Raw genomic sequence first — 248,231 nt, 5'->3', positions numbered from 1 at the left:
CCCCATCTTCCTGCATCAGGTGCAAATCCAGTATTTTGTCTGGGGTTATCACTAGCTGTAAGTAGCACCTTTTGCACCGTAACACTGGCACTGAGCCTTGTCTGTCAGAGGGGGGAAAAAGCCCTCTTTTTCTGGCTAGTAAATTGTCTGTCCAAAGTTGAAGAGCGTGGTGCAGCTGAAATGCTGACAAAAGCACTAAGTGCAGAGCTGCTAACACAAAGCTGTAGCAGCAATTTAGCTTGCTATTGCACAGTAAATAAGAGCTACCTGCTATTCTTTGATCAACCGTTTTTCTATTACGAACTGCATATGTTGACAAACTATGTCACCAAAAAGAACATCAAGTCTTTGATGAAATAAGAGGAAAGATGCACATGCTAGAAGTTTAAAAAAGCACTTAAATAGATGGCTGTAGGATTTTGCTCAAGTGGGGCCTTACTCAAGGTGCATGAGAAAGGGCTGGTTTGGAGATGGGGCAGTTTGGAGACAGCGTCCTGCTGCTGGCCAGGAGCAGCCTCAAAGTGCCCCCTGAGCCCCACAGAGGCTTTGAGAACTGTTTTAACCAGAAAACTGCAGCTATAGCCAGATGTGGGTGATTCTGCGCTGGGTTTGTGACAATAAGCTGGTGCCGTTTCTGCAAACAGGTAGAAATGGATGGTTTTTTTAGTGCAGAGACACCTTGACAAGAGAGCAGTACTGTGTTGTGGTAAGCGACTGGTTAGGGATAAGGTTTGGGTGAGAACTGGGTGAGATTTTAGTAATCAAATGCTAACAGTGGTGCTTGAAGTGTTCAGTGGAGCTTAGACGTGAATCTCGGTCAAATTCCAAGTTTCTGAACCATTGCCCAGAATGTTAGACAGAACTAAAACCAATAGGTTTCCATGTCTGCTGCTTGAAAAACGTGACAGCAGTGCCAAGTGAAATGAGATACCACAAACAAGGGTGCAGTGTACAGTTGGAAAGCGCAAATTTGGACCTGAATTTCCCTGGAGGCTTTTAGATCCAAACTCTTCGTCTGCTCCATTGCAGAGCTGTCCTCTGCATCCTTCCTGCTCTCAGTTCTTCCCAAGTGCAGGACGCAGTAAAGCTGGGACTTGTGCTGAGGTCATTTTCTAGTGCTGATGTAACTAAATATCTCTGTGGTCAAGATGTCTAAAAGCCGGTTCTTTCCTAACTACAGGCATGTGATTGAGATTGGCTTTTGTCAAGTACATGAGGTCTGAAACCGCACCATGCTGTGGTCCAGCTGGCTCCCGCACCCTGTGGCCGACTACAGGCGCTGCAGAAGACTTCTATTTTTCCCCAGAAAAGATCTTATTCTAATACTTGAGGGATTGGCTTAAATCTTGATCTTTGTCCAGGCTGTGGCTCTGAATATACTTATTCACATAGGACTCGCGTCTCTTGACTGTTGCTGATTTATGAGTATCCATGACCTCTTCTAGCAAATCTAACAGCACATTTTTATCAATTTTGAGTTTACCACTTCACCTTAATGAGCACTAATTGACCATCAATTAATCAATTTTACAGTTAAATTATAATTTATATAGTAATATACTCAAATTAATAAGAATTAAGCCCAGAGGAATGACATATATCTTTAACGTATCTTTCCAGTGGCTCCAGCACAAAATGCCTCTGAAAAAATGCAGCATAGATGTGATGACAGAACCAACGTTACTGCACACAGGATGGGTCTGTACTGCCCAAATGTCCCTTCTCCTGCGGTCATGAGCTGGGACAAACAGCGAGTGGAAAAGGGCAGAGTGTGTTCCAGGAGGGCTGAGGCCACAGTCAAATAAGAGGCTTGGAGTATGTGCCAGAGTGGATATTGCTGTGGTTCCAGGTAAACTATCAAGTGTAAAACATTAAAGGTGGGGAACCTGAGTGTCACTTGACTGGTGAGGCTGAGTCACTTATACAAATCCTACTAGGATGTCTTCAATATCCAAGTACCTTTTTCTCTTGCCTGTAAATAACTGAAAGACAGAAGACAAATCAGATAATTTTAAAATTTAACTAAATAAGTGGGACACTCAAAGTTTAATGCCCCACTTTGTAACATGTAAGAACATGCTCCCAACAACCCTGTGAGCCTCATTTACAAAGGCTATTGCTAGAGAAGGTAGCTTATTCAGATCCTAACGCATCAGAGACCAGAAATTTTCCTGGTCATGTATATGTGAATATATTACTAAAGATAATATAATTAAATTCATCATTTTTTCACTGGAGGCTGAATGTTGACAATTGTAACTTAGAGGTTTGCCTGGGTTTTAGGTGCACTATGGTCTATACTGTTTCCATTCTTTGAGGCACTTGATTTTTCACCAGTCTAAAGCAGCTCTGCCCAGTGCTCTGAGTTCTCAGTCCCTTCAACTGAACATTTCCCATGCAAATGGGACAAGGGCAGCTTCGGACTGACCTTGTCCAGTGCATTTTAACCACTGTATTGGAGAATATTCACTTCTCCAGCCCCACGGACTGGCACATGCAGAAGCTGGACAGTCGGACAGGCTCTGCAGTTAATGGGTAGAGACTTACCATTCATCTTAATCTCTCTCACACATATGGCTCAATAAATACATTTGATGGCAGCTTTGATAAAGCTGCTACAGCTCCAGACGGTTCATGAAATCGGTGTGCTCAGTCAATTTGTAACCTGCAGAAGCACCCAGTGAAAGGCGTAGATGCATTTGTTGAGAAAACAGCTGAATTGGAGAAATGAAACATCTCGCCGGGAATAAATATTGTTTGACAAGGTCGGGGGTAGCAAAATACTTTTCATGGTATTTTTCTGCCTGAGGCACCTCCCTTTTGCTGCCAACACAATATACAGGACAGATGATGGTAACAGCACTGAGATGGGATTATTGACAGTTTTCCCCACTTCTTTATTCCTTGCCTCTCATCACAGCCACCAGCACAGCGTGGGGAAAAAAAGCCCCACGCTACACAAAGTTCCTTTGCTGCCTTTTTGCTAAATTAACCTACACAGGGATGGTGGGTGCCCTGGGGGAGAAAAGGGATTAGCCCTTCAAAATCCTTTTGATCCTCAGAGATGTACAGGAGTCTTGAGACTCCTCCAGAGAAATTTTTCACTTGTGGTAAGTGGAGAAGGTGTCTGTGGGCTCCTTCCAAGGGTCTGGGAAGAGTAGCCAAGGAAAGCAAATCTCCTGCAGCCCCTCAGGGGAAATACTGGGGGTTCCCCAAGCTGGAGAGGCTGAAGACCAACCGCTCCTCCCAGGAGCAAAGGTGCAACCAGGTGGAGCTCTGCTGCTGTCTGAGTCTGCGTTTTCCTGCTTTGCTGGCTGCGGGTTGTGCCGCAGAGACTCGCCAGCTGCAGCTGCCCACAAAAACGGCCTCTTTCACCTCAGGAGAGGTTCATGCTTCCAGACAAGCTTTGCTGCACCACCTGTGCAGGGGCAGGTCTTTCTCCTCCCCTCTCCTTAAGGTTCATGCATTTATTTTGGCTACATCTGGATCTTGCGGGAGAGTCTCTGTGAGTCCAAGGAGTTGGAGGTCACAGCTATGCAGGATTTAAGCACCTTCTTGCTGGAGAAAGAGGGCTAAAGCTGGAACAGGTTTATTCTAAAGCCTTTTTGTACCGTTTGGGTGATGGGAAGAGGACTTGAAGTAGTCTGACTTTAAGAGAAAGCCAAGAGTGCTAAAATGGTCTGTGGGCTCTCCAAACTTGGCCTAATTTGAACATGAAAGTGAGCTCCAAAGTCCTGCTGCTTACTTTTGAAACTAGAACCTTCTCATTGGGGAAGCAGAGTTCAGCCAGTAACTGGCTTGAAGGCCTTAGATCCCCATCTCTGTAGAGAATAAATACTGCCTTCCCACCATATCAACATGCCCCAGTCTGCAGGGGAACACCAGTAGCTGTGGATGAAGGTCTGGGAGGTTTTTTTGCAGTTTCCTGTAGTTCTGTCAAGCCTTCATCTCCAAAACGCAAAAGCTTTTATAGCCTTTGTATTCTATTAGTGTAACACTGAATGCCCTCGTTCTTCAGGTATTTATAGCAACTTCTGCTGCTCCCATAATAACTCTTAGTGGCTCAGCACCTCGCAACACAATGTCTTGTTATCCCCATTTCACAGATGTGGAAATAGGGCACACAGAGACTGAGTGATTTCTGCAGGATTTTCTATAACTCAGTGCAATGCCTTGACTGTAACAGCACCTTCACCTAAGTGTGTAGCCCAGGTAGTGTATTGTGGACTTCTGCTATTCTCTTTAAGGTGATATATTATTAAGAGACATAAATATTGATTCAGTAACAGTGCCCTGATTTTCAGCAGTTCTGAGGATCCTCAGATGTTTCTGGACTCAATTCAGACACCCAGGTCCTCTGAAAATTAGGCTGTTTTTAGGTGCTTGTATGAAGTGGCAGAGCAGGGGATTAATAAGAGGTGGAGGGTTTGAATTAATAATGATAGTAATAATTAACTGCCACACCGAAGTGGCATAAAGCTGGACTGTTTGCCAGTAAAACTGTTTCTTGCCCCCTGGACTAGATGTGTGCCTGAATGCTACTGTGCTGTTGCTGGATATGAGGCTGATTCCAACCTGCCTTATGCAAAACCTGAGGCTCTGTGATGAAAATGGTCCCAGGCCCCACAGACCTCAGTAGTGTCATCAGAATCATTAAGTCTTGTTTTCAAATGCAAACCTTTTTATCCTGGCTTTCTGTTAGAGTGGTCTTGCTGACCTCCCCAGTAACACCAGTTCACATTTCAGGCCTTTGACTATGTGACAGGAGTGGGATATGTTATTTGCTGTAGGGGATGGACTATTTGGATGCTTGATCACCATGTTTTGCGAGGGAGTATGGTGGTGACACATTATGCTGTGATCTGTGGCTTAAGTTTTTTATTACAACGTTATTCCCTAATGATGGAACAGCTCTAGGATACATGGTGTATGCAAGCGCTAAAGTATGACAGTTAGCCAAAGGGCTGGTGTTGACATGGGAATCATTCCCTAAGCTGCCAAAGGTGATGGATATGCTGCTGCTGGAGGATGTTTTTATGTATCCAGAGATATTGCCCTTCTTCTTTCCCTTCTGCTCAACAGGGCATCACAAAATTTGGGCATTGCCAAAGCGCCTGCTTTTTTGTGTCATCAGGATCAACTTTATTTGGCTAATGGGAATGGTGCTGGGCTGAGCTAGACCAGTGATGTGTTTGGCCCTGGTCCTCATCCTCCACAACAAACATCCAGAGCTGATCCTTCAGCTTTGTTGAGAAGGAGAGCTTGCCTTGTCCTGAACCACACTGCACTTGAGATTGGGTTAGAAACTCCAGGAAAATTGCTTCTGCTGATAAAACAAAAGCAATGGCAATATGGAGATGACGTTTTGTAAGGTTTTCATTAATCTTGCTGTGGGAATGTCTATTACTTCCAGTCACAGTGTCTGGTACTGTTTGGTACTGAACAAATGTGTAACAAACTGTTTCTGCCCCAAAAGAGCTGGCAGTGCAAAGCTGTACCTGCTTAGGACACATTTGCTTCAGCACATGGACATCAAAGGTCTGCAGAGCATTCAGTGTGGTGTGTTAAACAGATGGAATCTTGGAAAATTGGTAGGTACGAACACAGGACGTTTTGAGAAGGATTATGTTTACAATAGCCCTTTATAGCCAGGGCCTTAATGCACTGCAGTTCATGATGGTAATTAGTTGGATTAAGTTGTACCAATATAAACAAAGTAATAATAAGGTGGTTACAGTAAATGGAATGAGCAGCACTCATCCTGTGCCAGCTGCAGAGGTACTGTCAGGAATTTTGGATGGGTTGCACAAAAACCTTGGATGTCCCTGGTCCTGGGGAGAGTGTCCACACATGCTGCTGCTTCACAGCCCCCTGTGGTCACCCAGCTTCTGGGGTGGCCTTGGCTGCTAAATGGAGCAGGAGGGGAGCAGGAGGAGCACTGCTGACGTCTTGGCAGGCAAATAGGTACCAAAGCCCCAAATGGGCGATTGCGAGCACTTTTAACATGTGAGAGACGAAGGGCTTGGAGGAAAAGGTGAAGCAGTAAGGCAAGAAGTAGAAAATAAGATCGGATTACAGCTTTGCTATGTTTTAATTGCATTGTTTAATTCTAGTTTCTAAAGCTCTAAAACTAGACATCAAATAGAGTGCTAAAATTATTCTAAACCAAGCTACAAGTCTCAACATCAGAATGCCTATTACACTTATCTGTGACCTTCTTAACATTCAAACCACCATATTATTATTATTTTACATCTCCAGATTATTATTAGGCTTCTGAACTCTGCTGCAGCTTGATTTATAGAAACTGCTTAGTCACTGGCAGCAGTGCTGTGCTGGGAGGGAGAGAGATGCTCGCTGGTGTTTCAGCAGAGGCTCCTGCCAAGAAGCAGCCACTGCCCTTGACAGATCATTGAAAGCTGGTGTGTGTGTTTCCCTCTCATATCCAACTTCTGGAACTGTTGCAAACCAGTGCAACCTCCTTCCCCATGAGGAGCTCGGTGTGAAAACATTCCAGGCTCAATTAATGCATCCCTTCCAATCGGTTGGGGCAGATTTATTGTGCTTTGCATGAAAAGTAATCTTCTGTTTTGCCGTATGCCCCAGATTTTGGGGAGATTGTGCTCATGTGAAGTTGGGATTCAGGCTTGAGAAGCAGCAGTTTGAAGGGGCAGAAGCAGTCAGCGATGTGGGAAGGAGCCACTGTGCCGCCAGGTTGGGATGGGAGCCAGGTGGGGACCTAGCATGGGTCAGGCACTGGAGCCCTCTCAAAGTTAAATACAGGGGGACATTAATAATCATGATGGGTTCTGTGACCCCACTCATAGGAGCGAATGCTCAGAGCAGAAGTTGCAGGGCAGGTCCTTACAAGAAGTGTGTTTTTGCCTGTGTTGTACATGCACCAGGGCATAGTAAATGCTAATAATTTACAACTGTCTGAACAAACGCATTACAAACCTGTTTCTTTTGGTTGTTTGCTGAGTAATAACTATGCTAAGCTCTTTTTAGAGCACATCCAAAATCACAAACCTCAGCCCTGTGCCATGTATGCCCTGAACGGGTAGGGAGTGATGCCTTAGCCATCATTTCTTCAAACAGCATCATTCCTAGTGCTGCTGCTGCAGGGCTGTGCTCCAGGCAGCCCTGTGTTACTGCATGATGGCAGAACAGAGCCCTTCAAAACCTACAACATTAAAAGCTTAAAAAAAAAAGTGCCACCAAAACAAGCCACCACCCCCCTGCCCCCCCCTCAAACCAGTATTGAACATTTATATCCAAATTTCTTTTGTGGGTAGGTTTAAGCATCAGCTAATAAGGTCTGCCTGTTTGCAACGTGCTGGTATCTTGGAGTTTTAAATGGGGTAGTTCAAAGAACACACGTTGTTTAAGTAGCTTAGTCTTTAATTTTATTCACACTGAAATAAGCCATCGTTGGGTATTTTTGAGGAGCTACCAGAAGAAAAACAATGGCTCTATTTGGCGGAGTCCAGTGGATGAGAAGTATCAAAGGTATAAAGTCCTAAACTGAAGAAAATAGTTAAAAATAATGGATTAGTTCTCTCCTGACTCAACGCCTTTCTTCTTTTTCTTACATGATTTTTTTGTTGTCTTTGTTCCTATAAGGTGTCATGGCGACTCAGTGTGAAAGGCCCATGATGATGTTTCGTTGCTCTGAATGCACCAGATAACCACTATTCATTCTCCAGCTTAACACGATTACAAATGTTTAGAATAGAGCCAGAAATGGGCTGGCATCGATAGAATAGGGTAAAATAAGAGATTGAAAGAGCATTAAAAAGCATTAAAATCATACACCCCAAACCCAATGTTTTATATATCTATTGGAAATCAGAAATGTCATGTGATGATCCAGTGATGTCCAGAGCTATTTTGTGGGATAGTTGGTGTCACAGCAGCGGCTTCTGCCCTTCTGTTCAAATAATTGCGCTTGCTGACAGATCCAATGCTTGAGTCAGTATTTTCAGGAACTTTGCAACTTGGTGGTGAAGGGTCTGGAGCACAAGTGTGATGGAGCGGCTGAGGGACCTGGGGGTTCAGCCTGGAGAACAGGAGCTGAGGGGAGACCTTCTGATCTCTGAACTGCCTGAAAGGAGCTTGGAGCCAGGGGGAATTGGGCTCTGCTCCCAAGGAACAAGCGTCAGGACGAGAGGAAACATCCTCAAGTTGCACTAGGGGAGGTTTAGATTGGATATTGGGAAATGTTTCCTCCTGGAAAGGGTTCTTGGGCATTAGAACAGGCTGCCCAGGGCAGTGGTGGAGTCACCGTCTCTGGAGGGGTTTAGAAGTCATGAAGTTCTCAAGGACATGGTTTAGCAGCAGACCAGGCAGTGTTGGGTTAATGGTTGGACTTGATGACCTTGAGGGTCTCTTCCAACCAAAATGATTCTATGATTCAACTTGGCCTCAGACCATATCTGAGACTTCTTGGTCTTTAAAATAGCAAAGCTCCATGTGGTCCTGTACGAGTGCAGAGCTGTGAGTGTGCTGCAGGAGCAGATCTGAGCAGGGATGAGGCTCTGGGGATGGGACCCACCACCTGGTTCAGCTTGGGCTTCGGTGTTAGAGCGGGTCAGAGGAGGGAGGTGCCACCTCCCTTAAAGAGACTGTGCCCAGTTCTGAGTTTGCCAGCTCCTTCAGATGACTGAGTGCTGCCCTACAGAGCAGAGAGCCTGTTCCCAGAGACATGACTGGGTGTCCTCTCTTAGCAGGGACACCTGAGGGCCATACTCTAAGCAGAGATATCAAGGCTTGGCCTAATAATAAACCTATTGACTTAAGGCATTTGCAGGCATAAATTCAATATATTTGCATTTTACTGAGCAGAGCATTGGCCAAGTCCCTTTTGCTAAAAGGATATCTCTTCTGAAGCAGCCAGAGTCCTACAGGCAGTAAACGAGAGAATGTATCAAAAAAAAAAAGTGCTGGCTTGACAGTATCACACAGTCCTGTCCCAGTCTGTACCCAGTTCTCAACTATTCTCTGCCTTCAGTCCAATAGTAAAGTGATATTTATTTACTTGGCTCTGCTGCGTTAATGAAAAAGCCACTTAACAAAACAAATAGAAGGAAGGACGTTTGCAACCAATTATGGTATTGCTGATCAGTCAAATTGCGCTGGAAATTACACGTTGAAGTTCAGCCCAGGCAGCTGATCTATTACTTGGTAGCTTGGCACCAGTGCAGACTATCAACTTAATAAATCAATGTAATTTCGGTCGCTATGCCAGAATATATACGTGTATTCGATATGACATCATTATTACATAATGATGGTTAAAACTAATTAGCCAAACACCATGCTCTCTTATCTACTGTGCCACCCCACTGGAGCCTGATGGTGCTCTGGAAGGCAGGATGGAATCTGGCTGGCTATTATTTAAGTATACCCCCGGGCATCATTTAAAATCATATTTTTAAAGACTCCTTTTTTTTGCAACCACAAGGGAAGTTAGCACTCCAGCATATAATTCAGGGTTGACCAAATTGCCAGCTATCTGCTTCTCGGAGAAGACTCGCTGTGCACCGGCTCCTGGCGAGGGCTGCAGAAAACGGGCGCTCGCTCTTCGGTGGCAGATGCACGTCTTGGCTGGTTCATACACAGCTTCCTCTTCTTAATTAGCTCTGACATTTTAGCTGTTGTAATATGGGTTTGGTTTAGACAAGAAGGCTGAAAGCACTGGGTTTTTTTTCTGAAAACAAAGTTTGCTTTAAGTAAAGGGAAATAGGGACACTTCTGTCTGAAAGCTTTGTACTGGACTGGAGCACAGAAATGTGGGAGCTTATGGAAGTGCTGGTGGTCACTTGCTCCTATATACAAAATGAGCAGTTTCAAAGCTCTGTGCTCTCTTATTTCACTCTTGTCCAATTAGTCTGATCTCTTTGCCCTCCCGTTCTGTGCCAGCGACAACTGCAGCTGACTGGTGGTTCCCAGCTCTGCCGTCCCTCTGCTCCAGGGAACAGGCAGTCGTGTGTGCATGTTTGTATTTTGGGACCATGTGCAGGGAATTGAGCCACGGTTCTGTGAAGTGCTTCGCAAAAGCAGGAAAAAAAAGGCGATCCCTGCCCTGAGGGTTCTGCAGGCACTAATAACCATGAGGATGAAGAATACAACTAAAAGTGTGTATACATATATATGTGTGTGTATATATATATGTATATATATATATATAAGACAAGGACCATTCTTTGGTAGGGTAATTTGTAATAATGCTCAGCTGAGAGCAGAGGCAGGGAGCAAGGAAAGGAAGAAAGAAAATCTTAGTTCCTCAGTTGCCCAGTCATAGCCAAGGCTACGTTTAGTAGGTTTTTTTGACAGAGGTGAGTTGTACAGATAGTTTTGAAGGAGGAGAAAGGAGTGGCTGTTGAGATTTTATCAGGAAGGTTTTCCCAGGCTCAGCAGCAAGCTGGGGAGAGCGTGAGTCTGCGCTTAGGGAAGACGCTGAAAGAGATTATAGAGTCTGGTGAAGCAAAGGTTCTGGGCTGGCTGTACGGCAGGGAGGTTATTGGTTCAGTGAGGTAAGAGGAGATGTGGAGAGGTAATAGGAATAAAGAAGAGAAGGCAAGAAGCTTGTAAATTATGTAAACAAAGGACCGGTATGATTGTGGAGTGAATTGATGTGTTCTTGAGGGCAGCTGCTGAAGCTGAATGTTACACTAACTGATGTAATGGCGGAGAGGCTTGGAGGACAATTTTTTTTTTTCAAGAAAAGGGTTTAGAGATGTTAAAAAGCAAAAGAACAAGCTTGAGACGTGATTCCAAAGAAATCCAGTTGGCATGTAGTGGGTGAGACTGGAAAAATGTGGTATCACCCAGGCAAGAGGGAGAACGGCAGCAAACCGCGCGCACCGGGCTGCGGGAGGGGGACAGCAGAGACCTGAGCTGCTCTGTAGAGCTGCCGCAGCCTTTGAGTTATCTGAATATTTTTCCAATCTACTCTCTGATTAACAGATCTTTACGTGTATGTCATTTGGGTAACTCACCCAGTGTCACACAGTGCAGGTGATTGCGGGTGGTACCTTGAGGATTCAGTCAGTCTTCATCTGACACCAGCCTCATGCAAACAAGGTTTCTCTTGCTATTTCCAGAAGTTAATAGCAGCAAAACACTCCAAGAAAATGTTGTCTTGTGGTGGTTTATCCGTTCTAACTCTGGCCATCACTCAAATAAAAGAAAGGCAGTGGTCTGTGGAAAAAATAAATAAATAAAAAAATAGATGCTTATATTTTTCCAAACCACCAGACCAGATTACCCATTCCTGAAAGAAGACGCAATCAAGTAACGTTTCCCTTAAAGTCAGAATGCAGAATAATGCCTAGATGAGCCTTTCAAAGAAGATACTTCTATATTTGTCTCATCAAATACAGAAGATAATCAGCTATTTCTTTCTCCTGCCCCAAATATTTACATGTGGAAATGTTAAGAAGTAGATTTATTTTCCTTGCTTTACTTGCTTGGTTGGAAACAAATTTCTTTATATGTTGTTTTTTTTGTTTGTTTTGTTCGTGTTGGAGTACAAAAACGGGATGGAGAACAGTTGGATATGGGTGGGGGATTTGTACCAGTTAGATTTGAAGAGCGTAATCTCCAGTATGGTATGATGGAAAGAAGGTGTGAAATCCTGGATCCAGAGACATTAGTAGCAATACTTCCTTTCGTTTTCTTTATTAGATATGAATAATAGAATAATTCATACTCTTTCAAGAGCAAACACTGATTTCTCCAAAATCACTTCTTTGTGATCTTTTTTCAAACTGTAAGCCATGTTACTCTATTTTAGTGCTCAAACACACCAGCGACAATTGCATTTATGTTTTGAGAAACCTTCATTGCAACTTTGGCTCTGACTTTACTTGGGTTCCCATGAGTTCCAAGGCAGCTGTGCAGCCAGGAGCTCCCAGGGCTCTGGGTATGTCTCTGTGTGCGCACATCGATGTGCTGTGACGGAGTCATTTCTGCTCAACAGATCAGTCACCATTGCCACCATCCCTGGAGGGGTTTAAAACATGTATAGGTGAGGTTCTTAGGGACATGGTTTAGTGCCAGAGTTAGGTTATGGTTGGACTCGATGATCTTTAAGGGTCTCTTCCAATCAAAATGATTCTATGGTGGCTGGAGGTGGAGTGATGATGATGAAGGTGAAGTGTTGCAGCCTCAGACTCTGGTACCCACCAGCTCCCGATGCTGTACCATGGCAAGTCAACCCTCAGATCTGCAGGATGACTATCTGCTGAGAAATACAGCCACCAACAAGCCCTGCCTGGTCTTTACTTCGCACTTGGAGATGACACATGTGGCTGGACATCTCCAGCAGCCCTCCATGCGGACTCCTCACCCTGCCACCCCAGCGATGATGGTGCATTTGCATAAGAGGCAACGAGGTGAGTAATACCTGCCGCTGCAGACATCAAATGCTGCAAGTATTTTGTGGTAAACCTGTTGCTGCTCAGGGCAGGGAGGATGCACTTTACCCTGAAGGATGAAAGCCTTTGTGGCAACGGCTGTGCTTTGAAAGCGACTGAGCCCAATCACCTGCACAAGCAACTGTTTTATTATCAGAATAACTGATCTCCTGAAACACTTAACACCACTACCTGCACCAAGTGGAGCCAGCGCACGCTGCAGCCTTTTGCTAGTGCTGCCGAGTATCTCAGCCTTGCTCCAGCAGCAATATATTACTGTTAATTACAATAAAATGGTGCATTTAAGGGATTCAGCTGTTTATGTTGCTTGTTCAAGTTGTCTCAGGGCAGTACACAATGCAAAAAACCACCAGGTATCTACGTGACCTGAAATGGCCGTATTTCCTAGTTCCGAAGCTACAGGTGTGCAGTGACGCAGACCTGTGGTTGTCATCACCGAACTGAGTCTAAGAAGAAACTAGATTTGCACCTTGCATATCTGTTTGTAGATAAGATCGCTGCTCCAGATACAGCTGATGGACAGACCATGAGCCTGGGTATTGGGTTATTGCTGACTTTGGCCTTGGCCACTTAAATCACTGGAGAAAAATTCCCTGTGCTTCTGTTTTCTTATGTGCAGATAAGGACACTGGTCCCGGGATTAAAAGTGTTATTAAGGAGCCACATTAAGATTATAATTATTATTTTATAGGCTGGACAGGGTGCAGAAGCTGGCAGCGCTGTTGCTGGGTTTCTTCAAGGAGTGTGTGCGTTTGCAAAAAGGAAGAAACAACCGTCTGGAAGGTTTTCTCATATATAGGCTGAGGAAACATTATCTGTGAAACAGCCAGCAGTTTTTATTTACTGTGAAAATTTGAATCTTGCTCTCAATTTCCTATCAAGATAAAATGCAGGCATTTGGTTAAAATGGTAACTTAATGCTCCAAAGGTTTAATTACCACCACTCTATAATCAGAATCAACACAGAGCACAGTTTGCAGCTCCTGACAAAGCAGTCAATGAAAAGCAGATATATTGCATGCAGTCTAGAGTTTGTCCTTCCCATAGCTGAACATGTAAATCTGCTACTGCTAATAGTTTTCGAACCTCAGGTTCTCCCCTAGGTATTATCAAACTACACATCTCCTTATTTACTACATTTTAACTCTGCGTATAATTTCTATATAGGTGTGTGTGGTACTCAATTAAGGGAGTTCACAGTGCTGGAAACTACATTTCCAATTTTTTCTGTATCAGCAGGATAGTACTGGTCTGAACTAGTCATAATAGGGGTGATTATTGAAACTTTGTAAGGGCCTGGGTTGATGAAAGTGTCAAGAAGGCAGATATGTTTTCTGGACCACGGCTGATGTGATCTCTGGCGTGGGTCTCTGCTCCATGGGATGAATGATTGATGCTCCTCTGTTGCAGTTTCTTCTTATTTCTTCTATTTTATTGTCCTGTTTCTGCAGGAGTTGCAGTAGCAACCATAGATGCTGCTCTCAAAAAAAACCCCCTTTGCTACAGTTTCAGTTCTCTCTAAGCAAGGGTTAATTTTTTTCATCATCACCAGCCCCCTGTAAAAAGCAGCACGTTTTGTATCCTGCCCCTTCTGACTTGTGGAAATAAGAGATACCTTATTAACAACCCTTCCCCAAACAAAGTGTTGGCCTGGTTAGTGCCCGCACTTTCCATCCAGCACTAGTATTTGTTTTTCCATGCTCATAATCTTATAAATTGAATCAAGTCTGATAGAAGTGGCTTCCTGAATATTGCGTAACAGATTGTCTGTCCGGATGGAAGACAAATAAACCTGACCTTGAACTTGGAAAGTTTCCTCCCAGCAGGTAGAAGCTTTACAAAGTGTGTGCTGAGCTGGGAAATGCCAGAGGGGGCTCTGGGTCTCCTTGCTGCCCTAGAACAGCAGTAAGGATACCCTGGCAGCCACCCTCTCCCCAAAAAAAGCTTTGGAAAATGCTTTGGATCCTCCTCTGGGGACCAGAGAATCCCCGGAAAGAGCTGCAGCAGGAAGACAGCAGCACGTTCTTGTTCCAAAAAGGAGACAGAGAAGAAATCCTGTCCATATCTGGCATAGTTTAGCCTCCAGGGATTAATTAAAGGCTTTTTCAGTTTTTCTTTTAAACCTCACAGTATCCATCTTCGCCTCACTGAATAGGGAAAAGGAAGAGGCATTTTCTCTCGTGAATCACCAGGCTGTTTCAATTTTCAGTTTTACAATAATATTTTTTCCTACGGGAATACCACAGGAAGGGCAAACTTTGGCTTCTCACTATTGCAGCATTACCTTATTAATAAGAGCTGGAAATCTGAGCAGAGGGTGAAATAAATATTCTCTAAACTTATCAGTCCACTTTGTCCTTGGTGCTTCTGTCCCCTCTTCCTGGCCCACAGGTGAGGCAGCTGAAGGTGTCAGCAGAGATCCAGCATGGGACAGGGCACTGGGAGCCGGTGTGTGGCGATGCTGCAGGAGCCGGGAGGTGTCCTCCACCCTCCGATGGGAAGGGAGCTCTGGGGCAGCAAAATCTATTTTTCCATGTCTCAGGCTTGTGGTGATGGATGCAATGGGGGGGAAGGTGAGGGAGCCACCTGGCTGTCATGGCTCCATGTGAGACATGTGGGGTCTTTCATGCAGCTTTCCAAGTGCCAGAAAAGCAAAGAACTTGGGAACCTCTGTTTTTTGGGCAGCATCCTGAAGACCACAGCTCCTGGCTCAGCCTGTTCTGTCCATGGGGTCCTGCAGACCCTCTGCTGTGCCCTGGCTCTAGCGTTTGTCTTCTGACCCCATTACCTATTCCAGTTTGGATTTCAGCTGCTTAGACTTGATTATTTTAAACCCCCTCTATCTGATTATCAGCAGCCCAGCCAGGCCAGATATGAAGCTTCCTGGGAGGTGGGGGGGAATCCCCGGTAGCACCACAGAAGGATAATTTGCTTCTCATTTACGCTCCTGACGGGGGCTGCTCAGCAGAGAGCGGGGGAAAGAGATACGGGGACAGTAGAAGCCTGGGGGACAGCAGCTCCCTGTGTGCTGCAGCCTTGCAAAGCTGAGGAACTTTGCTGCGTGATTGATGACCTTGCTGCTGTGGGCTGGCAGGTGCCCACCACCCCCAGGAGGTATCGGTGACGGGCACCACGGCACACGCCAACCCACGGTGGCACGGATGGATGCTTCTGGAAGCAGTGCGGTGACACGCAGGCATGGCAGGGTGCAGCAGCTCGGTCCTGAAGCGGGGCAGCCCTCCGCAGCCTTCCCAGAGCTGCCTTGCTCTTCTTTTCTCTCTTTTTTTATTTTTTATTGTTATCCTAAAGCTCTCCTCCTCCTCCTCCTCCCAGCAGGATGAAGAAGCCTCCAGCTGGCCTAGGAAGCTTATCAGCTCTGTCTGGCTGGGTGTTAACTGTTTATTTGCATAAGTACCTGTCCCCGTCATATGCTGCTTGCCTTTGTGACTCACTGTATCTGTTTATTTTTCCCTCCAGCAGCCAGGCTCCCTGAGCTATGCCAGGGCAGATGCCACCAGCCCCAGGCACCCTGTGATGCCCTGGCCAGGGTGCACAACCTCACACGTTCCTCCTGCCCTGCGGGACCAGCTTGGAAATTCAATGTGTAACTCCTGGGGTCCTGTTTTCTCCTGGTTGTCAAGATAAAATTAAATCCAACCCCCCCCACCACCCTTTGACAGCTTGGCAGCTATCCCTGTGTGCTGGCTGGGGACAGCAAGGTGTCCCCTGGGACCACAGTCCCAGCTCCTGTTGCAGGGACAGGGGATGCATCTGGGTCGATGGCTGCATGATGGTAATGCAGTTGCTCCTCCCTGCTGTTAGGTGGGCATAAGGTGAGATCCTGAAAGCCTTCTCTGAATTCAGATCTCAACTCCAAAGGCAGAGGCTGCCTAGTGTGCCAGACCAATTCTTCTAGGTTTGCTGTGCTAAAGCATCAGTCCAGCTCTGCTCCAAGTGTTGGTCATGACCATGGAGTCACCTCCTCAGGTGGGAGCTCAGCTGTCTTGTTTCTGCTCATTAGCTCTGAAAGGTTTTTCCATCCATAATAAGAAAGTAATTAATGTTAAACTTCTGCTGCCAGGTACAATTGATTTGAAGATTATAACTGCTATAAAGGGGATATGAGTTGCATATACAATGTGTTAAAGTCCTGGTGTGTAGGAATCATTGCATTGGTGGTTGTCTGTCATGTGTAGAACTCACCAGAAAATGCTTCTGATGGATGTAGGGCTGCTCAGCAGCCTGGCAGGACTAGTTAAGAGCAGCTTGTTTTCAGAGTGCAAAGGCAAATTCAAATAAATAGCTGGTACAACCTCTGTGGAGGGGCTGTAGTGCTATTCTAGGAGAGGATGGACTTGATGATTTAACAAGTCTCCACCCTTGAAATAAATATTGTGTGAAGTGTCTCAATAAATCCCATATTTATCTCTTTTCCTCAAAGGTATTAGCAGCTGATTGTCCTTCTGGCCACTCTTTAGGTCTCTCTGAGCCGTTGTCACCAGTTCCATGTCCCATGTCCCTCCCTCTCTGCTCATGGCATCCAGGATAAGTTTGCTGCTTGGGAGTATTGCTCAGGCAATAGTGTCCATGTCAGCCCCACTATGGTTAAAACCAACACCGTAAGCAAACCCTCATCATTTTATTTATGACTTTTGGATGAGATAATGGTTTTCCGCTTTGAAAAGAGTGCTCTCCACTCCAACATTTATTTTCTATAAATACCTTGGCATTTATATTGCAACAGGAGACTATTCAGTGACATTATCTGATAAATATCGTGTTATACAGCTGCAATTTACAATACATATATTTTTAACGGTGCTTCTAAGCTAAATTAAATGCTTCTAAAATATGGTACTTACGGAAAACAAATGTCTGTTCTAGCAATTTTGTTTTTCAGGGTACACTATTTTTTTAAAACCAGATACCATCTTTATCCTGTCAGGCAGTAAATTATGCACTTGCACTTTCATAAACTCTCCCCTTGGGAACTTAGTCAATGAAATGGAAATGTCTTTTTCACACCCTCCAACTCCACAGAAATACAGGGAAATGGCCAACTCGGTTATAAACTGAATGTCTAGAGGGAATCCATATAAAATGCGGATTAATGCAGTCTTGATGCATGTATTGTTTAGCATATGTACCATTTGTTCAAATGGCGCATTGAATTGTGACTTAGATCTTTAATGTGTGTGTGTGTGTGTGTGTGACTGTCCCCTCCTGTTTTTTTTTAATAGGAGAGTAGCTGTGTGTTCTGTGGTGGGATCTGCAGGTGGGAAGACACCTGCTGGCACCTGGCTCTTAACCTCTCTCCCAAGCCAGGGAGGCTGGAGGAGGAGGAAAGCTCTCCTGGCCTCCTCAGCGGGGTAAAACATGACTGCTTTTACACCTGGATGGATCCTTCCCTGTATTGCAGGGTGGGAATGGGCAGGACAAGAGCTTGTGATGGCATGGCATGTCCTGCCTTTGGGATGGCCCTTCATGGGGGAGAGAAGAGGTATTTAGGTGGTTGGACTAGATGATCCTTTTACATCCCTTCCATCTAAAATATGCTAAATCTTCTAAATCTGCTGTTTTTGTTGTCCATCACCCAGAACTACAGACTTTGCCCATAGCAGTCATGCTGGAACTTGAGCGGTCTGAGGAGATGTGTTATCCCGTCACCACATCGAACGTAGAAAGCTCAAAGGGCCAACAAAAAGGGAGCAAAGGAAGGAAAGTGGGGAAGGGCATTGCAGGTGAGTCTGCTGGGATACCCATGGGTCTGTCTAAACCATGAGGAGCTACAACAGGTCTTCTGTGGCAGGAGCAGCACTGAAGCTGTTCAATTAACTGCCAATGGTCCTTATTTCCCCAAATCTATCCTTGAGGGCCCCTTGAAAGCCTGGGTTCTTCTAGCCTTGGAGACCAGAGGAAATGTGTGCTGCAATAGATACGTTTTGCAACAGAAATGAACTTGTAGAAAACAAAGAAGCCAATAACAGGTTAAAATGGGATATTGAAATTTGTCATGGAAAATTCAGTGCACAAAACCCACAAAAACGTGAGCATCTTTGCACAAAACCACTTATGGATGCATTCTGCAAAGGTAATCCCTTCAGACAGAGAGAGGTTGCCATTTCTGTGAAAGATATTAAGGCAGCTGTTGCTAGAACATAGTGATTTTTTGAGCTATCCATCAAGGGATGGACATTTGTAATGCTATTTCTGTTTTTTTGTTGTTGTTTACAGTTTATTTTGATACCAAATTTCTAGCTACTGAATGTAATTGAGACTGCAAACAGCATCTCACTATCCACTGATCTGCCAAATCAGATTTTTTTTCTCCTGTAAGTGTAGTATTTTTCCTTAGCTTCAGAGAGAAAAAGAATTATGCAGAATGAATGCGAAAGAAAAGGGATTAGTTTATGTAATGACCATAGCTGCCATCTCTCCCTTGATCTTTCTGTAGTAGTTCATTCTCGACGATGGGAGTGATTATTATTGTAATTTAGAACAGAGCTTGTTCTTTTTTTCTTCTACCACATCTGCTTACTACTTTCCAAATGAACATGTAGCTCAACAAAAACAAAATATGCTGATCATAGCTGGGATATTGGATAACCCAGCCTGGGATATGGATGCAGGGAGATTTTAGTCATCTTTGTGTTACCCTCCAGGAATGGCTGTGGACTGCTCTGCTCCTTACAGAACTTAAAGTAGCCTCACTAGCTAACATTACTAAATAGCTTGTTTCTAAGGGTCTTCGAAATGACAGTGAATATTTATTATATTTGGGGTACACCTGTACTCCTTTGTGGATCGGTTCTATCTGTGTGTCTGGTGCTAATGTACTACAGTAACCAAATTTTATGCCAACAAAGCCACTGGGTTTTCCCCTTCTCCTCTCCTGTGAGCTCTGTCTGCACTGAGATTTTTCACTGGTCTCAGGTCCTGTTGAGAAGTTTTATTAAACCAAAGTGTTGAGAGATAAATTATTTTGTATGCTTCTTCTCTGGAAGGTGTTCTAACAGTTTTATTAAACCAAACAGTTTTGTAACTGTGGCTGTAAAGTGAACCCATTCACCCCTAAAAATCAAGATATTCACACCTAGTGACACCAGCACTGAGGCACGGGCAGCGGTAGCAGCTCCAGGGCACTTTGGGGTCTCATGTTTAGTGATGGGATTTAATTCTGCAGAACTCGCACAAAGCTCGCAGAGACTCCGTACTCCACTTAAAACCATCTGTTAATTCTACGTACATGCTCATCATCGAAAGGTTGCCTATATTTTTCTTTTAGGTATGCAAAAATTAGCACCAGTGAATGAAGATGAAAGGAAAATGTTTCTGGTTTCTTCCCTGGGGATTGTATTTCTTACTTGTTGCATAACAGCTTATTTTAGCATCAATCAGCTGAGCCTTTGTTGTGTAGACAATTCTGTCCTTTTAGAGGATTTGTGCAGTATTATTTCTTCCAAAATGCCTTTTTTTGGTTTTTATTATTAGATTTATGTTTTCTTTTAGCAAGTGCCAACTGACAACACCCTGTCAGAGCTCTTCTTAAGTGTTACATAAATGTCATACTATGTAAACTGAGTATCATATATATCATGCAGCTGACCTTTCTGTAGAACCATCCATCAGGTATTATCTCTGTGTATTTTATATGTATGTGTTACATATGTGCATTTGTATACAAGTTTAGTTTCGGAGTGCATATATGGTACCCAAAAATCTGTTAAGCGTGTGATTGCTACTGCCCAAGAAAGTAGTCAAAATGCAGAAATGTCCGAATTCTTGTTGTCAGTGCAACTTAATCTGCATCCTTTTGTTGAAGCAGAACAAGATTTTAATTGCATGTTCAGATCCTATTTTTCTTCTGCATCGCCGTGGCGTGCAGAGCATGAGATGGTGAGCAAGGGGCTCAGTGATGCTGGCTTGTTCCTATTGTTCCGCACATGATCCTAGGCCTTAGCTCAGCACATTATTCAGATGTCTGACCGCTTTTGGATTTCACAGCATCAGAAAATCCAGCTCCGGTGTTGCTCTGTGCAGTTTTCAAAGCAGAACAAGGTACTCATCTTCTAAATAGCAAAAATGCATGGACATTGCGTCTAGGGATGCTGTGGACCCGTTGCGTGTAACCCGTCGGCATTGAGGAGCTGACTTGTGTACAAGGATTTTGACATGCTGTGACCTCCTCTGGAAGCGTCCAGAAATCTTGGAGAAGTGGCCAGAAGTGTCGTCAGGCTGTAGTGTGGTGTACCAGACCAGAGCAGGGATGTTGGCGGGTTTCTCTGAAGACAGAATTATTAATTTCCTTATGGCTTTTTCCACGGTACTTTCCACTATGCTGCATCAGTGCTTCCGCACCTTCATTAATCCTCCCCAAACACCCATTATGAAGATGGGTCAGGGTGACACATGGATGGGTTAAGGTCAGTTTTGACTAATTCAGGGTACTCCACCTGAGAAGCCTAATGTCTGCTTTTTCAGAGCATTTAACATGATACAGCACTTCATACATGCAAGCGCAGCACCCGCTGCTTCCAGCTGTACGAAGATGGATGTCAGCAATTCAGGCTAAAGGTTTCAAGCTACACACTCGGAACGTGGGCAATACAACCGTCAGCATCCTAAAGTTTGGTTTAATTACTTTGTTAGCCTACAAAGCCTGTGGTGAGAGAAGGAGAGAATCCTCTTCTTTGGGAGAGTTTTATCCTGTTGTCACTGTCAGACTGTGCCTATGTCCTGCAGCCCTTGCATCACCCCCTGGGCAGTTTTTGGCTCTGTGGATAAAATGGGGACCTGGCCAAAATCTGTTTCCTTTTTGACTTACAGAGCAGGTCCATGGCATGCAGGTGTCATATGGAAAACAGATTGTGACAATGTCGTTAAGAACTGCATTAGAACATGCACGCACAAGAAAGTCTCCATAAATTGGTACAGAATGCCTCACTTTGGACAGTTCTGATGTTCTGACCAGGTAACACAGTGTTCTTCAAAATATCCCTTACTGCAGCTGATACACAGAGATGGGGTGGGATCTATAGATGAAGCCCGGGCACTGAAAGTCTCTGGAGCACGGGGGGCCAGTGCCCACCAAGGTACTGGGGACTGACACTGTGCTCATGTGTCTCACTGCTTTTGTACCACCAGAAAACGCCTTTTTTAACTGAGGGCTGGAGTTTGCTGTTCCCTGGGAGGGTGCCGAGAGAGAGCCCCAAGAGCAGCACCTTGAGAGATTTCAGCAGCCAGAACGAAGGATGTTTTTGCCATGTGTTGCAAGCTGCTCTTCTTCAAAGACTAATAACATAACAAATTTGGGTGGGTTTACCTAGAAGACCATAAAAGGCTGCCTCATACCAAATGTCAAGACCCTATTTCCAGAGTTACAATCCAAAAAACCACAGCAAACCCCAAAATGACACAAGCAACACTCCTCTGTTTTCATCCTTGGAAGAGTCAAAGGAAAAAAAGGAAAAACATCCACCATGGGCTGCCAAGGGTGAAAGTTGCAGCCTAACTCATTCAAGCTTCGCAAATCATAAGGACCTAGAACAGAGATGTACAGGAGGAGCATCTGGTTACTTCAGCTGTGGTGGTTCTAGCTGTGGTCTCAATGGGTTTTACCAACTGGCAATTCAGTTTCAGAGCTGACCAGCTTAACGAATTTAAGAGATGATAGAAGTTTGCGATTGAAAGACTGTCTTTAACCTGAATTTTAATCTGCAGCAATAGTTTGAAACAGTGAAAGGCAACTTCTGCAATTTGTTTTACTGTAGGGCCTTTGGGAGTTTGGAAAGATGTAGGTTGTATAGACTGCTCCATTCAATTATTATGATTTTAATTTAAGACACCGTTTCTATCATCTTGACAGCTGTGCTGTTTTTAATCCTGGGGAAACTCCTGACAATAGGGAGCCCTGAGCCACAGTGAACCCAAACCATCCATTTGGGGAGCACACGGCAGGGTCACCCCGGGAGGGGCAGGGGTGCGGGAGTCACTCCGCTCCCCTCCGCGGAAACTCTGCGAAGTTTGGGGGGGATGATCCCCCCGCCCCGCCCCGGCTGGGGCTTTGCTGCTGCAGCCGCATCTCCAGCCCTGTCGCTGCTCGCCCCTCCGCGGGCGCTCAGCACCTCCAGAGCGGCCGCCGAGCAGCGCGGAGGCACCGCGGCCCTTCCTGGCAATTCCCACGCCGCCGGCCCGCCCCGCGGCCGCGGAACTTTGCTACGCGGAAAAGCGGGGGGGTGGAAAGCGGTTCCACGCCGCAGCCCCCGCCCGCTCCGCGCTGGGCAAGAACCGTCTTTTTGACGCAGGAGAAATGGCAAATTTTAAGTACGTCATTAATATGGCGCCAAAAGGTTTTTTTTTTTTTTTAAGTATAAGCATATTTTTTTTAAGGTTGCAGCAGCGGCCCCGTGTACGCCTGTGCACAGCGCGGCGAGGGGGAGCGGGGGGGTGCCTCGGGGGGGTGGTTGGGGGGGGGGGAAGAGGAGGGAAAGAGTGTGAGCGTGTGCGGGGGGTGCGGGGCCGGCCGGACGCCTCCGGGGCGAGCGGGCTCCGGGCGTGCGGCTCTGGGGCTCCGGGCAGCGCCATGGGGCCCCGGCGGCCGGCGGGGGGGTGAGGAGCGGGGCGGGCGGCGGCGGCGGCACGGCCCGGGATGGGACCGGCGCTGGCCGCACCTGGCCCTGCCGCTGCGCCCGGGGAAGGAAGAAGGCGCAGGAGGAAAAGAAATTGAAGATTTGGGGCGGCCGAGAAGCAAGGGGGAAGAGGGGGGTGTGGAAGCGCCGCCACCATTATCCGTCCCCGCTCCGAAAGTCGCTTCCCCGCCTCCCTGCCGGAGCCCGAGCGGCGGCAGGGCGAGGAGAGCCTGAGGAAGTGCGGGGTAAAAAAAAGAAAGAGAAACAGGCGGGCAGGGCTCGCCCGGCCGCCGCGGAGCGGCCATCTCGGCTGGGAGCGGGGCCGCATCCATGGAGTTACCGGGCGGGCGCTCCTAAGGAGGGCCCGGGCGGCGCGGCCCCGGCAATGACACCGGATTGAGCCGGCGAGGGGGCTCTCCCGGCCGGGGACTGCGGGAGCATCCCCCGCCCCCCGCCCGCTCCCCGCCCGTAACCCGAGAGACAGCCTCAACTCTTGGAGGACACTCTCCTGGCAAAGGTAAAGGCTCGGCGGGGCTGGCGTCGGGAATGGGCTTATTTTGCAGCGGATGGTTATTTTGCAGCTCCCCCTGCTTTGCTTGTATTTATTTATTTTTTTATTATTTTTTCCCTCCTCCCCCCCCTCCCGGCTGCGAGGCGGGGGATGTGCAGCATTTCCAGGGGTGGATTGCGCATGTTGGTCACTCTTGTTTTAAAGTCTACGAGGGAGGCAGCGGGAATGTAAACAAGAACTTTTAAAGGGTCGATTCGCAGCTTCGCCTTTTTTTTTTTAATTTTCCAAATTAATGACTGCGGCAGAAGCTGCCCCGCGCCCTGCCCGCCTGGGGGAGGGGGCTCGCACCGCGGCTTCTCGGGCCGATGTGCTGCACCGGGGGCGGGGGGGGCTCCGCCGCCGGGCAGCTTTACCGCGGGACCGGGAAGCAGCGGGCCCGCGGGCGCGCACTCTGCGCGGGGATGGCGGTGCCCGGGGGCGTGGCGGCTGCCGGCTCCCGCCTGCCCTCCCTCCCGGCCGCAGCTCCTCGGGGCTTTCCCCGCCGTGGGTCCCCGGGCTGGTGATGCAGGGTGGGGAGGGCTCCATCGCCCGGGCCCGAAAACATCCCCCGTGGCCCTACCGGGTGTCCCGCGGGGCGACTTCCCCCCTTCCCCGGGCTCCCTCCGGTGCCCCGCGCCGCCCCCGCAGCCGCTCCAGCCCCTTCCCCACCTGCTGAGCGCGGCGACCGCTTCGCTTTTAGGATGCGGGGCTAGGAGCGCATTTACCTGCCGCCCTGACCCTCACATCCTCCCGCTCCGGCTGTTCGGCTTCTGGGGATGGAAGCAGCGACCTGGAAGTTGGGAAGCGCTGCAAAGATGGGGGAATGCTGAATTATCAAGCTTGGATGCAACTGGGCGGGGGGGGGAGTATATATATGTCTCCATACCTGTACATCCTGAGCGCTTTTTGAGTAGGAAGGGAAGGATGGCATTCACAGGGAAAATTCCCGGCTTCTCTCAGCACTCAGTGAAAATTGTTTACGTACGGGTTTGAGCCTAGACCCTCCTACTGCTGGGACATATCTGAGAAAGGGATTTGCTTGGGAAAAATCAAGGATCTCAGCCTTTATCCCAAGGGTGAGGAGCCAAGCTCTTAGGAATAGTGTTTGACCTTTAAGCATTTATTGGCTACTGAGGTTAAAATAAGCTTGAGATAGAAGTAAAAATAGCTCGCAGAAAGGTTAAATCAAAGGTTAAGTTTGTTTTTCCTGGGGAAATTGAGGCTTATGTCCAAAAATGAAGGCTTAGAGCAAAGGATGGGAGGGTACACATTAGGTCTGTAGGCAGGGAGATGCAATTCATTTAAAGTATTGGTGGCTGCTGATAGTGTTTGGCACCAAGTTCTGAAAGTTGGTGGATAGGTGGTCCTCAAAGTAAGGTAATTTAAAATAAGACCTGGTCTTTGCCTTTCTCTGGATGTTGGGTACAAAGTTTGGAGTGCCCGTAGCTCCTGTTGATTTTCCTCTGAGTTGTGGATGCTGAGAGACCTGCAGGATGGGGCAGTGCCTGTGTCCCTGCTCTATGTCCCTGCCCTTGCCCCTGTGTCCCTGCCTGCTCCCTTCTGCCCCAAGGCAGGGCTGGCTCCGAGCGCCTGCAGGAACCTTTCTGATTACCTGCGCTCTGCCTGGGCTTGCTGAAGAAAAAAAGGGATAATTAGAGGGTAACAAGTTAGAAGAGGCAAGCGAAGTTATAAATGTGAGTGCTAAAGAAAAAAAAATCCCCTTCTAAAATGTGGAAAAAGGCAAAGCACAGGAAGTAGAGGAGGGCTTGTTTTGTTTTAAATTTAAATGAGATTAAATATTGCCCCAGGGAGCCAAGACAGCATGCAGAGTTGATGTGGAGGAGAGGAGGGATGGCTCTGTCTTCACCTGGGCAGTTGAGATTTTGCTGAAGACCTTGGAGCTGACAGCAGCCTGCGGAGGGGCAGGCAAGCCCCAGCTGGCCGGGACAGGCTCCCGCCACGCAGAAAATGACTGTTCCTGGGTACCAGGACCGTGGCTTTCTGGATTTACATTTTGCAGGGTTACCACAGAGATTAAGAAAAGGTCAGTGCTGCTTCCTCTGAGACACAGGGGCTGCGCACCAAGATTTGCTGATGGTCTGTTGGCACAGCGCATCCTTGGGTCAAAAAGTTTGTTCTTCTGTTATTGTGAAATTTGGGTTGTGCCTGCATCGGGGGATGCTGCTGCTCTCTCAGAGCTTCCTATAGCAGCGTTTGGCTCCAAAATTGTTAATTGAAAAGGCAGTCCGGCGGGGACAACCCTTCTACGGTATCAAGGCTAGGACCTTCCAGCCCTCCGCCCTTATTATACTTTCGAACAACCTGCTGGTGTTCCTAGACAGAGCAGATAAATAGTTAAGGCAGGGGGGAAGCATCGAGAGCAGCCCCTCGACTCCACGTCCCCCAGCCGGGCATGGGCGCTGGGACTAGGGGTGTGTGGGACCGGGATTCAGTGGAGCGGGGTCCGTGGGATCGGGGCCCCGGGCTGGCCGGAGCAGCGCGGGTGCCGCTGGGGGCACCATTTTCTGTTTGTGTTCCTATTTCTGTGCTGGAAGAACAAACAGGGAAGTGGTTTTCTGCAGTCTCATTGCAGCTCACAAACAGAGCACAGAATTCCGCCGGTGTTGCTCAACTGTCACAGCGTCAGAGGTGACGGCGCAGGGGGACCGAGCACGGCGCATCCCTTAAAGTGCGGATGAGCGCTGGGAAGAGGTGATGACCAAATACTTTTTTTTTAATCCACAACTTCTGCAGGTTTCTGTGCCTGTTCCCTGTGTGCACAAGCACGTATGAATTTCTCCAGTTCGCTTGCTACAATCCAGAATGGTTCAGTCTTGCACACAGCCCCTGCACATGGTGCTGTGATACCACCAGGAGCTCCACATCCCACGTGGACCTGATGTTTGCAGGGAGCTGGGAAACGTCAGCGGATTCCCCAGAGCACAGGGATCCTGGAGGGGTTCACAGAGGGCGAGGAGTCCTTTGGAAGGAGTTGTTTGCTGGCTGGAAGGTTGCATCAGGCATTTTGGTTTCCTATGGATGGGAGTGAGGACAGGAGCTCAGGATCTGGGCACACACATTTGTGGGGGTGCTGAAGAGTGCTGCTGCCTTTGCTGCTCCCAGCTTACATGGGTTGGGCAAAATTGCATTTCCAAAAGCTCTTCTCCAGCCCTCCCCTGCTGCGAGGCAGGACCGGGCAGCCTGAAGCCATCATCTCAATTTTACCGCCAACCCTGTGGCTAATTTGCCCAAAGCCCTGGTGATTTACATTTGTTTAGGCTGATGGAGGGCCATCATCTTCCTTGCTTTAGCATTTATCTGCCTTTCTCAGCTTGAACAAAGGCAATGCTGAACATGTGTTAGTTTGCAAGCAATTCCGTTTTTGAGTTTCCAGGCATTAAGGCAGGACTATGTCTGTGGATTCGAGTTGCAGACACTTCAGGGGGATGTTCATTTGTTTATAAAAGAAACCCACATCTGTTTCTGTTTGAATTTTTAAAGCAAGCATACATAGAAAGCTTTCTCTTGGTTTCTGGCTCTGTAAAAGCTAGATTTTGGGCCAAGTTTGACCTAACAGTGACCTTTCCAAAGTATTACAAATTTTTTTGGTATTTGTTTATGACTTTAATAATGATGCCATGTGGGGAGTGGGTCAGTTAAAGGTGAAATTAGCTTCTAATGTAAACAAACGATTCATTTTGGAGCAGAGACCGTATTTTGTGGGACTTTAATTGCTTACCAGTACACCAACTGAATTGGTCCCAAGAGCTTGCTCCCTGCAAGGCTTGGCCCTGGGAGTGCAAGAGATGTGGGCGATGGGTCCCCTGCACTGGGTGCTGAAGGGGTGTCGGGAGGCAATAGCTTGCCCACTCACCATCAGACTTTATAACCCTGTGCTCCAGGTGGGGAAATGGCCCAATTACCCTTCTCCTACAGTAAATTCCTCTGTTAAGTACCATGCAGGTTTACTACTGTTTGCCTGCTCAAAAAGATGAGTCCCTTGGAAAACAGCATCTTCTAAGCACTGCCTGGAAGTTAACCCTTTTCTGCAAGGGGTTGATTGAATTCCGTGGGTTTTGCCCCAAATTGCACTCCCTTTAGGCCAGCAGTACCTCGTTGGCCATCGTGTGCCATCCTCCACCCAGGCGGTCACTGCCTTTCAGAGCTGCTGTGTTCAGAGGTGTCAGTGCTTTGCTCAACCCAGAATTTCATTCAGAGCAATTGAAATGCAATTTGTTTCAGAGGATGCTGTCTTGAATCCTGCCAAACAGTGGCAAAATGATTTACTGAAGTAGGGCCACTGTTTAGCTATAGTGTGAACCAGTTCTGTATGTGGATATAAATTCATACTGTTACATAGTGAGCACGTAAAAGTGTGTTGTGTAGGTAGGAGTAGGACAGGAGCAGGGTACAGGGACCAGGTTTGATTAAAGGGTTGATCAGTGGATCTTTTCACATTTAGCAGAACTAAAACTAGTCCCAGCATCCTGACACCTGTGCTGTGCATTAATCATAGACCTTTTTCCCTCCCTTGGAAGGAGAGTGATGTCAGTGACACTGTCTTGCTGTAAAGGCAAAGATGGGAAACACTGGAAATCTCCCGGGCTATGGGCAGCATTCCTTTGCTTCAGCTCAGGTGTTTCTTTTCCCCATTGAATTTGGCTTATTTAATCTCTCTGACTAGGCTCTCCAGAATCCATGAAAGCATAGCTTTGTGCTCCAAAGCCTATTTGCCACTTCAAACCAGTAGGAACCAGTTCAAAAGGTTCAGGTAGAATTTCCACTAAAAGTAAATAAATTGCAGTTAGAGTTGTCTTGGACGTCATATTCCCCAAGCAAATTTTAATGACTACTTGGAACAAAGCTGGTTTAATAACATCTGTTTCCCCTTGAATCACTGGGGGAAAGGGTTGATATTGCTGTATTCTTGAGGAACATTTTTAATCATGTTTTGACAGGGTGATGCCTTACCACAACACTGATAGTTAAAATGTTTATGATACTTTGTAGTATTATCCCTTATAATGGTGTGATAAAATAGAGAACATATCTTATAAAATACAGGAATTGCAAGGAGTTTATATACTTCTAAGGAACTTTTCCTATTGTTTTGGGGGAAATGGCATGGTGTAGTCTGTGCCCCTAGTACCTGCTGTGAGCACACCACACAAAACCACTAGTTTATTGTAATTCCTACTTAGTGTTTGTGGAAGCGGTGGTGTGTGTGCCATGTTAACAACCCTGGATTCTTACAAAATATCTCTGAAAGTACTAGGAAGCTTTCCATCCAGAGCTCCTAAAACCCTGCACTGGGGACTGACCACACAGGCAGGCTCCTCCCCTTTTTCCTCCCCTTTTTCCTCCCTCTTTTCCTCGTCCTGGTACAGGTACTTGACTTTCAGTTCAGAGTGCCTGGTTTGTGAGGGGCGAGTTGAGGAGAATGTGCTGATTTCAAGCAGTTCTGTGGCATGTCCAAACTCACAAAGCAAATCAGCAGCCAAGCTTGAAACTGGTCTCGTATCCTCCTAATCGATGCAGTGGTACCCGCTGCTGTGGTTTTGTCTCTGAGAGGATGGAGGAGTCACAGCAGCTGTGCAGAAGGCACTTGCTCAGCCCCTGGGAGCTGCAGTGCCAGTGAGGGGCTGTACGGCTGTGCCAGAGCGGGCAGAGCAGCTCTGGGTGATGGGAAGCGTGTCTTAAAGTCTTAAAAGAAGGAGAAACCACCTGAGTGGGAAGATGAGTCAGAGGGTAAAACCCCATCTCACTGTACACAAGGGTCCTCTTGAGCACCCCGATGCGTGGACTTCCCCTGCAGACATACTGAGAGTCCGCAGAGTTTCCGTTCTTCCATCTGTGCGCTTCTCAGATTTGCAGCCCAGATGGTTGGTCCTGGCTTTTGTCCCATCCAGCAGTTCCGTGGTCCGTGATGGGGCATCCCCTGCCATGGGGCATCCTCCGACAGAAGGACATTTGGTTGTGCATCCTGTGCAGGCAAATTGAGTGACCAGAGTGTGCTGACTGTACCTCCTAGAAGCTGGGAAGGCTGGTAGAGAAACACTGACACCCTTCAAGTTTTAAAAAAAGTGCTGTGAGGGTTGTTTTCTTCCTTTTTTCAAGCCCCTGTGTAGTTGCCTGTTGTGAGGGAGGTACTGGCTGGTGCTGGGACAACACAGTGTGCAGATATTCAGAGATAACAGTGATTTGGTGCTGAGATGAGTTTCCTGGGCATTAAGTCTAATGTTCAATTTCTTTTGTTACAGATGGAAGAAAAACGACGCAAGTACTCCATCAGCAGTGATAACTCAGACACCACTGACAGTAAGACCTTTAATTCAAGGCTTTGAACGAGATAACTAAGCTGTTCACCTCCAGCAGGGAAAACGCTTGAATAATTACTTTGGAAAGAGTGGAGGAAGCTGCATTTACTGGGAAGTCTCCTCACAATGAATTGTGCACTGGGCTGGGTTTGTCAGAAGTGCAGCAGCAAGCTGATATCAATTTAAATGCCTGGTTGTGGCTCCTCTTAACTGGTGAGAGCGTCTCCCTCGCCTTGTGTGAAGGGAGACCTGCTGATTGCAGATCTGCTAACGAAGCAAACACCCTTTGTAGACAAGTTGTTCTTTCTTGTGAGCTGCAGCCTGAGACCAGTTAACTCTTGACTGAGTTGTACTGGGGGAAAGGGAAGTTTTTGCCAGAGTCAGGGTAAAACCAGAGCTGCCTTGTTCCCTTCTTGCAAGCTGGAGAGCGGTGTGGGAAAGGGATAAGGCTCAAGCCAGCGAAGCTTGCAAGCCCACGCTTGCTTTTCAACGTCTGCCTCACTTCATAATTCAGGAAAGCGCAGAAGCATGTGCTCAACAATAAACATGTGCAAATGTGCTGAATTTTGGCTATAAATAGAGCGCTTTCCTCTCCCACTTATTCCTGGGTTTCACCCACTGCAGACATACCGCAGTGCCTTAGTGTTCGGTACCCTCCAGGCACTAGTCTAATCCCTCGTCTGGGATCTGGAGTTTCCTACTAGTTGCTCTTGATTTCTTACAAATGTCACAGTAATTTCATCTGGGCCGTGCTGGGAATTTGCTGTCCACGCTTTACAGGATCTGGCTGCTGGATACCCGAGAACGAAAGGGGCTTTGCTAAAGACACTAAATTTCTGGGCTTTTTCTTAACAGGATGATGGGGAGATTACAAGGGGTTATGGAAAGGCTGATCTTGCTGGGTTTGGCTGCTGTTCCCACAGCTTTAGCCAAAAAAATTGTCAGTGTGAGTGGAGTTTGCCCCACTACTGCCAAGGGGAACCTGCTTTTTGGCGGATGGAGGGGACCCCTGTCCTGCTGGAGCCCTGGAGGGGGGGTCTGGGCTGTGCCTGTGGAAAGTGTTTCAAGCTCTGTCAACACTGCTTGCTTCTTGTAAAGTAAAACATCTCTATCTCAGAAAGGGGTTTGTTTTGGAAGCCGTTCTCCAAACTTCCCGTCCCCTCTTGCCCAGAAGCTCAGAGGCTTTCCCAAGCCAAGCTGTGCTAGTGGCTGCTCTGCCTTTTGGGGTAAGGCATCTTTAATCATGGTGTTAAACACCGTGGCCTTATCTCTATTGGGCTTGGCTATTTATGCTGCAGGTGATACCTAAGCTGTTGACAAACGCTCTCCTGCAGGATAATTGTAAAATAAGCGATGACCTTTTTTTATGCCTGTGCCAGGGAAGGATGGTGGTGGCGTGTTATCTAAGTCTACAGAGTTGCAGCACCACGTTATATGTTGAGAAGAGGAGGCAAGGTGGAAATTAGTGGCTCAGTCTCTCAGTAGAAATGGTGGATCTGCTGCTGCAATGGTTTGAGCAGCTCAACGAGTAAAGCAACATTTCCTGGTGTCTACAGCACAGGGACTTCTACAGTGGGTTTTGCCTATGTGGTCCTGTTATGTACTGAAATAATAAAAAAGCGCATTTACCTGGAGTCTGTTTCGATGACACGGAGCCTGATGCTGCAGTCAGGAAAGCAGCTGTTCTTTGGGAACAGCTCATGCCATCAGGTGTGGTCTTCATTTTGTGAAGTACAAGAAAGTGGGTTTATCAAGTAAAGAGTGCAAAGTGAACTAATGCCTCTTCCACTGCAAGCAAAAAAAAGGCATGTGAGATGTATTTGGGATCATGAGGGACTCAACTGCCTGAGCTGGTGGAGGAGGGACATTTCCCACTGTGCTGGTACCGCACTGGGGACAACCCCAGTCTCTCAAGCAAACTCAGGCCCCAGCTCTGAACCCCTTCTGAAGTCCTTCATGTGTGGCTCCATCATGTTTGGCATTTGCTTATGTGCACAGTGTTATTTCCTCCTATTCAGCCATCCAAGGATAAAATCAGTGTTAAATAGGCTTATTTGTAGTTCATCTGTTGCAGCCCCACATTTTTATATAGTGGAATATGGGGGGATCCTGCTATGGAAAAGATCCAGCTGCCAGCATTATTGTAAAAGGATTTAAATAATTAGTTTATTATATATTATTATTAAATACATATAGGTTTCATGTCTTTTTAAGTGATAGTAACACCTGTGGGTTGGAAATACATATTAATAACATAATGGTCACAGCACATTTCAGGCTTCAACTGCGCTTGCCTTGTTCAGGTGGTAGCGGTGCTGGTGATCCTGCTGCAGACAGGATGGTGAGAGCCCATTCATAATGGTCCCAGAGTAAAGTGATCCCAAACCCCAAAGCAAATGCTCTCTTACTGCCAAGAAGTGTAAGGTGCAATCTCTCGGTGTGTTCTGCTTCATGGTTCTCACTTGATGCTGAACTGCACACAGGTGTGGGAGTTATTAGTCCTGACAGTGGCAGAGGAGTTATACCCAGTCTGGTCAGTATTTTTGACCATGGGGACTGAAGCCCTTAAGCAGTTTGGATACTTGTCTTTAAGCAGCCTTGTTAGAAAATTTTGATCTTATCTCCGTAATTCCTGATTCCAGGAATGGGCCTTGGCTCATTCCGTCCTAGAAGCTGTTCTTATTCATGACTTTGGGTTTCTCATTTCTGATGTCTGCATTTGAAAACAGTGTTCGTAAATTTCAGCGGCCTCTGTATCTATAGCAGCAGGAAAGTGACATTCACCTGTTTCATTGAGGTACCCTCGGATATGCACAAATATAAAGGTCTTGTCACCTCTTAACATTGACCCAAAGTGTTGGTTGAGGCTGTAGTAATGGCAGTGGGGCTGGTGACAAAGATATGGAAAAAGCTTTGTCTCTTTCCCAGGTAACCTGTCTCTGTTACCTCGTTGCAGGTCACACCACATCTGCCTCCAGATGCTCCAAAATTCCAAACACCAAATCCACCTGGTCGCGGCAGAAGGAGAAGAAGCCCTCTGAGGTATGTGGGCTTTTGCCAAAGGAGAGTTTTGCCCCGGGGCCGTGCCTGCCCAAGCACAGTGTCAGCCAGCATGCCCGTGAATGTGGGAGGTGGGTGCCAGGACAGGGCATCCTCTGAGCAGCTGGACCCCACAGTGCAGAAGAGCAGGAGGAGGTACCCAGCGGGCATCTGGAATGAAGGATGAGGAAGGGGGGTCCTTGTGCCCGCTCCATCCCTGTTGATGCAATTGGGAAGAGGTTGAGTTTGTTGGGAATGGGAGGTTGGACAGTATCGTGATGGCTACGTGCTAAGGTTCCCTGTTTGGGTGCCCACCTGGGTGCTCTTTCATTAATGCCACAGGTCGTAGCACTGATGGGTGCTCAGTGGTGTGGAGGCTCGTCCTAGTGAAGAAGTGGGAGGTGCAGAGAGCTGTGAAATGAAAGACAGTGCAGCTGGGTTGGAGATCATGTTGTGTCGGCTTCCTCCGGTCACAGGGCTCGAGGGCATTAAGCCAAGGCTATTGGTGTCTGACCTTGCCGCAGGGTTTTCCCTCGCCCTTGCTGGCCCGGGCAGTGCTGCCCACCCTGAGGACATCACCCAGGTCCCCTCTGTCAGCTCTGCAGTGTAGGGTCTGGGATGGGGTCAGGAGGAGCTGCATTCCCTGAGGACCGTGCCGTGATGATGCCGTGCCCTGTTTTCCCTTGCGTGCCTCGGATACATTTCCACTAGACATGGAAACTATACTCGGCATGAGCTGCTGTTGTAGCAACTGCCGTGTTTAGCCCTGGTCCTCTTCGTTTCAAGAGCAACCTGAGCAAAGCCAGAGGAACATCGTTCTCACATTCCCTTTCCTCTGGACCGGGGTCCGGAGTCAAACAGAGCTAAGTTTAGCAGCAGGTGAAGCTGGCCTGGCTAATGCTGGCTTCAGGCTGTAAATTCCTCCCCAAGCCCTCACGTTGCACCTCTCCGGAGGCCGTGGCCCAATAAGCACAAACCTCTCTAACGTTCCGTCCTGCCTTTGCATCAAGCTGAGTAGAGATTTTGAGGTTTTCGTGTGGTCGCTGCCTGAATTACAGCTGCACTTAGTTCTTATTGCTGTGACAGATTTACGTTGATATATCTAATGTGTTGTCAGTGGACAGAGATTTAGAAGGTCCGAGTTGCTTGTGTCTTGGTTAAAGAGCGGGGCTGAAAAGCTGTAATTACCAGCTGAGGTAATTGGAAACACTCCAGAGAGTGAAGAACCAGGGGTACAGATGTCACTGGCTGCTGACAAGGCTGTCAGAAAGTTGCACATTAGCACTGGTAATGTCATTTTTTGATTATAGATGTGTCTCTTGAAATGCGTGAGGGGCTATATTCTGTGACCCGAGTCCCCTGCTGAAAAGGTGAAGTATTTAGAGCATCTCCTCTTCCTGGGGCACTGTTACCTCCTGTCCCTGAATATCTGCCCATTGCTGTGCCTGTTGAGTCCATAAAGGCACCAGGTTAGCCGTGTAGGTGCTGTCAGGCGTCCAGTGGAGATGCCCAGCGTTAGACCTCGTTGCATGTCTGAGGATTTCATTTCACTCCTGTCACCAGCAGTGTCACACATACCACTCTGCTGCTACCCAGTAAAATCCTCCTCCAAAAGAGTCTGCACTGGGAGATCTCTTTCTGCATCACTGCTACAGACACTCTTTTGTCTTTAATATTAATTAGCTTTATCAGCCAGCTAGGAGTTTACCTGGCTGCTAATGTAAGTCGGAGCCAAGACTCCAAGTGAAAACGCTTCTGCACTTTGTGAAGGATGTGCAGACCCAGATGCAGGTTTTGCTGCTCTACAACAGCTGGAGTGAAAATTGGATGTTAGTCCATGGGATCTGGGAAGATGTCAGATGTAGGACTGCGGAGACCAGGTTCTTCCCTTCTGCTTCATGCTCTATTATGCCCAGAGGGTGGTTCTCAGTGCAGTGTAGCTCTGGAACAAATAAAGCAGAGTAAAAGCTTAATAACGCCTGGGTTAGCAACAGTTGGGACAGAAGGTGAACTCCAATGGCATAGCTGAACTGAAACTCCTGGGGAATTTGGGGAGGCAGTGTGTAATTACCGAAGTTGGAGTTCAGCCAGGATGCTCAAGCTGACAAACTGTCTTTTACAAAAGCGTGGTGGGAACCTGAGCAGATGGGACTGGTCCAGATCTCAGCTTTACTCCCCTGGCCCCATGGCAGCAGGGATCCGGGTCTGCTGGAGTCCAACTCCAGGTACAAACAGGGGTCAGGAGAGTGTGGACTGTCCCTTGGGTTGAACACAGGTCCAAGACCCATAGCAGTGCATGGTAATGGTTTGGAGCTCACTCTGGTGAGTACTAGTTTATGGATTTCCTCTGTGACAGCATCTTCCAAACTTTTCCATGAGTGACCCAACTTCCGCTCTTACTGGGAGCATGTGTGAATCCATCTGGGTCCATGTGTGGGATCCGCTGTTTGCCATCTGTGAAATGCTGCAGGGTTTGGGATGTCCTGGGGGATTTCTCACAGGAGCCCTGGAGGATTTCAGGCATGGACCAAGACGGACATTGTGTCCCGCGGGAGCAAGTGCTGAGGAGCGTGAAACATAAACCACTCCACTGTCAAACCCATTTCACGTGAAATGCCGAAATACCTTCCTCTTCGCAGTACCTTTCCATCTCATTGAGGATGGAAACCACGGGAGGGTGACATTGAGACTGTGATGGATGTATTATCAGGTTTTTAACCCACCCCCCCTGGGCCATCTGCCCCAGACATTTTGGGGCTGAAGAAGCCTTTTCAAACAGTAACTCTGCCTCCAGGTTTACACACTCCTGTAGCTTTGTCAAGAGCTGAGCTGCCATCCAGGTGCAGAGGGTCCTGGCACAGCCCGAGCAGTGGTGATGCTGGGGGAGCAGCGGGAGGTCTGTGTGCATGGGGAAGCACTGAGCTGTCCTGTTCCTCTCAAAGTCATGTCCACGTTTCTTACCCAGCTGCTGTCTGCATTCCCCCTGACAAGCCGAGCAGGAGATAAAAAAAAATCAAAAGCATTAGTGTTACATAGTTATTAGCCAGGTCAGGGGGTGATGTTTATTATGAAAGACTCTGTGAGAAGGGATTAACTCTACACATTAAAAACCACCCGATACAAGGCATCTGGAAAAACAAGCTTCTTAACTTGGAAAAGTACTGAGCTGTTTGTAAACATCCGTGAAGGGGGCCATTGCTAGGGAGGGTGATTATATTTATCTGTGCCTGTCACGGGGCTCTGCCTGGGCTCTTTCCTGATGTATCCCAGGCACCACAACTCCGTCCCAGCTGTCTCCCTTGCAGAGGTGACAGTTGTCCTCCCCTACCCTATGCCTGGGCAGCAGAGACCTGGGGGCGATGTCAGTGGTGGCATGGGCACAGCTCTCCTGCCCTTGCCCATAGGATGGACACGGGCAGCTGCCAACAGCTTCTTGTATCCACAGTGATAGCAGTCCCCCAATCTGGTCATTTTAATTAATCTTGTTAGAGCCCGTTTGTCACTGAACTTGGCCTCAAACAGAGCATAGTGGCCAGTACCCATCCCCAGAGCCCTGCAAGGAGATGCTGGTTGTGCTCCCTGCCCCTGGAGCTGGAGAGAGGGGTTTGCTTGCTTGGGTGCTCCCTGTACTGGATGCCGAATGTGCAGCGGGGAACAAGATGTGCCTGAAGTACAGATTTCTGCTTCTTTTCGTGGCACATTAACGCAGTCCTGCCCCCAGCTATAGGGCTGCTGGGGATGTGAGCGCAAGCCTCGCTGGTTAGACTGCAGTCATCAAGCCCTCTCTTCTGTTTCTGACAGGGAACAGTTGTCAGTGTCTAAGGAGAAAATACAAGAACAAGGCAAGTGTGTAATGATGCCAGTTCTATGCGCCAGCTCCCAGCCATCAGCAGCCTGGGGACTCCCTGAGTCACTGCCTTAGCCCGTGTGTTAGTCATGAGCTCCTGAACTATTTAGGATCCAAAGCACTACCTTGCAATGAGTTGCACTGCTAGAGTCTATTTTTTGGGGGAAAAAGAAAACCCCTGCTTTTTCAATCAAGCCACCTGCCTGACACCCCCCAGCCGTCCCCTTTCGAAGCTGAAGAGCCCTGCACAGTCTCGTCTCTGCTCATCTCCCGGACATCCTCACCGCCCTTCTCCCTTGGCCCGGACCTTGCGGAGATGAGGGGCCGCAGCTGCAGGAGGGCTCAAGATGAAGGGGAAACCACAAATTTATACAATTTACTTTATTTTCTGCTTGTCTTGTTTAGATGTTACTTCCGTGTTTTGAAAGATGACTTTGTTTCATTACAAGGATTTAACCCTTTTAGCAAACATCCTTGTTGCTTCTCTTCTAAAAAGTAATTCTTAGTGCATTGGATCTTGTCTTTTTTTCCCTGTGAGAGGTATATAATGGCTCAGTGCAATTTGAATGTAGTCCTTGGGCTCTCCATGCTTGAAGAAGGGCTTTTATGAGTATGGCCAAGCAAGACTGGACATGCTTTTTTTTACTGGGCTGGTTGAGGAGAAAAATCTGTCTCTGTTGAAAGGTTTGACTGCAGCAGCTTTGTCACTTTTCCCAAGCCAGCCTGGGGATAACAGATAATTGCCATTGTCTCCCAAATGCTGAGAAGGGCCAGACAAAAATGCTTCTTGTTCCTATTTTAAATTCCGTTGTTCATTGAATCTTTAACATTCAGCATTTTGAGAGGAAACAAGACTAGATGAAGAGATAGCCGGCTGGCTCCCAAATGAACACGAGAGTAAGTATTTTTTCCCCACAGGCAGATAATATCGCTACCGACAAGCACACACCAGGCATTGCCATGTTTCAGAGCCTCACTACCGGGTATTGCAGCTCGTCTCACTTTGCAAAGGGCTGGAAAAATGTGATATAATGGCAGGGAAATAGGGTTGGGGAGGCCAGAGGGCAGTGGGACTGGGCAGCCAAGGGCTGCACCCACAGAGGTGCCGACTCAAGCTGATATGAAGACAGTTTGTACAACCAAAAACTATTCCCAGGGCTCCCATTGTTTCCCATTGTTTTCTCTTTCTCTCAAAATCCTTGTGACTCATGAGCTAAAACAAACAATTTTATGCTTGAGAGAGTGAAGGGCTAATAGTGCTGGCTGGAAATGAGGAGGGAGCATCCCCCCAGTCCTGCTGTGGATGGAGGGAGGGGGCTATGGCTGGAGGGGGTTATGCGGGACACAATTGCTAGGACTGCAGCTGGGGGGAGAAAGAGAATGTTGAACCAAAACCTAAAGAAAAACTGTTATTTTGGTGTCAAGAAGCACTCCCATGTCCTCCGTGAAGTGACCTGCTGCTGCCTGTCCTTCAAAACGGTGCTCGGAGAGCTTGTCTGTGTGAGGTCCCGCATCGCAGCTGCGGATGCATGGGTGTCAGGGGAGGACTGCGGATTTGGTGGGTTATAGGAGGGAACAGATTCAAATCTGAGATTTCAGGTGCGGGCTGTGGCTGGTCCCACCTCTCCTGCCTGCCCTCTCCTTAGCAAGTATGTTACACTTCAGAGCATGCGCTTGGGTTGTGAACGATGGGCTTCATTTCTCTTATCGAACCAGTTGTTTGCATTGTGCAGTGCTTGGAAAGGTTTTGCTAAAAGTTTTAGGATATGAACTTGTATAAACAAAATCTGTAATCCATCCCAGTGTTGGGAGCAGGGATGGCCCGTGTCCCTCTGCCCCAAGAGCCAGGTCTGAAAGCCCCAAGGTCACCTGGGTGCAGATGCAGGGGAGAATGTGTAACACAGTTCCCGCTGGCACGGAGAACCTTGTGTGCAGGGGGCTGGTTGCATTTGGCTGAGCCGCCTGGTCCCTTCGGAGCTGGTTTTCACCTGGGTGGGTGTGCAGCAGGCGGCTGGAGCCAGCGCCCCGACCACGCACCTGTATTGGGGATGCCAAGGCTGTGCTGCCTCATCGGCCACAATCCGGATCCTGCCCAGCAGTCCCTGGGCTGACTGCAGTTTTAAAAACTAATTAAAACCAGCGCTAGACAAATTTCTTCTCGTTTTGATTTGAAGCCCAAAACAGATACCATTTTTTGGCTCTCACCCAGCAGCTGGTTTCATACAAGTGGAAAGTTGTTACCGTGGGATATGAATGTGGTGTTTTTGGGTTGGTATTTGGGGCTAAGGGGATAATTGGCAAGCACAGACCTACGGTGCAGCCACTTGAAAAGCTGAGTCCTTGGCAGAGCATGTAAAGTGGGAGTTGAATGGCAGTGAGATTGCTGGGCCACTTTATTAGAGGAGTTTGTGAGTGAGTCAAAGAACCTGGAAATCGATAAGAGGATTGCACAGAAAGGTGTTGGAGAGGCTTGGAGAGGGGCTGATTGGCCATGGAGGAGGTGGAGAGGAAGGAGGAATGCTGCCACAAAGCATCCTTTGCTAATGGTTCCTTACGGGTGCCTGTCACAGCAAGGCACAATGTGCCACAGCATCTCTTCCCATGGGGAGCTGTTTCTGTCTAAGGTTGCCTGAACGTTGGACAAATTGATGCTGGCCCATGCGAGAGCTCCTGGGGGTCCCCAGCAGCCATCTCAGGGTGCAGGTCTGGCGGGTGAAGCAGGAGATCCTCTGTGAGATGGGATGCCCCATGTACAAGGTGCTTGTTCTTCACAGGGGAGCTGACTCCCAGCCTGCCTTGTAGGTCCCTTCCATAACCCCAGGAGCATCCTTCCCATGCTGGAGTGGAGTGAAGCCTTAGGACGTGAAAATCAGAAGATGTGTTATGTTTTGTTTGTGGAATTTTTATTTTTTTTTTTTTTTAGAGAGTAAATCTATACAGCCTTTGCTTCACAACAGAAAATTACAGAAAAAAATATTGATGTATCATTGGGGAATGCAATGGCTTTGGTGTGCCTCCCTCCTGCAGCTCCTGGGGGAGCGCTGGGCACCTCCCTTCTCTTTGCCTTTTTCTCACCCTGCCCTGACATGAAACACTCTTTTCTTTGCTCACCCGTGTGGCTTCGGGATCAACGAGGACTGAGACACAGCTTTTGTCCTTGTGCCTTTCTTCTGCCTGAGGCTGCATGAGCACGTCGACACGGACTCCTGGTCCCTCTCTCTTGGAAATACAAAGGGAAAAATATCTCAGGATTTTGCAATTTTGTGTCCTCATTCCCCATCTTTCAAGCTGATGCTAGCAAAGGGTGAGGCTGTCCCCTGGGCATCGGTGCGATGCATCTCTGAGCATCGCTGAAACCTGCCCGAGGTTCCCGAGCAAGCAGAGGTAATAAAGTGAACGTCTTCGTTTGGTCTTCTCCATGGCCGGCAGATCGATAGGCAATAAGCTGGATCCGCTGCCGGGCTGGAAGGGAAGGATGGAGCTGGGCCAGGGCTGCAGGGGGAGCGGGGAGGGATGCAGCCTGGCCTGGGAGACAATTTGTCAGCTCCTGTGGCCCGGGAGAAACAGTAAACACTCCTATTGAGGGAAAATTGCTTGTTTTCTGGTACCCAGCTTCCTCTTCACCGCCAGGTCCTCGGTTCATCAGTGCCCAATTTATCCTTTATTTGGTTTTCATAAATAATTCAGAAGAGTTTGAGTAGAATAATTGAGTCTTTTCCCAACCCTAATCCCAGACAATTCAAAACAAAAAGACATTTAGATTACAATTTGAGCGTATTAGCTGTTGGGAGATATCCAGACAACTGATCTGCTTTCCTTTACAATTTCTGTGCCGTTCTGTCATTTCTAAAGTGTTCTGCTTTGATAGTTAATAATTTGAGCATTTCCAGTTCTTCATGAAAAGACAGAGGCATTGCTGTGATAAAGTGCGGGTGTGCATGCTGCCTTTGGATGGGCAAGCTTATCTGTTTTCCAAGAAGGACTAAATAAATGAAGTAGTGAGATTGCAAATCCAGCCTGCGATGTGCCTTATCATCTTCAGGGAAATAGATACGATCGTGCTTATTTGGCTTAAAATTAAAACTAAGCTTCTATGCCAATGTGAGCTGAAAAGCCAGAAGGGATGAATTTGGGGAAGACTTAATGCAGGAAAACACGAGCCTGGGATCCACACCACGCAGAGGGGAGAAATTATACTGAGGGCTGATCCCCTTGCTGCGTTTTCCAATGCAGAAGCTGCGAGGTACCTGTGGCAGTTTGCCGGAGGGTTTTCCATCTGCTGAGGATGTTGTGAACTGTTAGTGAGGCTGGTCCTGCTTGTTCAGAGCAGTGTTGAGCAGTGGGGGATGCACGGCCTGTGGGATGCTGGACTGCAGAAGTCACAACCACAGCAAACAGCAGAAAGCACTAAAGAAATTATCTGAGTAATAGCTATAAGCAAAGCAAAATGTCTTTAGCGTGTGACACGAGGATCAGATGGAACTGTGCTATTTCCTGCCCGTGGATCGCAGCTCTTGGGGGTACCAGGGCTCCCCAGCATCGCTGCTGGCTCCTCCCTGGGCTGGTTGCACAACCAGTGTGGGCTCCTCTGTCTCCCTCTTCATCAGTAGGAGGAAGGTGATGGGCCGGGCATTGACACAAATCTAGCCTGGCTGTCCTTGGGAGGCTACTGAGTTGGCAGAGAGGGAGGTAGAGAGCACTTAAATGTCAGCAGGGTCCATTTTGAGGAGCTTTGAAAACCTGTTGGGTGCCCGGCACCTTTAGAAGCCATTCCTATCTGGTTTTGCCCACAAATCCTGAGGGAAGGTGTCTCTAAAACGGTATTTTTTATAACAGTTTTGCAAATGGAGCGGTGTAGAAGTGCTGTGGTACTCCTGCCCCAGTGCTGGTGACCAAAGCAGGGAGGTGGCACCAGTCCCAGCTGCCGCCCATGACCACGTGTGGTCCAGGCACCAGGAGCATTGCGTCCAGCAAAGCAGAGCAGTCCGAGGTGGGGAGGCTTGCTCAGGTTTATGTTGTCCTCATGCACCGAAACTGGGTAATGGAGATGCCTTTTGCCCGTGTTGTGACCCTGGCGATGCAAGGGTGTCAAGAACAGGATGTATTTGTACACCGTATCTTAGAAAATGAGCTACAACGAGGTTATTTTTATACACAGACACGCGGTGCTAGAAGTACTATGACATCTCACATATCCCTTCTCATGTTTGACTATTATTTATCTTCTCTAAATTTCTCATACTGGCAACACAGTAGAAGGTTACTGTGGCATTCCTAACTGTGCATTTGTAGCGCACGGAGACTTAAAGGAACCTGATCTTTCTCAAGCTGAGCCTAATTCTGACTGTAATATGTAGGCTGTTAATTATGTTTATTGAAGAATGTGCTGAGGCTGTGTCTGGCCGACTCAGATCAAGTCTATATAGATGTAGTCAAAAACATCTCCAAGCAGATGCATTGAGAGGAAGGTACCAGCACAATTCAGAGAGGTCCCAACATGGAAAAGGTTGTTTATGTATTGTATTTAACTCTAATTGGGTTAGCAGCTGAGACTCTGAGGATTAAACAAACTGACCTAAATACTGGTCTCAGTGGTCTTAGTTAATGTCTAGTTTCCTGCTTCTCAGCCGATTTGGTTTCCCAAATACTCTCCAAAGCATGTTATCTTTGTATCAAAAGTCTAAAACCATATTGTATCATTTATTGTGGTTCTGACAAAGCAATACTCATTTGGAGAGTAAACTCTGCAAACAGATTAATCAGCATCTGAAGAGAACACCTGGTCCATCCCGGTAATGCAGAAGGTAATGCAGGAGCATCAGGGTTGGAGTGGATAGAGCGAGATGGTGTCCAGGCATGATTGCTGGCACCGTTGGTTATTATTTCATGTAATAGCAGATGGTAGAGAGGAGAAATCATCTATTTTAATTTACAATTTATTTTTATGCTGCAAGAGGCAGGACTGCTCGAGTCATTGCTGTCAGGCAATCCTCTGGAAGGAAAACCTTACCATGAGGGAATTTTTTTGGAATGAGTTTTTCATTGTAGTATATTGGAGGAAGACTCTGCGGGGACAGATGTGAGATGGAGAACAAGCCCGTCCAGTGTCCGTGGGGCTGGAGGATTTTTGTAGAGGAGAGGTCAAGTGTCCATCTCACAGGAGGTTTATTGGGTCAGTAAAAATCTCTGTTATTTGGCTGTGGATGTTTTTGCAGGCACCCCTAGATCACCTTTTAGTCAGATGTTTTCCAGCTCTGGCATAACCCAGCTTGGCTTTATTTTTCCTTTTGCTCCTTGGTGTGCAATCACTGCTGGGGGAATCGAGGGCCCAGGAAGTACCTTTAGCTTTTGGCTGTCGTGCTCAGGGCAGTGAGGTGACACAATGGGGACATGAAGGTGCTTGGTGCGATGAGGTGGCTCTGAGTTTCATTCATGGCAGGAATGTCATTTCCCCCAGAAAGACGGGACATGAAGAAGTGCAGTTGCTGCACATCCCTTGGTGTTTTGGGTTGACATTCATGTGGCTATGTTGAAAACACTGACCCCCTGAGAGAAAGCAGCCTGTTGTTTCTTTAGTTTAATACTAATTTTTGTTTTGGCCAAGCTTGCACCCCGCAGCTGGATTCCACATCTGCCTGGGCTGGGGGATCCAGGAGGGGGTGACAGCTGTGGGGCTTGGGCTCTTGGCACTGCCTGGCCTGCAGCACATTGTTCTCCCCAAATCCTGCCCAAACCTCACTCGGGAGGTGACATAAAGTGACACCTCAAAGCCACACCCATGGGGATGCAAGGACCCACCGCACTGTCCCTTGGGGACCGATTCCCCAGGGCACCCTCCCCATGCACGCAGCCTCTGCCAGACCCATTCACCCTGTTGCGTGTTTGTTTTTCCTGGTGCAGGTTTTCCGTACTGATCTGATAACAGCCATGAAGATCCCTGACTCCTTCCAGCTGAGTCCTGATGAATACTACGTCCTGGCTGATCCCTGGAGGCAGGAGTGGGAAAAGGGCGTCCAGGTGCCAGCAAGCGCTGAGGCCATCCCTGAGCCTGTGGTCAGGTGAGCGAGTGGGGTCCCCGCTGTGGGGTCCCCTCAGCCTCGGTGGGGTGCACAGCATCTCGGAGAGCACGTAAAAGGGATGCAGGGGATCCCGGGCTTGCATAGGGATGGATGGCCGGGGACCTCCTGCTGCACCCTGCCATGGGCAGCTGCTTTTTCAAAGGGCTTCTTGTACGTGCCCAGCTTTTCTCGAGGAGCAGCAAGGAGCCATGCCAGGCAGGCCAGGGAATTTTTAAAAGAACTGATAAAATCAAAGGGATGGTAAAAAAAAATACCAACAGGAACCCACCCAGAATGTCAGCCTCTGCCTGGCTGGTTGACGCATCTTCATCTAGAGAGATGTGGCTGTAGCGCTGGTATTTCACAGCAGGGGAGCGGGAATTGGTTCTTAAAAACTTCCTTCTTTACCATTTGAGCTATTTGTGCGTATTGGAAACGTGATGGGCATGCCGAGATTCAGGGCTTGGGAAAAGGAGCCCAACGAATAGACAGCCATCTCCTGAACCTTGTAGAGACGATGTCTGTCGGCCCAGATCGGTGTCTCATTAGCTATTTTAAAATAGGGAACTGAGTTTTAAAATAGACACTTAAACAGCTGCTCGGGCAGAAAAGAAATGTGGGGGAGCTGCTACGCATTCGTTGTGGGTGGGGAATTATCCCAGGGCGATAGAGGAAAGGCTGGTGCTGCCGGTGGGGAGAACCAGGTGGGATCAGGAAGGGATCCCAAAGCTTGCAGGGTTGGACCCCAAAACTCCTAGGGTGGGACCCTAAAACTCCTGGGGTGGGACCCTGAAACACACAGGGTTTGTAGGAATTTTGCAGCTCTCACACGGCTTGATCCGTGGTGTGCAGCCCTGGGTGTGCATCCCGCGCTCGAGAAAGCGTCGTGCTGGTGCGATGCTGGGTCTGCGCCTGGGAGCGGGGCGGCTGCAGGAGGGTGCCATGTGCTGGGGGATTTGGGCGATTTGGGCAGGGTGCGGGGGCCAGCGGAGGCTCCGCTCGTCCCACAGCAAGAGCAGCTGCTGCTGCAGCTGCCGACCCCGCTTCTGAAGTAAACTTTTGTGTACGCTCCCCTTCCTCCCCTGGGGAAAGCAGAGAAAGAAATGAAACTTTAATGAGTCTTAACATATCAAAAGGGAAGTTGTAAAGGGGGCTGTTGAGTTGATTTAATCCTTGGGAAAAAAAACAAAAAACAAACCCAAAACAAAAAAGAAGAGAGGGGAAATAAAAAACTGTGTGGAATATCTTTTTTTAGTTGTCTTTGATAGCTGACCGCAGTCTGGACTTGTGAGTGCTCTGCTCCCCAGCTGGGCGCTTGTGCTCGTGCTATTTCCAGCCAAGAAGTGATAGCTGGGCACTGCCTGGGCTGGCGGTGCCCGTGTACCGCTGCTTCCCAGCTGTCCCTCGGGTGAGGGTTTGCATCCCACACCTCTGAGCCAGGGGCGCTGGGGAGCAGGGCAGCCTGCAGGCCCCTCTGCTGTTCTCCAAGCCTGTGGTTTTTTGGGGGACCTCGGGACAGCTCTGCTGGTGCTGCCTGTTCTTGTGCAGGGATGCTGCTAAAGCTGTGCCTGCTGTGGGTCATCCCCCCATGTCCGCATCCCACCCTGGTCCCCACTCACAGCCCTGCTCCAACACCAGCCTCTCCCGGTGTCGTTCACAATGTTCAGGCTGCTGTCATGCCTCCTCTGAGTTCTCTCTCCTCTAGATTAAACAGATGCATTCATTTTGAGCTTCCATCAACGGTCATGTTTCCTGGAGTTGTGAACGATCTTGTTGCCATCTTCCAGGCTTCGCTCACATCACTGTGGGGATGTGCCTGTGTGCCTGGCAGTGACCTGTGGGCTTTGAGGGGGTCATCAGACACACCACCACAGCCTCGTGCTGCCCACTCACCTTGAGCTTGGAATTCACTCCAACCATCAGATCCTTCCTGAAAAATTTCCTAATTCTTGGGATTTTTTTTTCTCTTCTGATTATTCTCAGGGTCAGTACTATTCCATAATCCTGATGAATTGCCTCTTGTAATATTTCCAGCTCTTTCTTCAATTCCTCCACACCATTTTGTTTTCAAGCTTTGCTCTCCAAAGAGTTCATGGCTTCCCTTTCATTGGAGTGAAGCTCAGCAGATTGAGCGGGTGTACCCGTGTCTGGGCGAGGAAGCCTGGTTCCACAGAGGTCTCGGCACAGCCCACAAACACGGGCGAGCATCTCCTGATAGGCAGCATTGAAGCCTTGCCAAGCCGAGATGGGTCCCATCTGCTCCTTTCCTATCCACCCACCACAGAGGTCCCAACCCATGCCGGGTTATTTTCCGTGTGCATTCATTTAGTTTGCTTATTTATGCGTTTCAGTGGTTTCCTCCAAGTTTCCTTTGTAAAGGCAGATAATGTGTATCTTCTTCTGGTCTTCTGCAATCTGACCTGTTCTCCATGACCTCTCAAAGTTACTTGTTGGTGGCTCCATCACTTTCAGCTAATGCCAGGTGGATTTTTGCAGCCCCTCCTGGTTACGATGTGCCGGGTTCATCCCAGGCTTCTCCTCCCGGGCTGCTGCGGGATGGTGCTGCTTACCCACAGCCTGAGCTTCCTCAGAGGTTTTTCCTCTCTTGTTGCTCTGTCTGTCTGTCCTGCATTGTGTCTTATCTGCCTGAACCATCTCTTTGCAAAGCCCTGAAGGGCTTTGTCCACAGACTGAAGCCTGTTCAGGATATTTTGCCTCTGCTGGTGCGATCTGAGTGGAATGAAGAGCTCTTCTTACAGCAGTGTTAATGGTTGCACCTGGTTTGTGGCCGTGATGCACATCCCAGGGGGACAAGCAGTGACACTGCCAGATTTTTTTTTCAATCAGGACAACATCTCTCCGCATGCACACCAGAAGGCACAGCAGAGACGGGTGTGCTCCTCCTGAGCAGTTCTCCCTCCCATAGCATCCGTGCCCTCGATGTTTTCCCATTTGGATCAATGATGGGAGAGCAGGGGATGGAGAGAGCAGCACTCGGGCTGCCAAGGACAGATGGAGACTTCAGTCCCTCTCCTATTTCCAGTGTCAGACAGCTCCCTCTTGCAGCTTGCCCTCCTTTGGAGAGATGTCAAGTATTGTATCACAAGAGATAGCTATATTTCATCTACCTAAAGAGTGCAGCCTTAAAAGGCCTGACAACTCCATTTACCTCCCTAGTTTAACTGCTTTAATTCCCCCTACCTCCATCCCAGCAGCAGTGAGCAGGTTCCTCACTGGTTCCACCTGAGCTGCTGCTTTCGCTGCCCCATGGGCTCTGCACCCCTTTTCCCCTTTCTTTCCAAGCTTTCCTTCTTCCACCACTCAAAAAATTTCATATAAACCCAACAGATCCTCCATGTGTCAGACATGGGCAATCCGAATTCTTTGCTGAAAAAAATCCCAGCGCTTATTTTTTCCTAGACTGGGAAATGTGGAGCCCCGCAGCTGCCAGGCACCTCACTTTTCCTCGCTGCAGCTTTCTCTCACTGTCAGGGCAGCATTTTGCTTTTCCCCTGTCTCAAAGGTGTAATGCAGGGTTGTGACAGTGTCCTGCCGTTAAGTTCGCAGCAGCAGGGAAGGGATGCCCATGGCAATCCAGTCCTGATGTTGTTACTCCTGACAGCCGTTTCCATGTGAAATTCCTAGAGGGAGGGTGGGAGATGCTGCTACATCCCCGGGAGCTGGAGAACAGGCAGGAACTGCCTGCAAAATCATACTCAGCCTGTCATCCTGTGATGCCAGGGGTCTGGTTCCTGGGCTGAGCCCTCAGCAGGGAGCACATTTTGCTGCAAAGAGAGTTGTTTCCCGCTCCAGAGCTGGATCTTGCCCTCCAAAAGGTGCCTTGTATGCAGCTGCTTTTGTCACCTCCTGCCTGGGTGCCTGGAAACTGGCTCTTCCTACCCGCACCCTGCCTCTAGGTTTTGTGCTTCCAAAGCTGAAAATTAGATTTTTTTGAGAGATTTTATTTTTCTGGAGCTCTAAAATGTCAAAAGCTGGGGGTGAGGCAGAAGGAAAGAGCTGTATTTTAAGGAATGCTTTCCCCAGAAAGCTGCTGTCTCAAAATGCCTCCACTAAGAGCCACCTTAAACTGGAGAGGGTCCTTTCTAGGCTAGCACAAATTGCAGTGCAGTTGCGAGGAAGGCGGTGGGGGAAGAGGTGCAGCATCTCTCGGCTGGGTGTCCCGGGAAGCAGGGATGCTTCTGCCAGCCACCCGCACACCAGGGTCTTCAGGCAGCACAAGAGATCAGCTGTTTCCTCTCCACAATAATTTCTGACTCATCACGGCTGAAAAAGGGTTTTATTGTGGACAGTAACATGCCTGAGAATTGCCCAAGGCTTGAAGGGCTCCAGCGTGGCGAGAAAAGCCACTTTGCAGCCGGATGAGAGGAAGGGAATGAGGAGTTGAGGCGAGGTTCCTCTGCCTGTGTATCTCCAGGTCACCCACCCTGGGATGTGGGTGGTGATGTCACTGCATCCCAGTGATGACAGCATGTCCCACCTTTGCTAGAGCCCATAGCTGGAGGATCTCCTCTGGCTTTCCAGAACCAGAGATGAACCTTATAGGACTCCTGTGAGCTCTGCAGTTATTTTACAAATGGGGAAACTGAGGCACAGAGATTTCCACCATCAGTCCATGGCAAAGCCAGGTACAAAGTCTTGGGCTGGTGTTGATGCACTGTTGGGTGCTGGATGCAATGTTGGAGCATCTCAGCATGACTTGAGTTTAAGGATTACACAAGGTAAAGTAGCAGGAAGAGTAATTGCAGCAGTCTTGGAGCATCCAGATTGCGGGTACACCCCTCCTGTTGTAGATGGGAAAGAGAAGGTTTAGATTAGCTTTGTCTTCCTCAAGTCACACCATGACACACCCAAGAGGAAAGTGGGGCCTTGCTGGTTTGCCCTGGATGCTCTTAGGAGGCTGTGAAGCCCTTTCTGCACAGCAGGTGTGCAGGGATCAGATGCAGGCTTGTCCCTACCCACTGGTGGCTTTGGTGGTGCCATGCAAGGCATCACATGTAGCTCGCTCAGCAGAGCATCACTCCATAAAGCAGCAGCACCTATGTGGGATTTTATGCACCTGTACAGGCTTTAATTCCTCTTTCATGTAATGATTTAACATTTTTGGCATGCGGCTCCTTCCCCAGGCCAACAGGGATGCAGGCAGGATCTAGAGGTGGCTCTTGGATGTTGCATTAAGCCACATTAGTATGTGCTGTAGATTCTGTTTCCTGTGAATTTGCCCACAGCAGGAGGACGAGCAGGAAGGCTGCTTTTTGTTGGCAGGCTTCCCAGATATTCTTGGCGTTGCGGATGTATACTTATATCGTTGCAGTGGCCCTGTTTTAACAGAAAACAGAAAGTGCTGTGGCTACAGGAAGGCACAACCTCTGCGAGTACCAGCCTGGCGATGGCACCAGCGCAAATGCTGCAGGGAGAGTGGCTGCCACGTCGGCACGGTGTTTGCGTCACTGTCCTGTCCTCCTCCAGGTCCTCTCTGTCCCCTCTCCTCCAACAGCTACACAGGCAGGTAAAGCAGCTCTTTGTGCTGCTGGGCATATGCCGAGCTGGTGCAGGTGCAGGGCTGGCTGTGCCTGGATCACAATGTGGAGCTGCCCTGTGTTCTTCTTCCAGCGGTGTTGCTCTTTAGCGGACTCCAGTCCCATAAGGAGTTGCCCCAACATCTCCAGGAGGTCCAGCAGTTCTTTGAGAGGATGCACAGTTGTTGGCAGAAATGTTCGTATTGTGGTTTTGTGGTGCCAGAATCATTGCAAAAGGGAGCAAGAGGAAAGATGCAGAGCCGGTCTGCTCACAGAGAGCAGTGTTGGAGATGCATGTACTGGACCAGGAAGGAGAATTAACTCATTGAATGAGAAACACAGGAATACTGGTACACCAATAATGAGTGTAGGACTGGGACATGTCCCTGCCCTTCTTCCCTTCTGCTCCCAGTGAGCAGATGCCTTGGCTCATCCTGGCAAGGCTGGATGCTGCATCCAGAACACGCAGCACAGGGAGGGAGCGATTGCAGCCAAGGGAGAAAAAACCCCTGAGAGCAATCTCTGCTGCAGTGTGACGTGTGGTAGCACTGAGGAGCTACGGCCAGGCTGGCCCAGCAGCGGGGCGGCACGATGCGAACATCCCAGCAATGCCTGGACTTCGCCTCTGCCGGCAGCGGGAGCCCTGGATGGCGGCCAGGCTGGATCCTCGCAGCTGCCCGGCTCCCAGCCTGGGGAAGGGCTTTCCAAGGCTTCGTTCTCAGCATGTACTGTATGAACCAGCACACTTTGTTCTCAAGTGTTGAGACTGGATTTCCTTTCCTCGGTCGGCGATGCAGGCTGGCTGTTGACTCATCAGCAGCTTCCCTTGGGCTTTGCTGCAGAAGGGGCAGGCAGGATTCTGCAGCAGTTTGTGTATCTTTTGGAGCAGAGGTTTGTTTTTTTTTTTTTAACATGATCCTTTTTTCTTTTCTTTCTTTTTTTTTTAATTTTTTTTTTGTTTTTTTGTTTTTTCCTTCCCTGCAGCTCATTGTGAAAGATGTGTGAGTTTCGGGCTTGCAGGTGGCACGCTGGCGATCTTACAAAGGGCTGTTTCTTGGGTCAGTTGTTCCCATTCTGTGCCTGCCTGCCCTTAAATATGCCTGGATTCTAGTATGCTTCAGAAACAAGTGTATGCTTCCCTTTTGACATCTGAGACTGTTCTGATGAAAAGAAATAAAAATCCCAGCTGCCCTAGGCCTGCGTGGTGAGATCACAAGCCATGGGACATGGAAGTGCAGCGAGAGGAACACGCTGCCTGCACATTCTGTGTGCCCACAGAGACCCCGGGGTGACGCCTGGTCACGGTGAGGATGGGCTGGCCGGTGGCAATGATCCAGGGCAGCAAAAAAACCCCATCACTGTGACATCCCTGAGTTCCCTCTGCAACCCTGTGCTGGGAAGGGGAGGCTTCCAGTGGTGTCTGCTCAGGCAGCCCTTGTCCCTGCAAGTGGCGGGGGGGGACGGGTTGTTTGCTGGGTGGTCTGTGCTGCCCATCTTTCAAATCTGTCGTTTGGGATGGGGTGAATCACCTGTACAGCAGCAGGAGTTGGGTGTTTCAGAGGGTCTGGGCTGTGCAAAAGGTGGTATCGGTGCTGTAGAGGGTTGTTAGATTGTGTCCGGTGCCTGTGAGTGCTTTGCAAAGGAATAAGCCTGATTTACTCTGTCTGTTACTTGTAATTATTTCTGGTTTACAATCTTGCTTTCAGCAAGTTCTCACCTTTATTAGTTGCTGCGGGCAAACGTGTTAATCCAGGATGTTCTTACCTAGTACCCAGCCACTTGGACTTTTATTTTAAATGTTTGCTAATCCTCCCAGTGGATGCCTGTGGTTTATACTGGATCAAGCACACAGAAAATCAAGTGTGTTTCAGCAGTTAATGTATATTATGAGCAGGCTTGATTCCTGCTGCCCCGTAACGAGGTTTATGGCTCTTGGGACAGACTCCAGTTTGCTTCAGCCTTGGGAGTCTCCACATCTCACTCCATCACCTCCGCTCTCCATCCAGAACCGTGAATTTAGCGTATAGCCAGGCGAACCGTAGCAGATCTGATTGCTGCTGCTTGCAACCGCAGCAGTAATCAAATCACCTCTTAGTGATTTAGTGCCCCTTGTGTCCCCATTGAACGATACAAGAAACTATTACTCTTAAGTGCTCTTCAGAGTGATGGGAAGACCAGGACAGCCTGGCAGTGGGAATAGCTGCTCAGTTCTTGGTGCCGCTGTGGATAATCCTGTTGAATTTAGGTGAAGGCTGCATTGCTGGAAAGTGAGTTTTAGCATGTTCCTGGGACCTTGGTGAGGTGAAGAAGAGCTGGTAGGTTTTTTTATTCAGTGCGCTTGTAGAAGATCTGGGAAAATGCAGCATAACAAGCGTAGCTGTATAGCAGTATGGGGATGGTACAGGAGGCAAACGGATCCCTCCTGGGTTTGTGGGATGGGCTGTGCGCCGCTTCGGGTGACTCAGCACCAAAACTGTTCTCATGCGTTTCAGGGTTCAACGTTAGTGCAGTGACTCAAAACATGTTAAAAAAGGCTGGATGCTCCCTTTTCAAATTCCTCAAAGATTTGCTTCCACTGGGGTGGTTTTGTGTAAGAAGACCTGTGCGATGGCACTGTGCTAATCACAGAAGTAGTCGTCTTTGTGCCCATGCCTGTGTTTGGAGCTTGCTGATGATCAGCGCCGTTAGCAGTGGGATCGAGGGGCTTTGGCCAATTCCTGATGTGCTGTGGGTTGTGCTCCCATCCTGCTCAGAGCAGGGCAGGTGCAGAGCTGCTGCTGCCGCTCACAGCCTCTGTCTCCACTCTCTGTTAGTAGGTGGATGCAAGTGGAGCTGTTTGTGTTACTGAAATAATTGTGGAAACACTATCTGGCTGAGATAATTAATTCCAGATGCTTTAATGTTAGTAGTTTGGCTTAAGTTACACAAGGAAGCATCATTTTTCGTCTTTTTATATCTAGAAAACATATGCTCAAGCGTCCCTGGCTTCCCTAGTAGCAATTCCAAGATATATTTTGCTTAAATGGAAATGAGCAGAATAGTAGTGGCCTGCTGGCTGAGTTTAGGGAAGGTTGGCATGCAGCACTGGTCCCCAAAGTGCCACCAGGTAGGTTGGTGGTGCTCAGGGATCAGAAGAGCAGCACCCATGGGTGCTGGTGCTGGCTCTGTCCTGCTCGCCCATGGGAAGCAGATGCTGCCTGAGCATCCTCCGCAGCTGCCCCGGGGAGGGGGCTGCCATGTTTTGGTGTATTTCGGGGCCAGAAGAGCCAAGGAGCAGGTTTTGCCTCTTCCCAGCAGTGGGTCAGAGCCCCCCCATGGCCTTCAATGCTGCTGTTAAAGCTGAATGGTGCAGAGGGGAAAGGGGGCAAGCAATATGAGAAAGATCCTTGCACAGCATCAAAAATTGTGTGTATTTTGCTCCCAGGCCAGATGCTGCTTTTGTCTAGTCAACCAGAAAAACATCTGCGCTTTGTTGTTCCAAGCAGCCCACCAGCAAACCACTGCCTGGCCGTGGCTGTTTGTCCCTGCAGCCCTGGTTTTCTTCTGCACAGAAGATGTGCAGATGAGCCCCGCTGTGGAACGGTGCCCGTCCTCTCCTCTTCTTTACCAGGTCCCTTCTCCGGTCTACATCCAAATTATTTTCTGGGCACGGAACCGGAGTTGAGACTTCATTAATTTATTTGTTGAGCTAAATCTTGGTGAGATTTAGGCTGGAATATAAACGTGAGAAAGACAGGGACATCCACACTCTGGCTTTATCTAGTCTGCTGAGTATCAGGCTTTTTATGTGGTGATAAACAGCTCAGAAATGAAATTGGAAAAGCTGTCTGGGTTTAACAAGATGGCTGTTTAGTGCCTCCTGTTCACTTGTTTTCCTCTTTTTATCACATCAAAGAAGAGTGAATCACTTTCTCCTTAGAGGATCACATTATTCCAGGAGCCTGGAAGGACCCACTCTGGTTACAGGATGTTACTGGCGGAGATTTTAGAGGGAGGGGGGAAACAGGGCATTTTTCTTATTGCACCTATTCATTGCAATTTGGAGCTTCAGCTGCATTTCTGTAAAGCTTCCAGGACCTGCCTATATGAATCTTAAACTGCCAGCAGCACGTGAGGAGCCACCCTACCCCATCCTTAACATTTTGCACAGAAACGGGATTGTCAGAAGGGCATTTTCAAACCCAAACAGTGAGACTCTGGGCAGTCCCGGACTCAAAAGGAATTTCCCAGCCGAGATGTGCTCACAGTGCAGCGAGGCTGTGCTGGGGTTCCAGCGCCGGTCACTATGCGCTCTGATTAGTGGAAATGCTTTAAAAGCTGATAATGATCATTTTTCGTATTCATTGGCTAGCACTGAGTGGGTTTCAGCTGGGAAAAACAACAGATAAAGGGATGGAGGGGGTAGATAAGCCACACTGTCCTGGGCTGGTCCCTGCCTGGCAGAGGGCGCCGGGGTCCCTGATGCATCCTGAGGTCCCTGGCACATCTCCAGCACAGGAGGGATGGGGGGTGCAGGAGGGATATGGGGGGTGCAGGAGGGATGTGGGGGTGCAAGAGGGAGATGGGGGTTGCAGGAGGGAGGGGGGTGCAAGGAGGATGACGGTGCAGGAGGGATGTGGGGGTGCAAGAGGGATATAGGGGGTGCAGGAGGGAGGGGGGTGCAAGGGGGAGTGATGGTGCAGGAGAGATATGGCAGGTGCAGGAAGGATGAGCATGTGTCAGGGATAAGGGTGCAGGGGAAATGGGGGTGCAAGAGGGACATGGCAGGTGCAGAAGGGGTGGGGGGTGCAGCCTGCGCAGCCACCCAGCATTACATCACCCGCAGCCACACTCACTGGCTGCTGGTACCCGGAGGGCAGGACACGGCTGCAAGCAGCGTTAACCCCTTCCTGAGCATTCCCGAGCACCGCTCGGGTAACACGAAAGGACCTTTGCAGGACTGAGTGCTGACCACCAGTGTCTGTGCAGTCAGGGGCTGCCTTTTGGGCACAAGTGCTGCTTTTAGTGGAGCTTGGTGGATGCTCCCAGGGACAAATCCGACTGCTTTGTTCTCCAAAAACAGCAGCAAGAAGCTAGATGAGGGTTCAGAGCTGAACCGAGTGTTTACTGCCCGTGTAGGATTTTGGGACAACCGTTTTAGTGAAGGTTTAGGTTGTACCCAAGGGTGGTGCCAGCCCAGCCGTCCATCACCCACATCAGCAGTAGTGGTGACAAACCGTGTGGTTACACAGGGCTGCTTCCTCAAGCGTGGATGTCTAAGGGAAGGGTTGCTGTTATGTTAACTCCGTCAACTTTTTTGGCTAGAAATGTGCTTGTTACAGCCCCCGACATGAGGATAGCCTACGAGTGGCATGAGGCAGGGTGGCAGACAGGGCCACCAGACCAGCCAGCCACTGCAGGTTCCCCTTCCAGACCCACCTTTGGCCCCCAGGCTGAGCCATGTGCCTGCAGTTGCTCTGTTATGTACAGATGAATTTTTGTGGATTTGCAAAGGCCATTGCCAAATCTTGAGGGGTTTTGGCTCCAACAGCTGATGAGGAAATACTGCAAATTCTTACTTTTCTGAACAAAGTGGTCCTCGCAGTGCCAGCTAGAAATGGGGCTTTAATTCTGTTGAAGTTCTTGTCTATTTAATTTGTTTTTGAATAAAAGATTCTGGTGCGAGTGGCCTGCCAAGGCACTGTGTCACCACTCTCCTCCCTGGGACCTCCAGCCCTTTCTCTGCTCCATCACTCAGGGACATGTTGTCAGACACTGGGTACCAGTGGTCCCTCCTGCAGGGTCCATGTCTCTGGTTTTGGGGTGATAGCGGGGTGCATGCAGGGCTGTGAGCTCTTGAGCATGTTGTGCTGATGACCAAGGTGATCTTGATGTGACCTGGAGCATCTTCAGTCAAGGAGGGAGTGGTGAAGTGCACAGGCATCCGTTAGCACTGAGACCTGGATCCTAGAGATGCTTTTAGGTTACTTCTCCAGCCACTTACTTGCTAGTCTGAACATCAGACTCATTAATTTAAAATATAACCTATTTAATACCTTCTTGTCATTCCTGTTCTTCTTTGAACCCAGCTTTGGGAGTATAGTTTTTGGCTCATGGTTTTACAGACTTTGCTAGAAGCTGTGAAAGTGAATAAGTACGTGTAACATGGTCAGTAAATCTGGGCATGGGTACCTTGAGGGTCCCAAAATCTTGCATGTGGGTTGCAGCTTGTTACTATGACAGTCTACCACTCTGCAGCCCCAATCCTTCACCCTTATGCCACTCAGCTCTTTTTCTAACACCTTAAATTCTGCTCTACTATCGAGGAGCAATAGCATCTGTAAAATCTATTAGCTTAAGTTTATAAGAAGATTGGGCATCTGCTCCTCATGGCCTGCTAGATACTAGTTTAATAAACAGAAAATGAAAATCATCCCTTTAAACTGCCTTTTTCAAAGTTGTCGAGTGCCGCAGGAGAATTCCCCCGCGAGCAGAGCTGATGGTAAGAACAGTATCAGCATCGGCTGACGGGTGCTGGTGGAGTTATCTTTCCACTGACTTTCCTAAGCTGATTTATTTATGGACACTGGACAAGACTAATTTAGACTGTAACGTAGGTAAAGTAGAGATGACTGACTAAAGTCTTCGTTGTAATAAAATTAAGTATTCTCAGAAGAGAAACACTACACAGGATTAATTATTTCTATCTAGTAAATTAAAAGGGAGCATATAGAAAAAAATGCCTTTGCCTTTCAGCCAAGTGAAGCATTCAGTTTACAGAGATGATTAACCGTGGAAATTTGCTGAGTATATTTTATTACCATGTAATCCTCTCTAGGGATAGATGTGATCCTCAAGAGTGTTGGGGTCCACTTACTCCTTTTCCTCAAGTGCGCTTGAGACCCACTTTCAGACTAATGGCCTGAGGTTTGTTGTGCGTTACAGGCTGCTCCAAATTTTCAGCTCTTCCTTTAAATAAACCCTTGATTGATACATTTTTTTTAGATGCACTGTCTCTGGCTGGATGGATAAATTAAGGAATAAATGCTCTTCCAGTGTAGTAGAGCTTCTGCAAATCGTTTGGCGCTTCTTGGAGGCTTTGCCTCTGTAATGCTTTGCTGTGGTGGTGCAGGGAGAGCTGGACCATTGCGGCGGTGGCACATCACCAGCAGACACCAGTCCTGGTAGGTGTGATAGGAAGGCGTGTGGTCCCACCTCCTTGGGAAATGAGTCACGTCAGGCCACAGGTTGGCCTCATCTCGGGTCACTGGGGTGGCAGCGATGTGCTGTGGGTCACTGAGACGCGGTTTATCTCATGATTGTGGGTCTGCTGTGCTGGGGTGCTCTGTGATGGTGCTGAGATGCAGGTAAAGCCCTTGTGTCTCTGTGCAGCGGGGCAAGTCTGTCCTGCCCATCACCGCATCCTCCGCTGTAGGGGCTGAAGGGACGAGCAGGGCTCTGGGGGTCACTTTGAGGTGTGGTGGGGATGTTGAACAGCACTGGCAGGGCCAAGGCACCTTGTGGCGCTCTGAGCTGTTTGGCAGCACTCAGGACCGTGTTTTTTCCCCAAGGACGGTGTCATTCAGGGAATATCATTCACACTGTGTTCTTCAGTAGCACAGTGTGGGTTTTTTTTTACTTTGAGTAGAAGTGGGCTGTTTACGCGAGTAAAACTTCACGGTCCAGCAAAGAGATTTCTGCTTGAATTTTTCAAGAAATTTTTGAGACGAAGAAGACGCTTGTGTTGCTGTAATGGAGTAATGATTCTCTGTAATGCACCTATGTTGTACTGATGAACTTTCAGGCCATGCTGTTTGGTCCTGTAATGGTTCCCGCTTTGGTGTTATTTATCCTCTTGCCACCTGCCCATTCTGGGGTGTTTGAGACATTCCCCATTGGGGTATGAGCCACGCTGACCTTGCGACCATTTCTGTCCCCAACCCAGGGTCACACACGATACTGTCCCTTCTCTCAGCACCCCCTGCACATCACAGAGCTTCAGAAGCTCACCGTCTTGCCTTATCCACATGCTTCTTAACATGTTCCTTGCTACCCAAGACTCTTTTGCTCTAGTTTAGGTTGGGAGCGGTGGTTTGGGGCCTTGTGGAGCATTTTCTTGCTTTTCATGCAGACTCAGTCTGGGTGGATTGGTTGGTCATGCCCTGCACAGGGTCCCTGGCTGCAGGGATGCTCATGTGTTGCTGTCACCATTTATTTGGAGCATGCTGAAGCTGATACAGCCTGGGGCTGAGCGTGTCTCGCCATCGAGCGTAGGAATGAATAACGAAGGCATCAAAACTCGGGCAAAATGGGAAAAGCCCTCGAAGACACGTGAAATTCCTCTTGTGCTGTGGAGATCTGCTTGTGCAGGAGATGACCCCACCAGGACAGTGGGTTCTCAGCCTCACCGATGCCTCAGCAATTAATTTCCTTTTTGCTGTTTCCTTTTGCTGTTCACCTGACTTCTTCTAAGAAGGAGGAAATTTTCTAAACAAGCCAACAGAAGCCCTTTAATACAGATAAAGGCAAACGGGAAAACAGGTAATTGAGGTAATTAAGAGCTTGAGTCTTGCTTTCGCTCTGAGAAAGGAAAAATCAATGGAGCGTGTCAGTGCCGTCAGCAGGAGGAGGTCTGGGTGCTCTCCCAAGCTGAGGCAGATGCCAGGGCACAGCACGACTGCATTGCTGGCTCTTGCCAAAGGTGAGGAATAGGTATTTTCACCAGTCTTTAGAAAATCATCTCCCTGAGCAGGTACCTGCATATTGCCAGACTCCTCCGGGCACATGCTGCATGACAGTGAGCATCCCTGGTTTCCCACGACCCACACCCTGGGCGGTGTGTGGGCATCCTGAAGCAGGTAGGAAGTCCTGCATCTCCCCCAGCACGCCTGAGGCTGGAATAGGAGAGGAAGACTAGAAAACAAGACTAGAAATGAGAAGGAAGGGTTGATTCCTATGGGATTACTGATGCCTAAACCTGGGGTGTGGAGAATATTAGTACATAATGCAAAATTCACTGCAAATTTGTGTGAGTTGGTGGTGCATGTGCAGACATCATCATCATTCAGCCTGGTTTTTTCTTTTTACACTCAGCAACTATGTGGAAATGTGGATGTTTCCAAAGGGACTACCCTGTTCCTGCGTGCAAGGAAAGCCCTGATGATGTCCCTGCCAGCCCCAGCTCTCAGACCCCAGCGGGAGAAGGGCAGGAGATGCTGGCCAGGGTGGCTTCGGTGGTTTCTTCTCTTCTTCTGTCTCTGTCCATGCTTCAGTGCAGAGCACAAAGCAGCACAAAGCTCACAGCCTTCCAGACTCCAGTTTTCTTGATGTTATTATAGATGAGGAGGGGTGCACAGCATGGTCTGTTCTCTGTATCACTGTAAATCAGGGCATGGGTTTTTCCAAAGGATTGCTCTCTTTTATTAAATTGTAGGATCTCTTCCTTCCACTGTTTCTCCTAGCCCAAGGCAACTGTCTCTGCAGTCATTGATCTTTATATCTGTACACCAAGAAGCTCTTTGCAGGTATGTTAGCATGTGTCAGGGAGGAACAGGCTGTGCTTTAGGAACATGATTTTACCCACCAAAGCAAATCCAGGAATTGCTGGGAGGCTGCATGCCTCTGGGCATCATGTCCTGCTTGGGGTGTCCTGTGTGAGCCCCCAGCACCTGGCAGCCTTCTGCACCCCTCGGGGCAGGAGAGATGGCTGTACATGCTCATGCGATTTGCTGGATCACCTGCAAGCCGCAAGGACATGATGTTTAACCAAGTGCTGCAGGTGGGTCAGGGGGTTGATCTGGACCAAGCTTCCAGTGGGTCTTTGCATTAAATATAGACGTTACTGAATCCTCAAGCCCTGTCCTAGATTGCAGTGATCTCAGTTTAAAATCTGGAGACAGCTGTCTTTTCATGGCGTGATTTTCAGACCTTGAACTGAAATTTGGAGATGTCCTCAGGGCATTGAGGCACACCTTCATTATCTGTTTACTTAGGGGGGAAGTAAGGGAAATGTTCTTGTTGTTTCCCTCTCTGTTCTTGACATTTCTCTCTCTGAGCAGTGAAGCTGTTGCTTCTCCCATTGGTGTCTCTAGAAGTGCCTCCAGTGGTTGTGACTGCAGAGGACAGCAATTAAACTACGTGTCTGGGTTTGGAGAAACTCCAGGTTTATTTTTCCTGCCATGCTACAGATTTCCTTGGGCAAGGCAGGCAGGGTCCCCTTCCTGAGGGCAGCTGCGCACAAATTTCTTCCCCTGGCACTTACAGACCTTGAAGCATCTGGTACCACGATTCAGCTGGTTACGTGATGGACATGATGGCTTTGCCCCAGACACATCATGGAGCACGAGGCATGCAATACTCTGACATTAACTTACGTATCAGGACAGAAGGCAGATAAAAGTCTGACAGGGGCCAATAGGCTGGTGCAAGAGGAGGGTTGGATCCTCAGGCTTTGGACAGCAGAAAAGCTGCTTGGAAAGGGACAGCATGCTGCAGCGGTTGCTGTTTACTTGTTTGTTTCTTTGCAGAGTCTTTTTGTGTTGACATTTGTGTCGGGAGGTGGTATTTCAGGGAGGAAACGTGAGCTGTGCAAATACTGCAGTGAGCTCCAGCTCCCAACTTTGCAGAGATCTGGCAGCTGGCAGCACAGCCTGCTTTTCATTTCCAGCTCGTCCTCTGCTTGCATGTCATTACGCGCGACACTGTTGACGTGTGCATGGCAAGTGTCATGCGTGTTGCCGCCGAGTTGCCAAGAAAAGGCAGAAGAGCTAACAGCGAGCGCCTGTTCGCTTTCTGTGCGGGGAGTCCACAGCAGACCAGGCTGCTCCTCTCCCCACCCCTGGGGTTGCGACTGCAGGGTGCTCAGAACGCATCTCACAGGCCACCGTGGGATGTTCTCTGTTGCTGAGCTTGCCGAAGGGCTGCCCAGCACGGTGTGGACATGGCACTGAAGTGCTGAAGGTGTCTGTGGTGGCAGACAGCAGGACGCCTGCCTGAAACGTGGGGCTCGCTCGTAGGGGCTTGGCTGGAGGATGTTTTAAATCAGAGGTCACTCTGCCTGCAAACAGTGTTCTGGGGTATCAGTGCCTGCGTGGAGTGGGGTTGGGCATCTCATCTGCACAGCCCTGGACCAGGATCTGGTCTCTGATGTATTCCAGTAAATTAGCAGTAATTGCTTGTGAGGAGTCGGTGGCTGGAGGAATCACTGTTGCTGTCAGTATTTGGACCATCGTAACAATAAATTAGCAGTAATTGCTTATGAGGAATCAGTGGATAGGGGAGTCACTGTTGCTCTCAGTTTTAGGACCATCATAGCCATTGGACCTAATTTTTCTCAGGTAAAGAATTAATTTCCATAGATGAATGGAAAAACTATTGCTGTAGGTAAAGAAAAGTTGCCACGGACCCATGCTGGGTTGGGCTGTCAGTGTGAGCCCATCGGTTGACGTTGGTGCCGTGGGGCTGGAGCAGAGAGCCCGGCCAAGGCTGCCACATCACTGGGGAGGGCAGCGAGCAAAGCTGGGTGACTTCTGCTCACCAAACTGTAACTTGTTTTTCCTGCAGTCAGGCCCTGGGCCAGGCAAGCGGGGAAGCACTGGCAGAGCTGGGGCTTCCTCCCGTCCTTGGGGATCACCAGAGAGACTCGACAGACACCTGTGCTCCTGCTGAGCACTGTGCACAGGGCAGAGCGGGGACGAGGCATTCAGCTGCTGCTGGCTCATGTTTCTGAATGTAACTAGGGCAGAGCTTTGCACTTAAATTCATCCACTGGGCAGAATCTCATCTTCTTCAGGGTGCGGAGTTTGTTGCAGTGCCAGACCTGGCACCCACGTGCCACCCTCCTGCCTGACGGGTAGAAGGAGCGGGGTGGGAGCATGGCTGAGACAGCAGTGGTGAGCAGAAGCCCTTGCTGTAGCCTTATCCCCATGTTAATACAGTGGCTTGGATGCATCCTGCCTCTCTGAGGGTGTGGGATGCTGCTTCACAACCATGGAGTAAGGATGTGTTGGTCCCACTGCACCAGCAGGACCGTTGGCTCCGGGCAAGAGCGTCACTCGGTAACAGCCCCAGTCCTGTGCTTGCATGTGCTTACCACATCAGATTTCCCAGTTTCACAGGCAGGACGGGGTATTATTTCTCCCAAATGGGCCGTTTCTGCCCTGATGTGGTATTCCCGCATGAGCCTCTCATGAGGCCCCATGGGGAGAAACAATTCTCTAATGTCAGGAGGAGCAACATGAGGTTGCTGCCAGTAGCTGTAGCCGTAGGTCGAGTTATTTGACTTGGGAATTCAAACACGTAGGAAGCTGCTGCCGGGAGGAAGAAAAGGAGCCACGCAAAGTGGAAAAAATGGTGTAATTTCTCATGATTGTGAGGGGGAATTGCAGAGCTCTTGAGCAGGTGTGTTCCTGCAGAGAGCCTGGAGCAGAGCCGCCCGCTCGGTGCTTCCCCGGGGCTGCTCTGCGGTGTGGAGCCCTGTGGGGCACGGGCTGCTTCGTACTGAAAAGCATCAGAAGCCAAATTCCTGGTTCTCAGACTGTTCGTTCCTCTCCTGACTGCAGCCGGAGGCGAGTGGGCATGGTGCCGTGCTGCGGTGGGATGCGGGCTGGTCCTCAGCAGCGGGCACGATGCTGGAGCTGTGCTGCTGCTTTTCTGTGGGACACTGGGAAAAGTGCAAACTGCAGGTTTGAGGTCCCAAGACGGGGAGCTGGCAGCTGGAGTGTGCTCAGCATTTTCTGAAAATCAGCTTGTTTTGGTCCATCCCAACTCAAACCATCATATAGGGTGCCCAGACTGGCAGTCTCTGGGAAAGTGCTTGTGTACAAGTCATGGTCCTCAGAACATCAGAAGCACAGGAGACAGCACTGAGTGCATAAAACCTCTTTTATTTTGCTGGACTTGGTTCCTTCTTAGAGTCAGGTTTGTACATGGTGTGGTCATACCTTCCATGGCAAGAAATCAGATGCTTTTGCACATTGTAGCTCTTCCTCAACCTCTCTTTTCTTTCAGAATTATACCCCAGCTGGAGAACTCGCCTTCACAAGTTTCACCAAGTAGCCTGCCTGGCTCCGAGATTTCAGAAGCTACGAGGACTTACTTGCAAGGCATGAGCCGCTATGACCTGGATGAGCTTGATGCTTGCTGGTTGGAACTTGTTAATATGGAGCTCAAGGAGATGGGTGAGCATTGTTTTTATCCTTGCCTGGGCATCCCAGCATGGGCATTCGGTCTTTCTAAGTAATCATGTGGAACGGAAGTTCTTGAAGAAGACCTTTCTGTTCAGACTCTCTAGAAGAGATTACACCAATCGCTGCAGTGCAGGATCTTGAGTGCATTTCAGTGCTTCTCACTCATGTTGGGGTTTTGGGATGTGGTACAAGAAGAATGGGGCAAACCAGATGATGTAGGGCCAGTGCAGCATGTCCTGTGCAGCAGGGCTGTGGTGTGCAGAAGAACCAATCGATCCAGGTTACTCATGACCATGCTCTGATTTCATGACCATCATTATCTCCTGTACACATCCCTGCAGCATCTGTGCTGCCGGAGGTGTTGGTCAGGATGGGTGTGTTGAGCCTGGTTCCTCTCCCTTTGACTGCCCACATCTGAAAGCATTTCTCCAACATTTCTCCAACTGTAGCAAACTGGGCAGATGGAGTCAGAGGAAAGAGGATTTCCTAGTCAAATGTGTAATTCTCAGAAATCCTGGTCCTGGGTTGTCTCTCCTTTCCCAGGTGTCTTTAAATATAACAGCATAACATTGCCTGCATCACTGCTGTTGTATCACTGCACATTCCTAAAATCTATTAGTGCATTTTGGTTGAGTGCAAGTACCCGGACTTGGAATTTGACTATTGGCACTAGTGCTTAGCATGGTCTGCTGGGCAGATTTGTTGGCACAGGCACGTGGGTGTGTAGTTCTGCCAGACTGGCCAGGGATTTTCCAGTCCTTGTTAGGTCAGGATTGCTGTGGTGTGGTTGCTGCTGCACAGGTAAGAATAACAACACAATAAAACATTCACCTTGTGAGGTCGGTGAAAGCTGAAGTGTGCCTACATGAAGCATTACTTCCTGTTGCAAAGGTCTTTCAAGGTTGGGACAAAGTACGTTCTCAAGTGCTGGAGCAGACGGGATCGTGCGCTGCTGAACAGAAGGCTGTGCTGAGTCTCACAGCCGGCTGGCTCAGAGCTGCAGGGAGATTCAGTGCGGCTGCGGTAAGACTCAGTTCAGTAAGCTCACACGGAGCATAAACAAGCTCAGAAGTTGGCTACCACATTGGCTGATCTTGGGTGCAGATCTCTGTTCTTATGATGTACTCATCATTTACAACTAAATTTTGTTACCACAGTCTCCAGGACCTTGAGAAAGTTGTAGAAGCTGCTTTTAGAGTTTGGCTAATTATGTATTATACATATCCTATATATTGGATTCCTGTAATCTTGGTGTTGTGGAGTCTGTAGTGTCACTAGCAAATCACAGTCAGCTTTGCCCTCGTTAACTGGTCCTGTATTAGTAGCCTCAGCTCTGTCGTTAGCACAGCCAGGTTTTGAGATACTGGCAGCTACAGTCAAGTCCTTGGGCAGAGCAGAGGGTGCTCCTGGGCAAAGACGAGTGGTTTGGTTCTGCTTGAGTGCCTTGCAAAGGATCCACCCTTCCTAACACTGACCAGCTGCAGTATTGCATCAGGAAACCAGCTTGTACCACACTAGACATCCTTCTTTTCGGTGCTTTAGCTATAACTCCTGCTGTGTTTCCCTCACCGTCTCCACAGCTGGGTGGCCATCAGAGCTGTCTCTGGGCTCCAGAGAAGGGTTGTCTGTGTTTTCACTTCCCCCTTGTACATATTTTGTAGGTCTCTGCAAAGGCAGCAGGCAGAGATTTGGCTTATCCAGCTGGGTTTAAAATTGGCTCACTTTATTACATTTATCTTCAAAGTATTAGGTTACAAACGCAATGTCTTAAATGGCTTTCAGATGTGGAGCTCCCATGCTGAAGGGTAACTGGAAGGCTGTGATGAGGCGGGTGCTGTTGGGGCAGGGATGCTCCTGCCCCAGGCCAGCCGGGACCTGGCTGTCCCCTGTGAGCAGGATGTCACCGTGGGGCTGGCATGTGCCAAACCTGCATGTGTTGAGGGAGAGAGGTGGCTTTGCCAGCGGGGCTGCCTTGGTAGACTGTTGGATTTAGGAGAGGAGCTTGAGCATTGTCACAGCCATATAGCCCTGGTAGCTGGGTTCCTCGGGTGGGCTGACATCACTGTGTCCCATGAGCACACCCTGACTCTGTGTCAGGGCACAGGCGATGCTTTGCCGCTGACCCTCGTGCAGTTTTGAGTGAGCTGCCTTTTTTCTTCCTCTGTCTCCTTGTCGTTTATCAGCCAATGAGCTTATTCAAGGACAGTCTTTAGGAGGTGTTTGTACAGCACTGGGCTGGGTGGGACCACGGTCTCTGACGAAGCCCCTAAACCCTCCTGTTGGTACCAACTACAGATGGTAATAACGATCCCAGGGGATTGGAGCAGTGGTAATGCAAAGAGCCTCACTGTCCGTTAGCTGATTCTCCAGCCCATTTCTGTAAGTGTAATTACTGGCTGAGCCTTAAATGCGCTGGGGATAGAGAAGCTTTGAAAACCAGCACTTGGCATGTGAAATCCACAGTGGATATGGCTCCTGCCCAAAGGATTCAGATAGCTCGCCCCATCCTCTAGCCCTTCCCACTTCTCTAGCAGTATGAGGACTAGTGCATTTTTTCCAGTGGCTGGAAAGGTAAAACATGTGGCATTGATTAATAACCCATCCCTGGGGCTGTGGGGAGCCAGGGGTCTGTCAGGGAGCAGGGTGGGTGCTGGTGTCCCTGGCTGTGGGACCGTGGTCACATCACCCCACAGCGGGGGACTGGACCGTGAAGGTTGTGGGGCATCGGGACTGCTCGGGCAGCGGGTTTCTTTGAGGGAATGCATTTTCCTTCTTGTGGAAGTGATGGGTTTCAGGTGCACCTAGAGGAAAGCTAAATCTGTGGCTGCTCACCTGCCGGGCTGTGCCGGAGCAGAGACTTCGCTTCCTCTGCATCACGTGTGGGAGACACCGTGCAGCTGGGAGCGGTGCAGGGAGGATTTGGATGCCCTTCACCACCCAACCCAGAAGGTTGCCACCTGCCTGGGTTGGTCTGAAGGGAGTCCAGAAAAAGCGCTTTCTTACAGAAGCCCTGGACATACTGAGATTTCTAAACTAGCTTTGCTAACCTCTGAGATCATTAACATGACTTAATTGGAGAATTGCAGCCTCTCCTCCTATTCAGAGGAGTCAGGAGTTATCTCCCAGCCTCAAAAGATATGCAGAAGTTTAAATTCCCCGTGGTTGTTTAGCTGAGCTGTTGTCACTGGGCAGTCCAGGGGCACAATGTGTCATTCCCAAAATATTTAATGACAAAGAAGGAGCCTGATCTGTGAGTGGCTCTTGAGGAGCCGCGGGGAGGAGAGCTGGAAAACACCTATGAGATCATCCATCTCGCTTTGCCGTTAGCACGGCGTTGATCCACGTAGCACATAGCACATGCCTTTTCCAGTCCTTTTTAGGTCACCCCAAGGATGGAATTTTATCACCAAGATCAGATAAACCTCCAGATAGCTCCAGCTCGCTGCACTCTGCCGGCTCCTCTCCCAGTGAGGTGGAACTGCTCTGAAAAGCAGAAGTTGTTCATGTAAACCGGCTTTAAATAGTTTTAACCCCCCCACCCCCCGATAAGATGCCTCCATAGGTGTTACTGTGCTCAGTAGAAATGTACTGTTTAAGGAACTTCTGCGTGCTAGAGGTGAGATCAATGTTTAAGCACACCTAAATGTTTTATTTGTTGCTGCTGCAATATGAGATAGTAAAAAAAGTGGATCTGAAGAAGTCTGAATGAAACCCTGACCCAGATTTATGTACATGCCACTCCAGGCAGCACAGACCTTTCCTTTTAGAGAGGAGCTGTGCCGTAAGTCTTCATTTTTATATTAACATTTTATGCTGTATTTTGATTTCCACTAAATCCAAAGCTATTGTAAGAGCGAGGCTAGAGAGACTTCAAAGACTTAGGCTGAAAGATACGTTTGCGGTGATCGGCACTTCATAAATACACAGAAAATCCTCAAGAAATTGCTAAAAACATTGCCGGAATCAATTTTGCTGAAGGCAGAGTCGAAGTTTCTAAGTATTGCCTTGACTTAATCCATATGGTGTATGCTGCTCACATATGCCCACCACAGCTTCTATCTTGGGAGCTGAAGGTGTTCCTGGTATTTTATGGCAGGAACATGCAAAGGTCACATTTATTGCTTTTGAAGCTCCGGGGGGAATTCATCACTGCATACTTGAGCGATGTCTGTGTACTAATGAGATGATCCCTCCCTCGGCAGAGGTGAGGTTGGTCAAGTAGATGTGGAATAAACCGCGGTCGGTGGAGTAACCCCGGGGAAGATGTACTCCGTGGGGCAGAGGTTGCCATTAATTGTACGCCTTGGAGAGCGGCTGCCTGCCACGCAGCAGCACTGGGAGTCCTTAGCCGAGGCTACCCCCATCGCACCGCATCCTTTTGGGATTTGGGGAGCCCTTTTCTCCCCTGGAAGCAGCACATTGGTGTCCCCAGGCAGAGCCTGTCCCCATGCACCTGGCACCCACCCAGGTTGCCCATCACCGTGGCCCGGCTCCATCCGCTGTGTAGAGCCACCACAGTTTCTGTTGTATGAAACTTCTCTGTTATTTTAACGACTTCAGGCACTATTCCCCACTGTGCCCCGGTAGCAGAGGCACAGCCCCATTCCCTGCTGGTGCAGCTGGACAGAGAGAGCCCCATGACGGGGATGCTGCCCCCACTGCAGGGGATCCACGGGCTGCCGTTGCCCCTATGGGGATGCTCCCCAGCCCTGGCTGGCAGGTGGATGTGCAGAGCTCTGGCCTTTCTGTGGTGGGATCTGTTTCCTTTAACCACCAGCCTGGCTTCCCCTTTTCAAATCTTGTGCCCAGGTAGGGGACCACTCACAGCAATGTCCCTTCTACTCTTTTTCCCCCCATGACCCTGCACCTGGGCTGATCCTTCTTTTACCAGTCATCTCTTGAGAAAGCTTATCCTATTAATAATTCAGGCTCTGTTTGTTCGGATTTTTTTTCTTGTTTTGAAGAAATCCTGCCAGTTTGGAGTTGTTTTATAACATGTCTGTGCTGCAGCCCACAACAAACATCCGCACGTAGCCTGAAATCTTTGTTCTCTGCCGAGATCATAAGCTCATTGCACAAGTTATCATTTCAGCAGCAGATCGATTTGGTGCCTGGACAGATGAACCAGCTAATCCTCCACTACTTGGTCGTATATTACAAGCGAGAGATGTATTTAATAGAGGTATCGATGTACAGCATAGAAGTATCTTGGGAGCGGATTTAGGGCTGGAAGCTGTTCTCAATTATATCACCGTTCATCTGGATTAACACCATTGGTGTCAACGGGAGGAGGACTTGCCTGAGCTGCCTGTAGGCTCACGCTTGCTGCTGGGATGTTTCTCTTAACGTAGAGGTCGATGCTGTTGGAGATCAGTGGGAGATGCTTTAGACATTTTGCCTCCATGTTTTTCAGCACAATCAGTTTTTATGTCAAGTCATCGTTTTGCAATTTCCGTAAATCCCTCGCAGTAGTTTCCAGCAATACTCGGAGTTTTGTGAGAAGGCTTTCATCAGAAGTGCTCCAGGACAGCTCTGTCAGTGCCGAGCGCCGCTGGAGAGAGACAGCAGCTTATAAAGTGCCTTCTAAAACATTTCATCATCATCTTAATTTTGAGCAATAATTGATGTTGGTGGGTGGCAGAAAGGGTGATAATTGACTCCTGTAAATCTTTTAAGTGCATTAGCAGGCTGTGTTTGTAACAAAATATCTAGAAGTTTCACTGGATGCTCAGCTAGCACACGTTGCCTGTTACTGTTTGCTTTGTTGGTCACGCTTTATGATAAGGGTTATCAAGAAAAGATTAATGTTCGATTGCTGCATCTCCCAAGCGTTGTGTGCCTGCCAGAGGTGGGTCGGAGGTGGCTGGGGGAGTCCCAGATGGTCTGGTGTGGTGTTGTGCTGCTTGTCCATCATCCCCTGACCTTTGCAAAGGATGCTCAGGACAGGACCTGCGATACCCAGGACAGCACCCAGGCAAGGGTGGGTGCTGTCCCCACGGGTGCCTCGAATGTGCAGGTCTTCAGCTCCCAGCCTTATTCAGAGGCAAATTGTGCTTCTCCAAAGGGTCCTCCTGCACAGCAGAGCCTGAACTCAGTTTTAGCAAATAACTAGTTCTTTTTCCTTCAGATTGCTTTCGTTCTCCTGGCCTCTGAGGTGGGAAGGATCCTCAGCACAGCTTTGCAGAGGCAGAAGCTGCAGTGGGCAGGTTTGAAGTGACTTGTCCAGGCTGAGCTGGAGGGACAGCAAGGTGGAAGGACAGTGAGGTGAAGAAGTCAGGATCCCAGAGTCCCTGTGACACGTACCAGCACCTCTGTCCCATCAGGGAGCTGCTATCCTTTCAGTTTTTCAAAGATACTAAGAGACAAGCCTACATCATCTCACAAGTGCTTTCCTTTTTTTTTTCTTTCCCCATTATTTAAAAAAACCAGTAATTTTGTTTGTTTATATATATTTTTATTGAAAAGTAGACTCCAAGGTTTATGGCTTGTGAATCAGCGAACGGCACAGCCTGCAGTCCTGATGACTGTTTGTTCATGAGCTGTTTTATCTCCAGGTATCCTCCACAGGGTAAAAGGATTTATTGTTTCAGTAAATTGATTTTAGTGGAGCACAGTTTAGTCAGAAATAGGTCTCTGTTTTGTGAGAGGTGGCTATTTTTTTCCTCCCTGCACAGCGAATTGGCTCACACCACGATAAGGAGTAGCTGAGAATTCATTTAGCAGAAAAATATTGCTCCTTCATGCCACATAAATTACGATATTACAGAAATAATTGTAACGGAAAGCAGCATTGTGTAAAGTAATGTGCCCGGTGGTTCTCCCAGACCCGGCGCTGTGGCTTCGGTGCCAACCCAGCAATCCCAGTTCCTTTGGGATAAAATATTAAATTCTCACTTCTGCCTGTGTCCCTCTGGATAGAAACTATGGAGAATTTTGCAGCTACGTGGCACTTCTCTGTAGAGACTCAGAAAAGCGTCGTTTTCTCCCCATCTTTCATACCAGACCATGGCTTACCTTAACCAGGTAAAAATACCTTTCTCCTGGTCATCAGGTAGAGTCCACGGTCCAGGTGATGGTCTCGAAAGTGTGACTTGCTCTCTAAATGTTGCTGGATTTATTCATTGTAGCCAAGATTAGTACCTGGGTCTTTGCTTTTCCTTCCTTGGGGTCAATAACAGTGTCACTTGTATGTGTACACATGGAGTGTTTTGGTGGAGTATTTTTTTGTTTTTGCTGTTTAGCTGGTCACAATCAATACAGATAGTACTTTTGCAGCCAAAGAGATGACAATTTTATGAATGAGCTCCTATAGCACAAACTTTGTATGATGCAGGAGGAGATAAATGGAGCACAAATGGAAAAAGCACTTCACCCCGGGCCCCATTGTTTAGTGTTTCATAAACGATTAATCGCTTCATCCCCATCAAGTGCAATTGTCAATTCAATAAGCTCCGAGGTATTCTGAATGGCACTTGGCAAACGAATTCCTAATGTAATTACATCTAAATGGAGAGTGAGAGCACGCGTGTGCGGGCAGGAGAGATCTATATTTTTTGATGTAATGGTATAACAAGTGTATTGCACGTATATTCCCATGAAATGGGAACAGTGGTGATGCCAGGGCAATCCTGACCCCCAGGCAGGTCAAGATCAGGATTCCTGTGGAAACCCCCATCCCTTTCCTTCCTGGCACTGCCTGCAGCTGCCTGCTATCTGCCTGCCCTCTCCCCTGGGCAGCTCCAGAAAGTGTGTGGGAAAAAGCACCAGGAATGCTTTAATGATCATTTTGCTTTCCAGAAGAGCAGAGGCTGAAATATTGGGAGAAAGGGAGTAACTCAGGCTGATGCTCCAGTGCCCAGGATCATGATCACAGGTGTGGATTTGAAACACAGACCGAGAGCTTGTTTAATCATAGAATCATTTGGGTTGGAAAAGACTGTCAAGATCATCAAGTCCAGCCATTAACCCAACATTGTCACTAAACCATGTCCCTAAGAACCTCATCTCCACTTCTTATAAACCCCTCCAGGGATGGTGACTCCAGCACTGCCCTGAACAGCCTGTTCCAATGCCTGACAGCCCTTTCTGTGAAGAAATTTTTCCCAACAGCCAATTGGTACAAGTTGAGGCCATTTCCTCTCATCCTGACGCTTGTTCCTTGGGAGAAGAGACCAGTCCCCCCTGGCTCCAAGCTCCTTTCAGGCAGTTCAGAGATCAGAAGGTCTCCCCTCAACTCCTGTTCTCCAGCTGAACCCCCAAGTCCCTCAGCCGCTCCATCACACTTGTTCTCCAGCCCCTTCCCCAGCTCTGTTCCCTTCTCTCAACTCGCTCCAGCACCTCAAGGTTTTTTTTGTCGTGAGGGGAACAAATCTGACCCCAGGATTTGAGGTGCAGCCTCACCAGTGTCCAGTGCAGGGGGGTGATCATGGTCCTGGTCCTGCTGGCCACACTGGTCTTGATGCTGGTGGCCTTTTTGGCCACACAACACTCACATGAATTCGTGGCTTGCAGCTCTCCATCAAGTGCAGCACTGGTGGTGTGTTTATAAAGGGACACCATTAAGGCAAAAGTAACACTCTGGCTTTGTCTGTAACCCTCTCCTTGCGCTATTGCATCCAACCAGCACGATGCCAAGAGCAAGCTGCATCCATTGCCAGGGCTGCTGGGCAATAAAACAGGTATTGTCAGGTTCCTTAACATGTTGTGGCACAGCAGCCCGAGCTCTTGAAAGGGCTGCGATAGAGAACAGTGTTGTCTGTCTTAGATGGTATCTCAGACTAGACACAGAAGTGTAAAATGCCAGGCTAGATGTTTGCAGAGACTTGTCAAGCCAAGGGAATCCATGCCAACACGAAACATTGGGGAAGAGCTTAAAAAGGCAGACCATGGTGTGTTTGCTTGCTGAGCTCAACTGTAGGTTGCTTTCCCCATTGACAGAGATTTTTTGGACGGTCTGTGGCTGTCAGGGGAAGGTGCAGCCTCTGCCAGCATCATCCAGCTGGAGGGGCCAGGAACGCTGGCTGGGACCCCTGTGCCCAATCCCTCCCCGGCCCCAGGGGCCTCCCAGGGCCCCAGAGCGCGTCCAGGACAGGGATGTCACACTGTGGCTCGAGAGATGCCCAGGATAACAAATTTCTCACTGAACATTTAATTAATAACTGCTTCATATTACTACTTCCTCAAGCCTTTTTTCCCCTTCTCTGCTCATAAATGAGATATTTTCTCCTGTTACCTTGCAACAAAAAGGGTGTACAGCAGCACAGGTCAGGCTCCTCTGCTGTCTGGTGCATTCTGGACCATCCTGGCCATCACCACAGATAATGTACACAAACAGAATGCAGACATGAAGTGATTTTTATTGCATCCTGCTGGTATCTCCATCCCCATCTCTGCACCTTCTCTGGTAATGAAATAGTGCTCACGGGAAGACGGGGTGCGGTGGGGGCTTAACTCTGCCTCTCACCCCTCACAGAGAACCTCACTCCTGCTGCTGACAAATTTGTATCCCACTGCGGGGGGTTAATGCTCTGAAAAAGCCTCTTCTGATTATTTGACTCATATTCCTGGTCATCGCTCTAGATAAATAGCTGGTCAAGCACCTCTGCCGCTTCTTTCCACTGAAGATCCTGGTATGGGGGGATAAAACACAGCGCAGCGGTGTCTGACCTTCTGATTCCACTAAACCCAGCCACGGGAAAAAATCCTTACTTGTTCTCAGTTTCAGCCTTTTGCTTCAGTTTTACAGTTCCATTTAATTGGCCCTAAAAGGGTCAATTTTCAGTCTTAACAATTAAAGCATTGACTTTGTTTTGCCAAAGCTTGTCTGAGCCCTCGCTGCAGAAAGCATCTTTGCAAAACTTGTCTCCTTGAACATTTAAACTGTCAGACCTAATTATCCGCATTGCTTCAGCTGAATGGGTTTCTTTCCTCTCAGCCAGCAGCAATATTTTGTTACTGTCTATGAAACATAAACTGCATCCCGAGTTAGAAGCAGCCGCTTTCTGAATCGCCGCTTGTACCATCACAGTGGATTTGCCTCTTGAGCTACGGTTTAAAATGCTCAGCCCTTTGCAAAACGCTCCCCAAAGGCAGATGGGAGCCGCATCAGTGTCCTCCTCTGCCTTCTGCCTTGCAGAAAAGCCCGAGCTGGACGAGATGACCCTGGAGCGAGTGCTGGAGGAGCTGGAGACCATGTGCTACGAGAACATGAACATCGCCATTGAAACGGAGGAAGGTTTGGGCATCGAGTATGACGAGGACGTGGTGTGCGACGTCTGCCGCTCGCCGGAGGGGGAGGACGGCAACGAGATGGTTTTCTGCGACAAATGCAACGTCTGCGTGCACCAGGTGAGCCCCCACTGCAGGTTTTGGCTGTTGGCACATCACACTCCTGTACCCTCCCTGCGGTTCCTCCCATCCCCACCGTCCCTCTCACCACGAGCGGCTGGAGATCTCTGCTCAGCTGTTCTAGTGGATTCCCAGCACGTCTGCAGCAGAGCAGGGGTAGCAAATGGGGTCTTGGGTAGATGGCAGGCAGCAAACTTGCCTTTTTTACTTTCTTAGCCCCAACCCTTGATAAGTACCCACAGAAATGAAGAGCCAGAGGCTGAAAACTACCTCCTGCGAGCTTGCTTTGCCCCCTCCCTCTGTTCCCTGTGTTATTTCATTTTATGCCTCCTCTTCCATTAATGTGCTGATTGTTCTTTCTTTACCTTATCTTTCTTTAGCCCATCTTTCTTCATTAAACTGCAGCCATGGGACCTTTATCACCCAGAGGTGACCAGGACCATGTGCAGGACTGTGGGCTGGGAGGGATGCAGGTCTGCAGCCCTGCACTCGCTTGCATGAACCTCCCCCCTCCTCCCCAGCATTATACTGGGGGTACTGGGGCCTTCCAGCTCCACTAGTGCTGTCTCCCATTATACGGTTTCTGTCCCATCTTCTCTGCTATACAAATATAGGATTTCATGTTTATTTTGCTGCCTGGAGGAAAGTAAATTTATTTTTAGAATTGAGTGAAATGCTTCAAGCCCTTGCTGGGAGGGTCTGTGGGCTCCTGCTCTTGGGGAAACCTTGATAAGGAGAAAACAGCCGTGCAAGGGTCTCCTTGGGCCCCTCGTGGGTTCGGGGAGGTTTTGCTGGTCGTGCTTTGAGGGGAAACACGGTGCAGTGCTGGGGTGGTGGTGGCAGCTTGTGGGCTTCACCCTCTGTGTGGAGGAATTTTGGCTTTTTTTTTCTCTCTGAAGAGAGCCATTTGCTCATCTTTTGGGCAGCTTTTCCGTCAGCACTTCCTGGAGGTGGGAGAGCATTGGAGATATCTATAGTTGTGGGATGTGGGTGTTTTGAATGGTTTCCATCAGTGAATCAGATTCCACAAAATACCAGGACGATTCATGGTTGGGGTTGATTTTTAATTTTGTTTTTAACAAGCCATGAGCTGACACAGGCCTCAGGGGGGGCAGGTCAGCATGCATGGGGCTGCTGTGGGGACATACGGACCCCAGCTGTCCCCACCACGGGCCATGGCACCTGTGGGCTCCGCTTTCAGCATCAACCCCAGTGCTGGGAGCAGAGCGGTGCTGCAGGAGGGGACACAGCGGGCTGGATTTCAGGGCTCTTGGAATAAAAGGAAGATTTTCCATTGTTTTCAGACAGCAGAGTCCAGCCCAGTGCCAGCCCATAAGCTGCCCCTGATTTAATCTCTGCCCTGATTTACACAGGTCCAGAGCCACAGCACAGGGTGTTGTGTGGCATCATATTCCTTATCTAACCTGCCTCATGCCTTTGCCAGCCCCACATCCAAAACTTGTCGGGGACGATGCTTTCCTGTGGGGAACCAGATGCCAATGCCATGGGTTTTGTGTATTTGGGAAGCAGTGGAGGGGAGCTGGGGTCCCGTAGGGCATGCCCAGAGCGATGCCTTGTCCTCTGCATCCCAGCGGGAATGGGCAGAGCAGGGTTGTGCCAAGACACACATTGGTGAGTTATGGTGCCAGAAGGGATCGTTGTAATTATCTTATCCACATAACACAAGCCATGAGGCTTGCTATTAGTTAATTTCTATGAAATGTAGCTTTTAGAAAACACATGCAATCTTAATTTCTAAATTTTTGGTGAGGAGAAATCTTCTCCACACTGTTAAGCCGTTGTGGTTCATTGCTCTTGTGGTAACAACGTTGCACATCTCTTTAGTGCAGGAATGATCCATGCAGGTTCCAGCCACCATGCCGAGGTCCTGTCACTACCAAATCCCTGTTCCCAGGCGTGGGGACACAGCCGAGCTCTCCCTCTGTTACATGAACCAGACCAAGCTTTGCCCTGGCTCAGCATCCTCCCCATTTTTTTGGTGTCCCCTTCTCTTTGATGTTGAGCCCATGACAGGCACAGTGATAAAAATATCTGCTCTGCTCCTACTGAGCTGGCTCCGTGTTCCCGGAGCACCTTCGGTCGGACTGGCACAGGACGGGGAGAGTGTGTTTAGCTGATAACCCACATCATTTCCAGAGCTGCTCCTTCTCCAGAATAGAGGCTCCTAGGAGTAGAATTGCACCTTCAGCTGCTCTAAAGCCTCTGGGAATAAATAACCAAGAGCCAAGACTCTGCTAGAGATGTACACCTGGTCATAATTCCTGTTTCCTCTGGGATTTTGAGATCAGTCTGCCAGTTTGTTCTCCTGGTAGTACATACCTAGCTGGTTTTGTCTGGTACTAAATCACGTTTTGTAAAACTCTGTTACAGACAAGATTTATGTGTCAGATTTGGAGGTGCTGTGAAACACACAGTTAAGTCTCTCCGAACTGTGTAGACTCACAGCAATAATATTACCTCCCTTAATTCCTTATTATCGCAATAAGATGTTCACGAAGTAGCTTTTTCCCCTTGGAAATCACTATCAGAGTCAATTTGTGGTTTGAGGCAGCCTAAAGCCACGTTATGAAGTCTGTTTTGGTCAGTAAAGGCCAAAGATGTACTTCTCCCACGCTCCCGCATCTCTGTGTGCCCTCTCTGCCCCATCCCCACCTGCGGCTCTGGCACTTGCAGTGGCAGTGACTTACAGCACTGGGACGAAAAGCTTGTTATTTTTGGGGGTAAACTTCAAGAAGCAGAGTTGACAAGTGCCTGGGCTGAGTTTACAGCCAGCAGCACTGGGGGTGCTTATCGGCACTGCCCGCTGGCCTTCTGGAGGGATGTCAGGGCAGCCAGATCTAGAATTAACTACATCACCTTGCTTAAAGCAGGGACACAGCCCCGCATTAGCGCCCAAGGCAGTCGTCTGCCACTCTCTGAAAACCATTTAAGTGCAGCTTATCAGGACCTGCTGGGGAAAAACTGTCTAGTTTTAGCAGTAGTTGTTTTATACAGTCGTAAGTTACAGCCAAAGTGGAAAGTATTTTATCGTCACCATTATGTGATACGGCTTATCATTTGGCTCTTCCCCAAGTACAAAAGAGAAATATTTATGAAGCGCTTTGGCTTTTCTGCATCCTGTGCTATCGCAGCAGGTTGGGAGTTCCGTGGGTGACCAGAGTCCTTTAGCTCTCGCTCTCCTGGCCATAGTCTTGTCCTTGCCTCCTTTAGGTTTATCTTCCTTTAGATTTACCATCCTTTTTGGTTCCTCCCTTCCGATCTATATTCATGGCTATCAGTTTCTCCTTTTTACCTTTCCGTAGTTCTTTTCACTTCCCCTTTGGGCTGGGTTGGGTGTGTAACCAGTGTGGGCAACTTTCTCAATCATGAGGTTGTGGCTTTTCAGCCCTCAGCTACCTCAGAGGTTTTTTCCACACAGTGTTTCTTACTTCTCTGAGTTGTCGTGGGTCTGGTAGCTGTTCAGGAATGGGCAGGAGATGAGCAGGCAGATGTCTGCATGGCAAAGCTGCCAGTGATGGGGGTTCTAATGGAGCAGCCTCGATGCCCCCAGCACCCTGACACACAGCCGGGTGGATGCTTGGCATGGTACACAGCACGGTTGTCTACTTAGCTTTTAATTAAAAACCAGGACATATTGGTCCAGGATGAGTCTCCACATGAAAATAGGGAAGGCAGCGAGGAAGGAAGAACTTAACCTCACTGTCTGTGACTGCGGAGCTGCTTTGCATCTGCTGTTTATCGTTAGGATGCCCAGATGCAGTGGCAACAAGCCAACGGTAGTGAAAAAGGTGCGAGGGAAGGAGGAGGCACTGGAGGATGCTCTTCCTGGGCTGCTGGGACTAATCCTTCTCTCTCATGTCCCCACAGGCGTGCTACGGCATCCTGAAGGTGCCCATCGGGAGCTGGCTGTGCCGGACCTGCGCCCTCGGGGTTCAGCCAAAGTGTCTCTTGTGCCCCAAGAGAGGGGGAGCCCTGAAGCCTACCCGGAGCGGGACGAAATGGGTCCACGTTAGCTGTGCCTTATGGATACCTGAAGTAAGATGATTTCCAACCTCCTCTTGACACGTGGGTGGGCACAGACCTGGTTTCCAGGGCACTGAGTGGGCACAGACCTGGTTTCTAGGTCTCAGCCTACGAAGTTTATTTATGGTTTAAATGGCAAGTCTAGTTTGAATCGTCAAGCCATGCCCGGGTCAGAGCTGCCATGCTGGTCGGTCATTGGGCTATGTGTTTAATTAGCAGCCGAGGTGCACCTCATTAAGGGAGGACAGAGGTGGGGTGTAAGGGTGCAGAGGTGGGGGCATTGACAAGACCTGTCTGGGCAGGGTAAAGCTGATTTTGTGTGCCCGTCTGAGTTACACAGCAACATCCAGGTGAGAAGTTAGTTCAGAGGAGACACTGTCATGAATTTTTACTTCCATTTCATCCAGATTTGCTTCTGGGGTTTTGGGTTTGTTTTTTTTTTTCCCACATTACAAATGACACTGAAAAATAACAAATAAAATATCCATCCATCATTCATATTGCTACAGACATCCCCTTGTAGGAGATTTAGGATGGTAACCAGCATTTACAACTCGTCTTCTATTTCATTACCAGGTTAGCATTGGATGTCCTGAAAAAATGGAACCCATTACAAAGATCTCACATATCCCAGCAAGCAGATGGGCTTTGTCCTGCAGCCTCTGCAAGGAGTGCACTGGAACGTGTATTCAGGTATGTATTTTGGCACTGAAAAACTCAGACCTCTGGAGTTGTGCCTGTAATAGCCACTGGAGAGTCTCGACTTGTTGGCAGACAGGATCTGGCTGAGGCTTATTCCTCCTCTGAGTAAATCTAACAACAGGGAGCACTAGCACTCATCAGACATCATCAGGTGCTGTTTGCAATCATTTAATGTATTGAGTGCTAGGAATCTAGATTAACTGTCTTTGCATAACATGGGGATGTTGCTGTAGTGACACTAATTACTGGGACTACAAATGACCTTGGTTTGAAGTCAGGAATCTCCAGCAGAAAGGCTTGGCATAGCTTCTGGAAAAGTGATACTCATGAGATGTTTCATGAGTATTTCACAAACCAGTGGGGGTTGGCTAAGAAGCCTTTCTTTTGGGGGTATATCAGGAAACCCTGGAATTATATAGTCCTCACTAGCCTGCTGGCTTGGAAAATAGAGTATTGACTGCATATTACATTCCACATTTTCTCCACACCTAAGCAAACCACTGTGGGCCTCTGAGTGCCAGCTCTCCCCCCAGCAGCAGCATGAGATGTTCTCTTTTCAGACTGAAAGCAGGATGCTCTGGGCTTTCCTGTTACAAAAGTGGGGCAGAGCTTCCAAGACCATGATCTCTCTTCTTGGGGAACAAAGACCAGAAGCTCCCATCCAAAATGCAGCAGACTTGATGTGAGAGCATTTGGGGAGCCTTCTTGCATCCAGTGATTTCCCTGCATCCCCCTACTCTGGCAGTGTAAGGGGCTGGCAGTCCCTAGGAAGGGGCTGGGGGATCATAGAATCATGGAACAGTTTGGGTTGAAGGGACCTTCCCAGCTCCCCCAGTGCCACTCCTGCCATGAGCAGGGACATCTTCACCAGCTCAGGTTGCTCAGAGCCCCATCCAGCCTGGCCTGGGATGTCTCCAGGGATGGGGCATCCACCACCTCTCTGGGCAACCTGGGCCAGGCTCTCACCACCCTTGTTGTAAACAATTTCTTCCTCCTGTCTAACCTGAATCTCCCCTCCTTTAGTTTAAAACCATCACCCCTTGTCCTATCAGATCTGCTGCTCTGCCGTGGTCTGCCCGTTGCTTTCATTGGCAGACCAGGCATGGAAGCAGTCTTGGTGTGCAGAGGAGGATGGACTAGCTTTGAAAAGTTGGGAGAAAGTTTGGGATGTGGACCAGTCCTGACTGATCAGCTCCCGTACAGCAATGGGAGCTGTACCTCAGAGGTCGGTGTAGGCAGAGGTGACTGTTGGGCACCAGGATAGCTGGCTAGTAGCAGAAGGACGATAGGAATAGTATCTCTGCAGGCTCCGTTAAGTTTGTGTCACTGCCTTGGGTTTAATACTTTAAAGGGAGCTATTTAAAAGCAATCCCCTTAGCTTGAAATGAAATATCACAATACTTCTTTAAATCTCTAGCGTTGACTCACTTCATTTTTGATGGCTCTGGGTGGATCTGCTTATTCACCCTGCCAGATGGAGATACTGTGTCATAACGGCAACTGCTTTCAAAGAACGGAAGGGCAGGGAAGGAGGCAAACAACAGGCTTGGCAGCATCAAAAAGAATTCAGCTTCTCTGAGGCTTCATCCTCTTAGTGCTGGCATGGCACGGGAGCTGTGAGATCCCTGGGACTGAATGGATTTGCATTAAAGGTCACCTGAGATGTAACAGGAGCTTTATTGTCTTCTGTGCCGGCAGCTCACAGTTTCTAAGTCTTCACGAGATTGTCACCAGAGCATTCTCTGAGGCCACCCTAGCACGCCCGAGATGGTTTAGCTTCAAGGAAAAGGGGGAGAAGAAGCAAAAAAAAAGCAGGCAGTGACTTTATTTAAGGATTTATGGGGTAAATCAGCAAACTCACCCATTGATAAATAAACACGCTGCATACTCATGAGTGGTACAGAGCTCTGTTTTGAAAGCTTATGTTTATGAAGCATTTTTTTGATTAGTGCCTGTTTATACAGGTGTGATCTAACTACCTTTGTCAGCGTTTCAGGTTTATGACCCAGCTCTAAAAGGAGAAGGTTGTTTTCTACTAAAGCACTGAGCTTTTATCCTTGGCAGTGGGAATCGAGTGCTCCAGGTCAGGCAGGTCTGGAGAAGGAGGGGTGTTACTTCCATGAGGGGTTTTTCCAAGTGGCTGGTTAGAACTGGGCTTTGCTGAAATGGCAGGTGATATCCAGAGGTCAAGCTTGGAGGAGTGAAAGACCATCATCCCAGAGGGGCATGGGGCTCAGAAAACACCCACCTCCCCCACATTTATGGAGATCAATATGAGATATTTCTACATAGGCACCTCTGTGCCTTGGGGTATTTTTCCCCATCCAAATTTGACTGTAAAAATGGAAACGAACCCAAGGAAGCCTGAGGAAGGGCTCCCTGCTGCTCTCCATGCCTCTGACCACAATGCTTGTCTGTAATTACTTCCCTTGCTGTGCTGGTGCGGAGCTGTGAACCCAGGGTAACTTGGTGTGGCTGTAGCTGAGCCAGAGTTCCCGGATGCTGGGCGGGGATGCAGCTTCCCCATCTCCTGTTAAGGGGAAGTCATGACCTCATGGTGGTTCTTGTGGTCAGACATCAGGAGATGCCATAGAGAGCTCAGTATCCAGCAGGAATTTTCTCTTTTGCGTTGCTGAGATGGAAAAGAGGGTGCTAGGAGCTGGTCTCTGGCACAGCCCGAGTCCCAGCTGCGCTTGCTTGGGACCCAGCTCACTCCTCACCAGCTCCCTCCTTGCTTCTCAGAGCAACTGGAAGAGCTCACCAAGCCCTTGCAACACAGCACAAAATGCCAGATCTCAATTGCTGGCAGGCTTCTCCAAAGGGCACCATCTTTTGTTGTCATTACCTTCCAGCTTTCTTTTTGGTGCTGTTTTTTGGAGAAAAAGCCCTGGGAAGTGTCCTCCACCGCTCATTTATTATCGTTCCTTTGGCCACTGCTGCCAGCTCCACTTGAGCTGCTTGTGCTACTGGTCCCCACCCACTGGGATAACTGGTGTGGCGGTTCCCGGAGCTGTCATCCAATTGTGTCTGTAGCCCTGAAAATGTGCAGTTTTCCCTTGGGGGAAGAGCAGGGTGTTTGCACCACGCAGCCCCCTCCCATCCCCTGTCTCAGCCCCGCAGCCTCCCAGGATGTCTCCATGCTGAAATCACCTATTTCAGCTGAGAAGTGCTACCAGGATCCAGACCATCTGTGGTCACTAAAAATCACATGGTAGTTTTTGTGAGGATGCAGAAGTGTTGTGGCTGATGGCTTGGCTGGAATTCAGCACCGGTAATTAATTTTTCCTTCCTGAGTTCCCCTCGCAGGACTGTTGGAGGAGCCACTTCCTTCCCCTCTGGCCCCAAACTGCAGCAGAGCATCGCTGTGAGCTGGTAAACTCCTTGGCAAATAAAATCATCCCTCTGTTTCTTCCCAGTAAGAGTGGTTCGAGGACTAATTAACAGCCCATGTTAATCTCTGGTGCAGTTTTCACCCGCTCTCTCAGAATTCTGTTTGGGGATGGATTTGCCTGGCTAAGCAAAGCGTGCTGAAATCCTTGAATGAAAGGTGCTGTAAGATAATGAAGCATGATCAGTAACAAAGCAGACTTGGGGACTGCACCATTCGTTTGAGCCTGGTTTATTCTGCATGGCAGATCCCTCTTGCCCATGAAGAGCAGCTTCATTCCACCGTTCTGGGACGTATCAGTATGTTTTCATTGTCAGTTTATGCAAAGACCTCAGGTAGCCACGGCTGACCAGGTACCTTTCTTTGCGGCCCTGTCAGCTGAGTTGCCTAATTATTTTCTGTTTGCATTTTGGGCATGGTTTCTGACAAGCGCTGCTTGCCATCTGTCAGAGGAGAGATCCAGGGTGGGTGTCACTTGCTTTGCTTTACTCCTAAGGTGGAGTGATGGTCGTTCCTGTGAGCAGGACGTCGTCCTGGCAAAAGCCACAGCAGTGCTGTTAATGCTGCTAGTAGCGCTGGTGGCAGAAACAGGAGATGGAGATGGCTGCGTGGCTTTCCTTAGCTCACGTACTTCACCGATGGCAGCGCGTTCTCAGTCTCCACTCTTTCTACCTTTATGTGCATAACAGCACAAAAAGGGTGCTGTAGTTTAAATCGCCTGTGGCTGTTACACCAGAACAACCAAGAAGGAGTACGTTAGGAGTGCATGAGGAGTACGTCAGGAGTACATAAAGAGCTCTGTAGCTCCATGCAGCACCATTACCATGTTGGCTACCAGAGAAGAAAGCTCCGTCATGGGAGCTTCCAGCTGGCAAAGCCAACCTGAAAGTACATCACAAATCCGCCTTATATTAGCGCTAACATCATGATCGTATGATGTACTGACAGGCCTGAATAAAACTGGATGCTGCAGAGTCAGGCTGGGCTCCTGCTGTCCCCCATGCGGTACCAGAAATAAACAGTTGCGTGCAAGCTTATTTTTGCAAGCTATCACCTATTTGCAGGAGCAATTTCTGGCTGAAATTAGGAACAAATGGCTGTATTTACACAAAGTAAGTGGGGGGGTAGGAGTTCATAATCCACTTGGATTTGGTGCCCATAGGAGTTCGTGCCCAGCATTGCTGCCCGCAGCCCTGCTGACACAGCTCAGGGCTCGGTGGGGGCTGCAGCTGGCTTGTCCCACTTGTTTCGGAGGCTTTGGATCAGGGTCTGGAGACCCCCCTGGAGAACCCTGGGAGGGCAGGACTTGGACACTGCTTGCCAATGCTTTTCTTGGCCCTGGCAGCTGCACAGGTCTCTTGATTTCATAAGGACCAGCAGATTCATAAACAAAGTCAGGGGAAAATATCTAAAAGCAGCAACGTCAAAAGTTTACACACTGGGTGACTGAGCAGGAGTTCAGGGCTGATGGGGTGAAGATAAAAAGACATAACACTTCTGTTCCTCGACTACTACCAGAATTATTTCGTTTTTCTTTTTGAGAATTAAAGTGCAGCAAAGCCCAAGTAAAACTCTACAGCATCCCGAACGGTTTGTCATCAACGTCCAGGAAATTTCCTGTTCCTCTGCCTGGTCCCTCAGGCCACAACTGCATCTTCATCCCCTGCAAGAACAGTTCTTCTGTAAATGCTGAAATATGGTGCCTACAGTAATAGCCCACTTAAAATGTCTCATTATTGCAGTTTAACTGGTCATTAGCAGCTGGAATAGATGATTTCTTATGGGTTATGGCTGAATTAATTACCTGACGCTCTCAGCCATTAAAAACAAGTTAATGAGTAGAGGGGGAGAAGGTACTGGCATGGACATGGGCACAGTGCTGGCTGGAGAGGTTCCTCTGTAGGGAACCGGGCTGGAGTTTGCTGCCTATGGGGTCCAAAGTACTTTAAGCATGAGATAAGTTAGGAAAATTGTTAAAAAATTAATCTGATAGAAGTTGAACAACACTCCAGCCACTATAATAGTTCTGAAAAGTTAATTTCATGATGTTTTACTCTGTATGTGCTGAGTTGCCTTTTTTTTTTAAAATCCTTTTTTAATGGAGCTCATTAGAGGCCATGTAATTTCCAGAGGAGAAGGACATGCTCTGAGTGTTGGCTGCTTCTGAGATACCACGTTCACTCATAATCCTTGACGTGTTCTGTATTCTTTCAGTGAAAATGACATATTTGCTTTAGATGTGGTAATAGAGTGGGGTAGTTTAAAGGTGAAATAGAGATGAAAATTTCTCCATCAGGAAAAATCCGTTGACAGTCTTTGAGTATGCCATTGGCCCGTGCTATTGTTGCTGGCTGTTGATGTGTCTTGTTGGAAGAACCATCGGAAACTCCTACTGATGGTAGGTGAAAGATGAGCAAGGCCTGTCACAGGGGAGGATTAAAGCAGCTGAGGTGGGAAGGTGCCTGCTGATATCTGCTGTACCTGGGTTTCTTCTGCTTGTGTTTATGGTGTCCAGCTTGTAGGTGTGCAAGACTTGGGCAATACAGGTGTTCCTCCATAAGGAGAACCTGTGGTTGAGCATCCATCACTTTCTGGTAGGTGTTGTCACTCCCATGGGTGTCACTGGGTTTGTAGTAAGCACTTGTGGTCCTGTTGTGTTGGTAAGCATCCCCCCACCAATGATGATTTGCACTGGCTGTAAGCTCTTTCCTTTTCCCTGTAGTGCTCCATGCCCGCCTGCGTCACCGCATTCCATGTCACCTGCGCCTTCGATCACAACCTGGACATGCGGACTATTCTAGCAGACAATGATGAAGTGAAGTTCAAGTCCTTCTGCCTTGAGCACAGCACCGGTGCCACCAAGTTGCCCGAGGAGGCACGGACAGAGCCCGACCAAGCCCAGCTGGACTTGGAGAAGGTCACGCTGCGGAAGCAGAAGCTCCAGCAGCTGGAGGAGGACTTCTATGAACTCGTGAAGCCGTCAGAGGTGGCTGAGAACCTTGACTTAAATGAATCGCTGGTGGATTTCGTTTACCAGTACTGGAAGCTGAAGAGGAAAGCAAATTCCAACAAACCGCTGCTGACACCAAAAACGGATGAGGTGGACAACTTGGCCCAGCAAGAACAGGATGTTCTCTACCGACGCTTAAAGCTCTTCATGCACCTCAGGCAAGACCTGGAGAGGGTGAGTACAGCTTTTCCTTCAGTGCTGTACCCGTGTGCTCCATCAGAGCTGCTTTAATGTGTGCTGGCAGCTATAGACAGAATGAGCCCCGAGTTCCCTCTTGACCCCTCACAGTTGTGTCCCTTCATCTAGTGCATATTCAGATTAATAGTGGTGCTCAGTGTGCATGTGTCATCGCTGCCAAAACACTGACATTGAGGAAATAAGTCAGTGGTGGTCTCAGCCGAGGTTTCAAAATCTCTGTGGAGAGGGATGCTTCAGTGAGGCAGGTGATGCTGCAGCTTATATCCACTACATCTGAATAGTCTCAAACCACAAAATTATCCTGTGCTGCCCCTCAGATGCTTTCCAGCAGCAAGGCATGGCAGCACTTCATTATTTCCTCACATTAAACATCAAAGACGGGTGAATGGCAGGAGTGAGCTGCAGGGCCAGCGGGACTGGGCATTCCCTGCCGCAGCCCAAAGTGGGTCGGCTCCTTGGGGAGCTGCCGGCGGAGGCAGAGCCGTGCCGGAGGATGCAGCCGGAGGATGCAGGCATCCCTGTGGCACAGAGCATCCTTGCACAGGGGGAGGGAGCAGCCGCCCTCCACGGCAGCTTTTTGGCGGAGAACAAACGTCGGTTTAGCAGCAGTGCCAAAGTGGTGCCAGAGCCACCCCCAAGGCTGCGCTTGGTGCCGCACTGCGCTGCCAAGCCTGCGGGTTTGGCTGTCATGGCTGCTTGGAGGGAAGGAGCAGGGATGGGCAGAGGGAGGCTGGAGAGGAGGAGGGATGGCCAAGGCAAGAAGCAGCCAGGGGAAGAAGAACAGAAGAAACACAGCACCTGGAGTGAGACAGCAGAGAGCAGCCAGGGAGGGGATGGGTGCAGTAGTGCCACTGCTGCGGGGGGACAGGGGCACGGCAGTGGGACAGGGACAGGCAGGGCAGGGCTGCTGAGCCTGGCATGCAGGAACTAAGCTCCCTCTCCTGCTCTGCTTAAAACCTGAGCCCTGCCTGGTCCCCACTCTCCTACTCCTGCCAGAGGGGTGAACCCATGGCCCCTGCCTGACCACCCTCCAGGAGTGCAAAACCATGGAAGGGCCTAAGGGGTGTCTGGAAGCAGCAAGGAAGGAAGAAAGCAGGAAAACAACATCACTTTGACCCGGTGGAGGTGGTGCCGTGGACACCCTAAGCAGGGAGTGCAGAGAGCACTGCAGGGGACATGCTGCTCCCAAGGAGGTGAAGATGACAGTGATGCTGCCCCTGGCTGTCCCTGAACTCTCTCTCCAAGCTGCTGTGGGTCTGTGGTGTAATTAAACCCATCGGAGAAAGGTGGTGCAGGTGAGGACTGTGTTCGTGTCCAGGTGGGGTTTTGGCTCTGGACCAGCCTGCCCTGGTCCCTTGCTGCACCCACCTCCTCAGGTGCGTCTCAGAGCCCGAGACCCTTCTCCTGTGTAAAAGCAACTGGATTTCAAGCTATTGATACCTTTTCTGTTGCCCTATTGGCCTTCATCACTGCGTGTGTTGTTGCCATCGCTCTGCCAGTCTGTCCCTCCTTTGCTTCTGCCTTTACTGCATTGTGTTTCCACCTCTGTGTTGGGCTGGGCTGGTGCCACCGTTAATGAGTCTCTAGCACCGAGCTGTAGGCAATAGGCTGCAGCTGCCAGATCCAAGGGTGACGAGTTCAACTCGCTTTATTCCCCTCATATGCTTCTTTATGTTGTAAATCTAAACCAGGCTGCTCCACCTCCCTCTGCTTCCACTTGCTCCCAGCCTGACTCTCCCAGCTGCGTGGAACCACTGTGCATCTCTGGGTATAGAACTTTGCTCCAGGAGCTGCCTAATTCAAAGACGCGGCATGGCAGCTTCTCTTTGATTTCTTTGTGTCAAAACTACAGGTTTTACCAGCATTTTCTCGAGTTGCCTCCAGGCTTTGTGGGGTCATTCCCCATTGGTGTTCAGCCTTTGCTTAGCAACTCCTGGATGCGTTTCTCTGCCTGGGCCTGGAAGAGCTGTTTGTTTGCTCTTCTTGCAAGAGGGGAAAACAATAAATATTGGCCAGATCAAAGTTCAGTGCTCAAATGGGTGATAGGGGTTTAAATCCCATCACTGCCAACATGCCACAGCTGTCAGATCCTGCCAGCCACCCCGTTTCACTTGCAATAAGGAGGCATCACATTGTAGAACAGAATCATAGAATCATTTTGGCTGCAAGACAACCTCAAGATCATCAAGTCCAACTGTTAAGCCAACACTGGCACAAAACCATGTCCCTAAGAACCTCACTTACGTGTCTTTAAACCCCTCCAGGGATAGTCACTCCACCACTTCTGGGGGTAGCCTGTTCCAATGCCTGACAGCCCTTTCCATGAAGAAATTGTTCCCAATATCCAATCTAAACCTCTCCGGTGCAGCTTGAGACCATTTCTTCTCATCCTGTCACTTTGGCATTTGATATCAAATAGGGATCAGAGAAGAGCAGCCTGGAGAGGTGGCTTTCAGAGGGTGTCCTTGGGGTATCACATGCCATTTTAGTGTTTTCAGCAGTTAATCCGGCAGAAATGGTTGTCATTTTGGGGCTGATGATGGCATCTGGATCCAAGAGTGGGGGAAGCAGAAGCAATGGGGCAGGTGATGCAGGGACAGCCAGGGTGATGGTGTTTCCCTCTGCCATCCCTTGACCACTGTCATTTCTGCACTTCAGTGTCAGCAAATTAAAGCTGTTGCCTGGGAATCCTAATACAGTCCCTCCGTTTTCTTTTGGGGCTTTTATAACCCTCTTTGCCTTTTTGTTTTAAGCTTTTTTCAGGGACTGGTTGTTTAAATTACAGCTGTATAAAACCCTATAGTTTCCAGGCTTTCGTACCAGCATCTAAGTGTGGCCTGGGGAAGCAGCACTGGGTGGGGTTACGCTGTGCAAGTGTGTGTGAATACCAGCAGTCTTTAAGCACAGCACAAGTCATGTTTTCTTCCAGGAATACCAAATCACAGAGATACCGCCAAACACTTTGAGATGCGGGTTGCCAGAGGCAGTTGTTTTCCTCACAAAGAAATTTTAGTTTGATGTTTTCTCCAATCCCGAACAAAAAAAGAGAATGTAGTAAAATATATGGCATATAGCTCACTGATTTATGTTTATAACTAGGTGATTCAACAACAACAAAAAAGAGCAGCTCTTTCTCCTCTATTCCTCAGTGTTTCCAAGTTGTCCTTAGGTAAGAACGATGCTATTAGGGGATGGCCATGGTCATCCTGCTGCTTTCACAGCCTATGGTGGCAGAGATCAGGTGAGCATGGGACGAGGTCCTAACTTACCCTGTCACCGTGAGAGGCACAAAGGCTCCTGACCCCATGGGGACAGTCCCCCAAGCCTGGAAATAGCCCAGCCTTCCTCTGCAGAGAGGGGTTTGAGGACGAGGAGGAATCAGAGACATCAGGGTCACCTGCAAGTGTGGACTTACCCACACACATTAGTGCCTGTTGATTCAGACCACCTCTTCCTCACCTTATTACAGGCAGTTTTGTTCTTTCACAACATCAGGAAGCTGAGTAAATGCTCTCAAACCCTCTTAGCTGCTATCAGCACTTTCTGTTTTGCACCTAAACCATCCGTTTCCTCCAAAAGCCGTGAAGCCTGCCGCAACCATGGTGACAGAGCCCTGCTCTCCAGCCACCCTTATGCAGGGCTGGCAAAAAAGCGTGGCACTGAAATTTGTCCCAGGGCAGATGCCAGCGGGTGTCACAGCATAGCCCTGTCATCAGGGGCTGCTGGGGCTGTTTATCAGCAACCCCGTGTGACGAGCAGGGTTTAACAGAGCTCACACGAGCATTTGTGTCTCATGCTTTATTGTTTGCATTTATGGCTTCCCGCTTGGGTGATAGTTTCTTGTACTGGGACAAAATGCATCAGGTGTTTGCAGGTAGATGTGGAGTGTTAGTGAGTAATCATATCGAGGGGCCAGATTTGGGGTAGGAGAGCTGCACCCGCTGCTGACCTGGGCCAGCATCACCTGGATATTTTGCTGTATTTTCTATGCTCTGTCCTGGCGTTGGCTTTAGAGCAACAGGCAGTTCTATAAGGCAGATGTGCAGATGGGTATCCTCATACCTGCAGCTCTGTCCCTCCTGTGCCCCCTCCCCATGCTGGCTGCGGGAAGAGGGTCTCTCCCTCAATGCAAAAGGAACAATTTGTGAATGAGAACTGACGTGTTGACCCAGGGCACTGAAGTACCTCTGAGCATTTGGCATTTCTTTGTGCAGGTTGCTGTGTTGGGTGTGAACAGGGCACATGGGTGATGCAGCTGCTGGGCTGAGGGCTCAGCGCGATGCTTGGGGCTCTGTGCATCTGCTCGGCCTTTGTGTAACTATATTATAGTGCTCCTTCTACAGCATCTTCCCTTCTGAGACTTTCCAGATCCTTTAGAGACATTAACTTCTTCATACAGGTCTGTGAAAATTAGCAGGAGATTAAAACACCCTGTGTGTCCCCACCGTTGCCATACCTGGGTAAGATCACAAAATTATTTACCTGTTTCTCCTAGCTCTGTTCCCATTTTGTGGGTCTTGGTGACTTGTAAACTGATGTGTAGCAACAACAAAGTTAAGGTATGTGCTGCAACAAGTACTGAAAATTAATCCCGACTAATCAGCGCAGATTAGCAGCATGCTTGGCCCCGTTTGACTCCCTGCATGCTGTGTTATTCGGGCTGAATTTGTGCCCTTGAAAGAACTGATGCTGAAGGGCAAACCCTGCCTGTGCATTCAGGCCTTTGATGGGAGAAGTTAAAGATTAACTTGCTTTACTGTTTATGCTCAGAAGAAGATAGGAAAGAGAGAGACTCCCCTGCATGGGGAGGGCTTCGGACTGAGGCTGCCCCTTGGGCAGGATGGTCCCAGCTCACTGCTGCCCCAGGGACTGTCAGTGGTGGTGGCTGATGTCCCTTGTGCTGTGAGAGAGGCTGGGGGAGCCGTGTTTGGAGTTCCCAAGGCGGCTGCTGTGGTTTGGGGTGGGTGCCCCAGGCAGGTTGGCTGGTATCTGCAGGGCTTTGCAGGGAGACTTGCTGCTGCAGGAGAGACTTGTTGGTGTAAGCAAAGCTGCACCTCTGGAGATATCATGCGTCCTTATGGCTTCCGTGTGCCCAGTGCATGTGCTGGAGAAGCCATCCAGCCCTCTTTGTCCTCTCCATGGGGTCATGGCCAGTGGAGCCAGAACAGACGTGTTTAAGAATCACAGAATCATAGAACAGTTTGGGTTGAAGGGACCTTCCAAGCTAATGCAGCACCACCCCTGCCATGAGCAGGGACATCTTCACCAGCTCAGGTTGCTCAGAGCCCCGTCCAGCCTGGCCTGGGATGTCTCCAGGGATGGGGCATCCACCACCTCTCTGGGCAACCTGGGCCAGTGTCTGACCACTGTCAGTGCAAACAATTTCTTCCCCATGTCTAGCATGTTTAGGTTTTGAATAGTTCACCTCATGGACTTTCCCACCTGTATTGCACAGTTTGGATCAAGACTCCTCATCTGTAGTCCTGGTGTATCCAAAGAGCCCTGGTAGAAGTTGTGGTGCAGCGCAGATGATGGCGAGATGAAGAGGACGGAATCATGGGGAACAGGGATTTCCAGCGGTGACACAGCTTGAGAGGACCTACTCTGAGCCCTGCCTAAACCAGACACTGTTTCTTGTGTTTCTGTAGGTTAGAAATCTCTGTTACATGGTGACAAGACGGGAGAAAATGAAACACACCATTTGTAAACTCCAGGAGCAGATCTTCCATCTCCAGATGAAGCTTATTGAGAAAGATCTTTACCCAGGTCAGTACCACTTGCAGAGCTGGTTCTCACACACGTCTCTGCCATCTTCTGCAGCTAAAGACTCGTGCCCGAGCCTCAGTCCCCACCCCAAGGAAACCAGAGCTGCCCCCGCCCCTGCGGTGTTTTTTAAGCACAGTTTGTATTTTGACTCTTTGCACATCTCCAGTTTTGTTCAGAAACACACAATAAAACCATAACCTGGGTGACCAGGAGTGTTGGAGCCCCTTGTTTTTCACAGATCCCTCTTGAACCTCCTCTCCACAGGAGTCAGTCAGAAAGACTAAGTGTTGGTTAGATGGTGATGCTAAGGCAGCGTTTTGGGTCACTTTCGTGGAGATGGAGCTGTTTGGGAGCAGATGACAAATCCTGGGCACCGGGCTGCTGTCATTGGGGCTGATCCACGGCAGCTGGCTCCCTGGCACAGATCAGCAGCCCTCGCTTTGGATTCTTTGGAGATGCCTTTGGCTCTGTCGAGAACGGAAGGTTAAGCTGCTGGTGGGATGTCTGTTGCTCCTAGAGACCAGCTCCTTTAGCTCTGGTCAGCTGCAGCTCTTTACTCCATGTATTTACTAGTTGAGAACATAGCACTACTGCATGCAAAACCTCTGGCACCTTTTATTAAGGAACTGAAATAAAGTTGATATCCTTCTGTCCCATTTTTTTTTCCTTTTGCACAAGCAGTGCCAGAGCCCACAGCTCCTGCTCCCCCCTCCTTTCCCTTTGGTGGCAGCGCAGACCAAAGCCCGTGGCTGCAGAACAGTTTCCAGCAGCAGCATCTGGTGCTTTGGCAGACTGTGCCGACGGTTGTTGTGTTTGTGGCTTTGGAGTTGCGTTTGAAGCCATCACATGGCTGGGGTTTCTTCAGGAACCGTCTGGGCTGAGCTTTCTTTGACAAAAGTTTCCTTTGAAGCTTTGGAGGCTGAGAAGTGTGTATGTTGAGATGTTCGTGACTTGGAGTCTGTGCTATTTCCTCTCGATGGCCAGAGGCAGGCAGCCGCGCAGGGCAGGGGTGACCAGGACCCGAGGAGATGTGGGTCCTGTAAATCTCAGTCCCCAGGACACTGTTTTGTTCCATAGGTCCTCACTGAACCAGCAATATGGGTCACCAGCTTGGACACACACAAAATGGTGTTCCTGGTGTTCCCACCAAGGGGAGACCCTGTGCTGCACATCCCCAGAGCTGTTCCCTGGCACCCACAAAATCTGTGCTGGGTGCTGCTCCCAGCAGTGATGCTGTTGGTCTGGGCAGCAAGGCAGGAGGTCCAGCTTGGCAGTAATGGGTGGATTGAAGACAAGACCAACAACCTCAGATCCTGAAGGCAGATGCCATGTGCTGTTGCTGCCAGGCTCTGGGGGTTTTGGGGGAGTTGCAAAGGACCTTGTGATGCTCTTCAGCTGGTTGAACTCAGTTTAGCATTTGCAGTTCTTGGGAGGAGACAGGTGCTGGGTAGGTTGCCAGGAAGGCTTTTTGAGCTCACCTCCCTTGCAAATGGGGCTGGGCGTTAGATGGCTGGAAATTCCCCCTGGGGACATACGTTCCCTAAAATGCCTTGGAGAGTCCAGCCTCCAGTGCGTGCCCGACCCTCTCCAGCACAGTGATGCGGGGAGAGTCAGCAGCTCCTCCAGGGAGGGCTTTGGGGTGAGCTGGAACCTTCCCCCATGGGGTGGGGATGCCAGACAGTGAGCAGGAGCTCTGTCGGGACTCTGCCGGCTGCATTTTGGGACTGTCTGCGTTGCTTGGTGTTTGTTCTGCTTAAAGGTGAACAATCAGAGACAAACCCACAGTGTGCCGGTGGCTCAGGTGGTGATTGATGTGCAGGTTAGGGGATTGTTTTGTATGTTGTGATGCGAATGTTCTTCTCTCTAAATGGCTGGTGTTTGCCAATTTGTTATGTGATCTCAGCCACCTGAGACAAGCTGCTCATCTCTCGTGGATGGGCTTTTTGGTTGAGCCTGAGCAGGGGCTGCTGCCCCTGGGAGCCGGCTGCCGCCAGTCTCTGCTGCTGGGGAAAGGCTCGGCTGTCAGAATTTGGTCCTGGGATTTCCAGGTGGTTTTGTGCACGTGGGTCCTTCCCATGTCAGGGGGACATGAGGGACCTGAGTGCCTTTTTGCATTGGTGCGTATGTTCTCCTGAGCTCGGGAGGAATTCCTTACTGGGAGGCAGCATCAGGCCATAAGTTGCAATCCCAAATGTGGGAAGGGAGGATGGCTTGATTAGTTGTGACAGTCACAGTCCAGGTAGGAGCACAGCATTGGTCCGTACCACCTCCACGGCGTAGCACACAACCCTCATGGTGTCCCCCAGCTCCTCCGCGGCCATCGGCATCACAGCACAGAGGGACAGTCTCCTCGATGCCAGTTGACGATACTTAGAGCTAAAGATACTCGTCTCCCAGTGGGAGGAAAGCTCTGGATAACTCACTGCTGCCTTTTGCATCATTACGAAGAAGTAACTGGTTTGAAAGTGGGGGGGAATGGATCCTGTAGCATCCCTTGCACACACACATCCTTTCCACACACACATCCTTTCCACACACACATCCCTTCCACACAGCTCCTGACTGCCAGCTCTATGTACTTGGGGTTTCTTGGAGAAAAGAATAAGTCTGCATTATTTTGCCTGGATGAGGCCAGTTTTTAACTGCTGTTACAGCAGTCATCGACCAAAATCTGTTTGGGTTATTCCAAAGATGGTTTTGGCACAAAGGTTTTTTTGGAGTGGCTCCCATGTAAAACTCAAAACTGGAGGGGTTTTATTTTTCATGCTGACAAATGGTCATTTAAGCAGGAGATTTTTAATAAAATTAGTGAGAACTGCCCATGTAAAATGAAACCACCTCTCTCACCTATGTTTTTCATGGAGTGGAAAGTAAACACTGTCTGGCTTTGAAATATGGCTACTATTTTGACAGATTCCTCATCAACAAGTACTGCTTGGGTTTCTCTTTAGCCCTATTATGCTGTCTAAACAAAGTTAGATTTTTATTTTGTAAGCGAAGTGAAAAATATGTCTGCGTTTCTCCAATTATTTGGCAGGAACGTAGCACATACTTGTTTTGCTCCTACTTTTCTTTCTTTCAGTGAGTCCTTTGGGCAGGAGGGGTTCCTGGCTTGGCAACCCCAGGACTGTACATCCTCTGTTAATCCAGACTCAGGCAGGTGCAGTACGAATTCTCTCCCCTGCTCGCCCAGTACATTTCCACTGCAGCACAATAACAGAGGTTATTCCCTCTGACCCAACCAGCTTTTAAGATTGTTGCTTTAATAGCTGCACAACTTCTCTGGGTTCAACCTATGGGCCAGACTCTGAAAAACCTGCATGTCTCACCTCCTCTTCCGTCAGCCACTCACATTGCGGTTTAAGGGCAATATCCTTCCTCCCTCTGAAAATTAATAGAAGTTTTAGTTTTGGGAAAATGATCTAACGGGGTAGGTAAAGACTGTTGGAGTATTTCGCTTGGCAATACAAGTCTTACTTTTATAGGGTATTTGTCCTGTTTACCCAAGAGGAATAAATGCAATAGCAGTTCAAAGCCATTTAGGAAACATTGATTTTTAGCTGATCGTCTACATAGCTATGAGTTATATCCCTGGCTTTCCACAGGCAATGCTGGTAGTCTTTCCTATTGTATTTACGTATGTTCAACATACTGCTTAATTTTTATATCTTTGGGGTTTTTCACCCCCTCACAGTGTGATTGCAAGCAGTTAGTATCACCAAAAGGTCAAATCAAATCAAATCAAAAGTCTGCTTTAAAATGCTCCCGGTACCGTTGCTGTCAAACTTGCAGGTGAATCCTTCCAGGACATGCTGTAGTCGGTGACAGGTGACACACTCGAGGTCCCCATGGCTCCTGGAAGGTGTCTGAGCAGGGTTTGGGGTTCAAGGCCCAAATTTCTTTTTATATAACCTATGAGATACAGATTTTCTTAACCTATAGAGACTTCAGCCTACAGTTAGCCAAAAAGCAGCCGCTGTTCTCCCTTCAGCTTGGAGTTGTTTGCAGGTCTGGTCCAGGTCTCCACCGCAGGGTTGTGCCCACGGGGAACTTGCTCACCGCAGCATCCCTGATGCTTCATCTCACACAGAGTTTTCCTTTTTTTCTGAAAAATGCCAGAACAAACTGGGAAGAAGACAAAGGGTAAGAAAAGTGACCCAAGAAGGAAAGGAAGAGATGGTAGAAAAAGTAGTCCTGAGAAGACAGAGAAAAGGAAATCAGTCAACGAAACTGTATTGGGACAACTGGGTAAGTCTGATTTTATGGGTGCAGAGTTGACCCGTGCCACTGGCAGCTCCTTGTTTTGGGGAGCAGGGTTAGGAGTCCCAGAGCCCCTGATCCCTCCTGCATGTCCGCGGTGGAGATACTCCTGAGGCCAGAGAGCCTCTTCCATGTCTCCCTTGCAGGCATCAGCCTGAACGATCCATTATGGTGGTTCTATGGGAGAGAGACATCATCATCCCTGGTGGGGCAGGGGGTGTGAAATCCCACCCCACCCCGCAGCCTCAAGGCATATGCCCAGACTGGGAGAATGTGTTACAAACCCTGTCATGTGCTGCTGAAGCATGATTTCACTTTCTGGTGATAAAATCAGACTTACCCACCCCGCAGTAGGGCTGATCCCCTATATCCACTGTGCTGTGCACCGATGGTGGGTACAGCACGTGGGCTGTGCTTTTTCATGGCATATACTGTCCAGGACTGTGGTTGTGCTGGTCGTGCTGGCGGTCTGGGAGCATCCAGGAGGGAGGCACAAAGCGTAGCTGGTCTCCTGAATTGGCTCGAGGGGCCAGGAGATGCAGGCTGGCTCTGCGAATGCTTCACCCACCTCCAACTCTTCCCCATCAGCTACAACCTACCACCGCTTGGCAGCCGATAGGTCTGGCGGAACTAAAAGAACAGAGGAGAAAGGTCTTTTTTGTCAAGATCCTTGACAACTGCATATGGTTTTCACATCGAATTGGGGTGTTGTTCAGCGTCCTCTGGCACTGTCACCTCCTCCAGCACACGGGGCAGGAGGCAATGAGTTCACACACGCTCAGCTGCTCCACGGGTGCACAGGGGTTGCACTGGTCCCATGGGGCACATGGACAGCCCAGGGGTGCTATAAATCCTGGCAGGGGGGTACAGAGAGTTTCTGAGGGAGGTCTGGGGATCTGGACCACCCTGCCTTGCCCTGCTTTGCCCATTGCTCGCCCTGACTCTGCTGCGTTCTATTCAGCTTAAAGCTGTTGGGTTTTAGGCAGGAACCCCTTTGGAAACAGGGCTTTTGTGCTCATCCTGTCACTGCACTGTTCTCAGTGGAGAAACTTTCAATTTTGTGGGGCAAATTCTGTCAAATGATGGAGGGCTGGGACATCTTTGAGAAAAGTTGCACTTTGTGAGCCAGGGAAACTAGGCAGCTGACCCAAACCTACACTGGGGTCTTTGTAACCTCCTGGATTTAAATTTTAAGGGTTTGAGGCATCACTTGAGGCAACAGTCATCAGGGCAAGGCTGAGGCAAAGTGACCTTGACAGTGCCCTTGCCAGCAAGACCTTGGGCTGTTCCATTCCTGGGTACCAGGCAGTGCCTGAGCTCATCCCCATTCCTGCATCCCCTTCCCCGGATTGGGCTGCCAGGGCGGGTGGCTCCCTTCTCCAAAAGGACCATGGGGACCTGCCAGGAGATGTGGGACAGACACCTGGACAGTGTTGTCTCCAAGGAGGGCTCTGACCTGACCCACCACTCCAGTGCTGACCTTGAGCAGCCCTGGCATCACATAGGGTCGTTCGTGTGTCCCCGGGATCATTGCTGCTCACAGGGGAGGGTGATGCAAATTTATCATCAAGACGGGCAAACGTTGCAGGTGTGAGTTGCCCTGCCCTTGCTGCTTCTCTTTCCCTCACCTGTTGCTAAATGGACTGCTTTAAGAGGAAAGCTCTCACTGGAAATAAAAAATCAAATCTAATCCATAAAACCAGCTCTGGTGTGGAGCCCAGGGGTTTCTGTTAAGGGGATTAAAACTGGGTGTGCTGGTGTAGGTGTGTGCCTTTCCAGTTGCTAATTAGACCCACCCTACAGTGCTCCCCTTGCTCTCAGAGATCATTATTAGGAAGTTTTTTAGCTTTTCCCATTCCGCCTGTCATCTCTGCTCCTCCTCTTCAGTTTTCACACCTCTTGAGTATTTGGAGGTGTTCTCAGACGGGCACTCTGTCCACAGATTTAGCACTGGTCCCATCACTCCGCTGCTGCGCGGGGTTTTGACAGCATGTTGGTGGCCCTGCAGCAGCTGGTCCCTGGGGAACCCCGCACCCTTTCCTGGGCACATGTCCCACTCTGGTAGCAGTCACCAGATTTTTAGGCTTACACTCGGATTGTTTGTCTGCTGCCTTTGCACGGGGATGTGGTTTCCACCCATGCTGGGGTGGGTTGGGGCTTGGCATGTTTGGGGCAGAAAGATGTTCTGTTTAGATGTGGGGAGGTTCACGGAGTGTTGGGTGTGGGGGGCTGTGCGGGTTGTTGTGTTGTGACCTCAGTGGAGCCTAAATTCAGCATTAGTGCTGGAGTAAACTCTTCTGTGCCCTGGTACATTATGGGTGACTTTTTGAGTGATTTTCCAATGTCGGGGAGTCTCAATGAAGTTGGTGGTGGTGTCAAAGGGCAGTGTGGCCATTTCTGGCTCCTGAGTCAATCTTACCCTTATGTTTTTTCCAGGCTTGTCAACCTCCTTCCCCATTGACGGGACCTTTTTCAACAGCTGGTTGGCTCAGTCCGTCCAGATCACCGCCGAGAACATGGCGATGAGCGAGTGGTCCCTCAACAACGCCCACCACGAGGACAGCACCCCTGGCCTCTCCGAGGAGCTCCTCCAGGACGAGGAGACCTTGCTGAGCTTCATGATGGACCATTCCCTCAGGTCCCCGTTCAAGCAGAGCGAGGCCACAAAGAAAGTGAAAAGTAAAACGAGAACGAACACTAAGAAAAAGCTGCCCAGGAGCAGCCCCCCCGCCGTGGGTGGGAGCCACCCGGAGAGCTCAGAGCCCTGGACTAATAATGCCAGCGACTTGTCGGATGATGCCACCAAGCCCTTCACTCCCGAATCCAGAGCAAGCAAATCAGAGAAAGGGGCGGTGAAGCTTCCCTCCGACCGCAAAGGGACGGGCGAGGTGAAAAAGGCCACCAAGAAGGGCTCTCTCCCAAAAGCCGGTGAGCCTCACCCCCCGGCCGGGGCGAGGGGCTGTGTCAGCAAGGAGGAGGAGGAGGAGGAGGAGGAAGAGGAGGAGGAGACGCCGAGCTGCGCTCAGCCAGAGCCCAGCCCCACGGCCAAAGTGCCTGACTCCGTAGGTAGCCCCAAAACCGTCGTGCGGTTCAAATTACCAAAGGAGAGCCGAGGGACTCGGAGGTCGCAGCCCCCCAAGCCCGACGGTGCCGGCGGAGCTCCCTTGCATCGTTTTGATGCTGAGACGGACGGCTACTTCTCCGACGCAGAGATGAGCGACTCGGATGGGGAGTCCCGCAGCGGCAGGGCACAGCGGGGACAGCTGGATGCTGCCGGCGAGGACATCGTCAGGATGAGCATCCTGGCATCCTAATTCCTCCCAATCACACCGGCTGGACGAGTCCTCAACACAGTTACAACTGCCATGTCCAATTTCTGCCTGGTATCATAGCACGGGGGATTTTTAATATGTGTATATAGTTGGAAATTCGGCACTGTTGTCTTCTTTTCTTCTCTATACGCCTGTGATACAGCTTCAGCTTCACCGACATCGATGAGCGTGACAGTCGTGGTCCCTCCCAGATCCCCGCTGGACCCCACTTCCCGGGAGCGCAAGCTGGCGCCCAGCGGGACCGATGCCGAGGGTGCCGAGAGGGTGGAGGGTGCCGGTACCCGTGCTCTCTGCAGGGACGACAGTTTAATTAATGGGCATTATTTAACGAGGGGCAGATTTCTGCCCAGGACGGTTGCCCCCAAAGCAGGGAGCGAGCGGAGGGTACGGTAGCAGAGCTGCGGGAGGGGAAATCCCTGCCTGCCTGCGCGTATGCGAGAAAGCAAAATAAGTGATACTAAAATTAAAAAAAAAATGACTAAAGCACAAAAAGCTTGTTGGAGGGTAGCGCTTGGGGTGGAAGAGAGCAATGTTATGTTTCTGTTTTCAGAAAAAAAAAAAACCCTCGGTGATTATTTTTCCCCTCACCTTTCCATCTGGTCAGGATCCGTCCAGGGGCCAGGATGCAAAGCTTCTCCCTATCCCTGCTTTGCGGGTCAACCCTCTTGATGTCATCAGAAAAACCGAAGTGATTTACTCAGGTGAACTGATCAGCTCTTAGCAAGCTGGAAAAATGGAAAGGTGAGGCAGGCTGGAGGAGAAAAGCATCATTTAAAAACACCGTGGGGAGTTCAGGGTTGGTTTAATCTGGGAGGTTGAGCAAAGTTTTTGTGCCCGCGCTTCTCTCCAGCGCTGCTGTGGTCCCACCGTGCCGGGGCAGCACATTTGAAATCCCCTTTCCACAAGGAAAACTTGGCCCCGAGGGAGAATGTACTGTCACTGAGGGGAAATGGAAATGCTTGCCTTCACCATTTTGTTTTCCCCACTAAACGCTACAATGGAAATGGTGAATTTATTCCTCCCCATCTTTTTTTTTTTTTTTTTAATTATTATTCCTTAAGTCTTGGTTACAAGCTGTTGACTCGTTGTGGGAGGGTGATTCACAGAAGCTGACATTATAAATACTACAATAATTTAATGCATAAAATGTCCCAAATAAGCCTTAAATGTTGTTTAAAAGCCCTTGTTACCTACAAGTCAGGCGAATTTCCATGTTTGCACTTAATTGCACCATTACTTCGGTTTTGGCTTCAAAGGTCACAGTTGAGTCGTGCTACGTGTTTTATTGGAGTGACCCCAGTGTGAGCTCAGGGAACAAAAAAAAAAAGGAATTCACTGAAACTTTTGTTGTTGTTGTTTTTTAAAAATAAAAAATGTCTAAAAAAAAAATAAAAAACTTTAAAAAAAAATAAACCAAACCTGGGACACTTCTGCAACCGGTTAAACCCATCACTAAACAAAAAAACCTTGCAATTTTCAAACCAATCAGTCAAATAATGTTGTGGATGCCAAAGAATATTTTGACAGTCAAGCAGCACAGCCAGAAACCAGAAACTTGTCATTACGAAAAAGAATTGGAAGTTGTTTAGCAACAAAGGACTAAAGACACACTCATAACACACTGCTGTGGCGTTAGGTTCCGAGCTTGCTCCGAGGGATGCTGCTGCTCCCAGACCGCATCCTGCCGTTTTGATTTCCGATGCTTTGTGCTCATTTCACTGTGAGCTTTCTTTTGAAACTCTGAGACTCCTTCAATTGATGTTTTAGAGTAGATCATCTTTATCAGCCTTCCAAAGTCCTTATTCTTGATGAAATTGCAGCAAAGATAAGCGATGACAGCCGAGCTCATCCCAGGCATGGCGAGCGGCGGGGGCTTCGGGTGGGACGCACCCAGCCCTGGCTAAGCCCCACACTGACCATGCCTGGGGGGAAATCTGCCTCAGATGGGAAAAATGTTACACAAGTTATTAGCAGGAAGAAAAAACAAACAAACAAAAAAAATCAACAAAATGGGAACCACCTTTGCTATAAATTAGCAAAATCCATTGAGGTTGGAAATGAAAATCTGCTCATTAATTAAGGCTCAGTGTGTTCAGATAATGTTAAATACAGTAAATAGGACTTAGTTTATCTTATCAGGCTTGCTAGCTTTAGCTACAGTATCCTAGTATAAGAGTCATAACAATAATCAATATGCTGCCTTTTAATGAATCTTGCTTCCGTGTGCTTCACTCAATTATGGTTAAAAAAAAAAAGCAATCCACAAATTTCACTGTACACAGCTCCATTCATCAGCTTCTGCACTACTTGTCTTCTCAGTACAGGAAAGCAAAAAGAGGGAGACTTTAAAGAACAACCAACCCGGCACCACCAGCACCAGGCAATGAACCAGTTTGAAATGCTCCCAAAAACGTATTTTGCCATCGGGAGACGGTGTTTAGGTGGGGAAAACTAAAGGGGGTTGTGGGGCATGTCAGACCCAGGGAGAAGAATGGGGTGGGTGAAATAAGGTAAGAGAAAAGGGGTATCTGTGGAGGGAAGGGGCTCTTTGAGGGCCATGGAATCCCTGCCTGGCGCATTCTTGCCATCCCCTCACCTTGGATCAGGGGAGCCTGGCATTCAGGAGAGAAAATGCACAAGGCAAATATTTTTGATGTCACAGTAAATGTATTTTGAAATTAATAGAAAGGAATTAAAAAAAAAAATACAAGGGTTTATTTTAGTAGAGAAGTGTTGTCTTTTAAAGATATATAAACTGCAGGAATCGCCATTTGCACTGAGCAGCCGTTTCCTTGAAGAAGCAGCAGCTGTTGTGGTTGAGATGAGGATGCGAACAGCATCATGCGCTGAGCATGGAGCACAGCCCCAACACCGACCCCAGCCCCGAGGACAGCTCCGATTCCACACACCCCTTCTCCCCACCCTCATTTTTTTAACTTTGTTTTGCTTGCACCTATTTGATGGGGTCTGAGTGCCTGCTGTCCAACAGAGTGCACTCCAAGGCGGGATGCAGAACGGAGCCAGGAGGTGCAAGCGGGATGCGGGAGCAGCTGCCGAGCAGGAAGATGCTGGTGCAGGGCAGGTTTGGTTGTTCTTTAAGGAAATCCCCCGCAGTTTGCGCCATTTCACATACAAAACAGACCCACTTCACATCAGTTACAGGAAATGATATGAATGTCACAGGAGGAGAAACCCTTCTGTTTTCTTTGTTTCAAAGAACGTGATGTGCCATTTGTTAATATAAAAGAGAAATATTGAAAATATATTGAAAAGAGCAATTTTAAATTATTTTTGGCTTATGTTGCAATATTTATTTTCTTGTATTAGAAATTCCTTTGTAGAGAAAAAAATGTATTTTTCATTAATGCAAAAACCTATTTCTCCTTTTTGTACATTTTCCATGTTAGTTAATCCTTAAAGCAATATAATGTTATCAAACTCGTTCTGTGTGAGACTGTATTATGCATGCTATTTGTGTTGCCTTGGAATAGCTGTCTGCCATTATTTTCATCCTGTTTAGGTACAGTGTATGCTTTAATACACATTGGGACCATGGCCCATTGCTTATGGAAAGAAAACCCTTTGCATTCCTCAGTGTATTGGCAAATGCAGTCAATAAAGCAGTGTTTTCTGTGTACCTCAGTGTCTGTGTGGTGAGCAAGGTCACACGGAGCAAAGTTACCTGGGGACCATGTAAACCATTATTATGTGAACCAAATGTCTTCCCAGACAGGTTTATTGGGCACCGGAACAGGCTGCCCAGGGCAGTGGTGGAGTCACCATCCCTGGAGGAGTTGGACAGATGCAGAGATGAGGTTCTTAGGAACATGGGTTTGTGCCAGAGTTAAGTTATGGTTGGACTCGATGATCTTGAGGGTCTCTTCTCACCAAAATGATTCTGTAACCCCAGGGATGCAGCTCTGTGCATGGGGATGCGGAGCTGGTCCAGCCCTGCTGGTGCAGCCACCATCTGCCCGCAAACAGTGAATTTCCAAATTTCCATTGTGTTTGCATTTACATTTGTGCAGCCAACAGTTCCTCTTCCCAGAGAGCCCGTTTTACAGGAGAGACAATAACTGACATGACAACAAAACCAATCCACCAAGAATAGCTCAGCTCCTTAGTCCTGGAGTCCTTCTGGTTGGGGAAACAACTCCCAAATCAGCAGCTGGTTCTTGCAGGAGCAAGGAACAATGGGGAGCTCTGCAAGGACAGGACCCAGCCCCTGGGTCCCCACATCTGGGCAGTACCCCAGTGCCCATCACCAGGCAAGAGCCACCAGCCCAGGTCCCCGAACCACCAGCCCTGAGGGTCACCGCTGTTCTTCCAGGCACCCAGCAGAGCAGGGACATCATCCCCAGCAACCCCTGGGACACCAGGGTTCCACCAGCAGCAACACATCATCCTTCTCCTACAGCCCAGCCTGAAAAATACTTCCACAATAAAGTTACAAAAAAACATTCTTATTTTAAAAAAATATAGGCATTAATAGCACATAGGGTATCCCTGCGTTGCTTGCTTGGGATTTGTCTATAGTACCCTCCTCACAGATGGTGCTGAATGCCTCGATCGGAAGTGAGCGGGCAAAGAATCATTTCAGTTTAATTGCAAAATAAATGTTAGGCTATCCCCAGTATGTTTTGCATAAGGATTGCAAGTGCCACCATAAACACTAATGGGACAAAAGTGCCTCAGTGTCAGTAAATCGTCAGCAATGGGTGTGAAAATGAATTAATTTCCCTTCAACTTATCCTGAAAGAACTGCAGTAAGATCTCGTTTTATTGTGTTTGATTAAGTGCTAGTGGCATAACATAATTTCCCCTAACCATTAAAAACGCTGGTGCTGTACTTCTGCATAAATGCTCCTAATGCAATGAGAGTGTATTTAATATTTACTCTTCCAAAGTTAATACATTTAGAGAAGACATTTTGTGTGCTAAAAATAGTTCGTTAGACTTGGATTTCCATGTAGGGCTGTGAAATGATGTGTCTGCTGTGATTGCAACAGATGAATAAGAAAAAAAATCTAAAAAAAATAAACAAACCTATGACTAACCCACACAACAAGGGGAAAAAACTTCCCACTGCAGCCAACACTGACCCTGGCTGAACCAGCTGGATTCCGCCAGCACTGCCTCTGCCTTGATGTCTCACCCATCCCAGATTCCACTTGACAAACTCATTCCTTGTCCATTTAATACACAAGTTAAATATAGGCTGTGCATGTGACATGCAGGGTTTAACCGGCACCGTTTTTCACGGGGAAGTCGGAGTGATGAGATGGGGCTGGTTTTGTTTGCGGGCAGCTCTTTCTGCTCCTGGGATACGCCAGAGACAATTCATGGTGGGCAGGTGCTCAACCCCCAGCGAAGCGGTTTTTGGGGGGGCACAGGGTGAGCCCACAGCTTTGTCTGAGTGGGTGCTGTGGGCACTGATCCTGAATCCTGCAACCAATTTATAGGGGAATTAGAAGGAAGTGGGAGGAATATCGTCCCTTCCAAAGGCAGGAGTTGGGTGCTGGGGGTGTTGTTCGTGCTGTGGCTGCCCTGAGAAATGAATTCAGGGGGTGTCCATGAGCTCGGCTGATGTGTGCCGTGGTGGGATGGAGCTTCCCAAAGTGGTTGGATGCCATTTCCCAGCCAAACCCACTCTGCTGAGTATCAGACGCAGTGTTTTTGCTCGGGAGAAGCTGCTGTACATTCCAATGTAATAAAGATTAAAATAATTGACTGCCTGTGCTTATATTTGGAGTGGTACTTTATAACACTGACACTAAACACTAGGAGAAAATGCAGAGGTTAAAATTACTGTTATGGCTTGGCTATTGGCAGCCCTGCAATGAGCTTGAAATGGTCCGATCAATGAAATGGAGCTTTTCCTGGGAGGCAGGCAGGTCAAAAAGCAAAATAATACATCTGCAGCCATAACTCCTGGGAAAATTACTCCGAGGAGCAAGACGCTGTGTTTGTTTAGGATGCTGCTGCCATGAGAGAGGGACACCGGCCATCCACACAGGTCTGGACCTGCCTCCATCCAAGCATCCCCCTGTGCAGGCTGGAGTACCACCAGCAGCTCCAGGCACCCTGCAAGAGAGAATTCCCTGCAGAAAACAAGGTACAGAAACCCCTTCCAAGAATGCTCAGCTAAAAATAGGTGTTTGTTGTATGAGATACCACAAATAACACTCAGGCTGCGCAGAGGGACTGGCAGGCGGGGGATAAATTCCTGCCCTTAATTAGCAAGCAGGATCAATAAAGCATTTCTAAAAGAGGGAAATCAGCAATTTTTGTAGCTCTGGCTTTAAAATGACTAAGTTTGGGGGATAAAACATAGCGGCAAGGATGCCAGTTCTTGTGCTGTGCATTCCCAAAGACACCAGCCCAGGAGACAGAGGAGCCCCCAGCTCCCAGAGAGATCCCACACAGATCCGGGGTGATCCTCTCCCCACAAACGGTTGCTTCTGGAGACATGTGGGGAATGCCCTGGTCCAAACCTGCATTTTAAATCCACCATACAGACAGACAGCAGCCTCTGGAGCAGCACAGAGCCAAGCAGCATCGCTGGGTGGCCAGAGGCAGGACGGGGACACGCATGCCCCGTGCCCTGAGCATCACCTCCTCAGCACCGGCTCTTCTCCAGAAGCAAAAGGCACCCATGGCTGATTTTTTAGGCTTTCTGAGGCACGAGACTGCCAAGGCACAGTCAGGCACAGGGCAGCAGTGCCACTGTTAATCAGCACCGCAAGAGCCAGGTATGTGATGAGTCGTGAGAACTTTGGTCACTCCTCTGATCTGAAGCCTGTGAGCATCTCCCCAGTCCTCTGCTTGTGCTAGACAACAGCTATGAAACTGGTTCACATAAATACACCAGGATGAAGAAACACTATAAATAGCTGAGCTCTGGGAGCCATGCCTTCCCCCCACCAACAGCCGCATCCCACCAGCAACGCGTGTGCAATGTTTTCCATCCCAAGCATTAGAAAATAGTGGGCGAGGATGAAGTAACTGCCCCACCTGACAGTGAGGGAGATGTCACTGCTGCCTACGGCTCACAGCTCTCTTCTGTGGCTGGAAAACATAACCTGCGCTTTGAAAGTCAGTAAACCTGGTCCCCTTGGCCCAAGCAGGGGGAGCAGCGCTGGTGGGCATCACCCTGCAGAGGTGTTTCCAGCCAGGTCACTCCCATCCAGCAAAGGCAAAGCTGGATGGAAGGGAGCAGCAATGCAGCTGGTTTGGGAGCAACCAGCCACCCGCACTTGCTACAGTGGTAACTGGATATAATTATCATTTGAAGACTCTCTCAGGCTGAGAAAAGACTTAAAAGCCCAGCCTCAGTGCAAACCTGACCCACGATGTGGTCTCTCAGTGGGGATTGTAAATGTCTGACAGTGACTTTCCTATAAAGTCATTTATTCAGCTTGTCCTTTGCAAACCTCCTCTGCTGAACTGCTCATTGAATGCTGCTGGGAGCAAAGCAAAGAGCAGAGATCACCTTTAAACTTCAGAGGAATGATCTCCAAGCCTGGTCAAGCTCTACATACTTTCTAGCACTTTAAAAGAGAGTTAAATTAGTTTATCTATACCAGGCTATTCAAAGTTTCCCAGGTTGAGTGGGGATGTGAACCCTTTACACTGTGTTGTTGTCACTCTTGCAGATTCTGTTGTCTTTTACTGAATATTTAGATGTTGAGCAATTCTTTATTTAATCATACCATCTTATCTGTGTGATACAAATCTGCAGCTGTGGCATTTCAGGGTTATTGCCTTTGCAGCATCTGTAATAACAGAAGGATGAAAAATGTCAGTATGTGCATGGGACAAGGCAAATACGCACCGAGTGTTTGGGGTTGTTCTACATGAAGAGAAAAGAGAATGGATTCTTTCCCATGTGATGAGTATAGCAGTTGCAAAGGGGAAAACAAAACAAAACAAAATAAAAGGTTGGCATTGAGTATTTTTATTGCTCTGGTCCTCCCTGCCCACCTCTCCTCTGGGTTTCAGTAGTATGTCAGCAAGAAAGCTGGAAAAGAGCCAGTTAAATGCAGGACAGAATACACCAAACCATCAGGAAACCCAGCAAAGTCTATGTGAAAATGTCCCTTTTGCAGCTCTGTCTGTGAGGTTGCATTTGGGTTTGGTGGTAAATAACAAGAGTGTCATGGTAAACAGCTCAGCTTTCATGGGGGTTTTCTTTGAACTTCTTCAAAGAGAAGGCAAACTTTGGCTAAGATGCTTTAAGAGCAAAATTAAATGTACTTTTGAAGGCTGTAGTCTTCACCAAGAGGATGTTTTTGGGCTGGAAGAGGGTGTGCAGCAGGAGGAAGGCTCAGGGGTAGGATGGATGCAGAAATGCTTAATGTCCTGATAAGCAAAACTCAGAGTCTGGAGGTGCTGAAAAATGTTTGTTCCTTCATTTCAAGGGAAATGGCCTGGATAAATCAACAGATATCTTTTTCCCTTTCTTCCCTCTCTGTTTTTTGCTCAGCACCGATGATGCCGGTTTCTACCAGCTACTCTGCTTTCCCTCTGGGTGCGGAAGGGAGAAGCCAATGCTCCCGGCAGGAGAACGTGTCACCTTTGAGGTGGTTCATCACCAATGGGTCCACAGCCAAGGCCGGCTCCTCCGGGACTGGGCACAAGCCAGGATGGAGAGGAGCAGCACTGGTACCTGTTGTATTAACAGGGAAAGTGGTTTTTTCCAAACTCCTGGCAGCCGGTGACTGCTGATCTGCGGGGACTACCTCAGCCTGCTTTTATGCACTGCGTAGGGCAAGCAGATTTATTTCCCAAATGAAATATTAACCTCCATGTAACTCCCTGCTTTCTAATGGGGGCACGTAGGATGCCATTGATTTGCTTACGAGACTGCTTGACGGCTGTTTTTAATACTTTCATAAAAATCTTTGGCATAGCTAAGGATTCCCATCTCCTTACAATTAAGTGGACACCACCATTCGCTTGAGCAAACAGAATTACCTTGTACTAACGAATGCATGGCTGAGTGAGGCCAAGGGCAGTGCTGTCTGCTAATAAGAAGGAAATGCGCTTGTACCCTCATAAAAATCACATTTTGGCTGTTTTCCCAGTCTGAAGTTGGCGTTTGCTGGCTGCTGAAGAAGAGATGGGATGCCGAGGGCTGGCATGATGGATTTACAGACTCCTTTTGCATTTTCAGTTTCTGTATCAGTGAAAAGGATCCCTTGGAAATGAGGGAATCAGGACGCAGGGAAAGGTTTGCTGACTGAAGCTTGAGTGGATCTGAAGGGCTGTACCACTGGGGTAAATAAATCAGGAATTAGCTCATTGCTGAATGACAAGAAAGAACCAGGAGCCAGTTCCCAGCAGCAACTGAAACATTTCCCAGCCTCAACCATTGACTAAACCCAGCTCAAATGAGCTTTTGCAGCTCTCTGAGGATAAGCAGCAGGAACTGAGGTCTTGCTGGTAAAACATCTCCATCTCCTTCACTTTGTGCCTCTTCGCCTTTCCCAGGAAGGCGCGTGGGGCCAGGCGTGTAGGTGCTGTCCCACCCCCCAAAAATGCTCCCTCCAGCTGGTCCAAGGAGAAACCCGACTGCAGGCAGCAGTTTCATCAACATTTTGCTCTGAGATTTTGACTCATTCCAACCTGAAAGTCAGAACGAAACTCACAGCGAGGAGGTGGGGTGATCTGAAACACTGAAGTTGGGCTGGGACCAGTCACCGACTGGGAGCCCCACACGTTGGTCCCCTCTGCTCCCCCACCTACCATCTTGTGGGTGCTGCATCCCCTTTTAGGATGCTCTGGGACCTGATCCCAGTGCGGGGACTGACAGGCTCAGCTCCTCTGTGGCAGAGGTTTTTTTTTCATCCTGTGACACCATCAAATGTACACCTAAAGGAAAAGCCCAGACTGAAACACAGCTGTGGCTGAACCAGCCCTAACTCTGTCCTCCAACAGCTGGCCCAAATCCCCCAGCCGGGACACAGCCTTTGTCCCACATGAGCTGAGTCCTGCTGCAGCTCAGTGCAGCTCAGCAGCACAGGGGGATGCCTGGTCCCTACTCCAGCATGTACAATGAAGACCCCAAATCACCAAGGCAGGGAAGAGAACATCTTCCTAGCTGAGATGAGGAGCCTGCAGTGCTGCCTGTCCCAGCCAGAGCTCAGCCCCTGCCTCTCGGCTCCCCAGGGCCATCATCTGCCCTCAGTGCAGTTTTGGCATCTTCACCTGGGGAAGAGGAGGGAGGAGAAGGCATTGCTCAGTGACACCGAGGGCATCATCCTCCCCATGAAACACGAGTCACCTCCACAGCGCCCAGCCGGTGTCAGCTGAGACACAGGACCGAGCACTCTGCCCACACACTGCAGAACACAGCCAGCCAAAACGGGGTGTTCAGCTTCCCGGCAGCACCCAGCCCCCTCCTTCCTTCCTCCGCCCGCCACCGCTTTTGACAGCCACTGGCTCTGCTCAAAAGGATGCTGAGGGTTTTTTTTGCGGTTCATCTGGGCCAGATGGCTTCAGAAAGAGAAACCGGGGCTTATCTCCTCCCTCCCTGAGTTACATGCAGCTCTCCAAGCAGTTTGTGTTGGGGTTGATGCGGTGGAGAGGGGTTTTGCTTCAAGAGAGCTTCCCCTCACCACTGCACACACGCTCTGGTGCTGGCAGCACAGCCCTGCCGAGCATCTTCCCACCCCTGACAGCAGGGACAGGGACAAGCACGAAACGGGGGATAAAGACAGGGACCCCTGAGGCACACCATGATGCTCAGCACTGCCGCAGCCCACCAGCTTCCCCACGCTCTGTGCGTGCAGCGCTCTTTACTTACCGATGAAAACAGCTTGAAGATGTTACTGCAATTATTTTATGACTTCTCGAGTCTAATTTGACAGCAAACTGGTGCTCCAGCCCCACAGGCAGGCGACTGTGCTACAGAGCATGCCAGAGACATCACTGCTCCTCCAAATGACACTGGGTTGTCCTCATGTGTCCACCCTGGTGGCTCACCACCCAGCAAGCTGGTGGGTGAGAGCAAGGCTGAACCTGGCAAAATAAATCCATAAATAAATAAAACCACATTAACCACTATTTCAGCAAACAATACAGTAAACCGCAGGGGAAGGGTGGGGATACACTGAAATTTGCAGGCTCTTGTCACATACAGCCACTGTTTAGCTGCGTGGCAGTTACTTACTCATGTTGTTTATGCGGAGATATCATGCAAATAAATATAAAGCAGCTCCTGCTATAGAGACTGAGCATAACTCTCCTGATGGGAGAAAGAGCATCTCGCTTTGGCCGCCCGGCAGCTGCCGCATCCCTCAGCTCAGCATCATGCAGCTCAAAAAGTACTTCTGAGGTCTTTTTCGGATGGAAGTCATGGACAGCTCAAGCCAGGGGAAATGGGCACTTCTGAACAGAGGCTGAACTTCTTCTGGAAGTAATTGCAGGCACTCGGTGCGTTGGAGCAGCAGGCAGAGATGGAGCCTGGGAATAATACAGTAATAGCCCAAGCCTGAGCAGAAGGGGTTTCTGTTAAGTGCGATGCTTAACCTGTAAATTTCCCACAACAACCTGCAATACCTTTCTTTGGCTTTCCTAACATAGATGTGAACCACAATGTGAAATGCCTTTAAAACATAAACATGGCCTAACACCTGCTGTAATGTTTCCTATGCCACTTTTGCTTTAGAGAAAACCAAGAAAATTAGGCTGGATGGCATCAACCACCACCAAAAAGCAAAACTGGTGAAGCCGCAGGATTAAAGATCATCTCCTAACACAGCTCCCACCTGCAGGCACAGCAGCTTTTCAGGCATTACAGCTGAGCATCCCACTAGTGCCAGCACCTGCATTTACCTGAAAGGGTTTTTTAACCTTGTAGGCACAACTATATTTAATATCTTATAGGAAAAACTGTATTAATAGAATTTAAGATTGAAAAATCCAGTTCTGTGTGGGAAGAGAGAGGCCTTGACTCATGTCCTTCCCAGTCATCAGCCATCGCCAAGGCTCAGCCCTGGGACACTCGCAGCATGGTGGGGTCCCTGCATCCCTGTGGCTCATCCTCCAGTCCAGGCTGATGGACAGGGACCATCTTCTGAACTCTACTTACAAGGACATACAACTTTGGAGGACTACCAAGAAGCTAAGGTATACATCAGAGGTTTGAATAGTGGCTTTTTACAACTATTTTTAGTTTTTTGCTGATACACTTGAGTGCTGGGAACCCTCCTGCTGGGTGCTTGGAACCAGTGGAGGTGATGGAGGCTGTGGGTTTCCCCACTTTCCCACCTCGGGCAAGGCAGGACCGCAGCGATCCCGGCCCCAAGGACAGCCACCACCTGCACACCGAGTCCCTGCGTCCTGCACAAATCTGCATTTGATGCTACAACAAATGAAGAACCACTGTTGTCACAACTGTCTGACATAAAAATCATTCCTTAGGAATTTCCTGGAGTGGAGAAGAGAAAAAGCCACCCAAATCTGCGCAGAACACCGCAGAAACCCAGTCTCTGGCCCAGACTTCATCACCCAGGCAGGACCCCCTCTCTGTCCCTCTTATCCCCCAGGATGCCAACACCCACTCGCATCCCACACGCAAGTGGTTTCTAATCAAAGGCCACTGCAAACCAGACTGAGATCACCAGCCCATTTTACATCAGACACTAACCAGACATAAGATGATGGCTTCAACTTAATTATATAATAATCAGGCCCTCATATTCCTGTCATCTGCAGCTGTCAACAGCAGCCCGAGCAGAGCTGCTGCTCCTCTGGAAGAGCCATCACTCATCACCCCTAGCTTCTGAGGTGTCAAAATAGGGGTAATTTTCCCTGTGATGTCAAGTGATGGCTGTAAAACAACCCACGGTGCTGCAGCTCAGAGCACCAGCATGGAGCAGCTCCTGGGGCCGTGGGGATGGAGAGGTGGGATAATGTCCCAGCGGTGGCACCGGCGTTGTACCTCCATCAAGTGAAACCTCCTCCTCGCCTTATGTGAGAAAGCTGTGTAAGGCATAAGTATTTAAGTGTGTTGTTAGGACAGGTTAAATACAAATGGGTATGTATTTTTCCCTACAGGATCAGAAAATAAACAGAAGATCCAGTTCCTTGAGGTCCAGCTGAGCACAGCATCCCTCCGGCACGTGTGGGGAGCTGGATGTGCTCCCTCTCTGTCGGAGGAGACCACAGCCTCTCCCAGCTCCTCTGCTCACCAGCACTGATCCTGCTCCCTCCCTGCATCTTCCACAGCTGAACCAAATGCGCAGGGTTGTTCCAACTCTCCCAGGAGAGCCAACAGCCCCAGGAGGTTGATACATAAACCCTTTGGCTTTCTCCTTCCCCTTTGGCTGCCTCTTCTCCTGGCCAAGTCACAGAGCTCCCCATGCATACACACGCTGCTATAACTAGAATGTTTATTATTATTTAACTTTCACAGGCACCGCGTACAGCTTGCAAGCAATCCAGGATTGCTCTGCTGCCTGTCAAAACCCCTGCCACCTTCCTAGTTTCCCAGCGAGTCACTACCATTGCTCCAGCAACACCTCATCAGCCAACAGGCAGGTGGAAAAGAATATCTCATGCAATTAAAGCCATGATTAATTTTACAGGAGAAGAGTAATGACTTACATAGCAGGTTTCCCTCACCCTTGGCCAGTGCTGCTCCCGTGCACCCGCAGCCGAGCTTTTCTGTCTCACCCCTGGCCCAGCCACACTTCAACAAATTCCTGATTAATCGCCCTGGGAGCAGCCGTGTGACTCATTGCCTCCTCCAAACAAGCACCTTCCTCACCCCGAGCCCGCCGACCTCTCAGCCCTGCCTGCAGCCGACACAGGTTTTGGCAGCTCGGATTATTATCACCATGGAGCAAATTGTACCCACACAAGCAGCCGACCCTGCCCCGAGTTGTCCCCGTGTCCCCACCGTGCTTGGTGACAACCCCCGAGCCTGACCCAGACTGCAGCCAGAGACACACAGAAAATGCAAAAGCAAATTTGAGCAAAGTGGCTTAAATCTGCATCACAAACGTGACTTTTTGCATCCACGTGCTTTTACAAGGGAAAGCTGTTAACCGTGGTATTTTTCCTAAGTAACTTATCAGACAACATTTCTGCTGTTTGCAAGGGTATGTTGGCCCAAAATAGGTGCCCGGCTGCTCTTTCTTACCTCCGAGTTTGACCTTCTCTTTGCATTCATAGGGCAATTAAGTGAACAACTGCAAAGGATGTTTTGTTCTTTGAAAATAATTCATTGCTCTTATACTAGCTCCTTGCAGCAAAGTTGTGGAGATCATTGCAGAACTGCCTGAGCTCCTAAAAACCAAAGATTGTAAAGCCTGCTGCCACCTATGGATGGAAAGCAGTGAGAGCAGGAAACCTCCCGGGAGGCGCAAACGGCTGAGACTTCAGCTCCGAATGAAAGCCACGGGGAGTGGGGAGCTGCCAGCAGCCCTGGGCTTTCTCCTCCTTCACACAAACTTAACAAGGTTCAGGACACAGAGGGCTGAGGGAAGGTATTGGGAAACTTGCTTCCCATCCTGTGATTACATACAGTACAAGAAAAACAAAACGAAACAAAAAAACCCCCACCAAACCAACCAACAAAAAAACCCATAAAACCCACACGCAAAATCCCACACCGTTTTTTGGCTTGCTGGATTAATCTGATTACAGTGTTTTATTTTTTTATTGACAGACTATAGCTTGCCTTGCCCTTTACCTAATTGGCACAAATTTGCGTTCAGATTGCTAAGGTGATAATTTCTGCAATAAAACGCTACAGAATACCTAAAATGGACATTTGTGGGGCCATGCAAACTACAGAGCAGTGTATTCTATCCTCGCTGGAGGGAATGGGGTTATCTATAATAGCAAGTGCACATTACTGGTATAACATCATACCTGGCAGAGCTTTTAGTTCATGGCTGAGGCTGTTTGGTGGCTGCTGGGGGACACCTCCCACCTGCCAGCCAGACCTCATGGGGACCTGCGGTCCCCTTCGCCCCACAGGACCAACCTTTTGCCATAAACTGGACCAAAAAAATGAGACAGTAGTGAGCACGACGCAGGCAAATGACCACAATTCAATGTTCTATAAGATACTGTTGTGTACACCATATTCAGCACTTATACTCACAGTATTCAGCTGTCTTGTCTTCCTCTGGTTACCTGCACGCACGCTCTGGAAGTGCAAAGCTGACTGCAAGGTTAGCGGTCTAATCCGCTGGTCTGAGATATCCACCACAACCACTGCCTTACTCTTTAGAAAAAGATTTAGTCCTTTCAACACAGGGTTAAAGATGTCCTATTATTTTTTTCCTTTTTGCAATTTCTTCTGCTTCAGCTTCTTGAAAAACCTGTTTTTCTTTTATCTTGAGTCATTTGCATGAAGAAACTATTGTTCTAAACTGTGACTCATCAGTTTGCCTCACCACTTTCCAAGCCCCTCAGGGGCACGCAGGCTATGAAGCAGGCAACGGCAGCCAGCCTTTATTTACCAATAAATAGGCATTTCATCGCTGCATTGACTCATTGCTCTGCAAGACTAATTTTTTTCCTACTTCCCAACTGTGAGCCCGGAGTGATCGTTCTGTTTGCTTTTGTAATCATCTTCTATGACGAGCGTTCACATGAACTGTGTCTTGCTGACAGCCTGATGTTTAAATACAAGTACAAAAACTTGCGAGGAGACACAAGTATCTAAATGCTAGTTCTGAAATACCTGGAAATATCAGGTTTCAGGAAAACAGCCTGTCATGAGGCAGAGAACACACCTCTTTGTCACTGAGACATACCTCATCTACTAGAATTCACAGGGGAAAAGAGGCCACCAGCCAAATTATTCACTGCATTGAAGCTCTTACACAGATTGTAACTGTATATTTTTGAAATCCAAGTCAAGAGGAGGTGTTTTGGAACTACTCTCCCCTCTGCCACCCAGACGTATGCCACCCAGCAAATGTAGTGCCAGCAGCAGCATGCAAGGGATGAGTGAATTTTGTGTGAACAAAACGAAGTCTTTAGAGTTCAAAGATGCAAAACAAAAGACTTGATCCTGTTTTTCTTACACACCTAGACCTTAGTAATTTCCTTGTGCACTTCTGCTACTGAGTAAGTGTCAATAAAGTGAAAAAACTGAGGAGTCTGATTGCATTATTTCTTCTAAATCCCACAATTGTCAAGACTGATACTCAGGACCTCACCCTGAATGTGTGACGCAGCACTTGGGCTGAGATTCATCTCAAGGGCAGGAGGCACAAGGCACAGAGCAGCCTTCACACCAAGAGTCCTGCCTGAGGTGGGAAAAGTGCGAGAACATCACTTGAAAACGAGTGGGAAGAGTCAAACAAACATCCAGACCTAAGACTATCATGATTTCTGTTAAGTGGCCAAAAAGTGGGTTTTACACCATGATGAGCTTAACGCAGGGCATAAATTCCTGGTTTGCTCTAACAGCAAATAGTCTGTTGATGAAATCGTGCATAGTTTAGTTTTTCTTGCCTTCCTACTCTTCTTTGCCAGTCCTTCCTTTGTTTACCTTTATAAGGCTAATAAGAAAACCATTTGAAATTAATCTCTAGCCAGTATTTCTACAGCATTCACGACCCTTCACTGCTGGCAGAGCTGCCCAACAACACATTATGAGGTATTTTCGTGGGGGAATGAGCTGAGTTTGGGGCTTGGGGGTTTTCTTCAGCTCTTGAGCAGCATTGACACACGAGCCTGGGATCCTGACAGAACTCTCCTCACCTGGCACAGCTTTCCCCTGAGCACCTCTCCTGTACTGTAGAAGGCTTGTGGGAGGGAAGCTGCTCCTTCCACTTCACCTAATTTTTTAGTTCTAGTACAAAACCCCTTCAATCTTCCTAAAGACCAGAACTGGGGAGCAGATTAATCCCTAGGGAGATACAGAAAGATAGACTAGAGGGAGCAGGTGCAGGGTTGCAAACACATGCCCTGTAGGCTACATTCTACACAAGCAATGAAGGCACATGCTGCTCCAGGAGGTTTGGGGATGTGTCTGTGACTGGAGGGCCACCATCTGTGTTTGAAAGGACTGTCCGCTGAGTTGCTTGCTGCAATAAGACTGGAGTTCCATAGAACCGTAGAACAGTTTGGGTTGGAATGGACCTTCAAAGCTTCCCCAGTGCCACCCCTGCCATGAGCAGGGACATCTTCACCAGCTCAGGTTGCTCAGAGCCCCATCCAGCCTGGCCTGGGATGTCTCCAGGGATGGGGCATCCACCACCTCTCTGGGAAACCTGGGCCAGTGTTTCACCATTCTCCTTCGACTGTAACTTCTGTGAAATGAGAAAAACAGGAACAAAGTAAATGCAGGATCCTACCAGTCTTTTTCCCTCCATGTTTTCACTCTCCCTCCTTGCCTGACTTTTTACCCCCAGTCCCCAGGGCAGGCTCTGGTTTTCCTCTCACCTGCCCACACAGGCAGGCTGCTGCTTGTCCCAACAAGCTCCTGCCTGGTGCACCCCAGCACACAGCCCACTCCCTGCCCGCTCATCCTCTGCCAACAGGCTCTGGATCCCCAGGAGGCTGCCCGAGCCTCTAGACAGCAGTGAGCTACACCGACTGTGGTGCTGGATGAGAAGATGCTGTGTTAGGGCAGAGCTGGCCACATGTGCTTGCAGCCCAGAAAGACAATTATGTCTAGGGCTACATCAGAAGGATGGTGGCCAGCAGGTCAAGGGAGGTGATTCTGCCCCTCTGCTCTGGTGAGACCTTCCTGTGGTGCTGCATCCAGCTATGGAGTCTCAGCACAGGACAGACATGGACCTGTTGGAGAGGGGCCAGAGGAGCCACAGAAATGATCCAAGGCTGGAACAGCTCTGCTGGGAGGACAGGCTGAGAGAGTTGGGGTGTTCAGCCTGGAGAAGAGAAGGCTCCAGGGAGACCTTATTGCAGCCTTTCCATACTTAAAAGGGGTCAATAAGAAAGATGGGGACAGAGTGTTCAGAAGGGCATGTTACAACAGGACAAGGGGTGACAGTTTTAAACTAAAGAAGGGGAAATTCAGGGTAGACATGAGGAAGAAATTTTTTACAAGGAGGGTGATGAAACACTGGCCCAGGTTGCCCAGAGAGGTGGTGGGTGCCCCATCCCTGGAGACATCCCAGGCCAGGCTGGACGGGGCTCTGAGCAACCTGAGCTGGTGAAGATGTTCCTGCTCATGGCAGGGGTGGCGCTGGATGAGCTTGGAAGGTCCTTTCAACCCAAACTATTCCATGATTCTGTGATCTATGGCCATCCTTGAGTATTGGGGAGAAATGAAACATCTGGGGTAGGGACTGTCACCAACCTTTGCACCAGCAATACAGGCTCAGCGCTGGAGCTGATGCAGAGGTGTCAGGGATGGCCCCAGTGACTGCAGGTGGTGCCACATCTCTGAGAGGAGCAGCAGGACAGGAGGCCATGGCTGAGGCAGGTGCCAGCACAAGACTTGGGGCAGCACCAGCCCCTTCCCCTCCACAGCCTTGTACCATGCAGGTCACACATTGGCACCACCTGATAAGCACCAGCAAAGTATACATGGCACATTTCTCCCATGTCTTCTTTTCCGTCTTGTGCAATCTTGAGACATTTTTTCTTAATTTTTGCAAGAAGATCCAAGTCTCAGCTGTGCATCTGTCTTAACAGAAATTTATTTCAAATCTGCACTGTACAAAAGAAAATATAGGGGGTTTGGGGCTTTTTTTTTTTCTCTAGATGATATCTTGTGAAGTGCTCTTATATCCACAAGGTGTATGAGATATTATTACAGGAACTCACAGAACTTTCCTCTTACCTGGTAACATACCAGCTGGTTCTTTGCTTTATTGCTTAACCTATTTCCCTTTCAATGATCATCTTCCAGCAGCACGATGTTCTGCAGTGAGTTCAAATTCACTTTGTACTCCCAGAGAGGTGCAAGTCCAGTGACACACGACCAGGTCAGACAAGGACTCCACCAGCACCATCTCCATGGTGTGTATTTCATAATTTAATGTTTACAGAGATATAAATAGACTCCATCCTACAGTCACATGCGTGAGGATGATCTGTTACACATTCTTTGCTGCAGACAGGCTTGCGGCAGCTCTGTGAACTTCAGCTGACCACAGTAACTTCTTTGGTTTTCCCCATTTCTCCCAAAATAATAACAGCAAACCACACATACAAATCTTTTACTGATTCTCTCTTGTCTTCTACCTGACAATGACCCTGAAAATAAAGCAGATTTTCTTCTTTTTGATAGAGGGCCTCCTTACACATTTCTTCCCCAGGACTTTGAACATCCAGCTGTTGAAGTAAAGCTCTCCCCAAAACAGCTGGGGGGAAAAGTCATGTTTTTTAAATTTAGGAGGTAATTCAAGTTACAGATTAGGAAACAAAATGGTATTACAGAAGAATAGCAGTCAGGAGGACTGAAACAAAACAAAACAAAACTACTATAAATCAAAAGGAAGTTCTCTTTACAGGTCAGTTTTCAGGTACAAACATCAAATCAAAGTACCCCCTTCAGGAGATGCTCATGTGAGCTCTCCAGAACCAGCTGCCACTGACAGCAACAGCAAGCAGACAGGACACACTTTCTAAATACTGCTGAAGTAAACACCTCGTTTTGTAGGAACACCCAAACTACTTTACGCCAATGCTAAAAGCGTCTCAGATGCCAGTAAGAAAGCAAAAAAGGCAAAGTGTATTATTAGCTCTGTCTCCTGTTCTGCCTAAATGCTGCTTCCCCAGGCGGCGCCCAGGACTCCAGCTGCTTTCCCTACCGTAGCTGCAATCTGAATTTCCCCCCAGCATCTCCTGTAATTATTTATTCACCAGTAAAGCAAAAGCTTTTAATTTTCTCTTTTGCAAACTCATTCTGACTTTTTTAGCCTTTAAAACCTGCTATGAACACAGACTTTCACTAAATGTTCTCTGCAATTTCATGCTAATGCATCTCAGTAACTATTTTGAGCAGATTTATTTTAAACCTCTTGTGTGTATATATAAGCACACATATGTATTTATATAATATGTATATATTACATGCATATATACATATACATCAAGGAATACAAGAGTTAAGTGGCACATACAGGAGTCTTCCTTTTACAGTTCAAATTTATTTGAACACAAACTAAACTGCTCTAACAAAGCAGTAGAGAAAAGGGCATTTGGGCACCGGGGCCGGAACCAATTATTTAGGCTGAACTCAAAACCCAGCTCTGAGTGCCAACAGGCATGAGAGAGCTTGAAATATGGATTTAAGTTTTGCAGCTGGTGCTTATCTCTGGTGAGAAGTCAAGTGCATTAAACAAGCGACCTCAGCTTTGTCCTTGGGGAAGTCAACCGGGGATCAGCAGTTTTCAGTGACTTAGCAAAACCCTGCTTAATTGTAGGATACTGGATTGCAAAATAACGCAACAAACACTGGCATTAATTACATAGTGTGCACAGACTGACTGAAATACAGCTCCTATCTCTAGCTGACTTTTCTCCCCACACTTTGCTTTCACAAGCACCAGCATTTCCAAACACCAGCCCCAGGGTCAGCCCAAAACAAGCCGTGGCAGAGCCACATTAGGAGCCCTGTTCATAATTGTTCTCCCTCTTACCTTGCTGGCAAGAGGACATTTTTCAACCCATTTGATTTTTCCCTTCCTCCTTTGCACAGCCAGGAACCTGGTCAAGTATTTCCCAGAGACACTCGCACCAGCCGCAGGTCAGGCCCTGGGCTGCGCTCCCCAGCCCTGACCCCCTCCTCCAGTTTGCACAGTGCCCAATTTCCTACCACGAGCACAGGTTTCTGGTTTCAACAAACCTCTACCAAAGATCTGAACAAACTCAAACTTAAAACAAGTTCCAAACTTCCTCTCAAGAGCCACGTTCTCACTGAAACCAGGTTCCTTCACTTGGAAACCCCGTGTGCTACAAAACCCGAACCGCTTTCAGATCCTTTTGCAGGGTCAGATCAGGTTCCCCGTCTGCCAGTCCCGTCCCCTCCCAGAGCAGCCGCTTGTCACAGGACACCCCTTGTCAACAAACAAACCAGATCTGCTCCTGTTTGGGTGCTCAAATATCATTGACATGACTGAGATCAGGTCTCCAACAGCTCGTCTCTGCCCCAAGCTACTACCAGGGGTTTGCTCCAACTCATGCTGCTCCTGGGAGTTAATCAAATGGCTCTGACAGTAAAGTACCACCTCTGCCACGGCAAAAATCTAACCAAACAATATAAATTATTATTTGCCTATGTCAAACCGAGGCATTTGGATGCAAATACTGAAAGTATGCCTTTAAATAATCTTTTTGCAAAGACAGCATGTATTTACATCACACATTTAGGAAAGAGAATCAGAAATTGCAAGTAGATCCAAGGTTTGCACCCACTCCACACATAACAGGTTAAAAGAACAGCACAAAAACTTGAAATCTACTAAATATTGTCATAGTTGGGTGCAACACAGTTGTCAGTGAACAGTACGTGCTTAGACCAGCTTTTTTGCTATGAACGCAGAGGAGGCGACACAAAATGCCACTGATTTACACATGGTTTGCACAGTATCTTCAGTAGTTTGCATGTGATGAAGGCTTCCATCATCACTCTAGGACATGCACAAATGGTGCCCAGGTGAAGAGAGGAATCATTTCATGCGATGTTGCTCGTGGTCACTGTGAGAGCTGCTCTTGCTCAGGCTGTGACAAAGTACAACTAATCCCTCCGGATCTCACTTTCTTTGTAGGTTAAGCGAGGATATCAAAACCCTGTGTTTCACAAGGATGTTGAGGCAGCATTAGAAGGTAGAAAGCTTCAAGATCCTGGAATAAAAGGCATCAAAGACTCCAAAATATTATTATAAATTTCTTACTGTGATGGGACACACGCCATAAGAAAAACAAGTTTACCATAACTGCTCACCACCAAACTTCTAGTTCTAAAGCAGTCAAGTACAAAATAATTTGAAGACTACAAACTAAGGAGAACATCTCTTTAGGACTGGAAATTAGTTCTCCGTGACTGTAGGTTAACACACTTTCCCGTGGGCTGTGTCAAACAGGGCTGAGTGGGCTCCATTTGATGAGCATCTCAACTCCGTGGCAACCCCCACCAGCCCAGTCCCACCAGCAGCACAAACCCCAGAGGCAGCTGGACCAAAGGCAGCATCATTTGCCTCTAAGATTGGATCTTTCCATCTCATTTTAAAATTGCAACAAAGGAACCCCCGTTTTTCCCATGTTCAAAGAGTTTTCCAAGTAGAGGATTTGCTTCCATGCACACGTGAACAGACACCCCAGGAAAGAAGAGACTGAAATATCATTACACCCAACTGGATTAACCCAAACTCATGACTAAACCAAATACTACGCACACTTTTTCCTCGGTTTTGATAATTTGACAAGAACTACCTCTCTAAAACTCCTTTTCTTCAAATTCCAAGCCAGAATTCTATTTTCTGTTCCTGATACTTAAATTTCAAGTATGGCATGGGATAACATAATAATAAATACCACTTGAAGAACATGTTTAAAAACACTTTCATCATTAGCTTTTCTTCTGAAGTTTATTATATAAATTATGCTTTTAAACATTTAGAGCACTCACATTTCAAAACAGAAAACATTCTATTAATATCTCAGTGTGGAACTGAAAAAAGAGGTTTACCTAAGTGCAAATAAGTTATATGTCCCCACTGTCAGCCAGTGGATTAGGCTGTTTTTAATATCACTCCTACATCTGTAACTAACAATGATGTTATACACACTAAATCTGAGCACGTTGTAGTCAATAGAAATACGGGACTCTGGCTGGTAACAAATACTCGACAGTACAAACAAGAGAAGAACAATTCCACTTCCAGCAATTCATTGGGATTGGAGACCACCACTATCATTTTTCTGACCTGACTTCAGTTATAAATAAGCAGATGCCAAGTGTTCTATTTGACATTCAATTCTAATTATGAAAACTCAATAAATGCGTGCTGGCATTGTATTCCAGTGAATACCACAGCTCATCTTTGGCATATCAGACAGTACCTGAACACTGAATCCAGAAATATTCAGGAAACAATCTTGATCTGGCAAAAGGATAAATGAGAAAGCTCAAAGATCCTTCCCATCTCCAATGCCAATAACTGTTGCTGAAAAACTTATAAAACCAAGACTGAAATCTAATAATGCCTCTCACAAAATACATACTAAACCCAAAGCTTAATTAAATCCAAGCAAAACAGATCTTATTCAACTCATAAATACAGTATACCTGTTCACTGCAGTGAAATACAGGCCGTTTTGTCCGTAGTTACTAGTATCTTAGAAATCTGCATTCATTTATCTTTAAGAACTGTTGTGATATAAAAACAAGATTTGAGACACTTCATAAATAACATCTTTATTAATGAGTTCTCTTTTTCACATTCTTTAAAGTAATGTTGAATTGAAACTGCATAGTCAAGAGTGAAGAAAAAAAAAGAAATATCATAGAAGTCGGACCCAAATGTGAACTTTGCTTCTGAGTAGGACTGGTCACAATCATGGGAATAAGCAACCCCCAGAAATAAGTGACTGGGGAGATGTGGAGAGGGTGAGGATGAAAACCACCAGAAAAACTCTCATCAGTCTGTTCTTCTATTAATAAAGTCTTCACACAAAGACACACAACACCCATTCACGTCCATGTGCACCACAGAACACAAACTACAGAAGATACTTCCTCTACCGAATGGAGCGAAACAGAGCAAGATTATTTGTGTATTTAACCGAGTCTTGATCAGCTGTTTCCACAACAGGAACCTTTACAATACCCAGGTGGATAAACACAAGGTCCAGATTTCTTTATGCCCTTATTACAACCACATTTAAATTAGTGCCCTACAGCAAGAAACAGGAAATCTGAGAAATGCTAAGAACTACCCTGAACACACACATAAAGCAGTATTACCTCCTTTTTTAATTCTTAATGCTGCCACCCCTTTCCTGACTGCTGGTGTTATTCACAGTTGGATGGTCAGGAGAGGAGCTCTCGGTGCCCAGGTCACGGCTCAGCCCGTGGAAATGTTCTGCACCAGAACATCTCCAGCTTCATTTCCACATGCTCGGGCACCACGGTCCCAGTCTCACACATCAACACCACAATGTGACTCCACTAGTAGTATTTTTAATATTTACACCATCTACTGAGCTAACTGCTGTTCTCTGCATTCTAACCATCACCAGAAAAATCTAGAGAGAAGAGGCATGTCCCCAAGTGTAATAGGTGTAGGCAGCAAAGACTCAAATATTGTCCACACGCTAGTGCAAGGCCATTTCTTACCTCTAGTTTTGATTTATGGAGAGACATCACTCTACAGCTGAGCACTAGTTTAAATGTAGAATTCTCCTATGTTGGTCATTTGGAAAAGCTATCCGATACCATCCCTCTGAACTTCACCCATAAATTAGGCTTAACACTTTGCATGTGACTGTGCAGTAAAACTTCAGTTACAATTTATATTAGCTAGGTTCCAAATTATCCATCTTATTCAGGTGCACAATCTAGGACTGCAGGGAACTGACCATCAATATTCAATCATGCAAGTTCAGATCTGGGCAATGAATAAATCTCATTTATTTGCTATGAGCCTATAGGCTTTAAATCTGAGATTCAAGCCCAGCAGGTCAAGAGTGAAAGTTATTTATGAAATCAACGCAGTCAGAAATATATTTACTGCCATGGATCTTAGAAACATAAGGCCTAAATAATATTTTGGAGAAGACTTATAGCAGTGAGTAAGAGAGATTCAGCAAAAACCTCTGTAGTAGTTCATATTCTTACATGGGGGAAACAAACTACACAGCAAAACTCAAACCCAGCAGAGTGAAATGGTGACTCCAGGGCTGAAACCCTCCCTGTGCTCCACAGATCAGAACAGAACAGCCTCAAGCACAGGGAGGCACCAACCACAGCTCTTCAAAAACAACCCTTGGGGAACTGATGCACTCAAAGGGGGAAAAAACCCACAATAGTCAGAAGTCTGGAAACGAGGGCTGTAGATAACCAAATCTTACCCCTAAATAATGCACTTGGGCAGCCAGCAGTTGCTACACCAACAAGGTTCCAGGGTGAAACCCACAGAAAATAATCCATCTTGCCCCAGTTCAAACCAGCAAAACCAAAATGGGCCTATTGGGTGTGGGCTGATAAATTTTCACAAGAAACAATGGCAACTTTTTTCCTGGCAATTTCATTGTCAAGTCTTCTGGTAGAGCCTAAATCTAATTAAATTAGAAACAGGATATCTAGTGCAGTGGTATTCTTAATTTCTTCAGAAAAAACCTTGTATTTCTTGTGTTGCTTCAGGGGTTTAATTCATGAGACCAGTAGAGTACGACCACTTTTGACATTGGTTCAAGATTTACATTGACGCAGCTGATTTACATTATTTGTACATTTTAAAGGCGGTGGTTATAAGGGCATCGGATTAGATTTTTCTTTCACTAATGCAAAATCCTACGATAAATGCAATTTGGTAGTCTGAAAAAAAAGCAACACACCTTACTCTTTAACATACAAACTACTTTGTGGCCTTCTGCCTTTCAGGAAAATACCCCACATATTCAGATGATCAGGCAGCCTTGCTAGTTAAGACACATTAAAATGAAACATTTTCCATTAAAGTTGCCAAAAACTGGATTTAAATTTATTGCATGACGTTGCATAAGAAAGTATATTATTGAAAACTGTAAGGCATCATGCAATTATTCATCAGCTAATTATTTATTATTCCTTGAAAGATGGTTATATACTCTAAAGTTATAAAACCAGTTTCAAAAAAGTACATAAAAAATTTAACATAAGCATTAAATATTTTTCACATGTTTGTAGTTCTTAGCTGTTAAAAAGTGCATTCAAACAGACTGTACTGGAAAGTTGCTCTGACTAAAAATGGTGCCAGAGACTTGTTAAATTAAAAGCTGCAAAAGAATGTTGCATGGGATTAGAAAGCTCACAGGTTGTGGTAAACTTACACACTTGCTTGAAATAATTTTTCAATCCTCACACTTACAATTTAGCATATGTGATATAATTAGCTAAAAATGTATATTTTCATAACTAAACAGTCAGATGAATTCAAGTTACGTACACTGAGTGATCAAATAAGGAGCAGACTTCATATTGAGACAGGGGACAGAATGTACTGATGGGATTTTGGCATCAATTGATGTACTGTGCCATCCAACGGAAGCCTTCGCCGTAGCCTTGTCTCTTCAGCACGCTGCACATGAACACTTCTAGCGGCCTCGCGTTCAGCTCTTTCAGTGGTATACTGCCCTGTGGAGAGACAAGCGCTCCAAGTGACTGTGTTGTCATAAAAGACAGTTTGTGTCTATGGAATGCCATTATTTAACTTGTGTTAGATACTGGAATGCTATAAAATAAATGAATCTAAACCCTGTACATGTTACTAAGACCAGGGTCACTTGAGATACATACTGAGCATGTTTTTGTGTGAATCTACATTTGGAGAGGGTGAAGTACATGAAACCAGAGTGCAAGAGCAAGCACATGCACAGAGAATTTGAGAACTTACACTTAATTTTCAGTCACAGTTCCCCGCTCTGTTTCTAATAACTTTCCAATCTGATAAAAAAAGCATTTGCTACCAATTGCAGGACTAACCATAGCAAGAGTGCAAGTTGCATGCTCGCCACATTCAGCACAGTGTAATAAAGCTGTTGCTCAACCGGAGATTCACAACAGTATTCATATTCATACTTCACAGACTGTGTACAGTGTTGCAAAAACCATGGCAAGATTTAAAAAAATAATAATAAAAGTCAATAGTAACTGCTTAGAGCCCACTACACCCACTCTAAAACTAACCTGTGCAATTCTCTGCCATATGGAAAACAAGAAGGTAAAGATTTGTCCCATAAACTGTCTGGCACTGAACTTTAAGGAAGCATCTACGAAAAAACACTCTTAGAGAAAAAGAGTACAAACTCAGACTTTGCAACAGTGGAAATCTATTTCTAAGCTTCAGGTAAACATGTTAAGTAACAAATGGTATAAATTTGCACTTCAAAGGAGAAAAGTCACTTACTGGAAGACTTTATCCATTTTTCTCTTACAGGCCTCACTAGAACTACAGCCACTGAAAATTTGTTCATCCTTTTAAAGTACTGCATAAAAAAGTTGAAGTACTAAAAATTATCCTAAGTGCAATTAGGTTTCTTTGAAAATATGTGGCAGTAAATATGACATTTAAAAGCTGTAACAGAGATGCATCTAACACACACACACAAACTCCATAATTCATCCATATGCAGTTATTATGTACTAAGTACATTTTAAATCATTCCTCTTGTGTAGCTGGAGTGAACTGGAGTCACCACACAAATAAGGCAAACTCCCCAACAAAACAAAACAAATAAAACGGAGCATTACCTTTCCTGTTGTCTGGCCATACAGACCAAACATCTCTCGTAACCTCTCTTCACTAATGGCTTCAGGTCTGTCAATCTTGTTACCAAGAATTAGGATAGGCACGTTAGCAATAGTTTCATCTGTCATTAGTGACTACAAAGGAAAGGAGAAGAGATTAATTTAGACTATACAAGGTCAAATCCATGTCCAAATCCAAATCCATGTCCAGGTAGCAGCAGAGGTCTGCTGGATACTGGGAATTTGAGCTTATTTCTTAGAAGTGAAAGTTAACGCTTTCAAAAACTTATTTAAACTTACATCGAGTTCTTCTTTTGATTCAAGCAATCTTTCTTGATCTGCACAGTCCACCAGGAACACAATGCCATTGATTGCAGGCAAGTAGTTTTTCCACACTCTGCGAGCTACAAAGAAGTGAATTAAAAACAAAACAAAGTTATCCCAAAATTCAGAGCGACACACATCAGTAATTAAGAAGCAACAGCTTTTTTGGAAGTCTTAGCTTATGTTGCCAGTCTTCAGGATGCAGTTTTGTGTTTTACAAAGCTTGAAATAATGGAGCAAACGTATTATCCCCTTCACTCTGTCTATTCCATATGAACACTGACTTTGTGTTTCCCCAAGAATTATGTCAACTAAGGTAAGTTTGAAGCAGAAAGCTTCAGAATTATCTTCAAAATACAGATATCCATCAAAAATTTCTGCTCTACTTCAACTCTTGGCAAACTTTTTGGGATTTGTGATAAATGGTGGAAATGGACAATAGAGCAGTGAATGTTTTTATACTGTCAGAGCGTAGAAGTCAATCTCTGCAGCACAGTTGTATTTCTGACCCAAACCAACTCTAACTGCACTCAGTACAGTGCATCACCACATTCTCTTACCTTGAGCATGTCCACCCAGATCAAACGTAGTGAAAGTCATGCCAGCAATTGTCAGCTCTTCTGAAGCTGGAAATACACAGAATTACGCTCTCTGTGAAATTATGCAGTGTGTTGGAACAGTCTAACCTTCTAGCATGTAGATTTTACTTTACCTCTTGGGACTTTTCAGTATTTTGTTATTTAGAAACAAATCAGAGCAATACATTTTTTTCTCATTTTTGTTTAACAATGCTATTAACCATTAAAACACATATGAAATATCTATAAAGCTAAGAATAGCAGAGAATATTCATACATTAATTGACCGTACACATAATACAAACAACAGTTGGCTCTGGCATCTGGTTTGCCACAAAGATGGCATTTCATGTACAATACTGTTTGATGTTTCTCCTCTTCACATACTTTCCTGATTTGTTCCATCCTTACAGGACGTCACCAATCCACATTTAAAACCTGTGTTGAACTTTTTCTCCTGCAAGGCTACCAGGGTAACGATTACACAGCAACCTCTGAGCCAAAAAAATTAAAACAGTATACATAACTGCTAGTTTTCCAGCTACACAGAGAAGCTACTCCCAAAAACTGCAAGCCCAAATGTCCGGAGCTCCTCAGCTTCACCACTCTGCTTGTTTTTATCCCATTTTAAATAAACCACACTGAACTATGCTACACTATTATTTTTTTAGTATTACTTGAACTATCTACAGATTACAATCCCAGAAATTTGTTTCTCCCCAGTTACACTGTTTGACTTATCACGTGTCATCAGATCCTGCTTTTCCTGCAACATTTTAAATACTTTCTAGCTACGGAACCAGTAATTCTAACTTACTGGGGTGTAACGTGGGGACGTGTTGTCCCAGTCTGTCATCTTTGAGCATGTGCAGCAGCGTAGTTTTTCCAGCATTGTCCAGTCCAAGAAATACTAGTTTTCCAGATTTCTTGTACAGTCCTAGAAAGAAGAAGGACGTAGTGAATAATCAGTTAAATCAGTGGGAGTTCATTTCTAGCACTAGATATGATTTTACTCCCAGGAACAAAGTACAGTCACGTACAAAATACACGCCAGCCAAACTCCACCACGCACTTTATCAATGCCCTTTATCCACGTTCTGCTTGTACAAACTGCATTCACACTTGCTCATGTACTCACTGCACTACGTGTAAATTGTGCAGCTTACGGGATGCTCAGTGGGGGAGAGACACGCAACCGGTGTAAAAGCATCACTCCTATAAATGTGTTTGTTATCTTAGGAAAACTACAACAAAACAGGACTAAACTTTGCCAGTGTGTCTTCCTCTGCCCCAGCAATAGACCAGTTTTGCTCACAGGTGGTGGAGAGCTGGGTGTGCAGGTACAGTGCTGACAAGCTCTAAAATACAGACCATCCTGGACCCGAACAGAGGGTGTTTTGTGCAGCTACCTCCAATTGAGACAAAAAACTTGTTCAAGGCAAGAAGGAAGTTCAGACCTCAATAGGTATATTATGGACAAATTAGTCTCAATGGCAATAGTCATAATTAGTGTATGTACAAATTATTTTACATTGGTTCATCTATTGTTTTGAGAAAAAGTAACATTCACCGGTACTCCCAGCTAAAATGTATGGATATATCCCGAATGGCATCGTCACGGCAATTCTGACACACTTGCTGTCATGCGATAATGCCTTCCTAACAGGAATAAGGAATGTTATTTTCACCGATTGTCATCTTTATAAAAATGCCTTTTTTCCTCTCCTTGTAATCCCAGAAAATGCAACAGCTGCTGTGAAGGAGAGGAAGATGTGTAAGACATGAACACCATATTGTCTGAAGTTTGAGTTTATCAAGGGGTGATTCTCTTAAACTTGCCAACACTGCATCCTATGCCAGGATTATTTTTCACTGCTTCAAAGTGATGGGCATTCAAAGTAAAGCATTTCTAAGAAAAATTGCATTTAAAAAAATCACATTCTGTACTGAAAAACTACTGATGTAAGAAACTTCTAGATTTGCCTGTTTTTAAAATGGAGAATATCTTCCCTTATAGCCTCCTGAAGAGCTGTGTCTGGACACTACACACTGCACATCTCCTTAGGAACCACCACTGACCCTGCAGCCTCCACAAGTGGTGAAGAGGACAGAACACTTACAACAGAGGGTGGGAAAAGAAATATACATGTATACGCTGAAATTACATTTCTTAAAAAGCAAAACTGGGCTATGTAACTAGCAGAATTCTCTCTTCTTCCTGCAAAAGAACTGCAAAATACAGCCAAACATTGTAACATGCAAGTTTTTAAGTCACCAGGATCTTCTGCTCTATAATGTCACAGTGTTATGGTTCTTTGCAATATGTTGAAGAAAAGTTTATTTTACCGCCACGGCGATGATCCAGAAATATTTTGTGAAGAACACAATCAGCTTTTACTATTAAAGCTCCACTGTCCCATCACTGCAGTCCTTACCCAAAACTGCACCTTCTCCTGCAAGCACAACCAACATTCCCCACCTGCAAACCGCACAGCACCGTCCTGCGCTGTGCTCAAGCGGCTGGTGGCCGCCCAAAGGACACACAGACAGCTGCCCTGGCTCTCCCTGCATAAGCCACTAACATCCATTTCCAGAGCCCTCATTATTTTCTTCTTATCTAACGTGCTATACTCATATGCATTTTATTTGGTGGGATTTTAGGTGATGTTGTTGCACGGGTGGATGCTCAGACGGCCCCGACGCCGCAGTGTTACAGGGACACACGTGTCTCTGCCCGGCCGACCTTTACACCACTGCTGTTTGCTCCCCTCAGCTTCTGAGCTGATCTCTGGGATCACATTCCGGCATGATGTCATTTCGAACTTGCGGGAATATTCCTTCATATTCTTCAGCTTATTTCATTAATTATCTTTATTACTATGGGTACAGTAGAGTGCCTTCACAGTTCTTTCAAATACAACAACTCTTACTTCCCAAATTCACCTTCTCACATGCCCAATTATGAATTAACTATTAATACTTTCTCCTCCACTGTATAGTTTAAAGTTTACAGAGAAAGAAGGAGTGGATAAACATTTTCATACATTAACTTATGCCACAGGAGAAACTCCAGTTGACACTTACCTTATGAGTTAAGCAAAACCCTACTAAACCACAGTAAAACCATATTTTTTGCCACTCTCAGCCTGGACATCCAGGAGCTTTTGCTCATAAATCAAGTGTTGCTGCTTTCACTGAAACAGTTCATGCTGCCCAAGTGTCTTTCATAGAAACACAAGACAAACAAGCAGCAAAACTTCAGCTATTAGCTATGCTAAGACCACAGTTTATTATATAGAGATTCTTCGTGCATTCTAAAAGTATATGTGCGCAAAGCTGTACTTCATACAGTGATCTTATCAGCCTGCTGACAGGAGAGCACAGGGAGCTGTGGGGAGTTTCCCAAATGTTATAATCAATCTTCAACTGTAAAGGAGAATGAAAAGAGAAAATGTTCCTTCTAGAATAAGAAGGACATATTGAAATTAATTCTCCTTCCTACTCCCAGCTCCAGTATCTTTTACCAGATGAATGCGTGCATGGGAATGGCAAAGCAGGATGGCATGCAGCAATCACTGCTTGGCTAAGTAAGAGGAGATAAGAAAGATTAGTCAACTTAGTTAAAATTTCAGTAGCTAATATTTTGATAGTAGGCCAAGGGTATAACATTCAGCAAAAAAGTTTAAACTTTCAGCTGATAAAAGGCAGGTGGCACAGTTTGCCACGATTCATTAATCTCAAATGCTCTTTATCTGCTTCAATAAAATCATTGGAACTTGTAAATTGTGCCTTTTACCTGTGTCATCTGCAACTTCTGTTCCTCTTTTTAGTATCAACATTCCTTTTCTTCCTGTTGTGTTCCTCCCCCTGTTTTCTACAAGCTAATATTTCATCTTGGATCGATATGAATTGTAAACTCCCTTGGCCTTTCCTGAGGCTCTTCAGCAGACACCAATTTCGGTGACATCAGTCACAAAATAATGTACTGCTAAACATTAACAAGGGCTTCGATACCTGGCACTAATGTTTTATAGACATTCCCTCATATTTGGATCATCAAGTGATATCCCCACATGCAAAAGAACTGAACTAAATAACTGAGTTCAGTTCTTTACCATAGAGAAAAATCAGGAGAAACTCCATAAAAGTAAACTGAATTACATCAGCTTAAATGCAGTATGATTAGAAAATTCAAACCTATTATGCTCATGAAAGAAAACTAACTTTTGTCAGGAGGTTAAAGGATTAACATGGGAATAAGTGCTAAGCATGCACTGAAAATATTCAGTATTGATATTATTTAATCAGCAGCTACGTTTGAAGATGACAGAGGTGAGCAGACATGTTATACAAGAGTAGCAGAAACGAAAAATCCCAAACAATACAAACTTACCTAAAAACTGTAATACGCTACTGAAACCACTGTAAATCCAATCAAATATGAAGGACATATCTGAATCTTATAGTCTGAAATAAACAGAAAATATAATGTAGTTAAGATGTGTCAGAACAGCATATTAAACATTGCAAGATATTTCTAGGAAACAAAAGTAATTCAAAGTCCTGGGTGAAAAGCAAAAAAGTTTAGCTTCAATGAACTGTATCATTGATCAATTAAGTGACCCCAAAACACATTAAAAAATTAGTGTAGAAATGGAAAACAGAATCCAGACCTTGTGATTCAACAGCAGAGACCTTTTCCTCCCCTAAGAAAATGCTACATGGATGAAGTCTTTGCAAGAAGTGAAAATAATTTTATCTTAAGTACTGTTTGATGGAGGTGTATGATGTTCCACTGAAGATTTCAAGCAGGATCGTCATGTAGACTTTTCAATTGGAAAAAGGAGCTTTTTTGAGAGGGCAATAGAGGGATGTCAGTGCAGAGTCAGTGCTCCAGCCACCCTGGGGAGCTGCTGGGGTTTGAAGCAGAGGCGATAAGAGATGAACAAGTTCTGTGAAGTTGAATCCAGAGGACTTCAGTACCAAATAAATCTCTATTCTTGGCGTATAACCCGTCTGTTTGGCTTGTAATGAGAAACAACTACTAAGAGAAACAACCACTAATTCCTCAAAGCACCGGAATTGCCATTCAAAGACCACGACCTCCTGTACTGTCCTGCGCAGGCTGCCGCAATTTAAACCTTAAATGCAAACATTATTTTTGTAAACGGGCTCTAGAACACCATGTTTCCCACCAAATTCCTTCAGCTTAGATTGAAGCCCAGCAGGATGAGCTGAGCACAGCAAGGATGACTATAACCAACACTCTGGTTGTGCCGTGCGACCAGCAGCTGGGACACCCCTTGCCACCAGGATAAAGCTCTGCTGCTCCACGAGTAGCCCTTCTTTGTGCTGTGGTTAAAAAATAAGGCTGTTACACTCATCCCAGAGAAAGAAGCAACTGGCCAAGACGGACTGCACAGACTGATGAATTTGGTTGTTCTTGCTCCAGATAAAAAGCACATCTCAAGCACCTGGGTAGCACAGAGGAGGAACCGCTGTTCTGCCCAAGCGATGCTTTGGGGCACAGGAACAGACCCATCACTACGCTCACTGCGCAACCGCGAGCAATTAATTTCTTAGTTTTCATCTTAATTTCCTCATTATCTAAAGGGAGGATAATCACACTGAATGCAGCAGTTGGACGCAGTGAATTAGTACCTAGCGTGAAAACATTTTGAAAGACTAAACGGCAACACCCTTAGAAGCCTTTAGCCAGCTAATTTGTACTGGAGCACATAACCCTGTCTGACCACCCTTGAGAAACTGGGCTGTACTGGTGAGTACAGGGACACCCATGATACCAGAGGCTGAACAGCCGCTCCTGTTGATGCTGCGGCGCTGCCTTGCGGGTCACACGATGATTTTAGGGCAGCTCAGACCCCAGAGCACAGCACTCAAAACACAGGTCAGAACCAAACCAAAATCCAGTCATCCATTAGAGCAATTACATGCGTGGCAACAGAGTTCCTCCACTACACAAAAACAGGTATATCACAGAAATATAACATGGGAAGAAGAGTAAACAGCATTTTAATTATGTTTACTCACACTAGAAAAAAATCTGTTCAGATGACAAAGCACTGGGAGTCTTGGTTTCTCGACGACTAACCCTGAAAACATCACCCACATCCTACATGACTCCAAACAACTGATCAACTGCAACAGGCACAAATTTTAAGAATACAAATCAAATACACTTGTCGACGCATAAACACCCAGTTACACAACGTCACAACTGAAACTGTCCCTTGCATAGCTAAAAAGCAAAGGTCAAGAATAAGCAAACATGGCATAACATACACGTCAGCAGATTTATTTATTGCTTGAGCAAAATACCAATTGAGAAAAGCCTCTATGGAGCTTAGAAAAACGATCGACTCAAATAACCTGCAAATCAGGGCAAACTACATGATGTAAGAGAAGCGCTCAGATTACTGAGGTGAGAATAACTTCACTCGTTTAGTTGTATTAACCTTTTCCATCTATTAAACTTATGAAAAAAGGAAAAGTCTTTATGCATTACAGAAAAGACTTTAAGAAGCAAGATACAAATGATTAAAGTGAGAACAGGATTACTCTATAAACACAGCTGAAGTGGCATTAATATAGGTTATATTTCCATTACCACCAGAAAAGTGGTTTTGGAATCAGAGCTATCCAAATACATCCATAACATTCTCTGTATCAGCTGGCAGCACTTAAAGAAAAATACTTTTAAAAATGGGGAAAAAAACAGACAGCTAATTGTAAAAGCACACAGGTAGTATTTGAATATAGATATATAAAATCTACTCTTATCATACAGGAAAAGTAACCACATAATTCACAGAACTGTCAAATCACGGCATTAAAAAGCCATAGTGGCTCTGCACTGTTATCAAGAGCTGTGACGCTGCAGGGACGTCCAGCCCAGGGAGCTACATTGAACCACGGGGATGCCGAGGCCGTTCAACACGCGTAGACACAAATCCTCAGCCCACATTAAAAATACTGTAACAGCAGAACAATGAAAAGTCTGGCAATTACTGTCCACAAGCAAGACAAAAATACTATTTTAAGTTTACTTAAGGGTTCCCTGAAAAATAACCAGTTGCAAGCAGACATGAGCTATTAATGAAAAATTGTGCTGGACTCAAGACAATCTTTTTGATGCCAACTATTTTTTGCAGATATCATCAACTTACTTGTGCCTCCTTATTGAAAATATGAAAGTTAGTTTTATAGCATCAGATCAGCAACAGATAGCTTTCACAAAATGTCTCCAATAACTCTGGCTAACATTACTTTAACAGCAAAGTATCATTTGTTAACTCCCACAGAGCCCTGTAAGCCACCCCACAGCCCAAGGAGATGGGTTTGCTTACTGGAAAGCACTTCTGACCGTGGGGATGTGGAATTCCTCCCAGTGGCTTCAGTAACACTTTGAGCCAGCCTCCTGTATGGAACGTCACCTATGGCAATGGCTAGCAAGCAAACTCACACTAATTTATTTCATATAGTAAAACCCAGGGAATTTTTCCCAACTCTGGATCTCCATTTTTCTAGCTAAAAATCCATCCTTTCACTTCTGAGCCAGTTAGTGCTCACTTCCAAAGCCTGTGAAACTTTAGTTAAGAGAGAATATCAGGCTTTTAAAGAAAGCTCAAAATTCCATTTACGGAATAACTATGAAACAGAAACCAGTGACACCCAAGCAGAACAGCTCTTGCAGTAACTGGTAACACACCGTGCTCCACCTGGGTGGGTACTGTGAGCAACAGCTACAGAGAAACCTCTGCCCAGCCAACCTGCACCAGCCTTGCGCCCGGGCCACAGCTTAGGCTGAGAACATGACTTACCAACAAGAGTTTAATGCCTACTGTTAAGTATGTATTTGCAGCTTTTCAAGTAGGATCTAAACATGGTCACTTAAGAATGATAATTTCACATACAATCATTTCAACATTGTAAAAATGCTACCATGGACAACAAAAATCAAAATCTCTAAGAAACTCTGTGGATAAACTGGTACCTGTCTTCTACAGTCCAGTTTATTCTATGATATGAAAATGTGCTTTGGTATAGTATTTTAAAAGTTAAGGAAAAGATAAGTTTGGAAAGACGGTAACGGCATAGGTTTGCTTTGAGTATTTTAATCAGTTTTTTGATAGCAAGTCATCTTTGAGATTTCAGAAAGAATAATCACCATACCAGTCCATGACTAACGAGGCTGAAAAACCAGGAAGACAACATATTGCATAGCAGACGACTTAAATTTAGATCTATTACACCTTTTACTCTGAGATGCCCTATTTGAATTCAACATGGAAGTTCAGCACACCTGAAGCAACAAAGCAAACCGCTGATGTGGTTCCTCAGGACACCTGATGCAGCAGTTCAGCCGCAGCCCAGTTCACAAAACGCAGTTTTCAGAGCACAATATCAAAGTGGGGCCTGTTGGTGCAATTTTCCTACTTACAAAGAAACAAAACAGCTGCATTGGAGCACACGTATAAAATTATTCTTAACCTTGGAAGTCACGATTTCTTGAGAAATAAGAATCCTGACAGATCAGCACAAAGGAGCAGACAGCTACACAGCACCTGCAGGCTGTGGGTCACAGTGACAAAGCGCTCTCGGGCCACAGACCCACCGAGGGACGAGCCCGGACCACAGCAGCGCTGCCGGACCCCGGGAAGCTCCGGTACCGGGCGGGGGCACACGAGCCGCTGCCCCCGGGCCCGCCGAACCAGCAGAGCTCTCCCCGGGGCGAGCGAGCAGAGGGAGCGGGAGGGGAGCGGAGCCCCCAAGACCCGCACAGGCCGCGGCCTCCCCGGGAGCGCAGGGACCCCCGTTCGGGCCCAGCCACAGGGGGAGGCGACGGCGGCCCGGCGCCCTGCGGGACTCGCCCAGGCCCTCCGCCGGCCACCGAGGGCGAGGCCGCTGCCTTCGGCGGGCAGCGCCCCTCACCGCCCCGCCACGCACTCACCCGCTGCCGCCGAGCCTGAGGTGCAGGCGCTCAGCTCCACCGGTACCGACACGCAATCCCGCGGCTGCACCCCGCTCCGCCCCCGCGCGGCTCCTTCCGGGCCTGGCGGCCGCGTCGCGTCACACTGCCCGTGTCCTGCCCCAGCTCCGCGCTGAGCTCGGCCCGCGGGGCTTCCTCCAGCGCCGCCCCTCCCCCGCGGGCCCACCCGCAGCCCGGCGGTCCCTGCCCCCTTAAGGACCGGGCTCCGCCCACTGCCGCAGCGCGCCGCTCCCGGAAGTGCCACGTGTACGCGGTGCGCCTGCGCGCGCCGCCCGGTAGTTCCGGTGCGGGGCCGTCCTTCCCCTCCTCCCCTGCGCTGGGCCGGGCGCCGCCAGACGGGCGGCACCGCCGAGCCGAGACCAGCCCGCGCCATGGCCCAGCCCGCCAGGCCCCCCGCCGCCTACCCCAGCCAGAACGGCGGCGGCCAGCAGCCCTACAGCAACGGTGAGTGCGGCCCTGGGCCGCCCCGCTGGCGGTAGGGGGCCGCGGGGCCCGGGCCGCGAGGAGGGAGCCTGGCTTGGCCGGGGCCCTGGCCGGGAAGGCTCCTGCATGTGGCTCTTCCCCCGGCCCCAGCCCGCTCTGCGCCTCTTCTCCCCGGTGCTGCGGAGGAGGGGGCCGGTGGCCGCGGGCAGAGCGGCGGAGAGCAGGTGTCGGGGTGCCGGGAGGGGGGCCGCCGGTGGCCGCGGGGGCTCCCAGTGGGTTGGCTGCTCGGCTCGCTGGGTTTACAGCCCGTAGGAGCGGGCAGAGTCCGCGGCGGCCCCGGGGACAGGTCTGTGTCCGGCTTCAGCGCTGTCCTCGCCGTATCGCGGACACCCTGTTTCTCGAGGGGAAACGCAGCTGGATTAGGAAACAAAAAATAAGGAAAGAAGTAGGTAATGGTGACTGATCTCTGCTGTCGGTCCCCGCCCCCCGGTAGCGTCACCCGGTCCGTCCGAGGGCACAGGGGCAGGTGGGAGCCGTGGCTGCGGCGGTTCCCTGGTTGGGAAGCCCCGGGGGCTGCGGGACGTGGGGGTCGCGGTGAAGTTGCTGGCGGGGCCTGTCCTGCCCGAAGCGTTGCCGAGAGACACGCAGAGCTGTTTACCAGGCACGATAAATCTTCATTCCTATTTCTTCTCATAACAAAAGCGTCCCTGTGTATATTTTTGTGTGTCTCAGCCTATGAATAGCCAAAAGTGCCTTTCGGAACACCCGTGTTTGCACTAACGAGGTGAAATGTGTGGCAGGAGTGGCACTGGGCGGTGTTTCAGCCTGTACCCCGGCCGGGGACACAGCTGAGGCAGCAGTCGGAGCCTCTGACCCTTTGGAACGGAGCTGTAGATGTGGCACCCGCTTACTGCTGGCGGGGGGGGGACCTGGCTGGGCGCAGGCTGCAGCGACTGGATTTTATTTTGTCGTTCATGTAAAACCGATATTATCTCATTCTGCGTGCTACAATCTGGGAAAGTCTTGGTTAATTTCTTTCTCTCAAAATATATCTTTTTATAGCGAGATATTGAAGGTAAAACTGGATAACTTACTGGCTGCCCTTCTAAGCTAGGAAGAAAGAAACACAAAGCGAGCCTTGTCTCTGTATCTTTTTTTTTTTGTAAGCATGCAAATCTCTGCTGTTGGAAATGTTTAGTGATTTCACATGTACAGATAGCATCCTCTGTACTTGGTTCCTTATATACTTCTGTGAATGGTTTGACTTGTCTTCCTCCTCCTCCTTCACAGCATGCTTATTACTTTTCCTCAAAGTCATCTGCAAAATGACATTTTACAAACAACTGTATAGTTGCTTATAGGGTCGAGAAAGTGGGAAGCGTCTGAGTACAGCCTGAGGAAGGCCTCTGTTCTGGAGAGCTCATGGGCTAAGCAGAGAATATACAAAGGGAACATTTGCTAATGGAGTCACTGAGTGGGATGATTTACAGACTGGCATCACTTTACATTTCCTGATTTCCCTGTAGTTGGATTAAGCTCATAATGGAAGTTCTGGGGAGGAGGAATTTCAGGCTACCCCGCTGTCAGGTGTATAAAAAATAAAGAACTGAAATTTCAAGTTATGCAAATACAGGGTAATAAACAGTTGTTATAGTATGGTAGAGATAAGGTTTGGGTTGCAGACCTTTTGAATAAATTAAATTATTCCAGCGTGGCCTGTTCATAGCATCATTTAAAATCTGTGTTATAATCCTTGACCTTTACAATAAAAATAAAGCTTTTCAAAACAGTCTAGAGTCTACTGAAAGTGCTGTTGTGGCACTTGCAGTGATCTATGAGGAAAGAAATGATGAATTGTTAGATAGTTGTCAGCTCTTCCTCTCAACTTGTTGCTTGCTTTATTTGTTTGCAGGTAACTCCCCGCGCTTGCGTGTCCAGCGAAGGCAGTAAATTGTCCAGGAAATTGTTTAGCATGGAGTATCGGGTTGCTTAGCAACAACCTTCCTCTACTTCATTTATTTTTTTTAATAGGATCAGTATTTTGTATTATTTTAACTGCAGATTACTAATTCGCTTTCCAGTTAATAGACTTGAAATGCAGACAAGAAGGAGAAACAATTCTTTTAGGGTGTTTTATTCTCCCTATGTGATATCTTCGAGTGGCACTTTGAAGTCCTGAGAAGCTTTGGCAGCTGTTGGTTTTGGTCAGCGCTCTGTGAGCCTGGGGACCAGCGGGTCAGACTCAGCTGGAGTGGGCACTGGTGGGCACTGACGGTTTGGTTGGGATGCAGCTTTCCAGCTTTTCCAGGAGCTAGGAGAGGTGGCACCTGCTGAAAGTAATGTGCTAAGTAACTGCCTGGGAGTAGGTGACAGTGAAATTCTGTTTGGAAGAGAAGTTCACTTGAGTTCTAGCCTCTCATACTAATATTTGGACCCCTCATTTTATAGAACCATTGGGTAACCTTCATATATGTATTCCGGTGCCATTCCTGATCTCAGGAAAGTTAAATGACCTGGTGTTGCGGTAGAGGTGTCTTCTGCTGTTAAGTGCGTGGCCTTTCTTTTGTTACTGACTCATCTCCGTGATCTCTGAGTGTTGGAGGTTTGGGTGCCATGCAGGTGGTCCAGCTCTTCATTCTGTGCTCAATTCTTTGTTGGCTCCTTGCTTCGTGGAACAGCACAAAAAACCAGCAGCAGTGTTATAGATAAAGCTGCAGAACCTATGTGCTCTCTGACAGGCCTCAGTAAAGAGGTCAGGTAAGGATGAATACCTGGCAGCACCAAACCAGCAAGTTCTGAAAAGTTTTTTTGGACTCTGAGACCCTTTGGAAAGGGTTTGCACCCCTCAGTGTTGTTGCTTTAGTTTTGTTGGCAGCATTATGCAGGTTTGTCTTGAAAACATGAGCTGCCCGTAGGCAATTGAGACTTCTAGTTGTGCTTCTGACTTTAAAAATCAAAACTAAAATTTGGAACATTGTGCTGTGGTGAATTCAATTTTTAAAGCAAAGTGCCATAGAAAATATTAATATCAGGTCAGTCAGTTTTAGGTTTTACCTTGCTTCCATTACTTTATCCTCAAACTTATTGCTCAAGCAGGGAAAACAGTGTGTAAGAGAGAACTTTCTGTGCTATGACTCCTGCCTGGGCTAGAGAGTCATGCCTGAAGGCAAACAATCAGGTTATGAAATTAATTTATATTTGTTCTGTGTTTTTCATATAGCTTATAGTAATGTTATATCAACGGATGTGGTGATGCCATCAGGACGCTGGGCATCACATAAGAAATGATTGTTTTTAAAAGTTAGCAAGTTTGATTTACAATGGGTTTTGTAAATCGATTGTTGAAAACCCATCTGACATGCTGCAAGGTAATTTTTGAAGGTGAGTCATTTGTTAGCATTTTTGTGTTTGCAAGCTTTTTCTTCAGACATCATTGGGTTTAGAGAAGTATTACTAAGCTTTATGAGCAGCATTTTAAGGACAGTGGGTTATAACTGGACTTCCTAACTGAAAGGCAAGCAGCATATTGAGATTAATGGGTGGAGAATAATATGGTATGTACTTTTTATGCACAGACAACAGAGACAGTGAGGATGAGCTCACTAACACTGTAGTACCGCCTGTGTATTATCCTGGATATGTATGATGCTCAATGAATTTACAGCTGTCTGTGAACCACAGCCTAAGGCTTTCTAGGGAAGGGGGGGCCGAATGACCAGTGCAGTGTTTGTCCTAAGAGCTTCAATGTATTCAGCATTTAGCTTAATTTATTGTCAAAAAGGCCTGAGTTCAAAGTTGTTTCAACTTGGAAATGCAGACTTCCTCACCTTTGAAATTTCACTAGAATGTCTTAATAGGAAACATGCTGTCTTTGTTTTAATGTTAAATAAAATCCTGTGATTCCATTCTGATGTCAGCTGTTTGTAATACTTGTATGGTAAATATATCAGTTCTGGCATGTTTTTGAAAACCGAAGTGGTGAATCCTGCAGGATTTTCTGGTCTGGAAAATTAAGTGCTTTTGTTTATCTAGGTTCCAAAAAATTGTCCAAGTCTTAACTAATTCTGGAAATCTGGAAAATAGTACCGGGTTGCAAAGAAAAGAATCTTAACTCTAAACCATAAAGAGGATCTTTTCTGCTTTGAGATGTTTAACCATTTATGTGAAATGTTTTCAGTATTCAAACTGTGGATGGGGGGAACCACAATACCACTGGATGAAATAAACAATATACCATTGGGAAGTGGTTTAGTGATTTATTTTTTTTTAAGGAGTCGTGGCTGGCTGTGGGATACATAACCTAGTGTATTCTACTCAGAAGAATTTAGCTGGGAAATTTATAGTCTCCTTTCAGAATGTCCGTTTTGTGGCAGTGAACAACCTGCAGCACTAGCTTTCCTGACAGGGCTTTTACCACACTGAAAATCTCACAGTATCCTGTCTTTGTGTTCTTGTGTAAAACAGAAATCTGATGATGCTCTTACCAGTGTTGTTTGCTGTCTGAAGAATTATTAGCCTTTTTTCAATTTATTTTCTTCGAAAGATTAAAACTCATTGCAGCTATACCAACTAAAAAAAAAAAAAACATAAAAGGCACCATTAACCTATCATGTTTTATTTTCCTGATTGATGAATTACTTTATGAGAGAACTTCCAGTCATTCCATCTTTGTGACCAGTTGGCTGCTCACATGAGCGATATGTGTATGAATAGTTCCCTTACTAAAATTAACTGCAGAAACTTTCGTAGATTAACTCGGTCACTTGAGAAACAGCATAGTGACCTATGTTGAAACTGGCTGCTGGTGTCTTTGCCATAAGCTGAAGTTGATGTCAATCCTGAAGTGAAACTGAGTTATTAGCAAATGGGTGCTTCCACTTTTGGTCTGCTCACATGTCCTACTGCCAGCTGTGTGGGTGAGCATTCCACTTTGGTCAGCTCCTTTTTGGGTATTTCTGAAGGCAGAAACAGTGTCGTGTGTGTATTTCAGTCCAGGAGGATGGATTGTGCTCAGGCACCAGAATGCTTGGTGTTTGGGAGGCTACTGTAAAACAGAACAAATATCTAAGCGTTGGCAGCAAAATTCTTGGCTTGAAGACTAATAAAATCCTAAGGAAAGTGATTCCCAGGAACATCTCTTATTTTCAGCAGTGATACACAATGCTGACTTTCTAAAAGCTTTGTTGTTTATTTTTCTTCCAGGTCCCGTTCAGAATCAGCTGATGCATTCACCAGATGGCCAGGGATATAGCCCTTCGGTTCCAGGATTGTATTCACATCAGACACCGGCAAAGGCTCCTCCGCATCAGCCTTCTGGACAGTACAACTACAGTGGCTCTCAGAATGTTTCTCAATTAAACAATTATCAAGGACCTGGGCAGACTCTCAACAGACCACCAGTGGCACCTTTCTCTGGGTCACCAGCACAACTAACAGGTCCTATTCCACAAGTGCTGCCACCTGCATTGCAAAACTCAGCTGCTATATCATCTGCCGGTAGCTTTCCTGCTGGAGCGAGCCCGCCAGTGCTTTCAAACTGGCAGTACAGCCAGAGCCCTGGGAGTCAGCCCACTGGGTCACCATCAAGCCATTTGGCTCACATGACTGGGACAGCATCAGTTCAGCCACCGTTGTCCTTATCAGGAAATACAAATCCTCCAGGAAATTATCAATATGCTGCTTCTCCGGGAGGTCCTCCGCTTCAGAACAGCTATATGAAACCAGGTAACCATACATTTTTGGTATTTTGCCAATGCCCATTTCTCAGTGGTTCTTTTAAAAAAAAAAAAACAAAACAAAACACAACAAAAAATAGAATTGACTCTGTGGCAGCATTTTGCTTGTGGAATGAAGTTGTCAAAACAGATACTTGGAGAAAACGCATATTGTAAATACTGGGGAGATTTCTTTGGATTATAAGTGAAAGTTCTGTGCACAAGTCAGGCATTTCAGTTTGGTTGGGTGGCTGAAGTAGGTAACCCCTGAATGGTGTCTTGTTGTTTTGGGAAGCTGTTTGTGGGAAATGTTGTTTCCTTGGGGTGGTTGTTGGAGCATTGGCTTCAGTCAAGTGAGAACTGTGGGACTTCAGGGTTGAAAACTGTACCCATCTTTAGTGACTGTGGTCTTTAGCAGTATAAACTTTGTTAGCTTTTCCGTTCATCACTTGATTCAGGTCCTTCTCTGAACAGCTGCAGCCGGATTGATGTAAACAACTTGAGCACAGTCTGGAAAGAAAACTGGAAAGTGTTCTGTATGATGAAATAGAGGCCAGTTGAATGGAAAGCTTCCTTCCTCTAAACTTGTAATTTGCACTACCTTATAGTAATTGTCAGTCTTTAGAAAGCATTTGGAAAGCTGGAGATGCAAAGAATTACGACTACTGCAGCCTGCATTCTGTTTCTGCCGCTTGTGTGTTGGTATATGCAGTGGCAAAAAGCTTTTCTAACAGTAAATAGCTCTATTATGCAAGTGATTATTATGGAAATAAAGTTAATCCTTAAGTTTCCCTTTGCCAAACTGCTGCTTGTTGTTATAGAGGTTTTTCTAACTGAGCATGCAAATAGGAGTTACGTACAGAAATATTTTAAATGTTAAAGCAAATATTTTTTTCTTGTGAAGTGCGTTTAGCCTCAGTAGAGATTTTTCTTGATGGTAGCTTTTTGTTAGATGCTTGACTGATTTTGTTATGATGTTCAAACTGACTTAGGCTCGCAGAATTTATGAAACTATTTCTGGCAGTTTATGGGAATAAACAATTAGTACTTTGGTGTTAGTGAGGAAAGTGCTGAGAAATGTTGGGAAGTGGTATATGAAATGAGAGTGAGTGTCTGGTATAAGAGAATGCTTATATCCATTCAATGGTGAATCCTCCTGAGCAATTTCCCTGGTAGTTTTTGTGGAAACAGTGATCACTATTAAAATGAATGTAGCCTGTTCTTAGCACAAAGGTCTGCCAGCTCCCTGCCTGTGCGGCCAACTTTGGACAACCTCTTAGACACAGAATCCCTTCCACGTTCTGTTATAGTGTAACCGGTGTATAGCAATTATTAATTAGCTTTGCAGTATCAAACACTAAGTCCTAGGTTTTTAAAACAGAAGCAATTAAAAACTTTCCTGCAACTTCTAACATGGAGGATTAAAGACTTCAGAGCAAAACACCTCACACTTGCACAGCAAGTTTATCCAAACTGCACATTGCTGATGATTTTCCAATAGAAATCTTTTTTCCCAAATAATTTTAGTATCTGTGGAATCTGTACATTGCTGTTTTGCATCAGATTTAGGATGAGCATCATGTCAAAAGGGATGTGTTTAGAGTCTTAGTAGTTCATTATTTTCTGTCTAATATGGGGCTGTACTATAATTTCATAAAGTCCAGACTTAGTAATTGAAGTTGAGATTCTTTCTATACCTTTTGAAATTCTTACCAACAAGAGCACCAGAAAGAAAGAGATCATGGATAACAGCTACAAGAACCCACTACGAGAAGGACACGACAGAAAGAACCTGAAGTTGTGAAACTTTCTACATGCATATTAGAATTTATGTATATCATGCTGTTTAATGTTTGAATGAGAGAAAAATTTAGATTTCAATCTATGTGGTTTTGTAACAAAACTTTTGTGACCTTTGCATCTCAGTTAAACTCCTTCTAAAAATGAATCTCTTACAGGATCTGCACCTCCACCAGTGACCCAGCCTTCAGCTCCACTCCACCCCCCTGTAAGGCCACCTTTGGGCCCCCCGCCAGTCGGTGCTCCACCATTGATTAGGCCGTCAACACTGATAGCAGGACCACCTACTACACAGTCTCTGCTAAATTCAGCTCCAAATCGAGAAAGTAAGAAATAATTTGTTCTTTTTGTTGAATTTGAGTGTTGCAACTTGCTCTCATGTGTAATGTTTCAAGTCAAGTACGCTCTTTGCAAGTACACTGTTAGACTCAAATAGTAAAATTTATACTAATATAGCATAATTTTATCTGAATGGAACAGGTAAGGACCTGGAAGGAAGTAAAATATTTCTTGTTGACAGTTGTTAATAAAGTAACAATAATTAAGACTTCAAAATAGCTTTCTAAGTGCTATTTAACATGGACGTGTCTCCCATAGTTGCCATCTCTTTTTTTGTTTTTAGCTTTCTAAAACGGCATTGAAATTCTGATTTCTCTGCATCCCTGACTGCTGTGGAGAACATAATCCGTGTATATATCATTTTATTCTACAGGGACACCTAAAATGCAAACCCTGCAATTCCTTGCCTGTTTACATGTGTACCTTATTCTTCCTTTCTGTTTAAAATCACTGAAATGTATCTTGGATTTGTTCATTTTCTGCAGGTAGTTAGTGGAGATTGTTAAGTGTCAGCTGTTAAAGACATATATGACTTTCTCAGTCTCTTGTGGGCCCTGCACAAATATGCTGTTGTTTAAGAACTCATCAGGGCTCTGTATCAAACAGAGCTGGAGCGGTATTGTATTTACTGCCCCTGCTAGATGGGGCCATGTGGTAGTCAGCAGTTTTATTTTCACATATATAGTTTGTTCTGTCACAGCTGTTGGTTCGTTGCAGGTTCAGATTGACGGCTTCTCTATGGTAGCTCTGTGAGTACAAGAATAGTATATTCAGATATAGCTTAGTTTTGAGCATGTGAAATGCATTAGATGCTGCTTTTGCTTAGAAAGTCTTTTCTTCATAATGAAGAGAAATGTTTCCAGGGCCCTGGAGAGATAAAAATGTTTAGTCTGTGAAGCAGAGTGACTGCTGCTTACTAGCAAGATTCAGGATATAATGTAAATTCATTTCATTGGGTCATCTTTGAACATTTTAATGAAAATAAAAAGTAAATTGTGTACAGACTCCTCCTTAGCAATAGATAATCGGGTTTGTAATTTAAACATAGTGTACAAAAAGCTGTCCTTTGGGAGCACTCTCACAATTTCAAGGTTTTTCTTATCTCAGCTGGAATTTATATATTGACTAGTATGTGACTGTATCAGAACTGTTGGTATTTGGTGAGCAGTACTGGACTAAGTGAATGTAATTTGATGTTTCCTTGAATTATCAGTGGAAAAGGTTCTTCAGGGAACTCAGGACCTATATTCCAGGGTATTCTAAAATCTGTGGCCTACAGACATTTCCTCTGATGAGGAGGATGTGTCCCCTGATGACACTTTACTGCATGTCAGCTTGGAAGTTATGGTGAATATCTGATGTAATCTTAAAACATCATTCAACCTGAAGAGTAGAGACTTTTGTTTTCCTTGAAAAAAGACCACAGGGCTTTGTGAATGTCCTTTGTTGAGGTCATGTCAGCAGGTGAAATGTGTGAGAAAAGAGGCCAAGATGTATATTCAATGCAGTTTCATCCTGAGACAGAAACAAAGTAGATCCAAACTATGATAATTTAAATATTCCTAGGGTTTCTTTGTAGTTACCTCATTACAACTTCTTAGTAACTTGTGAAAATTTTTACTGGGATTGTCTTTCTTAATAGGTGATGCCACATCTGCTGCCAGTGATGGGTCTGCGGTGCAAAACAGCTACGATGCAATAGAAGGTGGTGGCCTCATGGGTAAGGCTTGGGGATGAAAAATGTTTACTATTATGTGACTTTTTTTAAGATCTGGGAAAGATTGAAGTTTAGGTATTTATGTACAAACGTGCATACTTGATTCGATGTCTGTCTTGAAGCTAAGTGTGAAATTTGAAGCACTGACAGCATGTCTTTGCCTGTAAGTATGGTAAAGTAGTTAAGAGCATTTTACAAAATTCTCTACGATTGTCAGTTTTTTACACTTGGAAACTGAACTACAAAAGGTCTTCCTGCTGTAGTAATGCATCGAGCAAGCTGCACTTCTTCAGCAATTCATTTAAAGTATTTGTCTTCTCTGCTTCTAGCAACTCCACATCCTTCTCCTGCAGCACCGAATCTTAACATGAATAGAAATGTTGGCTATTCTTACCCTGCCTTACCTCCAGGCTACCAAAATACTTCCCCACCTGGAGCACCGGGAATGCAGGCGACTGCTTTGCAGTATCCAGCTGGAGCAAAACATTTCCATCAGGTAGAGATTGTTTGGTTTTGATCTCATTTACTACCTGTGGTATGTGTGGGTGAAAAGAAGTGCCGACTGGTGTGTGTTGTGCATCTCCAGGGTGCTGCTTCTCTGGTTCACTGCTTGGTGCAGTGTTTGTTCAAGATGATGGACATAGCCTGAAATTAATGCTTTTGTTGACACCTTGTACCAGTTTGGAAAAGCCGTGTGCCAGCCCTTTCTGAAGTGTTCTATCCTTGTATCTGTGTTTATCTTAAAACCTTCAGCTGCTTTTGGCATGTTTTTCTTCCCTTGAGCTGCTATTGTTAGCTGAAGTATTTGTTTTTCCCCTGAACTTTCAGAGCAAACTGAGCAACACTTTTGCCAGCCGAGCCTCTGTATTTCAAGAGCTTTGTAGCAGATGTATGCTCATTTTTGCCTCTATTGTATTACATGCCTAAGTTTAAGTAACAACTAGTATTTCTAAATATATCATTGTAATACAATGGCAGTTAATACACAAATAAAACAAAAAAATGAAAGGGAAATGTGTTTGCTTTTTAAATGAATGGCAAGTTTCATCCAAATAGTTGGTGTTAATTTCTGAAATTTGATTTGATTCTAGCCTGCCCTGGGCACTAATCATTTAACTGCATCTATGGGTGGCCTGAGTCTACAGCAAGGATTAAGACCTGTGAATCTTCTTCAAGAAAGAAATATTCTTCCTACAAGCCTCTTGAAAGCTCCTGTCCCGAACTTGCATGAAGACATCCAGAAGCTCAACTGTAATCCTGAGTAAGATTATCTATTTGCTGTAATCTATCAAAATAAATGGAAGTATACATTTCTGCTTGTAAACGTAACTCTTCATAAAATATTTCCTTAATTTTGTGCGTAGAAAACATTGAAAGCAGGCTTCACTTCGTGTTAAGATAAAGGTGGTAAGTGGTTTAAACTTCGGAGTGAGGAAAATTATCTTTGTAGAAAATATGAAGAAAAATACATTGCTTGCAAGGCAGCTATAGACAGGTATAAGACCTTTACAATACAGTGGGCAATGAGCATGATTGAGAAAAGATAAAATAGGAGTTAACTCACTTCAGTGAGGTATACCAAAAATATTGTGAATGCAGAAACATGAGTGACCTCTATATTGAACGTAACCATTTAAAACAAGGGAGTAGATGGAACGTCAGACAAGCAGCTGGCACTTGCTTATTCAAGTAATCTCTGAGGAGACCAACCAAACTGTGAATAAAGAGGTACTCTTGCTTTGCAAGCCTTTTGTGATCGATAAAGGAAATAACAGCGTCTTTAGGAAGTTGTTCATGCAAACAAGCTGGGCTGGGTTTGCAGAAATAATGTGCACTTCTGCACTTCGGAGACTACCAAGTTCTCAAGTCTTTAGAAATGGCTGTGGGCTTGTTTATGTTTCTATATAGTTTTAAGACAGCTTTTAAACTTCGTCGGTTCAGATTTATTTATAAGACCACTTCAAAATGGTAGCCCAAAATAACACATAAAATATGAAGATTTGGTGCAACTTTGAACATTGTTAGGCTTTCATTACTTTGACTTGAGTGACTAAAATGATGCTCAGTTCTGTGTGAAGAGCATCTGTATAAAATAAAGTAAGCACTCCAAGTATGTACTCTGAGTCAAGCTCAGACTAAACTCGAACAATTTGATAGAGTTGGAGAAGATCTTTTATCTGGAAATGGAAATTCACCGTTACCAGCTGTAGAAAAGTATAAAGGATACTCTTTACTATTGAAGTCATATTTTTTTTAATGTGAAAGCCTCTGAAAATAACTCTTTGTCTTCCATGTAGGTTGTTCCGCTGTACCCTGACTAACATTCCTCAAACTCAGGCCTTATTGAATAAAGCCAAACTTCCTTTGGGGCTCCTGCTTCATCCTTTCAAAGACTTATCGGTATGACAAATATTCAAAACTTTAAATGCTAAAATATCAACAATGCCTTTACTAAACCCAGAGCTGGACAATGAATTATAAAAGAAGGTCAAGTATGTTAGTTAATCTTGGCCCAGAAAAATTACCTTTGTGGCTGACACTTCCCTATTCCATAGAGATCATTGCCATTTTTCTTTTTTTTCCTCCCAACTGTTTTTGAGTTTTCAAGGCTCATTTCTTAATCAAGAAAACCTCCCAGACCTCAAAAAACCCAGAAGCTTATGTACAGCACAGCACTCGGGCTGTGCCAGAGGGTGACACGTATAAATTCCAGTATTCCTTAGATAGATTTATCTTGTCACGTATCTAGTTGTAGTTATTGATTTCCTATACCAAACCTAGTACTAATTCTAAACTTAGATTAAAAAAGCTAGAGGTTTGGATGTCCTTAGATAGGTGGGAGACTTTGAATTTAACAGGGCCTTTTTCTTTTAAACATTATTACTTTTCACAATTTAAGTAATTTTTCAAAGATGTGCTTTTTTTTCTGATTTTGGATCTGTACTGTGTGTAGCAGTTGGCCTTAAACCATCAGTGTAAAATTCAAGACTTCAGAGGCTTGAAAAGGGAACCTACACAGTCAAATAGGTTAGAGCTCAGTTCTGGCCAGTCATCTTATTAAGGAATTGTATCAGTGCTGTGAGGATGCAGAAATACTTCTTCCTTTGAGAAGTGAGCTTTGAGTAGCTTACCAAGCTACTCAGTGTAGGTCACGTTGTTACCATAGATGAATAGCTGTAGTGTGGTGATGCTTTAAAACACAAACTTTTCTTTTCCAGCAATTGCCAGTGGTCACTTCAAGTACTATCGTGAGGTGCCGTTCCTGCCGGACGTACATTAACCCTTTTGTCAGCTTCCTAGACCAAAGGAGATGGAAATGCAATTTGTGCTATAGAGTGAATGACGGTAGGTTTTAAACGTGCTTGTTGCATTAAACTCTTAAGGTTAGTGTCCTTGGCCTTTGAGGCTGTAACATTGTCGGCCATATCAGCACTAGGGATCGTTGTCAGTCATGATGGGGCTGTGAGACACAAGAAGTGTTTCCCTGCCTAGGGTTGTTCTCCAAGAAGCATTGCCCAGCAGGCACAAAAGAGTCGATGTATTTATTTTAAAATCCATCACAGTTAATACTAGTGTGAAATAATAATATATATAAATTTATCTGCATAGTTCCTGAAGAATTCATGTATAATCCTGTGACGAGAGTTTATGGAGAACCTCATAAAAGACCTGAAGTCCAGAATGCTACTATTGAGTTTATGGCTCCATCTGAATACATGGTAAGTCTTTATTTACTCTTCGTTATTCTCTCCCTTTGTTTTATTTCTAGAGGAAAGTCAGAAAAAAACTTGTTATGGAGGATGTTTCCCAGCTTAGAACAGTTGCTGCCTCGAGTGCATCTGAGAACTCCTGGGAAGAACTTCAGATAGTTCTCCATTTCTAAACATTTAGCGTGTCAGAGGAGTTTTGTATTTAGATTATGAAGATGTTTGTAGATCTTCTGGAAGAAAATGATAATTCTAGAATTACCCAAGACAAGACAAATGTGTTTAGAAGTTTTAGCTATTATCTGTGTTGTGTTTTAATAGAGTTTAAGCTTGCCATGGAGTTATATAACCCAAATCTAATAAATGTCACTTTAAAAATTAAAGGTAGTCTTTTCTTTGCTCAGCTACGTCCACCTCAACCACCTGTGTACCTCTTTGTGTTTGATGTCTCTCATAATGCAATAGAGACAGGATACTTGAATACAGTCTGCCAGACCTTGTTAGACAATCTTGACTCGTAAGTACCTTTTCATTACAATCTCCTATTTTCTTTACTCTTATGAGACTTGTGATAGATTTCAACATGCCACTGCTTCCTGTTAAGAAATTTCCAAGGGCTGGCTCGCAATGGCCAACGTTGTATTAAAATATAGTGTAAAGCTGTAGTCTTTTTTTCCGTCACAGTATGAAAGGTAATTTTGAGGCATATTTTTCAATCTGGTTCTTCCCTGGCTGCTTAACCAATCCCAAAAAGGAATGAACATCATGGTTATGATGTCTTTTGAACTGTATTTTTCAAAAGCTGAAGTTCAGATATGTATTTGCTGAAAAGAACGCATATATCTAATGAGCTTTCTTAAAATACAGGCTGTATGAACTTACATAAATCCCACTTGGTATTTTGCAGCTTGTGTCTTCCTTTTCTTACATTTCTTAAACATTTCCTGAGTGTCTCGTAGATGATTCTACTGTACCTTTTTCTGGTTTGTTTGGATTTGTTGGGTGTTGGGTTTTTTTTGTGTGTGTGTGTTTGTTTCACCAAAATGACATAGTCAAGCTGTTGCACTAGAGCTGTTAAGCTAACTACTGAGTAACAACCTTGGGCAGGTGCAGTGGGTTTTTTTTAAGAAAAAAAGCATGCAGAAATGAAATTTCATCTTGCCGAACACCATATGTCTCCTTTTTAGGCTTCCTGGGAACACTAGAACAAAAATAGGCTTCATAACGTTTGACAGCACAATCCATTTCTACAGCCTTCAGGAAGGTCTCGCTCAGCCACAGATGCTTATAGTCTCAGATATTGAAGGTATGCAGAAATAACTTCTGTCATTAGCGTCTACTAATGACTGTTGGGTTTGGCAGCCTTTTTAAAAAACGTATCTGTAGGAGTTCTAGATAGATCATTAGTCTCTCTAGTAATAGCTTTAGAAGTAGCATATGTCTGTGTTTGTTTTGAAGCCTCTGATGTCTGGGCAATGCTTTGGCTGTTCATGAGTTCAGACATCAAGACAACCTTCCTAACTTGTAGTTTAATTTGTAAAATTATCTAGATTTCTCTTACAATCCCAAATATTGTTGCTTGGTAAATTGCTGTAGATTCTGTGGTGACTGATGCTTAGTGCTTGTTCTTCTGCCTTTAATTTCAAGTCACCTTTCACTGTATGTTATGAGGTAGGGTAGAATGAACACTAGAAAGTCTTTTTTTAGGCATTTTTACTGAATAGTCTTGATTGTCCTTCAACCCTGTCAATTGCTACTCTGACGTGGCATTCAAGGCACAGGTAGGCTTATGAGAAAAAAGAAAACCACAGAATTATGTTTGAATGGATTTACACACTGATACTGTATGCTTTTTACAATGGGTATAGTGATTGGCAAATGCAGCTGGGGGAAGCTTGATGTGTTTTTGAAAAATAACTTAAAACCTTTTTTTTTTCTTCCAGATGTATTTATACCAATGCCAGAAAACTTATTAGTAAATTTAAATGAAAATAAAGAGGTAAGAATTAACTTACCGTACATAATTAGTGACATTCATACAGTTTCAGATATGCTTGATAATTTCTGGACTACTTAATGCCCTTTAACATCTACAGTTTAAATGCCAAGTTTGAGGTGGAAAAAAGAGGTCTCTTAATTTATCAATGTGACTCTAAACATTTGCCAACCTGAAACAAGACAACATTTTTGCTACGTTTTTTTCTTTACTCCCTTAATGTTAGAAGTGTTCATACATGTTTATGTATGTTCAGCAGTCAGCTCTATAAAAGAAGAAAACTCCTAGGACTCTTGATCTTAATATTTTTGTTTTCTCCATTGTAGCTAATTCAAGATCTGTTGAGGACCTTGCCACAGATGTTTACCAAGTCCCTGGAAACCCAGAGTGCTCTGGGGCCTGCCTTACAGGCTGCCTTTAAACTCATGTCCCCCACTGGAGGTAGAATCTCTGTCTTCCAGACACAGCTTCCGTCTGTGGGAATGGGAGCACTGAAGTCACGAGAAGAGCCAAACCACAGAGCAACCGCAAAGGTTAGAAAAGCAAAAAGGTTGAGAGAACTGGCTACCCTGTTCTATACGTGTAGGTGGTTCTGGAATTGCCTGTTCTGGGTTAATTCTGTGGTTCGCTTGTTGAGCTAACCTTCCCTTGTTAAAGCAGTAGAAAGAACAACAACAAAAACTAGGCAGTATAAACACAGATTTATTATCTGTTTTTTCTTTTTAAGATATCACTGTAATTAGTGATGGAGAGTCAATTGTTAGTGCCCCTGAAAACAGGCAATAAATGTGTTAATGTAAATGTGTTTGAATTTCCTTTGTATTTTGTAATACTCCGTTGTATTAACAGGACATACATTTGACACCGTCGACGGATTTTTACAAGAAATTAGCCTTGGACTGCTCGGGGCAACAGGTTGCAGTGGATTTATTTCTTCTTAGTGGACAATATTCTGACTTGGCTTCTCTAGGTAAGGCATATTAAGCTGATTTGGGGTGTGTAACTCTTCTACTTTTCGCAAATACATAGAATCTACATTAACATTTAGTAGATGAACTCGATTTGAATGAATCTAGTGTGTCAGGTAGCAAATTAATCCTTGATGAGCAGTGACAGTGAATAGACTGTAATCTTGCAGTCTTTCCTGATTTAACCTAGTCATTCTTATATTCTCCCTTAGTGAGTCAGGATTCTTGTGATCCTGGTATAAGTGGCTGAAATACTTGTATGCCTTTTAACAATCAGTGTAAACATCTTTAGAGGAAGCTTCATTAGCATTTAAATTTTTTTTGCCATTTAACAAAACTTGCAAGTGACTAAGTACCTGTCATTTCAGGCCAACGGAAAACACCTGAAACTACATACATACTTGAACATATAGTTGTTACATCTATGTCTCTGTATGCAGGTCTATAAGTGTGTACCAGAGCTATTTGCAGGTGTGAACAGTTTAATAATTGAAGGGAATATTACATTCAACTGGTATATTGAAAGACCACAGCAGCAGCTGTCTGCACTCTGCCAATGTCTGTTGTTTTGGTTTCAGGTTGTATATCAAGGTATTCTGCAGGTAGTGTCTATTACTACCAGTCTTACCATCACAAACACAACCCTGTCCAGGTGGAGAAATTGCAAAAGGAACTGAAACGATATTTAACTAGAAAGATTGGGTTTGAGGCTGTCATGAGGATAAGATGCACCAAAGGTTTGGACACAGTTTTTTTGGGGGCTTGGGGGGTGTGGAGGGGAAGTGGATGTTTGCTGTTACTTGGGAATGTTTTGGTTGGTATTTTGGCTGTCGTTTAAGCTGAAATGGTTAAAAGACAAAGATTAGAAAAGTAAAGTTCAGTACCAGGAATCAGACCATTAATTAAAAACTGTATTTACAGTATCTTTACTGGCATCCAAGTTCCATTTTACAATGGTTAAAACTGGAAATTTTGTTGGACTGCTATTTTCAACAAGCGACTGTTTTTATAGTCTGGAGACTTGCTGCTATGGTGCATTGATTTGACTTCCAAATTTGTGCTTTCTGCTAGCCTTTGTGGATTCTGTGGATTAGCTGTCTGTTTGGGATGTTCACCTTTCTTGAACATACTTGTTTTCATTGTGAAGGATCTTAACATCCCGATACAGAGCCATCTAACAGTGATGGCAGATGCGTAAATGGTGTCTGTACTTCATGACTATAAAAATAAAATGGATTCAATCCAATGCTGATCTTCTAGGTCTTTCCATTCATACCTTCCATGGGAACTTCTTCGTACGATCTACGGACTTGTTGTCGTTACCCAACGTAAACCCAGATGCAGGATATGCTGTGCAGATGTCAGTAGAAGAGAGTCTTACTGATATGCAAGTTGTTTCTTTTCAGTCAGCTCTCCTGTACACATCCAGCAAAGGTGAGATATACAGGCAGTTCAGCTGCATTAACAATACAGTGCTCAGATGAGTATTTTTATGTCAATTTTTCAGCTGCAATTCAATTGCAATAACTTACACAAACTGTTTTACATAACATCAAGATCACAGCTGTGATGGGTTACCGCATGTTGTTGATGTTATTGTGTCTTCTAGACCAAGAAGTTTTTCTTGGGAAACTTAGTTCTGGTCTGAAAATAGGTAGACTTCACCCGGAAACTGAGAACTAACAGTTTTTAAAAGCTGCTGGAGATGGCCTGATTCACCTCTTGTATTAGATTAAATCTTAAATTAATTAGATTAAATCTTAGTTTTCTTTTTGCTGTTGAATAAACAGTGGCATTTCTTGTATTGTTTCATAAAACAGAAGTTACGTTTGGAGACTGAAGTTTTCTTTCCTTACAGGTGAAAGACGAATTCGTGTCCACACTATGTGCTTACCTGTTGTAACAACACTGAGTGATGTCTACCTGGGGGCAGATGTACAAGCCATCACTGGCCTGTTGGCCAATATGGGTAGGCACAATAAGAGCTTGTTTGGATATGTATGGATGATATCCCAAAAGCTTTGAGCCGTAATCCTCTAGGAAGTAACGTCAGAAGAAAAGATTCTCTCTTTCTAAGAGTGCTTTCTAAGTTGCAAACAGAAGAGGATTTTTTTAAAATGCTTGTCTTAGGCAAAGTGTCAGTGTAGTTGTATGTAGTCACCTGGATTTAGTCTGCTGCATCATCATGAGCCTCTGGATTTTTTTTCTGAATCACTTGTCTTGACTTCCTCTATAGTGTAGGAAAAGCTTATTAAGATGCACGGGAGTATATGTTAAAATGAGAAAAGTTAGCATATGCGATTGTATTTCTACCAAGGGAGGAAAAGCCTCTTATTTGAGCTTTGTACTCTTTTTAGCTGTGGACAGATCAGTTTCTGCTACCTTGAGTGATGCTCGGGATGCCTTGGTCAACGCAGTGATAGATACGTTATCTGCTTATCGTTCATCAGTCCTAAGCATTCAACAACCTGGTCTCATGGCCCCCTTCTCACTACGGCTCTTTCCACTTTATGTACTGGCACTCTTAAAACAGGTAAGAGTTAAATGGAAGCTGTGCAAGAGCATGATTATCTGTTTGGCATGTCAGCCTGCAGTAGAGAGACATTTATTTGGTGTATAAAATAGCATTTATCTTCTCTTTCAGTATTTTTGTAGGATGCAAAATTGAAAAGTTGCTTTATTTAGACCATTTAATAAAATGAGCCTTCCTGCAATTTGCCATTGGGGTTCTGAGATATTTTACAGATTTGAGAATGGTCCTTCTTACACAGATAGTTATCTCAAGATAACTGCACCCCAGAATTTGATGACTTGAAAGGTCAATGTAGAACAAAGCCTATTCAATTGTTTCTCGAGCCTGGGTAGATAACATGTGATTTTACAGGTGGTCAATGTGTGTTTGTATTTTGGAGTCTGTTATGAAGGGATTTGGAGAATTTTATGGAGCAAATGTATAAAGATAATAATGGGCGGGCCTTCTGCTCTTGCCTGCAGAGGAGACCAAGGGGATAGAGAAGATGTTTAAAGAGTATAACTTACAGGAGTGAACTAGTTGAGAAGTTTAGAAGTGTGTACAAAACCAGAAGTATAACTCGTATAACCAAGGGAATAGGAAAATATTAAAGACACTGACTAGTCTAGAGAATGTGGAAGAGTACTGGTAGAGTGTTTTTTCAAGAACCTAATTTCTGTGCATTTCTGGAAATGTAGATCCACATAGCAGCTCAGTGTGGATTAAGAGAGCTGGCTGGCTGGCAGAGAGGTAGTTGGCTGCCTGTTCTCACAAAAGGTTTAAAGTGTTTCATAATATTTGCTCAATGAAAGTATTTTTTGATTGGATTTCCCTGAAGTAGTTTTAAGTGTTCGACAAGCTGCCTTTCTGTTCTAGAGAGAGTTTTCTGATTCATAGATCTTGATAAGGAAGTAACCAGCATGTTGCTACTAGCATGTTTGTAAGGATATTTGAGCTTTTTTGTGTAGAAGACTGTATAAGTGTTTGACTCAGTCAAGTGGGAGGAGTGAGCCCTTGTTGCAGTTATAGCTGGGCTTTTTTTTGTCCCAAGAAGCCAGAACTGTCTGTATCTTAATTGTAAATCCAGAATTACTTAAGATTCTGTACATTGAAGCCAATTTTAAACTGCTCCAATATTTATTCTTTTAAATTCCATCAAGTAGCATTTTTGAGGTGTATGTTATAAGGGAGATATTCCAAGATGCTTTTATCTCAGCTGTAGTGCTCACTAGAAAGGATTGATGGTGCAAGGTCCTCGAAGTTCTAGAACCCAGAAATGGGAATGAGGAGAATTGTATAATTTGTATGTGAAACACTGAAGAGAACTGTGGAGAAGTCAAATAGCAGTGGTAAAGTACCATATTTTGAGAAAATAATTATGGCTCAACTCTAAGACTTCAAAGTAAGTTAGAAATAAACAATAGATGGTGTGCTAAATTCGGCTTATCACACCTTGCTTTCATGGTCAAATTAAATGCCTGATTTTTTGCAGAAAGCATTTCAAACTGGGACGAATGCTCGTTTAGATGAACGCATTTTTAACATGTGTCAAGTGAAAAACCAGCCCCTTGTTTACCTCATGCTTATGACACATCCCAGTCTGTACAGAGTTGATAATCTTACAGATGAGGTGAGTGTTTGCATTGCTATAGCGTCTTTGTCTGGTCCAAAAAACATTTGTATGATGTGAAAATAAATTTGTGTTAAAGATATCACAGGTTTTCCACACAGCATAGCTAAAATTTGCTGTTTCGTATTTTCCCATTTGTTGGATTTGTTGTTTGGGAATTCTGGAGAGCAGCTATGGATGCACGGGGAAGGTTTTTTCTAACTTTTTCCCTTGTCATTCTCTTGCACTATAAATTGCATGTAATGACAATATAACATCTGTTTTAGCTTTTTGTCCCTCTGTAGCTTCCTTTATTTTAAAATGTCAAAGTAGTTTTGTGAACAGTGAACAATGTTTATGTAGGAGCCTGGATAATTTTAGAAGTCACATCTTCTGTACATAACAAATCTGATACTCCAGTTCTAGAACTAATTAACTAAGTTGAAGTACGCCCTCTTTAAATAAAGCATTGAGATTTATTAATAAATCAGGCACTTTAAGTGTGACTTGCATTAAACTGAGGAAAAGGATCCAGCTTCAGTATACAGTATAATACATCCTATTCTTATTTAACCTTTTGTTCTTGTGCCTGCTTCAATCCATCAAGATGTGAACCTCTGTTTTTCTGTTTGCTTTTTTCCTTTAGGGAGCTCTTAACATAAATGATGGAACTATACCTCAGCCACCCATTCTCCAGCTGTCAGTGGAGAAGTTGAGTAGGGATGGCGCTTACCTTATGGACGCTGGCTCTGTAAGTTGTGTGGTGGTGGTTATTTAAAAATTATCTACATTTACTTGAGGGGTTCTTTCTGAGAACTCAAAATGTGCAGGAGACCGCTGAGGTGTAATTTTGCATTGAATTATTTTTGTTGTTGCTGGGTATCTTTCAGGTAATGTTTCTGTGGATTGGGAAGAACTGTGGGCAGAGCTTTATCAGCCAGGTCCTTGGAGTTCCAAATTATGGCTCAATACCGCAGAATATGGTATGTGCTTGCTTTGCTGTACACCAGTCATACAGTGCTGCCAGAAATATGACCTTCATGAGAACTAAGACACCACTATTCAAATATTAACCCTTTAGTTATCATTCACTAGAAATCCAGATTCAGGGCAAGAAGGAATTTCCAATACGTCTCTTGGAGTTTCTCCAGGTTAAAACTTTATAGATCTCCCATGAAAGCGGAGTAAGAGGCTGGTAACGATGAAGTCTCATAGAACTGTGGGAGCAGACTGAGAATACACGGGAATATTAAGGATGGTGGTTTAGTGGGAAATCCTTTGGTTTCTGCAATAGAACAGGTAATTGATCACAGCTCAGTCATCACTGTGCTGACAGGCAATTGCTGATACCAGCATAGTGGATTTGACCGTTTCAAGCCCTTTCGAAGGTGACTAGACTAAAACTATCCATCACAAAACGTATCTGCCTGAGTGTCCTTTATACCTGATTAGGACAGCGTTTGGCCTGTTTTAAGCGTTCCTTTCACTGTTTTTCTGAAAGATATGATGTGTGTATTAATATTATCCTTTGTCTCTTAGACACACCTCCCAGAACTTGAAACTGCAGAATCCATCAGAACAACAGCTTTCATTTCTTGGCTGAGAGAACAGAGACCTTTCTTTCCTATACTATATATAATAAAGTAAGTTTTTTAAGAGTCTTTGTGCTTCTTTAGGGACCCCTTAACAATACATATTTAGGTATCATATACTGAGCTTTCTTAATGGAAGTTTTAACAATGGTGCATGCTGTGCCTAACAGATTTGACAACAGATACGAATTGAGTTGTCTCCAGTAATTTTCCATACATTAAAAAAGACTAAATATCACAGAATAATCTTTAGCTAATGGCAGATAAGTAAATGCTGATAAGTGCACTTGTTGGGGTTAATCACAAGGGCTGTTGGAGAGCCTCTTTTCATATTTCCTTAAGTTCTTGAAATATCTTGCTGCTTGACCTCTAGCTTTTTGAATGTGTTGCACTGTAGATCTTCGCAAATGTTTATCTCACTCAAAGCCTTATATTTTCATTTTTAAGGGATGAGAGCCCGTTGAAACCAAGCTTTCTGCAGAATATGATTGAAGACAGAACAGAATCAGCCTTATCATACTATGAATTCCTCCTTCATATACAGCAGCAAGTGAATAAATGAAGCACTAGCCTTTGGCTGACTTCTTTAAGGAAAGATTTTTTGCAGTAAAGAACGATTGTGCTTGTAATATCTTCATTAAATCTGTGGCCTGAGGCAGTTGATGAGAAGTTCGCACTGTGATTTCAACGAACTAAAGCAAATAAAGGACCACATCTGAGAATCAAATGTGCAACTACATAATATTGTACCTTAAAAATCAAACTATTGGAACTGGTTGAGCACCTTTAATTTGCTGCAAATCATGTTTTTACTGTAAGTAGTTGCAGCATGAAGTACATTTACAAAGGCAATACTGAAAAGGTGAAATACATTTTGTAAAATAAAGAGCTCTTTGTTGTTCAAAATGTATATTTCTGTAACTCTTTGCCTTTTTTTTTTTTTTTTTGCTGCTAGATATAAAACCTCACAATATTGATCATGATTTGCAGGGAAATTCTTTCTAAGTGCATCCAGTGATTACAGACAGAGCATCTCAATGTTCTGCTTGATACTTAAAGTAGCAATGAAACAACTGTTCATTGTGAAACGAACAAATACTTTATGAAGTGTAGAATCCAGTGCTTGGATTGGATTGTGGCTGATAGGACTAAAGGTAAGCTTAACCTGGACAAGGTGGCTGAATTTGTGAAAGCATTTAATAAATCAGTATTCAAATTAAAAAAAGAGAGTGGGGAGGAGCGGGCCGTATGTGAGACATTTTAAAAAGTCTGTGCCTGAGTCAGCAGTATATTAGGTAGATGACAAGCTTTTTTTTTTCTTCAGTAAAAAGAATAGTTTTAATTTCATTTTGTGAATGGTGTGGGAGGGGATTATCTCAGATTTATTTAATAAACGTTTAGAGTACTTTTGGCTCTTGTTTACGTTAACTGAATGTTAGGCCCCTAAAATGTAGTGTGTCTCTGAAGTCAGTTTGTATGACAGGACTTCAAACCTAATGTTTTGAGACAACATTTAATATTGTGATGTTAAAATTGGAAATGAAATCATTTTTCCAAAGACAAAAATACTATATCGTGTTTGAAGTTTTGTCCATGGTTTCAGACACACTTGAAGATTTTAAACATTCTTTTTTTTTTACTGCAGCTGTGTCTAGGTCCAAAGCCAGTGTGCACCAAATAAAAGCTTTAAATATACTCTTACATCCCTGGCAGAGCTACAGATGGAGGTTGACACTGAACCTGAAGTGAAAATTTATGCACAAAAATAATTTTATAGAAGTGTATTTGTAATTGTTCTCTTTTGGAGATTAAGCTATCATTGATGCCTAGCAATGCAAAGAGTATTTAAGTTACTGTATCCCTATGCCCTTGGAAGTCTTTCATATGGAAAGATCTTGGTTTGGTTTTTTTTTGGTTAATAGTGGTAAACTTAAAGGTCTTGCAAAACCTACTTCCTGGGGCAAGTAACTTGAACAGGTGAAACACTTTGAAGTGGTCAAACATACTGTGATGAGGCTAATTAACTTACATTTTGTGATACAAGTGTCAAAGGACATCATAGGGTAATAACTTGCTACCATTTCAGGCTGTAGCTTCACGTGATTGTCAGGAGTTGCCTTATTTCAGGGGAGGAGTTTCTTTGGGGAAATTGTTGTCGCTTGAGCACGAGAAGCTGAAGTTCAGAACAACGTCTGAAATAGCATGAAAAGACTATTATGGAACCAATTTAAGCTTCCCTGTCTGCTGGCTCCATAGCACACAGGAGTATATTTACTTGAACAGCTTTTCAGAGAATTGCACATTTTCTAGTCATAGCAAAGAGGTTTTTAAGTTTTTACAGTCTGACTATTTTTTTTTTTCTGGAGGAAAGGAGTCTCTTCATTTAAATCATAAATGTAAGTTATGCAGTTGCATAGGCTATGACTTAAAACTTGTGTTTTGGGTGTATTATCACTCAGATGTTGAAAATCATCCTTGCATCTAACAGGCCACCCAAAGTCTGTTTCTTACTATGACTGTATTTTGCTACTATTATATATCCCATAGTTTTTAAAACAAACATAAATGTTGAAGTTGGCTTCACTGCTTTATGTACACCAGACTACTGGCTAAAGATGTCAGTCATTGTAGCAGTTAACAACTTTGAATTAGGATCCCTAAGTTTTAGAGAGTAAAACATTTTAAACAAGACTCAGATGAGAACTCTCTTTGGGAGTTCTCTTCACCTTGGAAGAAATTCTGTATTGACCTTCGTCAGTTTATTTGCTTGCGGTAGGAAGGTCCTGCTGGTTCACCTTGGATTGCCGTAAGGGCAATATAGGGCAGATGAACACACAAACTACCTGATTTTTTACGTACAATTGAAAAATAAGGACACTGAAGATGATCTGCAAAAACAGGAAAGAGAGGCTCTGGTACTTAGATCTCAGCACGACAACTCTACCACTGCAGATGTACTCTATTGTTCTAGGTGAAGACTTTTTTTTGTTCAGACTCTTGCTGTATTTGACACAATAGTGTTCAGCCAACATTGTTACCATCCATTTTACTTTGCTTTCATTATCGTTTTTAATTTAATATGTTTGAGTCTAAGTCCGCATAGACTGTGTTGCAAAAACTAGAAGGATTCACTTTTATTTAGAATTAATTTCTTAACAGAAACTAATCAAAGATGCAGAACGGCTGTTAGATAAGGGACCATTAAATGTGATTTTAAGGTTCTGATTACTATCATGGATGTAATCCTTATAGTAAATTTAATTTTGTAAAGTAGTGTATAATATTGTAATATTAAATCTTTGTTTTATGAACTCAAACTTTTGATCTTCAGTATGAAGCTATAAATCTTCCCCCTTCTGAATTTGAGACAGGATTTACTTGTCCTCCTTTTTACAGTTTGTAATTTTCACTGTTTTATTCCTGTAAAAAGTCATTTGTAACACATGCAAATGCTTATTTTATCTGTGCTAATTTATCAGATTTGGCTACGCAATAAAATTAATTGAAAGAACTCATGTAAGTCCATCAGTCCTTTCTTATAAATAGAATAATATATTTCATCAGTCTGAATACCATGTACCAACAAATGATAAATTCTACTTTTAGCTAAAATGTAATGTTCAGATGATATAAACTGAGGGAGAATTTGAGAAAATTAGTTGCAGCTGATCCAAACTTCCCTTCTGTCCCTGGTATTTTTTCTCCCTCCAGAGTATGTCTTGTCAGTCAGCACTGTTAATTCCATCCTACCTTGGGGTTTGTTCTCCCAGTACCCCCACAGCAGGGCTGTCCCCCCTGAGTGGTCCTCACCAGCTGACATTGGTGGTTGGAATTTAGCCCTCAGCAGTGTTCCCAAGGTGATGATCAGTTTTATTGTAGGTAATCCTAGATCTTCATTTAACAGCCTATTATTTCAACACCTTTTTATAAAAGTCATTCCGTCTTCTGCTTGCCAGGTTTTTTTATGAGCTGTCATCACTGCTGCTTCTGGTTCATCATATATAAGTTAGTGCATGAGCTTGGTACTTTCAGTTTTTGAATACAGGATGGTATAATTCTCTAAATCACTTAGTATCATCGAAATACTAATTGGACTTGTCAACACAAAGGTTTTCCCCAATATGTGTAACAATCTCTGTCCTGCTGCTGAATTTCATTAGTGGCTCCACGTTCCATCCTGGCACCAGTCTGTGGAAGTTCAAGAACAGGATCCTTAATCTAATGCAAGTGTCTGTGGTGCAGTCGGGGAGTTATGGAGTGCAAGTTGTTAAGATAATTAATTTGAAGTATTGATCCATGTCACTGTCTTCATTTGATTTGGCTCTCGGGTGCTTTTGCTATGTGTGTTAGCCATGAAATGTTCAGCTAAGGAAAGAATACTGTGGCCTGGTTTTATCACTTTTTGTCACGCAATTAGAGGTGTAATGGACTTTATATTGTACATAAATATGAATATTACACCAACCGTATCTTGGTAGAAATAACTGGAGATGTTTCCTGGTTTATAGTGTTATGGTAATTCTGGAATCCTTCAGTGGTCCTTGTTCCCTTGTTTTTTTCCCTCAGTATCCGCAGTCAATCCCTTCATTTGCTTAATGTATTAACAGCTGTGCAGTGACACCATATGGGGAACAGCCTTTGGGAGGCAGCCCCACGCTGCCCAGCAGCTCCCTGAAGGCACTTTCCTACCTTACAATCCCTTTCACGTACACATGAAAGCGTCTGTTTGCTCACACTCCAGTAAGCAGCATATTCTCTTCCTTCCTTTGGAGTGTGCCCAGAGACGACTCATTTCCTAAATTCGGCTGTACAGCAGCTTTTCCAACAGCAAATCTCCACCCCGGGGCCTGCTCCTCCATGCACTGCTCGGAACATCACGTCCTGCAAACCGAACTCTGTCAGTTTGTCCTTCTGAACCCCTCTGACGTACTGCTGCTTCTGCACGGTCACAAATTTGTAGAGTGTTTGGTAAATACAACTTTGGCTAGAAACATGAACCTTCGCTTATTCTAATACTGTAAGTTTCTATACAGACCACTGCCCTCATCTCTTTGTATGAGAATGAAAATGTTACTATCCTGCCCTAGTTTTTATATTGCATTCTCAAGCAGATTCTCCTCACTGAAAAGAAGGTGGATTTGCCAGGTTTACTGAAACCAGAATTCAAGCCAATTAAAGAAGGAGCTGGCCCCCGCTCGCCCTCGGAGCGCGGCATCACGTCACTGCTGGTTTGATTCTCCTATAGCCATGCAAAACCCCTCGCCTTGACTGAATCTGTCAGTCAGGTTTCTGTCAGCGCCGAGTCTCCCCCGCCGCCGCCTCAGCTCTCTGCATTCCCGCCCCCTCACTGCGCAGACGCCATCGCTTCTCCCGCCGCAATGCCACTTCCGAGGCCGTGGCGGCCATCTTTAATGCGGGCGCCATACCGTCAGACAGCACGGCTAGTGAAAGGTACTCCTTGTGTCGCTCATTCTTCTCCTGCCCTTACGCAAGATGGCGGCGCCTGCTTCAGCGGCTGGAGGGTGCTAGCGCCTGCGCACTGAGGCGGGGCGGCTCCATTGTGCGGCGCTGAGGTAACGCCGCGGCCTTTTCCGCCGGGGATGGAGGACGGTGGTGGGGCGGGAGCGGCGTCCGCGCCCCCGGGGGCCCCCGCTGGCCTCTCGGCCTCGCAGCGCCGAGCCGAGCTGCGGCGGAGGAAGCTGCTGATGAACTCGGAGGAGCGGATCAACCGCATCATGGGCTTCCACCGGCCCGCGGCGGGCAAGGGTGAGCCCTGTGACGGGCGGCGGCGTGAGGGCTCCCGGCCGTGGGGCTGGCGGCAACAGCCGACGGCGGCCTCCTGCTGCCGGAACCGCTCCCCGTGGAACGGGAGCGGCTGCCGTTTGGCCCCTCAGCGCGACCTTTCGTTTCAGCGATGCTTTAAGTGAAGCCCGAGTTTCTCTGGTTCTCGAGAAACCCACGGGTAAAACCCACATGTCACCAGAAATGTGCTGAGATCTGGTCACGGGCCTGTTACTGTGCACACACAGCGAGTGGGCAGGCTGGCACTTCAAGTCGTTTTTCTTAGCTGAAGAAATGATGAGCCTCCCCCATGTTTTCATTCAGTAACTGTTTGCTTCCACAGTTGTGTTTGATATCAAAGTTTTCTTGCCTTTGGGTAATAATCAGTCATTGTTTATTTGCGGTTGGCATGCAGAATTTTCTTGCAGGTTTATAAGTAGGTTGTTTGTATTTCTGTACACACTTGGAGGAGGCTGACTGTCTTGTCAGGTTTCGGTTTACAAGGATGCCCAGAAGCCATGAATTAGTCTGCTTTAATGCTGAAAAGTGTTGGTGCCCCTCTCTGGTAGGACCAGGCCTGTTTTGTATGCCCCTCCATTTGGTTTGTGTTCTCTGGCATCACTTTCTTCGCTGTACTATGGGGCCTTCAGGTTTAATACAGTGCAAGTTAACGCTGCTTTGCCTCTGACAATGGAGAACAAGCCAAATACGCTTATTTTATTGCCTGCTCATTTCTCACTCTAACGTTCCTTCTGTATAACTAATTTTCTTTGAATATTTGCCTTTTTTTACATTGCTCCCTGTATTTGGAACATCGTGCCTCTTGTGCACGCAATGTTGCTGCTTGAGGAAGTCCAGTGTTTTCATTTCTCCTTTGCTGACTGACAGCTTCAGCGTCCGACCTGCCTTGCACAGCTTGCTGTCTCGCGTCTGTGCCATTTCTGAAGAGTGGTATGTGCAGGGTTCTTTGTAGGCTGGCAGAAGGGAGACAGGAGTGTGCTGAGCCTAGCTGTATAAAAGCATAATCTTGGTGAAGCTGATGAGCATGTAAATCTGGTCCACACTGTGCTCTTCCCTTTTTGTTATCATAATCTTTGGTGTGTGTGTGTGTAAACCTTTCCTTTGATACACAAACAGGTTGTGTATCAGCTGAGCCCATTTCTTTTTACAATAGGGTTAATTGTATTCAGGTATGTCAAATGGCTTTGTGACTAATAATTAGCACGTTTATTAATAATAAATCTGTGCTTTCACTTTGGAAGTGGAGTCATCAACCCAGGACCTCAGTCCAGTGTGGATAAAGTGTTGTTCCTTGTAGCCGGTGTGCATAACTCTGTATTTTTATTTCTCTTCTTTAGATGATGAAAGTCACACAGAATCAAAACTTCAGCACGAACAAGATATATCAAATTCCCTTCCCATTCCTTCAGTTTCCAAGCGAATAGTGCTTGGTGATTCTGTCTGCAATGTGGCGGGCGCAGCTGACCGTGGAGGCAGCGTGGTAGATCTCAAAGGGGATAAGGACTTCTTCAGTAAAACTCCAGAGCTTGTCAGTGAGGGTACAAGTGAGCTCCGTCACCGTCACAGAGCGGAGCTGCCATCTGAAGCTGCACCACGGCCACCTAGACGTGGATTAGACCAGTACTTATCCAGATTTGATGAAGCTCTGAAGCTGAGGAACCAGCTGATGAATGAGAGGCCAAGCCAAGAGAATGGGAATGCAGTGGAGGAGTTTGACTCTTTCCGCATTTTCAGATTGGTGGGATGTGCTCTGCTTGCCATCACAGTCAGGGCTTTTGTGTGCAAGTACTTGGTAAGTTCAAGGAAAAAAAATCCTATTTTGTTTTGCTAGTTAACTGCAAACTTACTGTGGAATATTCTTTATCTAGGGGTGAAATCTATCAGCAGTGACTGGGAACTTCAGCCACTCTTCACATTTCCAACAACTGTATAAAACTGTTTGATTGGTAGAAGCATTGGAATAGTTATTGCAGCTTAAGTCTCCTGCGAGTTTATTCCTTTCTTTGTGAGCATGAGTCAAGTGCTCTTCTAGTTTGGAGTCTATGGAAAAATAATAGAGTAAGAACAATAGTTGTCCCATGATAATCAGATCCTACTCAATTATCAGTCTTCTGAGAAAAGTAGTTGCTCAGTATTTGGGCTGTCTGCCAGTACATCATGCAGAGGTGTGTGGCTGGTACAGCCTTCTGCCTCCTGGATCACTGGGCTCATTTTTACACACTGCGGTACGCTTCTGCAATTTCAGGTTTTTAGGCTCTAATAAAATAAGGCAGAAGGTTATTTTTGACATGTGACTTGTCTACTTAGGTTTGTAGTATTCAAGAATACTGTTGCTTTTGTCCACAAACTATTTTTTTACCTGCTTAATTTTCTTTTATGACTCAGGAAGCATTAAATTTGTGTTTTCTTTGCTATTACTTCTGACCAAATTAATTTTTGTGTATTCTTTTCTGTTCCTTCAGTCAATATTTGCACCATTTCTTACTCTACAACTTGCTTACATGGGACTGTCCAAGTACTTTCCAAAGGTAAAGTATTTTTTCAAAATTAGATTTAAAATGTTTTACATTAAACTTGTGCTTAGATTGTCTTGTTTAAGAACCAATGCCTGTGGAGTATTCTTCACTTGTTTTAAACTGTAGAATTGGGAGATACCAAATGCTGATAGTCTATATTAGTTTTTAATCTACCCAGATTTAGTCCAAATCTTTTTAAAAGTTGCTGTGAAAATGTATACTGGCAATTTATTTAGCTGTAGCCTAATTAAAAGCACATGACAGGAAAGCCAGTTAGTTCATTCATGCATTTGGGAAACTGTTTTTTTGTCTTGTAAGTCATGCTTTTCTGTGGTTACTGCTTGCTCTGTCACCAGCTGTTTTGCATGTGATACATGGACGAAATTTGGGAGGGTGTTTGTTAAAAAATGAGACAGTCCTTTGGTTTTAAGGGCTCTGTGTTCCATTGTTAGTAGCAGTTTGAATGGCAGCTTGAAATAAGACATTTCTTTGTGTGTGAACCTTGCTGCTTATTAGCAAGATTTGCTACATCACCTGCTTTTTATGTTTACACCAGTTAATTGTGCTGAAGTATTTATTTGGTTAATGACTTTGTCAGGTCTGCAGAGCAAAGGGGGTTTGAATGATGCTCAATCCATACTTGAAAGCAAACATTAGCATTTTAAAAGGAAAAATAGGTTAGCTGTGGCATGTCAGAATAAATCAGTGGTTCTTGTGTAGTTAAGTATCTAATTCAAAACTAAACTTCATATTAGGCATTCTAAGCTGATGTGTCAAAATACAAAACATTAGAATTAGCCTTAGACTTGTAGTAGCTCATCTGCTCGATTATCTTGATCTTGTTTCTACTGTTTTAAAAATCAGTTTCAGCATTTAAAGAGTTGGTTCCTTTCCACAACTTGCTTTTACTGCACTTAGATGAGCTCCATCAGCTTGTTATTCTTAATTTTTCTCTCATGAAACCTAGAAAGATTTTTGACAGCTTTAGATTGGATTAAATCAAGATATCCAGCAAGTATCGTCAAATTACAAAAATTTTCAGCCACTATCATTTTTTCCTGCCTGCCAGACTTCCCATGCTTGGGATTCGTCATCTTAAGGACAGAAGAACAGCTTTCAAAAGGATTTGAGGGCATTTCTGAGTTCAGAGGATAAAACTGCCAAATAGAGTCTTACTAAAATAGAAAGAAACAGTCGGTTTTCAGTTCTAAATAATTTTTGTGTGTTAGAAAAGTAACAGTATCCTTTGCCAAGTAGTGTGGTGAGATTAATTGTGTTCTGCCCGTGCAGATGCCTGACTTGCCTTCTTACACCCAAGTTGCCCTTGTCTGTGACTCTTCCCACTTATGCATAAGCTGTTGCACTTTACATCCTACTTGGAGTGCCAGCATGAAGTAGACATAATATCTGTGGTAAATTTTATCTGTTGTTAACTGGGCTCTCACTTGGCTCCGCCGGATCCATCACAGCATCAGTGCGTAGCTGGGATAAGCGCTGTGAATCCAGAAGCCTGCCTGGAGAGAATCATTCCACATGATGAATCTGGAATGTGCCTGGCTAGGTCTGAAATGGGCACAACACCTGCATAAAGCAGAATTGAATTATAACAGAGGAACTAACTTCATACTGTTGTGTTTTGTTTGTTTTGGTTTTTTCTTTTAGTGTGAGAAGAAGGTGAAAACAACAGTACTAACTGCTGCCCTTTTACTGTCTGGAATCCCTGCAGAAGTCATTAGTCGCTCCATGGACACCTACAGCAAAATGGGAGATGTTTTCACAGACCTTTGTGTCTATTTCTTTACTTTTATCTTTTGCCATGAACTTACTTTGGTTTTTGGTTCTGAATTACCATGATGGCTGTAGAATTCAACACGATAGTTACATTAAAGCTTTCTGGACCCTATTCCTTTAATGTCTGACTGTGCAGACAGGTTTAAACCTTCATTAAAATTCTTACCTGTTCAAATGCTTGAAAGGAGTCATTTTGGGAAAGGTAGAGCAGGTTCCCAGACTGCCAGTTGCATTGGTTCAGTTTATTTAAATACTGTATCTGCCTGTTATAAATGTGAAGAATAGGATGCAAGTGTCAGTGGATTATTTATTTGGTTTAGTTAAAGCTGCTCTTCTCAGCCTCCTTCATAAACATTTACAAAGCTGCCTTTGTTCTTTTCAGCGAGAACAAAGAGAATTCCTTTCAGCAGAACTAATATATATATATATATCTCCAGTATCACTATAGCTAATAAGAACTGCTCATTTTGTGGTGTTCCCATTTTTTAAGAAAACTCAATAAAATAAATTCCTGTATTCTGTTGTTCAAATTCAGACTCTTGAACCAAGTAGCTGCTTCTGGAGAATGTTGGTGAAACAGGCCACTTGGTTGTCCTAATCCTTGCCTTGCTGTACATCATTTGTTGTGATTGTGATTAATTTCATTTGATGATTATAATGCAAAACCAACAACAAAGTTCTGTTGCTTACAAATGTCATTCATCAAAAAGCAGGAAGAAACAAAATTGTTAATCTCACCTGTTTGTGGGTTTCCAGCAGCATAGTCCTAGTGTAGCTCACACGTATGTTGTCAGTCTGATGTCTTTATTTTAACAGCTCATCTCATGTGGAGAAGCTTGTATACGTTGGCAACCAACCTGCAGCATCAGATGGTTGCTCTAGTAGACATAAAACTGCCAAGGGAAGTACTTTGGTTTTTCTGTAGCTCCTTCCCAGATTCCATAAGACAACTTTTAATATGACACTAATTTCTGCAGATTGTTTATTACCAGACATTTGCATGTAAACAGGATCTTAATTGTGGAGGAGTTCTGTTCCTGCTGTGTAATGCTACAAACCAACAGCACACAGCCTTTGATTCAGCAGAGCTATTGATCTTGATTTTTTTGGTGTGTTTTGGAAATTAGCCCAGCGAAATCATAGTAGCCATTCCTCTTTAAATCCTAAATACTCCAAGAGACAGTGAAATAAAAACCAGTGCTTTGAGTTGACTCTCACATGAAGATCTATGTATGAAGGGACAATAGTGCTTTGTATTTTGTTCTGTGGATGTCCAGCCACACAGGTGAAATAATGACAAATACGGATGGATCCTGTCACTGGACACAGTAAAGTAGCAACTGCTCTAGTTTTCAATCTCATGAATTTTGCACACTGAGAGGAATGTCATTCCAAGTAGTTTAAACGATAATCTGTGAAGATTTCTATTGAAGCTAAATTTGCTATTATTTTCAACTTGCAGTTTTCTGTTTAGAATCTGGACTTTCATGTAATCTAGGCCAATGCTTTTTTTAACATAGAGAAATACCTGTTTCTATTGGTATTTGCAGAATTTTTTTAGGGAGCATAAACCTTTAATTATGCCTCTTTAAAGTAAATAGCCCTGCTTTCTGCTTAATCTTCTCTGTTAAAGCTTCCCGATTTAATTTTAGCACTGCATTTCTAACCCCTAAGTTAAATATGTTTGTTTGTTGCATGAAAACAAAACGCCTGTGTTTTGATTTGACAATTTTCTTTTTTACTGAATATTTTCAGTATGTTTACAGTTGTCCAGGGCTGGGCTGCAGAAGATTCTGACTTAGGTCTATTAGCACAAATATTTATTCGGAAGCTTTAAATTTGTATTAGGAACTTCAGCGAATTGAAATAGCTGCCATTTAAATTAAGGTTGAGATATGTAAATGAGTTTGCTCAAAAGTTAGACTTGTTCTGACCTTATTTATATGCCCAAATGTAATACAAATAAATTGCAAAAATACTGGCTACTAACATCTGCAAAGGCAATGGTTTTTTTAATCCTCAGTGTGAAGATTTTAATCCCCATGAGTGAAATGCTGAGAAAAGAGCTGCTGTGTGTTCACTCAGCCCTGCAAGGAAAGCTGAAGTGGGTTTTCTTCTCAAGCAGTGACAGAAATCTTGCTGTGAGACCTGACCTGGAGCTTTTTGGCCCATGAACACTTACTTTTGTCCGACAAACTCAGAGTGAGCAGGAGGAAACCTCCCTGGAACCGGCAGGGCGCCAGGAGGGGCAGGCGCTTCCTCACCTTTGGTCAAGGAATTTGTCCCTTTTATTCCGTTTTTAACTTATTCTGTTCATGTATATAATTATATTTTAACATTTCTTGCCAAACTGATTGTTTTCTATTAAAAGTATATTTGTTACCCCCTTCCTTGGCGGTTTGTCCTGTCTGGGGAGGGGGTTGTATGCGCCGCAGGCGCTCCGCACCGGGAATCCCGCCGGGGCAGCCCCGGGCGGTTGCGATGGGCGGGAGTGCGCGCGCTGCCTGTTCCTGCCCGCGCTGCCCGTTCCTGCGCGGTTTTTGCTGTCCCGGCTCTGCGTCCTCCGGCCGCCAGGGGGCGCGGCAGGCGGGCGGCGGACCGGAAGCGGGGGGGCGGCAGCTTCCCGCCGCGCCTCTCATCGTCCCGGGCGCTGAGGCGCGGAATGGCCGCCGCCGTCTAGAGCAGGGCCTGCGCCGCCGCCGCCATGGGCCGGGAGTCCAGGTGAGGGCAATAGGGCCACTGTCGCCGGCTTGGCCCGCGCTGGGGCTGGCGGCTCCCTCAGGCCAGTGCGGGTGGCTGCGTGGGGGGAACAAAGAGCGGCGGCGGGCACGCTGAGGGCGGCGGCGGCGGGGCCAACACGGCAGGGCCCGGGCATGGCGCGGGGGGCGAGGAGCTCGCTCTGAGGTGGATCGGGGCTTCAGGGCCCGTTCCAGCCGCCCGGCCGAGGCGCTGTGAGGGGCTTTGCGCTGTTCCGTCCGCCGCTCGGAGAAGCCGCTGTGCCGCGGGCCCGGAGCCGCTCGGGCTTTGCGCGGGGGGACGCGGGGATCAAGCGCCTGGTTGTGGTGCGGGGCATTGGCCGCCCCGAGCCTCTCCGGGCGCTGCCTTTCGAGAATGAATAGCAATGGCATCATTAGTCGGGTAGCGTTTCTGACCTGGATTAGACGGTTTTGCTGGTTCTTTTGAAGTTTATGCAGGATCACGTGTCTCTTGTCCTCTCGTAGCTTGTACAAACACCTGGTGAGGTGCTGTAATTAACTCAGCGGTAACGGGATCGTGCACTTTTGTGTGTTTCGGGTTAAGCCCATGCTGCCAGATGATTTGGAGCTGCTCACATCTATCAGGCTTTAAATCAACTCCGTAATTTACAGGTGCTGTTGTGGCATATGTCTCTATTTCCTAATTTAACTATCAGATTTTAACACTGCAGTGTGACAGAATAGTCCCTGCTTGCAGTTGTCCCCACACTGTAACAGCCTCCTTAGATCCATAACTGAGATTTATACTGAGAGGGGCAGATGAGCTGAAATTTTAATAACCGCCTTAGGTTCAACTTAATGATTCGGTGAAGAGCTGGGCCTCCCCATAGATACGTCTAAATTAGTTTTGAACTAGCTAGCGAATTAATTGTTGCCAACAGGACACCACTAGAGACTCAGGCTGCAAAATCTCCTGGGAACTGAATGCCAAAGTGCTGGCACTCAAGTGAGCAGGACTCCCTTGTTTATCACAGTTCAGCCACTGTTCTGATAAATACAAGGTTTTTTCTGTTTGGGCTAAAAATAATGTAAGAAGTGATTTTCAACTTGTATTAATTTTCTATTTGAATACCTACAAAAAGTTTTAAAAGTGAAGAAAGGAGGGTGAGAATGAATTGTGGGTGGAGATGAATTGGGTGGGCTGCATGTGCTGGAGTTGGAAATATGCATCAGACTAGGGCTTTTGAAACTTGAAATCATACACTCAGTTTTATTGCACGCTGTAGAAGAAAATGTAAAAAAACCAAAAACAAAAAAAAAGTTTAGAAAAGGGGGGAGTATGGAGCAGATCTCATGACATTTTGTGACAGAGATGCGAAAGAAATTAGAGATACTAACACTGACACATGTGGTTTGCATTCAGTTATACGGCTAATAGGCAGTACATGGATATCATGCTGCTACTGTACAGATTCCAAATGTACATGATACCTAAATATACCAGCTTGCTGAAATAAACTGCATTATTTTTAGTGCTGATACTGGTGTAATACAACCCTGGGTGGCAACGGCAGGAGGAAAAGAAGGAGGTGTGGGGCCTGAAGTTTTGCCCTTGGTGCTTCTTCCTGCCTGCTAAGCCTGTTGGGAGAAAGGGCCTGCGAGTCCTGGGCTATGGGAGGGCGAGCAACAGAATTATTCTGACGTGGTGACTGAAAATCAGGAATTGGAGGAAGAGGAGATGGTTGTAGTCGAGGTCCCTCTGTGACTTGTACGCTTGTCACTTAGGCTCAGGGTTTTATGTTTCCATGTATGATGTTTTGGCAGCTTTTCCATTGAGCGAATGTATAATTTACCTAGTTTACCTGGGTAAAAATTATATATTGTATAAAGAGCAACAAAGAACAGTTTTATTTCTCTGACAAATTTTGAGATAACTTCAAAGGGTCTTAGTCTTTCTGTGTGTATAATGGAAATCTGTGGATTTCTAAAAAGGAAATTGTTCTTGGTGTTCTAGTTTTCTCATTATGTGCCTATAGTAGTACTTTAAAACCAAAACAAAAATATCACCAAGTAATCCCTCTGATTTCAGCATTGTTAAGAATATATATATATATTTATAAGTTTGGCGAGATGATTACAAATGTTTAGAAATTTAAATGGTCCAAGGAGTCAGGATAAATAATTATTTTTAGCCTGTCCACCTAAATATGACAAATGTCCTTCAACTGCAAATTGTTCTTATGCTCACGTTCATCTTTATTGTCAATTTACAATGCAGGCATTATCGGAAGCGCTCTGCGTCACGTGGACGCTCTGGTAGCCGTTCTAGAAGTCGTTCTCCATCTGACAAAAGAAAGCGTGGAGAAGACAGACGGTCTAGAAGTCGAGATCGAGAACGTAGACGTGAGAGGTCACGCAGCAGGGACAAGAGACGGTCTCGATCACGTGACAGAAAGCGTCAAAGGTATGAGTTCTCAGTTCTAATCAAAGTATATAAAAGTACCCATCATCTGAATATTGATGTTCTTACACTATAATTAGTTACTTTGCTGTTGTTCACGACAGATTTTACTATGATTAGTGTTTTTAGTTATTAAGCAGTTTCTAGCTGCTGGTGCTGGAATTTGTAAGTTCTTAGTGGTCTTAATGATCGTTGGATTCCTTTTACAGCCTGTTTCTCAGTAGCAGCCTAATATTATACTGTGATCACGTGCTAAATAAATGCCATTTTGTTCTGTGGCAGACGTTCAAGAAGTAGAGAAAGGGAACGGAGCCGCGAGAGAAGAAGATCCCGAAGCCGAGAGAGGAGGCGCTCTAGAAGCAGAAGCAGAGGTAGACGGTCTCGATCCTCCAGTCCAAGCAAGAACAGGAAAACAGAAAACAGGTATTTGTGTTCTCTAACGACAGTCAATGTCGTAGTAACAAAATTAACACTGAATTTCATTCTGAAAGTTTTGTAGTTCTTCTTTGTTATCTCAGATTCCAGTATCAATAAGTAATGTTTTGTGTTCTGGCGTGTATGCCCAAATTAATAAAGTACAGGTGCTCTCTAGCACAGATATTACAATGAAGTATAACTTTCTTTAAACTTGTGAATTGCTAGAGAATAGTAAGTTTTAGTTAGCAGATTTGCTGAAGTTCAGTGTTCTCAGTGATGTACTGTATCATTTTCTTTCTGAGATAAAGCACTTTATTTCTTTGGAAACATACTGGGCTTTTAAAAATGTGAGCAAGGTAGCAATACGAGATCTGTAAACAGCATTGTGGTGACATCTGTAACAGAAATTTCTAAACTGCTGAATGTACCAGTGTTTGCACCTGAGCTCAATGTTTCATCCATTCTTTGCAGAAAAAGTGTTCTTAAGAATATAAGCCAATAAAGTTTGGAATCTGCTTTTTCAAATTGTATTTGTGCAGAAAAATATATAGTGGTAGCACTTCAGAGAAGCTCAAGAAGTCTGCTTTGGTAAAGCCACCACCTGTTTCTCTGCGGTTTGTTAAATTATGTAGGTGTGCTTAGAGCTGCAACAGTTTGGATTTGACAAGTGCCAGTCTTAGGTGCTTACAATTGAATAGATGTCTAGTAAATAGGCTTACTAAAGAGCTTGAACTCCTTTAGATGGTGACTTCAGAAACATGTGAAAACTGAATATAGGTCATGTTCTTTTCAATATATTTTAGTGGAATCTTCAGATATGATTAAAACCAGCATATAATAATTGTCAATATATTGTCAAATGAGTGGGAAGTCCCTAAGTTTAACAGCAGTACAAAGAATAAGCAGGCTGATGACAATCTAGAAATTGTAACAAGCTGAAATCACAAAGTCCTTTGAAATAGGCATATGGTTTGTATTAGAATAGCCCAATGAAAAAGGTTTAATGAGATTTAATTGGTTTGGTTTGGATACTTTTTAAAAAAAAAAAAAAAATTGGAAACAAGTCAGAATGATAAAATCTGTGATAAATGCATTTTGTTTTAAATGCAAGTCTGCATCTTACATTGAGTTACATGAGTAGCTTTTCCCAGGGAGAGGTGTTTTATATCTTTCAGCCAGTATTGTACTCTCAGGGTGATGTTCGAATTTCTATGGCAAGGGGCTACATCACTTTACCTTTCTCTAGACGTTCCACAAACAGGAATTTTTTTAGTATCTCTTTTCTAACTGCTGTGTGTAAAATAAACTGCAGAACCACTGGAGTATCAATCGTGTATTCTGGAAATAAGGTCCGCAACTTCCCCCTGTAAAGAAATGAGAAAACCAGAATCAAAGCGTGTAAATCTGTGGCTTGCAATATATACTACACTTCTGGTAGTCAAAGGGAATATTTCCATGAGATGGAAAGGTCTCTGGGAGGCAGTGAGCTTTGTAAGGTATTCGAAAACATAAACCTGTACAGGGTGTTCATAGTTCTGTTTCTATCCAGGACATGTGTATCCTTCTCCTGAGAAAAGCTGTAATGTTCTCAGAAATCTTTGATCTTTCTTTTTAGATCAAGATCTAAAGAAAGGACAGATGGTGTGGAAGTTTCCAAAGAAAAGAAAAAAGACAAAGACGACAAAGAAGAAGAGAAAGATAAAGATGCTACCACAAATACTGTGGCCACTGAGGTAGACACTTTTAACACTGATAAATATAAAAGAGAGAATTTAAACTAGGAATTAAGTTAGTTGTAGATAACTGCATTGACAAAAGAAAACCTGTTCTTAGAGCTGGACAAATTCCACCCCCCACCCCCCGAGAGAGTATTCTCTTTAGTAATGAAGAATAAATCTATCTTGAAAATGTTATATTTGATGTTAGTATTTTTCACTTCTTTTGTGATAATTTTGTGGATGTCCAGTCTTATACAGCATGCTCACACAACAGTTCTATTTGGCTAAAGCCAGTGGCCATTAATTTGCAGTATTTGATTGTTTTTTATCATAGAATTTTGATCAGAATAAACTAGAAGAAGAAATGAGAAAACGAAAAGAAAGAGTGGAGAAGTGGAGGGAAGAACAACGCAAGAAGGCTATGGAAAACATAGGAGAACTGAAAAAAGAGATTGAAGAGATGAAGCAGGGGAAAAAATGGAGTTTAGAAGATGATGATGGTATTTAACTTTTTATATATGACAGTTAAAACACTTTTCTTCCTAATGATGTTTTTACTACCCTATCTTTAAAGCATTTAATTACTTTTCAGAATGTGAACTGTACAATAACAAAGCCTAAATCTGGTCATGGTTTCAAATGTGATACAATTGAGATTAACAGACTGGAGAGATTTGTATGAGGAAAGATGTTATAGTAATGAAACTGGACTGTAGTTCTTTGAGTAGACCAATAATTTAACACACATGAGCACTTTTTCCCTGTCTGTTTTATGGTAATCTTTCTTGCTTGTATTAGATGATGAAGAGGAAACTGCAGAAGGAGAAAAAGAAGGCAATGAGGTTGAAGATGAAGAGTTAGATCCTTTGGATGCTTACATGGAAGAAGTAAAAGAAGAGGTCAAGAAGTTCAATATAAAAAGTGTAAAAGGTGGAGAAAAGGTAAAATAACTTACTAAGATGTCTTATCTTTGTCTTTTAAAAATAGCTTTATGTTTTAATATAAAAATGGCTTTAAAAAAAAGGCAAAAAAGAAATAAGTTAGATGCACTTAATGCCTGTTTGCCTTAACTTTAATTTCCTGATTTTTTTTATCAAGCATTATTCTGATAAAATTTCACTGAAGTAAGTAAAAGGACAAAGAACAAAACAAGTCAATTCCACAAACAACAACCCCCTGCCCCAAACAAACCAACCAAAGAGCATAATGCATTCGGAAGTACAAATATTTTATATATTTTATACAGTTTGTTTATTTTGATTTGTTTAATATGGTGATGCTATAATCTTTCTTAACTGGTTTTGTAGAAATCTGGACCAACCGTTACCAAAGTAGTGACTGTGGTGACAACCAAAAAGGCAGCTGCAGAGTCAAAGAAGAAAGGGGAGCTCATGGAGAATGACCAAGATGCAATGGAGGTAATGAAAGTGTCTTGTATTTCTAGTATGAAAAAAGCAATGTGCTTCTTACAACAGGTAGGAGAATGTGGGTATTCCTGGGATTTTTCCGTCTCCTGGGAGATAAACATTTAATGATTCAATTTGCAGAACTGTGGTCACAAGATTTTTGATTTTACACAGTTTCTTGTTACTTGTACTGGTTTTTTCAGAAATTACCATCACAGCTTTGCTGTTCAGAGGTGGGGTTAGACAGATGAGAACTGAATGGGTGCGTCAGGTTGTCTGGCTTTGGAATCTTTCTTAATACGACTGGGCTGGTGTATGTCATGCATGTGTGTTCAGGTCACCTTACTGAAAGTGGACAGGCAGTCCTGGTGACCCCGTGTGTGAACGTCCCATGAGGTAGTATAGAGTGTTTATGTTTGCAGCTGTATGTTCAGTTGCATGTATCTAATCTGAAAAAAAATGAGGTCTTTGTGTTACATTTCTGCTGAATTTCCTTTTAGGTTTAAATATATTAATTTCTGTAACACCTGTAAGTTACAGATCTCACAACAATTCATAAATCAAAATGAGACATCTCTTTTAGCACAAATGAGAGGTGGATGTTCTCATTTTACAGTTTAGGAAACAGTAGAAAGGAATTTGATTCTGTCTAGAGCTACAAAATGCTATTTTAAGTCATGTGTTCTGGTAGACAACACCCTAAACCAATTTTACAAGCATTTTCTTTTACACCGACTATAAATAAAAAAAGAAATAGATGAAAAAACAATGGAGACTCTTTATAGACCAAGAGTGGGTTTTCAGTATCTCATCTAATAGGGTGAGGAGTAACTGTTGCTTCTGAGTAAAGTTCCTCTATAAATGAAAAAACAGCCTCTCAGAATGCCATTCATGCGAATTTACACACAAATTATAATCCACACAGTATTCCTCAGAAGAGGAGGAGGTTGATCTTCAGACTGCCCTGACTGGCTATCAGACCAAGCAGAGGAAGCTGCTGGAACCAGTGGATCATGGAAAGATAGAATATGAACCCTTCAGGAAAAACTTCTATGTTGAAGTACCAGAACTAGCTAAAATGACTCAAGAAGGTAAGGACAAATAGAACCAGAACACCTTGGGTACCACTGAAGAGAAGAGTGATGGATTTCAATGTGGAAAGAAACAGCAAATTATTTTGCAATATAAAGAGTATTTGTAGCAGCTTGGTATAGAAAAACACTGAATCAGCTGGATCACTGTTATTGATAACTTCATATAATTATTTGTGAGGCTTTGATTGAAAAATTTACCTAAGTCCTTTCTACCTACTTCCTGCATTTACGTGTAGCAAGCTAAAAGCTGTTTTTCTGGTGGTGATGAAAATAGTATTTCATGTTCAGGGACTGATCAAGGTAGTAGGGAAATGTTAAGTTTGACTCTGTTGTAATGTAAACTCTGTTTCAGAGGTGAATGTATACAGGCTGGAGATGGAGGGAATTACAGTCAAGGGAAAAGGCTGCCCCAAACCAATAAAAACCTGGGTTCAATGTGGTATTTCCATGAAGATTCTCACTGCCCTCAAAAAGTAAGCAAGCATGTTATGAACTATTTCACGTTTGATTTAGCTCACTGTGTTCTATCATATGTTTACAAGGAAAACCTTTTTCTTTGTTGCATATTGTAACATGCCCATGTTCGTAGATGTTATACATAGTCATCAGAGTGCTTATCACTCAGTATTGAACTGTTACAAACTATTCCTTCTGCCATTTGTAGCGTGATTTTGCTGCTCATTTTTAAACTGTATTTTTTTTTAATGGCACTGATATGTGTATCTAAGTATGAATATGGAATTTTTTTCAGCATGACTTTGTGATTCACATCTGTCAAACCCTATTTTGTTGTTAAAATATCTTTTTTTCCTCTCTTTAAGACACGGCTATGAAAAGCCCACTCCCATTCAGGCCCAGGCTATCCCAGCCATTATGAATGGACGTGACTTGATTGGCATTGCGAAAACAGGAAGCGGAAAAACTATTGCGTTTCTGTTGCCTATGTTCAGACACATTATGGATCAGAGAGCGTTAGAAGAAGGAGAAGGTCCCATAGGTACAAAGCTTTTCTTTTCAAAATCGCTATGTAAATTAATAAAAGCTCACACACTTAAGAAGGATCTTCAGTTCTTCTCTTTGTTACAGGGAGGAATGTTTACTTATTAATGTCCATTAATGAGTGGCTAGTCCTAATTTAGTTAATGACCACCATGCTGTTCAGTGGTGTTTGTGGTGACAGTGCTGTCTGATGTTGTTTCAAGAGCACTTGCTTGTCCATATATCTAGGAGACCTTACTCTTTTGACTTCGAAACTTCGACTGGAGTTCCACCCTATTCTCATGCTGTCTTCTGTGCCTTTTTCTTAAAATTACAATTTTACAAGTACATATAAGTGAATTGCTTTAAACATCATTACGAAAGATCGATTTTTATTGTATGAATAACAATATATCTTCCATTACAACACGTGATGAAAATGTTGTGCTTTTCAGCTGTCATTATGACACCTACTCGCGAGTTGGCTTTGCAGATTACCAAGGAGTGTAAGAAATTCTCAAAGACACTTGGGCTTCGAGTTGTCTGTGTTTATGGAGGAACAGGAATCAGTGAACAGGTAAGCAGAAGACATACCTTATTTGTCAGATAACTCTTGAACTTGCTTAGTTCATGTTACTTTTGCAGTGAATTTAGTTCCTTTCTCTTTCCCATAAATTCAGTGCATGTGCAGCCTTCATTATGGATTTTCTCTGTATGAATAGTAGTAATGCAAAAGCTTGTTGGCACATAATTTAGCCTTAAACATACCGATCTCCTTGAAAATTCTCAAGTATGGTCCTTAAAAGTTTCTCTGTTTCTTTTTACATATGTACTGAACATGGCAGCAGTTAAACTACTAGTGGGATGTGATCCTTTGAAAGTCATGAAACTGTATTTTTGAGTTCCCCTCAAGATGACAAAAGCCAGAAAATGTTCACTTTGATTTATTAAATTATCAAATCTTGCATGTTAGACTAATTTAGAGATTAATTTCAAGGTTCATCCTGCCCCCTCCCGTTTATGGAAACAATACAGTTTTGAATTTCTGTGACCATCTGTGATGGAACATGATTTATTTAGTGTCAGTTGTCCCTGATACAATGTGACATTTTTTATAGGCCGTTAAGTGTATAGAAGTCATATCCCCAGTATAACTGCTTCAGCTGGTAGTAACTTTGGTTGTCAGAGGTAACTCTTTTGGAAAGTAAAGTTTTCCAAAAACTTAAGGTAGTTGCCAAGTGAAAGCTTTATATAAACAATTCATGTTGGTAGTACAGCTGTATTACACTGTATGTTGTTTTCTTTTTTGCAATGTGATGTATGTTTAAAACAAAAAAAGAAAGCAAAAAAACCCCACTCTAATAGTTTGACTACTATGTTTTAAAATCAGATAGCTGAACTCAAAAGAGGTGCTGAAATTATTGTTTGCACACCTGGACGTATGATTGACATGTTAGCAGCAAACAATGGTGAGTAGAAAACCTTTTCCTATGGAGAATTTTTTTTATTTGTTGTGTAATTCTAACAAATTCAAAAGATCATGTATTTTGATAAATGGTCGTATGAAATTTTCTTATATCTCTTCAGGCTGCACTATCTAGCTCTTGAGAATATATAACACTAATAATAGGTTTAATCATATATTGGTTTGACTTTTTTGGGGAGGACAGGAAATACTACGTACTTGAAGAGTTTCTATGAATATTTATCACTGTTAAACTTATAATGTGCTGGCCCAAATCCTTTCACTTCAAGTCATTTAGATAAAGGTTATTTAACAGTTGCTTATTTTGTCTGCCCATTGATCCTTTATTATTGTTAGTGTAGCTCAGTAGTTATCCACTTTTACTTAAGAGCGTCTGACTCTGCCTTCATCTGTTGGTTTTAAAAACCAGACAGACAAAGAAGCCCTCCCTAAATAACTGTTCAAAAGTAAAAGAACTGACCTTACATCAAATACCTAGATTGATTACACTGAGCCACTGCAGCTTTAAGAGGTTTTGTCCTAGTGTAACCATTGCATGCTTATTAGATAAAGTTTTATTATTAAATTATTCCACATCAAAACCTCTACTAAACTGTTGACATTATTTAACTTCTGTGGAAAAAGTACCTTCAAGACATATAGAACTGGGCTTCCAAGACTTAAATCGTCAAAGGTAGGTACATTAATGCTGTTCCCAAGTAATTTTACAAAGTTATTATTTGGGGATGAAAGTGTTAAGATGTTAAATAGATATGTAGATTTTTAAGAAATATTTATTTTGTTCCTTAAGTATGAACTCCGTATCTTAAAAAAAATGCAGCGCTGAATCTCTAAAAAATAATTTGAGTATTCAGGTACAATTTGCTGAGGCTGAAAGGACCCAATTCTACTGTAGTTTGATAGGCACAAGTCTGAGTGATAGTTGTAGAAAATGTGAAAAACCTGTTCCATTCTGGGAGCATTGACAGTGTCACTCCAGAGTTGTTTATAACTGAATTTGTTCACATTTATATAATTTGAGAATAAGTTTCTTAAATCCTTGAGTTAGATCCTTCTCGTGAAAGAGAATCTCTTAGCTCTTTGTTTGGGAAGGCTAATTATCTAATTATCCTAATTAGCTAATTATCTTGTCCATCATAATTTCAAAATGTTCACAGATATACAACTTGCTTATTTTGTTTCCAGCTGTCCCAGAGTTTGGGGTGGTTCTTAGTGTTAAACTTAGTCGTGTTAGTGGGTAGGTTTTAATCTTTATTTATTCATTTTGAAAAGACTGCTTACTCTGTTTTATGCATATTATTAGCAGCTAACTAGAATTAGTATGATTATTCTCAAGTAGCTATTCCTAACTCCAAGGAAGCGTTACAGATTGTATGTATGAAAGGAATTTTTCTGAGGCTGCAACAGTTAGCACTGGACTTTGCCTTCCACACATGCGCTGTAATCTCTAATATGTTTTTTTCTAGGTGGCGCTGTCAGATAATGGCTGATGTGGCTCCTTGCTTCATCTCAGTCTTAGTTTTATGATGTGTTTTGGCGAGGGCACTTTTCTGAATTTTACAGGTTCTTCTGGCCCTATGATGGTATGCAAGAGAAGAGTTTAACAAAATAAAGGGCCTTGTGCATACTTACACATTTCCCAGAATGTATATGTGATTAAAATGAGAACATTAAAATTCACATTTAGTGAATTTTTAAAAAATTAATTAATGTATTTGTTAGAAGATAGTGAGACTATATAACATTAAAAAAAAATTATTCCTGAGGGAAACTAGATTTCCATTTGATTTTGTTTCCGATGTGTTTTTTCCTCTCCTTTCACAGGTCGGGTGACAAATCTCCGTAGAGTCACGTATGTTGTACTTGATGAAGCAGACAGAATGTTTGACATGGGTTTTGAGCCTCAGGTAATTAATGACATGAGTGATAGTGCCACAAGACGTTATTTTCCACTTAAAGGATTTTGCAATGCTACGTTATTATTACACTGCTAATGAGTGTTCAAAAAGATGTGCTACTTATGGACAGCAGTTTAAACTGACTCTTTAATTTTTCTGTTATCCTTATATGCTTTGTTTTTGATAAATTCTTAGATTTTTTTAATTTTCTCCAAAATACTTTTTTTAATTATTATTTTTTTTACACACTTGTTTTGGATACTTGTGACCATGTTGTAGCCCTATGTAAACCCTTGATGCAGGTATCATGGTAGTAGTTGTATTCTGCTTGTAAAGTCTTCAACATATCCTGGCAATGTTGTGTAGGAGACAGGAACGAAATGTTGCTGACAAATAACTTGCTGGCTTTGGACATCTAGGACTCGTTCGGTTGTCATCAGGCTATATTGTCCCCCCAAACTAGGAATATTCCTCTATTTTGTCTCTTGAGCTGTAGGGTTTCTGCTGCATGTCTTCAGATTTCTGCTGGGCTGTTGTTGGGTTGCATATTGCCACTCAGCTTCCTTTCAAATCCAGCAAGTTTTGCCTGTCTTCCAGTGCCAGGACCTGCATCCCAAGAGGAACTCTGTAAAGAAATGCTTTGTGGTCTGTGTCATGCAGATCCCGCTGAGCTTTAAACACAGCTCTAGATGTGTATGGAGTCCAATTACAGCACTTGGGTATTAACTAGGAATGTTCTCTTCACCCAGGTTATGCGCATTGTAGACAACGTCAGGCCTGATCGTCAGACTGTCATGTTCTCTGCTACTTTTCCCAGAGCTATGGAGGCGTTAGCTCGGAGGATCCTGAGTAAACCCATAGAAGTGCAGGTGGGAGGCAGAAGTGTTGTCTGTTCTGATGTGGAGCAACACGTTGTGAGTATCGCATGTCTGCCTCGCTTACCTTCTCATTTGCTTGCAAAAGACTATTTCCAGCAATATTGAATGTAAACCAATATACCCACAGAGATTTTATTTTTAGTTTAGTGACCATATTAAATATGAACTCAAAATAAACTGACACCCTAATGTGCAGATGCAATGCAATCACATTTTAAAAAAAACCAAACCCTTGGTTTTATACCATTAAGCTGAACAGCAGTTTTGCCACTAGCTGTGGAAACAGCCTGAAAAAGTCATCTCGTGTTCCTGATTTTTATTTTTATACACCCTGAACATGTTTAATGACTTAAGATACATTTCATACTTTTTCTACTTTGCTTTTTTGTGTCTTTTTCCAGGTTATCTTAGAAGAGGAGCAGAAGTTTTTGAAGTTGCTGGAGCTGCTGGGACACTATCAGGAGAAAGGATCAGTTATCATATTTGTAGATAAACAAGAACACGCAGATGGGTTGTTGAAAGATTTAATGAGAGCCTCTTATCCTTGCCTGTCTCTTCATGGAGGTAATCTGCAATCTTAAAGATTCATATTAACTTCAAATTAGAGTATTTGTATTCAGTAGTCACAAAGAGAGGTTACTTAGTTCATCTATAGTACCAGTTATTATTTCTTCCTAAGCAGGTTTTGCTTTATAATTGGGAAAGACATTTGTCTCTTAATTTGAAATAGACATAACAGTTTTTCGTCATTACTCTTTATTGTTCCCTTTGGGATGTCATCATATGCCAGATCTTGTCTGTGCAACAAGATTGTGACTGAGAGTTAACACCTCTCAGGGAATATCGCTACCTACGCTATGGTAGTGACTGCCATTGGGGGAGTATTCTATTTTTGTTTGAGATTCTGCAATAATTGCAGCTGTTGTTCCACTTTTCTGCCATCAAGTAGTAATATAACAGAAGCAGTTTAATAGCAAGAGAAGGAAGTCTCTTTAAAGTATTGTCCCAGATATTTTAAAACTTCCTGTATGTGATGCTCCTAAAAATACTGTAACCAATAAGTGCAAAACCACTGTTCATTTAGAGCAGCAATGGAAGAGAGAAAAACAGTGATTTGCCTGAGATTTCTGTTGCCTTTAGACAACAGACAAAGCCTCCAGATGAGGTCTCAATTGGATATAAGAAGTCAAATAGAAAATTATAATAAATAAGTTTTTGAGGATCTTGGTATGGGAAAACAACTTGCTGTAGTGGAAAATTAAAAAGATTTTTTTATTCTGAATAATAGACTAAGAGACATATTATTCTGGCTAATGTATTTTGCCTGTGAAAGTGTGAATGTATTGAAACTTTATTAGCTTAGACTTTCAGTTGTTTGAAGTTGGAGAGTGTTTTGAGCTGTGTACAAATTCTTTTGGCTCAAAGAGCAAAGCTTTATAATTAACTTTTCTCTGGTTTCTTGCAGGTATTGATCAGTATGACAGGGACAGCATAATTAATGATTTCAAGAATGGAATTTGCAAACTTCTAGTGGCCACATCTGTAGCAGCAAGGGGCTTGGATGTGAAACAATTGGTGCTGGTGGTCAATTATAGCTGTCCCAACCATTACGAAGATTATGTGCACCGAGCAGGCCGAACCGGACGAGCTGGCAATAAAGTATGTATAACCAGGTGCCTCTTTCAGTTATTAATGAATTTTTTTCCTTATCAATTGTTTGGTCAAGGTGTTCCCCAGGGATAGCTACAGAGGGACTAACTTATATTATTGGTGGGAAGAGGGTTTTCCTTTTGAGTGCATCAAAGGTTTCTGAGTGATGATGTGTGAAATATATTCTCATTTTTAGCACTATGGAAGTTGGAACTTGCATCTTCTTCTGATGTATGAATCTTCTTTTAAATCCCATTTATGGCTGGAAGTCTGGGTGTTTTTCACTGGTGCAAATATGTCCAGCTGAATTTATAAGACACTATTTTCCAAGCTTTTAACAATGACAAGATCGAAAGGAAAGACTTCAGCTTCTGCTACCTGTGGTTGATGACCTTGGTATCTGCTTCTTGGGAAACCACATTATTCATTCTACATTCTTGCTAAACAAAGTTTATTCATGAGCATCATAGGTACTTTTATTGACCAGAACAGTAACATCTGTGTAAGGGTGCTTCAAAAAAGTTAGAGATAAAGTGTCTTTAGCGGTTTTTCTTGATTATCTTTTAAATTAATTTTGACCAGGGCTTTGCATACACATTCATTACTGAGGATCAGGCACGGTATGCTGGTGATATCATTAAAGCTTTGGAATTGTCTGGGAATCCAATTCCTGCTGATTTGGAGAAGCTCTGGGCTGACTTCAAAGACCAACAGAAGGCTGTAAGTAATTCTTCCTTCTGTAGTGGGCTTTGGTCTGGGTTTAATGCGTATGCACGTTGGGTCTAGTTGTACAGAATATACACGAGTCACCTCACTGACCATTGAGAACGCACACGAGCGCTTAGGTAAGTGTGTAAGTGTTCAGGATTGAGATCTTGAATCATTTACAGGGTTTTCCTTGAGAATTTAATTCTTGTCAACTGGTATGTGACAGAGGAGTGCCTACTGTATAAAGGGTACTTTGGCTTTTATCAAAACTCACATAAATTAAAGTTCTTCCACAGAATTTCTATTATTATTTCTGGAGCTCTCCCCATCAGAGGATCTTGCTCATGCTGAGAAGAGTGACTTTGGAGTTTTTTCTGGAGGGTTTTATTTACTTACTTAGAAAAGCGTTTAAAATGCATATTTACAGAAAATCCCCATAATGTATTGTTTCTATCTGCTGAATTAACATACCTTTCTATGACACTTCATTGTAAAATACAGTTCTTAAAATGTGAAGAGCTCTCTAAATGTACTAGGATTTACTTTTTAAAATAAATAACCTCAAAATTATTTGTATAATTTTACAGTTGTTTTATGGCTTGGAATCAGGGTTCTAAACTTCTAAGTATGAAAAGATATGATTTTGTTTTCAGGAGGGAAAGTTGATTAAAAAAAGCAGTGGATTCTCCGGCAAAGGTTTTAAATTTGATGAAACAGAACAGGCGTTGGCTAATGAAAGAAAGAAACTACAAAAAGCAGCTCTTGGCTTGCAAGATTCAGATGATGAAGATACAGCTGTTGATGTAAGTACCTGAAAATCAGATTTAAGTTGTTTAAGGATTTCTAGTATATTTGTTTTTTCCCCAGTAGGTTACATAACATGTTGTGGAATGCATGGATTTTTGTTACTCCATGTCCTACACTGCTGGCTTAGTTAACTTCCATGAGTGAGATCTGTATGTATTCTTTGACATAAAAGATATATAGCTATGAAGGTCAAGATCTATGGAAATCTTGAAAGTCTCTTTCTGATTTACTGGTATTTTATACTTAAAATATGTAGCTATGTAAATATCAGATAAGTTATTTTCTTTGTAATATTAATCTTGCATAAATGAAATAGAATGATTACCCTCAATTACAAACATGTTTTTACTTGCAGTGTTTTAAAGAAATTAATGTTAGCCTCTTCTATTTATAAATACCGATTAAATTTCCTTTCTTAATGTTTTTTAGACTCCTGATCATGACATTGAAAGTAAACACTATGTTCAGAGTTTTTCCTGATTATTAGATCATCTGTTCTTTTTGTTAGTTTTAGTTCTGTGTAGTCTCTTACCATTTATACGAGATTTATTTCTTTAAAAGCATGTAAATGGAATGCGCCTTAGTGTTTTCTTTCTTTAGGATGATAAGATTATGTAATGGTCAATGCAGTGATCTTATAACTGTTATTTTCTTCAGATTGATGAACAAATTGAAAGCATGTTCAATTCAAAGAAAAGAGTGAAAGATATGGGAACACCAGGAACCTCAAATGCTCCTACACCATCAGCTGGGAACGCAGAAAAACTAGAGATTGCCAAGAGGTTGGCTTTGAGAATCAATGCCCAGAAGAATCTTGGGGCAGAGGCACAAGTCTTGGTCCCCTTCCACTTTAAGGTCAGGCTCTTTGCAGAGCAATTTCTTTTCTTTTAATAAATCTTGTTCAGTTACTTGTTTGGCAGCTGCCATTTTATTTAGTGTTTCTGCACACTAATAACATACTGCATTATTTAGCTAATTTGTGCTTATAACTCAGTTATAAGTTGTAGGATTTGTAATTGAGCTAATATGATAATAAGATTTAATAGAGAACTGGAAATTCTTTGTCTACCCTGGCAAAGATTTAATTCATTACTTATAAAAATCACACAATTAGGTTTTGTCAGCTTTAGCAGAGTTGCAGAACATCTTTCTCTGCTGAAGCATGTAACCTAAATCTAAATGGATTGTGTGTTAATGTGGTCTGGAATGTCCAAAAGTATTTTGAGACAAAGATACAAAAGACCAGTAAGATCTTTTCTGTGCAAGTGTGAGAGGAGTAACTGAGAGGAAGGAAAGAACAGAGAGCAATTTGGAGCATGTATTTGTTATGTGGACAATTACATTACATAGAAAGCTTTAATGAAGGCTTTGGTTTATATTGGACTTCTTTTGGCTACATTGTTTTCAACATGGACCTACTTTTTTCCAGGATGTGATGCAGCAGGCAACAAATGCCATCCTGAGAGGAGGCACAATTCAAGCTCCTACTGTATCTGCCAAGACTATTGCAGAGCAGCTGGCTGAAAAAATCAATGCTAAGCTCAATTATGTACCCATAGAGAAACAGGAGGAAGAGAAGCAGGATGGAGGACAAAACGAATCCTTCAAGAGATACGAAGAAGAATTAGAGATCAATGACTTCCCACAGGCAAGTAACTATTTTGCTCTAATCAAGTGTAAATGACTGTTATTTAACAAAAGCTATCTTTGTAGCTTAGGTTACACCAATAAAATATTTTTTCTCTATTTCTTATACCTAATTGAAATTACTGCATTATCTGCGATTGCTTCTCAGCTTAGACACACAATGCTTTGGACATATTCCAGAGAATATCAGAAAAAAAAGCATTCCTTATCATACAAGTGGTTTTTTTCACCCTCTGCCACTGACTTCTCTCTTATCCAAATGTTTGACACTGTCTGGCAGTTTATTTCAAAGGCCATACTGCTGTGACTGATGCTGCTTTTTTTATTACCTCAGTATTTTTGCCGTTCAGAATATTGCTGCTCTAGTTTACCTCATCTGTTATTTTGAGGATTTATATTCCACTGTATCAAGCACAAAGTCCTTGTATTTATCTTTGAGGTTCTGTCCAGGTTTGCCCTATTTTATCAAGTTACTATTAGTTTATTACCCTTCCCTCTCCAAAATGCTCCTAATTCTTATGCTAAGCAATTCCTCATCCATAGAACTTGTTCTAGATTTTATAATTTTGCTAAAGATCCTTCTAACTCTTTAAGGACAAGCTTGCTGGGTGCAAAACATCACCTGTTCCCAAAAGCTAGTCAGATAACTGTTCCATTTTCTGCATATGTGTGTCTGCAAATAAACTGTAATTTCATTGTCTAATGGGATGCACTTGTTAAAATGAAATGTTTTTGAGGATATTGTAGAGATTTGGGACATTTTTTTTCTGAAAAGCACCTGGCAGTGTTAATTCCTTCGGCTTTATTGATGGAGATTTTAAGGTTTACTTGTTTTTGTCTTTAACCAATGAACCGTTTAGAAATAAACAGCATTTATTTTGTTAAAGGGAAATACTTGCAGCCATTAACAGTGTGTGTTTGCTCTTGAAGTCTATTCCTGTACAAAAAGTGCTAAATAAATTACTTGAATGCTGCAGAAAATGATGAGAAAAAGTCACAAGTTTTAAACTTCCAGTGTCACAAAATGGAGGGCTTTTAGAGCAGCAGTACTATGCATCCATTCTCTTTTCTCCTTTTTCCGTAGCTTTATCTTGCTGACACAAGAGAGAGATATTTTTAAATATACTTGCATTAAAATAACTCGCTAGAATTTCAACCTACATTTTTTAAAGTAGAATGCTGTGACCGATTTTCACAGCGCAGTGTTCTTGTTGTCTCAAATGTCACCTAACCTTTGGCTTGCCGTTGTGTGTGATCCGTTTCTCTTGCTGATCCTCCCACATCCTTTTCCTTGCAGACTGCCAGATGGAAAGTTACCTCCAAAGAAGCGCTACAGAGAATCAGTGAATATTCTGAAGCTGCTATTACAATCAGAGGAACTTATTTCCCTCCAGGCAAAGAACCCAAGGAAGGAGAACGAAAGATTTATTTGGCTATAGAAAGTACGTATTCTTTTTATAAATGTCTCAAATAAAGATACAACCTGACTTTTGTAGTGAGACATGGAATCTCTATAGTCAGAGTGTCTGGATGCTCAGTTACAGACCCGCTATAGTTACTTTGCAAATTAATATAATTACTAAAGACACAACTGTTTATCTTAATACACTTTGCCATTTGACCCATGGGGTCACAGAGATGCCTCTCCTGAGAAGACTGACTCACCACAGCAAATATGTATGGAATCGGTTTGAAGGAGATGGAAAGAAAAGAGGAAAAAATTGTCATGATAAGCACAAAGGTGTCTGTGCCAGTGTGAAATAAGGAAGAAAATGGAACTGTGTAGGATTTGACTGGTATAAGAAATTGCATCAACTACTAGAACAAAGACTTTGCATATCTCAGGATGGTTGAGTAGAGGTTTTTCTCAAAGAAACCGCAAGTCCTAGGTGTTTCTGAATAGTGTCATTTATGACTGTTTTATGTATCTTCCTTGTAAGAGGAGACAGTCTGGCTGTGGCAGTCTATACAGTACTAGAGTGTTCTTCTGCAAATAGTTGAGGATATTCAGCAAGTTTATAGTGTTTCTGACAATAGCTTCACAGACAAAAAGTGCTTATTCTGTAGGCTTCACATACAGAAAGTGTTAAAGGCAGTAATACTTGTTTTGTCTTCAGGTGCCAATGAACTGGCTGTACAGAAAGCAAAGGCAGAAATCACACGACTTATAAAAGAGGAGCTCATCAGATTGGTGAGTGATATATCCAGAATGCAGAGGGGAAGGTGGCTTAATTTATGCTTTATGAGATCAATTTCTGCAAATGTTGACATTTTTATTAATATTGGGGACTGAGACCTATAGATCTCAAAACCATTGTGTCGTCAAACGGCTTAGAAAGTAGATTGCTGTGTTTGATCAGCCAGACATAGGACTGTTATCAGCCAGCAGGTGGAGGTAACACATTAACAGAGCTTTTTGACTGGAGACCCCTTCAAGAGTTACCTCCCAATGCATTTCCTAATTTCAGCACCATCAGGCTGGGAGGAGGAGTATTATTCGCCTCATTTTAGTACTTTTATATGTGCTGAGGGATTTGTTTTGCCATAACTTTACCCAGCTAATAATCTGCTGTGTTCAACATATTCTTTTTGCAAATAAGATATTGTCTTGAGAAATAGTATTTTGGGTTCTGTAGTAGAAGAAACTTCACCTTTTGCTGGAATAACCTTCAGTGATGCTGCATTAGACTGGACAGTGTCTTTGGCTTTTTCTCCTCAGCAGCCAGTTCCAGTGGTCCTGTTGAACCATTATTGATAGTTTTCTTTCTTTTTCAAAATTGTTGACCTCCCCATACAAATATTTTCCAAAAGAAGCTGCCAAGGAGCTGCTTATTTACATGTAATGTGGTATTATTGTTAGTGGGAGTCTATTGCAATTGATTTATCCATTTTCACTTGTAACTGTGATTATTCTCTCCTTTATTTGCAGCAAAATTCATACCAACCAACCAACAAAGGAAGATACAAAGTTCTATGAGTATTTGGAGTTTTCTGTCTGCCAGTGGCTGGTGCGTGAAACTTTGTGGCTTCTGTTGTTTTTGCTGTTTACACTGCTTATTGTAAATTAAGATTTTATTTTTTTTTTGTCTTGCGGACATTTTTTAACAGAAAATTGATACTTGCTGAAACATCTTCATTCTCTCCACTAAAGTTATCAGTCTTAAAGCAGCCCAGTTTTGGCAGAGCATGATTTAATTTAAAAGTGCGGTTTATATACTTTTCACCATAAAGAATATAAAATAAAACAGATTTTACTTTTCCTGACAGACTATACTGTTAAGTAAATTAAACAATGTTGGGATTTGTGTTGGAAATTGTTAGAATGTACCTGGTTGGTTCACGCCATATCAGTTTCTACTGGAAAAATGATAAACCACCAAAATAAAGGCAGGATTTTCCCCTGATCCATAGCATCTCTCTGGCTGGTTCCACACACACTTGTGCCCTGTACAAATGTCCCGCTAAGGTCAGAGTCTTGCAGTGATCAGAGTAGAGAATTTTATCCAGAAATACTTGAGGTCTAGTCTTAAGATCATATTATCCTTTTCACATCCCATTCTATCTTATCATCCAGGTAATAGATTAACTCTTTGGGGTTTTTGTAAAGTGAAATGTTTTGTAGTATGAAAATAGTTTTCCTGGTTTTTTTCTAAGCATCTGAATTTTAGGATTTGATTTTCTTTCCTCATTCTCTGCCATAAGAATGAAAGCCTGTTTAGTTTTAAAAGAAATTATCAGAAAAATAAAAAAAAAAGAGAAACCTTTTTTGTAATGAAATACAACCTGGTCACTTTTTTATAGTGTTCTTATATATGCATTTAATGTGATTTTTTTTCCCCCAGGGTTGTCGTCTTTATTATTGCTAGGACATGGCTTTAAGTAAAAATGAATAATGATATTTATGAGTGAATTCCACAAATATTGATTATCATTGCATTCAATAAGCTACTGGGACAGGCAAGACCTTTCTTTTTGAGGTCTTATCCCCATAACCATTAGTATTTACGATGGACATGTAACTACTCTTAAGCATTTAACTTTCCTGTCTGCTTATCTGGAGCCTGGGCGGTAGCAATTTGAATCGTCTCATTCTAGCAGCCGCAAGACTTTCAAGATGAGGACTTTCAAAAGGACTTTTGTAGAAAGCTTTTCTTACCTGACACATTCAGAAGAAATGTGTTGTTTTAAAAGAGCTGTGTATATACTGCTTTAACCCTCGTTAGGACAAATCATACAACCTGCATCATGGCTGTATAAATTCACAGCTTCTGTTTCCCAACTTCAGGTAATTTAAATGACTATTTCTGTTTGCATACAACTGTTACTCTCATGTCAGTGTACTTTATTTGCCATACAGGAAAGTAATGGTCATACCAAGTTAACAGTATATATTTAGGATAAGAACACCCACTACTTGCCAATATTAATACATTGAGAAGAAGCAAGCACACAATAGCACTTCTCAAAATTTAAAGCAGAAATCTCAAACTAAAGCCCCATAGTTCCCTTTAAATACGTTGGGTTTTCTTCTGTTAAGAACAGGGGTTTGATATGTTCCACACAACTTGTTTGAATTGTCTGACTTTCTGACAGCGTCCCCCCAGAAGAGTAACAGATTTTGGTGTATTTAATGAAGAGCACTTTCAAGTTTGGACAGTCTGACGCTTCTTTAAAAGTCTTGTTTCAAAATGTTCATCTATATATTGGTATCTCCTAAAAAAGGCATGATGGAGACATTTTTGTGATTTCCAGCTTTGCACTGTTGGATTTCAGAAATGCAACAATGTATAATCTTTAACTTCCTGGGGTTTTTAAATGCAATGTCAATATTCCTATGTTTTTTAAATTCCAGCAAAAATAAAAATAATTTCAATGTATATTTTTCAGAAAATGTCTTTCTGAATAGCTCATCTGTTTGCTGCACTTACATTGCTTCTGCATTTTTTTCCTACGACAGTTAACCTCGTACTTTTTGGAGTAGGGTGATGTGTACAGTAACTAGTGCTTGTGTTTTTCTGCTAGAAACGTAATGAGATGCACCTCAGGCTCAGTTAAGAAAGTTGCAGTGAAGGTGTTGGATACACAAAACCAGGAGCAAAGTCCACATGAGCCAGAGGAGAAAAATCTCTCAAATTAACAAACACACAAGTTGTTGTGGTTTTTTGGGTTTTTTTTTAAGTGGAAACAAGATAATAAAAGTAGAAGACGACACAATAATGAAAGATGTTATGTTGGATGCTTTCCAAGTGTGTCCATGGCTATAGGCAAGATCTTTATAAACATCACACTTTGGTTGCTTTCCAGGGAATCTTGCCCTGCATGGATTCCTGTCACCAGTTGTTGGGAGAGCACAGGGATGCTGGTTTTGTTTGTTTGTTTGTTTTTTATTCAATACATATAAGCAGTGTTTGTTCTGTTACCTGCCTACAGTGATAGATACACTGCCAGCTTTCTAGGTTGCCTTATGCTTTCAGTGCTTGGGCAAAGAGTGGTATTTTGGGTGGGTAAGTGATAAGTATTTGATTCTGGATTATGAACGAGTTTATGTTGCAGTAACGCAGTGCTGACATCATGCTGTGGCAGTGGTGAGGGAGGATACTCTTGGGGTGTTTCTGTTCTTAGGAAATAGGACGCTGGCACTTGTAGGCGGCAGAGAACGGTGTACGTGAAGGTCTGTGGATCTGGAGGAGATGGTGAACACTGGGAGTGGCTCCCTGGTTCTCGCTGCAGAGTGGCACAGCGAAGATTCAGCACAGCAATGTTCCTCCCCATGTTGTGAGGGGTTAATAGACAACCTGGCTGTGGTGGCCGGTCAGTATGCGAGAGCTGATGTAACATGTCAAGGTACTCCCTGTGTGCCCGAGAGGGCAAATGAGCAGAGGTTTTGCACTGTGTCCTAGCCAGGAAAACAGGAGATGAGGACTAAATCCAGTGTCTAGATGGGGGAAAAGAATTCATGGCAAGATGAAAAACATGTGCAATCACAGTTCAGAATTTTACACTACCCTAACTATATTGCACATCGTTGCCACCCTTTGTTTTGTTAACTAAGCAGCTTAAGGCCTACTTTACATTGTTGTGAAAGTTGTAACCAAAGTATAATGAGTGTAGATCACCATGCAGCACATTCTGTAGCTGTTCCCTGTCCTGGCTGCTTGAGATTTTACTTGTACAATTAAAGCAGTGCAGTCTAGGTAATGTGCATACAGCTGCTAATTGAATAAAAGATTCTGAGGCTCCAAGTGTCATCTGTAGGAGCTTTTCTCACTCAAGTCTTCCAAGTGGAAGACAAAAAATAAAGATTTTTAAGCAAAGCTTTGCTAAAATTCCACAGTTGTAATAGATGAATATAAAGCAAACACCGAAGGCTGGATTTGGTATCTTGCTAAAATAATACTTAATACCAGAGTGTTAGGGAGAGCAAGTGCATTCTGGTATTTCAGTCCTTCAGATGTGTTTACATTTATAAGAAATGGTGGTTAATTCAGTGAAACTAGAGACAGGGTTACAGTGACAGGTACACGTATCTCTGAGCAGGGAGCCTGCGTAGCTTCCCAGAATTAGTTTTTAATGTTCTGCCATGAACACATGCCATTGATGGCACATTGCTGAACACCTCTAATAAGAAAACCTTTTTCTAAATTTGCCTAAATGTCCTTAAATAGGCTGATGAGGTTTTTCTCACTGTGAACGTTGGTATAAAACCAGCCCTTGCCATGAGTCTGCTCGCAGGGAGTCACTCGTGAAGGTTGCGCGCAGCCCCTTCGCTTTATCCCAGCATGAGCACTGGGCTGTGTCTGCGCGTTCTGGCCTCCTCACGTGATGCTCCAGGAATGCACTTTCCTTTGATTATTTTTCTTAACCCAGATCTCTTCCAAATATGGTCTCAGCTTAAACAAGTTTGTGTACTTAGAGCTCAGGCATTTGCAGAAGAAATTCTGGCTTCCAGCTAACTGTGGCTGAAGCAGAGGGGAGTGGAGGCGGAGAGCAACCTAAAAATGTAAAGATAAAAGGCACACAGCTGGACTCAAATTTGTCCCAAAATGTACATTTTGTAAAATGTTTATACAATGCTAGGCAGGAAGATTTGTTTTCATAATTTTAGCTACAGGGGAAACAACTGTTTTTAAATAAATGACCATTAGTCTGAGTGATTGCCACCCAAACATTGCTTCTCTGAGACTTCTCATCTGAAACAGATTTAAATATTTTTCTTTAGTCAAAATCAGAGACACAAAATTTTCAAGTTGACCAGCATAAGCAGAGGTAAATTAATTAGTATCTCAGAACTAAGTAGTTCTAGTGTGCTAAGAAATTATTAATAACCTACAGTGGAGTGAGCATATGATTCTGAAGTAATTTTATCACCGTATCACAGTATGTTTGGGATTGGAAGGGACCTCAAAAGATCATCTAGTCCAATCCCCCAATATACTTTGGCCATTTTAAGTACAAAGTTCACCTTCACAAACACACTGCTCAGAACAATAAATGCTACTGGGCAACTGTTCTGAAACTAACTGCCGAGGAAAGAAAACGTTACGCTTTACGAAAATTCTTAATCTTAACTAAAACCTCCATTTCCTCTGCTTGTGCATGTTAGCAAGCAAGTGACTTTGTAAAAATTATGAATGCTGATAATTCACAGTGAAAGAGGAGGTTGTGGCAGTTACGGTACTGAATTCTGGCTTGCTCAGCCAGCTGTGCAGCTGAGGGACGGTGAGAAGCTCCTGTGTTGGCAGAAGGAGAAACTTGTACTTTTAGGCCCTTCCTCTCCTTGAAAATTTGGATCCACCCATGAGAACTCCGGTGAGGAAGACGGAAAACAGGACTTTGTGATCCAGATGCAGGAAGGGGCAACATTTCATTGTATCTTCTACCTTATGGCTAATGAACATAATTATTTGCTACTGCTAGTGAAAGCCGCCCTTCAGAGAAGGGGGAAGCAGATTCACAGTCCGAGTAACAGCCGTGCTGCAGGCCCTGGGGACAAGCCGCAGACCAATTTGTCTTTTGTTTGTTCCTGTTTTTATTAGCACGGCGAGCAGATGAGGAAACTGGACCCCTTTGCTACCAGATTAATACTTGAGCACAGTGGGCACTGGAGTTGGCTCATCTGGACCACGATCCAGGGCAGTCACGCAAACCTGGCACCCTCACAGAGGCTTGTGCAGCTCCAAGGTCAAGCGTTTAGGTCTTGCTTTGCCACCCATAGCCCCCAAACAAACCCAATTCAGGTTTCACAGCTTCTCGGGATGGAACCTTCTGCTACTTCAAATTATAAGATCACTTCTCTCTATTACCTGACCGCTTCTCCATTTTGTTCAGATTACGATTTCTAGCTAAATCAGGAGCCTAAGCCCAGCCTAACTCCCATCACCTCAAGACTAAGACACTAAAAGGAAAATATCAAAGAGGTATCAAACTCTACTGCTTTTGATTGGCAGTGGCTTTCCAAAAAGAGCTAAAAAACAGCAGAAAGATGAGGTTTGTAAATAAACTGAATAATTTGCTAAATTAAGCTAAATAAACACTGTTTTTCCTGCTGCTTTCTTATAATGCAAGTGAAAATTCCTGCATACGTTAGGAAGCACTGGCAAAAAATGAGCCATCGTCTTGGCAGGATGTTTCACAGCAATTTTTGGCCTGAAGAACTCCAAGTATTATAGAAATGGAATATCACAGGGTTGGAGTACAGCAGCCAGCTCCCCAAACAACAGCAGGAGAGGAAAATATTTAGAAAAAACAGAATTAGCTGTTTTTTTAAAAGCTGCAGGGTTTTTTTGCCTGATCTTTCTTGCTTTTTAAGACCTCATCTGAATAATGCAGATGATCTTTTTCAGTTGTCAGTCATGTAGGGACTTACATGTTCATTTAAACCCTGTAAATCGAAGGTGTATATGCTACTGTTTATCAGTGGCTCAAGAGTACTAACACAGTAACTAAACTATAAGGTAGATGGATGAAGTAGGGCAAAATCTTCAGTCATCAACAGTATTTCATTGGAGCAGCTGCTGTAAGACACAAGTGGCTAATGGTGCATGGACTCAGCTCTGAGTTACATTGGAAGTGGCTGCTGTCGTCATTGCCGAGAACTAACCTAATACATCATTTTGATACAGTCCTAAAGCTTTGCTATTCTATAATGGATTGCAATATGTGTACATTTGAGATGGAGGGTATCATTCTTCTCCATCCAAATGATAGTTGTGGGAACATCCTGCGTTTTCATGAACATCCCTAAACCCTTTATGGTATTTCAAATATAGAGAACATATTCTAGGATGTATTTTACTGTACAAGAAATCAGCGATTTATCCTTCAGAGCCAAATGCAAAGGCAAACGTGGATCATACTCTTCATGAGGTGGAGAAGAACCTGCTGCTCAGCAACCCCTCTGCTCCTGGGCCCCGTCACAGACCTCTGGGACTATGGAGATCGTTCGCCTGTGCCCAAAGCTGCTGCACGCCTGCCTGGCGGCCCTGCCTCATCCTGTGCAGCAAAGTGAGGAGCCGCCTCACCGCGCTCTGTGCGCCTCGCACCTCAGCCGGGTGCCTGCCCGCCGCCTTCCCGCCCGCAGGACAAAATGGCGGCGGGTCTGTGGCACAGAGCGCCTGAGAGGCGGGAGCAGCCGGCCCGGCCCGGCCCCGCCCCGCGCACGCTCGCCGCGCGTTCCCGCCGCGCGTCCCCGCTCGGGAGCGCGCCCCCGCCCTCCCGCCTGCGCCCGCCGCAGCGCCGCTCCCTGCAGCCGCCCGGCGGGGTGTGGGGGAGGCGGCCGCTCGCTCCCACCCACCGCCCGCTCTCCCGCCGCCCTGCACGTCGCCCCGATCTCCTCAGGTAGGTGCAGGCCCGGGGCTGCGTCCCCCGGCCCCTTCTCCGCGCGGTGGGAGGTGGCAGGCGGGCAAGATGGAGACGCGGTCGACGGGGGAGGGGAACAAGCTCCGCTCCCCTCCCCCGCGGGCCGCGTCCTGCCCCGCCGCTGACGGGGGTCCCCCGGTCTCCTCACGGGGGGCTCCGCCTGCGAGCCCTTCTGGGGTGCGGGAGCCGGGCCCCGCAGGCGGGGAGCTGCGCCATCGCCACCCCCGTCCCGCTGTGCCCCCCGAGCCGGGCTGTGCCCTGGGCTGCGGGGAGGCGGCCGCAGCCTGCGCCGAGCGGGGCTTTGGGCCGGGCACTGTTCCGTGCCAGCCGCAGGAGACAGGTGACACACGAGGCCAGCTCCCCGCGGTGGACGCTGAGGCGGCAGGACGGGGCTGCGCTGCCCCTTTGTCCCCTCAGCTGGCCCGGGGCCGCTCCAGGTGGAGCTGGGCCCTCCCAGCCCGGCCTGTCCGCGGTGCGCGGGGATCGGGAACTCCCTTCAGCACCCGCCGCTCTGGTGCGTGGGGATAGCGGGTACGCGGGGGTTTTTACTTGGGACATATTTGTATTAGTGTGAGGGGTCTTAATGCCTGCATACAGGCCATGGATGTATTTCCTCGGCACACCTATGTAGTGCCTTCATTCACCTGCATGCCAGGGTACCTGAAGAGCCTCTGCTGTGTTCCTTCCATGCCTCTTTGCGTTCTGGCATGGTGCATGTGAACGGTGTATATTCTTGTGGATAATTACGGATAGTTTAGTACATCCTTTTTTTTTGTGCATAGCCCTTCTGGAGTAATTAATTAGTGGGTGGTTGCACCCTTAATTTGTATGCATTTCTCTCAGGATATCGCTCTAACAAAAGTAACAGCTATTTTGATCCATGTGGTTTTTATTTTTGTAAAATGAAAGAGTCAGAGGAACACTCAGTTAATATATTTCTTAAATGATGGATTATTTCTATTTCAATCTTCAGATGCCACAGTTTCTCTTACAACTTCTTTTTTTTTTTTTCTGTGTGCATATCCTTCAGGTTCTAGATACAACCTTAAACGAAAAAAGTCCTGCATGTTTGTCCATTGACCATTGTTGAATAGATTCAACAAGTGGACTTTGTCTTTCTGCAGTCTAGCATGAGTACACTGCAGTGGCTTGTTTGGTGTGTTGACAGATGTCTGGAGCTGTTCGCCCTAGTCCTGTGGCAGAGAAACACACCGTGGAAGTGCACATCAGGAAGGAGATGTTTGATCCATCTCTTAAGCTTCCAAATCCTTTTGTGGGAGGAGGGTAGGGAAAGAGGAGAGGGGAGGTGAGAACACCTACTGAGATGAATGAGCACCTCTCACCTCTCCGAGCTGTTGTTCTAGACTACAGCGAGGTCTGTTCCCTGGGGAGAAGAGCAAGTGGGTGAGAACACCCACGGAGATGAATAAGCACCTCATATGAATAAGCTCCTCAAAGCTGATGTTCTAGGCTATGGCAAGGTCTGCTCCTGCTTACCTGGGAATAGCTCCTTGAGGTGAATGGGCAATTTCACAAACACTAATAATCCTTTCTTTATAAAGATCTACCTCTACCTGCTCTGTCATTCATGCACGTATTTGGATTGCCTTGAAGTCTGGTAATTACAGAACCACAGAATAATCAGGGTGCAGTTTCACAACCTCGTTGTTCTAAGCCAGTCTATCTGGCCTGATGACTACCTTGATTCTGCACTCCCCCGTTCGCAGCTGTAGGGTTTTTTCCTCAACCGTCATTGCTGTTGCTGTGTTTGGGACTTGTCATACTCTTCATTCAAGTCTTCTAAGTCCATTAAGATGTCAAAAATCTTTTTTTTGAGACCTGCTTAGGCTTTTAAGTAACAGGGACCAGGGGGGAGTGAGTCAGTGGCAGCCAGTGTGTAATGTGGCTTAGGCAGACCTGGGACCTCAGTCTGTCTCTTTGCTTCTAATGGAAATGTGTGTTTCTGTTCTTCTCTTGTCTCAATGGCAGACAACTGTTATTTTTTTTTTTTTCTTGTTGGATTAGTTTTCACCTGGGTAGGGTCCCTGGTGTTAGTTTGTCCTGCTCTTGCACAACAGTTATTGTTGGCACAAGGAGCAGGAATGTGAGAGGAAAGGGCAAGATTGTCCTGTGCAGAAAAAAAATGCAGATTAAGAGTGGTTTCTATTGATTCTGAAAACAAACTGTCAATTGTGTCAGTGTAACTAGAGGTACATAGTTAATTCAGTTATTGATGTGATCATCCTTAATTTTTGTGAAGCTGTCCTAACCCTTTCAAATGCACCATCATTACATGGTTACATGATCTTAATTTTGAGGTGGGAAGAAGTCAGCTGACATTTTTGCTGATGTTAGCATCTAGTGAAACTCCACCCTTAGATAGGACTTTTTTGTCTTTTAAGGCTAGAGAGCCTAACAATTAGTTGTTTATCTGTTTTTGCAATCAAATAATGAATGATCCATAAAAGTTCACAGTTTACTTGATGCCCTAGCTAGTGCCTGATGATATCTAATCTTTGTGAGAGCAGAGCTGATCTCAGTCTTTAATACAAAGCTGGTGATTGGGCTTTGGAGAGCACTGTTTCTCCAAGAGTGTCTGAGCCAAAAGACTTGAACTCCTGGAGGCACAAGGATGTTCCCAGGTTTCAGTGCTCTGGTGAGGAGCAGTAGTTGCAGCCCCATTGCGAGGGAAGGCTCCCCCTCCGCCTGGCACGTCTGGGGAAGAGGAATTTGAAGGGAGTGGGTATATCTGCTCTAAATATCTCTTCCCTTCTGTCATTTAAGAAAATTACCCTGGGTCACTGGGGGAAGGACCGTACTTGTAAGTTGTTGTATTGCTTGGGGAAGTCTTAATTTCTTAGTCTTTTTGCACTAGGAATAATTGAGAAAGAAACTGTTTTCAAAATCATAGAATCATTTTGGTTGGACAAGACTCTCAAGATTGAGTCCAACCATTAACCCAACGCTGGCACTAAACAATGTCCCTGAGAACCTCATCTAAACACCTTCTAAACATCTTCAGGGATGGTGACTCCACCACTGGATAGGGTGGCATAAAATAATGTTCTCTCTTCAGTTTGCAGTCTCGTGTTGTTATGTAGGATCTCTAGTGAGTCACTGCTGTAAAGAAATTGTTGCTCATATTTTGGCTGGTTTTAATGTATTTTACCTAGTGTCAAATGATGAGGAAAAAATGTATTATGCAATCAGCTGTGGAATGTGCTTTGTAAGCACACTTTGAAGAAAGTGGTTATCCAGCTTAGTAGATCAGATTTCAAGTTCATGTTCCAGGTGTTACCATGCATGTTGTGCCACTGACAGGATTCCATACGTAGTATTTATTGTGAAAAAAACAGTTTTAAGTTTTAAAAAAATGGGTAAGGCCCTACTTTAGCAAGAACTAATGTGTAGAAAAAGAGCTGGCAATAAAAGGGACACTTGAAAAGCATTTAAATTGATATTCATTCTTTTCACCAAGTGACGAAAGTATTTCTCACACCCACTGTCCTAAGAGGGAAAAGCAGAACCAATACCGTATCTGTGTTGCAATCTTGAAAAACAAAATATATGTGCTGATTAAACTCCCCTTGCAAAGAAAATGAGCCCTTTGGTATTCCCAGGGGCCTACAGCCCCTGTGCTGTTGTACGTGGCATAGAGCGTTCTTTATGCAGAGATCTCAAACAGAGCCGGTCCTGTGCTCCAATCCAGCGATTTTAATTGGTAGAAGTGACATTCAGAGTACTAGTGCAAGCTACAAGAAATAATGCTTGTAGCTGCTTGTGATTTTAAGGAATATGTCATACAGTTTGTATGTGTTGGATGATTGTGAAAATATACTGCTACAGCCTTCTGCTGCTCCATCAATACAGTTGAAGCTATTGCAAGCTCAGTGATGGAAAACTTCAGAAATATCAGTGGGTTTTATATATTAACCCTCATTAAAAGCAAAATAGTCCCTTTTGGTGATAGGAGGTTACCTTTCCTGGTGTTCGTAGTTTGAAAAGCTGTGATACAGATATACTTCCAGTTTTGTTCAGTTTTGCTCGGATTCAAGTGTGTTTTACCAGAATTTGAAAGCACTTGCTGGGTCAGGTCTGTTTTGGTGCTGACCAGGCGTAGTTACAGAAAGCAAGCTGGAGAGGTGAGGCCAGAGCAGTTGCCACTTCTTATGTTGGAACTGATTATTCTGCTTAATGCAGATAATGGGTCACAGGTCCAGTACTCAGTATAAAATATTTAATGACCAAGTGTCTGTTCCGAGGGGTTTGTGTACTTTCTCTGCTCATCGAAGTTCTTATCTTGTCTACACTGGCAGCTAAATTCTGCCCGTGAAGAAGGCAAAGGGCATGATGTTTGAAATCTAAAGATAGCATCATGTAACAACCCAAAAGGGTGTTTTTATGTAATGTCATTTGAGTAGCTTGGATCCTAAAATTTTGTATAGTGAACAGGACATGAATGGGGATTTTCTGTGTAGTTCAGGCCTAGAGAGAGATGGGTCATACCAGTGGCAGAAGCCTTAGCAGTTGTAAGCTAGAACTCTGCAGTGTGCTAACCTGTATTTAGGGATACGAGGATGCACTCTCTCTGTCCAAAACCTGTAATACCACTGGAATTAAACAAGATTTCTTAAGTGTTTTGCTGCATCTGTATTGCCTAAGTAGGGTTTCTGTTTCATCTCCCAGCAGAAGAAAGCAAACAATACCATGCTTGACTGTGAAATACCAAAATTCATAATGGCAGCCTCATACATTATGTATTAACTGATCAGCCTGACTGTCATCTGAGCAACCCAAAACTTCACACTCACGTGGCCAGCGCTAAGGGAGGTTAACTTTGACAGGTGCTTGGGAGAGTGGCAGTGCAGCCGTGCTTTAAAAGAAGGGGTCCTCACCATGTCCAGAAATCCACAGCAGCAAAGCTCTGCAGGTCCTGGATTGATGGTCCTGTTTCTTTCTTTTTTTCTAGCAGTGGTGGAGATTCTGCACTTCATTGTGTCGGAAGCTCTAGTGCTGCCTCTCTTTTTGCCAAACCTAGCTTATCCAGTCATCTCCCTTCCACAGCGTTGTATAAAAATAAATTACCAGATAGGAAAGGATCCATACAGAAAATGCTCTACACCCACTTTCCAGTAAAAGATATTTTTGAGATATTAACTAAATTTCATTACTACAATGCCTCATCTTAACTACTTTTTTCCACAGACACTCAGCCAGTCAGTTCAATCAGTTTAGAAACTGGTTTAAGTAAACCGTTGCAAATATCTTTTGGGTATCTATTGACAGGTTTAAAACAAGGAAGTTCTATTTCTCTGGAAACTTTTCTGGCCGGGTTTATTTGAGAGTGCTAGCACACAAAGTTGTGTGTGTTTGGCTATACAATTAACTAGAGTATGATTTTTAAGTTGGCATAGCTTTGCATTTTATACTGATTCTCATTTATACTGTATCTCCCTGCCAAGAGACCTGCTTCCATTCTACAGATAGACTCACTGCATTCTTTCATTCCCTGCTGTAATGTGAAGTAAAATTACACTGGGGATGTCCATGGTAGGGTAATTAAGCTCAATTGCAGATTTCCTTTTTTAAATTTTTCACAAAAACATCTTGAATCAAAAAACACAGGGTACGAACTTTGGCTACTACTTGCAATTTTCTTGGCTTGATGAAAAATGGTGCAGAGAGAAAAAAACCATCCCATTGGCCTTCTTCCATCAAGATTGTGGGGTTTTTTTTAAGCTTCTTCCTCTTGTAAGAAATTTTAAACGGTTCCTGATTTGTATGTTTTTCTTCTTTCATCAGTTCCAGTGCTGTTGCCAGATGGAAGGTAAACTGGCATCAGCCAGGATTTGTATGTAAAGTTTGTGTTTGTCAGGAGCTCTTAGGGATATTACAGGAGACAAAACACAGGCATATGATGCTGAAGCTCCAACGTTTGCCCATTACAGCAGGATACAGTCACTGTCTGGGAGTACCTGTGATGGTTCTCCGCATGAAAGATGAATGGTGTCTGTAGGAATAATTCCCGTGACAGTAATGAGGAGAAAAAGCAGAGAATTAGAATATAACATAGAGAAGAACGAGTCTGAGCAGTCGTTGGTCTCCTGAGAAATCGCAGGGGCCTCCACTGCATTCAGTGCCTTCTCCCTGCTCTGGTGTGTTCCTCAGACACTGAGCAGCTGAACTGATCCTTCTTTGTTGAGCTCGGAGTAGCTTTTTGGGGCCAAAGCCAGTACTCCTGCGCTTAAAGTGAGCGCTGAGACAAGAATGCTGCTAACCACTCCAAGTGTCCTCTAGTGTATCCACAAACAGTTGAACAGCCTTTCAGAGCCACTGGGCTTTCTCTCTTGGCAGCAAAAGTACATTAGCAGAACCCTTATGTTTGCAATTATGTATCATAAAAAATCTCAGGTATTTTTGTGATATTGTGAACCCTATTCTAGTGGGGTTAAAGAAAGGTAACTTTTTTTTTTTTTACTGCTAATAAGCTTAAGCTTCCTTTTTATTGCTGCACAGGAAAGTCTGGCTGGTCTCTTTGACCTGTAGCTTACTGCCTTTGTTTTTTTGCAAAGAGCATGCTTGCTAATTATTCTTAGTTGTTTTGTTTGCTAATCAACACCCGCAATAAAAGTGGTTTCACATTTGTTCCACTGTAGCCCATTCCACACACCAGAACTGTAGTACTCAGATAATCTCTGCTAGAACCATGTCATATTTAAACTATATTACTGTAATAATTTCACTGTTTGACATAAAACCATATTCATGTATTTGCACAAGAGTAATGCCTACACTGTGATGTGCATTTGACAAGCCAAAGTAAATTTGGTATACAACAGGGAACGTATCCATTGTAATGAGAAGAAAAGGGCACAGGGATTTACTCCTGGGTAAATAGACTCTCTGCTCTGTGCTTTCTCTGTCTGGGAGGAGACATTCATAACTGCCAAATAAATGCAGTAATCAATGGCAGAATTTATACTGGGTTGCTTTAGGTGATATTCCAGAGCTACTGCAGGGAAAACACAATACATCTTCCAGGCCTATCTACTAGAGCAGTTTACCACAGGAAGAAATACTTGTTGTCCTAAGCATGACTGTAGGATGCAGAAATACTTTGATGTGCCAAATATTGATGGGCTTAATCTTGTCTTCAGCATGGCTAAGTATTATTATCTTAAACCGAGTATTTGCATCTCATTGTAGAACCAATATAGTTGATGGGTGAAATTATCATTGTGTTGCTCCTTGAGTGGCTTGCTGGCTTCTTATAGTGTTGCCACTATGAAGAAATCTGAGGCAGTATCTGTGCAGTTGGTGTTTAGAAGCATTAATACTAAAAAAGTTTTCGAATACCAGTAGAATTCTTAATTGTTGTGATTCTGTGCCAGTACATATGTAGCAGGGATTTGATATATGGATATAAGCATAACCTATTTACACAGAAATAGTTGCTTGTAATTATGACGGTGACCATATGTGGTTTCTAGCAGCTGGATGAGTTTGTCCATTGGAGGCAGGTTCGCCTGCAGTAACGTGCAGGTGAGGGTCACCCTGCTGCTGTCCTGAAGATGGGGCTTTGATTCTTGTTTAAAGAAATAAACAGAGCACAGCTCAACTTGGTTTTGTCTAATGAAAAGAGCAGGCTCTATAAAACAGTTGTTGACATCAATATGCCACGTTTGTTTTCCAGAATATTTGGAGACGTGTGACAACATGCGCGTCTGTAATCAGAGTTGTGGTGTTTTTCACAAAGTTCCTATGTTAGAGTTGGCATTGCCAGCAATTGTTACCTGCTTTTCTGACTAGGACAGCAGTGGTATTTCTGCAGTCTAGTTTCTTGCACTTTGCAATAGACTCATTTTGTACCTCTCTTTCCCAGCTATGGGACCATCATCTTTACTGAATGCCTTACCTGGTTCTTTCTTTCATATTAATTGTGACAAGAAATGACAAAACTGATTAGTGTCTTATTAATTTGCTGCAGTTAAGAAAAAGAAAAAAGAAAAGAAAGAAGAAATATTTAGGAGCTTGTATTTGCTAAGTTAAGAGAGCGATACCATGTTTTTCCTTGGCTCACAGGTGATAGGTTAATCTTGCAGCTAGAACAGCTAGAATTGAGATGAGATTCTCTTAGAAGGGTTTTGAAATGGTGGTGGGTGAGTGGATACTGATTATCTTGGTTGCTGTAATCTAATCTTCCTTAATTACACCTATCTGAATAATACATAGTTAAAATTGTAATTTTTAAATATATTTAAAGGTTACTGTGTTTTACAAAAAATAGACAAAGTAGTTTCAACTAATTTTAAGAAACAGAGGTAGCTTTTGTCACTGTTGGAATGCTGTAGTATTCTTATATATTGATGCATATTTGTCTCTCTTATTTTTGATAGAAAATGATGCACCCGGTTGCCAGCAGCAATCCAGCTTACTGTGGGACTGGCAAGAGTTCTTGCCTTAACGAAGACACCGTGAGAGCTGCTGATCAGTTTGACTTGTACGCCACACAGCAAAGCAAATATAGCCACGCAGTCAGCCACAAACCGATTGCATGCCAGAGACAAGATGCGTTGAACGAATCGCACTTGCAGACCACAAGTGGCAGGAATATAGAGACAAAAGATGAACTAAAGAAAAAGAAAAACCTCAACCGATCTGGTAAACGTGGAAGGCCATCAGGGACCACCAAATCAGCAGGGTACCGAACCAGCACAGGTCGACCCCTGGGGACCACCAAAGCAGCTGGATTTAAGACAAGTCCAGGCAGACCCTTGGGTACAACTAAAGCAGCAGGATACAAAGTCAGCCCAGGCAGACCTCCAGGTAGCATTAAAGCTCTATCACGGCTTGCAAATCTCAATTATACTTGTGACGGTGCAGCTTTTCCCTATCCTATGGTGCATAACAGAGGAGTACATGCTGCTGGTGAAACTAGTAGCAAAATGAAACAGCCTAATGAATGAAAGGAGCGAATTAGTAACTCCTTACTAATCCACTTTACTCTGAGTTTTGGCATGTTTCTTACATTTTGTTGTAGTGTTTGCCTAAGTCTGAATTTCTAGATTTTCTTTTTATTCAAAGAATACTATAGCCTACAGGTGCAATTTGGTAACTTTTAAAGCAATGTTGAGGAGGCACTGGTTTAAAGGGGCTTTTGTTGGCTTTAAATCATAATTTATAAGGAAGTCTGAAGTGATGCGTGTACCTTGGTGTTGATACTTAAATAATGTCCATGTCCCTAGTTTTACATGCAATTTCTGGTAAATCTAGTTGTGTAGTCATGCATTATATAATTAAAATAAAGAGGACAGAATTAGCTGGCTATTGGTTCATGATGTGACCTGTCCCACAGTAAGGAACGTAGCCAGATGAGTTCTTACTTGATAAGAAAAAATTGATGGAGCAGCAAGTTACATTTTCCACTTCTGCAAGAGCTTCTACAGACCTCAAGTAGATACTTAAAAAACAAAGAAAGAAACTCAAGCTGTTTTTTTAAAGTGCTGATTTCAGGTGGCTTTTGTTTCTGGAGTTGTAGCAGTAAGACAATTTCAACTAGTGCTCCAAAAATATTTTTGAAAATATTAAAGAAAACTGAGCATTTATACAACACATTACAGCTTCATAGCACCTTATTAATACAAGCTAATTTGCCTTTAGGTGATAGCTGTTCTTTTAGTTCTGCTGTTACAGGATTCTGCTGTGTGATTTTGAAATGCCTACTAGTACCTATACCAAACCACAAGTAATTCTTTGAAATTTGAAATATTTTATAAGAAATTAAGAACTGTTCATTGTAGTTATGCACTTGGTTAATATTAAACAGTACGTTCTTAAATCTGTAAATAGGTATTTACACTCTTTTTTGCCTTTAAAATCTGTGTTTAGGTGGCGACAGTTTAATAGCTTTTAAAGTATTAATCTATAATGTTTACAAATTAAACTTTTTAAATAGATGCTGTTGCCAAGTTTTCAGACTTAGTTTTGCCAGATATTCCTGGAAATAGAGTTATTTCGTTGTTTGACACTTATACTATATTTAAGTTATGGAAGCTTATATATCTACCAAAGGACACCGTTTTCATGATTAATAAAAGCAAACTGTATAGCTGGTGCAAACAGGATGCAGTTTACTGCACTGCCAGACCCCAGATACAAAGTAATTCATCTATGCACACAAGCTGAAAAAAAATGTTGTTGGTTAACTATAAATACCTTTCTTGACTCAAACGAAAACCTTTCCTCCTTCTAAAAGAAATGTTCCATTTTTCAGCTATAGTGGGGTTTTTTTAAGTGTGAGAGAGTGTGTGTGTGTGTAAAATACTTTCATCTAGACTTCAAAAAATTAGTCCTCAGTGTTGCATATTGTTTGTTCTAAATTTGTTTTACTGGAATTAAAGCATTTTTTTTCCATCTGAAAGTAAGTTTACATTTAAGTTGTTTCACTTATAACGTGGTGTTATGATAAGTTTGTAGCTTCAAATATCTGGTTGGGGGGATATATAGAGTTTGCAGATTTGGGGAAGCAGAAAAATTTGGGTTAATTGAGCTTGCGCTGAATGAGTAATGATGCTGATAATTTTTGTTAACATAAATGCTATTCTGGCCTGCTGTCATTTTGATGAGAACTCTTGATTTCAGTGATGACAACTTAAGAAACAGATGTTTCATACCTTTTTTATCAGGAAAAAAGCAGCAAGCCTTCAGGTGTTCCAGTGATGCCTAACACATATTGAGCTGGACTTTATGCTGTACTTTACAATAGGTGTGTTGAATTGTTTTGGGGGAACTGTGTATGCACTGGCAACTAAGACAATGAACCTCAACGGCTCCTTAGTCGATAGATGAACTAACGGCAGCTAAACTGCTACTAAAAATAGTTTCTTCATGCTGAAGCTATGACATCCAGTTATATGTTCTGTTCCTCAACAAACTCGCAAATCTGAAATTTAGCAATCTTGCTCAGAACGATGTAACTTCCGACACATGCAAAATGCTAACGTGAGTAAATTCACCCTCAGGATCTGTGTTGTATTGGCTGTTTTTAATCAGATGATTTTTCAAAAAAAGACTGCTTTAAGTTCTTTCCTGAACTCAGCTGGGAAAGCCGTCCTCTTCAGCTGAATGTAGTAACTGCACCTCGCTGCAAGGAACAACACGTGTTGCATGTCACCGCTGTACCTTGGAGAAACTCCACGTCTTACCTCCTCCTTGATCCTCTTTGCTCCTGTTTTGTTTCTCACTTTTGCATCTACTCGATGGTGCTGTGCCGTGTGTCAGGAGATAATGCAGATGTATTGCCGTTCTGCTAGTATAATGAATTTTGTATCGAGTATGCTGATGAACTAATGAAATCATCTAAGCAGTTTCTGTTCATTACCATGTTTATTGATTAGATCAGATGGAATATAATCCCAGAAAAAAAACCAAACAAACAAACCAAACACAAACAATTAACGTTGTCAATTGTGAAATTATGAACATAAAGTAGAAAAGTGTTCTGAGTCTGTAACGGGCTGCTTGGCACTCTAGTTTTAGTTAGGAGACCAGAAATGCACTGCTGAGCATTTCCTAATTCTGGTTTATTTGATATCTGACTATAGCTTCCTGGTGCCGTGCAGTGAGGGGAAGAAAAAAGAAGAGATTCAAAATGAACTAGAAATGGAATTTTCAAATACTTCTGCTTTTCCTATGTATAATCTGCAGAATACATTGTACTTTTTTTCAACACTTTTCTTTCCATGAGAAACACTGAAACAGCATGCTAATGCCTAAACTTTATTAGTATCAATGGGAAAACTGGTCTTTTCCCCCCATAGTATGAAAACATTACTTGCAAGGTAAATTGCTTATTTTATGTATCATAATTCAGCTATTCATAAACTAGGGTCACTGTTGTGTGTTAACACTGTTTGGAAGATCTACATGTCAAGTTTGTTTTTTAATAATTTCTTTTAATTATCAACTTTCTAACATCTTATTTATACATAAATAAAATGTATTAGCTTGCTATTATTCCTTAATGATGCTATACAGTTCACTGTTTAATATACATATAATAACTGCTATTCAGTTTCTGATTAAATTTACTTAAACTTTAAAACCAAATAATTTTTCTATTATAAAGTCTTGCACTGGACATATTTAAGATGCTAGCACCCTATTTTGGCAGAAAAAAACTCAGATACCATCAGAAGTGGCTGACTTTGATATCAAAGGTAGTATTTTTAAAATCAGCAGTTAGCTTTGTCATGAAAGCAATGTTTTTTATATCTTGGATTTAGTATCAAGAGCCATTAAAGATCTCTGTTCTGAATGAATATATTTTATTTTGTCTGAAAGATCTTAAGAGTTCAGTCAGGACGAAACCAAGCCTTGTCAGTGAAAAGTGATGTGTCTGTGAAAAGAATTACTTGGAACTACAATACCCAAAGTACACAGATACAGTACAATACACAGATGAGAATTTAACTCCCTCCCCCATTTTTGAAGAGCTTTAAAAGGCAGAGCAATGTGAAGTCATTCGTCCGATGGTTTCATTAGCTGTAACTCTGCTATTCTTTGTTACATGTGTAATAATGTTTCACGCTATCCTTAGAGTTGACAATTAAAACAGTTGATAACAATCATAAATACTTTGAACTGCAGACTTCATTTCTGACCACAGAAGTTTATTCTTCTCTATTTTAATGCATATATTTTAACACTGCTTAAATATATTTATGAATTTAGTAGAGACTAGACCTTTCTCCTTGTGATTTTTTTTTCCAAATAGATAAATCTGTATTCTGAAATTTGAACCACTTTCTGATACTTTAATCTTTCATCATTGGCTTTTCCACAGGTTTACTTTGCAGGAAACAGTAATCTATTAAATAACTAGTATCAGCACCCAATCCTCTGCTGTAAAAAGCCTGATTAGATACTGTGTATGTTTTTATGTCCATGAACTTGAGCTACTCGTGTGCAATTATGTGTATGGGAATGGAGTAGTGTTCATGATCTGTATTTACATCATCATATGGATGTATATTTATTAATAAAGTTAATACTTTAAAACCTATTTTTTTTTCTGTTGTCTTTTTTTAATATCTTTTAAATTCTGGCTAAAGATGCCTATTGACAGCATTACCAAACCAATAACCTTAGTTCTTCTTTCTTGTGCATGAAAATGCTGTTTGTTCTGATGTCTCAGTCATATTTAAGTGACTCCAATGGGCACTGCAATATTTTGGTTCACCTTGTACAAATTTCACTTGACTTGTTGTGTTTGTCCCTTTCCTCCCTGAAGTGTAACTGAATCTGACTACAATAGACTGAGTGTGTTCATGCCTGTGTGGACTTCAAAATGCACACAGGATTTGTGAGAGCCAGGAGGCCACTGTGTTGTGAGATTTCAAAATTAAATAAATAAGCACATCCTTTCAGTATACTTTGCTTTCTGAATTTCAATGTGAGACGTGAATTGCTTGTCATAGGCAAGTCCCATATGTTTGAATTAAGGCAAAAAGCCTGTATGGATTGCAAGGTGTTTGAAAATAGAGGAATGTTGCTTATTTTTTAATGATTGAAAATGCTGCTACAGTGACTGAATTGTTTTATCATTTCACTCAAATATGAGAAGAGGGGAGGAAAGGAGTTAGAGCTGTGTACATATAAATAGTAAGCTGCTTCTTTTTTTCTGTGTTGCACATGGAAATTGATTTCAAATTACTCAAACTAAACTTTTTAATGGAATAGTCATCATTCATTTTTTGTGATGAATAAGAGGTATTTATCCATGTATTCTAACAATAGTCCAATTTATGTGTGTTAGTAAGATGTGCTCTGCACACCACCCAACCTCTTTCTGCACCCCACCCCACTGAGGTTTTTCGATAACTCTAGGGGAAGACAGGCTGTCCTACCTACCAGAACCCGCATCCAGGACTCCTGGGTCTGCATCCTCCCCTTGCTTCCAACACCCTCTGTTTCCTCTTCCACATACTTTCAAAAGCCCTGAATACATCTAGGGCTGAAGTGTTTTAAATGTCAATTGCAGTTATTTTGCAGACTAAGTTGCTTTTACCTGAAAAAGACATCTGATGCCTTTTGTTGTTGTTGGCCATTCTGGTCATTGTAAATATTTGGCTTTCAAGTTGACTGGATATGTTCAGAACAGAGTTTGACTACAGTCTACTACATCCTGCTCTAAAAATCAGTTCCTGGATGTGATTCCTTGAGCAAAATGGATTATTTTATTGGTTGTAATAAAAATGTGAGTATACATAAATTGGTCATAAATGACATCGTACAAGAACACAGGCTTTTCAACTGTGGTGGAAGTTGCTTGGCTGCTGCCATGGCTGCTGTGTTCTCTGCCGTGTAATAACCTGATCAACAATGTTGCCCCACGGTCTGTTCCCTGGACACACAGTTGGTGTGTCGGTGCAGATTCTGTTGTCAGGACCAGTTCATGATTTCTTCATGCTGATAGACTCGGTGCTGGGTGTCAGCTATATGAGCTGGACATCTTGAAGGAGTCTTTAAGATGGTAATATATTTTAATAATTTCATTTATATGTATGATGAGACACCAGGGCTTGACTGGGGCCTGGACTGGTATTTTTATGGTTTTATACTTCTTCGGTGCAACCTCTTAAAGTAGCACAAATAGTACAGCGTGAATTAGTGATATCGCACCTATTAAATGGGCCAGCTCAACAGAGTGTGGTTTTGGACCAAGACAAAGACTGTTCTTGACAGTTCAGCATTTAAAGCTGTAATGCCTAAAAGTAAAGGGCTGACTTGCCACCTTGTGTTGTGTGCTATTTTTATTCAGGTTCTACCTGTGGCTCTGTGTTTAAGATTTAAAGAAAATAATTGGCAGCCCAAAAGCTACCGTGTTCTGGAGCTGCCTCTCACACAGGTTCCCTGCACAGCCTAGGGACAGTAAGGTCTCCTTTTCCCTATCGGTAAAAACGTGGTGAAAATATCTGCTTATCTTGCAGGGTTGCTGGAAGGAATCATTAGTTAACAACTTGTAACTACTTTGAAGCTGAAAAATGTTGTGGAATTCTGAAGTGGTGTTTAAATGATCTGAGGCAAATACATCTTGCCTTTCGTAGTTTTTTTTAATACCACAAAAGCTTGTTCTAATTAGTGAAAAATATGACAGTAACAATTAGTGCAAGTTTGATTACTTAGAGTATTACTTTGGGATATGCATAATACTAAAATGTGTATTTACTGCTTCAAGTGGCCATCTTTTAAAATAATCAACTGCAGCCACATTGAGAAAACAAAGATTACAAAGTTACACATCCCACATTTAGGTGTAGGTGTAAGTTCCCTGTGTGACCTCAGCCTGTGCTTCTGACTTCAGGGCCCGTCATGTTTTCTCCTACCTCATCGTTGTGCTGTTGAACGTCACAGCTGTGAGGCCGTCAGGATGATACGAGTGGAAACCTTGGTCTTGGCGAAGGTCCTGGCGTTGCTTCTTTGTCCCAGTCTGTGTCCTCTTTGGTTCCTTCCCTCACCATGTTGCCCGTGAAGGAGTTTGCCCAGAGTGACTGAAATCTGGAGGATTTCAGCTGCAGAAATCTGAGATGCACAAATAAGTTTGGGTGTTTCTTCATGGGTGCAACAAAATACTCACGTTTTGCCAAATCCTCCTCTTTGCTAAATTTTGGCTCCTTTGTTAACAGAGAAAGCTATTCTAATGTGCCCAAGTTTTTGTAATAGATGGAAAACAATGTATTTTTTTTAGTAGACTTTTCCCTGAAAGCAGACATCTTTAAAAATCAGAAAAATGTAAGCCACGGAAAAGTTTTGCAAGAAAACTGGCAGGTATTGTAAGCAATGTGCCTCCTCTGTAGTCAGTAAGCACTGGGACAGCGCATTTGTTGTGAGTTGAGTACGACAAAGCCTGACTACCTGTAATTCTTGGGAATCCATTTGTGTTCCATTAGTAGAAGTAGTGCCATGAAAAAGATCTTGCACAAACCTTTTGCTGTTACAGTAGGAAGAATATTATGCTAGGACTGGAGGTACGCTGCCAGGAAGCCGTCTGTTATTTTAAAGGTCTGGAATATCATCACTTGTCCTTGAGGTCTGAACCCATCCAGGGGAAGCGTAGGACCCTGATGGTGGCACAGAGCCATGAGCTGGGAACCATGTGCCTAGAGTTCATTTTAAAGTTGAAAATGCTGCTTTTGTCAAACTCAAAGATAAGGACAATTGGGAACGGGGCAGTTTTTTCCTGGCCAGTCCACAGCAGCTGGGATTCCTTCATGTGCTTTTGCTTTCAAGCTTGGTCTCTATCATCTGCTTAAATCAAACGTTTTCCTTTTTGCTGCAAACCTCATGTTTTGTATTTTTTGACTTCTGTGCCCTCAATGCTTATGCAAACTGGACTTTGAAAGGAAAAGATCTCCAGGCAACAAGAAAGACAGACTTGGAGAAGCGTCCCCTGGTAAGAGCAAAAATCCCATTTTTTAATAAAGCTGACACCCGGTTTTATTTCTATGCATGTAAAATGTTTTCCTTGTTTGTTTGTTTGTTTGTTTTTCCCCTATGCATGTGTATGGGTCATACCCTCATAGTTTGTAACTCTCGCTTTTGGACAGATGCAGAATTTTGGTGAAATACCATTGTGCGCTGCTGGCAGTTTTAAGGAACACAGTAAAAAAGGGGCCTTGAGCAGTTAAGTATTACATTCCTTTTCAAAATGCCAAAAATAGTCCTGAAGCTTCACTATTAAACTGAAACTAAGAATTCTGCATCGAGGGAGTATTATTTCCTAAAGGAAGAAATACCAGGTATTTATCTTGCTTTTCAGCTTGGGAGCTTTGGGCAATAAACGGAAGGGGAAGAGCTGATATTTACTTTTTAGCTTTAAAAAAATAGGCTTTTACCCTTCACCCAGCTTGGCTGTAGGTTAAAGTTTATTTTTCACGTGAAAACATGTGACAGCACATCCTCTCCGTGCAGGAAGATCCTTCGGCGGGTACCCGTGGCTGTAGGTAATTGGTTAAAAAATATATATATATCCTATTTGTATGTAATACTGGCAGGTAGTGGGAGCTGAACTGAGTCCTCTATACGGTTCTGTACCGCTCTGAGCCCGCAGCCTCCTGTCCCCTCACGGCGGGGTCTCTGGAGCCCGCGGCCGTGCCGAGCGTGTCCCCGCTGCGCCCGCGCCCTCTCCCCGCAGAAACACCAACGGGCGGGCGGGGGAGCAGTTGCGGCGACTGGGACTGCTCGCCCTCACGCCCGCGAACGCCCGGGCCGGTCCCTGGGCGGCCCCGCTGCCCCGCCCCGCCCCGCCCCGCCGAACCCGCCCCCGGCAGCGCAGCCGCGGCCCGGAGCACACACAACATGGCGGCACCGCGCCCTCACGGCGTTACGCACGCACGGCGGTGGCGCGCCGGAAGCGGAAGTGAGTGAGGGCACCGGCGGAAGTGGCTGTTGTCCGTGGAGACGCCGCGGGGTGGAGGCGGCGCCGGGGATGGAGCCGCTGCTGCTGGTGCTGGTCTGGCTCTCCACGCCCCTTCCTCCCGGTGAGCACGGCGGGGCCGGGGGCTGGGCGGCGTGTGCGGGGCGAGCGGGGCGCGGGGAGGCCGGGGCTCGGCCGCAGCGCGGAGCTGACCGGTCCCCTGTTCATCCCGGCGCAGGGGCGGTGACGGAGCGCCGCGCCGGCGGGCAGCCCCGCTCCCCCGGGGCCGATTCCGAGCAGGACGGCGGCGAGCCGGTGCGGTACCGGACTGCGGAGATGGCGGACGCGATGCTGGGCAGCGGGCTCCCCGCGCAGCAGGCCCCGGGGCTCCCGGTGCTGCCGGGGGAGGCGACGGACGGCGTGGTGTCCGACCTCGCCACGGAAGCTTGCGATGCGGCGGCTGGGGGTGATGCTTGCGGCGCGGGGAGCAGCCCCACGGCTGCCCCGGGGCAGGCGAGCGCCCGGGACCGGGACCAGGCCGTGCTGGAGCCGGTGCCGCCCGCGCCCACCGAGGAGTCGAACGGCACCGACAGCGCCAAAGCTCCCAAAGTGAACTGCGAGGAGAGAAACGTCACCGGCATCGAGCGCTTTACGCTGCAGATCCTGAACGTGTCTCAGGTGAGCGGGTCGCCTGGTGCCGCTTTGAGCGCTTGAGGCTGGTGCGAGAGGCCCGGTCAGCACCGCGAGTGTGTTTATTTCAGTGTGTGACTTGGTGAATTGCCTTGTATAACATCCTGTGTGCTGTTGAAAAGATCAAATATCTGGGCAAAGAGGCTTTTTGTGTCATTCGGATTAGGAAAAAAAATAAGGTGGTACAGGTCTGTCCACATGGCTGTGTATGTCATCTGTGCACCTGCAGTGAACTGCCGGTGTTCGTGCTGCATGGATTAGTGTCTCTCTCTGAAATTGTCAATGGTGCTTACTGCCAGTGCCCATTTCTAGTTTGTTTTTTGTAATGGATATGTATATAGATCCATACATAAGTAATAAACTTTTAAAGCTACCTTTAACAAATTTTAAATACACTTCTTCTGTTTTAAAAAGGTTAAACAAATGGATAAGTACTTGATAAATATTGTCAGGTATCTAATTAGTTTCTGAATGATGGATTTCTGTGTAGAACAGCTCTATTAATTATTTAATTGTCCTTGTCTGCTTTTATTCGGCTTTCTCAAAGGACTTGATGGAGTTCTTAAACCCAAACAGCAGTGACTGTACGTTAGTCTTGTTCTATACGCCATGGTGCCGCTTTTCTGCCAGTCTGGCACCTCATTTTAATTCTTTACCTCGAGCATTTCCAACTCTTCGCTTCCTCGCGCTGGATGCATCTCAGCACAGCAGGTAATTGGCTCTTCCTCTGCTTTAGTTTATTTCCTTTAGCAAGTTGTGTTTTAAAAACAGGAGTGATTTTTTTTATTATTATGAAATGACAATGTAATTTAGTAAAACTGACACTTCTTGTATCATGACTGTCTTTATTCCTTCCTCCAGTGGATTTGTTTTCATTCATACCTTGTATTTGCTTTATGTCCACAGTTTATCAACTAGATTCGGAACTGTGGCTGTACCAAATATCCTCCTTTTCCAAGGTGCTAAACCTATGGCGAGATTTAATCACACAGACAGAACACTGGAAACGCTGAAAGACTTCCTTTTTAATCAAACAGGTACGTAAACCAGCCCTTATGTGTCAGCAGGAATAGCAGGTGGGGTCTTAGCTCTGAACTGGGGTTTCTTCTCCCTGCTGTTTGTTCTTTAAAATGAATTTCATTAAGATCCTGAGAGGACCCGGCGGAAGTTTATATAATCAGCTGCTGTAGCGAGCTGGATTTTGGGGTGTACTGAGGGCAGAAGCTCAGCTCCCAGGGCTGCTGTCACAGACTGGGGGGAAACAGCGGGGTTTAGCTAGGGAGGGTGCTGGAGGATCGAGCACATCTTCCCACCCAGATATTTAATTTGAGAACAGTGGCAGGTGAACCTCAGCATCTTTGTCAGAGCCATGTAAGGCTGGCAGCAGCTGAGGGACAAGGGGTTTTCAGACCCTGGCAAAAAGATTCCAGTTTCTGTGATCTGGCTGTTCATGTTGTGAGCTTCATGCCAGCCAGCTCACGGTCCTCCTGTGCTCTGTAAAGTAAAGCAAGACCACACACATAAAGGCCTATCAGGGCCTTCTTATTAGAGATAAGAAATTGATATATTTGTTAATACAGCAGAAACACTCAACACAAGCAAAAAAACCTCCACAGAAAAACAAAGAAACCAACCAAAATAAAACACAAGCCACAAACTTTCCCAAGGCTGTGCTGTGGAAGGGCAGAACAAGCCTTCTGTTACAAAAATATACATAAATACTATTATGTTTTTGCTTAAATAAACTGTATGCTAGACTTATGTTAACATACAAGGACTGTCTCGCCAAAATTTTATGTCTACCTGTACATGCGCCTTAGTCTGAGAATTGGAACAGAGCTCCAAATGGGACCAGCTTCTCTGTATTTAATGATTATTACTGGTGTTGATTGAGTGCTTTCTTTTGCAGGTATAGAAGCTAAAAGCGACGTGGCTGTGACAAAGGAAGACTGGGAAGGGCCCTTGCCCAGCGTCCTCACAAAAGGCGTCGACTGGTTGCTTCTGTTTTCTGTGCTTTTCCTGGCGAGCTTTGTCATGTACGCGACCGTTCGGACGGAGAGCATTCGGTGGCTGATCCCGGGGCAAGAGCACGAACATCAGGAGTGATCTCAGATGCTGAAATAGGGACAGAATTTCCTGCTTATTGGTAAAGTGGGACTTCGTATGGACTAGTAGTACGGCAGAACAAACTGCTGAATTTGTTCATTGTAATTTATATTCTTGACTAAAAGTCTGCTTTATTTCTCAACTACTGAATCTGTAAAAAGCAAAGTTGTGGCGATTAATGTAGTAAGTAAAGAAATATGAAAAAATATGAACTAAAAAGGTATTCAGTTGCTCTGGTTTATTTTTCATGGACCTTAATGTAAATAGGTGATACAGTTCTATTTTGCTCTCCTGAAGAAGTCCCTGAGCTTTGTCAATCACATAAGAGTTTTACAGCATGTGTGCGGCACTGCTTGGCACGGGAGCGGAGTTGCTTCTGTGCAATCTGGAGATCATCCTCATACATGCTACAGATGTACGGACTAAGGCTTCTACACAGACTATGTAGTAAATGCTACGGAATTGAGATATGTTACCCCAAAGAGATAATGTTTGTGTGTTCTGAAATAATAACGTTTTAAAGGGATACACCAGTGAATGGTGATGTCACTGCAATAGTTTAATTGTCAGTAAAATGAACTATGAAGAATTTTTTTTAAATAGTGGACTTCAAATTAATTATTCCATCGTTGAAAAGATTTTAATATTACCAGTGTGTGTTCCAGCAATAGCAACAATTCCAAAGTGTGTTATCCAACCCTTGGCAGGGTGACTGTTTTCCACTTTTGGTGCTGGTTTCCTTGTTCACTGTGCCTATGAGTTTTGACTTAGTGGTGGTTCTTTATAAGATCTAGAGTAACTTCCCAAGCTCACCTTGTTATTTTTGTGTGTGTATGCACAACTTATTTACCATATTCCTCTATAACTAAACTGCATCAATTGTCCTTACTCATTTAAATAAATCAGGTTTTTACTGTAACCTTTTAAGTCACTTTCTCACAGGACTAACAGCAGGCAACATCTGAAGTAGAGATCACCTGCCTAAATTAGCAAGACCAGTCCTGACACTTATTTACATTTCTACAAGTATATTTGGTGGTTGCACAGTCTACAGCAGAGGCTACATAAAGAATTAACATGGGTTTTAGTTATAATTAGCATGGAAGACTTTGAATTAGGTATGGACTGGTATGTTATGTGGTTTTCAGATTATTTGATTGCATAGCACTTACCTGTGGTGGAGGTTTGCACAGTACCCTGATAGGAAGCTTTAGAGTGTGAATTAAGCTAAGAAGAAACAAAGACAGTTGTAATATTTATTGTTTGACAAAGTGCTCATATCCCTGGAATATAATTCTTCAGGTATTTTTCTGATGGCCACATCTTTCCAGTTTGGAAAGCTGAGGTCCTGTATATCTGTGTGTTAAAAGGAAAATGCACTGATAAAACTTTGGTATTACTGCAGGTAAAACTAGGAAATATTTTACTAATAAAGATTCAAGATTTTGAACAACTAGTTGGAGTGTTCTTCCCTCTACCATCTGGTTAGCTGGAGGGGCCCAGGCTGGACTGTCCCCAGGAATTGTCTGCATACCTCTGCAGAAACAGTGATGTCCTGAAAAACGCGGTGCTTCCTGCTCTGAGAAGTGCAGCCCCGTGGAACGGACAACGAAACGTCGCTCGGGGTTAAGCAGAAGCCACGGACCCTCTCGGGAGCGCCGGGACTGCAGCCCGAGGCGGCTCCGCTCTCCCGTTCTCCTCCGCGCTCGCTGTCGTTCGCGGCCGGTGGCTCCTGTACCGGTACCGCTGCTGTTGCGGGGCGGGGGATGAAGCAGCTCTCTCCATGTCTCCCCGCTCGGTTCCGCTTTGCAGCCGCGGTTCCCGCCGGGGGATCCGGGCGGCGGCTCCTCCCGCTGCCGGAGCGGGGGAGGCGGGGCCGGGGCCGAGCGCGGCGATGCCGGGCGGCGGGGCCGGGCTGCGGTGGGCGCTGCTGGGAGCGCGGCGAGCGGCGGGCGCGGCGGCCCGGGGAGCCGCCATGGTGAGGGGCCCGGCGGGGCGAGGGGGCGGCCAGGGCCCCACCGGGGCGGGCGGTGGCGGAGCCGGGTCCTGCGGGCCCTGCGGGAGCGAAGCGGAGTGGCCGCCCATGGCCACGCGTGCTCGGCGCGCAGCCTCCGGCCCCGCTCCCTGCCCGGTGGCTGGTGGGAGTTTGTACATGGGGCTGATCGCTAATGGCCCTCACCCATCGAACCGGCAATATTTAACCCTAATTTTTAATGTTCTTTTTCCCCCCTGAACTTCTTCTAAATGAAGGTTATCGGTGACCGAGTTTAAACCCCACGATGATTACATGTCACCCGTGTGTTGTGAGTCAGGTCATTATATTCTGTGCTAGGTCAATATTGGTGTGTTGGTGCCCACACTGCACGTTTCTGCTTATCTGGGGGGCCCCGTGTTCTGGTGCTGTGGGTGCGTGGCTGTGAAAATGCAAATGGCATCTCCCACCTCTTTATTTACAAGCAAGTTCCTGCTGCTTTCTGCTACATTTCTGAATATATTGTGGATGTGTTGGAGGGACTAACGCGGGTAACTTATTCCTAATCAAAATGCTGTAATTGGCGCACTCTGGGGCCTGCATCGAACTCTCTGTATTTCTATTAAAAACTACACAGTTTAATTTGAAGGCACAGCACTGCTTTGTCAACGCCTGTGTGTCTCGGGAAGGTGACTGCAACGTCCCTAAAACCAACAGAGATAATCTCTGCTGCCTGCTGGGACTAAACTTGGTGCTGCCTCCTGGTTGCAGTCCTGGAGGACTTTGCTATCTCACAAAAAGCACGCCCGCATGATTTTTTGTAAATTAGCCTACTCATTTCATCTCTTGCCAGATAAAAATATATTTCAAGATAGCCATTAGATTTGGCATTTTTTGTATGTGCTTGGAAAAAGAAGTGTGTAAGAAATTCATGCCTGCAACTGCACTTATAGCAGCAACAAATCTGATACTTGTATTCTCACGAGTCCAAAGCTGCATTTGAAGCGTAAAGAGCCTAAATTAGTTCATTTTGCGATCTGTAAAACCCATCTCTTGGACTGGGTGTATCCTGCTGAACCCAAGCGGTGGCAGTGATGCCATCAGATTGATTTACGCTATATGGGGGTTTTTGTCCCTCGTTATTGGTGAAAATGTCGCTCCTCGGCTGTCTGCACCTCCACGCCTTGCTGAGGTCGCACTAATTGCGTTAATTCCTGCTCTGCTCGGGCTCGCAGCCCCATCTGGTGGCACTGGGGCTCCGGCCGGTCTCTGCAGCGGCGCTGCCGGCGCTGCCAAAGTCCAAGTCAGCCCCGGGGCGGCCGTGGTGCGCACAGACCCCCGCGCCCCAGGGGCGCTCTGGGGCAAAATCGCTCAGCCCTTTTCTGGAGGTTCTCACAAACCTGTGCTGGCTGCTACTTTAACGGCTACAGCAGCTTCAGTTCTGTTCTGCTGGGGACAGAAGTTCATCCCATTAAAGCATGGCGTTCATAATGTGAGTTTGAGACCCACCTGTTAGAATGTATCGTCTAAGTAATCTCTCATGCCCTTAGTCTCTGCTCTTTTTTTTTATATCCAAGCCCCTCTGAACACCCCGCAGAACTTTATCTCGGTCCTCATGTGCAGTTCAGACAGGGATTCAGATATTTAGGCAGATGCTGTAATTTGTCATGTCTGTGTTCCCGGTGGCTTAAGAAGGGCTAATTTACTTAAAACAGGACATATTTAAACATAGGGGCTTTGCAGAATCTAGTGCTTGTAGAAGTAATTTGTAGCATATCATAATTGTGTCTTTATTGTACTTCTTTTTCTTTTCATTGTGAGTTTAAAAGCTCTTTATTGCTTGCAGAACTCCACAGTGTGTGCTATCTTGAAATCTGTTCCAGCTCCCTTAGGAATAGCAACATGCAAGTTGTGGAGAATACAATTTCCTATTTTGCTTCTGTCTTTTTAGATATTCCCCTGATATCCCTTTTAACCTTGTAATTGTACATTTAGCATATAATGTAAATAATCCTTTATTTATATGACAGAATGGAATATTTGAAAATTAATTCAGTTGTTACAGCGTTTGGATGATGGAGGTGAACGAGGGTACAGGTGCGCTGGTGTCTGTGTTCATTCCCACGAAGGAGCCTGATGCTCTTTGTTGGCTTTGTACAAAAGCATTTACTGAACTTAATTGACCAAACAGAAATGGTCTTTCTTGGCTGCTTTGAGTTACGCTGGTCTGTGAAATTATAGACAGTAAGAAACTGTACAGTGAATTTTCTACCTCTTTACCTTTCTACAATACATAACCACAATTTTGTTGTGTGGTTTTCTTATTGTTGGACAAAAGAGACCCTCAGCCTCACTCATGTAATGTTGTTTTTTTCCTCAATAGTCTTCGCAGTCCCACTGGTTGACAGCAGAGGAGAGGAACCAAGTTTTACTTGATCTCAAAGCTTCTGGCTGGTCTGAGTTAGGTGAAAGAGACGCCATCTACAAAGAGTTCAATTTCAAAAATTTTAATCAGGTAATTATTTTTATATACCACTTTGAATATAAAGGAAATGTAATTGCTTTGATTTCCATATGATCCTGGTGGGAAAGTATTTATATTCAGAAATTTGAGAGCATCCTTGTGGGGCCAAACTATCTTGGGTTTGCCTTGACAGATTGCTCTCCGATTCTGATCTCATTAGGTGGAGTAAATTAATTCTGTTTTGTAGTTGTTAAGTAGATTTTTTTTCTAATATTACAATTTCTTGATTATAATATTAGGGCCAGCACTATGGGATTAGACCAGTATTATTTGATCCTGGTGTTTTTTCATTACTAGCACTCATAAATCAATGCTAGAAATATGTAACTGATGGACAGTGGGGTTCATTTTTGACTGGAAAAACTTGAGAAAAAATGGGTTAAGAACAGAAAGTTTTGGGAAGTAAGGTGGAGAAAATATGATACATTTTGCCTTCCCAGCAGGAAGGCAGAATTCTAGTATATTGTGGAATGAATCACAGTAGCTGATCTCGCAGTGTCTTCAGCACGGCAGGCTGGAGTTAGACCATGTTGGCTTTTCATTTGAAGTCAGGATCCTGAGCCGTGTCCCGAACTCACAGTAACACACCTTGGACATCAGTGACAAACTTGCTTTAGAAATCCTGAGTTTCTCCTGAGATTTGCAGTCGGCTACATTCCCCTCAAAAACTGCCTCCTGAGGGGTCATGACACTGCTTAGAAAAAAGTCACGTTCCAAGAGCAGGCGTTTCCCTTCTGTTCTATTTCTGAAGGGGGTGAGCGCTGTCTGGGTAGGAGGGGAAACCCCAGGTTCTGTTGGGCGATGGCTCCTGCTGAGCTGTTTCTTCCCGCTGTGAGGGGGACAGGGTGAGCTCCAAGCTTTGCTGCTGTGCAGGGGGACCTGGAGCTTTGCTCTTAACTTCTCATTTACATGGCCGTGCCTCAGCCCTGATCAAGATTTTTTTTGGAAATCACAGTGAGCTAAATAAACAACAACTTGTAAGGCTGGCTATTTTTCCCGCATTTTGTGCAGTAGCTATCATGGCAAGGAAAGCCTGGGCAGTAGAGGGAAGGTGGGCGAGGTGCTGGCCCCTCTTAGCTGGGGGAAGCAGAAGAGAAAACTTGAGACAAATCCAGCTCATGAGCAGGATGGTGCTGGCCCAGGGAGCACATCCAGAGCCCCGAGTACATCTTTTCCTGCATTGCACTTCAAACCTAAACATTAATACAGAACAAATAAAACCATATCAGATATTTCAGAGGGGAAGGAAGGAGGGAAGCCCGTGAGAGGGAGCTCACATGAAACCTTGGTGAGATGTGCAGGCAGCCCTGAGCTGGAGCAACCAGGAGAAACCATCACATTTGACACCGATGAGGTGGAAGTAACCCTTGGAAGAGTTGAGATTTTCAGCCTTTGTTCTTTGAATATTCATGACTCTGCATCTCTGCGGGGCATGGTCAGAGTCTGTTGGTTCAGCACAACTAGAAATGACTTTTTGTCCCAAAGTTAATAAAAAGTGGTTTTGCATACTGTAAATAAATCAGTTTGATCAGAGGGACTTGTGTGTGCCAACAGACAGGTCAAGAGACAAACTGGTGTGCCCCACCAGCAGATATTTAGAAAACCCATTGCTGTGGCAAAAAATTACAAAGTTGTGGGGTTTTGACTGTGCATGTTTGTCTTACAACATAGGTAGATATCCATATGTCTTCCTCATTTGAAGATCGATGAAGCACATACCAATATAGGAAGCTGAGTATGTTTAATATGCCCATTAGTAAATATGTAGTATACATTTATACTTCTGGTACATGTAATCTTAGACAGGGTACTCAAAAAAATTGCCGCTTAAATTGTTTGGGAGATATTGGTACATGCTCTTTCATGCGTGCTTGCCCGTCATGGATGTTGGGGAAGGCAGAAATGAGAGCAGAGTCTGGAAATCGGCTTCAAAACTGAACATTCTGCGCCCAGCCAGGAGAACGAGCTGGGCAGGTGGGTCCCCCGTTTGGATCAAGCTTTATGTGCAAATATCTGAAGGCAGAATTTCACCTGCTGATTGTAGGAGCTACTGCAGTGTCCCCATTTTGCAGAGAACAGAACCTGTTCCTGTTATCAGAGTCCCAGGAAAGGGCTCAATGTGCAGATCCAGAGGGGACGCTCAGAGCTGGTATTAGGGAGCAAGTATTTGCCTTTCAATAAGTTGAAGCTGAAAGTAAATTAAAATTATGGATGTATGCTTATTGGTGCATATGTTTATAATAACTATTAATAAATATTGTGCTTATTACCACCTAGGGAACAAATGACAAAAGTGGAACCATATCTGCATGGTACTCCAGGAGAATTTAGTCGTGCAATGAAAAAAATCAAACTTGCAGATACAACTTATTTCGTTTCACTTAATAAATATTCTATTTTCTTTCTTTAAAGTGTGAGTATTTAGTGAAAGTCACAGGACCGAGAATTATAACTTCCTCACTGATCTTCTTGCTGCCCTTTTACAGATGGTGTAAAATCAGGTGTGTATAAAAAAAAAGGAAAGAGTAGTTGAGCTGACATGAAAGGTATTTCAGATTTATGTTTTGCAGATGATATTGGTATGATTAATGTATTCGTTGCTTTTTTTTATTGCTTCTCGCAGATAATGTTCATGATGCATGGAAAATTCTGTGGCTTTAAAATCTCTGCCAGGTTTACAAAGTCTGTGTATGTCAACAGATGTTAAGAATATAAACACAACTTTTATTATAAAGTCCTGCAAATGTGTAGACATGAGTTTGGTTTATGTATATTCTTTTCAGCATGAGAATGAAATGAAACTTCTGTGAAACAAGAATTATTTAGATTCCTGAAGCTTTCAGGCCGAGATTAGCTCGGGTAAAAGCCATCAGTGACGGGCTGCCTCCGTTAAGGCTGACGAGCTAATGACACCGCTGGCTTAGGGAATTGGTTTGGAACCCAGAACTTGAAAACACTGGTGCTGTTGGTTAGTCAGAAGATACGTTTTTGTGCAAATGGGCTTTTTGGGTACAATTCTCTAAAGGAAGCTGGAAACCAGCCTGGGCCCCAGCTGGAAGCCCTTTTGTTGTGGTGAGTGCCCCTCACACACTGGTCCTGGACTGGATGCTGGTCTGTGTTCCTGTTGCCTTCAGCGTGAGATGGGTGGTGGGTGTTCTGAACCTTGTATGAAATATAAATACGTTGACAGTGAGGGGAAAAATGCAAATGTAACTCGACTGTGGAGGAGAGCACTTTGGAAGAGCCGCGCTGATCACACTGGTGCATCCATTCCTCCTTACGCCTTGCAGTTGCTGCGGGTTATTGCCACTGTTGAACAGCAGGTGGGCAGCAAGGAGTTAAAATCAGAGTCTTTTACCTCCAGGCCCATCGCTGGGGTGCACTGCCTCAAGGACCCACATGATGCACATGCTTGGCAGAAAGCTCTGACCATGAGCGAGGTGTTGGCGAGCGCATGTGCTCAGACCAGCCAGGGCAAGTCTCGAGCCCTGCCACGCATCCAGGGGCTGGTGAGTCTCTGTGAACCTCACAGCCACATCAGGGAGCTTATTCAGGGCCTTTTTCCCTGGCTGCAGGGAAGAGAAAAGCAGCTAGTGATGCTTTTGGACCGCTGTGTAGCACCAAGAAGACACGCTCTAGTCCATTCATGTCTTTGTCCTACTAAAAACGTTTCTCTTCCAGCTGTGGAGCAAGCCCTCTGCTTCCAATGTGCCCAAGCAAAATTCAGAATCCCGATAGAAAGTTAATTTACACCTTCAGACCACGCTGGTAACTTCTCCCAATTATTGTTCTGCATGCTCAGAAAAGAAACCACGGAAACGTTGGGACTAATGTTAAAAGCTGGCCATCGAGGCAGGGAAGGGTTGTTGAGGACCTTGATGTTCTTGCCTATATCTCAGGAATTTCCTGGGATTTTATTGGCAGTTCAATACATCTCAGGAGGACTGATCCTGCAAAGACCTGCCTTCAAAATCAGCATTTCCCCGGGTTCATCTTGAGCCAAATCCCCACGGGGCAGGCGGCTGCCAAGGGCTCCAGGGGATGGTGCTGAGCACTCAGTTTGGGTCCTTTGCCCAGCTGCTCGTTTTTGCCAAATTTGCAGGAACATCTTAACTCCGAGACTTCCATGTCTCTTGTCAAAGTTGGTTGGATTTGATCAGAGGGTTTAAGGGGCAACTGCCTGTGTGATTGCATTTCCTTCAGTAATCACGCCAAGGCAGAAAATGCAGTTAGGAAATTACAAAGGTGGGCACATTTGCTGATGGTCAGGTTCAGCATTTACAGCTGCTTTCTTTTATAGGGTAAGTTTTTAATTAAGGCTGGTTTCTTAAAAAAAAAACCCCAAAAAAACAAAGTCATATAGGAAGTCTCCATAAGACCTCTAACGTCATTTTGTAAAATGACAGGAAATCAAATGCTCTAAGAGATTTAAAATAGCTTTTAAAAATATCTTCTGTTCTGGGGCTACGGGACCAGGCAAAAGATGAGCCTGAGTGGAGGGGACAGTAAGGAGACGCCTTGGAGGACAGTGCTTAGTGAGAGTAGAAGCACATGTGTTTTGTTGGAATTGTTGCTTTTTGAGAACTTATTTAAAGATCTGCAAAAAATCTAGAACAGCTAAAGAAATCATTATTCTCACTTTGCATTTCCTTTCTAAATTTTCTAGCTCTATTGCTTGAAATACAGAAAAACAGAACAGAACAAAACAAAAAAGCCCCAGACATAGCATGTTACAGTAGATGCCTTTTTTTTCCCCCGTCCTCATGGAAATGCCCATTATTTTCCTTCAGCTGTTGGGAGACATACTCAGATTTGTCCCTTTAAATTGATAATCCTTATTGTAATATCACAATTACACATCTGAAGGAATTTTGTAGAATAGGTAATGAATACTCTTTACTTATTTCGATACTGGTACTTGGGGCCAGTCCCTGTAATGTCGTCTGTGTCAACGCTCCCTTTTCCTACTCCCGGCACATTGCTTTGTCTTCTGGATTGATCAAAGATTGGAAAATTTGTTTTTATGTACATAGGCAGTGTATTTCATTGCTGCTTTATGTACTTAATTTTTTGGCTGTTTGGCTGAAATCTGTCCACGCCTTTTACGTATTGAAAACATAATATCCTTTAACCTACAGTCTGCAGAGTTAAAATGAATTTCATGTTAAATATTCGGTTGTGGATCACATCTCCAGCTTTTTATATGCCACAGTGGTCTTGTGGGTTTTTTTCCTCTCCATTGTCTGATAGTGAGGTCATTTTCAGTCCTCTGAGAAATTTTATTCCCAGCCAGATGCGGGCCATATATTAAAAGTAGCACCTGTGGCTAATATCACAGCAGCTTACCATAAATTTACATGGTAACTAGGATTATATCTGTCAAGACTGTTAAAAAATGTCTAGATTTAATTTGATTTCCAGTATTGAAGGAGCTCTCCAACATTTTGCTTCATAACTATATTTTAAAAGTTAAAATCACTCCATTGTTAAGTTTTATAGCACTCCCAGTGCCCATTAAGTTGATTTGTTAAATGGGGGTCAGAATAAAGCAAGTTGGCTACAGGAGGATCGGAAACCAACCCATTTGTGACAAATTTAGTCCTCACGTGTGAATCTTCTCAGACCCAGGGACTGATTGGATTCAGGTGCAGCTTATGTCGGTTGTGTTTAACCTCAAAGCCTGAGCAGCCTCAGCCCCTGACTGTCACTTGTGCTAATCAAAAGACGAACCTGTTTTCATTTGTTTGGGGAGGAATTGCTATTTTTATTGTAGTATTTTAAATTTTGGTATTTTTAATGTAGCATTTTACATTTTTGCTGATTTTAATGTAGTATCAGTGTGCTTGCTCCCTCTGCTAGAGTTTTCATTAGATTGCCTGTTGAATGAAATGTTGTTTCTTTTGTCTGCCCAGGTAGGTGCTGGTTTTCATATAGTCTTTCCTAAACTGCTTCATTTTCTGTTATCCTTTGAATCCTCTCCCATATGCTATGATTTGTGCACCTGCAAAGTTATGAAAGTATTTCTTTTGGTAGTTATGTTGTTCACTAACTTCCCTGAGTTTATGAATACAATAACCGATTTACAATAAATCAGAATTATTTATGGGTGGATTTACAGAGTTGAGAAAAATCTTTGTATCTGAAAATAATGAATTTCTGGCGTATCTTCCTGTTGACATTTTCCTTTATTAGAAACTGATAGTGAAGTTTTTGGGATTGGCAGAGGTTAACCTGCCGGCTGAAACAAAACCAATAAACTGGCTCAAGTATGCACAGTAAAATATATATGATTCCTGGATGGTCCAGCCTTCTTGTGATCCAGTAAATAATGCTCTCGCCTCGGAATCGGCAGGTTGAGGTGCAGCTGTGGGACATGGACGTGGTCCCCCTGGCCTGCCCGTGGAAGGCAGGGAGCTCCAGGCTGGTGGAACACAAGGGGGTGTTCTGGGGAAATGGTTTGTTTGAAAGCTTCCGAGTCTCCTTCCCTGGCCTTAGAGGAGAAGATGCTGCTGGTGGGACACAGTGTCTGCAGTGATGCTCCCAGTTACCTGTCAGCGAGCGGTTTGCTACAGGTGGGAAATTCTGCAAAGCTTGGAAGTCTGTACTGGTGGAAATAAGGAACTGGGTTGCATCTAGGCAGAAATTAAATCCTTGGTGCTGGGAAATACTGGATTTATTTTCTTCTCATGGTCAGCATGGGTACAAAACCACACGAAAAGTCAGCCAGTGCTCCAGAGTATTTTCAGACCAACGTTTTGCACTTGGCAACGTTTCTCTGTTTCAGATAGCCTTAGTGCATCAGCAGCTTCTTGTGTCTTTTAAAGTCCTTCATAATTAGTCTTTTCTTATATATCTGGGAACTCTTGTTTTGTCCTTCAGTCCCTTCATTAAAACTTCAGAGTTTAATGCATATGAGAAATGAATGTCTGATAAAAGTCAGGCAGGTGATGAACAGTGATTGCTCCTCTTCTCCTTGTGGGGTATCTCATCTCCTCTTTGGCCAGGGTCCGTGTGTATGGGTCGCACTGCCCTTGTGTCCCATCTGCTTGGGACAAGTTAACAGTACCAGTGTCACCGTTATAACGTCATCCTGGCAGTACCACGAGTATCAGGCTGCCAGGATTGTATAAAATGTCATTATATTAGTCATATTTAAATAAAATCAATCATGTTGAAATTAAAGATTCAGAGCAGGAATGTCCTTGTGACTTAGCTGTCATTAGGGATGCTCATTTTCTTGATGAGCTAAGTCATATTTCACCCTAGAATAAACCATTAATTTATTGGTTATAATTATTGGGGGAGGTGGCATTCCCAATGGGTGAGTTTGTCCCACTGAGGAGACCTGTTGTATCTCCATTTAAACAGGCCGCTGCTTAAATTTGCCCAGCTGACCTTTGGGCTGCTCTCCAGTTAGCTCTAATACAAATGCTTTCCTTAAAAGATGGATTTATTATCACTCGTGTAAAAATTATTACAGCATTTGCCTTGTGCTTGTTTCATGCATTGATCTGAAAGTTCAAAAGAAATTATTTGTCAGAATTCCTTTTGGATTTCACAAGCTGTCTTGTAGACTTGGAGTAGAAGAAATGTTTCTCCTTTTTTTTTCAGCTGCACAGATTGATTGCTCACTCTGTTTGAATTAAATAGAACAAACGCTGTATCAGCCATGTGGGCAGGGCTGCGGTACATTTGTACCAAAGAACCGCAAATGTGAGCAGGTCGACTTGATTTTAACTAAAGTTCAGACTCTTTCGTTGTTAAACCACCTTTGGAAAATGTCACAATTTTGAGTGCAGTTGGACACCTTCATTTGGGAAAATGCAAGTATGACTGATGCTGCCTTTGCTGAAGAAGATGGTCACTCAGAATGATTTTTTACTTTTTCAGTTAAGGAAACCTGATGTCTTGCTACTCTCTATGCATTAAAATTTATTTTTATGGGAATGCTGGAAAGATACTGATTAAATGCAAACAGCACATCTCCCTGTCCTGGTTGTTTAACCTTTTGCATCCTCTTGCTTTTGGAATAATGCCTGACTGTGTTTTCAAACCATTAATTGCCTTTTATGCCAGCAGCTCTCACTTTCTCCTACTCCCATGAAGGAGGGAGAAGCTTTGGGATATTATCCTCTGCAATTGTAATTAAAAATGGACGCTGGCTGGCAGAATCAACTAAAATAAATCTGTAACGCCCGTATTTAAAAATTAACCATTACTCACCAAAAAAAGCACATCAAACCCACTTAGCGGACATCCGTTAATCCCGCGGTGAGCCGTTTCGGGCTTTAATGCACACTGTTTTACACGTTAAGGGGTTTGAAGTCGCGGGCCGGCACTGACCTTTCACATCTGCTCCTCTCGCAGTCGGAATCTCTGCTCGCCGCTCCCCGTCAGGCTGGATTAACGTGATGAAGTGCAGCGCTTCTGCTGGCTGCAATTTCGGGGTTTTGATCAGAATTATTTCTTTCACAAACAATCACGGTTGGCTAAAACGTTACATCTGCTCTGAAAAGCCACTGGCAGGCCCACAGTTTATCGAGGTGACGTGAGCGTAATTTTTTTTTTCTTTTATTCCTCTTTATTCCCACAAACCTGCTTCATATGGGGAGAGCTTCCCATCTTCCTCTTCCCCTTCTCTTCTTTTAATTTTGTTGGGCTGAGATAACAAGTTGCTTTGGACAAACATAAAGCTGGCTGTGATATCTTGGAGGGATTTGGTGGGGATCCCCATGCTGAGTCAGCACCTCACTGCTGGGCTTACCTAGTGCTAAGGGTGCTGTGTAGGATAAGGTGGTTTTATTCCTCAGATCAAAGAGGAATGCCCTGATTTCATGATTTAGTATGATTTTCCTCATGCTGTGATAACGGTAGGCAGTTAAACTTATGTCTGTGTACGACCAAGGTGTCTGTGGTTGGGAGAATCTTTATTCCATGATACAGTAGGTGGGTGGTTGTAGCAAGCTAAACCACCGTTGGCTGTACAAGCCCAGGATGTTGTGTTTCTGCATGCATCTTGTAATGCCCAATCTAATGAAAAACCAGAGGTGTACAAAGGGTTTCCCTTCATGATGTGCTTCTATGAATTTGTAAAAGAATTTGGTGTTTGCTAGAGGACTGAGAATTAGTATTTGTCTCCCCTTACGAGCCCATCTCTCTGTTCCCAGGTGTACTGATGTACTAATGGTGTGGATTACCCAGAGGAACCCTTGTATCTTAGTGAAAAAAATCAACCAGCCAAAAAAAATTAATGGGACCTCTCAATATATTGTACATTGAATGTACTCTGCCACCTCGGGCATGTACTTGGAGCACATGGAGGGGTCTGAAGACAGCTGAAAATGTCAAATACAGCTTGTTTATCTAAATTGTTGGCACTTAAATGAGCCTGGTTCTTAATAATGTGAGTTAGGGCAGTTGCATTCCTCCATTTCTCCATGACCTGCTCTGCTCATTCTTCCAAATACCAGGGACGGGAGATGAAGCACAGGTCTAGGTAGCCTACAGATCACAGGGGGAGCAGTGGGCATGGCAAACAAGGCAAGGTGCCAAACCGCTCTGAGACCAAAGGATGCCGCAGAGAGGAAGATGCTTGCTCTCTCCTAATCTTTCTTCAAAGGATCTGTTACTTTTAGAGTTGAAATGTCTGTCTGCAAAATAATGTTTGAATTTTATAGTGCAATATAAATTAAAAGCCAAACATGAAGACCCATTCTGACAATACAGCAGGATGCTTTCAGCATCCCTGGCTGGATCTGCAGTAAATGTTCCTCAGTTTGCTTTGTTTCATAGCATTAGGTCTTTTTAGCTTCTGGCTTGGCCAAGAGGGTGATCAGAAGACCTCTTGAGAATTCCTCACAACTCCATCGTGATTTCTTTGTCACATGTTGGAAAGGTTGACCTTGTCTTAAAAAAAACCCCCAAAACCAAAACCAAACCAAAACAAAAAAGCTGACAGTGTAGTGGTTAAGGGGGATAGTGGAAGATGGAATGGTCATGGGACCAGGAACAACTTCTCTTAATGCATCAGAAAGCAGTGCCTTTCTTATCTCTCTTTGATGTTTTCCTAGGATCATAAATGGCGGAGATTTAGAGGGTTATCAAAGACAGGATATGATTGCCCTTGGATACTCAGCAGAGAAGATTTTGGATATTAAACTGGTAGTATGTGTAATCTTGGCCAAAAGACCAAGGAGAATTTTGTCTGAGCACTCCCTATGTTATCCACAGCATGCATGGCATGTGAACTTCATATTCATGTCTACAGAATGAAACAATTCCTTCATGTGTGTTTAAAAAGAAACAGGGGTAAACCAGTAATATTTTGTCCTGATTTCACCAGGTCTGTTCCATCCAAAACATGGTGTGATGGGATAATGAATGTCTCTGTTCTTCTGCACCGTACCTGAGCTCTTTAACAAAGTCAGAGGATTTGAGCACCTTTTTTGAAGTGGGGCAATCACCTAAATTAATTTTTATTAATTTTTGCCATGGCTTCTTGTCATGGCTGAGGCTGGTTCATTGCCCAAGTGGCAGCATCCTTGTGCAGCACAAAGGACATTGGTGGGCAGCGCCCTGGCAGAGGGTGCCTGAACTCACAGAGCTGGAACTGGAGACCAACCGCACCTTGTTACGGGTTTATTTTTATGGTGGTTTGTGTGATGGCTTTATTACAGTCCAGCCAGGGGTTTCATTTGCTGGGCCAAACATTTACTTTAACAAGTGAAGTTATCGTTGTTCTTTCAGTTGTGCAGCCAAGAGAGTTTATTATTTAAAGTGACTGATTGCTTTAGCAGGTGCTTGGTTAATGGGAGCTTCACTGTATTATTTAATGTTTTTAGGTAGAGTGCAAAAAGCTCATTTTAAAAAGTAATGTTTCTTGAAACAGCCATTTTATTTGGTGTAAACCTCCTAAGTGCAACCTTTATATTCCATTTTTGAGCACAAAGCATACAAAATTGGCTTGGGAGGTGGAGAGTCACATTTAGCTGACTATGTGGCTGGAGGACTTATTCTGTGTTCTAGTTCAGTCCTGAAACCAGGGATTATTTTCCTTCTTTCTCTCTAAAATCTAATTTAGAGTTCTGTATTTTTGAATAAATAATATTTATGAGGCTGTGTTTACCTAGAGTGCTAAGGAACTGGGGGGAAAAGGGCATTTATTTTGAATATTTCTGTGAAGTGATCTATCACAGACATAATGGGACCTTGTTCCAGGTTAGGTTGGGATTTAGGATGTCTACTGATTTTGCAATAGTCTTTATGGGCAACTGTAATTATTTTTATCTACCCATAAGCAAATGAATGTGCTTTGTAATACGGTTGTATTGAGCCAGCAGAGTCTAGGCTTGAAACTTTTATCACCCACAGAAAAAGGTTTTTATGCCGTTTTATGACATCTCCATGTTCTCTCACTTCTACTCCATCAAGTCTGTAAATCTTTTGGGTACAATAGGTGATTAATTTTGGCGTGAAGTCTGTTCATTGAATCACTGAGAATATTATCTGCCTTCTGTTCACAAAATCCAGGTGCAATCACTTATTGTAATAAAAATGAGAATAGGAAAAAGGATTCTCAGCAGTGAGGCTGCTGGGGAAGTCAGGATGTGATGAGGAAGATGGTAACAGATGTAACATTTTGTGTTATCAGCAATAAGAGAAAAATATATCTGAAGTCAGCAGTTATGAAAATCCTGATATTAACAGACTGAGAAAAGATAAAGTTGAGGTTTGTTGCGCAGAAGTGTGTGAATGTCACACACTTAGTGAGCACAAGGGGAAGAGGAAAGGCGAGCGAGGAGAAGGCTGTAAGAGCAGGTCCCTGCTCTCTACCTTCCTTGGTCCCTTTGCTCGTGTTGATCCCATGTCCCTTGGCCTCAGATGAAAATTTGTATTTGTTTTTCCAGACCAGTTGAGTCTCAGATGGGGCAAATGACTCTTGCACCTGCTTTGCGACAAACTGATGTCATCACTTAGGCCACCGCTGAGCTTGGGAGATGAAGCCCTTGACTCAAACCTCTTTTGGAGAAGCTGCGCCTCAAGCAGCATCAGGACGGTGTTGTGTCTAGTGCTGCGCCTGGTCTGGATCCTGCCCAGCGAGTGTAAAATTCCAAGTGGCTTGGGCTTTTCCTGGGACAGAATTCCTGAAATTGCCTTCTGTCATCTCCTGCAGCTCTTGACATTGTACCGGTACCTGTGTGAGAAACGTCCCCGTTGAGGAAAGGCCGTGCCTCCCAGCCCTGCTCCTCTTTGCCTCCATTTATTCTTCATGTTCTTCAAATTGGTAAATCATATGACAATAAACAGAAATACCCTCAATGAAGAGAGAAGGGGAAACTGTTGTTTATCTGGTCAGGTGGTTTAGATTAGCGGTGATGCTGGTCTGTATTATGTTACTTTAAATCATAGTGTCCCAACAGGACATAAATTATGAAGATTGTTACAGTATGTTTCATCCAATGTAAGATCAACAAATTGGAATAATTTTTTTTATAGGAAAATCAGTGCTTTGGCAAGGTTATTGTTGAAGAATTTAATTTAACTTGAGCTTTACTTGCATTATTTCTTAATATATAAAAACTATTTGCATAATGTATGAAGTATAAACATTTTTAGAATCAAAGGCAAGAATGCCTTTTCCAAGATTACATAGAGTGGCAAACTACTTAGAATAGATCAGTGTTTGTGCTTTTGCTGTCAAAAATGTTTGATATAGAGCTGGCGAGCTAGTTTCTTCACCGACATAATTGTAAACAAGTCTTGGGAGACAGAAACAGCGTTCTTTGCAGAACATGGTGTAAAGGTCTTCACAGATCTAACATGGAGAGCAGTGTTTACAGCTGTAGTATGAATATAAAAAGGTGACTTTTTTAGAGAGCAAAGCAGCATTTCAGTTCTGTATAAATGATGCGTGCAGATAAGTATGGGCGATGCGAGTAGTTTGTGCTGGATGTTAAAAGGATGTTGTAAATGCAGAAAAGCATAGGCAATTACATTTGAAATTGTAGTTGTGGGGGGTTTTTCTAGTTTCACATTTTGTTATGTAGACAGAAATGGCCGTATGTCTGCAGTATTCCTCTGCCGTCCCTTCCCTTTATTAGTGTCATTGGAGTATGGCTTTCCTCAGTCCTGAGCGATGCCTGGGGAGTGGGGAGGCTGGCTTGGGCTATTAAAAAAGATATCTGGCTGTGATGTGTGAGATGTTGCTCACCTTCAGAGCCTTCTGGCTGCCCGTGTCTGGGTGGGGAGGGATGGAGGGAGAAGGGAAACGCGGGCACAATGCTGGAGCTGGCGTGGCCATCGCTTCCACTCTCACCGGAGAGATGGGGGCAAGAATAATCTGAGTGTAGCTCTATTTTGGGAATGATTTAGTTGCATTCTCAAGGACTGTCCGGCTGTTCTTGGAATGGTATTAAAAAGGCGAAGAGCAGTGGGAAGGCGTTCCCCTGGTTTATGTCATGGCTGAATAGAGACAGGGCCAAGAAAAAAGAAGAAAAAATGAAAATATCTAATGCCACATGGATGTGGTGTCCCTGGGGATGGTTCAGGCAGGCAGATGAGCCCATCAGGGAAGAATCCCACAATGGGCATGTGGTTTTGAGAATGAATACCTGTTCTCCCATGCTGCCATCACCTTCCTAAATACCAGTTGGATTCCTCTTTTTTTCTGGTGTGCTTTAACCACCTGTCATTTTCAGATGAAGAGTGTAGCCTTGTGAGATGAGTTTTGCATATTCGTAAGGTAAAAATCTTTCTTAATGGAGTAAAGAGAGTTAAACAAACCCTGCATTTTTCTTGAGAGCACAACAGAAAATGTCATGAGATTGAGTCAAACTCATGTGACTAGCTAAACATAACTTAAAACCTCATTAATGTCAAGCTATTTTTCCTTTTATCTACTGACCCATAGCTCACTGTGAGGTAGTAATGTCAGCTGGATATGTGAAAGCTTCTGCAGTTTGGAAGTGAACCTTAAGGATTTGAGTTTATTGTTGTTACACGTGTCGAACTCCTCCAGAGAACACGTGCTGTATACTGGGTGGTTTTCACTGGGATGAATGGAAAGCAAATGTGTGCGGCATCGTCATCATTGCCTTGTATGACCATGTCGCTATAACTTGTTTTATTTATTCATTTCCCACTGATAAATGATACAGATGCAGGCTGGGTGGGTGGGGAAGGGAAGACAGGTAGCCCTCGCACGCCAGAAGGTCAAGGTTAATGCTACCTCCAGTGTAATAATGACAGATGGGAGGCAGAAACCTTAATGTACTTGTGATTAGCATATGGTTTCCTTGGCTGAGTGTCCGAAGGATTTAAGAAGCCTGGGTATGCTCTTCCTAGCATACGCATTTTAGAACAAATAAATAAAAAGTGTGTATTATTATATTGTTGAGCCTTTCAGCTGTTTTTCTTGAATATCTCCACTTTTGAGTCAAGTACTGTCAGCTGCTTTGTTCTGGAGATGCTCTGGGATAATCCATCACTGGGGACTTGCGGGCGGTGATATATTAGCACGACATATCGACCTGTGTTGCTTTGATGTGTAACTCATCAAGATAATGTTGGCAAGCGTTGTACAAAAGCAGCATGTTTTAAAAGTATTAAGATGAATTGATTCCTTGCTTAAGAAGTGTGAAAGGAAGAATAATAGCAGATTAGCTCCGGGATGCTGTGGTTCTCCCAGAGCCGTGCAGCCGCGTGCGGCGCAGAGGGACAGATGGAATTTCATCTTTTCCTCCCACTTCTGACAGCAAAGTGTCTGGCCCTGGTTTTCCCATTCTCAGGCAACAGAAGTCACATTAAGTTTTATTTTGTGGTGGCATATTTTGTCACTTTCAAAAGAAGTTGGGCCAGTCCCAAGACACTATGTGACAGCTGAATATTTTAAAGTGTGTGGGGTTGTGTTTGATTGGATTGTTTGTTTTGGTTTGTGTTTTGTTTTGGTTTTTTTTTTACTTTATTAGGTTAACTTTTCCTTCCAATTGTAGCTCCAATTTGTATCTCATAGAGGCATACTATGGCTGGTGGTATTAAAATAACATTTTAGAAGTAATGTTATGACTGAAACACCAGGTTTTAGTTCCTTTAGGTCCTTCTTTCATGATCTTAAAAGATATGAAGGGAAGAGACATACTAGTACACCCAAGGCATCTCCTTGTCTGTGCAGGATTCCTTCACTTGCTGCTTTTTCTAATGATGTTTGTGGCTCATTGAAGGGACTCTCTGTCTGCCGTCACTTGGGAGACATGATGAACTTATTTCTAGTAACCTGTGTGTCTGGATGTTATTTTAGCTCAAATATCCTAAAAGGGTTAAACCAAAGTGTCTGCCTAATGTGCCTGTTACTGAAATGTCAGAATACTTGATAATATTTAATACACCAAAACCTCTTTTAGCACTTCTTTATGCCTTCCAGAAAATGCACAAATCCTTTCTTTCTCCTGTCTTTTTATTTTTTTTTAGGGAAAAATCTGAGAAAGTTCTTGGTAGCAGCTGAGGGGCTGCAGATATCTGTTACTAATATAACAAAAGTCAAGATTGTGTTGGGTCTCGCTGTGGGGAACGAAGTACTTGCCCCACTTTCATCAAGAAATGTGTGATGGTCTGATAAACTCTGCCCACCAGTGCAGTCTTGACAATGATCTTGCACTGCAGACTGCTTAATAATTTTCATTATTTTTAATTAAAGTTGAAGAAGTGCAGACTCCTGCTCAAATTAAGGTTGGTTGTGTTGCCGGAATGTGGTAATTACTTTAATTGATCACAAGATAGTTTCCTTGATCACCAATTAGACCAAATTACCGATCAAGTTTCAAGACGTGAAGAAATGTCCAAACTGATTTTATGTAATGGTGTTTTCATATCTAATCAAACCTAAATATCTTTTCCTTCCAGAGCCAATTGTATTTTCCCAAAGAAAGGTTACGGCTCTACAAATATAAAGGTGATTCATAAACAATAGCATTCCAATTCATTTAATTAGCAAAGGAAGTATTTAAGACCTTAATGGAGATTGTACAATGTCTAATATAACCTGCATATATATGTAGGTGGGGGAGTTCCTCAGATGGACAGACGCTGGTAGAGCACACATTAACTTGGTAGGGATTTCATAGATTCAATCTATTTTTCCCCTGCTGTCTGGTTGCACAGAGGCAATGTAGTTGCAGATGCATGTTTTAAACTTTTGGGGACATTTCTATATAGATTGCTGTGTTGGAAGTACATTCCTATTAAGCCCGTGAACAGTCTAAAAACATTTAAATTGAATATCGTTCAGCACTATTAATGCAGAAGTTTTGCAAATCATTGCTAACATCTAATGCACAACTTGGAGCTTTCTGCTTCAAACCTGCTGCTGAAACATTTGCAAATTTTTAAAATTAATTGTTCGCTTGAAGTAAAACTAAACCAAGTGAGAGCTTCAAGGGAAGTTAGGTTTCCCTGAATTTTGGAATGCTCCTGGGTCAAAGAAAAAAGCTTTTTAATTGCTGACAGTTTGGTGATTTCCAAATGACAAACCTCATTGGAATGATTTCCCCTGATTATAACGTTTGCATTCATTTGACTGGCAAAGCAACTAACAAAGTCATACTTCATCCAGGCACCGATTCTTTGTTTTTTCTTAAAGTTTTTTGTAATTTGTGAGAGGAAAAAAGGCTGAAACTATTATCAACCATTATATGTTATTCATTGACCACATGTTTGTTTGAAACTGCCATCACTTGCTGGAATGCAGGCTATATACATTCTCCTTCATAAATTAGCACAAAAAAAAACCCCCTAAATCAGGTAGGGGTTTTGTTGAGCTTGTTGTATTATAATATGAACCAGACTATAATGTGGATGTTACTTTTGCTTTCCATGTTAATTTGGGTCCTGAACCCCAACGGATGGTGCTCAGTATGAACAAAATGCGCTGACTTAGGGACGTCCTGCTCACGCACTGAGGCCATTTGGGCCTCGCGGCGTAATCATGTTCTTGATTTACATGGACATTCTAATTTGCTTTATAATGTAGTGATTTGCTTCTAAGTATTTTGGCATGGTCCTGCTATTATTTTCTTCTTGAGCCTGTGATAAAACCTGCATCTTGAGGGAGCATGCTGTGGAGAATACAGGAATGGAGGATTGGAAAACCAATTTTAACTCATTTTAAGGGAAAATATTTTCTCATAAATCAGAGGGGCAAACTCCCCTGCCACCTTTCTTACTCCAGTAAAATAAATAGCAAAATAGCTACATGAAAGGATGCATTTCTGGAAGTGGTATCAGTAATGCTGTGGCTTGATGCTTAATTGGAAACGGCACATTTTGAAGATGCAGTAAGGGATGAGGGGTTTGGATGTTTAAAAATCACTGTTGGATGCCAAAGGTAAAATCATTGCTCTCATGAATTGCTCTGAATCCTGGAGTAAGTAACATCGAGCAGGGTGATTTACTGGGGTCTGAAGGGGATGATTTCAGCAGCCTCAGGAAATGCATCGGTATCATGAGAAGGTGAAATGCTCCTTGAACGCACACAAGGCTGTGGTGCAGCAGCCTGGAGCATCTCCAGGAGTTTTTGAGATTTTTGGGGTGACTCTTGCAGATCCGCTGCCAGTCCTGGCAGGTGAAGGAGTATTTTCCTCTTTGCTCTTTCTCTCCTTAGGCTTTTGGATTTATGACACGTGTTGCTCTACAAGCAGAGAAGATGAATCACCACCCGGAATGGTTTAATGTCTACAGCAAGGTAAGGTGTTCACCAGCCCTAGTTACAGGCATAGCAAGTTTATATGCAAGGAGGAGGTAGGGGAATGGTAAGAGGTTGTGTGTCTTTGTAAAGATATTTGGGATTTTAAAGACATATTGAGATTTTTGTAGTGGTGATATGTATGGCCCCGGGAATCAAACTCTGGGGGCCTGTCTTTTACCACTCTGGCTGAGATCTAAAAGTAAAGTAGAAGCCTTTAAACTCTTGTTTAGCAAGCCTGGATAAATAACTGTTTTAAAACTACCCACCAAGCCTCATTCCTTTCTGTGCAACGTGTCGGGAGCCAGCGGTGCAAGGTAGCAGACTGTCGATGTATAGGTACCTAAATGGGAGCCTGGCAGTCTCAATTTAAGGTTGACTTTTTAAAAATTGTAGTCTCCTATGTCTCAACATAGCAGCTTATAAAATTTCTTTATAATATTACCTGATGGTGGTCTCATATTTACAAGGCTTATAAGGTATCCTGCAACCCTCGAATGAAAGTGCTATGTGAAGGGGGAAATGATTGCTGTCCCTTTATTTTTATTTTTTATTTTTATATTTTATTTTCTAATACTTCTCATTGCATTGTAGCGAGTTGTTTCTTTTAGCATTTGGCAAATATATGGCTATCTCACTAAAAATATACCAAAAGCACACATGGACAAGCAGCCTGTGGCTGGGAACCACCACTCCCAGAGCAGAACATTCCCCCTAACAGAGGCATCCCAGCACAGGCTCCTCCTCATCAGCCCTTCAGGTCACCCTCTTTAAGGGGACATTAAATGATCAGCAGACAAAGTCCTTATCACCTACTCTTCATTCTTTTCTTGGCTTTCCAGAATATTCAGAATTTTTATTACCCCTCTCTCTCCAAAATCTCAGTCAAAAGCGAGACAGAGTAACACCCAACATGTCATCTGGCTTAGTCTAAACAAACCCGCGCAGGCAGCTGCGTCATAGCAAAATGCACCAGTCCGTTTGTTTTTCTTTTTGAAATTAATCTGCAACAAGCTCAGTGGTTTTTTTTTTCACCTTCAGGGTGCTGGTTTTTAACAAAACGCATGGGCCCCTGACTTGGCTGTTGGCAGCTTGGTCACTGGCCCAGGTTCTTCATGAAATCAATCCATGGAATTTAAATGTAAAGATTGAGTTATTTAATCAGACACCTCTTCTTGGATGAAGCCTAGGAATGCAAAAGCTGTTTTTATTCTGCAGAGGGGCTCACTTTGGTCAGACTTCAGGCTCTGTTAAGTCTCCTCACCTCCAGTGTCTCCTGGTTTATGTGACCAGTGAGCATCATGTAAAACCAGTTCACTACAGAGACACACAGCATTCCCAATGAACTGCTGCTCAGCCTACGTGGCAGAGATCAAAATGGCTTTGTAACCCCTTTCCTTTCCTTTCCTTTCCTTTGTAACAGGTTCAGATCACGCTGATTTCCCATGACTGCGGTGGACTGACCAAGAAAGACGTGAAGCTGGCTCAGTTTATTGACAAAGCTGCTGCCTCAGTGTAACAGAGATGTAAAATGTTTTAATACAGTGTCCACAAGTATTTTTTATTTAAATGGTGTCCTTTATACCTTGTAACCTTGATTTCACAAAACCCTTGAGACAAGATATTTTGTAGAAAGAGTATCTTAGCCTTTTAGTCCAAGACCCCTCTAGATGCTTGTCCTCTGCCATTGCTGGCTCCACCTAAAATATTTAGCAGCTAAACCAGCAACAAATCAGTTTCAAACAATCCTTTTCTAGAAAGTAAAATAAGCTGGAATGGAAGGAGTAGCCTACTCGCATGTGTCGGTGTTCCCCAAGCCCACAGCAGCTGAGGCTGGTGACAGCTGCCACGTGAGCCTGCCCTGTGCCCTGCTGCGTCCCTCCTATAGATCTGTATGTCTTGGCACTGCAGACAGCGTCAGAGCAGCCAGGGTGGGTCAGTCCCCTCTGGCTTGGTCCCTCCATCTCTACCAGTGACTGGTGGCAAGTGCAAGGGACGCTGGTAAGAGCAGCACAAGCAGCTGATGATCACAGAATCACAGAATGGTTTGGGTTGGAAGGGACTTTCAAAGCTCATCCAGCACCACCCCTGCCATGAGCAGGGACATCTTCACCAGCTCAGGTTGCTCAGAGCCCCGTCCAGCCTGGCCTGGGATGTCTCCAGGGATGGGGCATCCACCACCTCTCTGGGCAACCTGGGCCAGTGTTTCACCATCCTCAGTGTACACAATTTCTTAAATCATGTTTCCTTGGAGTTTGCAGCTCAACCAGCAGTTACAGCTCTTCGTTTTGGTGTTTCTCTTGTGCTTGTCCAACAGCTCCTGCACCTCAGATGGGGAACTGCCATGTCCAGCAAAAGTCTTGCTGTGTGCTTGAGAACCATTCCCTGTCTGAGGTGCAGGACTGGATCCTGCAGTTCCTGCAAAATTCAGCTCTAGTCCAGCAAATACGAAAGAATTCCAGTGAGCTCCTGACGCTCACATCATTAAATGAAACATCCGCTTAAGGGCTTGGCTGGGTCAGGTCAGTGCTCAGCACCTTTCAGGATTATTTGTGTTGTAACGCTCCCCTATCTGCCAGATTGTTGGGGAGCAGCTTGGCCGAGCGCCTGGAGCACCGATGGGAGCTGCCAACAGCGGAGGAAGCGGCATTCGCAGGATTCTTGCTAAGCTGGGCTCAACCGAAGTTATGCGCACCCCCTTTCTTTTTTCTTTCAGTAGCTACAATTAGTCATTGCAAGCATTGTTCCAAGAGCTGCAGATCCCACTGATGAGGTTAAAAACAATTTCTTTGGTGGTTTCAAGGTCTTTGTTTTTATCCTATGATCCTCACCGAGACAGATTTCCACTGCCGGCATGGAGATTTCATCCTGCCTAAGGTTTGCAATCCCACTGCCGAGTGTCCCCAACGTGCACCATCATGCCCTGCAAGCAGCTCTGGGTGCGGAGCTCCCAGGAGATTGACACCTCTGAAATGCCTGAGTGCATTGCTCAAATGACACCGCGGCGGCACAGCTACCGAGAAGGGAGATACACGAGTGCCAAAATCTGTATCGGGTGTATATGCGAGGTGTGTGGTCTCTCAGATATTTGGGATACAAAATGTCACTAGCTGCCATGCAAGGATTCATGTGGATAAAATAGGAAAGGTATTTTTTGTTAATCCTTAGCAAGTGCGCTGTCATGTGCTAATTGATCACAGGAAGCAAGATGTAAGATGTTGCGGTTTATTGTCGGTAACCCTACTTGGGATATCAAGTTAATGCCTAAAAAGACCCAAATTCAGACTATGTGTGCAAATGTTCTTTGCTCACAAGTGCCTTTCCCCAGCAAAGTGGCAGATTTCCCCGATATGGCTTGAAAGTGGTCACTGTTGTGAGGAATGAATGAAACTAAAACAAACAAGCAGGCTGTGATGTCTCCTGTTACTGGTGGGGAAATAAAATGAGCCTCACCCAGAGTTTTGACAACATCTCTGATGAACTGTGAAAACTCTGCTAGAAATTGATACATAATGCAATCACTTTTAATAAAACCAATAAAATCAAATTCCTCCTTTGTAATTTGTTTCTTTGTTATTAAACATATGTGACAAAGCTGTTTAGTTTTAAGATAAATTTAAGATAAATAATATTTAGTTACTGGGAGGTCTTTGGTTTAGAGTATTGATATTTATTTACATACTCCGAGGAAAAAAATTCCCCACTGACTAATGTAGCTCAGAGAGCTGCACTGTCCAGCTATGGCATGGAGCTGTGCAGCCATGGTGCTTTGAGGATCCTGAATGGCAAAGAGGCAAAAATACTCAGAAAAGGGGAAGGTGGCTTTGAAACACTCATGGTTTCTAAGTCAGTACTTGTTTAGCCATAATTTCTTGTTAACATATGGGGCATCCCCCAGACCTGGAAGTGTGTTTTGTGAGCGTTGCTGTGCGTGATAAAACTAGTGAATAAACAGCTTCTGCTTTCTTTTCCAGCGAGTGCTGACTTCAGGGCAGCCTGAGAAATGGAGTCTTGGCTGTGCCGATGCTGTGAAGAGCTCTGCCATCGCCGCTCACAACGCAGCTTCCCTCGGAGCTCCCGGGCGATGCCTTTGCCTCCAGCCCCACGGGGTTTTGTTGGGGCTGCAGGGCTGGTAACCGCGCTGCTCACCTGAGGAGGCAGTGGCACTCTCCTGGGCTTTGCTTTGCCTTGCAGGCACTGGGAATTTTTTGTTTTAAAGGCACCTTTTATTTTGATTTTGGGTTTTTTTTGGACAGGATTCCCAGCATTTCTGAAACTCATCCCGAATCTGCGATGAACCCTTATTGAACTCTACCTCCCGCCCCATCTCAGCACCATTCGCAACTCGCTGGCCCCTGCAGAGGCAGGCAGGGGAACCTTGTGATGCTTAGGAGCCCTGCACCCCCTTCACAAAGCTCCCCAAATCCACAGCAGCCAGCTCACACCCGCTTCATGCTCCTGCATCTCCCCAGCTCCTCTCCATTTGCACATAATTGCTTGTGCGAAGAATGCAGGATGCCGAGGGGATGCACAGTGTCCCTGCCTGAGCTGGAACTTCATGGGAAATTTATAACAGCAAAGATTTAATGACAGGCACTGAACTTGGGATGGTAGACTCAGCCTAAGGCAGCTTCTGTTGTGAAAAGCATTGTCAGCTTTGCTCTGAACACAAGGAGCCAGGACACAGGGTTTGGGTCTTCTGCAGGTGATGGCATTGCTGAAGCTGTGCTGCTCCAGCATGATACAGTTTGAGCAGCTGCCCAAAATACGGCTTCCTTGGCTGTGCCAGCATGTCCTCAGGGTTGGGTTGGTTCCTGCTCCCCATGTGGGTCACAGCCAGATGTGGGATGAAGCCACTCCTGCAAACTGATCACATTTCCCTGTCACTGCAAGGTTCAGCTCCTGGCTGGCAGACACCAGCTTAAATAGTTCCCTGGAGCCTTTGTGGTTTTGGTTGGGGCTTGTTTGTTGTTGTTTTGGTTGGGTTTTTTGGGTTTTTTTTTTGCATTAAGGCTGATTGCAGCTTGAAATATTTGGATAATCCATTATGGAACAGCCTTGTCCTTGCAGGTAGCTTCCTTGCATTTTGATTTAACTTGGTGTGTCCCCCCACCAACCCAGTTCATAGCATGTGGGAAATGCCATCCCTGGGGGACTCTTCGATGTTACTATGTGGCCACAGGAAATTAAAAAGCAAAAACTTGAGGCTGAGAGAGCAGAGTAGGAAAGATGCCTGTGGCATGCTGTGTGGTTGGGATGGCTGCTCAGGTCCTGCAAGGCTGGAGATCACACCTTCATGGGACCGTCTCTGAAACAGAGCCAGCGAATAATCCCTTCCTCAACATGGGAGCTCAGGTCCAGTAAACTGCAAAAATCACACTGAGAGGGCAGCGTCAGTGTTGGATGTGCTCTGGAGCTCTGGGGATGGGGTCCTACAGGCAGCTCTGCAGGAACGTGTTAGAAAATAAACTTCTCTGTCTTGGTTTGTGAGTTATGGCCCCATCTGACCGTGCTGGGATTCCTCCTGCCCTTCTTCCTCCTCCCAACTGCACAGACTCGTGGTTGAGTGGTTGAAGAAGAGGTGGGTTTTCTGTTAATTAACCTCTCTCATCAGGGGCTGTTTGGACATTAGAAGGCTAATGAGGATGTGTCCTCACCCAGCTGCTTCACCAGGCTGGAAGGACAGACTGACATGGTTATTTTTCAGAGGCTTTCCTGTTGGCTGTGACATGTCCCCAGTTCCGGGGTGGGACCAGAGCGGTCACAGCATCCCCTGGGACATGTCTGGGGTGTGGTGCTGGTGGCCACTTGCTCAGCATCGTCCCTTTCTGGAGCCGTGGCGGTTCAACAGAGCAAAACCACAGAGTGGATCCTGTTGGACTGGAGTTTTCTGTTGGGTTGTGTCCCTCAGACGGCTTGGACCTGGGTCAGAGATGCTTGCAGTGTCCCCAGTTAGCGGTGATGAGCATGATTTTTGGGTTTGCCCAGTTCCCTGCTCCAGCACTGCTTTCCTGCTCAGCCTTGCAGCCTGCCACGTCCCCAGCCCCGCTCTGCCTTTTCCTCATCTGCAAGTCCTTTTCAATCACGCAAAACACAGTTTTGAAAGCCTTGAGCTTTTTGCAGCTTCTGATAGATGTGTGCATCTCTGGCCTTTTCACCCCCAGATTAATGAAGGGATTTGCCAATTAACTGAAGCTCATGAGTTCTTCTGCATGAGCTAGTTTCAGTTTTTCACAATTGTTTGTTCCAAGAAACAAATATTTGTGGCTTGCTCAAAGCTGCACCTCAGGATTAGCCAAACGTGTGTGTGTCCTGGAACAAGTGCTCGCAGAGCATCCAGACTAGCAAGCACAGAGATGCTGACTAATTGAAATAAATTGGCAATTGTTAATACTCCTTCTCTTAAAGAACAAAGGCAAAGAGAAAACATGGATGTGAGTTATCCCACTGACATCAAAGGCTGTGTTTACGTAAGCGCTGCTCGCACTGAAGATCTGTTGCAGAGTTGGACTCTTTGGTGAGGGACTGACAACTTGTTTGCAAATGAACTTTGGAAGGAGCCCAGGCACGGCTGCCAGCAGTCCTGTGGTTAGAGCCAGGCCAGCATACACAGCCTCCGGGGATGCTGGAGTCCTGGGAAGGGTCCCCGGGAAGACCAGAGGTCTGTGCTTGGGCTTCTGCATCATTTCCAGACCAGTGGTGGGTACACAAAGGAGGATTATCCCCCTAAAGCTCAAATGCTCACCTCATTGTAGGAGCCCTCATCATTGTTTTGGGTTTTTTTTTGCTGTTAGATGCTAGTGCCAGGCTGACACGATGGTGTGATCCTCTTCTGCAGGTCTGGCAGTGTTTGACCACTCACTGCTCCCACCTCAGCCCAAGATGTCGGGGATAGAATTTTTATCTGAGCCTGTTGTCACAGTACAAGGAGTGATGGTTTTAAACTGGAAGAGGAGAGATGCAGGCTAGACCTGAGGAAGAAATTGTTTACACTGACAGTGATGAGACTCTGGCCCAGGTTGCCCAGGGAGGTGGTGGATGTCCCGTCCCTGGAGACATCCCAGGCCAGGCTGGACAGGGCTTTGAGCAACCTGATCTGGGTGAAGATGTCCCTGCTCATGGCAGGGGTGGCACTGGGTGAGCTTTGAAGGTCCCTTCCAACCCAAACTGTTCTATGATTCTATGCTGGGAGGGATAGGGCCTGCTGTCATGCAGCATCATCCCGGCTCATGGCTCATCTCCCCCAGGTAGGAGGGAGTTTGTGCCTAAACCACTCAGCAATGCAAACACAGTAACATCTGCTTGTTACACTGCTAATGCAGAAATTTTGTTTATCCAGGACTTGGCCCTGGCACTTGCTAATATGGTTTCTTCTTCTGGAAGTGACCTTGTAAGGTGGTGATGTCAAACAGCAAGTTCTACCCTCCCGCCCATGCCGAGGGTTGCTTGAGGAAGCTAAGGAACACCTGACTGTTTCATGGAGCCATCAGGGAAGCTGCACATGGAGCATCCAGATCATTCCTAGAATGGACAAGTCACCTCCAATTTTCTTGTTAGATCCTTCCAGCATCTGTTGGAGGCTGTTGCTAGTCATGCTCCCCTCTGCCAGCTCAGGTACATACAGAGCAAAGCCCTTTTAGTGCAGAGCTCCCCCCAGGTGATGCCAATGCTGCAGGACCTGCTGATTTGGGTCTGGTTCAGCTGGGGTGAAGGGAGGACTCAGACAGGGGCAGGATCTCCAGCTGGGTCATGCGAAAACCAACAAAAAAAGACATCAAACTGTAAGAGCTCCTTCCAGCTCTGCTGGTTTTTTGGACAGGAGAAAGGTTGCCAAGTTTTGTGCCTCCCTGCACAGGCTGCTGGCCAGGTGCAAGTTCACGATGCTCATGACCTGCATCATCTCCATTAACGTCATCTCCCTAGCCGTGGAGACCAGCTGCCGGTGGTGCTGGGTACCTTTTTTGAGGTGAGACATGGTGGCACGCTCCCATGTGCTATGACCAGGAGGAGAGGGATGGACTGTGGCCGCTTGAGGTGGCTGCCAGCCTGTCGTCCTCCCCCATACCATTGCCTCCACCTGCACAGGGCCTGGCTGTATTTCAGCTTCGGATCCCTTCATTTATTTGATAATTATGGTTCTTAAAATGCAATTGTTCACTCCTTTCCATGGCAGCCCTTTCCTCCCTCATGGTTTTTTAGCACAGCTATTTTTAAGCACACTTTTAATACTCAATTTTCACATTGAAAAAATCCTTCTTGGTCACGCTCCTTGATTTCCTTGTCTTACACAAGCCAGCTACTGTATGCAAACCTCTGAGCCTTAATTATATACCCCAGTAATATATAGCCAGGCCTGGCTAATGTCAAGAAACCCAGTCCCAAGTGTGGGAGGTTTCCAAGAGCTCTGGCTGCAGGACCAGGCTCCATGTGGGAAGCAAGCGGCACGTGCCCAGTGGGGTACACGGAGCATTGGTATGTGGCCAGGACCCGCCTGTGCTGAGCAGTGACTAGTGATGATAACTGTGGTGGGGTGAGCTTGGCTCATGCTTGAAATGGTCACTGTGGGCAGAGGGATATTGTTGGGGACGTTTCACATGAGAGCGAGGGAAGCACCAGCTCAGTGCTTGGGGTCTGGCAGCTGCAGGCAGACTTGCAGCTGGGCTTGC

General features: G+C 44.8%; 8 protein-coding genes across 19 annotated transcripts; 7 read left to right on the top strand and 1 right to left on the bottom strand.

The window, feature by feature from the left end:
- Positions 1 to 22,399: 22,399 nt before the first annotated feature.
- On the top strand, positions 22,400 to 101,252 carry JADE2 (jade family PHD finger 2). Of its 4 annotated transcripts, none has more exons than XM_080352925.1 (13): positions 22,401 to 23,585; positions 26,201 to 26,330; positions 29,879 to 29,936; positions 32,892 to 32,977; positions 43,722 to 43,879; positions 62,404 to 62,573; positions 72,718 to 72,929; positions 76,818 to 76,985; positions 77,550 to 77,666; positions 83,786 to 84,247; positions 89,920 to 90,037; positions 94,157 to 94,285; positions 96,734 to 101,252. In XM_080352925.1, the coding sequence occupies exons 3-13, from the start codon at positions 29,879 to 29,881 to the stop codon at positions 97,609 to 97,611; spliced, it is 2,556 nt and encodes an 851-aa protein (XP_080209051.1). In that variant the 5' UTR covers positions 22,401 to 23,585; positions 26,201 to 26,330; the 3' UTR covers positions 97,612 to 101,252. The 4 variants fall into 4 exon arrangements, with proteins under 4 accessions (XP_080209054.1, XP_080209051.1, XP_080209052.1 ...); XM_080352927.1 differs by lacking the exon at positions 22,401 to 23,585 and adding an exon at positions 25,593 to 25,662; XM_080352928.1 differs by lacking the exon at positions 94,157 to 94,285 and having other exon boundaries at positions 22,400 to 23,585.
- A 17,889-nt stretch (positions 101,253 to 119,141) lies between these two features.
- Positions 119,142 to 135,140, bottom strand: SAR1B (secretion associated Ras related GTPase 1B). 5 transcript variants are annotated; one of them, XR_013922838.1, is made up of 9 exons: positions 134,897 to 135,140; positions 130,319 to 130,392; positions 126,743 to 126,862; positions 125,908 to 125,973; positions 125,324 to 125,427; positions 125,027 to 125,158; positions 123,723 to 123,910; positions 120,863 to 120,943; positions 119,389 to 119,418 (listed from the first exon to the last, which is right to left on the bottom strand). XR_013922838.1 is itself a non-coding variant. In XM_080353555.1 (8 exons), exons 3-8 carry the CDS (start codon positions 130,374 to 130,376, stop codon positions 123,794 to 123,796), a joined length of 597 nt encoding a protein of 198 aa, XP_080209681.1. In that variant the 5' UTR covers positions 130,377 to 130,392; positions 134,249 to 134,378; positions 134,897 to 135,140; the 3' UTR covers positions 121,014 to 123,793. The 5 variants fall into 5 exon arrangements, 2 of the variants coding, with proteins under 2 accessions (XP_080209681.1, XP_080209680.1); XR_013922837.1 differs by lacking the exon at positions 120,863 to 120,943 and having other exon boundaries at positions 119,142 to 119,418; XR_013922839.1 differs by lacking the exons at positions 119,389 to 119,418; positions 120,863 to 120,943 and adding an exon at positions 124,463 to 124,560 and having other exon boundaries at positions 121,008 to 123,910.
- A 101-nt stretch (positions 135,141 to 135,241) lies between these two features.
- SEC24A (SEC24 homolog A, COPII coat complex component) lies at positions 135,242 to 158,222 on the top strand. The gene is made up of 23 exons (XM_080353508.1): positions 135,242 to 135,379; positions 140,561 to 141,082; positions 143,031 to 143,198; positions 144,854 to 144,931; positions 145,258 to 145,424; positions 146,020 to 146,189; positions 147,226 to 147,328; positions 148,147 to 148,273; positions 148,538 to 148,647; positions 149,040 to 149,152; positions 149,823 to 149,941; positions 150,579 to 150,634; positions 150,958 to 151,164; positions 151,481 to 151,601; positions 152,178 to 152,336; positions 152,860 to 153,033; positions 153,458 to 153,568; positions 153,957 to 154,132; positions 155,604 to 155,741; positions 156,367 to 156,471; positions 156,611 to 156,703; positions 157,260 to 157,363; positions 157,760 to 158,222. The coding sequence occupies exons 1-23, from the start codon at positions 135,307 to 135,309 to the stop codon at positions 157,872 to 157,874; spliced, it is 3,309 nt and encodes a 1,102-aa protein (XP_080209634.1). The 5' UTR covers positions 135,242 to 135,306; the 3' UTR covers positions 157,875 to 158,222.
- A 4,690-nt stretch (positions 158,223 to 162,912) lies between these two features.
- Positions 162,913 to 167,628, top strand: CAMLG (calcium modulating ligand; the record flags this gene model as incomplete). Its single annotated transcript, XM_080353398.1, has 4 exons — positions 162,913 to 163,078; positions 164,452 to 164,906; positions 165,577 to 165,642; positions 167,293 to 167,628. The coding sequence occupies 4 exons, from the start codon at positions 162,913 to 162,915 to the stop codon at positions 167,482 to 167,484; spliced, it is 879 nt and encodes a 292-aa protein (XP_080209524.1). The 3' UTR covers positions 167,485 to 167,628.
- A 2,405-nt stretch (positions 167,629 to 170,033) lies between these two features.
- DDX46 (DEAD-box helicase 46) lies at positions 170,034 to 192,136 on the top strand. Of its 3 annotated transcripts, none has more exons than XM_080353220.1 (24): positions 170,034 to 170,142; positions 172,396 to 172,581; positions 172,861 to 173,001; positions 174,611 to 174,728; positions 175,048 to 175,213; positions 175,512 to 175,654; positions 176,021 to 176,131; positions 177,045 to 177,210; positions 177,566 to 177,686; positions 178,035 to 178,210; positions 178,647 to 178,768; positions 179,582 to 179,660; positions 181,502 to 181,584; positions 182,325 to 182,489; positions 182,855 to 183,017; positions 183,919 to 184,112; positions 184,686 to 184,823; positions 185,465 to 185,614; positions 186,276 to 186,473; positions 187,048 to 187,266; positions 188,563 to 188,707; positions 189,383 to 189,456; positions 190,195 to 190,273; positions 191,361 to 192,136. In XM_080353220.1, the coding sequence occupies exons 1-23, from the start codon at positions 170,126 to 170,128 to the stop codon at positions 190,240 to 190,242; spliced, it is 3,123 nt and encodes a 1,040-aa protein (XP_080209346.1). In that variant the 5' UTR covers positions 170,034 to 170,125; the 3' UTR covers positions 190,243 to 190,273; positions 191,361 to 192,136. The 3 variants fall into 3 exon arrangements, with proteins under 3 accessions (XP_080209346.1, XP_080209345.1, XP_080209344.1); XM_080353219.1 differs by having other exon boundaries at positions 191,108 to 192,136; XM_080353218.1 differs by having other exon boundaries at positions 190,195 to 192,136.
- A 4,800-nt stretch (positions 192,137 to 196,936) lies between these two features.
- Positions 196,937 to 210,186, top strand: LOC308045711 (UPF0461 protein C5orf24 homolog). Of its 3 annotated transcripts, XM_080353166.1 has the most exons (4): positions 196,937 to 197,102; positions 205,520 to 205,949; positions 207,809 to 207,888; positions 208,727 to 210,186. In XM_080353166.1, exons 2-3 carry the CDS (start codon positions 205,523 to 205,525, stop codon positions 207,847 to 207,849), a joined length of 468 nt encoding a protein of 155 aa, XP_080209292.1. In that variant the 5' UTR covers positions 196,937 to 197,102; positions 205,520 to 205,522; the 3' UTR covers positions 207,850 to 207,888; positions 208,727 to 210,186. The 3 variants fall into 3 exon arrangements, with proteins under 3 accessions (XP_080209292.1, XP_080209291.1, XP_080209290.1); XM_080353165.1 differs by having other exon boundaries at positions 207,809 to 210,186; XM_080353164.1 differs by having other exon boundaries at positions 205,520 to 210,186.
- A 4,295-nt stretch (positions 210,187 to 214,481) lies between these two features.
- Positions 214,482 to 218,746, top strand: TXNDC15 (thioredoxin domain containing 15; the record flags this gene model as incomplete). The annotated part of the gene is given in 7 exon segments (XM_080353163.1): positions 214,482 to 214,547; positions 214,550 to 214,603; positions 214,606 to 214,663; positions 214,778 to 215,217; positions 215,777 to 215,940; positions 216,136 to 216,266; positions 217,139 to 218,746. Coding segments are annotated over 7 exon segments (1,110 nt in total). The 3' UTR covers positions 217,336 to 218,746.
- Positions 218,747 to 219,229: 483 nt separating this feature from the next.
- PCBD2 (pterin-4 alpha-carbinolamine dehydratase 2) lies at positions 219,230 to 241,084 on the top strand (the record flags this gene model as incomplete). Its single annotated transcript, XM_080353453.1, has 4 exons — positions 219,230 to 219,313; positions 221,691 to 221,822; positions 239,485 to 239,565; positions 240,989 to 241,084. The coding sequence occupies 4 exons, from the start codon at positions 219,230 to 219,232 to the stop codon at positions 241,082 to 241,084; spliced, it is 393 nt and encodes a 130-aa protein (XP_080209579.1).
- Positions 241,085 to 248,231: the final 7,147 nt, after the last annotated feature.

The sequence above is a fragment of the Nesoenas mayeri genome, assembly GCF_963082525.1.
Source record: "Nesoenas mayeri genome assembly, chromosome: 14".
NCBI classification, from domain to species: Eukaryota; Metazoa; Chordata; class Aves; order Columbiformes; family Columbidae; genus Nesoenas; species Nesoenas mayeri.
The sequence above is the reverse complement of the archived record's forward strand: the minus strand, read 5'-3'. Positions and strand labels throughout refer to the sequence as shown.

Coding starts and splice junctions, on each gene's coding strand:
- SEC24A (XM_080353508.1), top strand. CDS start 135,307: ATGGCCCAGCCCGCCAGGCCCCCCGCCGCCTACCCCAGCCAGAACGGC. Junction 144,932..145,257: donor AGAAGGTGGTGGCCTCATGG/GTAAGGCTTGGG, acceptor CTCTGCTTCTAG/CAACTCCACATCCTTCTCCT. Junction 153,034..153,457: donor CCTGTACACATCCAGCAAAG/GTGAGATATACA, acceptor CTTTCCTTACAG/GTGAAAGACGAATTCGTGTC.
- LOC308045711 (XM_080353164.1), top strand. CDS start 205,523: ATGATGCACCCGGTTGCCAGCAGCAATCCAGCTTACTGTGGGACTGGC.
- SAR1B (XM_080353555.1), bottom strand. CDS start 130,376: ATGTCCTTCATATTTGATTGGATTTACAGTGGTTTCAGTAGCGTATTA. Junction 126,863..130,318: donor TAGCGTATTACAGTTTTTAG/GTAAGTTTGTAT, acceptor TCTTCTTTCTAG/GACTGTACAAGAAATCTGGA. Junction 125,159..125,323: donor AATCAAAAGAAGAACTCGAT/GTAAGTTTAAAT, acceptor TTTCCTTTGTAG/TCACTAATGACAGATGAAAC.
- DDX46 (XM_080353220.1), top strand. Junction 184,824..185,464: donor TCAAAGACCAACAGAAGGCT/GTAAGTAATTCT, acceptor TTTTGTTTTCAG/GAGGGAAAGTTGATTAAAAA. Junction 185,615..186,275: donor ATGAAGATACAGCTGTTGAT/GTAAGTACCTGA, acceptor TATTTTCTTCAG/ATTGATGAACAAATTGAAAG.
- JADE2 (XM_080352926.1), top strand. CDS start 29,879: ATGGAAGAAAAACGACGCAAGTACTCCATCAGCAGTGATAACTCAGAC. Junction 84,248..89,919: donor TCAGGCAAGACCTGGAGAGG/GTGAGTACAGCT, acceptor GTGTTTCTGTAG/GTTAGAAATCTCTGTTACAT. Junction 94,286..96,733: donor AACTGTATTGGGACAACTGG/GTAAGTCTGATT, acceptor TGTTTTTTCCAG/GCTTGTCAACCTCCTTCCCC.